Raw genomic sequence first — 282,912 nt, forward strand, 5'->3', positions numbered from 1 at the left:
TTTTGTCCGCTGCCTTTTCATGTGCATCTTAGCAAAAACACAAGAGCGCATGTCATGAAGTGATTCTCAGCTGTTATGTTGTGTGCATTTTAGAATTGCCATGCGGGTATTGGTTCATCATGACGATTCATTTTCACCTGCGATCTGCTGTGAATTTAGGGAATAACACCACAAGCCGTATGACAAACAGTTATTTTCGCTGCTATGTCAGCTGATAGAAAATAAGACCATTACATTAAACAAAGTTTTGGTCCGAGGCTATCTCATGTTCATCTTGGAAATGAGACGAGTGCATGTCATGAAAAACTATTCTCAGCTTTCATCTCGTGGGCATTTAGATATTAACATGCAAGTGTATGTCCATGTACTATTTTTTTCTGCTGCCATCTGCTGGGCATTTTAGGAATGACACATGATTATGGATCGTGAAAAGTCATTTTTTCATTCATCTTTGTGCACCAGATTGTAAGTAATAAAGATATTCTCTGCTGCCCTCTTGTGCATATTTAAGTAATAACACTTGAGTGTTTGATGGCATGAATACTCATTTCCTTATGCCAGCTTGTGACCATTATGGAAATGAAACCCGGATGTATATCATCATAAAAATTAATTCTCAGCTGCCATCTCCTGGGAATTTTAAGAGTAACACCCTAGTGTAGCTTATCGTGAGCATTCATTTCAGCTGACACCTGGTGGGCATTCTGGGAAGAACACAACAGAGCGTCATAAAATGATATTGCAGCTGCTATCTCACGTGCATTCTGAAGGTAAACCCAAGGGAATGTCATAATGAAAAGTTTTTGTTTAATGTCATTTCGTGTGAATCTTGGGAACACCTCGCGGTATTTTGAAAATAACACCCAGGTATATGTCATCATAAAAATGTATTATCTCTGCCATCTGGTGGGCATTTGGGGACTAAAACACAGAGCATGTCATTACTGTTATTTTGCTGACATCTCACGTGCGTTCTGAAAGAAACTCAAGGGATTGACATCATGAAGTTTTCTGCTGCTGTTCTGTGTGCATCTTAAGAAAAACACAGGAGTGCATGCCATGAAGTGACTCTCTTCAGCCATCTTATGGGCATTTTGAAAATAACACCCTACCTCATATCATAAAAGGTTATTTCTTGCTATCATGTGGAGTTAGAAAATGACTCCTGAGGAGATTTGGTTAAACAAAGGTTTTGCCTGTGGCCGTTTCATGTGCATCTTGTGATAAACACAAGAGCGCACATCATGAAAAATTGTTCTGTGCTGCCATCTGGTGGGCACTTTGAAAATAACATGTACGTGTAGGTAAATATAAAATTATTTCCTGCTATATGGTGTACGTTTAGGGAACAATACAACAGTGCATGTTGTGAAAAATTATTTCTGAAAATGGCTCATTTGCATTTAAAACATAACACTGCCGGGCATGTCATTATAATTTCTTTCTCTGCAGCCGTATTGTGTGACTCTTGGCAATAACTAGGGAATGCATGTCATGAAAATTTGTTCTCTACATCTTGTGGACATTTAAAAAATAACACCCACTGTGTATCATAATTTTTCCCAGCTGCCGTCCTGTGGGCATATGGGATAAACAGCAGTGTACAGCATCATAAAAATTAACATTCTGCAGCCATCTAGTGCATTTTTTATTACACCTGAGTTTTTATTTCAGGAATATACATTCTCTGCTGTCATATGGTGGCCATGTAGGGTGTATGACATCATAAAGATTTACTTTCTGCTGCCATTTGCTGGTCATTTGGGAGTAACAGGACAGTGCATGTCATGATAAGTTATTTCTGCTGCTATCGTATGCATTTTGAAAACAACACCCAAGTGTATGTCATCATAAAAACTTGTTCTCTGATGTCATCTCATAGACCTTGGGGAGTAACACTGGAGTGTAGATCATCGTGAAAATTAATTTTCTACCCACACCTTGTGTGCTTCTAAGGAATTTTATCAGCGCAGGTAAAAAAACTTATTTTGTGTTGCCACCAGGTGGGAAATTTGGGTATAAACCACAGCGCATGTTATACGATATTATTTATTATGCTAACTAATGTTCATTCTGAAAATAAATTCAAGGTCATGTCATTATGAAAACTTGTTGTCAGTTGCCTTTTTGTGTATATCTTGGTAAAAAAAAAAAAAACCACGATCGCCATGTCAAGAAAAATTGTTCTCTGCTGCCATCTCGTGGGCATTTGGGGTATAACACCATGGTCTGTGTCATAGCTAGTTATCTCATGCAGTTAGAAAGAAACACCTAAGAGTTGTTCTTCAAGAACACTTTTTGTCTGTGGCACTTTCACGTGAATCTAGGGATAAACACAGGAGTGCATGTCATAAAAATTATTCTCCATTGCTATCTCCTGGGTATTTTGATAATAACACGCAAGTGTATGTCATCATAAAAATTCATTTTCTGCTTCCGTCTTGTGGGTATTTTAGAATAACACCCGAGTGTACACTAACCTGAAAATATGTTTTCCTCTCTCATCTACTCTGCATCTTGGAATAACAACGGTTTAACTAATTAAATGCATTCCTCTGCTGTCATGTGGCTCGCATTTGAGAATAACACCAGACTGTAAGTAATCAAAAGTTATTTTCTGCTGGCATCGATGGACATTTAAGGAATCATCACCCCAAGTTGGTCATCATAAATATTAATTTTTTGAAGCCATGTTTTGGTCATTTGGGGAATAACACCAGACTGTTGATCATAAAACTTATTTCTGCTGCTATCTCTTGTGTATTGTAAAAAAAAACACCAATGACATGTCTTTATGAAATTTTCTCTGGTTCTATTTAATTTAATCTTCAGTACAATACAGTAGTGCAAGTTGTAAAAATTGTTCTCTACTGCATCTCATGGGTATTTAAAAATTACACCAGTTGTATGTCATCAAAAATATGTTTCCTTGCCATCTGGTGGGAATTTTGGCATATAGCTTTAGTGTAGGTCATCATGAAAAATGTTTAAGTCTGATTCTTGTGTGCATCTTGGGAATTACATAAGAATGAATAAGTTATTCTCTCCTGCTATCTAGTGAGTATTTTAGGAATTAACATGAGTGTTGTCCTCATGAATATGCATCCTCTGCTGCCATCTGGTGGACAGTTTGAGAAGACCACAGCTCGTGTCCTAAAGAGAAATGTCAGCTGCTGTCTTGTACATTTTGAAAATAATAACTAAGAGCATGTCGTTATGAAAAGTTGTTGTCCTCAGCCATTTTATGTATCATTGGTAAAACAAAGCAGTGCATGTTCGAAAAAATTATTCTCAGCTGCTATCTCGTCGCCTTTTTTGATATAATGAACGAGTGCATATCCTATACCTTTTTGTGCTGCCATCTGGTGGGCATTTTGTGTATGACAGAATAGTGCCTTTTGTAAATAACATTTCAGATTTTTATCTCCTCTACGCTTTCATGTTCATCTTGGGGTGAATACAGGTGGGCCTGTCATGAAAAATTGTTCCGTGCTGCTATCTCGTTGGCATTTTGAAAATCACTTCCAGGTTTATATCATCAACAAATCTTTTTCCATTGCCATCTAGTGGGAATTATTTAGGGAATAAAACTTTACTGGAGGGATCATGAAAATTCATCTTACCCACAAAACTTGTGTGCATCGAGGAAATTACACGAGTGTAAGGGAAAAAATATCGTCTGCTGCCATCGGGTGGGTATTTTAGTAATAACACTCGAGTGTTGTCATCCTAAAAAATCACTTTCTGCTGCCATCTGAAGGGTATTTTTGGAATAATACCACAGTGCGTGTAAAGAGAAATATTGCTGCTATTCATTTGCATTTTTTTTAAAAACCCACAATTTGTCATTATAAGTTTTTTCCCTGCTGCCATTTCGAGTGAATCTTGAGAATAAAATCAGAGTACAAGACAAAGTATCTGCTGCCATCTCATGGACATTTTGAAAATAACACCCAAGTGTATGTCTTCATAAAATTTTATTTTCTGCTGCCATCTGGTGGGAATTTTGTGTATAACACCACATTGCATGTCATAAACACATTTCTGCTGCTATCTCGTACAGTTAGAAAATAAAACCTAAGAGCATGTTGTTGAGTGAAGTTTTTGTCAGCGGCCATTTCCTGTGCCTCTTGAGATAAACACAGGAATGCATTTTATGAAAAATTATTCTCTTCTACCTTCCACAGGTATTTTGAAAATAACATGCAACTGTGTCATTGTATTAAATTTTCTGTTTCTATCTGGGGACATTTTAGAAATAACACCTGAGTGTAGGTCATCATGAAAATTCATATTCTGCCACTAACTTTGTGCATTTTTGGAATAGCACTAGAGTGTGAATAATAGATAGTTATTCTCTACTGTCATCTGGTGCATATTTTAGAAAAAACACTTCCGTCATCATGAATATTAATTCTCATCGGCCACCTGCAGCCCATTTTGAGAGGAAGACTACAGCACATCACAAAGAATTATTTCAATTTCTATCCTGTGTGCGCTTTGAAAATAATTCCTCAGGTTGTGTCATTATGAAAAGTTGTCCGCTACCATTTCATGCGCATTTTGGAAAAACACAGAAATGCATGTCATGAAATATTATTCTCTGCTTCCATATCGTGGCCATTTTTTAAAAAAACAACTTAGTGCATGTCATCATAAAAAGTTATTTTCTACTGCCATCTCGTGGGCATTTTAGGAGTAACACCCAAGTGTATGCCATCATGAAAATAAATTTTCTTCTATGGTCTACTGTGAATCTTGGAATAACACTTAAGTGGAAATATTTAAATGTTATTCTCTGCTGCCATCTGATGTACATTTGGTGTATGACATTATGAAATTTTTACCTCTTCTTCAATTTCGTGTTACCTTGGAATGAACACAGGAGTGAATGCCATGAAAAATTGTTCTCTGCTGCATTTTGAAAATAATGCCTACATGTATATCATCAGAAAACTTATTTTCAATCCTGATATAGTGTGCATATAGGGAAATACACATTATGTACATAACGAAATGTTATTCCCTGCTGTTAACTGTGGCGGTTTCAAGATTAACACTCAGTTGTTTCTCATCATGAACATTAAATCTCTGCTGCCGTGTGGTGGGAATTTGGGTAATAACACCTCAGCGCATGTCATGAAAAGCCATTTCTGTGGCTACTCCTGTGCTTTTTACAAATAACACTCAAGAGAAAGTCATCAAGAAAGTTTGCGCTATTGCCACTTCGTGTGCATCTTGAGAAAAACAAGAAGTGCGTGTCATGAAAAATTGTTCTCTGCTGCCATCCTGTGGCCATTTTGAAAACAGCACCATGAAAATATATTTTCTTCTCTCATCTACTTTACATCATGGAATACGCCGACATGTAAGTAGATGTTATTATCTGTTGTCATCTGGTGGGCATTTAGAAATAACGCCGAGTGTTTGACATCATGAATATTTGTTCTCTCCAATCATCTGGTGGACGTTTTGTGTATGACAGAAGAGTGCCTGTTGGCCATGACGTTATAAAATTTTTATCTCTGCTGCCTTTTGATGTTTATTATTTATGCATGAGATAACAGCAGAATAATTATTTTAGACATGGGGTGTTATTCCAATTTCCACAAAATGGCGGCAGAAATGAATATTCATGACCAGCTACACTTGGATGTTATTCCCCAAATGACCACAAGGAGGCAGCAGAAAAATTTTATGACATTCACCTGCGTGTTATTATCAAATGTCAACGAGATGGCAGCAGATAACAGTCTTTTATAACTTGTACTCCGATTTTCTTCCAGAAATTCACTCTAAATGGCAGCAGAGAAAAAATTTATAACAACATATGCTGGGGTGTTATGTTTTAAATGTACATGACATAGTTAAAAATTTTATTGGCAGGGACTGGGGTGTCATTCCCAAAATGCCCACCAGATGGCAGTACAGAATGATTTCTCATGAAGACACTCGGGTGTTATTCCTAAAAATACCCACCAAATGGCAGCAGCGGATAATTTATTTTTACTTATGCTCTTGTGTAAATTACAAGATGCACAAAATATTGGGCATAGGATGAATTTTCATGATGCCCTACAGTAAGGTTTTATTCCCAAAGTTTCCGCCAGATGCTAATGGAAAAATTTGTTGACGTATACATCTGAAAGTAATTTTCAAAATGCCCATGAGATGGCAACAGAGAATAATGTTCATGAGTTGTACTCCTGTGTTATTGTCAATATTCACACAAAATGGGAGCACAGAAAAATTTTATAATGACATACCCTGGGGTGTTATTTTTTAAATGCACACTAGATAGTGGCAGAAATGACTTTTCAAGACCTACATCGTTGTGCCATATCCAAAATGCCCACAAGATGGCAGCAGAAAATAAAATTTTTTGACGACATAAACTTAGTTATTACTTTCAAAACACCCACGAGACGGCAGCAGAGTATAACTATCATGGCTTGCACCTTGAGCTATTTCCAAGATGCTCACAAAATGGTGACAGAGAAAAACTTTTCTCAAGGAAAGACCGTTAGTGTTTTTTTTTAATGCACGAGAGAGCAGAAATAAGGTTTTTTAAATGCACTGTGGTGTTACTCACAAAATACAGACCAGAGGGAAGGAGAGAACAATTATTCAAGATAACACATGCTGAGGTTATTCTGAAATGCCCACCAGATGGCAGCAGGAAAAAAATTTTTATTACACACAGTTGGTGTTATTTCCAAAATGCACAGAAGATGACTGCACAAAATAACTTACTACTTACACTCTGATGTTATTCCCAAGATTCACTGTAGATGAGGGCAGAAAATAAAAACGTCATGATGCCATACAATCGAGTGTCATTCCCCAAATGCCCACGAGATGGCAGCAGAGAACAACTTTTCCTTACCTACACTGCTGTGTTTTTCCCAAGATTCACACAAACTGGCAGCAGAGAAGAAAATTAAAAGACACACCCTGGGGTGTTAATTTTCAAATGCACATGAGATAGCAGCAGAAATAACTGGATAGTCACAACCCTAGACCTACTGCTTCTTTAGTAAAACGTTTAAGGAAGTCCTACCTGTTGGTGTTCTGCAACTACGTAAACATAGCTTTCAAATAATAGCAGTAAAACCCCTTCAAAGAGATATTCACCCTCGGAGGGCACAGAATCTTGTCAGCTATTCTGTATCCATCCTGCCTCACTTTTCACCACATTCATGTAATCTTTCTTATGTGCTTTCCATTAACACAAATGCCTAAAAGGAGTGGCAAAATTGATTCCCTATAGCTTCTGAGATCTTGCTCCATGGCAGATGTCATCCATTTTACTCAAATAAACCCTAATATATGTTCTCTACAGGTTTGCAAGTTTTTTACATCCACACCAGGCACCCACTTTGCTCCTCTCACATGGATGAAGACGATGGAGATTTTCACCTCCAGGCCTCTCCTTACTGGTCCCCCACACAATGGGCTAAACGGGGATGGAGATCTTACTGACTCTCTACTACCTCATTTTCTGGGCACCCTCTTTAATCCTCGCATGCTGGCTGTATCTGGGATGGAGGAGAAATCCACTCCAGTTTTGTCCTTACCCATATGCTGAAGTAACTACCCTTCAAGGTGCCTGGAGCAAAAACTAAGACATCTATCTCATGCAGGTGTATCCCCTAGCCCCCAGCCGCAGGAGCCCCTGTGCCCCTCATATACCACATGACATGTAAACACTGAGAAAGAAAATTGCCTACTAAGAAGGGTTCCTGGTGCCTATCTGGGCTCAAATTTTAAAAAAGAGCCTAGTAGCCACTTCCACACTGGGGTACTTCATGCAAACCACACATCAGGGAGAAGCCTTCACTGACCTGCCTGTCTCCGGGACTGAGGCTGAAGTTATCTTGAGAGAGCAGAGCAAAGCATCCGACAACGTCCGAGCTCATAGAGCAGAGCTCTCGCTTTAGAATGAACAGGCCCCAGAGTCACCTCACTTTAGGCCCCCCTTACAGCCATGCTTGTCCACAGCCACGATGCTTCATAACTGACCAGAAGCTCCACTGAGCTGCTCCACAGCTTGGCTGTTCTCACGGCTGTGCTGTACCACAATTCAGCTTTTGTACTCAATAAAGTGTCCACCACCTTCACTGCACCGTGTTTTCCATTACCTGGAGCCAATGACCATTAGCTGACAAACATCAGAAGCCAGAGCCAGAATCGGAATCCCAGATACAGATCCTGGAACCCGGACACCAAAGTGGACCCCCATTCAAAGACAGACTCCATACGACAAGACCGGGACCCTGCAGCAGACCACAGAACCTGGATCCAAAGCTATGTCCCAATCCAAACCCAGGTACAGGACCCAGGATGCAGAACACCGGATGCCAGAGGCTTGACACTGGACCACAAACCCAGGATCCCAGATTCCAGACATGAGACTCTGGGCCAGAGCTGGACATGGACACCACAGACCCAACCAGAACACGAGCCTCCAACGTAGATGCAGAGCTGGACTATGAACTAAACCTCTGTACCTGGAGATGGTCCCCAGAGCCATAACCAGGAGTTTAGAGCCGGACCCCCCAGGATCAGACCTGGACACAGGACCCCGGTTGCCAGCTGCCAGATTCTGGAGGTGAACTTTAGACCTGAGATCCTGTAAATAGACCCTGGACCCAAAACTGGATCCCGGAGCCTAACTGATTGCAGTCCGGGGACGCTAGACACAAAACTACAACTCTGAGTCTAACCTCTAACACCCTATCCCAGACCCTAGACCTTTAACGCCCTGAACCCCTAAATATCTAACATACCTTGACAGAAAACATTACTGTACAAAATGTTGTGGGGTGAAATCAAACACGAGAGTTCTGTCACTCTCTTTTTTTCTTTGTTTCAACCTTATTTGATTGGAAACCTGTGATTTTTAAGTGGTTTAAAATAATCTAATCTAATTGGAATCGTCCTTGAAATTGGCACGGTAATTTGAAGTTTTTGATTCCTTAGGGGCTGCAGCGGTCTCATAGGACCCTAGCTGTAACTGCTGTTTAGCCCACGTTTTATGTTTTTGAGCTTCCAACCTAACACGGACTAAGCACATATATTAGGACATAAAATTTCAGGTTGTCGTGAAGAATTGGGGATGTGCTGACATGGTAAGAATCCTTACCTTACGCTGACCTGTGTCAGATGCCCGAGCATCTCTTCATCCGCAGCGGCATCACGGGAAAGTGAGGTGTCCCAGTGACGAGCTTATCTTGCTCACGGTGCCAACTGCAGAGGAGAAATACACTTTCATTCACCCTCAAGGCTCTCCTATCTGGTCTAATAATCAAATAGATGTGAGAAAGATTAGCACAAGAAAATAATTCGATTTAATACATACACATGTATGAGAGTCAGAGACTCCACATACAAGAGAGAGGACTAGAATGGAAACTTGGGTATATAAGACATCTTGAGCTAGGGATATAGTAGAGTGCCTGGGGGGTTTCGAAGGATCATTGCAGGATGATAAGGACATTTAGTAGTTTGCCCTGCCCTATAGGTGAGTCAAATGGAGATGATGGTTGATGAACTCCTATTTTATGGGCAAGGCCCTCCATCCAAAGAGTTCTGGATAGGTAAAGGGTGGGGCAGTAGTTTCTCTTCAGCCAGAAGATAAACTTACCCTTAGCTGGAAACAATCAGAACATCACTGAGTGACCTGTTCTGAACTCCCACACCTTCATTTTAGAATGACTGCCACAAGAAGGATAAGAGTATCTAAAAAGAAGAGTTGGCAGGCGAAATAAATTAAGTTTACCTGTGAACATAGCTAAAGTCTCCTCTTAGCTTTTGTGAAAAGGCATTTATGATTTGTATTTGTCCTTGGCAAGGGAGCCTTGGAGACACAGAAGTAGTTTGTGCTTGCAAAAACACTCCAGACTTTCATTTTTTTCTTTCGTAGATTATTATGAAACAATATTAAATTATTCACTTAACCAAAGTGACAAAGCAAAACTTCAGTTCTTAGGATTGAGGTACTTCTCTCTTAAGTCACTGAGCACTTGATTAAGATGGAAAACTATTTTAAGAAAGCAGTCTTTGATTTCTAGGAAGAAAACTTTTCATAATAACTTATCTGGAGCAGAAGGATGCAGGAAAACTTTGTCCTTCTAAAGAAAGAATAACTAAACTCTGCTTCTACAAAAGCCGTCTTTTGATACATTTTTACTTGGTTAAATTTATTCCAATCTCATTCAACTTAACTATCTATAAAATTTCCTCTCCCAAGATGTCTCCTCACAAACCCCCTGCAACACTCCTTTTCAGTAAGATTTTTTGTCCAGTTTTCCTCCTTCACATTCTGCAAGAACCGCCCCTACATTAGGACAAAGTTAATTTTCTTTCCCTCCAAATTGACATCTTCATCTCACCTCCCTTTTTCCCCCCTATTTTCTAATTCCTCCCCACCCCACTTCCACCCCAGACCTATGATGTTGCCGGTTCCCCTTAAGAGGGGGATCTCTGAAGGCAGGGCGTCTCCTCCCACATGCTAGGTGGTGGGGAGAAGGGGGTGGACCTGGTGCACCATCTGGGACAGGAATCCAGTATCTTCAGCATGTAAAGCAGATGTGCTAACCAGTACGCTACGGAGCCACCCCCAAAAATCATCCCTTTTTTTTATAGCTGCAACATATCTTTTCTTGTACAGTTGGTTTCACTTTTAACTTTTACATTTGCAAATTTAATTACATAGTATAATTCTCGACCTTCAAAAAAAACCTTTCTAGTGAAAACTAAGAAGTGACTGTGACTGTACATTACAGGAATATTAGATACACGCTAACAAATTTAGCAATTTCTAGATATATATTTTCTCATAGCATAAAATTTTTTAATGTTCCACAAGATATCTATGCTGCAATCACAACGCCTGTATGTTTGGCACATTAAATACTTAATATTCAGCAGATCAGACTTTGGAATAAAGAAAGATTTATTTATTAAAATAGCATCATAATGAGACATCGAGGAGCTTGAGATTTTTCAGAAATTCGACTTGGAAGGACCTTCACGCCCAGATAAGTGAGGGACGAGGAGCAGGGAAAGAGGCGTGGTCTAAGGAAGAGCGCGAAAACTCCAATCTCTGAGTTCGCACAGGACTCAACTGGACTAGCATATCTATGCAAGGAGCTGTTAGCCTGGGGAAAGGCAGGCTAGAGTTAAGGTAGAAGCAAATCCCATTACATTTAGGCCAATACACTCTAATATCTTTAATACCTCTGAACTGTGAAGCAAAAAATAGACACACATTCAGTACTCTTTACCCTCACTACCTGACACCAGGAAATAACAATAGAAAAATAGGACTTTTCCACACCAGGCTGATTCCTCTCCCGGGTCCTCTAAAGATTGACACCGCCTATCGTCACCCTCCAGCACTCCTGGGACACAAAGCTTCTCCTCACCTTTTCTCTCCATGTCTGTCCAAGGAGCAGCTCCGAGGGCCGAGGAAGTACAGGAACTGCCTCAGTACAGTGGAGCCACCAGAAGCCTCGAGAAGCTTCGTGGGCTTCCTGAAAAGGCGAAACCGTGTCTGCTGCACGAGAAGCCTCCTGCTCTACGTGGGTTTCCACTGGGTCACGCAGAAACGTGAGGGTTCTGTGGGGGTCATTGACCTGAGTAACCCAGCTTAAACGCACACAGCCTGAAGACCAGACGCTGGCGAAGGCCGGCCCTGCGCCGACCGAGTCCGCACTGATTGACTGATCGACCCAAGGCCCGCCCCTTGGCTCCTCCCCTTTGGCTCTCAGCACCTCTGTGCGCCCCAGACCCTCACCTCACACTGGCGGACTGATCCAAACCACTGCCTGGTTTGGCCTGAGCCCTTTTGATTGGACATTCGAAGGCCGTGCTGTGCATTTCCCTGCAGGTCCACCCCGTCCCTTCTCCTCGTTGACCTCTGCTTCCACCCACACACCCCTGGAGCTCAACCCCATTTTTTCTCCCCTGTATCGATCACTGTAAATCATAACTAAAACTCTAACTATAATGCTAAACTAATGTAGGGAAGTGCCAAGAGAATTAAAATGTTAAATCGGGCTACATTAGGAGACTACAATATGCTCATCGGCTCCGCGGTCAGGCCATGAGGGTACCTTCAGAACAAAGGAAGATTTCTGCTGCAATTGCTAACAACCCATTCCTCCCACCCATGTAGAGGGGAAACAGGAAAAACAAAATAAAATCATTCATTCCCTGTGTCTAAAACCATAGATAACCTGCGGATAATGGCTGGGAACTGCCTGCAGGCTTTTCACGCTGCACATTCTTATCCTCTCTCACTGTTTCTCCACAGCAAAGGAGATGGATACGCAAAGCCTTTAAACCGTAACTCACGGGAACTAAAGAATGGTATATAAACTAGACTTCCCCACAATACACGGGGCTTTTTCCTTGTCTTGGCTTTTTACCTTTGCTATTTCTAGTCTTCGCTTTTCCCCTTTTTATAATAAACTTTCCTTTTTACTCTCACTATGGCATACATGCTGAATTTCTTCTAAACTTTCCACCGAAAAACCTACTCTTATCTCAGGGGAGGGGTTGGTCTCCCCCAATTTGGGGAAATTTGCCCTGTCCTGCCTCAAAAATATAACCATAACACATTACCATAAATGATAAGCCTAAACCATAACCAACATAAACATAACCATAAACCCTACACACAATCCATAATCTATCACCACAAACTGTAAACTACACATAACAATAAACAGTAACCATAAACCATAACCAAACTATAACCCATAACCTGAACCCCTAACTCTGCCCCAAACTCCATCCCAGCACCAACCCTGATCCTAGCCCTCTAAACCATTAACCTCTTAGATATAGAACTTCCTAAAGTATCAAAAAAAAAAAAGGGTATTAGAGCAAGTAAACAATTTCGGCAGAGTTACAGGACTAAATATCAACGAGCCACAATCTGTTTTATATGCGAGCAAAGAATAATCTTGAGAAGAATTTACATAAATCATCACATTTTAAATAATGTCAATGTTAATAAATGTTTTGAAATGGATTTAATCAATCTGCAGGATTCGTACACTGAAAATTGAAGCCATCTCATGGTGATGGAAAGAATTAACACTATTTAGATGGCAAAAGTACATGAATGATTCACAGAGTCCTTTGGGGAAAATGTACAGGCTGACCCGCTTATATACAATTTCAAGGGACCCCAAAGAGCTGCAACAGTCTTCAAAAAGAAAATCAAAGTTAAAGGCTCATACTTCCCAATTTTAATTCTTAATCTAAAGCACTGGTGATTAAAACATAGTGATACTGGCGTAAAAAGATACATATAGATCATGAAACTGAATGGAAACCCCAGGAATAAACCCACCCATCTACAGCCAATTGATTTTTGATAAGGGTACACAACATTACAATAGCTAAAAAGGGGTCTTTTCAAAAATGGAGCCAGGTGAGTGGCCATCCACATGAAGAGAAATGAAATGGGATCCGAACCTCACATTACATGCAAAAATTAATTCAAAATAAATAAACAGCTTAAATAGAGGAGGTAAAATTATAAACTCTCAAAGAAAACAGATAAACTTTCATGACCTCGAATTTACCCATGGTTTCTTAGAACAGACACGAAACAGAAACAACTAAAGAAAAAATAAGTAAATTTAATTTTCTCAAAATGAAAACCTAATGCGCATCAAAAGAAGCTACCCAGAAAGTGAAAAGACAGGCTAGAGAATGGAAGGGAATAGTTGTACATTATATCTCTGATAAGAGTCTGTTATCCAGAATAAAGAACTTTTAAAACTCATTGACAAAAAGACAAACAGGCAGATTTAAAAATGAACAAAGAACTTGATACATCCTTCTTCAGAGAAGACATACGAGTTGACCAACAGGCACATGAAAAGATGTTAAGCATCATCAGTCGTGATGGCAATGACAATTAAAACTACAATGTGATACTCCTTCACTCACATTAAAATGGCTGAAATTGAGAACACCAAAAATAACAAACACTGGCAATGATATAGAAAAATTGGAACCCTTACGCATTGCTCATGCAGATGTAAAACTATGAATGACACCTAGAAAAACTTTTAAATGTACATGTACAAATAATTATTGCTAAATTGTTTACCTAAAAACCTCTATTAGTATCTATTTTATTTATTAGTTAAAACTATGAGATTGCAAAGCCAATTCTTATCTTGATTTTTCTTGATATTTTGTATATCAAGCTATTTTCTTCATAGTTAAGAACTTTCAAAAACATGTCTATGTAATCCAACCAAAATTAAGCCAGCTTTAACATCAAATATTGTCTTTGATCATATGATTCTGAAACACATTTGTGTTTGCTTCTATTTTCTTTCTTAATTTATATCATCATTTAATTCCTTTAAGCCAATCAAATATTACAAACTAGTAATAGCAGTCGGAGACAAAAACATACTACCACTTGTTATATAGACAAACGCAAAAGTTTCACAAATAGAGATCAAAACATAAACAGAATTACTAACGATTGTAGAAAACACCCTGATGTCTCACCGGTGAAATGGCTTCGTCTCATGAGAGTTCTATAAAACATTTTCCAATTGAGAGTTTTTCCAATTCAAAGAATCCACAGTCTGACCATTAGTGGTAGGATTTTAATAGCGACTCAAAGCAATAAGCCTTTTTACAACTTAACTAAAGAAGCCAAAGGCTTTCTATTTTTATGGTATTTCTTTGTTATGTCAAATGACAAAAAGACACCAAGAAAAAAATGACCACCTCTAGAAGAAAAATTTCAAAAAACAAAACGAGAAGTTGCTAAGTCCAAGTGAGGGGCTGAACAGGTAGTGCAGGGACATTGCCTCCCCCTCCGGGATATGGCTCTGAAAATTTCTCCTTTCTTCAGACCTCCCCGATTTAGCCACAGCAGAGGTGATAAGCCCAAACCGGTCTTTTCAAGCCTAGATACCATCTTTGGCCAAAGCAAACCTTTTGGCTAATTATAACATCATTATAATCTCATCCTCGTTGTGAATACTGCAGCTCCCATTGAGAGCTCCTGACACTAACGCAGTTCCAGAAACATCATATGAGAAAGAAAAGGCAAAAAACCAAGTTCCCCACCTACTGGGAGGAGACAACAAGGCCGAGCCAACACCACAATTTTCCAAGATCTCCCTCCAAGGAGAACAAAAAGTGCATAACGAGCCATCTTGGTGGGACTTTCCCCTTCTCCCTCTCTCTTTCTCTCTCCATCCCTTCCTCCCTCTTCCTCTCTCAAGTTAAGCCTGCCCTCCACCTCCTCAAGTGAGTACTTTAACATTAATAAAACACGTGCTTTCCTGCTTGCTGTTCATCTTGCCTTTGGATTCTTTCTCGTGGAATAAAGCAAGAATCTGGTCACAGGACCCGCAAGACCTCCAGCTGTTCATCTTACCCTGGAATTCTTTCTCACAGAATAAGACGAGATCCTTTCCGGCAACACAGGTTACAGCTTCACAAATATTTTTTCATGACAGTCTAAGTATAGATAAGAGGAAAAGGACTCCCAGCACTTCTAAATTCTACCAAAGGTCACAGAAATAGTTCAAGAAGGCTGACAAGGTAAATAAAAATGTTTATTTCTGCCAGTGGAAGACCATGATCTCTCAGCTACAGAAGTTTCCAGGAGCTAGTGGTAACCCAGCCATTAATTTTCCTGCCACCTTAACAAGATGGAAGTTTCGTAGTTTTCTGAAATCCATCTTAAGTGCATGGAAAAAGGCAGAACCTGGGACCTAAGGAAGATGACAAAATCTTCAAACCCATTTGTTCAGGCGGAACTACTCCAAACAATTAGCTGTTAGCCTGGGGAAGATGCAGGCTAGAATTAAGGTAGAAGTAATTCCCTGTGTTATATGTAGACTAATAGGCCAAATAGCTTTAGTTCCTCTATAACATGAAGCAAAAAACAGATACACGCACGTTCAGTACTCCTCACCCTCACTATACTACACCACAGAATTAAAATTAAAAAAAAAAGAAAGAAAGAAAAGAAAAGAATTTTTCTCAACGAGCCATGTCCTCTGCTGTGTCATTGAAGACAGACAGCCCCTCTCCCCACACGTGGCACTCCTGTCCAGATTTGGGACATTTGGATTTGGGACACTTCTCCTCACTTTCTCTTTTCACCGGGTCCGTAGCGCAGCTGCCAGGGGCTGCAGAGATACCAGGACCGCCTCACACAACGACGCCACTCGAAGCCTCAAGAAGCTTCCTCCGGCTTCCTGAAAAGGCAGAGCGTACACAATGTGGGCTCACGCTAGATCACATGAGTGTGGTATCGGGCTGGGGGTGTCCACTCATGCTCACGTGGGGGTCACACGATGGTCCACACGGGATGGAGACTACGCCCCCAGCACCCAGAGGACCAGCTCTGGAGTAAGGCCAACCCAACTCCACGCTGATTGGTGAATCGCCCCAGGACCAACCCCTTGGCTCCTGCTCACCGTCTCTCAACGCCACCCTCAACCTCACACTGGCCCCACCCTCCAACGCCCGTACCTTGCACCTTTTCGAGGCCAAGCGGCCGATAGCTAATGGTGAGAATGCGCAGATTAGACCCGCGTTGTGTGCGCTGCGTGCCTGGGAGGAATACTCCGGCACTAGGGCAACCAGTCTGTCCTCAATCCTCCCCCAGTAGAGGAGCCGATGGAACGGAATTTGTTCAGCTGCAGGCGTTAGAGACCTCCTTCATGGCCGGGCTTCGGCAAATATAATTTTTTAAGCGTAAGCTTTTACTGTAGAACACTTAGCAGAATTGTGTACATAGGTTAACCCAATTATTCAATAATTTTTAATAACTAAATCAGTATTTTAAACACAATCAATAGAAGAGTATAAGAATGTTAAAGATGCTTATAAGTCATTTTCAGAATGTCTATAGTTGCTCCTGTGCCAAATCATTCTCTTTTAATTAAGTTTGCTGCATTTCAAAATATGAGCAACAGGGAGAAATGTGAATTTATTTATCATGGCATATTGTTTTCTCTTATGCTTAATTACAGGGTCCCCTTGACTTGGCAACACCTAATTCAAAAATCATTACTGGGGAACCACAGGCAGTGCCTGAAGAGGTGTCATGGGGGGCCACTGCCCGAGAGTAGAGCCCGCGCTGCACTGTCAAGAATACCACACCATCACGGCGGCCGGTCCTGAGAAGCACCCACCGTCATCACCATCACCACTGCCACCGCCACTGCCACATGCATACCAGAGAGATGTGGCACACTTGGATTTGGGACATGAATTTATTTGAAAAATTGCTTTGGGTTTATGAATATGATTTCTGATGAAACCACATTGGAAAGTTTTTCATCATTTGTGTGTATGTGTGAGTGTATATATATATATACACTTTAATTTTTCAGTTGACCTATAATGCAATGAGAAAATTTGCATATTGCAAGGTGGTCCTAGCCATCCCTTGATTTGGGTACTCTTGGGTATGTTCCTGCTGCTTTACTTCAGCGAACGCAACAACTGTGATGGGAAAAAGAGAGAGAACTTTCTGCTGGGGCCAGTAAAAATGCCTCATGAAGGCCTTGGAGAAGTGGGAAACAGGTCATCATTCATAAAGAGGATCAAGAAAAGTTAAGAGATGTTTATAATTAATTAGTTCAATTAAATAGCCAGTGAGATGATTGCACTCAACAAATCTTTACCAGATGTTAGTTTAGAAGAAGGGTGTAAAACAAGAGTGTATCCAGAAATCTTCCTACGACAAGTGTGGTGATACTTTGCCACAATGAGGCTTAGCACACACTTCTGGGAACCGTCCATAGTGTCATTAATCGCTCGCCAAGACACATGCTCAAAGAAATTGTTCCAGTAGATGATGCCAGTGAAAGAGACTTTATGAAAAGATCCTAGAGAGTTACATGACAAAATTAAAAGTAACAGTTCATGTCATTTTAATGGAATAGTGTTCAAAATTGATCAGAACTAGAATAAAAGAAGCTGCTATGCTTTCTTAAAATAATATTTAATGTAAAGTCCACTTTAAAAATGTTTTAAAATTTTTTAATTTTTAAAATAAATTAATTAAATAAAAGAAATTGTTGTGTCTACAGGCCAAGTGATCACCTCGTAGACCCTCGCTGTGATTGTAAGTGCACAGGGGGATGACAGGAGGCTTTCCTAGCCAGGATCAAAACATTACAGGAAAACAGTGCTATGTCCTACCATTCATGTGATCAGAGACAGTGCTTCTGAGTGTATGGCAGGTTCTGATATGACCGATGGTAGATTCACTTGGAAGCTCAATTTTTGCTGATATCCTGTTTCCTGAAGAGAAATAGACAGAAGGAACATTGATCGGACTCTTCCTGTCAGTATACCTACAACGGCAGGAGGCCTTTTTTCAGGAAGTAGAGATCACTTTCAGAAAATTTGAACATAAGATGCTAGAATAGATATTTGTGGAAGAGAAAACATAGAAAATTCCTTTAAGCTTCAGCAGCGTGAAGGAATAAAGGAGATTGTTACCTGATCACATGTCAGACATGGGTTTAGAAAAGCGACATCTGAAATTGAGCTGGAAAATGGCTCTTTAAAGGTGATTTTAATTGCTTTCCGCAATTTTAAAAATTGATTCTGGAAGGTGATAGGCTGGGATGAGGAGCTCACCTTAACTGGAAAAAGGCAGAAAGAGAGGAAGATTAATGGAGGGTAAACAACAGGGAATGAAGGGTGTGAAGCTCTGATGGGGAACAGGCTGAAGACTCACACAAACTGGGTGTCCGTCTATTGGTCTGAAAGGAAAATAACAGACTGAAGGAGTGATGGGGAGGGTGTGGAGAGAGGGAGGATGGATTGACTATGAGCAGGAGCTCAGACTTGTCAGAAACTGAGGATACGAATAAAAAGAGCACACTAGTCAGATATTGATGGAGAATGAGGTAGATGGCTGTACGGTGACGAAAAGGGGCAGAAAATGTAGTGTGTGAGGTGTTTAGCTGCTGCCAGCCTGTGTTCACTGACTATGTGTGTGGCGTATGGGTTTGGGATCTCTTGGGAGTAGCCTTGACAGAATATTCACCGTTTTACCAGGTCTTCCAGAAGTTACTTCTGAACCTGAGAGTGGCTCCAGCATTTGAAAAGACACCTTATGCCAGAGGAAAGCTGACAAACTCTATCCCCAGCCCTCCAGACAGGTACCCCCACCAGAGCTGTGCATGGAAGTGGATGTTCTAGCCAAGCTGCCCAAGAAGCATGGTGTTCGGTGCCTCTTGCAAATGCCGCACATAGATTGGAGTCCCCGAGGACCCTTCAGCCCCAATCCCCAGGCCAGACTCTGGGACCCAAACACACCCTGCCTCCCAAAGTCTCCTTGGGGGCCGCAGTCTAGACCCTGTAGACTTCTCTAGGGTCTTTTTATACCTGAGCTCTCTGCTCTCAGACCCAGGTTCCTATTGTTCTGGTCCCACTGGGCTTCCCCTTTTCATGGAAAATATTTATTTGGTGTATACCCCACTTCCCTAGATGTGGTGACTTATGGAATGTCTCTAAGCACACTGTTAGTTAAAAACTGGCCCTGGGGAAGGGAGGAAGCCAAGAGGCAAGGGTGGCATAAGGTATGCAAAGGTAAGAGGCAGGTGAGAAGTCATGTGATTCAGGGGGTGCTAAGCTTTGGCAAAAAGAGCTCCTATGGTCAACTCCACTCAAGTGTTACCTCAAATTGCACACTAGATAGAAACAGAGAAGAGTGTTTCCTGGTGACCCCCATTAAAGTGTTATACCAAAGATGAAAACAAGATGGCAGCAAAAATTAACTTCTCGTGATGACATGCACTTGGCAGTTATTCCCAGGATACACACTGGATAGCAAGAAATAATAACTTTTCATGATAACATACACTCAAGTATTACTCGAAAGATGCCCACAGTGACAGCACAGAATAGCCTTTGCTGATGATATGCACTTCGGTTTATTTCCAAAATGCCCACCAGATGTCACAGGAAACAACTTTTTATTAATCGCACTCTGCAGTTATTCCCAAGATGCACACTACATGGCAGCAAAAATGAATTTCATGATAATCGACTCTCTGATGTTATTCCTAAAATGTCCACCGGATGGCAGCAGGGAATAAATTTTTCTGATATCAAAGACCTGGGTGTTGTTTTCAAAATGCCCACGAGATGACCACAGAGAATACTTATTCATGAAAGGCACACCTGTGTTGTTCCCAATATTCACACAAAATGGGCGGAGATAAAAAAATTCATAACATGCCCTTCAGTGTTATTTTTAAAATGCAGAAGAAACAACAGCGGAAATCCATTTTCATGGCCTGCACTGTGGCGTTACTCCCAAAATGCAGACCAGATGGCCGCGGAAAATGAACATTCATGACATACACTCCCATGTTATTCCAAAAATGCCCACCAGATGGCGGCAGAGAATAATTTTCTTTTTTTTATTATTTCCACTCTGATGTTTTTCCAAGATGCACAGTAGATGAGAGCAGAAAATATATTTTCATGGTGGCATACATTCAGGTGTTATTCCCCAAATGCTCACAGGATGGCAGAAAAAAATTAAAGTTTTATATTGATATACACTAGTTTGTTATTTTCTAAATGACACAAGATGGCAGCAGAAAATGATTTTTCCTAATATGCGCTTCTGTGTTTTTCTCAAGGGGCACATGAAATGTCCACGGATGACAACTTTTCATAATGGCATGCTCCTAGCTATCATTTTCAAAATACACACGAGATAGCAGCTGAAACTATTCTTTATGACATGTGCTGTGGTCTTCTTCACAAAATGCCCACCAGATGGCAGCAGAGAATGACTATTAATGATTATAATATTTGAGTGTTATTCCTAAAATACCCGCCAGATGGAAGAAGAGAATAACCTTTACTTACACTCTTGTGTAATTCCTAAGATGCACACAAGATTGAAGCAGAAAATGAATTTTCAAGACCTACACTAAGGTTTTATTCCCCAAATGCCCACTAGATGACATTAAAAAAAAGAAACTTTTTGATGACATACAACCAGATGTAATTTTCAAAGTGCTCATGAGGTGTCAGCAAAGGAAAATTTTCATGATATGCACTTCTGTGTTATTCCCAAGAATCACACGAAATGGGAGCAGAGAAAAAAGTAATAATGACATGCCCTTGAGTGTTATTTTTCAAGTTCACACGAAATTGCAGCAAAACTAAGTTTTCATGCTATGCACTACAGTATTATTCCCAAAATTCCCACAGGATGGTGTCGAAGAATGAATATCCATGATGACAAACACCGGCAGGTTATTCCTTAAATGCCCACCAGACGGTAGCAGAAAATAACTTTTGATTACATACGCTCTGCAGTTATTTTCTAAATACACAGTAAATGGAGCACAGAATAAGTATTTATTACTTACACTCTGGTGTTAGTCCCAAAATGCTTACCCACTTTTACTAGTTTGTTATTTTAAAAAATATCCATAAATAGCAGAAGAGAATAATTTTCATAAATGCACTTCTGTGTTTTTCCAAAGATGCACACCAAATGGAAACAGACAACAACTTTTCATAATGACACAACCGTAGGGATAATTTTCAAAATGCACACAGGATAGCAGCTGAAATAATTCTTTGTGATATGTGCTATGTCTTCTTCCCTAAATGCCCACCAGATGGCAGAAGAGAATAAATATTCATGATGACAAACAGGTGTTTTTACTAAAATAGACACCAGATGGTAGTACAGAATAACTATTATTTATCCTCTTTTTTTTTTTCTCCAAAGACGCACAAAGATAGGGCAGAAAATGAATACTCATGATGACCTACATTTGGGTGTTATTTCTAAAATGCCCACCAGATAGAAGCAGAAAAACAATATTATAACGACACATTTGCGTGTTATTTTCCAAATGCATGTAAGATGGCAGCAGAGAATAAATTTTCATGACACACACCTGTGTTCCATGTGCATCTTCAGCACACGAAAAGCCCGCTGAAGAAACTTTGCTCAATGACATGCCCTTAGGTATTATTTTCTAACTGCACGAGAAAGCAGAAGAAATAACTGTTTCTGACATATGATGTGCGCCACGAAGTGGCGGCAGAAATAAATGTTCATGATGAGCTATACGGATGTTGTTCCCAAAATGCCCACAAGATAGCAGCAGAAAAAAGTAAATTTTTATGATGACATGCACCTGGGTGTTATTATCAAAATGTCCAAGAGATGGCAGTGGAAAACAATATTTTATGATTTAGACTCTGATTTTTATCCCGAGCCACTCGAAATGGCTGCAGAGAAAAAATTTGTAACGACATACCCTGAGGTATTATTTTTTAAATACACATGAAATAACGGCAAAAACTTTTCTTGACAGGCCCTGGGGTGTTATTCCTAAAATGCGCACAAGATGGCAGCACAAAATAAACATTTTCATGGTTACATCACTTGGGTGTTATTCCTAAAATACCCACCAGATGGCAGCAGAGAATAACGTTTTTACTTACACTCTTGTGTAAATTCCAAGATGAACACAAATTGGGGCTGAGGATGAATTTTCATGATGACCTACGGTAAGGCTTTATTCCCAAAATTTCTACCAGATGCCAACTGGAAATATTTTTGATAATGTACACCTGGAAATAATTTTCAACATGTGCACGAGATGGCAGTGGAAAATAATTTTCATAACTTTCACTTCTGTTTTATTCTCAAGATTCACACAAAATGGGAGCATAAAAAATTTTATGGTGACATACTCTGGGGTGTTATTTTTTTAACGCACACGAGATATAGCGGCAGAAATAAGTTTTCATGATATGCACTGTGGTGTTAATCCCAAAATTCCCACCAGAGGGCAGCAGAAAATAACATTTTATGCCACTAACACCTATATGTTATTTTCAAAATGTCCACGAGACAGCAGCAGAGAACAGTATTGCATGACATGCACCCTTGTGTTATTCCCAAAATTCACACGAAATCGGAGTAGAGAGAAATTTCATAACGACATATCCTGGGGTGTTATTCTTTTTTTTTTTTTTTTTTGTAATGCACATGAGATATAGCAGCAGAAATAAGTTTTCATGATATACGCTGTGGTGTTATTCCCAAAATGTACACCAGATGGAAGCATTTTGAAAATAACACCGGAGTGTGTCATTAGAAACATTTTCTGCTTCCATCTGGTGCATGTCATGCAATACTGTTCTCTGCTGCCATTTCACAGAAGAGCAGCAGAAATAACTTTGGGGGACATATGCTTGGGTGATTTTTTCAAATGACCCACAAGATGGCAGCAAAGAAAACTTTTTCATAATGACACACTGGGTGTTATTTTCAAAATGAACATGAAAAAGCAGCAGAAATAACTTCATGAACAGCACAGTGTTGTTACTCTCAAACTGCCCACCAGATGGCAGCAGAGAATGAATATTCATGATGACCTATACTTGATGACATACACTCGGGTGTTATTCCCAAAATGCACACCAGATGGCAACAGAAAATAGCTTTTCATCAAGACATTCACCTGGGTGTTATTCTGAACACGCACACGAGGTGGCAGCAGAGAAGAGTGTCTCTGTTTTAAGGGCTCTGACCAATTATTAAAATAAGAACCCAGATTCTTGGTACTAAGCACGGTTTGAAATAAATCCTATTATAGGCCCTTCATATGCATCATCTAACGTATTGCTTCCATTTGCCAAATTAGACAGAACATGCACTACCTGCATTTTACAGGAATTTAAACTGAAGACAGATTCTAACACAGTGCTGAGTCCAGGAACCTACACTCACACAGGATCCTGCTCCCTCCCTAAAGAGGGGCTCCCTCCCTGGACCATGGCTCTCCCCTCCACAGCGGAGCGCCCCAGCCCCAGAGCGGGGATCTCCCCTAGAAGCGGTGCTCTCCTCCAGAGCAGAGCCTCCACTTAGATCAGGGCTCTTCCTACAGTGGGGCCTCCTTCAAAGAGCTGGGCTCTCCCCTCAGTGCGGGGCTCCCCCACGAGATCAGGGCTCCCCCCTGGAATGGGGCCCCTCCAGAGCAGGGCCCCACTAAGTGTGAGGCTCCGCTAGGAGTGGGACCCCCTATAAAAGGTGCCTCCACAAGAGTGGAGCTCTTCAAAAATGTTGTCCCCTAAAGAGTGGGGCTCCCCACCTGAAGAGGGACAGAACTCCCCTTTCTATAGCAATGCTCAGCCCCATAAGAGCGCAGCACATGTCACCTCCTTCTAGAGTGGGACTCCACCCCTAGAATGAGGCTTCAGCCCCTAATAGCGGAGTTCTTCCCAAAGAGGTGGCTTCCCCACAAGAAAGAGGGGCTCCCTTCTGAGAAAGGCAAGAACAAATCCTAAAATACAGCATGGACTTTGGGTGATTAACACGTAGCAGGGTAAGTTCACCAGTTGTAGGAAACTGCCACCCTGATGGGAGACGAGGTGCAGCAGGAGGCTGCCTGTGTGGGGGCAGAGGGTGTACGTGCAATTTCTTCCTCTCGATTATGCCATGAACCAAAACTTCTCTGATAAAAACAAAACTGTAAAAAAGGATGTTTCTAAGAATGCTAACTGCATCTGTGAATAAGCTCAGTATTAGTTTATTGAAATAATATATACATTACACTGTGATGCATGGAATACTCTATGTAATGTCACATGACTAAAAGATATTTCTTCAGGTGACAGAACTTTGTTGCACCCGGTACAGTCGTCCTCCTTTATCTGCAGGGCATACGTTCCACAACTCCCACTGGGTGCCTGAAACTGTGGGTAACATCAAGCCCTATAGAGACAGTTTTTCCTATACATACATATATACATTCATACAAACATACATACATAAATACATACACATCTTTTCACTTAAAGGATGTGCTTCATGGCTTCTCTTTGGCATATCCAAGTTGTCAGCATCACTACTTTGGTGCTTTGGGCCATTAGAAAGTAAAGTAAGGGTTCCTCGAGCACAAGAACTGTGATACCACAACAGTCAATGTGACAAGCAAGATGGCTACTAAGCGACTGAGGGGTGGGCAGTGTACAGAGCATGATTGTGGACACAACGTTCAATAAAAAAAAATAACTTGGACTTTATAAAATTAAACACTTTGTAAAAGACCTTTTTCAGAGATCAAAAATAAATAAATAAGCCACAAACTGGGAAAAATATTTGCAAAACACGTATCTAATAAAGAATTTCTGCTCAAACTATACAAAGGAGTCTAAAAGAAACAACTCCACTAAAACTGGGTGAAGATCTGAACACCCGCCCGGCCAAGGAAGAAATGCGGTCTGGAGAAGAAGAGGGGCTCCATGGAGAGGGACCTCATGGTGATCTGATCGCAGGTCCCTAACTGGGAGGGTCGTGCTGGGTCGTCACACCCCAGATGTAACTTCTTCACTGGGAGGCTTGTCTCTGCCTCAGACAAGCCCTGTCCACTGTCTCCCCTGTGAAATGCCCCTGGCACCCCTCCCCCTAATGTGTGGCAGCACACCATGATCACTAATTGGCCTTGCTTTCTCTCACCCTCACGTCCGTCATCCTCACGTTCCCTCCTTAATTCCAAACGCATAAAAGAAACCGCAAAACTGCCGTTCTCTGGAGCATTTGAGAGCTTGCTCCTGGGCGTATCTCATCAGTTTGGCTCAAATAATCTCATATAAAAATTCTCTGCATGTTTGAATGTTTCTGTCATCAACAATAGATAGTGAATAAGCTCACAAAAATGAACACAATATCATATATTTTTGGGGAAGTACAAATTAAAATAACAATGAGACAACTCTGCATTCCTATTAGAACTGCTAAACTCCAAAAAAAATGACACCACCAGCTGCTGGATGGTCACAGCTATCGGCACCCTCATTCGTTACTAGCAGGACACACGGCCACTTTGGAAGGTAGCTCGGCAGTTTTCCCCAAAAATCATGCCCCTAATATTTATACAACTGCTTTAAAAAACTACATACAAATAAAAACTAGCATGCAATTGCACACAGCAGTTTTCTCCATAATGGCTCAAAACTAAAAGAAATTAGGATGTCCTTCAATGAAAGAATGCATAAGCAAATTGGGGAACATCCATGTGAGGGGGAGCAGGACATGTCACCCAAAATATGCTTCTTTAGCATAAAGATTATTTTAAGCTGGTTAGCTTTTTAAAAAGAGTGGACGCAGGAAAGTCTCTGAAAACCAAGGACATACTGCCCTTTCGTGAGGGTCACGCCCAGCACTGAGCCCCAGCCTGCGCAGCCAGGTTCAGAGCACAGTCCCGCGGCGACTGGTGTGTGAGCCGCCGCTGGGCCCAGGGCCTGAGGGCTGTGGGCTGTGGCCGTCCTGCAGCTCACAGTTTGGGGGCCACTTTCATTGAGCGAGTTCACAGCAAAAGCAGGTGGACCAGGAGCTCTCAAGTTTATCACAAGTAACAAAACAAGTAGATAAAACTTTTTCATCATTTGATGGAAAATGGGGCTACAAACATGGCTTTTAAATCATCTAGAAAAGTGCTATGAACCACCCGTGGAGAAGTGCCCTGGCCTTTCGATGTGTTCAGAACACTGAGGACAAAAAAACTGGCGACGAGGAATGACACGGCCCACCAGGCAGGAAAACGTTTTAAAGCCACCGTCATGACCATTTCATCGAGTCTAGAACACTGTCTAGTGCAAGGTGTATCACCAGTCCACATATCGCTAAGGAAAACGCTGAGAATTAATTCATGACGTGTTAGATGCATCCCGACTCAAAGGTCTTACAAGTGTGAAAAACACGTGTGCCTTGGGATGGCACTGGTGCGGGATTCACAGACACTTAAAAAATAATACACGTGCCAGACATCGACCTAAAAACAGACATGGCTTCAGTATAACACTAAGACGATGCTGCAGAAAGTTGGGGAAAGAGACATCTCGTCAGTGAATAGTATTGAAAAACTTAGGTAGTCATCCATGGGAAAATGAGCTCCATTACCCGCCCCCCCTTTCTCTCTCTCGTCACACACACAAAAACACAGAAACACACACAAATTCCAACTGGACCAAAGATAAAACAACAGAACAGTTTTAGAGGTAAAACTAAAAAATTTTATATTATCAGGATAGGGAAGGCCTTTCCAAGTATATCATTCATAGAGAAGCCACACAGAAAACGATGATTAATAAATCTCAATGATTAAAAAACAACACAAAAGCCAACTGCAAGGAAAATACTGCACTATCCTCAAAATGAAAAAGACAACACATAAATTGGAAAAATGGACTGGCCCCTCACACCACAAAGACACACTATTCCTCATAGAAAACACTGTAAAGGAAATACGAGTGAACGCCGTGAACCCCCAAAGGAAAAAGAGGGCTCTCAGGCCTACCAGAGGGACATCCCGTCATTCAAAATGACAGGGACCCCTTCCCCCCGCCCCTCCCCCCAGTGATGAGCCTCCTTTTTCCACACCCACCTGGGTCCCAGGGCTCCGGCTCTCCAGGTACCTGGCTCAGCCCCTGGGAGAGGACAGGCCCCAGAAGACCCAAGTGGCCAGGGCCTGAGTGGAGAGTAAAGGACAGGCCGAGAATGGCAACTGCTCCACCGCGGTGACGGGGAGGCCGCCATGGCAGCAGCGGAGACGGTGGAAAGGGCTGAGCGTGGCAGAAGGGCTGGCGATGATGCGGGCCTAAGGGTGGTGGGGACGGGCCACCGTGGAGCTGGCGAAGAAACGGCCAGAGGTTGACGGAGGAAGGCGGCGGGGCGCCGAGCCCCACAGGAGGACGGTGGAAAGAAGCGCGATTGACAACGGGCGAGGCCGGGCGGAAACGGGAAGCCCGGACCTGGCGACTGAGAAGAGCGGGCCGAGGGCGGACACGCAGCGGGCGGCCATCTCGGCCGGGCAGGAGAGGACGGGGCGAGAAGCGAGGGGACAGAGCGGGGAGACTGACCGGGAGCAGGAGCTCGGCCTCGTCCGAGTGAGGACGCGGGGGGAGCACGAACCCTGGGCCTCGTCGATGAGACGGACAGTGGCGAGGAGGCGGCGGGGGCCGGGGTCGCCGACGTGCGTGTGGCCTGTGCGTCTGGGGTCTTCACTGTTTTCCCAGGTCTTCCGTATACACCTTCAGCACCGCCCCCCCTTACAGGGTGCGAGTGGCCAGCCTCGTGCGAGGGCAAAGCCGACAGACTCTACCGCACCTGACAGACAGGTCCACTCAGCACAGCTGTGCGTGGGGGGCGGGGCGGTGCACTCAGCACAGCTGCGGGAGCAGCCGGTGTTCGGCCCCTCTTACAAATGCTGCACCTGGAGTGGGGTCGCCAAGGCCCCTTCAGCCCCAGCCACAAGCCAGAGCCCAGGACCCCACCACTGCCGGCCTCCCCAGCTCTCCCTGGGGGCTGCCGTCTGGCTCCCCCAGGCTGCTCTGCGGCCTCTCCACACTCGAGCTTTTGGCTCTCTGACCTGGGTTCCTTTTGCTCTGCTCCTGGGCTGCCTCTTTTTCATGCAAAATAAGTATTTGGTGTGCACCGTACTGTCCCCAGATGTGGTGACGTACAGAGGGTCTCTAAGCACGGTGTTAGTTCATAAACTTCTCCGGGGAAGTTAGGGGAAGCGGCATGATGCGTGCACAGGTAAGAGCCAGGTAAGAAGGCGGTTGAGTCAGGGTGTGCCAAGCTCATGCCAGGCGTCGCCATGAGGACTCCAAGTTCCACCGTGCAGCTCCCAGGGCACAGATGACCGGGGCACCGCGCCGGGTCTGACACGCTCCTCACTGGCTCAGACGCCTTTGGAGAAAGAGTTGTGTTTTCCAGTGACTTCCACTCATGTCATTCCCAAGACGCACATAAGGCGACAGCAGAGAAGAGCTTTCCCTGGCGACCTGCGCCCTGGCGTGACTCTCAGGATGTGCACGAGGCGGCAGCAGCGAGGGCTGGGTCCTCGCTACCCTCACCTGGTGTCATTCCCAAGACGCGCAGCAGAGAAGAGCGTGTCCTTGCAAGCTCCACGTCACAGTGAGAATTCAGAGCCCTGGCATGAAGCTCACTGTGAGATGAACCCTGTTCTAGGCCCTTCTTGCGCTTCGTCTCACCTAGGCTTCCATTTACCACATGACGCAGGGACAGTTATCTCCATTTCACAGGTATTTAAGTTGAAGATTGATTCTGACATGGTTCTGAGCCCAGGACTCAGGACTACATGGGCCAAAAGAGCCAGCACACAGGACCCTGGACACACAGAGTAACCCAAGCAGTCCTCGCGGCATTAGGTTGAACTTGGTCATTCGGTTTGAAGAGAGCCTGCACGTAGAGCAGTGGTGCAGCTCGCCATGTGACTCCGGGGTGGGACCGGGCCGGCAGCTGAGGATGGGGACGGGCGGGCCCGGGCGGGGTGGCCTGGCCCCTCACAGGGCGACAACCAGTGCCCGATCCCGATAGTGATGCCTTGCCCACTTCGGCACCTGCCTGTCCTCTGGCCTTCTTGCATCTGCTCTTCCCGAGTCCAGGGCACGGTCTGGCTGCTGCCCACGTTCCCCTCCTCTGGGGTCTTGGCGGCTCGGGATGGAGCGTGTGGTGGCAGCTGCCCTGTGGCGGGCGCCTGAGCCCAGGCAGGCGCTGGCCCGACTCCTGCCCCCACCCCCAGCAGTGTGACTTCAGCCTCCTCGTCTGTCACACGGGGTCACTGCCCCGTCAGGGGCCCGCGAGGGCGCAGCGGGGTGGTGGCGGCGGCTCCCGCCCCACACGTGACCAGCCCTCGCCCGCCCTCCCTCTCCCCTCCTTAGGCCTTTCCTAACCTTCTAGGGGCCGGACACATCGAGAGCTTCGCGATCGCACCCTTTCAGCAGAATCGCCTCTCCTATCAGCGCCCAAATGGCCACAGTCCCCCTAAGGGCTGACCGGCATCTGTCGGCTTTGTCCTCAGGGCGGCACGGACCACACCCCTCCCTGGACTGCACGGCCCTGGCCCTCTCCACACGGCCCCTGCCTCGGCCCGGCCAGCGCCACCTCTCCCCAGCCTCCCCACCGGTCCCATCCAGTCCACCCCACACTGGACCAGCTTGGTCTTTCCAAATTAGGGATCCGATCCTGTAACTTGCTGTGCACAGAACTTCCCACGGTTCCCGCAGCCGAGGGAATCAGGTCTCTGTCACCAGCACACCGTCGACAGACTCTCGATCAGGCCTCATGTCCTGTCACGACGCCCAGTGCAGTCACGGCCCCCCGGCCGTCAGCACGCCCGCCCCGGCTGGAAGATGCCAAACAGACCGAGGCGCCAGCACTGCGGCCGAGCCTGGATGCAGGGGCCTGAGTAAAGTATAGACTCTACTCAACTATAATCCACTAAAATTTTTTCATTAACTGTAACAATTCTGCAAAACAACTAAAAAGAGAAATTAAAAGTCAAATAAGGGAAATCTATTGCATCACACTGGGAACATAGAGGAAACGGGCGATTTCCTAGTAAAATTACACATTAATAAAATGGACCCTAAAATAAGGAAAATACAAGCAGACCAATTATCCAAGGACCTCCTCCCCCTGCTAGCTCTCCTCCCTCGTCTGGGGTCTCCCTCTCGGGGGGCAGGGACGGGACAGGCACAGAGCTGACTGGCAGCTGGCAGGTCCCCGCCCAGGGAGGGCGCTGTGCCAAGGGGGTCTCAGGGGTTGCTGATCTGCGGTGTCAGCTGGGACTTATTTTATGGCAAGGAACTGGACATGCTGAAGCGCGGCGGCAGACGTGTAGAGCAGAGACACCGGGAACCGGGTGTCGGGGTGGGGGACCCAGGGCTGCTACTGCAGGTGCCGTGTACGTTAGAAATCGCTGCACAATGAGGGCCCCTAGTACAGCCACGAGGCCACTGCCTGGCCAGGGTGTGTGGCCAGGGGGGCTCGCGGACGCCCCGGGTCTTGGTGTGCGGTGACCAGGCCCGGGCGCTAGGTTCGGGTCCCACTGTGCCCACCCAGGCTCTCGCTGGGCACTGAGGCCGCGGCCGGACACGCGCGTGAGGCTCCCCGCGCGGTTCTGCTGCTCTGCTCTCTCTCTCGCTGCTCCTGACCCTCACCCTGACCCTGGCCCTGACCTCAAACCCTCACACCTAGACCCTCGCCCCTCACCCTAAACTTAACCTCGAACTCTAACCCTACCCTAAGCCCAAGTCCTCTTAACTCTAGCTTTACCCTTCTAACCTTAATGCTGACCCTTAACCTCTAAGCCTTTACCCTATTTTAAATGCCAAACCCAGCTCTCCTCTAACCCCATCTCACTCTTACCTCTTATTTCTAAAAAGTAATTTATCCAAACACAGACACCCCAAACCTCATCACAGCCTGCTGACCCCAACCTTGACCCACGCTCCGTTCGACTGGAACCCCAGCGAGCCGCCCGCTGCGGGAGGCCCGGCGCCTCTGCCGCCCGGTCACGCCAGTTCCCAGTCTGGCCGCGTCGCTAACCAGTCGTGGGTGCCCTTTCCTCCTGCGCCCTCCTCGCTGGCACCCTTCCCATGTGCTCCCGGAGGTGTCCCAGGCCCCTGCAGGCTCCCCGTCCGCTTGCACACACCATCCAGCAGCTCGGTGGTATTTTCTTTCAGATTTTTTTTGCTAAGTTTTATTTTAATCCAAGGACTTTGCTTCATACAAAATGTCATTGTAGAAACAATAGCAGAATCCAAAGTTTAGCTGATAAATATTACTCAAGCAGCAAACTAGTCAATCACAGAGTTTTGTTTTTTTTTTAAAGTGAGTCCCAGTTGTGTTGGGTGGTTGGGACTTCTTTTTTGTTATTTTTTAACACTGTTCTTAAATATAAAGTTTTGCGACAAACCTTTGATTTATATCAAATATAATTAAAAATTAACAAATGAATACATTGTATCAAAAAGTACGAAGATATACATGGTCATGCACATACTTGCATATATGTATGTGTGTATATATTTTACATGCACACGTAACTTGTTCAAACTACAGTCACTGCTTGACTGGTTCCAGTGCAGACAACTGGTTGATGCATTTTGAATTTGGCAACTCACTATGAGATTTCAGGGGAAACGTGATGGGTGAGGAGAGACAGTGCAGACACGAAACCCAAGTCAGGAAAACGAGACAGAGTGCGTCTTTCCCCAAGCCCTACCATTTTTACCGATTCCAATGTTTAGAAGAACCGAGACAGACCAGCCGGGCTGTGTGGCTTTGGAAAGTGAGTTCACCCAACGAAGCCTGGGGGAGCAGCTGTGGTTCTGCACAGAATGGATACATTCAGAAAAGGGGGACCAGAGACAACACATCAGTATCAAAACACACATCCTCTGCTTCGCAACAGGTCACAGAGACCACATGCACAGTTGGAGATTCCAGTTTAATTGTATCATATTAGAGTTAAATACTCTTGTTATCTTAAAGTTTCACGGTGTTGTGCCTCCTTGTAAGGAAACTCTGTAAAACGGTTTGGTCACAATCATGCTGAAACCTAACAGGTGGCGGTCCTGTGTTTTATTTCTAGTAAACGTGTGTCTTTTGTTGCATAGCCCTGTGGGTTAATGGCATCCACGCACTGTGACACACAGACACGCACACACACATCACAGGCCCAGTTTCTTTCAGGGGAACCACGGGGTAAAGGCTGAGGACCCAGCAAAGGACCATCTGGCATTTCAGGACACGGAGGACGCCCCAGAATCCACAGTCTAAGTGCCCTTCTCCTGACGGCGTTCCCCTTCTGCATGTCCACGAGGCTGGACCGAGCCTTCTGCGCCTGCTGTCCCACGTCTCTGGCCAGTCAGACGGGGCTCACACACCCCCTCCTCGGCCACGGTCAGCAGTCATTTCCTCCAAGTCGCAGTCTCGCTTCAGCCTGGCCCCCCCTCTGGCCCAGGACCCACACGCCCAGTGTCGCCTTCCCCTCTCTCCTGCCTGATGTGAAAAAACACTTCTGCGACAGCAGAGTCTGCCCGGGAGGCTCGCACACGCCTCGCACACGCCTCGCGCTCTGCGCTCCCCGGGAAGCCAGCCCTGCCACTTGCAGGAGGGGAGCGGGAGCAGCTCGTTCGTCTGCACCCACACCATCCCGCCGGACGTGATCTGTGTTCTCTGCGGATGGCAGCTTTCCACTCGATTGAGGTTTGGGATTGTCCCCACCAACCCCTGCGGCTCACGCGGGCCGCAGGTCACCACCCCCAGGGGCCTGGGGGAGAGGGCTCGGCGGTCAGGCACTTGGTCGAGAGCAGCGGGAGCCCGGGCTGGACAGGCAAGCATCTTCTCGCACGTGTTACGAACCACGTCGTGGAACTTTTAGTTATGGTAACATTTCCTTCCCTGTTGATCTGGTTTTCTATTTTTTCGAGATCAAGAGTCTATAGAATTAACAAAAGAGTGAAGAGGGTGTGATTAAAAACCAAAATCAACAGCAAGAACCTGTTCCAGATTTGGTCCCTTTCAGAGTTGACAGTGTCTGGGGGAGAACAAGGCGTTCAAATGTATGAAGATCTTCTGCTGTTGACGACGTGAAGGGTGATGCTGGACGTGTGTTTCTGTGGGTGCCGATGAGGCCTGCACGGAGCCACAGGCTGGGGTCCCGAGGCTGCTGCTCTGTGTACCATACGCTTGGTTACGAGGCCTTGCTCCCTGGCTCCTCCGTGCCGCCCATCTGGATGAAGGGCGCTCCCCAGGACCACCCAAAGGTTCCGAGTTGCACCCCAGATGCTGGGGTCCATCCCACAGGATTGGGACTCAGGGTCCTGGGCAGTGTGGGGACCGCCGTATGAGACCCAGGGAGGGCACACAAGGGGACAGAGAGCCACGTTCCTCCAGCGTGAAAGAGGGCAGCAGGGGGCGTCCCCCAGCTGCCCCCCTCCCGGCCCTCCCAAGCGTCCCAGGATCCCAGCGTGATGATAAAACTCATCCGCTGGCCCCGGTGCCCTAGCACCAGTGGTCCCGGTCGGGGTGGTGGGCACTGAGACGTGCTCGGCTGCCGGGGCCCGGGCCCAGGGTGCAGTGGTACCCGTTGGGCACGCGGCGGGGGGGATGGGGCTGCGAAGTCAGGGAGGACACGTAGGAAGTCCGGGAGGAGCGGCCGGAGTTGGTGGCCACGGCCTCCTCGAAGGTGAGTGCGTCCTCGGGCTGGGTGCGGGCCGTGGTCTCACCGTCAAGACGCTGCCCCAGGTAAGGGTCAGAGCCAGTCCGAGAGCTGGGGGCCAGGGGCTGGCTGAGGGGGTCTCTCTGGAGCAAGGCGTTGTGTTCGGAAAGGCCTCGGCTCAGCCGGCCGGGGGAGAAGGCCGGGAGGCTGGTCTGAGCCCCCGCGAAGTGCACAGGCGAGGAGTGCGCCGTCTTGTAGGTGACGCTGGGCCGGGGCGTCAATGGGGTCTGGGGGAGCTGCCTCCGCCCGCCACGGCCAGGGGTGCTAGCACCGGATGCTGACAGCAAGGGGCTCCCGTTTGCCGAGCCGCCACCCTGGGAGGACACGGAGGGAGCACTGGAAGCCCAAGGCCAGGGCTGCACGGACAGGGCCAGCCAAGGGCAGCAGGAGGGGCAGGTGGACTGGAGGGCTGGCCCCTGAGCGGCCCAGGAGGGCGGTCAGGGGATGGCTAATGATGGGGAGGGAGGCCAGCGGCCAGCCCGCCAGAGGCGGGGAAGAGTGAGGAGCCCTGAGCAGCGCGCCAGGCGGAGGGGCGGGGCCGGGGCGGGGCGCCAGGCGCCCACCTACCTACCTGCCTCAGGGGTCCTGGCTCCTGCCCGGCCGTGGGCGAGGTGGGGTGGCTGCTGAGGGAGGGCCGGGGGTGCGGGGGCTCGCGGCCCCCGAAGCGGTCGCACGAGTAGAAGCGCTGCTTCTCGGAGGACGACGACGACGGCTGCCTGCGCTCCTGGGACCGGCCGCGCTCCTGCCTGCGCTCCCGCCGGCCGCCTGCGGGCCCCTCCGCCGGGGGCGGCCCCGGCCCCGCGCTGTGGGGGGCTGGACCGGGAGAGCGGAGGTCACGGCCGGCCAGGCGGGAGACGCTCCGCCCCGACCAGCAGAGCGCCCGGGGAAGGGCTGCTGGGTGGGTGGTCCTGCGCCGCGGACGCGGGGCCCGCTGCCCCCCGGTCGGGGCTGGTGGCGGGTCGCGAGGTGCAGGAGGGGAGAGGGTCCCCAAGGGCTCTGGGACCCCCAGTCGGGCCACTGCCACCAGAGGGGCCCTCACGCACCGCCATCCGTGTCCGCGGACAGGCTGGGCCCCTTCTCCAGGGACTTCTGCTTCCTGTCCCTGCGGCGGTGGCAGCGGTGGTGGTGGTGCGCGGCGGCCGGGCCGGCGGGGGCGCGGTCCGGGGCGGCGTTGCACAGCGGGGCCGCGCGGGGGCGCTGCGGCGCCAGCGTGGACACCGAGCGCTTCATGGGGCTGGCGCCGGGGGCCGGCTGCGGCGGGGAACACGGGGACACGCGGGCGCACGGCCTGAGCGGGCGTCCGGGGAGGCTCCGGGGACGACGGCGACGGCAGAACCAGTCCCTCGGAAGGAACCGCGCTCCCCACAAACGGCGGGCTGTGCTCCCGGGGCTTGGAGAGCGGCAAGGTCCCCGCGGGAGGCCCGCGGTCTGGGACTGCCAGGCCTTTCCCTGTCCCTGGAAAGCTCCACCCACCGAGACCCACCCTCTCTCCACCAGGGTGTGGCAGGGGCGCCTCTGCCTTGCGTCCTCCCTCCCAGGCCAGCGGTGCCCGGGTGGGCATCATGGGGCAGTGGGCAGAAAAAGGAGGGAGTGAGGGACTGGGAGGGGACAGCGGCCACCACCAGTGGGAGTGAGAGCGACGAGTTATGAGAACACAGTGCACACTCCACGCACAGAACCAGAAGCACAGAGAGGAAGCAGGGGCGGGCCCTGGAGGTCTGAGCCCTTTCCCAGCCCCCACCCCCCCTGCCTGGCAAGTGAGAGCTGCGTCCCCTGACACAGCCCCGGGTCAGCAGACCCCTCCCTGTGTCCTCACGCAAGAGGCTCGGCCCAGGAAGCACACAGAGCCGCGGCCCCGCCCGAGGCTTGCTGTGCGGTCACAGCCTGTCCCAGAGGAGCAGGGGTGAAGGGGACACCACCTCCCACGTCCAGAGGAAGACTGGGATAGGGCACCCGGGGAACACTGAGGGCAGAAGGGCGGGCTGCGCCATGAGGCAGCAGGTGCATGTTCTGGGGAGGCCTGGCCCAGAGACGAGAGGACTGGGCGGCTCTCAGGGTCCTGGCCACAAATCTGGAGACAAACCCCACATTCAGGGGTACCCAAGAGTAGACGGGCTGCAGCGCACTTGGGGAGGCTTCCCCCAACAAAGCTCACACCTGGGACACGGCCATCTCCCCGTCTCCTCAGCCCCCTGCCCTACCCTCCCACACCCCGACCCCCCAGACACCCACCTGTGTCTCTGCTGCCAGGCGGGGCATGGAGGCCGCACGGCCCTGGCTCTCCAGCCCGGGCTGGGGCTCCCCGTCAGGGCCCCTCAGGGCCATGCTCTGCGTCTGGACATCCGCAGCCTGGGGTACAGCAGCCGCCGTCGCACCAAACCCACCCCACTCTCACCTCTCCCCCACCCCGTCTCACCCCCATTCCCGCCTCCCCCCATCCCGTCTCACCCCCATTCCCGCCTCCCCCCTATCCCTTCACCCCTATGCCACCCCCCCTGCATCCCCTCACCCCCATCCCCCATCTCGCCACCCCACTCCCAGCCCTAGGAGCCCTCACTGGTTTTCCGGGCTGCACCACTGGGATCTCTGTCGAGTGGCCACGCTCTAGGGGCCTCCTTGACTCACAGAGCATGTCCTGGGTCCTTTGGGTGCCCCAGGAAACAGACTCCTTGATGCCACTCTCTTGGGTTTGTCTGCAGAGAAGGGAGGATTGCGCTGTTGGCTCAGGGGCCCGTATGCAGCAGAATGTTCACTCAAGATCTGGTCTGACTTGCTGGAGCCTCCGCCAGCCCCTGGTCTGGGCTAGAAGGGCCTCAGACAGGGGATGTCCCTCATGTGCAGGCACTTCCAGGAGGAGGCACGGCAAGGGACACAAACCCAATGCTAAGGCTCAGAGTGGGCCAGCAAACAGGGGACCGTGGCCATCCAGCCAAGGGACACCGGGGCCTACCACTTCTTGGTCTGGAGACATCTGGCAAGTCTGCAGCCTTCCACAGGACTCACGTGCGTAGTGGGAGGAGGGACCATTGTGGTAAGGAGACCACAGGTGTGCAGCACGCTCCATGCATAGTAGCTGAGGACACTGGTCCACCTGGCGCCCAGCCATGGAAACTGTTCTGCCTTCAGATCGAGATGCCTGTTGCCTCTGGGGGAGGCCCTCCCTGGCCACATGCACCCTACCCGCCCTTCCCCCCATCAGCATCTGTCTTTATATCAACCAAGTGGCACTAAAACTGCCTGGTATCTGCTTGAGTTACTGCTGGTTCTAGTGCCCAATGAAGCATTGCTGTATACTCTGTCACCCAGGTTGAGTGGCACCCATCACACTGAGGCCTAAGGTGGAGCCTGATGGCCTTGGCTGGCCACACTAAAGATCAGGCCAATCATCACTGGGGTTTCATCTTCATCTTCCCAGGGCTGCAAGCACCCCCTGCAAGGCGGCATTTGGAATCCTGGGAGGGGCCTCCCGGGGCTCTGGGAGCATTTGTGAAGGAGCATTCGTAGCTCCGGTCAGGTTTTCCGGGGGTTGTGTGCAGGTGGTACCTAGGCCTGGCCAGGAATATGTCTTAAAGGAGCTTGGAAGATTAGAACACCAGCAGACTGTTAACAGAAAGGCCTGAGGACTGAGATGGAGAAAAATAATTTCTTAACAATCTGTAGACAACAAAGCCTGGTGAGGAGGTTGAGTCCAAGACCCCTTGTCAGAAAGACAGAGACTCACGCAGTGGGAGGTGACAGCTGGAATCATGAATCATCTTAATTGATTGGCTTCAGTGCCAAGGCTACGGGAATTAATTTTTGAGTTCAGCTCAGAAACCACTGGCAGCAGAGCTGGACTAGCTTTTGGGTGTACCCAAAATGAACATCTGGTGGAGCTGGGCACAGGGCCGATCCCATGACTGAGATGGGACCTGGGGCCTCCCCCTGCAGGACTGCTTCTAGGGGAGCCGCCATGAGCAGCGAGGTGCAGAACTCGGTGTTCTGCTTCCCTCTCACCGTGAACCTGCATTGCCGAGTGCTCCCACGCCCCGCCCCGTACTCTCTCTGCCCTGCCCAGGGCCCACACGCCCCGCCCCCGCGTCCACGCCCCGCCCCTTACTCTGCCCCGCCCAGTGCCCGCATGCCCCGCCCCGTACTCACTCTGCCCCGCCCCGTACTCACTCTGCCCTGCCCAGTGCCCGCACGCCCCGCCCCCGCGTCCACGCCCCGCCCCTTACTCTGCCCCGCCCAGTGCCCGCACGCCCCACCCCGTACTCACTCTGCCCCGCCCCGTACTCATACTGCCCCGCCCAGTGCCCACACACCCCGCCCCCGGTGTCCACGCCCCGCCCCTTACTCACTCTGCCCCACCCAGTGCCCACACGCCCCGCCCCGTACTCACTCTGCCCCGCCCAGTGCCCGCACGCCCCGCCCCCGAGTCCCCGCCCCGCCCAGCCCCCCCCACGCCCCACCCCGCCGAGTACTCACACCGCCCCGCCATTGCTGAGAGAGGTCGAGCTCTTCTGCTGAAGGAAAACCCGGGCCCCTCGGAGCACAGCCGGCTGTGTCTGCTCCAGCGTGGCCTTCAGAGGGTGAAACAGGGACACGGGACCCATCTGCAGAAGGGACACAGGAGCCGGAAGAGCTGAGGCCGGGGTGGCCCCACAGACGCCCCGCAGGAGTGCCCCGGCGACCGGCGGCACAGGGCCCCTCCTGTGACGGGAGACCTGCCTGTTCCCGCCGCCGCCCACACGTAGGGGCGGGCAGGGACCTGCTCCCAACCGAGTCTGAAAGTCCTGTTACTTTGTGGAGCCTCAGTTTTCTCAGCTACAAAATTTGGGGACTGGATCCAATTACAAATGGCAAAAAGTTCACCTCCTCGTAGACTCGGACTGACTGGTGGAGGCTGCGGGAGCCGGGGTTGGGCGAAAACCTGAGATTTCAGGACCGGAGCCCCCTCCCGTACCCCGTGCGCGCTGCACACCAGGCAACTGCCTAGACAGAGCCCCACACGGCCACCGCCGGTCTGGCTGTGTGGGAAGGCGTCGCCTTCGAAGGGTGACAGGCCCCAAACCACCCCAGACAGGGTCGAGGGCGGCACGAACATGACCGCGGGCCGTCGGCGCAGCCTCTGTGGCCCCTGCTGAGGTCAGGGGCGAGCGGCTAACGCTTGCACCTGCCCAACGATCCCCTCCTACCGCCCGGCCACTCAGAAACGTGGCGTCACCCGGGGCTGTTCTCAGCCCTTCCCTCTCCCGGCTCGGAACACGAGCACCCCGCCTCGGGGGCTCCCCAGCACGACCGGGCGCGGGCTGACGGACCGCACCGAGGCGCGTGAGGTCTGAGCCTGGGGCCTGCAGGGCCCCGTCTTCTTCCTCCCGCACCAAACCTTCTTGGGAGCGGTGTGTGTTCCCAGGGCCGTCGGACAGCGGACGGCACGGGGACCCGTGTGGAAATCCCGGGGCCGGTACCTGGGTCAGGCCTCCCGGGGCTTGGTGAGTCTGGTCCCTGCTGCTTTTGCTCTGTTTGTAGAAGTCGAAGATCATCAGGGCGGCGTAGACTTTCCCCACCGTCACCTCGTCGGCTGCGGTGCAGAGCGGGTGGGGGAGAGCAGGAGGGTGAAGTTGGGGGAGAAGGGGGACAGAGAGGCCACGGGAAACATGAGGCGGACTGAGGTGTGTGTGTGTGGGGCGCCACAGGGGCTCCTGGACACGCTGGCCGGTGGCTCGGTTGCCGCCACCCACGGTCCCCCGAGAGCTGCGCTGGGCCCACTTCGCCGCCAGGGGGCCTCGGGCTCCGGACAGCTGCAGTCGGCTGTCTTGAAGCGCCTCGCAGTCCTTGCGTCAGTGACCGTGGGGTCCCCCTGAAGTGAGCTGCCCGCACGAGGGGCGCCGCAGCTTTGCCGCACAGCTCCTCCCGCACCTGCTGTGCACCCCCTCTCGCGGCCAGTTTCCTCGCTGGCAGAAGCAGTATAGTAGACACTTGAGGCGAGTTCACCTCTCCAAGGCGACCACAGTCACCCTCACCCAGGCCTCCCTGCTCCGCCTCTGGGTGGGACACAAAAGGAGAACTCGGTCACCCTCACTTACGTTTATGGGGTGGCACCAGCAAATCCAGAGTCTTCTGGGGAAGGTTGGCCCACACGGAGGAGATCTCCTTCCTCAGCTCTGCGTCGCACTGGTGCTGCGTGGTGCCGGCTGGGGCGGGGCGGGGGTGGGAACAGGGACACGTTAAGGGCAGGCCCACAGCCCCCTGGGGAACAGGCCGGCCTGCTGGGAGGGGGTGCAGGGGGAGACACCGCGAGGAGGCTGTCAGGAAAGAGACACGAGCCGAGCACTTGAGCATCGCACGTGTGCGTACACGCGCCTGTGTGGTGGGGGAGGGGTGGCCACGAGCATCGGGGAGGGACCTGGTAGTGCCCCAGGCGCGCGTCCCTCCATCTAAAAGCATTTATCAAGCGCCCGCCACATGTCGCGTGCCGTTCTAGGTGAGGGGACAAAAGCAGAAGCGGCCTCCCTCGAGGCACCGGCCGGCCGTCCACGGCGCGGGAGGAGGGACGCCAGGAGGGCCGCGACTGTGGCCCAGGGTCGGGAAAGGGAGGCCTCTCGAGAGGCGGTGGCATGTGTGTGTGAGACCTTGCAAGCACAAAGGGACCAGCCTGGCGTGTCACACTGAGCCAGGAAAGCAGTGCAGACGCTGAGATGGGAGGCGGCAGCAGGATAAAGTATGCTGATTTATCTTCTCTTCACATGAGGGTTATTAAGTTATAATTTACATACAATAAACCCGCCCTTTAAAATTACCCTGTGCTGAAGATTCCGGCAGAGGCGGACAGCCGTGTGCCCGCCGCCACGACCCAGATGCAGCACGCGGCACCACCGCCAAGGCCTCCGGGGCCGGCCCCGCGCCTGCCCCTGGCCCCTGGCAGTCACTGCTGTGCTTTCTCCAGAATGTCACACGAATGGCACCGCATATTGTGTTGGTTTTGGGGTCCAATTCCTTCATGCTGCACGAGACACCTGAGATTCGCCCGCATCCTGGGCTGGGTGAGTGGCCTGTCTGTTCCCTGCTGAGTCCTACCTCACTGTGTGGCCACACCAAGCTTGTGGACCTGCTCGCTGGGGGACACTCGCCTTGTGTACAGTGTGGGGTGTACAGTGTGGGGCCATAAACATTTGCATATCGGTTTTTGTGTGGATGTTTTCATTTCATCCCACTTTTTTGATTTCTTTAACGATTTTACTGATATTGACTATCTTCGCACGTTTACTGCCCTCCACATATCTTCTTTGGTGCCGTATCTATTCAAATCACGTGCCTGTTTTCATTCCGTTATTTTCTTACTGCTGAGTCATGAGAGACCTTTATGTAGTCTGGAAACCAACGTTCTATCAGACGTGTGTTTCACAGGTATTTTCTCAGAGTCTTTGATCTGTCTTTTCATGTTCTTAAGTATCTTTTAAAGTTTTTAATTTTGATAATGTGCAATCTGTCAATTTTTCTTTTATGCTCATGCTGTTTGTGTATGAAAAAAAAATCTTTGCCTAACACAAAATCACCAAGATTTTTCTCCAAAAATTTTATAATTTTACACTTATGTCTGTGATCCACTTAAAGTTAACTTTTGTAGAAGGTGAAAGGTATGTGCTACAGAGTGAATCGTATCCCAAACATTGGTTGAAGCCTCAACCTCCAGTGTGACTGTTTGGAGATGGGGCCCACAGGAGGTGATCGGGGTGAAGCGAAGTCCTCGGCATGGGCTCTGACCCACAGGCTCAGTATCTTTACACGGGAGTGTGCTCACTCCCCACACACACTCCGGGAAGGCCACGGGGGGCGGTGCCGTGGGAAGGTGGCCGTGTGCAAGCCCAGAAAGCAGGCCCCAGAAGGAACCCTACCTTCCTGGAGTCTTGGTCTTGGATGTCCACCCTCCAGACTGTGAGGAATACATGTCTGGGTTCGAGCCCCTCGGTCACGGCTCTTTGCCGCAGTGTCCTGGGCAGATAGACCATGGGAGCGAACACAAGGGTGTGAAGTTCTGGCACCACCTGTTGAAGAGATGGCCTCTCCTCCACTGACTGCCTCTGTGACATCACTGGAGACCAGCTGGCTAAGTAAGTGTGAGTCCCCTTCTGAAGTCTCTATTGTGATTATGTCTCCAGCCTGTCACCAATGCCACATGCCTTGATCCATGGAGCTTTACAGAAAGTCTTTAATTCAGGTAGGGTCGGTTGTCCAACTCGGTTCTTTCTTCAAAATTGTTTGTTACTCAAGTTCCTTTGCTTTTCTATGTACATTTTAGAATTTAGAACAGCTTACTAGAATTCTGACTCTGATTCTGTTGATCAACATGTGACAAATTGACATCATAACGACGAGTCTCCTCATGCATGAACATGATACACTGCTTGATTTATTTAGGTCTTTTCTGATTCCTTTAGTCATTGTTTTACAATCTGTTGCATACTAACATCACACACATATTTAGTGTTTCCGGCAATACAGAAGTAGTTCATGTTTTCAGTGTGACTTTTATGGAACTTTTCCCCATTTCAGCTGTTACTTGCTAATATGTAGAAACACATTCACTTTTTTGTATACTGACCTTGTATCCTGAAACCTTGATATACTTATGTATTAGTTCTAGAAACTCTTTCATGGCTTAAAACAGCAGGAATTTATTACCTCAATTCTGGAGGCCAGAAGCTCGAAATCAAGGTGTCGGTAGGGCTGTGCTCCCTCCAGCAAGGGGTGACGACGTCCCCTTCCTTGCTACTTGTTAGTTCCTGGGGGTTCCTATGAATCCTTGGCTTGTGGATGCCTCCATTTTTTAATTTTTTATTAGACTTTCTGTGATTTTCTGCAGATAATAGTCAACTGTGAATAGAGGCAGTTTTACTTCTTTCCAACTGGTTCTCCTATTTTTCTTGACTTATCACAATGGCAAGGCCTCAAGTATGATGTCGAATGAGAAAGGTGACAGCGGACGACTTTGTCTTGTTCTTGATCTTAAGGTCTTATAGGGTTTTCGTAGCTATCCTTTATCAGACCGAAGAAGTTTCCTTTAGCTTCTAGCTTATGTAGATAATTTATTTTTATTTACTTATTACTTTTATGCCTGCAGCACCTGGTCTTCCTAGGTGGTCTCCCATCCAAGTACTAACCAGGCCCGACTCTGCTTAGCTTTTGAGATCAGACATCAGGCTTGTTCAGGGTGGCGTGGCCATAGACCATGGACTGTGGCTCCACTGGGCCGTGAACCCAGGACCTTCTGCATGTAAAGCAGATGTGTTAACCACTACACTATGGAACCACCTTCGTATGTAGATAATTTTTAAAAACATGTATGGATATTGAATTTTGTCAAATGCTTTTTTTGCATATATTGAGATGATGATATAGTTTTCCTTTTTAGGTATGCTAAACTGTACTGATTGACTTTTAAACTTGAACCAACCTCACATTCCTGAGATAAACCCTACTTTTGTCATCATTTATTATTTTATACAACATACGTGGCTAGACTCACGTTTGCTAGAATTGTGCTGAAGATACATGTGTCCGTATTCATGAACGCTGCTGGTCTGTAATTGTCTTGTACTATGTTTGTCTCATTCTGGTACCACAGTAATAATGCTGGCCTCGTCTATCTCAGAAATACCCTCTCCTTCCATTTTCTGGAAGCGTCTATAGGGAATGGCACCATTTCCTCTAAGAGTGCTTCGCTGACTTTACTGATGGGACCCGCTGGGCAGGGGTTCTCCTTGCTGGGGGGTTCTGAACTATAAACTTAATTTCTTTAATGGATTTAGTACCACTCAGGATAGCTATTTTTTCCAGGTTACCTATTCCTGAATGCGCCTAGTACTTTGTGTCAAGGAATTTTTCCATTTCATTTAAATTATTGAAGTTTTTGACACAAAGTTGTTCATTAACTGTCTTTGTTACCTGTTTAATGTTGGCAGGATCTGTGTTGATGTTTACGCTTTCATTGCTAATGCTGGTTGTCTTTAATCTTTTTGTCTTGATCAGTCTGGCTAGAGATTTAGTAATTTCACTGGTGACTGTGAACGTGGTCGTTCTGGCCGCTGTGCTGAAGGGAGTCTGTGAGGGCGAAGGGGCTCCTGCGGCCACCCCGGCAGGAGCCGGCAGAGAGGCCTGGCCGGGGCGGCGGCGGGACAGTGGAGGGAAGCGTCCGCGCTCCGGCGGTGTGGCGACGGAGGCGTCAGAAGTGGTGGTAAGAGATGTGGCTCAGAAACAGGGTGAGAGGAGAAAGGAGATAAAAACGACTCCAGGGGTTTTGTCTAGAGCCCCTGGAAGAACAGCCCCCCTGATGGGGCGGGAGGGCTAAGGGGGCTCTCTGAAGCTCCGGTTTGGGCAAGAGAACTTTGGACAGCGTTGGGCATAAGCCTCCTGTGGGCACACAGGCCCAGAGGCCTGGGCTAGAACCACGAAACTGTCATTCGTGATATTTAACCCCATGGGAGCAGGGCAGGTGGCAAAGATGGTGCTCAGAGCCTGGGACAGATGAGAAACCAGAGGAAGAGAAATGAAAGGGCTTCAGAGAGAAGGCAACTGGAACCGACAAGGGCTGCGGATCCATCCATAAGACCAGGGCTGCGAACGGGGACCCCTGGGGGCTCGGGCAGAGCATGCCAGCCAAGTGCTGCGCAGCGGCCCCGAGTGACAGCTCACACCCGGCTGACCAGGAGCTCGGTGCCACGAAGGAAGTCAGAGCAGGGGCAGAGAATGCTCTAGAGATGGGAGAGATGCCAGCACATTTACGCTCCAGCAGAGGGAGCAGGGCAGGTGGGGAAGAGCCCGGCGTGCAGGGCAGGCTGGCTCGCCGTGCCTCACAGAGCTGGCCTAGCCCAAGGACCCTAGCTTTCTCTCTGAAGGGAGGCTCTCCTCACATGAGTGTGGCAGTGGGGAGGACATGCTGCAAGATCGTTCTCTCCCTGGTCTGGCACTGGCTCCGAGGCCCTGTCGGCAGGCCCAGGGAGGGTCAGGAGGAGGGGACGAGGCCGGCGGATGCTTCGCCCAAGGTGGTGCGGCCCGTGTGAGGTTGTGCCAGCTGCGTCCCAACTCCAACACGCAACGGCTCCGGCTCCCCCGGACAAGCCGTTCACCTTCACGACACTCCGCTCCGTCAGGTGACGGGGGAGCATGCAGTGCTGACATACAGAACGGCCATCAGGGACAAGGTCGGCGTCCAGCACAGGCACATGGACAGCCGACTCAGGCCCCTCCACGCAGGCCTCGCCTGGGGGTGGCTCCCAGTGTAGGCCGGCACCCTCCCACCGAGGCCACCAAGCTCACCTGGAGCCAGCTTGATCTCTAGCGCGGTCCGGATGAGGGCCATCAGTGTGGACGTGAAGTGGACGGTCATGTCCTCGCTGGAGATGGGCATGTTCATGCGGACCAGGCGCTGGGGACAAGGGGCAGGTCAGAGCCACGCCCACCTGGTCCCCCGCCACCCAGCCACGCAATGCTCAAGGCCCTGGGGGGCTGGGCTGGGCTTCCTGCAGGGGACCCCTGTGAGTGCCGGGGACAAAACCGGGTGGGCAGAGGGAGTTTTGCCAGCATTCGCCCGTCCGCCCCCACCTCGCGCGGGCTGAGGATTCTTTCTGGCTGCAGAAAAGCGATGTCCAGGCAAAGATGGTGCCCCTGGGCGGCCAGGCGCCCGACCCTCTGAGAGGTCGGGCAGCTCCGCAGCCAGAGGACCCCTGCCCATGGCCCGTAGCTGGAGCGAGGGCACAGCCTTGGCTGAGAAGGGAGAGGTCTGGGCCTGAGGTGCCTGGGGCAGCCCGGACAGGAGGGTAGCCCCTGTCCCCACAGCTCTGCCCAGACTCAGCTCCTCCACCGGCAGCTCAGTGCCTCTCACCATCCAGCCAGGGCCCAGGAAGAAGCCCTTGCATCCCGCAGGAGGCCGAGGGCCCCTCAGACACCAGCTCCCGCTGGACAGACCCGGGAGAGGTGGGGCCGCACAGGGCCTGAGCTCGGCCAGCAGCATGGGGCTGTTGGGGAGGGCTTTGGGCCGGCCGGGGTAGTGTCTGCAGCTTTGCTCCTGTGTCCCGCCCAGTGAAAGGTCCCCTCTCCTCTTTTCTGTCCCCAAGGACGGAACAGCTGTGTCTGTACAGGCTCCTCTGGGCACAGGCAGCAGCTGCCTGGAGCTGGAGGCGCCACAGACTCACCCGTTGCAGGGGGTGGTGTCTCGGGTGTCTGGCGCGTCCTGAGCGCAGAGGGGCGCCAAGATCCACCTGTCCTTTCCCCACAGCCTCTCATCCCCTTCCACAGAACAGGAGCTAGAGATGGGGCACGGGCCCCGCCCTGGGGCTGCCTATCCTCTGCCAGCCTGCGGTCTGTCATGGGACAGTCCCTCGTCCCTTGTCAGGGGAGGTACTCTGCCTCTAGCCCTACCCCCAGCATTCTGTCCCCAAATTTAATCCTCAGCCTTTTGGAGGAGGGTGACTAGAAACAAGAACCCAGACTGTCCCCCGAATGCTGGCAAAGCCCCGCCGAGCTCATCCAGTCGTGGGCCCAGGACCTTACGCGCCACCTGTGTGATGTGCACCAGGAAGAACAGCAACCGGCACTGATGGCGGTGTGTGTGGGGGGACAGGGGGCCCCTCTTCGGGGGCGCTGGGGAGTCAGGGACCCGTGAAGGAGCAGCAAAGCAGGTGACTTCCAAGAGAGGGAGCTCTGTCCGGGGCACTGTCACCCAGAGGGCTTGGCATCTCAGGGGCCGGGCCAGGACAGACGGACAGGAGTCGGCCTGGGCCTGGGCCCTCTCGGCCACAGCACTCTGTGTGTCTCCCGGACCCTGCAGGCTCGCCGAGCCGCTGCCACCTGCCCTGAGGCCGCCTCGGCCTCTCTGTGCCCACCCAGAGCCTCGGAGCTGGTCAGCACGGCCGGGGAGAGGCTTCCCAGGGTGCTCCGTCTGGGCCTGCTGCCCACCCTGGCTGGGTGTCAGTGCAGACAGAGCTCTCCTCCTTGGGGACAAGGATAGGGCCTTGCATGCAGGGCCTCCAGGCAGACACGACACTCATGCCAGGCAGGGGAGGGCTGAGGAGGACACCGGAGACATCTGCGTGTGGCTCCCAAGGCTATGCCGAGCCAGCTGACAGACACGGGTCCCAGCGACCAGAGCACAGAGACAGACAGCGTGGACAGGACAGAGAGACGGAGGCTCTGGTGGGAGCCTCTCCGGGAGGGAGGGGCGGCAGGGCGGCTCCAGACACAGCGGGCCAGTGCAGGGCTGGAGCTGGCGGTCTTGGCTGAGGCCACGGGGGCTGTGGGCGGAGGGGGGGCTCTCGGTGGGTGGGTGCTGGAGAATACAAAGGGGTGACCGCGGGTGCAGGGGCAGGGAGAACGGGCTGAGGGCTGGGGTGTGACTGTTCGTCCAGAGGGCGCCTGGGGGTGCCCTCAGATGGCCCTTCATGTGACTCCCCTCCTGCATTCTCCATGCCACAGGGCGTCCTCCCCACTGGGCCCTGCGAGGCCCTGGAGGTGGCTGGTCCTTCCTGGGGCTGGGGGCGGTTCTCAGCTGCTCCCAGGCCCTGTTCCCCCAGGGTCAGCCCTGAGAGCTAAGGACAAAGGGGTGCAGGGTGGCACTGAGCCCAGAACAAAAACGGTCTGTCGGGGACGCTGGTCTGCCTAGTCTCTAGGGAGGGCAGGGGACGAGAACCGTCCTGCTGAGCCCCTCGGAGGCTCAGGGGCAGCCTGGGGACACGAGGGGCCCTGTCACAGTGTCTGGGCCCTCTGGCTGGCAAGAAAGCAGAGACGGCTAGGGCAGAGAAGAGAGAGAAACAGTGAGACAGCAGCGCGGCAGACAGACGGACGGACAGGCCCAGCGCACGGCCGTGGGCAGGGCGGGGGTTACCTTGTAGGCAACTCGAGCCGGGCACTTCTTCCCCAGCCCCAGGGGCGGGGACATGTGCTTCAGCATCTCAAACATGTCACTGTAACTGATGCGCCCGCTGGAGGCCGGGCCGGGGGCCGTGGCAGAGAGGGGTCCACGGAGGGGAGTGCGGGGGCGGAGGAGAAGCAGACAAGAGAAAGGGCCCCGTTAATCGCCTTGGAGTCGATGCCCGGAGTCCCGCAGTGGACGAGGGGTCTCTGCTCCACACGGGTCCCTCTGTGCCCCCGCCTGAGCACAGGGCGCGGCGGGTGACGCCGGGCTGCTGGCCGTGGAGGGGGAGGGGCTGCGTCGGGTGGCCTGGAGCTGCCAGCGTCTGACTTTACACTGCAGGAACCGCAGACAACGCCGGATGAGAAGCCGCCGCTTCGCGGGGCCGGGGCGGCCGGCCTGAGGGGACAGCGCGTTCCCCAAACTCTCGGTGTGCGTCTGAGTTAGCCCAGGGGCCACTCTGGCCCCTCCTGACAGTGCGACAGGGCGGGGCTGGGACCGACGCACGGGCTCGAGCTCCAGATTCAGGGATGTGTCTGGGGCTGATGACTACATCTTCCCAGGGCAGACAGGCCACCAGGCCTGAAGCCTCACTTCTGCCCGTGGGACACCTGCTATGGGACCGGCCTGGGGTTCCAGACACAGTCAGGTCCGACAGGAGGGGGAGCGGGAGGCTCCTCTGGACCAGAGGCCTGGGGCCGTTCCTGGTCTGCCTGTGCCCACATCCCCCCCTCTTGGCCCTCGGCCTCCAGTCTCGCGGGCCATCCGCCCACCCTCAAGAGCGGGGAGCAGAGCCGGCCCCGCCCAGCAGCCGGCTGTGCAGCTCACAGCCCAGCCAGACGTTTTGTGTGCTCTGCGTCACAGGCTGTCTGTCCCCAGCCAGGTGGAGGGGTCAAGGGATCACGGGGTGGGGGGGGCAGAGTCTGGGGGGCAGGGTGGGAGGGGAGGGGTGCCAGTCATGCCCACACCAGGCAGGGTGGGTGCCGTGGCCACACGTCGGGCGGGAAGAGCATGGACGAGGCTCCGAAGGGGCACACCTTGTAGGCCACCCTACGAGGGCAGTTCCTCCCTAAGCCAGCGGGCGGCGCAATACCGCGCAGCAACCTGTGCACGTCCTTATAGTGAACCCGGCGACTGGAAAGGAAGCATCACAGGTTACAGAGGGTGCAGGGCCCGCCCGGCCCGCCACCCACCCTGCGGGGAGGCGAGCGGGTGGAGCGGGGGTGCTGGGCTCAGGCTGCCCCATCGACCCTCAGAGGCCAGCGGAGTGAACGTGTGGCCTGACACTGTCACTCTGACTCAAGACCTGTCCCCTTGTCTGTAGAACAACGTCAAGCTCCTCGTTGAGCCCGAATCCCAGGCCTTTCTCAACCAGCCCGGCCGTCAGCCCCTCCACAACGCGGCCCCCTCGCCGGCCTCCACCGTCACCCCACCCTTCTCTGGAGCCCAGTCCGCCTTGCCCTCCCTCGGCCCAGCATCACCTCTGCTGACTCACCAGCCAGACAGGCCCCTCCACAGACACCCTGCCTTGCCCTAAGGACCCCACTCCCAATGACACGCAGATGCTTGGGACACAGACTGGACAGACGGATAGACGTAGAGACAGGCAGACACTGTTCACAGTGGGTGTGAATGTGATTCCCCTTCAAGCCTACACTGCAGCACACATTGTTGAGGCAACAAGGGGGCCAGCCCCAGAAGCAGTAGTCAGGTGCATGCCACGCACACATGCACACATGTATACACACCGGCATGCACACACAGCCCTGTGTATACACAGTACACACACGCACCAGCATGAACAAAACCTCATGCACAGCGCACACACGCACCAGCATGAACAAAGCCCTGTGCACAGCGCACACACACACCAGCATGAACAAAGCCTCATGCACAGTGCACACACACACCAGCATGAACAAAGCCCTGTGCACAGCGCGCACACGCATCAGCATGAACAAAGCCCTGTACACATGTAGCGCACACACACCAGCATGAACAAAGCCCTGTGCACAGCGCACACACGCACCAGCATGAACAAAGCCCTGTGCACAGCGCACACACACACCAGCATGAACAAAGCCTCATGCACAGTGCACACACACACCAGCATGAACAAAGCCCTGTGCACAGCGCGCACACGCATCAGCATGAACAAAGCCCTGTACACATGTAGCGCGCACACACCAGCATGAACAAAGCCCTGTGCACAGCGCACACACACACCAACATGAACAAAGCCCTGTACACATGTAGCGCACACACACCAGCATGAACAAAGCCCTGTGTACACTCAGCACATGCATGCACATGTGAATATGCATGTGCCACATTCATAAAGCCACACGTGAGCACGCAAATATGAAACATGAAAAATCACACAAAGTTCTGTCCTTTCAAAGTCTCCCACGAACGAGGAGACAGCAGAGTGATCATGTGGGAAATGAGATGACCAGGGCCTTGCACGGGTCCTGCCCAGGACGCGGCTCAAGGCCCACTCTGCTCAGCTGTCGGGAAGGGCTCTGTCATCAGCCCCGGCTGCTCGCTCGTGGGTGTCTGTGGGTCCCGCCTGTGCCGCCTCTGGGGCGTGGCTTACATCTCATCTGCTCCTGCCTGAGCATTTCTTCACTGCAGCCGACTGCCCTGGCCTGCCAGGGGCCCCAGCTTAGATTCTGGGTGTGGGCAACAGTCTGAGCCCTCCCCACACACTCGCAAAGCCGGTCTGGCCTACGTCCACTGCCGTATGTCCCAACTCTGTCCCACCCGGGGCCGACCTGGGAAGTCCTGGGTGTACGGTGCACGCAGGTCCGCCCCGGCCTCCTTGGCCATTATCCCGAGCCCCGCCCTGAACCATCAGCTTCGACCCCGCCTCGCGGGGGTGTCTGCAGCTCCCCGCCAGAGAAGGCCCCGGCCTGGCCTGGTCAGTCTGCCTCCGGCCCTGCTGGGCAGGGAAGCGTGAGGCCCGAGCCTGTGGACTCCAGCATGTGCTCTAGGCGCTGGGTGTGGAAAGTGGCAGGTCTCCCGAGGCCACGGGGATGGGCGCGCACACGCAACACGCACACGGCATGCCTGTCCTGTCCCCTGCGGCGCAGGACACCCAGAGACGCCAGGGCCTGGAGTGCCCGGGACCCCTGGTGCGGCCAGCGGCTCCGGGACTCGCCCGGCTGGGCAGGGCCTCCGGGGGCCTCTGCATCCTCGACGGGCTGGGCTGGCCCACCCAAGAGCTCCCTCGTGCCGAGCGCTGGGGAGCGAGGCGCCTTCCCACTCACTGACGCCTCTGCGCGCCCACCGTGAGCCTGGCGCTGAGCAGGCCTGTGCCACACGAGCAGCCGGGACCCTCGGCCCCGTGTCCCCCGCTCCGCCTTGCACCATCGTGACTACCCAAGTCACTGCTTGAGAGAGGTGAACGAGTGAGTGCTGAGGGAACGGCCAGACGGGCAGAGGGCGCCCAGGCCGCTGTGCTTGCCGGGGAGGGGCACAGCTGCGTGCGGGCACTCAGCCCGCAAACGTCCGGCAACCCCGGGCTCCGGGCCACGCCCTGCCCGAGACGGCTGCTCTGCCACTCACACAACAAAGAAGCCTCTCGCCATGCCCGAAGGCTCGCACACATGCCAGACCCTTCCTGGTTGCTTGTTTCATTGCAGTAAAACGGCGCCAAGCACCCACCACTTGCGGCCTGAGCTGGGGATGGGGGTGCATGTAGGCCCTTTCCTGAGGGAGGCGGCAGACAGCCCTGAGCCCATGGGGACGACGTCTGTGGCCCTGAAAGGCCCCTAAGCACCACAAAGGTGGTGAGGCCTAAAGGGTGGTCCCTCTGCTGTGTCCCCAACCTGCCACCAAGCCCTCCACAACCCCTTACGTGTGAGAAGACAGTAAACAGCTGCTCAGCAAGAACCAGGGTCTCACAAACTCCCTGAAAACCTCCCATGACCCCGGGAAACATCCTGAGGGCTGGACTGAGGGGCTTGGAGGACTCCTCAGCCCGAGGAGCTGGAGAGGAGCTTGTGGAGAATGAAATGGAGCAAGCCGCCCAGGAGGGAGGCCCCCCACATCCTGTGTGGAGAGGGTGCAGCCCTGGGCCCCTGCCAAAACCCAGGGGATGCGACGCGCACCTGCCCCCTGCCCCCTCCACCCGGCCCGGCCACGACGTCCGCGGGTCCGGCCCACCCGGGACTGATGGCAGGCCAGCACACTCACCACGCGGCCGGGTCGTACTCGGCCCACACTCGGATGAACTCGTCCAGGTGGTGTGGCCCCAGGATGGACGAGTCCCGTGTGAGGTACTCGAAGTTGTCCATGATCACGGCCACGAAGAGGTTCAGCATCTGCAGAACAGGAAGGAGGGCTGACAGCGGAGCCGCAGACAGCCTGCGCCGCCCGCCTCCCCCTCCAGCCAAAGTCTGCACGACACGGTCAGGGCGGCAGAGGCCACAGACCCAGCCAGGGCCTGCCCGGCCGCCTCTGCCTGTCCCCGGCAGTGGCCACTGCAGGCCTGGGCCCTACCCTGGAGTGCAGTCCTCAGAGGCCCCTGCCATCTTGCACCTGCTCCGCCCCGCGGTCCGGGTTCGGCCCCTCCCACTCTGTGACCCCAGCCTCCTGCCCTCAGCGGCGGTGACTCTGGAGGATGAAGAGCTTGCCGACAGGAGGCCAACGGCCGCGCTCTTCCTCTCCGTAACCGACTCCGGCTTCGCACGCACAGTCAGCCGTGTGAGGTGCACGGCTCAGCGGCACTGACAGCGCCCGGGGCGCTGCGCGACACCACACTCTGCCCAACGTCTCTTCGCGACCCCAGGAGAATGCCTGGTGCCCTTGCCCCTCCTTCCGTTCCCACCAACCTGCTCCCTGTCCCCAGACCTGTCTACTCCGCACACGTCGCGACAGGGAGCCACGCGGCACGTGGCCTCCTGCGCCTGGCCTTTCGCCGAGCATGTCGTCGAGGGTCACCCGTGCTGCAGAGCGCGGCGGCTCCCCTCCCTGTCCTGGCTGCGTGATGCTCTGGCCCAGGCCGACCCACAACGGGGGGGCCTTCGGGTGGTTCCTGCCTCCTGGCCACTGTGGCCAAAGCCTCCACACAACATTCCCGTGCAAGCTTCTGTGTGGACCCCTCTCTGCCTTTCTCTGGAGTGGAACTGCTGGGTCATACAGTAATTCCGTGCTTAATTTTTTGGAGACCTTCTCAGCTGTTTCTCACAAAAGCTGCTGTGTTTTCCATCCCCGCCGGAATTGTAAAAGAGCTGCTATTTCTCCATGTCCCGGCCAACACTCACTGTTTTCTGTTCTTGACAGGAACGCGTCACAGTCATCCTAGTGGGTGTGCGGCAGCAGCTCGCGGAGGCTCCGATCTGCACTTCCTGAAGACCACAGACGCCGCCGATCGTCATGGACCTGCTGGCCGTTTGTGCATCTTCCTTCAAAAACGTCTATTCTGAGTCTTTTTGTCGCTGAGCTTTAAGGGTCCCTTGTGTGTTCTCGACACTGAGGAGCGCACGACCTGTGAACAGCTTCTCCCAGCCCGTACACAGCATCGCTCATCGCCAGTAGGGGCCTCGCTTTAATTTCGGGTAGATCAGTTTATCTCTCTTTTGCTGCTTGTAATTTTGGTGTCAAACCTAAGAATCTTTGCCAAGTCTGAGGTCTTGAAGATTTCCCATCTAGAGGTTCTTCTAACAGCCCCACAGTTTGAGCCTTTGCACTGAGGTCTTCAGTTGACTCTGAGTTAATTTCGTTCTGCAGTGAGGCAGGGGTCACGTGGACGCCAGTTGTCTGTCTTCCGTTGCTGCAGTAACGATTCTTCCCACGTCGACTGGTCTCTGCACCCTCGTCGTGCGCCTCTGGCTTTCGGCCTCTCTCCGCTGTCCCCCTCGTGTCCATCCTCACGCCAGCATCACGCCGCCCCACCCTGCGGCCCTGAGGTGCACACTGAGAAATAACTCGGTCAGGAACGCACGGCGCGTGCTGAGGTGACCTGACACGCAGGCGCACTGTGAAAGTGTCCCCGCCGGCGAGTTACCGAGCACATCCGTCTCCTCACATCTCACCTTTCCTTCTGCGGAACACTTAACGCCCTAAATTCAGCAAACGCCAAGTACATGCCAGTGTCGCCGAACAGCCACCACCCTCGGGCGCCCTTCACCTCAAGCGGAAAGTGGGCCCCTCGGCTGCTCTCATGTCCGCGCCCGGCTCCACGGACTTCTTTTCTGCTCCCACTCTGAGTCCGACCTCTTTTTAGATTCCACATGTAAGTGATGCTATTGGAAATGGCATTATTTTCATTTCCTTTTCAGATTGTTCACTGTTGGTGTATAGGAACATGACAGATATTCGTGTGTTGATTTCGTACCTTGAAACTTTACTGATCTCATTTATTAGCTGTAGTGGGGTTTTTGTTTTATTCTTTTTTTTGGGGGGGGGTGTTCTTCAGCATTTTCTATATATGGAACAATGCCATCTGCAAACGGACATAGTTTTACTCCTTCCTTTCTAATTTGGGTACCTTTTGTTCCTTTTCTGGCCTAGTTGCTCTAGTAAAACTTCTATCATGACGTCAAGCAGAAGTGACGAAAGCGGGCACCCCTGTCTTATCCTCGTCTTTGGGGAGATTTTAGTCTCTGCGAAGCAGGGTGCCAGCTGTGGAGTTTTCGTGGAAGCATTTCACCACGCTAAGGAACTCCCCTCCTATTCCTAGCTTGTCAGGCGCGTTTATCATGAAAGCGGGACGCTCCTTCTGGACCTGTCGAGATGCTCGCAGGGTCTTTTCCTCGCTGATGTGCTGTATCGCACTGACCGATTTTCATCTGTGGAGCTGCCTGGCATCCCGGACACAAATCCCGCTTGGCCGTGGTGCGTGCCGCTTCCACTGTGTTGCCGGAATCGGTCTGTTAGCATTCCGTGCAGAACACTTACGTGTATATTCATAAGGGACATCGGTCCGCAGGTTCCTTGCGGCACCTTTGTCTGGCTTTCGTTTCAGGGCAGTACTCGTATCGACAATGTGCTGGGAAGTGTTTCCATCTCATCCATTTTTTTGGAAGAGTTTGAGTTTGATTAATGTTAATTCTTTTTTTAATACTTTTTTTTTTTTTATTGTAGTAAAATACCAGTTTAACCACCATTTTTAAATGCGCAGTTCAGCGGCAGGAAGTCCACTCGCGGCTGTGCGACCACCACTGCCATCTACCTGAGGAGCTGTTGTCGCCTTCCAAAACTGAAACTCTGTGCCCGTTACACACCAGCTCCCCATTCCCCTCCCCTGGCCCCAGCACCCGCCGCCCTGCTTTCTCTATGAGTTTGACTATTCGAGGCGCCTCCTGTCAGTGGGATCGCACGGTGTTTTCCCTTGTGTGACTGGCTTCCTTCAGGGAGTGTGTCTCCACGGCTCGGTCGCGCTGGGGTGTGTCGGAACTGCCTTCCTCCTCAAGGCTGGGTCGCGTTCCTTCATGCGCTCGGTCACTTTTGTTCATCCACTCATCGGTCGACGGACACCGTGTCTGATTTTACCTTGAGGCTGTTGTGAATAACGCTGCATTTGTGCACGTGTGTACAAAAATGCCTTCCAGGCCCTGCTTTCCCGTCTTCGGGGTTGACACCCAGAAGTGGAACTGCTGGAACATACCGTGACCTGTTTTAGGATTTTGAGGAATCGCTGCACTGTTTTCCGCAGCGGCTGAATCAGTTACCTTCTCACCAGTAGCACACAGGGTTCCAATGTCTCCACATTCCCATCAACACTTATTTTGTTTCATTTTGTTCTGTTTTTATCTTTTCTAATAGTGATCATAATCGGTACAAAGGTGCTTCTCATGGGGGCTTTAATTCGCATTTCCCTAAGGACTGGCAATATTGGGCATCTTCTCATGTGTTATTGTCCATTTGTACATTTCCTCCGGAGAAACATTTATTTAAGTTCTTTGCCAAATTTTATATGGTTGTTTTTCTTGCTGAGTTGTAAGAGTTTTTTATATTTTTAAAACATTAGCCTCTTGTCATATATATGATTTGCAAATAGTTTCTCCCATGCCCTGGTTTGCCTTTCCACTTTGTTGATAGAGTCTTTCAGCACATACAAATTTTTAATTTTGAGTAGTCCGATATGTCAATTGTTTTCTTTGTTGCTCATGATTTTGTTGGCACACCTAAGAACCCTTTGCCAGATAATGTTGTAAGAACTGCTCCCAATGGTCCCTTCTGAGATTTTTACAGTTTCAGCTTTTATGTTTAGATCTTTGATGAGTTTTGAGTTAATTTTGCAGATGGTGTAAGGTATGGGTCTAAATTCTTTCTTTTGCATGTGGATTTCCAGTTTTCTCAGCACCATTTGTTGAAGTTTATCTTTTCCTCATCAAATGACCTCAGCAGCCTAGTCTTTTGACCATTATGTGTTTATTTCTGGGCTCCTTTTCCTATGCCATCATTCCATGTGTTTGTCTACATGCCAGTATTATACTGTTTTGATTACCAAAGCTTTGAAGTAAATTTTGAAATTCGGAAGTGTGACACCTCCAACTTTGTTCTTTTTCAATTTTTTTTTTTTTTGTACCTATTTGTGGATCCTTGAGATTCCATATGAATTTTGGATAGATTTTTCTGTTTCTGTAAAAAAAAATAATAAAACTGCAGGTTTTGATAAGGATCGCATGAAATCTGTAGGTTGCTTTGGATAGTATTAACATCTCAGCAGTATTAGATTTTCTAAACCACGGCCATGTGATGTCACTTCATGAAATGGTTCTCTCCCTTCTCCCAGCAATGCTTTCTGGGTTCCAATGCGCACGTACGTCCTGACCCTCCTTGGTTAGGTTTACTCCTAAGTATTTCATCATTTTTGACGTTATCATCAACAGAATGGTTTTCTTCATTTCCTTTTTGTGTTGTTATTACAGAACACAATCGATTTCTGCATGTTGATTTTGTATCCTGTAACTTTTCTGAATTTGCTTTTTAGTTCAAATAGCTTTTTCTGTGAGCTATTTGAGGTTTTCTACATACATGATCATGTTTGCAAAAAGAGATAATTACATTTCTTCCTTTCTAAACTGAATACTTCTTTAAAATTTTTATTTGTTTGTTTGTTTAATTGCTGTGGCTGGTACATCCAGTATCACACTGAACAGAAGTAACAAATAGGCGCCCATGCCTTGCTCCTGACCTTGGAGGAAAACCTTCGATTCCTCATCACTGAGTATGCTTGCTATAGGTTTTCACATACGGTCTCATGTAAGCTGAGGTGGTTTCCTTCTATTCCTACTTTACTGAGTGTTTTTATCAAGAAAGGAGGGTGCACTTTTTTCTAATGTTTTTCCGGTATCGATTGAGATGATCGTGTGGTTCTCCCCTTCCTCCTGTGGATGTGTGTTGTAGCACATTCATGCCCATAGCCCTGCAGTCCAGGCGCAAACCCCATCTGGTCCCGGTGTTTAACCCTTTCAACGCGGCGTGAAACGTGGTTTGCTGTATTTTGGTGATTTCTGCACCACTACTGGGCTGCAGTTCTCTGTTTCAGTGGAGTCTGTCATATTTTGGTGTCAAGGTGATGCTGGCCTCACAGAATGAGTCTGAAACATCCCTTCCTCTTCAGTTTTTTTGAAGAGTTTGAGGGAGGCTGGCATTACTTCTCCTTTAAATGTTTGGTAGAACTCACCAATTTGGTCCTGGACTTTGTTTTGGGGGGATATTTTTGACTGATGATTCAAATTCCTTACTTGCTTTACGCCTATTGGATTTTCTATTTTTTCTTGGGTTGGTCATTGCAATTTGTATCATTCCAGGAATTTGTCCATTTCAACAGCCTGGGTTCTAAATGCAGCCGGACCAAAATATTTAACATCTACATATCCAGTTCTTTATTGTGATGATAACAATACCCATCTCAGGATTATTGCATTATTGCAAAGACTGAAAAATGCAAAGTATTTCTAGGACTCTGCACACTATCGAATTCAGTAATTATAAAAGCGTTACCACCAACTTCATTTCCCATTATATCATCAATGCCCCTCTACTCCAATCGAGGTGACTGAATCACAACCCAAGTCCTGCCACCCGTGCCGGAAATCACAGCTCTGTTGCTCCCACTGTCGCTTCTCTGTCAGACCAAACCAGGCCCAAGCACTTCGAAGCATGACTTTCCTGAAAGATCCACACCTGACAGGCAGGCGCCGAGAGGGCTGCGCTTCCAGCACTATCCGTCTCTGCTCCAGTCAAGGAAAAGGCTCCAGTGCCAACCAAGAGCTATGTGGGAGGTCCACGGAACAAGCCACAAAAGACAGTGGCCACCGGACACCCTTCTTCCTGGAGAAGACTGACAGCTAAATCCTGGGAATCATCGACTTGTCCTGAACATGTGCAAGGACTGGGGCCCTGTGGGCAGTGCCGCCACGAACGTGGCTTCCCGCGGGATCTCATCTCCGCAGCCAGGAGCGTGGCGGGGCCGGGCTCCGCGCTGACCCTGGGGGCTGGCTGGCTCCTGCTGCCTCAGGGGTCTGCGAGCGGCAGTGACCAAGAACGCAAGGCCCTGACTCCATGAAAGCCTGCGCTCCCCGCGGCCCACAAGGGGGCCTCTGAGGGGTTGGGCGTGACTGCGAAACGCACACCCTCTCCGTGGTCTCTGGCGACTCGTGAAACACAGTCTCATAGATGTTCCTGGGTCTCTCTAGCAACACGTAAGCGCATCCGTCTCAAATGCACACCCACCTCCCCGAGCCGCCCAGCCTTCGGCACCCTTTAAAATCCACTGCCAGCAGAAACCCTTCTGCCTTCGTCTTGAACATCCTGCCCTTCGCCCTGCTCCAGCTGTAGCGCGGACGCCCTCCCATCCCCCCCCTTAAGGAAACACGGCCCTTAACACCGTGGCCCGCCGGCCCCCTTCACGGAGCCTGGTGCCTGGCTGCCGTCCTGGGTGAGGCTGCTGCTCCCGTCGTCGACCTTGCTGATGAGAAGCACCCACAGACACGGTCAGCTACTGCCTGGCCTCTCTGTCCCCTGGCCTGCCCCACCACCACCACCTCAGCCCCAGTCCTGTGACCGTCTGCCACACGTGGTCATCACCACTGTATGTTACCATTACTGCCACTGTGTCAACTTCAGATGCCCCACTGTCCGCCAGTGTCGCCTGCCTTCCTCTGATACTTGTGTCCCCAAACTGCTCTGTCCACATAAGGACCTCCGACCCGGTGACCCTGCCCCTCACCTCCCTCTGTCCCCAGCTTGACCCCACAGCCAGTACTAAAATCACCTACATATGCTTCTCTCCCTCCTGAAACGGGTCTGGAAAGCCCCGAATCCGGACAGCACGCTTCTCCACCTGATGACGCACTGTGTGGCTGTGTGGCTGGGACTTAGAAGGTGTCACAGCCTTGCGAACACACCAGACAGTGTTGATGACGTGTCCGTCCACCCAGCCTGGAAGTCTGGAGGGTGTCCATGCCCTCCGCCCCCCGTGCGGAGGCTCTGGCCTCCAGTCTGGGGAGAACGGTCACTTCACCCCAAATGAACCCAGGGCTCAGCTCTTTCCTTCCTCAGACCCACGTTCAGTCACCGACCATGTCAGCCCCGCCTGTGAAATGCAGTCTGACTCCACCGGCCAGGCTGGCTCACTCCCGCCCTTCTCCGGGCACCACCCCCGTGCCGCCTCCCTGCTCACTCCGCAGCTGCCCCGACCAGAAGCAGGGCCCGAGGGGGGCCTGGAACTTGGGCCAGCCACGCCACGCGACCCAGTCTCCCAGAAGCTCTGTTGACCTGGATCGAAAGCCGCCCTCCCAGGGCCAGCCTGCTGCAGCCCGCTGGTTTCCGGCAGCTCCCCAGGCGCAGCGGCTAGGGCACCGCTTCTCTGTCCCCTCCCCACAGGGAAGTCCCCTTAGCAGCTGAAAACTACGTACAACTGCCCCGCAGAACCCTACAGCCCCCCCGCCCCGCCACGGGCGTCATGGCAGGGCCCATGGGCGCTCAGCACCCAGTGGTCCCCTTGGGGTTATGAGGCCATCGTCCCACAGGCGTGAAGCGCCTGTGGGACACGGACCGGGATCAGGGCCAGCAGGCGCCGCGGAGGGCCGCAGGGGCGCGCTCACCAGGAAGGAGCACAGGAAGATGAAGGACACGAAGTAGAAGTAGGCGAAGTCGCTGCCGCAGGCGCTGGCGCTGGCATGCTCGTCGCAGGCCCGGTCGCTGAGGCAGGACAGCATGATCTCGTGCCAGGCCTCCCCCGTGGCGCTCCTGAGGGGCAGGGTGGCACCGTGAGGCCCACGGAGGCCCCGCGGCTGGGGCCGGGCCCTGCGACCCTTTCCTGGCCTTCCCACGGAGGGCCCCGCCGTGCCGATCGGGGTAGTGCACGGACGGCCGCTCTGGCTCCAGGAAGGGGGCGCCCGCACCCGGAGCCTGGAGCCGGCAGGCTGCGCTGGACGGCTGGTCTCCGGGAGGTCCCCTCCCGGCAGGCGCCAGCCCCGTGCTCATGCGAGGCGGGGCCCGCCTCCCAAGCAGCACACCTGAACAGCAGCATCAAGGCCTGTAGAAACGTCCGGAAGTTGTTGTGTCTGTTGATGCTGGAGTCATCGTCCAGGGCGATGTTCCCGAACACCTGAAGGGAAGAGAAGGCTACAGGCTGAGTCCCCGACCCCAGGGGCGTCCGGGCAGGGCAGAAGCGGTGGGCGGGTGTGCGGATGTGCAGGGCAGGGCGCGGTCCTCCCCACGGAGCCACTGCCACAGCTGCGTGGCTGGAGGGCCAGTGGGTGCCCGGGGCCGAGGAACCGCGACGGCCTGCCCCTGGACGCCCCCTGCTCGGCCTGGGCTGCGCTCACACAGACACGTCCGCGGAGCGCCGGCCCGCCATGCCGTGACTGTGAGCAGCGCCCTTCAGGCCCAGCGGCAGGGCCCCGAGCACGGTGCCCGGCGGTACCCACCTGCATGCCGATGATGGCGTAGATGAAGAAGAGCATGGCGATGAGCAGGCACACGTAGGGCAGGGCCTGCGGAGACACACGTGGGCTCAAGCCCGGGCCGGGGCCGGGCTCGGGGCCACACGCGTCGGCCGAGCCAGGATCCCCCCGCGGACCCCCTGGCCAGGTCCCGGGCTCTGCGGCACCTGGGGGCCGCGGCGGGTGCTCACCTTGAAGGACTGCACGAAGGTCCACAGCAGGATGCGGATGGTGTAGCCCTGGCGCAGCAGCTTGATGAGCCGCGCCGCGCGGAACAGGCGCAGGAAGCTCAGGTTGATGAAGTTGTTCTGCGGGAACGAGGCGGCCGCTCACCCTCCAGTGCTGCCTGCCCGGTGCCGGCACCCCACGTCCCCCCACCGTCCCCCCACCGCAGCCCGAGGACAGGGGCGGAGGAGAGCCTGAGACAGTCCCCGTGCCACCCCTGCGGCCACCAGCCAACCTCCCGGTGAAGCTCACCGCTGCACACGGGCCCGCACGCGGAGGGTCACAGACCCACGGGGACAGGGGCTTCCGGAAGCCGCCCCGCACCAGGAGGAGCCTGGATGCCACCTGCAGCTGGGCCTCCAGCACTGACCACCTCTTGCAGGACACGGCGGGCCAGCAGTGCAGGTGCCAGGCAGGGGTGCTTGTCCCCTGAGCGCCCCCACAGGGACCCAGCCCGGGCAGGTGGCACACACTTCCTGTCCACGCAGGCAGCAAAGCCCCTGCCCGCCCGGGAGCCTGCAGAGGAGCAGACAAGGCACTGCACCTGGTGGACGTGCTGGCGGCCCTGCTGCTCACGCCGTGGAAGCCACCTCTGCTACCCACACAGACTTCCCTGCTCCAGGGCCCCAGGGGTCCAGCCTGCTCTCTCAGCCAAGGGCTCAGAGTCCAGCACAAAACACAACAGTGCCGCCTCCACGCGACCTGGGGCAGGGCTCCTGCTCTGCCCGGGGCCCCTAGATCACTGGCACACCACCAGGGCCACATCCCTGAGCAGGTGGGGACGGCGGCTCCCGCCCCCTGGTGGCTGGGAGACCCAGTGCCACACACAGCCTGACAGCAGCTCCTGCCACTCTGGTGCCGTGAATATGCGAGCAGCTCCAGGGGCCGACAGAGGGAAGGGCCAGACGGTGAACGAGACAGCGCGTGCAGGGGCGCATGCAGGGGGTGGCGGGTGCCTCCTCGGACTGCTCTGCGGACGGGACACAGCTGCGTGGGTGGGGAGGACCCACTGCTGCTTCCAGGGACACTGCAACTTCGCTGAGGCGTCCCCCCACTCAGGGCACGACTTCCTGGCCCCCACCAGGGTGGCTGGGGACTGGGGGCTGCCTCTGCACTGTGGGGCTGACGGCTGTGCTCGGGGGTGGCACTGTGGGGCTGGTCCAGGTCAGCAAGGAGGCCGAAGCGGCCGCAGCCCCGACGTGCGGGGTTCTCACTGCGCACACAGTTGCTGGAAAGTGGCCGCCGTGGCCCAAGGATGCTCGGAGAAGCCCGGCATCTCAGGAGCACAGGGCTGAAGAGGGACTTGGGTGCCGCGCCAGGAAGCGCAGGGCACCGCGAGGCCCGGCACGGCGAGGAAAGGGCTGCCGAGCGCCTGGCCTCCTGGGGGTCCCTGCTTTGGACACCTGCTCAGGTGTGGCCGGAACGGCCAGACTGTGATGACAGCAGCTGCCCAGCTCAAAGTGACGTAGGCAGCCGCTCAGGCAGCTGGCACAGACGAGCCGTTCTGAAGATACTGGGGGAAATGTGGCCTCTGGGTGGCGAAAAAGGGACAGCGAGGGGACGAGGCCGAGGAGGCACAGCCCACCCACGTCGCCTGCGCACAGGCCCCGAGCTCGGCACGCCGCTCGCCCCTCCCTCCCGACACTCACCCGGGATTCTCAGTGGGCTCTAGGGGCCCCCAGGAGAGGGGTGGGCGCGGCAACAGACAGACAGCCCTGGACAGGACGGATGGTGATGGTGGCCACAGATGCTCCGAGCACAGCGCGACAGGTTAAGCTCACAGTGGCCGCATGCGAGGGCGGGGGGCATGCGCGCGGCGGCTGCCCCATGGCTGCGCACGGCCGCATCTGACCTTGGCCGTGCCCTTGGGGTGGACACAGCCTGCCCACCCCCCCGAGTCCACGGCTTTTGCAGCACCTCCTTGTTGTGTGGCCTCTGAGTCAGGAAAGGTGTGTCGCCACACCCCCCAATTGGGAGGGCGCCCTGGTCACTAGCTCCTTTGAGCTCTAGCTCCCAGACGGGTGGACATCGTGCCCGGGTTTCGGTCCCCCATGAAGAGAAGCTTAAAAGTGCACTGAGCCTGTGAAACATGGCCCCACGGAGGTGGTCGGCTGACCTCAGAAAGACCAGTGTCCCCTGCATCCAAGCACACCGCTGCGTCTGGTCAGGGCCACCGCAGAGGGGCGGCCTCCTCAGCCCGGTCCCCCACTGGGGTGAGGTCCAGCCACGCGTGGAGCACAGCGCCGTGCTTGCCACGGGGCGGCTGACGAAGGGAAGAGCACTACGCGCATGGCCAGCAGGTGGCGACGCGCTGGGAGTCCTGGGAGTGCCCCGCGGCGGCCAGGGGCACACGGGTCGGGCCACGCAGCCACGAATGCCAGTCCCTCAAAAACTGGGGCTTTCTGCTCCAGCCAAGGGCGTCCTGGCCAACGCCCGCCTTCTGCAGCAGGGTCTCCAGCGCTGGCTACTCCACATGGCTCGCCAGTCACAGCCTCAAGTCAGCTGGCTCCCGACAACTCTACTCTCGTCTCGGACGCCCCTGGAGACCTGAGAGGTGGCCCGGCTCTGGCCACCTGTGCTCCACGCACACTTGCCGACCCACGGCCCCTGAACCAGCACTGGCCAGGCTCCCCTGTCCCCTGGGCGGGCCCCTCTTTCCATGCTAGTGCTGCTGAATTGTGCGCAGGGTCTCCGGGAGGGACACACTAGGGGACAGTGGGGGCCGACCTCCTGAGTCTGCTGGCCACATGGGGACAGAGCAGAAGGGCAAGGACTGTGCTGTGCAGCAAAAACCGTGGACTCCATAGGGACCAGGGCCGAGATCCTGCCCTGCAACACCCCAAATTCTGAGCCGGCTCCAGTGGGAAGAGCTGCTGAGGCACCTGCCTGCCTCCCGCTCAGAAGCCCACCCCTCTCCCCGCCCAAGGCTGGGCCCCAGTCAGAGGTTGCTGAGCGGGCCCCCAGAAGCCCCTGGGGACGGTGCCCAAGGCCAGAGGGGCGGTGCAGCTGGCCCTATGGGGGGGCGGCACAGCGAGGGCTCACGGGAGCAGGGCGGAGTGGCGAAGCGAGGGCGGAGCACCGTTCAGAGGCATGAAACCAACCGTTTCCTACGCGTGGTGTTTTCATGGGTGGGTGTTTGCGTGTTATTTACAGATTGGGGTGTTTGAGCGGCAGGCGGCAACATACGAGACATGGTTTCGCGGTGTATGTTGGTTGGATGGCGTGAGTCAGCAGGTAGGTTAAGGTACGTCAAGGACAAAAACAGAAAACAAGAGAGAAAATGAGTCATCAACACAAGCAAAACCTCCAACTCTCAACACTCCACTGGAGAACTGGGGGGTTTTGGTCACTGGGCAACTCTGCTGCGAAAGCGCGGGGACGCCTTCGGGGCCGGCGCCAGGCGCAGCGGCCGCGGCGGGGATGACTCACAGACCCTTGTTTTTGTTTCCAGGCAAAGGGGTCAGTGTCAGTGTCAGCGCGGCCTGGAGGGCTCTCTCCAAGCCCCCGCTTAGGGCTGCTGCTCGGTTCCGGTTCCCACAGAACCCTGGGGTGGGGACTGACACCCATGCTTTTGCCTGAGAAAGAGAAGTGCATTCACAACGTAGCGCATGGCACGGCTGCGGATGGAAGGCCGCGACACCCCCGGCCTGCGGGCGGCTCCCTTTCGTCCCCCCACCGCGGGCAGAACAGGGGCACTGAGCCCCGTTGTGAGCAGCGGCCGCCGGCCGGCCCACCCGGCCCACCCGGCCTGCTGGGCGTGGGGCTGAAACCGCCACATGCTGCCCGCCTCGATGGTCCAGCCACAAGGGGCGGACGCCCCTGGCCAGTCACCCCTCTCTGGCCAGGGCGACACCCAGCGTTTGCACCCCGCTACCCAGGGCACGACAGTCCCCACGTCGAGGGGAGGCCCGAGGAGTGACGCAGCCAGCCCCCCGCCAAGGGCACCCGCTGCGGGCCGTGCCTGGGTGAGGAGGCTGCGAAGGGTCTGCGCTTGTTACACAAACCAAAGGCTACGTGCAAGCACGGGGCGCACACTCATCTTGCAGACGAAGGGTAGCCCCACATCCACCTACCCATCACCCACCTCAGGCAGTGAGGTCCCCGTCCCCAGGGCCCACACCGCCCCCTCCTCCGCAGGCCGGCGCTGCCCGTGGGCCGGTTCAGCACGAGCCAGCGCGGGGTGGACGCCGCCCGCCCACGGCCGTGCCGTGTGGGCCCGACGGGGCGCCCGGCTGCTGCGCGGCCACGCGCACTAACGGCCGTCACGGCCGACGCCGCTGCTGCGAGCTACGAGCCCTGCGCGGCGTGTCCCCGGGCTGCCCGCCCAGACACGTCTGCTGTGCGCGGCAGCAGTGACGCGGCCGCCCCCCCAGGCCCCGCGTTCTGGCCGGCGGGCGGCCTTGGCACCACCCCGGCCTGCCGGACGGTGGGCGTGGAAGGGTGTCCCGCTGCCGCCGCCCTTCGTGCTCCTGTGACTGCAGCTCGGCCTTGTCCGCGCCGACCGGCCGCCCACGCCTCCGTGCACGGCTCCGGTTTGCTTCGCTCACGTTCCCACTCGCTTGTGTCTTCCCTGCCGACCCAGAGAGCCTGGCGCATTCTGCACACGCGTCTTTGCTAGTCGTTTAGAAAACCTCCCGCCCTCTAGCCACGCCTTTGTCACCAACCCAGCCCCTCGCCCTCCCGTCCCTCAACGCACGCAGGACCATCTTGTCTCATGGCCCCCAGCCTCACGGCACTGGCCTGGGGCTCCCCCACAGCCTCCGGGCCCTCTGTGCAGCAGCCTGTCGGGCGACGCCTCTGAGAAGTGAAATCTGCACGTACAAACCGCGCCCGACTGTCCCCAACGGGCCTGCTCCACCCACACCCGCCCGTCACGGTTCGCGATGACCCAGCTCTCTACGAGCTCGGAGCAAACAGGTGCCATTCTTGCCTCATCGCCACACCACCTGCGGCTCTACCTTTGCGTGGCACCTGGAATCTGCAGCTCGTCACCCAGCCCCTCTGCCTGGCTCACTGCACCCACTTCCCGGCAGGCCGGGACCCAGCGGTCAGCCCCACGAGTGTACTCCTGAGGCCTCCCCAGCCCGGGGTGCCGTCCCAGCCGGTGACGCCCCGGGCCGCTGTCCGCAGTAGCTTCCACCAGTGGCACCCGCTGAAGACCCCTTGCTGGGGAGGCTGGGGCCCAGGGTGCGCACTCGGGGTGCCCCACGGCGCCCGGCCGGACGGCGTCTGCCCCCGGCCGCCTCCGGCCGTGCCACTCCCCCGCAGTCCCGGGTCACTCCCCAGATGGCGGCTCGTGCCAAACTTCTGTCTTGGTCTGTTTCTGGGAAAGACGCTAAGACGACCTGAAATAGTCAGCTGCTTCTGCCTGTGGCTGGCGCTACGCTCCCGCCAGGCGGGCGTGCTCCCGGAAGCCAGCTCGTGTCACTGTCACAAGACCCCCTGAACCCTGCTCTCTCACTCAGGATAAAAGCCAAGTGCACTCCGACTGCTCCGCCCTCCTGTTCCCGTGGTCAGGTGCCCACCCGGCCCTGCCCAGGCTCAGGGCCTCTGCACGTCACTCCCTAGGTCACCATGCCCATGGCGTCCCCACAAGCCCAGACATCTTTACAGGGGACAGTGACACCCCACCCAGTCACGCCCCTCCCTGCCTGGCCTTATCTAGGGCCCTCCCTGGTCTGCGGAGGCCTCGGGATGGTGCTCGGCGAGCCACAGGGTCAGTATTTTTAAATGTGATGCAAATATTGTCTCCCTGTTCATGAACAAACAGGAACTCTTACTTTTATAGAATTTTGTGTTCAATTGTGGCAGGTGCTTTACATATTTTGCTTAAGAAATCAGTCCCTGTCCCAAGGTCTTCGCCTCCTGTGTTCCCCTCTGAGTTTCAAAGTTCTGCCTCTTTACGTCTCCCCACGCCTCTGACACAGATTTGTTAGTAGATGGTGTGAGCCGAGGCCCTGTGTCCCGTCCGTTCCTCCCCCGGCCCCGCCACTAAGCACAGCACGGCGGTCCCAGTCTGCAGGGTGACAGCCTCGCAGTGGGTCCCATTGCCACAGGACCAGCCTCCGTCCCACACCGCCCAGCAGCACCTTCTTCTCAAACATCTCGACTGTTTGGGGCCTCTGCTCCTTCTTATAAATTCTAGCAGTAGCTGGTCAAGTTCTCAAACAAAAACTATTGGCATCTTTATCGAAATTGCACGAAGCTACAGGTCATCTCCGGGGCACGGACTACAGGCCGACCAGCGTGACGAGGGGCTCCATCTCCTCGCGCCGTCTTCCAGGTCTTCTGGGAAACTGCCATGCTTCCCCTGGGACTACTTGGCACACATGCTTTGTTTGCATCGCCAGGGTTGCTGGTGTAAGGAAATGCAATCGACTCGCTCGAGTGAGCTCACACTCAGCGACCGTGCCGAACGCTCTGGCTGGCTTGAGATGGCTCCACCCTCCCCAGATCGCGGTGCTTCGTGAGCACTGGCAAGGCTGCCTGCGCCTGCTCTAACCCTCGGCTGTTCTGCCGGTGTTTCTCGTCTACCCGCCCCCGAGCATCTGCGGGTCTCCGCCGCAGGCCACGCACCGGCCTCGGCACTGGGCTGTGGCCGGGGACAACACAGGCAGAACCGCCATCCCCACGGAGCCGACTCCGGCTTACAGACCTGACCGGCGCTCCAAGTTCAGCGCCGAAGAGAACACTGGCTACAGGTGTCACCGCCCTTTCTCATTTTTTAAGGAAGTTCTTTCCAAATTGCACCTTTGTATGTGATGTTTGCAGAGGGCTTTCTGGGTAAATGCTCTTTGAGTTAATAATTCCTAGATGGTGAATATGTTTTATCATACATAAAATTTGAATCTGAGAGTCTTCTCTGCAGCCAAGACAGGATCACATTACTGGGGTCCTAGGATCTGCTGAGGTGCATTACGGTGACAGACTTCCTGCCTGGGACCCCACCTCCTCGGCCTGACCTGGCCCTGTCCTCCCTGTGACTGCTGCACTTGGACTGCGTGCATGCCGTGGACAACTTTCCATCTGTGTTAACGAGCGAGCTTTTGGTTTTATTTCTTGTGCTCTACACTTCTAAACATTCAAGTGTCGAGGCTGCACCAGTCCCGAACAAATGGAGCGCTGCCCCGTTCTCCGCTCCCGGGCCGGGCGGGCTCCCTGCCGTTCCCGGCGGCACCCCATGTGTGGAAGTGCGAGGCCCAGGGCTGCCAGCCAGGACGCGGCCCGGTGAGAGCCCGGCTGTCGCTGCGCTGCCTCCCGCAGGCTTCTTCGGGGTTTGCACAGAACACCCTTGGGACACCACTGCGACCCGCCGACCAGCCGAGGTGACAACGCCGGGTTCGGGCGTCTCGAAGCAGGGTGCCACGCCGCAGTGTCGCCCAGGGCCAGGGGCGTCGGGCGGGGTCGCTGCAAAGCTCCCACGGAGGAGCCCTCGCAGACTTAAGGCTCCAGAGCCGGGCCACGTCGCTGGCAGGGACTGTCTGACCACGACCCCGCGCGTCCGCGACACCGGAGCTTCTCCTCACAGCTGCCTGAGCCGCCCGCAGCCCAGCGCCCAGCGAGGGCACCACGCCCGGGGCAAACCTGCACACGTCCACGGGGCCTGTCACCCGCAGCACCAGACTCTCCCTCAGCTCCCGCACCTTGTGCGCCAAGGGACAGTCACTCCAGCCTGGCTGAGGGGCGGGCTGGCCAGCAGCTCGTGCTGGCCTCAGGCAGTCCCCGCCCCCCCACAGCCTGAGCCGGTGTGAGGCAGGTCCGGGCGTGGTGCCTGAGCCGCCAGTGTGCCACCCGCACCACAGAGAAGCTGACTGTCGTCAGGTGATGTGGTCTCCAGCCAGGGCTAAAGCAAGGTCAGGCCTCCAGAAGGAGCAGGGTTGGGACCGGGCAGCAAGTGCAGGTCTTGGCATGACACACGATATCCCCTCGAGGTCACCCCAATGCGGGGGCACTGAGGACCCAGCATCGCGGCTGGCTGCGGTGTTCCCAGTCTGGGCCGCGAGGCCCGAGACCAAGGCTGGGACCCCTCAGCACAGCTGAGCCAGCCACGGCCTCTGCGGAACATGCGGCTGGCCAGGCGTGCTCACCGCCAGGCCTCTGCACTGGGAGGCACGCTGTCCACGTGTGGCCCTGTCCCGTGATGCTGGGACAGCAGCAGCACAGCCCACGCCACGTCAGAGGTCACCACCGCGGCTCCCAGGACCCTGCCCGCCTGCCAGCACAGGCTGTGCCGAGGGGCCAGGGCCCCCGCAGCCCCTCCCCACCACCCAGGAGGCGCTGGCCTGCAAGGGGCTGAAGCAGCCTCAGAGCCCCAGACAGAAGGCCGCCTGGCCAGTCCCCAGGCAGGGTGCCGCCCTCGATATGAAGTGACGGCCGACAGATGGTCCCGGGTACCCGGCCAGCGAGCCGCTGGGACCCCCGAGTGGGCGGGGGCGGCGTCCCTCCTGCCGCCACACCGTGCTGACTCCAGGGCCCCGCAGGTGGGTGTGGCGCATCTGAGGTCCCTGCGCAAAGGGCAGGACCGCTCCCCGTGCGTGGCACCAGGCCACCGTGGCCGTCACTCTGGGCTGTGCCACGCCAGTGGGGGCGGGCAGCCGAGTGCCGGCAGGGCCTGGCTGCCCCCAGCTGGGGCCGGGAGCAGTCTCCGGGGTGGGGGCGCCGTCCTGGGCGCTGCAGGGACCAGTCCTGACCGTGACTGGACCATGTGGCAGCCTGAGCCACATGAGGGCGCAGCTAGCAGGGAATGGGCCACGTCACATGATGGTTTGGTCCTCTCTGCCTGCAACCAGAGAGGCCAAAGGCCGGCATGGGTCAGGGGCCACCTAAGATGCGGAGGAGGAACAAGGCCACACACAGCTGGGCCCGGCCCCACCGGCCCCAGGAGCTGCTCGCCTCCCAGCGCTGTCGCTGCCGCGGACGTGGGTGGGCGGAGCACAGCGCGGCCGGAGCGGCGCAGCACACGCCCCGCACGCCTGGGGCGGCACGGGTGTCCCCTCGGCCCCGCAGCGCGGGCTGTCCTCGGGCACACCGGGGGCGGAGCACCGGCACCCCCAGGCGCAGCCCTGAGCGAGCAGGGTGACAGCCCGGCAGCTCTGAGGCGTGACCTGCCCGGCCCCAGCCCCCCGGGGGCAAGCCCGCCCGGCGCTCACTCGGGGTGCGGCATTCCCGTCCTTCCTTCTGCCCCGTCCAACCTCCACCCACCTCCCTACTGGCTTTCCCAGGAGCACTGGCTGAGGAATCGCTTCTGCGGCAACCCCCACCCCGGCATCTGCCCCCCGCCCCCCCGAGACAAGCGGCAACGCGCCCTGCGGTTCTCGAGGTGGCGGTGCAGCGGGGCCTCGCTTCACGCTCGGGTCCCCGCGGCCGCAGAAACGAGCCTGTGCCGCGCACTCGGCCAGCGTTTGCACGCGATCCGCGCACGTCTGATGTGAACGAGCATCTCTGGCTCCGCACGAAGCGAACCCGGCGTTTTAAGTATCCTGCCTCCTGATCGGTTTTAGTTCCTACATTTCTGATGCCAAGTCGTTAAACACGTATGTATTAGAAAAATAAAATGGAAAAGATTCTTGTCCCAGTCGGTTCTTACCATCAGCTTCCAGGTGATTCCCAGGCTATCAGCTTAAGAGAATTTTGGCGAACTATTTTCTTACTTAAGGAAAAGCATTTGCTGAGACAGTAGCCAGTCCCCAAAGTCTACGTCAGAAGAGGGGCCTCTATACATCCAGGGTGCGGGGGAACCCCTGTCCCAGAGGAGGGGTGACTCAGGCACAGCCTGGAGCAGCAGAGAGGGCTCCCTCTGCAAGAAAAACACTTTGGGGCCCTGGAGGGGGACGGAAAATGCTACTTACCGCAATTTCTGTCACTAAAATATCAGTAATACTTCCCAGCACAGTGACAAAGTCAAACACATTCCAAGCATCTCTGAAGTAGTTCTACAGGAAGAGAAAGGCAGTCAGTGAGGCAGCGGGCGGGGCTCTGCCGGGGAAGAGGTGGCCCCTGACCGGGAACGGGGAGCGGGGACAGATGGGCCACCCCAGGAGGGATGCACAGGCCAGAGCAGGCAGACACCCCTGGCCCGGGCAGTGGAGAACAGAGAGCCGTGTGCCCAGGGAGGAGGGGGCTGGCTCAGGAGCCGGCCGGGCGCAGAGCTCGGGCCAGCGGCGCCCCTGGGGTCAGGGGGGTCCCCTCTCCAAACCAGGAGCCCAGGTCCCACTGGCACTAAGGGGACCAGGCAGGTGACCGCGAAGGGTGGGGGGTCAGGCACGCACCAGCACCCCGAACGCGACGATCTTCAGCAGGCACTCCATGGAGAACACAGAGGTGAAGGCCACGTTCAGGCCCTTCAGCAGCAGCTCGTACTCGTAGGGCGCGCCGTAGAACTGTGGGGGACGATCCCACCAGGGGGCGCCGGGCCGCCATGAGAGCCCGCCCAGGCCGAGGGCACGCCTCCCCACTGCCCGGCTCCCCGTCTCAGCCCACAGACACCCGGGCCCCCGGGCCCGCCTCGCCGCCCATGCCCCAGGGCCCGCCCACCTTCATCATCAGCACCAGCGTGTTGAGGGCTATCATGGCCATGATGAAGTACTCGAAGGGTGGAGACACCACGAACGTCCACGTCTTGTACTGCAGCGACTGCTTGTCCCGTGGCATGTACCGCGTCAGGGGTCTGGCGCTGATGGCGAAGTCGATGCAAGCCCTCTGCCGGGGAGGGAGGGTGCGAGGGCTCGGGACCGCCCTGGCCTGCCACCCCGCCCTCCCCCCCGGCAGCCCAGCCAAGCGGTCTCTCAGCCCCAGCACGAGCCCACCGTGCTGGCCAGGGGCTGAGCTGGCCACAAGTGACCACCCACCTTGTGCTGCAGGAAGCTAGGGAGGGGCTGCCCATACCGCCCACGGGGAGCCCGGCACGTGCGGACAGGGCAGGAGGAGAGCCGCCTACCTCGTTTTTCTCCAGGCTACATTCTGACATCACCTTGTCCCCCTGCTCCTGGAAGGTGATGATGATCAAGGCCACGAAGATGTTGACAAAGAAGAAGGGAAAGACCACGAAGTAGACCACGTAGAAGATGGACAGCTCCATGCGGTACCCAGGGCTTGGGCCCTGCTCCTCGTAGGTGGCATCCACGGAGTGTTTCAGCACCCTGGGCCACAGCAGATGCCAAGCGTCAGGGGACCCACGAGGACACGGCCCTGACACAGTCATACCTGCATCACAGGTGAGGCTTCTGCACCTGAGCCCAGGGATGGCTCTGCCACACTGGGGCCCACGCTTACTCACTCCACGGGTCAGCCATCTCTCCTGGAGGTGGGCCACCTTCCCGACAGGGTTGTGCCCGTGGCCGTTGGGGGGCTGCCTCTGGGCGCCCTCAGGTGTCTGAGGTCCTCTCCCCGGAGGGGAGGTGGGGCAGGCCCAGCAGTTCCACGTTGGCTGCTCACTCCCAGCTCCCCCACTCACACCCAGCTCCCCCACTCACACCCAGCTCACTCCCAGCTCACCCACTCACACCCAGCTCAATCCCAGCTCACACTCAACTCATTCCAAGCTCACCTGCTTACTCTCGGCTCACACGACTCAGGACCTGTTAACGTGCTCACACGCACCTCGCTCTCAGCTCACGTCCACTCACACCCAGCCCCAGAGGAAACCCCTGCCATCCAGGGTGGCGGTGACATGGACAGCCCCTCTGGCTGTCGTGGCCAAGTCTGGTGGGCGGCACGGGGAAAGGCATAGCCCACCTCCCTCTGGCCTCCAGCCACTCAGGGAACGTCTTCGGGATCCCCACCCCAGCCCCTTCCCCGCCACCCGCTCAGACGCAGGGCCACGTTTCCTGGACAGGTACGAGAGCCCGCCCCCTGGGCCGGCCTGAGCCGTGGCGAGGACCCGCTGGGACTCACATGGGCCACCCTTCGCCAGTGGACACGGTGAAGAGCGTCAGCAGTGCCCAGAGCACGTTGTCGTAGTGGAAGTCGTACTTCTTCCACTGCCGAGGCTGGGCCTCCACTTCCTCCTTCTCGTAGTCCAGATACTGGCCCCTGGGGTGGGACACAAGAGGTCAGAGGTCAAAGAAGGAGGATCCAAACACGTCTGTGGTCAGACAGCCTCTGGAAAGTGCTGTCCGCTCGGGAGGAAGCACAGGCTCCTCAACGAGCGGCGCCGGGACAGCTGGGTGTCCACCGGCGGAGGACGAAGCAGGACCCAACCTCACTCCACACACAACAATCACATCAATGGATCAAAAGTAGGAACTGAAGCCTTAACGCTCAGAAGGAAAACTCAGGGGCCTCAGATTTGGGAATGGATTCTTAGAAATGACACAAATACCACGAGTAACAAAAAAAAACACATAAATTAGGCATAACTTATTAATTTTTTGTGCTTCGAAGGACATCATCGACACACAAAATATTTAAAACTCATCTACCTGTTAAAAAACTTGTTCTAGGATATGTAAAGAACTATTATAATCATTTAAAAAACAAACACTTCATTTAAAAATGGGCAAAGGCCCTGAGCAGACGTTTCTCCAAAGAAGCCACAAAAAGGCCAATTAGCACACAAAACGGGGCCGCAGTGAGAGGCCATTCGCGCCCTCTACGGTGGCTGCACCTGCATCTTAAAGAGGGAAACGACAAGTGCTGGCGGGGGAGCGGTGTGAGCGGAGCTCTCGCACGCGCGGGGGGAGCGTGAACCCGTCCCGCCACATGGAGCACCGTCCAGCAGCCCCCGGCGCTCACGCAGAGCCGCCACGCGGCCCCTCCGCACCACTGCAGGGACCTGCTGCAGAGGAACGAGGACCTCTGTCCCCGCAAACACGTGGCACGTGTTCACGGCGGCGAACACGTAGATGAACTGCGGCCTATCCACGGAACGAAACACGCTAGACCGTAAAGGGACGAAGCAGACACGCGCGCCAGCTCGGACGACCCCGGACGCTGCTGGCTGGAAGGGCCCCGACGCCCGCAACACCCTCACGCGCCTGCACGTCCACACAGTGCCCGGGCAGGGGGCGCTGTGGGGGCGCAGCGCGGGCTGCTCAGGGCTGGAGACAGGGGACAGGGGGCGACAGCTGCAGGAGCAGGTTTTCTGTTTTGGTTTTTTAACTGATGAAACGTTCTGGTTGACTGTGGGACGCCCACCCTGCCGGGGGCCCCGCCGCCCGCTCACCGGCAGTCCCGCTCCCGCTCCTTGGACTCGTCCGTGCAGTAGAAGAACTTGCCCTTGAACAGCTGCACGGCGATGACGGCGAAGATGAACATGAAGAGCACGTAGACGACCAGGATGTTGAGCACGTTGCGCAGGGAGTTCACCACGCAGTCGAACACGGCCTGCGGGCGCCACGGCTCAGAGCCCCGCGAAGCCCGCCTCGACCGCGCGGGCGCTCCCCGGCCTCCTCTCAGGCCCCGTTGGTGGGCAGGAGGTGCCGGCACAGGGGGCACGGGGCGGCTGGGCCACGGGGCTGGTGCAAGGACAGCCCGGAGCCCCGGCTCACCGGGGTCGCGCGGGGCCGACGCAGAGCAAAAGGCTGGGGATGGGGAGAGCCAGTCCTGCTCCTGCAGCTGGGCCGGGCGCCTCCCGCCCACCCCCGGAGGTGGCACTGTCACGTGGCCACTGCTGCCTCCCTCGCAGCCCCTCCCCACCTGGAGGCTCCACGTGCCCGTGCTGCCCACCTGGCCCCATCCCACTTCTCAGAGCCGAGGAGAGGCCCCGCCCTGTGCTAGTGCAAAACAGCAGGCTCACGCCATCCCCTGAGACGCTGGCCGGCTCGCGCCTAACCCCGGCAGCGGCCAGGCGAACGCGGCCGCCGTCCCCTGCTCATGTGTCCGTGGTGCCCTCCCCCAACACAGAGGGCCTGGGGCTGCCTCCCGGTCACCTCCCGGGCCGCCCCTTCCCCAAGGGCCTTAAGCAAACTGCCTGCCGCAATGCACGTGGCTGGTCCCCACCGCCTGCATTTCCAAGGGTCCAAAGTGCTGTCCGCACACAGCTGGGCAGGACGGGGGGGAGGGGGCATACGTGGCCTTTCGCACAGCGCCGCCAAGCACGGTCACCCCTGGGCGTTCACGGGGCTCTGGGTTGGGCCCACTCCCCCTTATCTGGAACCTCGGCCACCCCCGTCCTTCAGGGCCCTGCCCGGTCGCCATGGGTCACCGTGCCAAGAAGCCCCTGTCCCTGCGTCTCCCCCTCGGCCCCGGCCCCGGCAGCCCCTCTCCCCGTCCACCAGGAGCTGCCAGGTTAGGGAGGAGGAGCCCACAGCACTGCTGGGACACGGTGGCAGAGCCGAGAGCCCGTCCCCGCCACGCGAGCCACAGAGCCTAGTGTGGGCCCTTTCAGCCCCACTTGCCCCCACCCCACGCGGGAAGCCGCAGCGGGACAGAGCCGGTTACATGCACATGTGCACACACGTGTACACGCAACACGCATACGCACACATGGCACATGCATGTGACATGTGCCTCACACGCCTGCACTTGCGCGCACACCACGCGATGCTCACTCACGTGTGCGCACCCCATGTGCACGGCCCCCACACACGCACCGCCTCGCACCCTGCTCGAGTCCCCCGGCTCCCACCTTGAGCTTGGGCAGCCGCTTGATGGTCTTGAGCGGCCGCAGGACACGCAGGACCCTCAGGGACTTGATGGTGTTGATGTCTTTCCCTTTGGAGCCCCTGGAAGACAGAAGCGCCGCATGCAGAAGCAGGTCGCACGCCCACGCTGGCTCCCACAGAGCCTCCTGGGCCTGCGCCACACCCCTGCATGCTGCCTTGGGTCCCAGGGCGGAGGGCCTAGGAGCACCACGGGCCACCGCAGCTCGGCCTGGGGCCAAGGCCTCCGAAAGCACGGGGCAGGCCAGGTCAGCAGCAGCAGGTGGGCGGAGAACAGAGCTTCCAGATGGCAGGCCTCCAGCCGCTGCCACTGCCCGGTTCTCTCCGGCCCGCCCCACACCAGCGACCTCCGGCCAGCCCAGGGCCAGCCAGGAAGCCTGCAGGCGCTGTGCCCGTGTTCTGGGCCTCCCGGAAGGGCCGGCACATGCCTGGACCTCCCCGCCTGTCCTCTCTCAGTGGCCCTGACGCCTCCACACAATGTGACGCTGACAGAAATGGAGGAGGAGAGGGTGGGAGCCAGAGCAGGGAGACGGATTAGACAGGTACAAAGGCAACGCAGAGACTGGGTGACAGACAGACCGAAGGGGAGGGGGAGGAGAGCCACAGAGGGACAGGAGGGGCGGACAGGAGGGTGGTGAGCCAGGAGCTCGGTCAGGAACCCAGGCACCAGAAGCTCTGAGGCCCAGGCATTTGGGACCAGACAAGGACCCCTCCCAGAGAAAGCCCCAGTAGACCTAGGTGGCTCCCTGTGGCCGTCAGGGACCCAGGAACTGTCAGACTCTAGGGGCTGGCCCTCCCGCCAGCCAGAAGCCAGCGCCAGAGAGGCCATCTGCAGAAGCAGGGCCGTAACCGCTTGGGGGGACAGTGCCTGAAGACTTAGGCCTTAAGGCCCTGTCTGTCTGCTTGCGGGAGCCAGCCCCTGGGGTCCTCCTTGGGCTCCATCCAAGCTCTGGGGAAAGTGAGCTACGAGGCCCAGGCAGCTCCATGGGGAAGGGGTGCTTGCGCCCCTGCCCCTCCCCCCCGGGGACCAGCGGGGGCCTGCATGCCAGGCTCCAACGCCAAGCGTGCGCGTGGAACAGTCTCAACCTCCAAATGCTCACATCTCAACACCCGCCCTAAACCAACTGCCTCCTGCAGGGACCAGCACAGAGGACCGCGGGGCTGAGGCCGGTAGGGGGGATGCGGGCGGGGACACACCTTCAGCCCCCAGCAAACGCGGCTACCGGGAGGAGGCTCTGGGCGGCCGTGCTCTGCACGCCTGAGGCTGCCTCTCTCCTCTCTTGCTCAGAGGCCACCTGGCCACCTCGCATCCCTCCCCCGCTCTCACTCCCACTGTCCCTCATTGCTAATGGCAAAGCCGTCACCTCCTCTACGTGGAGAAAAGGGGATGCCGGACAGAGCAGAGGGACGGCGCCTGCTTCCGGACTGCAGACAGCAGGAGAGTGGCCCAGGGCCCGGCCCCTGTCCCCGTCCCGACCTCCACCCCCCATCCCGTCCCGTCTCCCGTCCCTCGTTCCCTGTCCCCACCTCCGACACTCAATGCCATGCCCTGCTCACCGGACCTCCTCACCAAGGGCGAGCCGTGCCCACCCCAGCCCCAGCCCCACAGGGTCCCCAGAGGAGAGACGGGCCCGGGGCCCGGGGCCGTGGCTCCCGCCAGCATGCAGCCGGGAAGGTGGAGGATGCGCGGAGGTGAGGCATGGTGATGAAACGGCCCTGGGGGCCATCGGTGCCATGACGTGGGGCGGTGGGAGGGGACAGAGGGAAGGCATTACCCCATGAAGCTCCTACCGAGAGTCCAGCAACAGGGAGACAAAGAGAAGAGAGTCAGTGAGGAGGCCTGCGCCCTCCCATGGGCTCAGAGCTGGGGACCCCGGCCCCTCGGCATCTGCAGCTGCGGGTCCTGCTTGTCCTTGCATCTTAGGCCACCACCCACCCCTGTGTGCCCCAACTCTACCCAGGCCCCACACCTGCCTCACCTCCACCTCCACCACCACACAGGGGGAGCTGCTCCAGCCAGCACAAAAGGGCTGAGAGCCACTCGCTAGGGACCCAGAGAGAATGGCCTGACACCTGAGGGGGCCCGCCCACCAGCACCTGCCAGCTCCGGCCGGCCGAGCAGTGCCGCTGAGGTCAGGGCGGGCAGTGTCTGGAAGGGCATCAAGAGGCAGACCCCAAACAATCCCGAGGCTTCAGAGCCAGTGCCGTGTCCTGGACAAAAGGCCTTGAGGTCCTCCTGAGCCCGCACGGCCCAGGCCAGCAGGCAGCGACGGGGCTGCTGACAGCCCAGAGACCAGCGGTGGCCCCTCCCTCGCCCCACCCACCTGGGGTCTGGGGGGGCGCAGTCAGGTGCAGGGCAGATGTGGGTACTTACGAGAAGGCAAACGCCACCAGGGCCCCACTGACCACAATGAAGTCCAGAATATTCCACAGGTCCCGGAAGTAGGCCCCGGGATGCAGCAGCAGCCCCAGATCAATCATCTTCAGGGAAGAAATATACTTTAAGGTACAGGATATTTTAGAAAAGGGAGGCAAAGCCTAGCCCCCAAATCAAAGGGTTCGGGGGGAGGGTGCCACTCCAGGTCACACTCTGTCAGGGGAGGGGACACGGCCCAGGTGTGTCCTTGAGGGCCTCATGGCCATTGATCCCAGATACCCTTCCACGATCCTGGCTGGCTGAGACCCTGCCTGGGCCCCAGACGCCCTAGAGCCTGAATGAGGGCCCTCCACCACTGAGCTGCCGGGGGCACGCACGTTCGGACGGGACTCTGCGGCAGGAAGAAGGGCTGCTGGGCTTCACAGGGGCCTGGTCTGCGACCCCCGAACTGTGGCTTCTGACACCATAACGTCTCTGAGCCTTGGCCCCCTCATCTGTAAACCGGGATGACACCTCCCCAGGCGCTTGCCAGGGCGAGAGCAGGCACCGGTGTGGACGCGCAAGGCCGCCCCGCGTCACGTGCACGGGGACACAGAGCTGCTCTGCAGCCGGAGACGCACGCGTGTGCACGTCGACCACGCCACCATGCCGGCCACTCGGCACGCGCTGCCGCTGGCGAGGCCTGCCAGCGCTCACGGACGGCACGTGGCGGCCGCGGCGAGGGGGCGGGTCCTGAGCTGCCGCCTCACACCGAGCCCTTCTGAGGGCAGTTTCGGTCCCACTGCGGTGGTCTGTGGGCTCTGCCCTCCCTGCCCCATGCCCTCCTCCTCTGCGCGCACCAGACAGTGCTGAGGATGGGCTGAGCCCCATGGTTGCTGGGTGGGGAGGGCGAACCCTGCGAGGACATGGCAGGGACCAAGGTGGCACTGGGGAGCCGTCCCAAGGCTGGTGTGAAGCCGCGGGGCGTCCCCTCGCTCTGCTGTGTGCATACAGGGCCCACCGCCTGTGCCTCCAGGAGGTCACGCCGCCCAGGGGGCTGCGAGGGAGGGTGAGCAGCGGGCAGGCCGCGGGCAGGCCACGCCTCACCTTGATCACCATCTCAAAGGTGAAGACGCCCGTGAAGATGTAGTCCAAGTATTTCAGGGCCTGCAACCAAAGGAGGCTCCTCTCAGGGCTTGTGGCCATGGGGTCCCCAGCCCTGTGCCCTGCACAGCTGCCATGCGGCACTCACGTTGTTCCTGGGCGAGTCTGTCCGCACGGGGTCCTCTGCGGCCAGAGCGATGCTGCTCAGGGCGATGACCACAAGGATGACCATCTCGAAGTACCTCATGGTCACGATGTAGTGGCAGCAACGGCGGAGCCTAGGGACACAGTGTGACTCAACCGAGGCCCACGCTGGGCCAGGCTGGCCCCCCCGTCCCTCACGGGTTCCCCGTGGTCTCGACTTGGCTCTCCCTGCACGAGGCTGAGCTCTAAGTGTCCAAGCCCACGGCCCGGTGGTCGGTGGTGACCAGTTCTCAGGAGGGCGTGCGGAGAGGACTGGGAAGGCTGCAGACGCCCTTCACAGGGACAGCGGACGCCCCTCGCAGGCTGGCCCGCTCCAGGCTCGCTGGCGCTCACGTCCCGCTGTGCGCAGCCACGCTCTGCCCATGTTTGGCCCGCCATGCCCTTGGCCGGCTGACAGGTGTGCAAGGTGGGGGTTGTCGCACAGAGTAGGCTGAGCCCTCAGGAGCCCTGCGGGTGCCGTGCCCCCAGGGCACACGTGCGCTCAGTCACCTGTCCACAGCACTGCTGTGCCCCGGCACCCTCAGGACCCCAGGGCAGAGCGCTGAGCACGACGCCAGCATCCAGGGTGGACACCAACCAGCGGGAGACGGTCAGACACTGAGCGATGCCCCAACAAGCAGTGGACGGACCAGGGAGTTGGGGGGCACCCCAGCAGGACAGGGCGGCAGAGGCGGTGATGGGGGGGGCCGTGGACATGCCTGTCGTGTCTCCTGCCCCCGCCGGGGAGCGGCGCCTCTTCTGTCCACCCTGCCCCCGCCCGCTACCCGACCGCGTCCCCCACCAGCACTTCCTGCTCCTGCGGACCCCTCCCCCTTGAAGTCCTTCTCGTGGTCACGGTCAGGTCCTCATTCCCAACCTGGCCGAATGGCCCCTCGAGCCTGTGCCGGAGACCCTCTCCACCCGGCCCCTCCTCGACTCCGGGCCAAGCTCCCAGCCCCTGCCCCTGGCTCTGCCGCTCTGCGCACCCGGCTCGGCCGGCGTCCCACTGTCCAGCAGACCCTGGGCGAAGCCCCCGTACCGCCAGCCCCCTCCGCATCTCACTGGCCGTCGAATCCTGCATGCTGTGCCTCCGAGACGCCTCCCCACTCCACCTCCAAGCCTCTCCACGGTACGACGCCCTTTTCCCTGCCCCTCCCACGAAAAGCTCGGCCTGCTCAGGGTCTCCCTGCCTCCAGTCTGCCCAACGAAGGACCCACTAGAGTGCCACCCGACTGTGACCCCAACCCAACCGCTTACAACCTCCCAAGCATCCCAGGGCCATCTGCATAGTGTCCAGTTCCCCACTCACTCTGTACCACCCCAGGCCACTCAGCATGGACCCCTGGAACCACTCTCCTGCACGGGGAGCCGGCCTGGACCCTATGACCTCCGTCCTTTACGGGGAGCCGGCCCGGACACTGAGACCTCTGTCCTGCACAGGGAGCCGGCCTGGATCTCTTCCTCTAACTGCCTTTTCCCCTTTGGGTCTCAGCTGGGATCGCTGGTTTCCTCCATGAGAGGTGCCCTATCTCTGCCACCCGCCCCTAGACACCAGGACCTCCCTCCCCAGCCGCCCCCACCCAGCACGCCCTGGCGGGCGTGGAAGGCGGGACCACGGCTGTCTCCAGCACCGCCCCGCCCGCCCGCCCACTGGCCCGGGCAGAGGAGAGCAGGGGCCGACACCTGCCCTCGGAAGGAGCAGGCGGAGGGGGGCGAAGGCAGCGGGCAGTGCGGGGCTGCGTCGGGGGCCGCGGGGGGCGGGAGGCACAGGCGGACTGATGGGTGGTGACGGGGCTGAGGCCATGGGACCTCACTGCCCCGAGCCCTGGCTCTGGCTGCGCTGGCCTCCGAGGGGCCCTGCCTGTCGCCTCTCCCTCCCCTCTCCCGCATCTCTGCTCCAGCGGCACCTCCGCTGGAGCCGACATGGCCTCTCCCCCTCACGGCCAGCCCCGGGGGCGCTTCCTGAGCACGGCCCCCCCTGCACTCCGTCTGCAGCCTGTCCCCGGCAGGCACCCCCAGCCCCGGCAACGCCGTGTGGCGCGTGACACTGGCTGGACTCGCGGAGGCAGCCGCAACGATGAGAAAGGAGCGATGGCTGCGTGGCAGGCGACGGAGAGGAGGGCGCAGGGGCGCCGGGCGCGGGACGTCTCGCGGGCGTGCGCCGCGCGGAGCTGAGCAGGCCGCGGCCGGGGTCTGACCGCCTGGTCCCAGCCCCGCCACAGAGACTGCCAGGCGTCTGTGCACACGCCAGGGGGCTCCCCGGGGCCTCTGTGTCCTCATCTGGGGAGCAAGGCGACGCAGGCCCGCCACGGTGACCGGGGTGTTCACCGCGACGTGCACACACCGGTGCCCCCGGGTCACGCCCAGCACGCGCCGCTGTCCCGTGCGCGCGGACAGCGGGCCAGCCGAGCGGCGGGCACGGCATGTGCGGGAGGGGGCGGGGGACTCACAGGGCAGTGGGGCTCAGGCAGAACATGGAGCTGTAGGGGACGATGGGCCGGGGGCCGCTCCTCGTCACGTCCTCGGCCTCCGCCGCCTTCCTCCCATCTGCTTGGCTTTCCAGGTCCCCGCTGCCACCTGAAAGGACACCGGGCCGCCACGTCAGGGCACAGCACACGTCAGGCCCCCGTCACATGGGCCTCGCCCAGGCAGCAGATACTGACCCAGCTCCAACCCACGGCCCAGTGCACCCGCCCAGGAAAGGGCGCGTGGATGAGGGCACAGGGGCACACGCCAGATCACGCCTGGGTGAGCCGTGGCCGGGAGTGAGCCGGCCCCCGAGAGCCGGACCGTCTGCGGAGACCCCATCCTCACCCTGCGCTTCCCCGAGTCACACGCGGCACCCTAGCCATGGACACCTCTGCCCCACTTGGAGCTGCTTGTTGGAGTGTTCTAGGAACACGCGGCCCCTCGGCCCAGAGACCGGGGCCGCTGGGCTCCCCTCCCCGGGCTCAGGGCTCACCCCTCAGGAAAAGACCCGGGCCAGTGCTGGACCACAGACGCGGTCCTGACCCAGGCATCTAGTCCAGCCTGGCTCGGGACCCTCCTCTTGGGGACCACAGCAGTGTCCTGCCATGCCAAGGGCTTCGGCGGACACTGGCCAGGTGGGACATTGGTGTGGGTCGGCTGGCCAGCAGGCGTGGACGCAATCCACACTGCTTCCCCGTGCTCCAGTCCTCGCTTCTGGCCCAAGACCTTCCTGGGCTCTCAGCAGCCCCTCCCCAGCTCGGTTCCCAGGGTCAGACTCCCCAGAGTTTAAATGACCATGACCTCGGCCCTTCTTAAGAAAACTTTGTGGTCCGTACACAGTATTCTTCTCACGTGAGGTTGTCATCTTTAACTACCCTAATGTATGTTTCTATCCTCATGGGCGGCAGAGTTCCCAGAGCACGGAGAGGCTGGGGAGGCTGCAGGGATCCGAGCCGACACCATCGTCACAGCTCACCTTCGCTTCTTAAGAGAAACATAAAGGCAGAGAGGACGACGAAGGGCAGCAGGAAGGGAGCGGGGACCCAGAGCCTGCGTGAGGAACCAGGGCTCCGTGCCGCATAAACGACCAATTATTCAATGTTAAAAATGAGGAAACAGAGGAAAAATGGGATACGTGTTAGAACCTAAAAGGGATGGAACAAACCCAAGAGAATCAGCAACCACAGTAAACTCGAGCGGAGGGAACCTGGCTGCGAGCTGACACGGACTGCCGGGCTGGTGACGCGGTGACGTGTCCTTTCCCAGAGACAAGCTGGGATGTGCAGCCACACACAGGCTCAAAGTCAGAAGATGGGCAAAAGGCCCGCCCAGCAAATGTTCATGCAAAGAGGAAAAGGCTCAGGCACAGAGCCACATCGGAAAAGGCACCATAAGAAATAGCCCGGCATTGACTTTACAGAGAATCGCCCCAAGAGGACAAAGGTTCGGATCCAGAGACACGGCCATCTCACACAGGCATCAAGTAGCTTAATGTGCAAAACACAAACACAAATATTTTAATGAAAAGGGTTTTTAAAGAGACATTTTTAAAGTTTTCAAAAAGGCTCCCGACAGAGATTTGGACCACGTGAGAGAGCGGCTTGCCACCCCGGCCTCCGCCCGCCCCAGCCACGAGGTCCCCGCGCGGATGGCAGCCAGGGCTGTGCTGACGTGTCCCCGTCCCCGTCCCCTGGCATGAAAGTGGCCCCGACGGGTGCGAGGGCCTCGGGCCCCCCGGGCCCCCCGCTCCTCGCGGGCCTTTCCTCAGTCCCGACGCTGCCGTGATATTCGGGGCCTCGGGCCGCAGCGGGCAGTTCCCGGCTCACAGCCACTTACGGGAGTGCTGGGCACCCGCCAGGCTGGCCCCCGTGGCAACGCTGCAGGTTTCCGACTGCGCGAAATCACTGCGATGAGTAAATACGTCACGCGCAGAGCAAGAGCTGACAGATCGACAGAGAGAGGTTTCAGCGCCCCGCACCCAGCTATCAGCCAGCCGGTCGGTCAGGGGAACTGTCCGGAAAATCGTGGGGTTTCTCGCAACACAACAAACATGAAAAGCCCGGTGCTCCCCAAAGTGAAGAAAACGTGTTCCTTTTAAGCTCCCGAGGCACGTCGACAAACACGGACTATCTGCTGAGCCACAAAGCACTGTCTCAGTGTCTCTAAGGAAACCGCGGGGGGCGGAAAAGTAATTTTCCTTCCACCCTTCTAAGTTCTTCCAGCCGGACTGATAATCAAATCGACACGAGACAGATCGACGAGAGAAAACGACCACACTCATCATGTATGAAGGAGGCCTCAGGAACGAAACGCAGCCACAGCTGAGCCGGCGAGCTTGCTCCAACCAGAGCGAGTTGGCACGTGGGAACAGGCTCCGTCTCGCCTCAGCTGAGGACTCAAACCTTTGGACTTCTCGGCCGTGTGTCAGTGCCTGGAGGCGTGCACGGTCCGAGGCCTGCTCCCCGAAGAACCTGGGACAGGATGTCTGGTGCCAGGTGCCCGGTCGCCGGGGAGCCGCCGTCCGGCCCAGCCCAGAAGCTACGAAGGCAGGACCGGTTCTTCCCCGGATGTGCTTTCACCACAAGCACCCTCGGCTTCTCCGTTTTCTTCAGAACACTCGGTGTCACCTGGAAGTGCCCCCCCTTGCAAATCTGAAGCCCCTTGAATAAAACTTTGTCGTTCGAGTCTAGAAAGCCTTCTGATTCAGCAGCACTCGAGGGACAGTGCACAGGGGGTCCCTGAGAACACGGGAACTAGGGACGCGTCAGGTGGTGGAGGTTTCCATGCCGGACTAAGGAGAAGTGGGCAGGGCTCTGGCTTCGAAAGGGAAACAGGCAAAACGAGCAGAAATGTAGACGACTCTTGCTGGGACCCCAAAACCAGTGGGGTGCAGAGGGCTCAGTTAGACTTGGCTCGTCCCTCCCGTCTGCACATCCAGTTCACGCCATGATGCCGAGATGACGCCCCTTTCTTCAAGAGGTGTTTCTATCCATTCCCTTAGGCAGGTAAGGGGGGGGGGTCAAAGGTTATTTCTGAGGCTTTCGTTTTTTAAAAACAACCCGTTTAAACTAATCTGTGTGACAGCAGCACGTCGTGGGGCGGCGAACTTCCCCTCACCGTCACGCGGTTCGTGCTCCCCACTCGCAGTGCGATTGAGCTGGAAATGAAGGCGCCGATCAGAAACGAAGGGTTATTGAAGATTCAAATTTTACAAGCGGAAATTTGAAAGCAAATATCGAATAGCTCAGGGGTCAAAAATTATACACTCACAGGCAGACTAACTGTGGCTACACAGGAAACAAAATAATCTACAGAAAAATCGAGAGTGACAAGAAAGCCTGGCAGCCCTGTGACTAGACGAAATACTGCTTGTATCTCTGTAGAGTAGAAGCAAATAATGAATGGCAAAGTACAATTTTTAAAAGAACGCCATTTTTAAAAGAGAATAAACAAAGTTAAAGACACAAAGAAAGAACATCAAAGCAGTGCGAAGGCCGTGTGCGAGTCCGCCGCGGGGAACACGGGCCCGCAGACGCACAGGGAGCGCCCCGCGCGGACGGGGCCCTGCACTCGCCGACTGGGACGGCAGCGCCACCCGGCGGAGGCTCTGACGGTGCTGGTGGCCACGAGCCCACGGGAACAGGGGTTACGGCACACCTCTGCCTGCTGCTTTTACTGCGAACCTAAAACTGCTCTAAAAAAGTTGAAAGACAAAATTTTCAGGATAAGGGAAAAGAGATACAAACACAAAATCAAGAAAGTGAGGTAAAACCCCAATAATCTCATGTCTGGATTCCCAAGGACGAAGAAACACGAGGCCCCCGATGACCCCAACGCCGGCGAGTGCCCGGCCCCGTCCGAGGAGCTGGCTGGCAGGTCAGCTGCTGCAGGAGCAGCTGAGCAGGAGGTCCACGGGGACTGTGGACCAAGGACGTCCCCAGGAGAGGTCGGAGGGACCGAGAGACAGAACGGAGAGCAGAAAGCCACCTCGGAGTTGTGCCCATCATGCAGTGCGAGCTGGCAGCCGCAGGCGCATACGGTCTGCAGGGAAGCTCAGAGGTGTCCTGACCCACTGCATGTGCCATCATCCCATTGCTGCGAGGGCCACCTGGGGTGTCTGCAGGCCTCACGTCCTGCCCACCCGCAGCAGTCAGGGCGGTGCCCTAAGGAGAGGCTGAGGCCGAGGCCTCTGAGGCAGAGGTGCACTGAGCTGGGGGGGTGTGCGGGGACAACCGGAGCCCAGTCTTCTTGGAGGAACGGCCCCACCCAGGTCTGGGGCAGGAAAGGAACAGAAGGGTCTGCGAACGTGCTCCCACGAACACCGGAGAGCCGCCAAGGACCACCACAGGCACGTGACAAGCCCCAAAGAGGCGACACTAAGGTGCTCCGACTGGCCAAAAAGGGGACCATGGGAGCAGGAGACGCTAACAGTGTGCCACAGGACTGCACGCGTCAAGCATGCTAAAACCCGAAAGCTCGGCAAGACATCTTTCCTAAACCTCTTGCTGGTCACGTCTGGAGTCCCTAAGGCACTAGCCCACAATTTTTAAAACCTGAACACCACATAAAGTCAGAATTAAGCATGGTTCTGACTTAATGCAAATGCAAACTGTATTTCAGGATAACCACTTGATGGGGTGAGTTCTTCCTTACAGAAAGGGTCAAAGTAATAAAGACATTAAATTGTGCTGCCTGATGACCTCGGGCAGCTATCACCCGCGGCTCCTGCCAGGGATGGCGGTGCGGAAGCCGACAGCAGAGGGACTGGCCCAGACGCCAGAGAGTGCAGGGCCCTGCGAAACTCCCGGGGTCTCCGACAGGAAGCGGGCACCCACACCCCTGCAGCTCCCAAAGGGGTTTATCTGGTTTCCAACTCTGTCTCTAGCTCTGTGGTTCACAAACGAGGCCGCCTGCCTCCTGGGCTCATCTGCCCGGGTCTGAAGATATCTGTGGCTGTCACAAGCACAGGGTGCCACTGTCGAGAAGGCACGGGACAGCGCCAACAGCAAATTCCAAGAGGGCCAAGGTCCCAAAGGCCTGCGTTGGACCTAATGGCCCGTTAGCAGGAGAGACCGAGGACAGAGGGTTGTACCACGTGACACTACGAGGTGACCAACAAATTCAGAACATCTACAGGACAAATGACATAGTTTCTTCAACAGATAAATGGCAGGCGAAGTAGAGAGCCGAAATCATTACAGAGGAAAAGGACATGGACAGATTACGAGGCAAGTCAAGTGAGCAAACCTCGTTTGCGGCCTGATTCAAACCAATCAATGGTAAAAAAATTACTTTAGAAATAATTGGTGAAATGTTCATTTGCGGTAAGCATTAGGTGATACTAAGAAATGACAATCAGCACTGCTGTGTGCAACACGGCCACCGTGGCTGCAAAGCCCCTGACCGGCGGTGACACTCACAGGCACGGCCAGACTGAAGCGGCACTCGAAGACGTGCAGGACAGAGGAGACCGGCAGGATGCGGGTGGCTTCCTGAGGGGGAGGGAGGGCGCGGTGGTTCCTCACACCATGGACTTTCAGGGTTCCACTCTCCTTAGTGAAAAGGGTTTTCCACAGCAGCCACAAAGAGAAGACAGGGCCACACGAGGCGCCGGCTCGGACTCTCAGCGGAGGCTGCCGCAGCGCGAGGCAGTGCCACGGCGCCGGGAGCCGAGAGGAAGCGACTGGCTGCAGTTCCACGGAACACGAAGCCACTGTTCGCGAGCAATGGCGGGATAAGGATTGTGCAGACAGACAGAACCTACCACCACCAAACCTCACCGAAATAAATCAGAAAAGATGTTCTTCAAGCACAAGGAGGAAAAAAACAGATGACATGAAATGCAAGGAGTGACGCAATACGAGAAGGGGTAACGAAGTCAACAGAAAACAAAAACCACCAATTTTTTAAAAAACTCATAAAGAAACCTCTCACATTGGGAAATTCAAAACCATACTTATAAATAACTCAAGTCAAATAAGAAATCATAACAAAACCTGGAAAAAATATAGAACCAAAAAATTGGATGCTTCACAACATGTAAGATGCAACTAAAATAATTCTTAGGGTAAGACTTAGTTTTTCTACATTAGCAAAGTAGAAAGGCTGAAATGTCATGGCCCGAACAGAATTAATGAAACGGAAAGCAAAGATACAATAGAGAAGATCAAGAAAGCCAAAGATCCAGACTTTGATGGTCTATCTGAATTGACAAGCCCTTGGGGGGAAAGGGCTTATTGAGGGAAGGAGGGAAGGAAGGGAGGGAAGGAGAATGGGAGGGAGGGAGGAGGAGCGAGAGAGGAAGGGAGTGAGGGAAGGAAGGAAATCAGAAAGGCGAAGGCGGCCATGACCATAAGCCCAGCAGATATGAGGGGGACTCCCACCTACACCCGAATTTCTCCCACACGCCCCGTAAGCCATATGGAAAATAAGGAATGGTAGTAGAAGCATCCACAGTCCACACGTACAGCATGTGGGGAATAAGAAAACTGCAAACATGAATTCACGTGCGAGCGGGGGCACACACCTCTGAGGTCTGCAGAATCGGGCGGGGACTGTGTGCCGGAGGGACAGCCCAGTGGGCAGGCCTGTGCGCATCGACTGGAAAGGAGCCCAGCTGAGCAGAGAAACACTAAGAACAGGTCTGAGCTCTGGAGAGCCGAGCGCTCCTCCTGGGCACCTGGGAGGGAAGAGCTTGGAAAGTACCCAGGGCTGGAGGCAGCGACCTTGGGAAGACACTACTTCTGAAGGAAACAGAGCCACTCTACAGGGCATGGTGCTCTGGCGGCTGTGACGGAGGGAAAGAAAGAAACAAACGGCTGCGGGCCGGGGTCCTGCAGAGGCAGCGTGTTACCAAAGAATCAGAGCTGACCAGACGTGCCCCAAGGCCTGACCAAGTAAGAAAACAGGATCTCATTGCACTGGGGGCAGGTGTTGAATCCACTCCTGCTCCCCACAAAATCACATGTAATTGCCGGTCCAGGAAAGTTTAACACTCTTTCTCATTATCAGAAAAAGGGGTCCAACATCCATACAAAGCTTTTACCATAAGAATATATAAAGGAAGGACGAAAATTTTTCAGTTAATAAAAATACTCCACAGAAAAACGGCTGCAAAGCAGAGGGCTGTCACACGACCTTCCAACACAAAGTGAGTGTTATTCAACAAGCAACTCCTAATGATAATGAGGAAACACAAATCAGATTCAAAAGCCCAACACGAAAACATACAGATAGCTACGAGATGAGAGATGGGAGCTGACCAAACGCAGCAGCAGAATGCTTTCTAAAAATACAAAATAATCTGAGAAAATACATTAAAGAGAAAGACAAAGTCATCTCGGGAATCACAAGGAGTCCCAGGGAAAATAGATACGACTGAAAACAGAGCAAAGGAAAAATAAGATACGAGTGAAATGAGCCAAGAGAAAAAATATGAAATAAGGAATGCGTTTTCAAAAAGATCAGAGAGAAAGCCATACAGAAGACAGACAAAGCAGATCCAACATTTGTATAACTACAACGCTGAAAAACAAAAATAAAAGAATGTAGTTGAACTAACATTTAAAACCACAATCCCAGAAATTTCTTCTGAAATAACACCCACCAATTGGTTTTTGACAAAAGTGCCAAAGTAATTTAATGGGAAAAAGATAGCCTTTCCCACAAATGGCACCAAAATCAATGGACACTGTGGGGGAAGGGTGGCTAAAAAGGAATCTCAACCCTTTCCTGATGCCACGTGTGAAAATTAATTCAAGACTTCAGCTTCTTGGGAAATGAAACGGAAGGGCTGGCCCCACTCGCCCCACTAAGCCCGACTGAAAGCCCAGGATGTCACATGTAAAGTCGACCAGCAGAGGCTCTGGAAGGTGGAGAGGAGGAAGCACACTGGCTAGTGACTGGGACCCGAGAAGCAGCCCAGCGTAAGGCTCCCTTCCCTGCCTCAAGTACCCCTGGTGCTGGAGAAGGGGCGGTCCAGAGTGGCACGCACGAGTTTTAGGGCCCCGACAGAAGGCAGCTTTCCCAGGCACAGGACCAGGAGGCGAGCAGCCTGGCAGGACAAGAGACTTATCGCAGACAAAACAGCCGGCTACAGCCACATGCACGGAAGACACTGCAGCCCTAGCCCCTCGTGAGCAGAGACCGAGCGAAGTGCCTGGACGCCCACCCCCTGCAGCCTGTAAGGAGGCACCCCACAGCCCTGCCGAGGCATGAGCAGAGAGAGCCGAAAGGAGCTCTCATACCCCACTCTGCGGTGGCAAGACCCACGACCCACGGGCCATCTGCAAAGGCCACATGGAAGCCTGGACTCCAGTTACCACCTACGCCTTCCCTTGACTTGCTCGAGTGAATCCTAGTAAAATGCCAGGACTTTTGCCAGTACCCAGAGGTAACGAGGTCAACCTTTGTTGTGTCGGTAGAGGCTGTGTGGGAGCAGAGGGGCGGTCCCATGCCTCCTGGGCAGGATGGCATCAGTGGAGCCCAGCCAGGAGCTACAGCCCCCACCCCAGTCCAGCTGGGACAAGGAGCCACCCCACTGCTATCAACGGAGGTCAAGTGAGGACCCTGCACTCCCACCTCATCTGTCACTGAGGCAGCTTCAAGCCTCCCCGCCCATCCCTGGAGCAGAACTTTAAATACAACCTACAGGCTCATAACATAATATCAGAATGTCTAGTAAAAAAATCACTTGTCACACCAAGAACCAGGAAAATGTCAATTTCAATGAGAAAAAAAAAGATTAGTAGACACCAAGATAACACAGCTGTTAGAACTATCTGACAATAATTTAAAGCACCCATCAAAAAGTGCTCCAACAGACTATTAAAAACACACTTGAAACAAATGAAAAAATAGAGCAATCTCAGCAAAAAAACAAAAAGTCTTAGCAAAGAAATAGAAGATGTAAAGAAGAACCAAACAGAAATGTCAGAACTGAAAAGCACAATAACTGAAATTTAAACTCAATAAATGGGCCCAACAGCAGGATGGAGCATGCAGAGGAAAGAATCAGCAACCTGGAAGACAGAACAATGGGAATCACCTGACCTGAACGACAGGAAGAAGAGAGACTGAAAAAGATGAACAGAGCCCTGGGGACCTTTGCAACTAGAAAAAAAGAGCTACCATTCATGTTCGGAGAGTCCTGAAAGGAAAAGGGAAAGAGAACAGAGCTGAAGACGCATTCAGAGACATCATGGATGAAAATTTTCCCAATGTGGCAAACAGATATGAACCTACAAATTCAAGAATCTGAGCAAACCCCAAACAGGATAAACCTAAAGAAACCCATGCTAACATATATCATAATCAAACTTCTGAAATATAAAGAAAAACATAAATCTTGAAAGCAGCGAGAGAGAAACAACATCTTACCTATAGGAAGAAAACAATTCGAATGACAGTGGATTTCTCATCAGAAACCATGGAGGTCAGAAGGAAGAGGCACACGTTTTTTCAAGTGCTGAAAAAAAAAGAACTGTCAACCCAGAATTTCATAGCCAGTGACAACATCCTTCGGGGAAGAAGGGAGTCAAGACATTCTCAGATGAAGAAACACGGAGCGGACCTGTCGCCTGCAGACCCACCCTACAGGGCGCCGAGGAAGGCCCTCCGAACAGAAAGCAGCAGCACTGGCACCGCCGGAAGGAAGAACGAACAGGAGGCGGGAATGCGGTAAACACAGTGCGCTTTCTTGTCCTCTTCAGTTTTCTAAATTTCCAAGTTGAAGCAAAAATAATAACACCAACTACCATGGTTCTAAATAAGTGCAGAGGAAATATTAAGACAATTACACATCGGGAGGAAAAAAGAAAGGCAAGGTTTTTGTACTTCACTCAAACTGGTAAAATGACAAGTCTAGTAGACGGGGATAAGTTAAATATATAAAGCAAAGTTAAATATATAACACCTAGAGCAACCATTAAAAAACAATAGAATACTATAGTTAAATCAAATAAAATACTATAGTTAAATCAAAATGTACTCCAAAATATGTATACGAGCAACCCACAGGAAGGCAGGGAATAGAGGCCAGAAAAACAAAGACCAGAGATAAATAAATAAATAAGCAAGCAGATTCAAGTCATAACATATATAATTACATTAAAAGCAAATGGTCTAAATATGCCAAATAAAAGACAAGCAACAGAATAGATTAAAAACATAATGCCACTATATGATGTCTGCAGGAAACTAACTTAAATATATAACTACATAGCTAGTTTGAAAGTAAAAGGGTGAACAAGATATACCATGAAAATATTAGCCAAAATAAAGCAAGAGTTGGGTATATTTCTGTCAGATAAAGTAGACATCGGAGCAGAGAACATTATCAGGGACAGACAGACTCATTACGGAATGACAGAAGGGTTCATCTTTCAGGAAGGCAGCCATTCGAAATGCATGTGGACTCAGTGACAGAGCTTCAGAATATGTGAAACCAAACCTAATGGAACTGAAGGGCGAGTGAGGCAAAGCCACATTCACAGTGGGAGACCTGAGCACCCCTTTCTCGACAGCTGATGCGCTCACACAGAATCCCCAGCACCCAGCACCAGGGTCTCGCTGGCACCTACAGAGCTGAGTGCTCCACCCACAGCAGCAGCGCACACAGAACGTAAGTCACGATGTGCCGCGCCCTGGGCTGGGCAGCAAACCTCGACAAGTCATAAAGAACTGAAATTACGCAGGGGGTGTTTGTTCACTGACCACGAAGTAATCAAACCAGAAGTCAGTGACAGAAAGATTTAAAAGGAGAACAGAGCTCCAAACGCTGGGAAATTAAACATCGCACTTCCAAACAGTCCATGGGTCGGAGGAAGTCTTAATGGGAATTTTTTTAATGGAACTGAATGGAAATGAAAAAATAACATCGGAATCTGTGGGACGCATTCGACTGGTGCTCAGGAGAAAATGCGTAGCGAACAGTTTGCACTGAGAGAGAGGAAAAGACTCAAATCGATAATCCGAGCTCCCATCTCAATCAACTGGAAAAGAGCAAAATAAATGCAAAGTAAACAGAAAAAAGAAAACAATAAAGAGCAGAAATCAAATGCAATTGGAAACAGGAAGGCAACAGAGAAAATCAGTGAAACAAGAATCTGGTTCTTTGTAAAGAGCAACGAGATTAACAAACATCTAGCAAGAATGACGAAGGAAAAGTAAAGGCACAAATTACCAAGATCAGCAACAATGTGGCCTGTCACTCTGGGTAATGATGACAGCGAAAGAAGGCTAAGGGACCACAACTATACACACATAAGCCTGACAACTCCAATGAAATGGACCAATTCCTTCAAAAGCACAAACTACTCCAATTCAACCAATGTGAAAGAGAGAACACAGCCCTATGACTACTAATGATAATTTTTAAATTACAAAAAATAAATGTTTCATTGGCAAATTCTACCAGACATTTAAAAGAGCGTGAACACAAACTACACAACCTCCTCCCAAAAAACTGAAGGAAAATCTCCAATTTATTTTATGAATTCAGTATTCTGATACCAAAACTAGACGTGAGTACCAAAAAGAAAACTACAGACCAATGTCCCTCGTGAAAACGGAGGCAAACTCCTTATAAAACATCAACAAACGGAATTCAGCAATAAATAAAAATAATTATACACAACAACCAATAGAATTCCACCCGGGAATGCAAGGCCAGCTTAATACTTGAAAATCGACATAAACTACCATATCACAGAAGAAGACACACAATCGTATTGACTGATGCCAGAAAATCGTTTGATAAAATTCAACACTCATCAATGTAAAACCTCTCAGAAAAGAGGAAATGAAGGGAAATTTGATAAATCACATCTATGGAAAAACGGAAAACACTACAGCTAACACCACATTTACTACTGAAAGACTGGATGCCCCCCAAAGATAAGAAGGAGAGGGGGGTGCCAGTTCTCAGCACTGCCACCTGACACAGTACTGAAGTCACAGCCAGTACACGGAGGGGAGGAAAGGAAAGAAACGGCATGTGGATCAGAACATGAGCAAAACTGTTCATTTGCAGATGACTTGCTTGTGTACAAAGTTCCAAGGAACCCACAAACGCCAATGGGAAACACAAACTAAAATTACATAATTTCTTTAAAACTTGATGAACATGAAGACGCCAGATGTCAGAATCTGTAAGGGCACAAATCAATTAGTGATCAGAGGAGAACTCAGAGCCTTAAATAATCATACAATAAAAATCAAAGAATAAAATAAATAAACAAAGTCTCCAAGTTAACAAGCTAGAAAAGGAACAACAAAGTAAAGCAAAAACCACATGAGAAAAACAATAAAGTAGAAAAGTAATGATTTAACAATAAAACCATAGAACTAATAAAATTAAAATGCTGTTTCTTTTTTCAAAAATCTAAAAAATACATGAACTACTAACTAGTTTAATCAAGAAAAGAAAAAGAAACCACAAAACACACAGGATAAAAAAAAAGACAAACACTGAAACAGAGGAAATTTTTAAAAATTAAGCCACTTCTTTGCATAACTCTTTAATAATTGGTGTTGTCAAAACTGGACAGACACATGCAGAAAAATGAGGCTGGACCACTTTCTTATACAATATACAAAAATAAACTAAAAATAGGTTAAAGACTTAAATGTTAGACCTGAAATCATAAAACTCCTAGAGGAAAACATAGGCAGTAAACTCACTCACACTGCTCTTAACAGTATCTTTTCAGATGTGTCTCCTTAAACAAGGGAAACAAAAGAAAAAATAAACGAGTGAGATGACAGCAAATCAAAAAGTTTTTGCACAGCAAATGAAACCACCAAGAAAAGGAAAAGGCAACCTATCGAATGGCAGAAGATATTCACCAACGCTATATCTGATGTAGGGCTAATATTCAAAATATATAAGGAACTCATACAACTCAACACCAAAAATACAAACACTCCAAGTAAAAAATGGACAAAGGACCTGAACAGACAATTCTTCAAAGAGGACATACAGATGGCAATAGACACATGGAAAGCTGCTCAACACCACTAATCATCAGAGAAATGCAAATTAAAATCACAATGAGATATCGCCTCACACCTGTCAGAATGGTCGTCATCAATAAATCAACAAACAGCAGCATTGGTAAGGATGTGGAGAAAAGGGGCCTTCGTGCACTGTTGGTGGGACGGAAAATTGGTGCAGCCGCTACGGAAAACAGTATGGAGGTTCTCCCGAAAATTAAAAATAGAACTACCTTATGATCCAGCAATTCTGCTTCTGGCTATTTATCTGAAGAAAACAAAAAACACCAATCAGAAAAAATATATGCACCCCATGTACACTGCAGCCTTATTTACAATAGCCAAGACTTGGAAGCAACCTACGTGTCCACTGATGGGTGAATGAATAAAGTGGTACATATACACAATATAATATTACTCAGCAACAAAAAAAGAATGAAATCTAGCTCTTTGCAACAGCGTGGATGGACCTGGAGGGTATTACGTTAAGTGAAAAAAGTCAGGCACAGAAAGACAAATACCATATGATCTCACTCATGCAGAATCTAAAAAGACAAATTAACAAACAAAACAAAACAGAAACATATTCACAGGCACAGAGAAAAGTTGATGGTTGCCAAAGGTGGTGGGGGTGGGAATAAAAAATAAATTTAATTGCTAGTAAAATTTTTAAAAATATTTTTAAAATTCTAAGTTCCATAAGGAAATAAATGCAAGAGAGCTTAATAACTTAAGGAAAGGAAAAACTCTAAAAAAAATTAAGCTAATTCTTTGCACAATTCTATGTGCATAAATTAGAAAACCTAGATCAAAAGGATCATTTATAGGGAAATTATAATTTGCCAAACTGATCTCAGGAGACAAGAAAGTTTGCAGAGACCAATATCCACACAGAAATAGAGAAATTTTCAAAAACTACCCTGCCAAACAACAACAAAACCAGACCCAGATGCTCCCACGAGTGAATTCTGCCAAATCTTTCAGGACCAGGTAATCCTAATGCTGCCTAAACCTCAGAAAAGGGGACGAAGAGAACGTTCCGATCCCTCCCATGCAGTGACAGGAGGCGCACACCTGCAGGCGGCGTTCCCCACCCGGCCCTGAGGCTTGCTGGGGGCCTGGAGGGCATGTGTCCCCCTCACCGGAGTGCCGGGTCGGGGCTCTTGGCTGATGTTTCTAAGGGAAATGTACACATCCCCCAGACTCTGTACAACATTTTTAACGAACAGAATGTGGGGGAAACTCTGAGGCGAGATTCCTCATCCACTTGGTCAACTATCAGAATTACGTGTGGACGCCTGGAAAAGTGGTCGCCTTCACGGAGGCAGCACCCACAGCGGAGGCAGCACCCACAGCGGAGGCAGCACCCACAGCGTGTTTGTTAGCGGCTGTTTCCGCTGGGCTGACCAGGAAACATTGTTGCACGTTTCGCATCCTGATGTGACAGTTTTTGCTTTTCCCCTTTGTCTATGCTTTACTTATATTTTAAGAAATTGGCTGGGGACTTTGAGTGCAACCGATTCTAATGTATTATAATTTTTATAGTATATTGTAATTTTTCCTATTTAAGATAATGGGGGAAGGGATTTGCATTACAATATCTGATTTTCAAGTTAAGCAAGAAATAACTATGCAGCCTTAGCATATAAACCTTATGATACTTGAACATAATACAGGAAAGCTACAGAACACACCTCACTTTAAAGTATCAATCCAAAAATCCTACATAAAATATTAACAAAAAGAATCTAACATCACATTAAAAAATAAATATAATAACCCAATGGGGTTTGTTTTAAGATACAAAGTTCAATATTGGAGAAGTCACGACTATAAATTTTCACATTTAATGGGAAAAAAATGTATGATTTCTACAGATGACAAAGAGTGTCAGAAAAGTCAACATTTATTCCAGGTTAAATTACTTACTGATTTTACACACACACACACACACACACACGTACATGCGCCCTATGCACATACACATCACACCTCTACAGATGAAATACTGTGCCACAGACTGACGGGTCCTGCAACCTGATTTCACACACACACCTCTTCAGCCCTAAACCTCTGTAATCAGGCAAAACAACAGTAAGAGGCCTAAAACTTGGAAAGTCTATATTTGCCGTAGTTTTGATAATGTATTTGGGAAAAAAACAAAACAAAAAAAAGAGAATCAATGTTTTAAAACTAATAAACAATTTGAGGATTCAGCAAAGTAACTGGACACAAAGTCAACACATAAAAATCAAGAGCCTAGACTTCTGCTTCTAGCAGAAGTAACAGCAGGGACCAAACAAACCCTCCCGCCAGCTGCAGCTGAAGCATCAGGTGCCACCAGGTGAAAAGACAAGCCACAACTGGGAGAAAGCACCTGCAAACCACACATGTAATAAAGGGCTATCTCCAAAATATACAGAAAAATCTTCAAACGCAACAATTAGAAAACGAATGAATGAATTTAAAAAGTGGGCAGAAATGTCATTTCCCAGACCACAATAAAATTAAACTAGAAGTCAAAAACAGAAAGGTAATTGGAAAATCCAAACATATGTAGAGATTAAACAACACACTTCTAAATAGCAAATTTCAAAAAACATTTTAAAATATTTTTAACTAAAATAAAAATGAAAACACAGCTTATCAAATTTTGTGGCGAAGACAACACTTAAAGGAAAATTTGTAGTTTCGAATGCATCTATCAGAAAAGAGGAAAGAACTAAAATCCATAATCTAAGCTTCCACTTTAGGAAATCAGAAAAGGAGTAAATTAAATCCAAAGTGAGCAGAAGAAAAAATAGTAATAATTAAAGCAGAAATCAATAAAATTGAAAACAAGAAATCAGTAGAAAAAATCAACAAAACCAAAAGCTGGTTCTTTGAAAAGATCTGATGAGCCTCTAACCAGGCCAACAAAGAATAAAGAGAGAAAACACAAACTCCTGGTATCAGAAATGCAAGAGAGGACTTCACCACAGACCCATGAACTTCAGAAAGAGAAGAAAGGAATGCTGCGGACAACTCCACACCCAGACTTGATCACCTGCACGAAGTGGACTGGTTCCTGGAAAGTACACGACTGGCCAAAACTCACACAAGAAGAAACAGGCAAACTGAACAGGCCCATGTCTACAAGAGAGATTGGATCAACAATTAACTAACTACCTTCTGAAACAGAGAGTGCCAGGCCCAGACAGGCTCGCTGGTGGATTCTACAGAGCACTTAAGGAAGAAATTCCACCAATTCTCTACATCTCTTCCCAAAGACAGAAGCAGAGGGAACACTTCCCCACTCATTCTATGAAGACAGCATAACCCTGTTACCAAACCCAGACAAGTCATTACGAGAACACTACAGACTGATATCTCTCGTGAACACCTAAGTAAAATTTCACAACAAAACTGTAGCAAATCGAGTCAAAACATGTTTTAAAGAATTATATACCACGACCTATTGGGACTCATCCCAGGCATGCAAGACTGCACCAGCATTTGAAAAATGACTGATGTAATCCATCACATCGACAACCTAAATAAGAAAAATCACACGATCACATGAATAGATGCAGAAAAAGCATTTGTCAAAACCCAGCACGCATTCATCAACACTCTTGGAGAACTACGGAATGCAAGGGAACTTTCCCAACCTGGTTAAGACTAGCTATAAAAGACCCGCCGCTGACGTCATACTTAAAGGCTGAAAACTCGAAGCTTTCCCACCGAGATGACGCAGGAGGCCAGGATGTCGCCTCTCACCACGCCTTTTCAACACCGTAGAGGAAGTCCTCGCTGATTAGACGGGAAAAGGAAACAAAAGGTATGTATACCGACTGGGACAGAAGACAAAAAACTCTCTTTGTTCTCAGATGACACGACGCTCTACTTAAAAAATCCACAGGATCAACCAGAAAACCTCCCGTGGCTAATGAGCAGTTACGGCAAGATCCCAGGGTATGAGGTCAATACACGAACATCAATCGCCTTCCCACACACCAGCAATGAACAGGTGGGACTTGAGGTTCAAAGCACACTACCATTTATATCAGCACCCAAAAATGAAATACCTCAGTATAAATCTACCGAACACGCACGAGGCCTCTCTGAGAGAAACGGCTAAACCCCGATGGACGAAACCAAAGGAGAGCGAAACAGGCGGAGGGGTGTCCCGCGGCCGTGGCCCCGGAGACTCCGTGCCGCCGCGCTGTCGGTTCTCCCCGAGCGGGTCTCCGGATCCAGTGTGGCTTCCGTCGAAACCCCAGCCAGTCGCGTGGTGGACACGGGCAACACGACTCTGCAGCCTACGTGGAGAAGCGAGTCGCTACCCAACACCAAATCTCACTGTAAAGCTGAGCAATGAAGACGCTGTGGTGGGGGAAGCAGCGACAGAGAGATCGGTGAGACAGAACAGAAAACCTCGAAACGGCCCCCATCAATACAGTCGACTGATTGTGACGTGAGAACAAAGGCGACAGATAAAATGGAGAGAAAAAAATAGCCTTTCGGCAAATGGTACTGGAACAACTGGGCATCCAGTGTGCAAAAGCGAACCTAGACACAGACCTCACGCCCTTCAAAGGGTCACTCGAAACGGCTCATGACCGTAAGATGAGGAGGGACAGAACTCCTAGAAGATGACACAGGAGAAACCGACAGGGCCCTGGGCGTGGTGAGGACCATTTAGACGCAGCACCAAAGGTCCATGAAGCAGTAACAGATGAGCTGGATTTCATTACAATTAAAAACTTCTGCTCTGCGAAAGACACTGTTAAGAGAACGAAGAGACAAGGCACAGACGGAGAAAATTCTGCAAAGGACACATCTGATAAAAGACTGTTACCTGAAACATACAAAGAACTCGTAAAACTCACCGATAAGAAAGCAAGCAATCGAGTTTAAAAATGGGCCAAAACCTCACTAGGTCCTCCATCAAAGACAGACAGAGGGCCAGTTAGCACGTGCAGAGATGCCCGTCGCGTGTCGTCGGGAACACACGCGAACCAACGCCGTGACGCCGTGCACACCCGCTGGCCGCGCTGCCGACAGGCGTGCGGGGAGGGCGTGGGGCAGCGGGCTCTCCCTCGCTGCTGCTGGGAATGCAGAATGGGACAGCCAGTCTGGTGGGCTTTTTACAAATTAAACATGTTCTTGCCACTTGACTCAGCCCTCACTGTCCTTGGTATTTACGCAAAGGAGACGAAAACGTCCGTCCGCGCAGGAACCCGCACACAGGGTTTCAGCAGCCTGATTCCCAACTGCCGACATCTGGAGGCAACCCGGATGTCCTCCAGGAGGTGACGGATAGACGGTGGCCCGTCCGGGCGGGGAACGTCATTCAGCAGTGAACAGACACGAGCCGCCCCGCACGGAAAGCCCGGAGGAACGGTAAATGCACAGTGGAGGTGAGGAGCCCCCCTGCGGAGGCCGCATGCTGCGTGCGTCCAGCTACCGACATCCTGGACGAGCCACGACTATGAGTGAAAAGGTCAGGTTGTGCCAGGAGGTGGGGATGAGGGGCCATGCCCAGACCCTGCGAACGAAAGCTGGGCAGGGATGCCGGGTTTGTCCTCAAGCTAGTCCAGACAGACTGGCTGGTCCCGCAGGAGGACAGAATGGCCCCGGGAACCCTCTCCCAAGGAGGCAGGAGAGGGGGCAGGGGGCAAGCCAGACCTCCACCGCCAGGCGCCAGGGGGGAGGCGCCCGAGCAAGAGCACGTGCCGCGTCTGCTGCGCACGTGTCTGCAGACGCAGGCGGGTGCGTGGCCACGCGGGGCCTGCGCGAGACAAAGCTTCATGGGGCATTCCACGTCGGGGCTGCTTCCGGGGCCCGTCCTCTCTCCCCTAGAAGTATTTTCTGTACCCTTGGTGCTCACGCACACCCAGGTACCTTCCGTGTATGTGAGGGACCTGTGTTGGTCACCTGCAGGTCTCCTCCTACTGGGCAAAGAGACTTGAAAACAGCTGAAGCACCTGTTCGGCTGCATGCCAGCACCTCACACTGTGGGTCACGGAGTGGCTGCCCAGGCAGGGACGCCAGTGAGTGAGAAGGAAGGGGAGAGCTCGGCAGAGGCCCGGGGGCCTGGGAGCAGGGCGTGTGGTGGCTGGGAAGCCACCGCCCCGCCGGCCTCCTGATCGCCCACCGGCGGGGCCCGCAGCGGCCTCCCCGCAGCCTGGAGCGCTCTGTGCGCTGCCTTCCTGACGAGGCGGCCAGGAGGGCAGGCCTGGCCCTGCGCCCGGGCTCAGTCCCGGCCACCCCAGCACTGCTCTGGGCACTTCTCTGGCAACTTGCAGAGACTTGCAGAAGGCAGGCACACAGCGCTCAGATGGCAGGTGGCAGTGACGGTGCTGCCCGCGAGCACGGGCAGTGAGGGCCACCAAGGCACGGGTGCTGGCCGCGGACGGCTTTCTCCCCAGCTGGGGGACGACTCGCAGGCAGGCTCTGTTTCCGAGCAGCTGCCAAGGACAGGAGAGGGGGGCGCAAACGGGCACACATGGGAGATACTCACTGGGGACAACGGTGCCCTCGGCGGGGGGCCCGGTCGGCGCCGCCGGGATGTGCACAGGGGCACCGGGGTCTGCGGGCTGGCTGCCCATCCGAGTGACGTTCCGCTGGTTATCCGCGTCCTCCGGCTGCTCCTCCACCTTCTGTAGACAGGTGCTGGGCAGCGTGTGCACAGGGCCCACAGCCGTCACCCCGCCGTCCCCCAGGTCCCCACGTGGCTCCCTGCAACCAAGAAGGCACACACTCTGCTGCGGCCACCAGCTCCCCATCGGGCCGCGGGGCCAGCTCCCCCAACCTGTGCAGCAACTGAGGGTCCCCGCCCCCCGCTCCTCTGGCATTGCACACGGCTTCTCGTCACCTGGGCACTTCGGCGTCTTCAGGTCTGCGTGGCAGGGACGGGCTGCCTCACTGTGCGTCCCTGGCACAAGGCCAGGCACAGCTGGCAGTTAGCGTGTGGGGCGGAGCTGCGTGCAGGCTGAGGAGGCTGGGGGAGCTGCAGCTGGAGCCAGCACAGAACCCGTGGGGAGGTGGCGCCGACGCCGTGCTGGCCCTGTGCACCGGCCGCGGGCGGCCTGGGTGGCTCTGGGGCTTTGTGGCCGGTCAGCGAGCGCGGACACTGCTGGCCTGGCCTGAAGCTCCTGCTACCCCAGGGCTGTCCCTACGTCCCGGTCAGGCCCTGTCACAGCAGGAACAGGTCGGCCTGGCCTGAGGGGCCCTTTGCGTCACTGCCGGGCAGCCAGGACCCTCCCTCTCGACCCTCAATCCCAGGGACCCCTCGGGCTTCCCACGGGCTCCCTGCAAGTCCCCCCCAGGGCTCCCCAAGTCTCTTTTCTCCCTGGGCTGCTTTATTCGTCCCAAGTTTGTGTGTCCCAAACCAGTCCCAACAACTTTCCCCCAAGCTCTGTGGCCCTCCTGGGAGCCTCGACATAAGACCGACAGTCACTGAGCATCTACTCCCTGCCCTGCAGCCCCAAGCATCTTCCATGTCACCTGAACGAGGCAGGACTGTCACCACCTAGAGGGAGACCGGCACAGGTAGCCCAGCCTGCACCCTCACCCTGCGGACACTGCCCAGCAGCCCCGGGGGCCCAGCCGCCCCTCCAGGCCCACACATGTCCCCACTGCCACGTGCACTCACTTGGGCTGGTGGTTCCGGACTTCCTTGTCCCTGTCCCTGTCCTGGGTCTCGCCCTCCTTCTCCTCTGCCTCCTTCTCCGCGTCCTCGTGTGTGGGTGGCGCCCTGTGCCGTGCCCGGTGCCGCCGTGCCGGCTCCTCCATGCTCTCGGGCTCCCGGGCACCAGCCCGGGTGCCGCCGCGGTGCCGTGCCCGCCGCTCGCCCTTGGCCCCAGGTGCGCTGCCCTCTTTGCCCTGGTCGGGCGCGTGCCGGTGGGTGCGGTGGCGCCGGGGTTCCCGTTCGGCCGCCTCCTCCGGGGACCCGTGCCGGTGGTGGCGCCGGCCGCCCTCAGGCCCCGGGCCGCGGCCGCGGCCGCTGCGGACCTCCTTGTTGCGGCTGCGGTGCGGCCGCACTCGCTCTTCCCGGGCCACCGGCTCCCCGCCCTCCGCCTTTGGGGCGTCCGCCCGCTCGGGCTCCCCAGCAGCCGGGGCCGGGGCCTTGTCCTTGTCGCGGTGCCGGTGGTGCCTGCGTGGCGGGTCCGTGCCCTCGGTGGCCTCTGCGCCCTCGGGCTGGGCCTTGCCTGCGGCCGGCCCCCGCGGGCCATTCCTGCTGGGCTCCACCACCAGCGGCCGGTCCAGGTGCGTCTTCATGTCGGGCCGCAGGTGGCGCGTGGTGGCGTAGCGCAGGCGCTCCTCGGGGTCCAGCTCGCTGTACAGCGCCTCGCAGCTGGCCCGCAGGTTCTGCAGCCGCAGCTGGCTGGCCCGCTGCTCCCACACCGAGCGCGCCTTGGCCGAGCTCTGCTGCCTGCTGTGGGGAGACGGCGCGCGTGAGAGACCGCCTCGCGCCGCCCCACCGAGTCGCGGGAAGCCACAGGTGAACAGGCAGCATGGAGCGCTGGCAGAGTGGACGCGGGGAGCGGGGGGCAGCGGGACCCTCAGGCCCCACAGACCCGAGTGCGCTGGCCTGGGCGGAGGCGTCCACGGCCACTCTTGAGCAAGTGCACAGTGGCCCGACGCCAAGGGGTGCAGGCGATGGGAATGACAGGCACCAGCATGAGGTGGAGGACGCTTCCAGGGCAGGCGGGCCACTCGCCAGGAAGGCCCAAATGGGGGGGGGGCAGTGTCCAAGCCCACAGGACTTGGAAAGGGGTGAAGCCCAGGGCCCTGCAGCAGCACAAAGCTGCCGAAAGCGGGGGCCCTTCCGTCTCCACTCTAGGGTGACGGCCACTGGCAGGGACCCAGGAGAGCGGACAGGGATGCCCAATATGCAAGGGGCTGGGGTCAGGGGTCCTCAGGAGCGGACCTGCTCCCTAGGTGGTCACTGCCACCCAGGTGACTGCCGCTGGGCTCCGTGCCCAGCAGTCAGGTCTCGGGTTGGAGCCGCCCCGTCTCCTGGCTCCACGGAGAGCCAGGGACAGAGCCAGAGCAGTGCCAGGAGCAGCTGTGTCCAGGCGCGACCCCCACTGCACAGGTCACCAAAGGCCTGGACCGCCCCCCACCCTCACACTGTCACGTGCAGGCCCCGCAGCCCAGGGTACACAGGAAGCCCTTTGATGTCTGGACGTGGCCGGATAAGGCCCCCAACCCCGAAGCAGGCGGCCACAGCCCCGCCTGGGCTCGGCAGAGACGTCCTCTGAGGTCAGAGTGTCACCGTCCCTCCCCGCCCTGTGCTGGGGGCGTGAGGACAGCGGTGGCCACACAGTGCTCCACCGCAGTGCCCACCCCGCCCAACCCTCCCAGCCCCCTTGGGGATCAGGTGCTGCCCCAGCCCCACATCACAGACGAGGACACTGAGCCCAAAGGACAGACTCACAAATGGTCCCACAGTGAGTCACTGACGGAGCCAAGGCCGGACGCGAGCGAAGGCAAGGAGGGAAGTCTCTAACGAGGACGCGAGGCCTCAGCCAGACCACCGCCTGGAGCCACAGCCTGAGGGTCCCGGGTCTGCCCTGCCCCCAGCTCTGGAGCCCCGGGCCACTGGCACCACAGTGGCCCACCACAAACGGAGGCGAGTTAGCCTGGACAGAGGGGTGGGTGAGTCCTGCCCTTTGCAGGTGACGTCTAGGCCCACTGCGAAGGCAGAAAGAGCAATGTCCACCCCTTACCTGAAGCCCCCATGGGACGGGGGTGGGAACAGGGCGACCTGTGGGAGACATCTGCTGACCACCCCTCCAGCTGCCACCCGAGGCCCTGGCCTGCCCCCCAACACACGGAGCCTGCGCTGCCTCATTCCCGGGGTCACCTTGCCACAGACCCACCTTCTCTTCAGCTTCAACCTAAAGCTACAAGGGACACCCCCTCCCCTGGCTGGCAGCCAGCACAGGGCCTGATGCACGGGAAACGGCCACACGGGCCACGCCCCAGGCGCAGGAGCCCCTGAGGAATGACGGCCGGTCCCTGCCTCGGGTCTCCCCATCAGTCGCGCACTCCGAGATGGCCTGGACTCTGAGCCACTGGTCGGCAGGCTGGTGGCCTGCTCTGACAGCCTCAAATCCTGGGGACCAGTTCTCTGTCAGAACAGACAGGCACTAAAGACAATGGGACCAGTGGTGGCCGGCAGTGCAGGGGGGTGTAGGCTCCCAGGGGGACGGCTGTGCCCTCTGCAGCTCCTTCCCTCCCCAGGACCAGCTCGAGGCCACAGAGAGCTGGCCTGCCCGCTGGACTGCAGGGGCCCCAGGACCGCCCTGCTCCTGCCGGGCCTCACTGCCGCTCCGGGCCCCGGTGCCACCGTCTGCAGCACCCGCCCCTCGGCTGTGCTGCCGGCTTCCTCTCTGGATGTGCCTCTGGGTCCGTGAGCCAGGCTGGTGCCCCGCGTTGGTGTCTGAGTCAGCCCGCACCGACACCAGTCTCCTCCGAGTCCACGGCGGTGGGAGAACGAGAGAGCAAGGCCAGGCGGCCCTCTGCTCTACCGTCCGCTGTGGCCGGTTACTCCCATCGGCCAAGCCCTCATTCAGAGGGCTCCTCAAGGGGGCCCAGGGGAGCCGCGCCCATGGCCCATGTGCTGTGGGCGCCTCTGCACTGCGGCCCTGTTTTGCGGTTTCTGGGCTGATACAGCCGGTCTCCTGTGGCTGCTGACATGCAGTGGCCTCTTGCGGAACATGGGTGCCAACATCCGAATCCAACTATGCCCTGTGAAGCAGTCCCTCTGGTTCTGGCCCTCGTCCCCTGAGAGGCAGCGGGCCCACAGGCAGAAGCCCAAGGGCCTGCGGGGGGCAGAGCCCAGCCCTGTGCTGGCCAAGCAGGGCCAGGAGCACCCACCCCCACCAGGACTGGGCAGGGCACAGCCTCGCCCTGGGAGAAAGCCCTGGGGACAAGCCTCCCAGGACCGCAGCCCCAGCCAGACTGGCGTCACCCCAGCAGGGTCCCCCTGGGGTTTCTGCGGCCATACGTTAGGCAGGCTCTGGCTGGTCTGGTATCGGCCTCACTATTGGAAGCAGCTGTGCACATGCTAGACAAGGACTTCCTGAAGGTTACAGGTACACCCTGTCCCCAAGCAAAGAAGAGGTGGCACAGAAGGACCTGTGAATGTCCACAGTGAGCCCCTAACCAGCACCACCTCACGGGACCACAAGGAGACAGCCGCGGCAGTCACCTCAGGAGAAGCGGACGTACTCCGGACACCAGAGCGATGGCACATGGACAGACGGCAGACAAGAGGACAGAGACCCGGAGGGAAGAGCGGGGTGGGGGGGCTGAGCTCAGAGTTCGAGGCCCGTGAGCAGGACCTGGGACGTCGGGAAGCGCGCCCCCCGTCCCCCCGCAGGCGGCTCGCCCGGCACTGCCCCCGGAAGCAAATGACTTGTGGAGAAGCGGCGGGCGTGGAGGGTGCGCGTGTCATGAAGCCACGGAGGGTGTCGCAGCCACTCACGCTGAGTTTACACTGGAGACGGATGAGCTGCGAGACGCAGGACCTCGGGGCTGCCTCACAAAGCTGCACGAGCAAAACACAAAGCACAATGAGGGCGCAGAGCGTCCGCGAGGCCCCAAGCGCACGCGCCGCGTCGGGCTGCGGGCGGGAGGCCGCGTGCGTCCGTCAGATGGTCGCCAGCCAAGACCTCGGGGTAAAAAAGAAGTTGAGAGAGGAGCAGCATCCGGCAGAAAAGCGAAACCAAAGGGAACACCGCAGCCCCCGCCGAGGCAGCGAGACGGGCGGCGCCTGGGGGCCCATCGCGGCGGCTCGGCGCACACCGGCCCTGCGGGGCGCTGGCGTACGGAACAGGCGCCGTCTGCCCCGCAGGTCCGAGCAGCCTGCCGACCCCGGGTGCACCGCGCGGTCGCCGCGCCTTCTGTGCCTTCCAAACGGAGCAGCGCTGGGTGACCCCGGAGGCTTTGCCTATGACGTGTCACCTGGGCCCTGCTGCCTGACCACCCCGCTCTGCCCCAGCCCGCCACGGCCCCTCAGCTGCCCAGCTCCACGCAGGTCCTTCCGGCTCCCCTAGGCGGCAGGTGACATCGCCAGCCCTCCCTCCGCTTCCTCGTGATTCTCCGGAAGCTGAGCATCTCTTCGCAATCCTTTCCCGTCACGGCGGCTCCCCTGGGGACTCGGCACTGTCCCAGCTCCTCCTTGCCAGGGACAAGTCTGCATGGGATCGTGAGGAGGCTGGAGCAGCTCACCTGACTGCAGGCCCAGGGGGCAAAGAGGTGTGCGCGGGACTCAGGGGGCGGGACTCGGGGCGAGTCTGTGAGTGAGCACGTGAGGGGCGTCAGCAGGTGGAATTCTGTGACTGTGTTAGGCCGAGGGTGAACGTGTGAGCGTGAACGTGTATGCGAGCAAGGGGCAAAGTGTGTGAGTGCAAGAAGGTGGGTGTGAACATGTGAACGTGTGCGACCGTGTGAACACATGTGAGCGTGTAAGTGTGAATGAGCAACGGTGTGTGCGTGAACGTGTATGAGTGAGAGTGTGAGCGTGAGTGTGAACACGAGTGTGCGTGCATGGGGGCGTGAACATGCGTGTGGGACCTGCCAGTATGAACGTGTGTGTGCGCGCCAACACGGAGCGGTCACACTAGCAGGTCACCACGCGCCAGGAAGACCAGGGCGGCCTTAGTGTCCCTTCCCCCAGGAGCATGACGTGGCTGTCACCTCAGCCCCAGCCAACCCCGCAGGGACAGGCGTCCCTGAGGCGGGTCCCAGAACAGAGGCTCGGTCCCCAAGGGCACTGTCGAGCTGCACGGAGCACTGGCAGGAGCTCTAACGCGCCGAGGACACCGCGGTCCCCTCGGCTCGCACGCGTCACAGACTGCGTCTTGGCCAGTCCTGTTGCACAGACCCACACCTGGCTCCACCTCACCCTCGCATCTCACCACAGAAACAACCGCTGGGGAGCAGCAGGCGCCAGCCCTCCAGCCAACTCACCTGGAGGACAGGACCGTGGGGGGGCGGGGGGCAGACGACAGACAGACAGACAGACAGCAGGAGCTCTGAGACCTCGACAAGACAGAGGAAGGTGAACGACCACACATGCCCGCGGCCTGGTGACCACATGGGACCAAGTGCATGTCCAACATGGGCTGAGGACTGAGGCCTAGACCTGCATCCCAGAACAACCCACAGCTGGTCCTACGCCTGGACGCATCCCCGGCCGTGACGCAGCGAGCCACACAGATCAGGGGCCCTGTGGGGACGAGCACCCTGCCCCCAGGCACCCTCTCCCACGGGAGTGGCAGTGCCATGGCGGGGATCAGGCCAGCAGCAGGCGGGGTGGATTCCCCAGGCCTGGGGCACCAGGGCAGCCTGTTCCTGCAGAGCGGCGTCCCCCACAGGAGCCGGGCGGGGGGAAGCACCCCAGACTGCCTGCCCAGGTGGCCCCAGCACGCGCCTCTCCAAGGTCTCAGCCCAGATGGCCGCAGACACCCTGCCACACACCCCTCGAGGAGCAGGCGGAGGGGCTGTCAGACAGCACACTCACCACCAGAAACAGCAGAGAAGGCCCGTTCTAACCGGAAATCCCACAAGCTAAGGCCGCCACCCGCTGAGTGGAGCCCGCAGGCTCGGAGCGCCCCGAGCAGGAAGCCTGCTGTGCCCGCGGCCCCGGAAGCTGGGCAGACGAGGAAACAGCACACGGGCCAAACACTCGGCCGCAGCGGCTGTCTGGATGACCACTGCTGTGTCCTGCCTGGGCTCCCGGAGGCCCGTGGCCTCCTCTGGCTCCAAAGGCCAGTGCTCTGTGCTTGGCTAGGAGACTGGTCCTCCGCAAAGAGCTTTCCAGAAAAAAGGAAAGCTCTTACTGGTGACCACCGAGCAAGGACGGGGCTGCTAGAAAGCACGCTCAGACGTGTACACGCACACACAGCCAGACACACGCACCGTCTCGCAGCTGCGCACTCACACTCCCGGCAGACTCACCCGCGTGCCGGCACACGCGCCCGCAGTGCAGATGCACGCGTCGCCGCAGCTGTGGCTGCTCGCGGCGCCGAGGTCAGAGAGAGTGGGCGGCCGGCTGCAGCGCACGGGCCTCGGGCGGCGTGGGGGTGGCTCGGGGCTGCAGGCAGAGCCAGGAGCTCCAGCGTGAGCTCAGCCTGGCCCACGGTGAGCCCCCAGCAGCAGAGACCTCCTCTGTGCTCTCAGGGTCGCCCCGGAGCCGGGCTGGGCCCAGGCTTCCCTCCCTCCTCCAGACCCGCCCTTCTCCTATCCTGGCCAACCGGCCCCAGCCCCTGCAGCCTTCGGCCCCAGGCTCACACTGTCCCTCCCCCAGATGTGCTTCTGGGATGTGCCCTGGGGCTCAGCGGAAAGGGGGGGGTGGCGACCAGAGTCTCTGCACTGAGGCCTTGGCTCTGTCTTCACCCTTCCTCATCAGAGACTTCCCTTCGACCTGTGACCCAACTCCAAAACCTCAGACGTTCCGGAGGCTGCACTGAGTCTCGTGGGCTCTAACGTACCACCCAGAACCCTCTGGCTCACGAATCTTGCTTTTGCAAAGTTGTACGTAAAATAGACAGATCAACTCGTGGGCTTTGGCTCAGAGGGACACTGGAGCCGCCGAGATGACAAACTCCTGTGGCAGAGCCCCCGCCCCCCCGAAGCGCCTCACTGCCCCCACCGAGCCTGTGGGCAAGGCTCCCGGAGGAGGGCGCCAGCGCCCAGGAGCGGCCACGTCCCGCCACGGCGCGGGGCCCTCCGCAGAAGCCCCACAAGGCGTGCCCTGCCGACGCCCGGCCGCAGACTCTGGGGCGGCCCCACAGCCCCATGGTGGTCCCGAGCCTTACGCAGCGACGGAGACGTTGGCGGCCGACACAGGGCTGACTTCAGCCACCTCCTTGGCCTTCTGCAGGGCGAGCTTCTGGTTGGCCGCCTCCTCCATCTCCTCTTCATCCTGTTTGGACAGAGAGCTCGAGCTCGCGCTGCCCTTCAGAGCTGCCCCCGCCCCCCGGGCCTCTGTGTCCCTCCTGCCACCTGGACGGGGGGGGGGGGGGGGGGGGGGGGGGCAGGAGTCCGGGCCCCGCGGTGGCGCCGCCCGTGCTCCAGCGTTGAGCGCCAATCCCACACAAGTTCCCCGGTAGCGTCCGGGGACCCCCTCTGTGCAGCTGCTCAAGGTGACAGTCCCCAAGTCCCCTGCCTCAGCGCGCTGTCTCCACGTGCCAGTTCCCACAGTGGTCGGAAGCCACACCCTGACCCCGCCCCCGAGCTCCAGCCCTGGGGACCCAGCCGCAGCCTGGACAGCTCTAAATGCAAAGCCCTCCTCCCCTCGTCCTGCCTGGCCCCACCCGCAGGAGCAGCTGTCACACCGGGCAGTCAGCCTCTGCCTCGGAGCTGCAAGGGCAAGGGGCAGGGCCGCACCCGAGCCTGCATCCAGGACAGCACTGCCCGCAGGAACGGCCACCAGGAGCAAGTCCAGCAGGCCACCTCTCAGCCCCTGAGATCTTCTACCTGGACCCACTGGGTCAGTCCACCTGTCCCAGCTGTGACTGTGAGACGTCCCTCCCGATGCCCCTCATACCTGGACATCCACTTGCAGGGGCTGGCCCTATGTTCCCTTCTACACCGAGTCCCTTAGGATGACCCCATGGCTCTCTGACACGTGCTCAGGCTGTACCTACATGTGGACACCCAGCCCCGCCTGACCCTCTCACTGATGGGGTCCTGACCCCAGGTCACCAACCAAAACCAACCAACATACACTGCTCCCGGGGTCCAGAGAGACAGCTCCAGGCCCAGTTCACAGGCCCAGAGCGCAGTGCACCCTGCTAGACAGCTCATTCCCCAAACCTGGTACCAAGGACACCTGGCTCCTCTGGGGCCGTCACTCCCAGCATGTCCAAAAACATCCTTGAGTCTGCTCTTAGGGTCACGATAATAGCAAAATCTCAGCCTGTGAGCTGCCTGAAGCCTCTCTGCCACAGAAAAGAGGCCTGCCAGCAGGGCCCCTGAGAGGAGGAGAAGCGAGGTTCGCCACGGAGCACGCCAGCGGCCCCTCCTCGGGCTCCCGGCTCCCCTGGCCTACCGCCCCGGGAGAGAGCACATCTCTGCTTACTCGGAAGCCGTTCCACAAACTCAACTCGCTTTATCTCCACTACATCCGTGTGAAAATGGAGGATGGGGTCGAGCCCTGTCCCCTGGGGCTCCTGGCCAGACAGCCCGCCACCCCGAGCTGCAACTCCAGGGGCACCACTGCCAGACACCTGTGTGTGGAGGCTGGGTTGGGTCGGTGCTGCCTCGGCGTGTCTTGCCCTCGGCAACGCCTGAGCAGCTGAGGCTCACCCCGCCCCAGGCCAGCTGGCGCCAGACCACCGACGCTGCCGGGCACCCCAGCTGACGCGGGCCCGAAAATGCTGGCACCAGGAAGTGCCCTGCGGGCGCCCGGGCCCATAGCCGGAGGCTTGGCCATGCTCCAGGGACTGCTACCGGCGAGGCTGTCTGGCCCCTCCTCACAACAGTAAGAACAGACCAGGAGGATGACCTGGTCCTCAGAAGCCAGTAGCCAGAGAGAGGAGGCTGGACCGCCAGCAGCACCAGGGCCCGGCCCGGGGGCGCAGGCAGGGCCCACCTGGAGCACATCCTAGGGCAGGTGGGCAGCAGCGGCTGCAGGGCAGGCACATCTATCTCAGCCGCCTACAGAGGCCCCTGGGCCTGCCTTCCTCGGGGAGGCCCCGAGTCAAGCTCAGCCCCAGGATGGGGACAAACTGAGTCTTGGGAGCAAACTGCACTATGTCACCCACGCACAGGGAAATGCACATGAAGGACCTTCCGAGCAAGCACACGGGTGTCTGCGACAAGACAGCACCTGTCCCCAGACACCCTAACCGCATGGGGGCTGGGGCACGTGTCACACAGGCCGAGGCCGAGACAGCAGGTGGCCCGGCAGCAGGTCCAGGGCTGCGAGGGTGACAGGCAGGGGGTTGTGGCGCCTGGAGGGACACAGCAGGAGAGACGTGTAGTCACATCCCCCACCGGGTGTGGGCAGAGGAACTCCTTAGCCAGCGTCCCCTGCGGCCATCCACATCCTCAGGGAAGATGCCGCCCTGCTGAGGCCCAGCCCTGCAGAGATGGTGGCGCCAGCTGCCTCTCCGGGCACCAGCCAGGCCTGTCACCTGAGGACAGTGCTGGCCCGCACGCCCAAGAGCAATGGTCTATGCCCAAGGCTGACCAGCAGCACAGCTGTCCCGACCACCTGGGGACGGGCACAGCTGTCCTCTGACCACCCGGGGATGGGCACAGCTGTCCCCTGACCGCCTGGGGACGGGCACAGCTGTCCTCTGACCACCCGGGGATGGGCACAGCTGTCCCCTGACCGCCTGGGGATGGGCACAGCTGTCCTCTGACCGCCCGGGGACGGGAACAGCTGTCCCCTGACCACCCGGGGATGGGCACAGCTGTCCCCTGACCGCCCGGGGACGGGCACAGCTGTCCTCGAAGCTGGGCACCTCCTGCTTTCCTTGCTCACACACCAGTCTCGTGCAGCATTTGTGGCCCCCACTCGGGGCTCTATCTGGCTGCACCTCCTGGCAGGACCCTGCTCCCCACGCCTCCCTTGACTTTCTGGCGGCCCTGCGCAGGTGCCAGCATGCCCGGGAGAGGCCCCGTGGTCTTCTGCCTTCCTGGCGTGGCGTTTCTCAGTGCCACTCCCCTACACGTGAGTGGCAGCCTGATTTCTGCCTGTCCACTACCTTCAGGAGACTTCTTTGGACACTGTCACACAGGTTTTGATGCACGACCAGGCCCTCCGTGTGGCCTCTGGCCTCGGCCAGAGTGGTGTGGACTGGCCCCCATCGCTTTCTGCACTTGGTCCCACCCTACGTACCTTGGTCAGCTCCTGGGCGTTGGCGAGGTTGTCCACGGCGATGGCCAGGAAGACATTCAGCAAGGTGTCTGGGAGACTCCAGGTAAGGAAGGGAATCCTCTGTCCCCACACAGCCCCACGTGGTCACACTGGCCCCCCCAAGATCCCAATCAACCTCTGCCCTCTCCCTCGGCATCCACGTCCCCTGTGAGCCCCCAGCCCCTCTGGCCCCTGCTGTCCCCAGAGGTAACCCGGCACAGCTGCGCCTGCCAATCCTTCCCCCTCAAGCTCATGTCCCCGGTCTCCCCCAGGGCCCATAGGGCCCCTTCCCTCAGCCCAGCTCTGCAGGGCTGACCTCCTAGGCCCAAAGCTCAGAGGCCGTGGTAGGTTAACCTGCCCTGGCTTCCCAGGAGGGCCCATTGCTGCTGACTTCTGTCCACTTCCCCCATTTCTGGCCAGTGTGACCAGCCTGCAGGCAAACACGTCCGCTCTCACTGCGGGCACATGGGCCTCTTTCACCTTTGGGAACTGTGAGTAGAGACCACCTGAGGCCAGCCACAGACACGCAGACCCGCTGAAGACCAGCACCTCCTGGCCCCTGGGGCGCAGGCGAGGCTCGCAGGCACCTGCTGCTTCAAAGCGAAGTCCTCAGCCCCTCCCTTGAGATGCCCTGTTCCCGGCGGGGCAGGGGCAGCATCTGTCCAAGCCATGCTGCTGGCGACAGCGCTGAGTGCCCAGCCCCAGGCCCCCACCTGGAACACCTTGTCCCACCGAGTGCCCAGGAGCCATGACGCTTCCACACTTCCTTCAGAAACGAGGACGCAGAGACCACAGGGGAACTTGCCCAGGGTCCCAGACTGCCGCAGGGCCCGATGGCCTGTCCTGGAACCTCCACAGGACCAGGCCCTCCTGTGCTGCTGACCTGGGTCACTCCTACTTTCCCATCACTGCAGCTGCCTCTTCCTGCAAGCTCATCTCAGCAACAAGCAACCAGCACCGTCCCTGTGCTCCTCGGAGCCGAGCCTGGGAGCTGTCCCTGCACACCTCGCGGCCACCCATGAAGGCCGCTCACTCCCTGGCAGGCTGACCCTTCGGGGCAGACAATCCATCATGAGCACCAGCCCTGGCCTCTGCCCACTCGGGGCCACTAGCACCCCCACTTCAGTCACGACAGCCAGCGTATGACACGGCCAGAGTCCTCTGGGGACAACGTTGTTCCACTTTGAAACTTGCCTCCCAAGAACCTGAGTCCTGTCACCACAGCCCCAGGGACTGGCCCACCTCTGCCCCCAGGGGCTCAAGCAGCAGTTAGCTCTGCAGAAGACAACGATGACCCTGTTGGTCAGGGCCCCCTCTGGCAGGAAGGCACCCCAGGGCCCTGCCTCACAGGCTAGCCAGCTCAGAGCCACACCAGAGCCCACAGGACAGGCAGGACAGGGGTTGGCTGCCACTCGCAGAGGAACAGCCCCACACAGACAGGCTTGGAGGCCTTCCCATGGTGCGGCACGATCTCGGGCCCCAGAGAGAACGACAGGTGCAGGGTGGGGAGGCCCCACCGCCAGGACGCCTCGCCTGGGTGTGCAGGGTCAGAACCAGCGGTGGCCGACGTCCGGCCGAAGGATACAGTTCCCGAACAGCGTCAGGACGATGAAATAGCAGGACGAGAACATGCCTTTGCTGACGCCACCCTGCGACTCGATCCCGTGGTACATCACAGCATTCCAGTCCTCCCCGGTCAGGATCTGTGGGAGAGCGGCATGGGCAGGCCTGCGTGGCCGCCGGCACACATCTGCGCACGCGTGGGCATAGCGTGCACACACAGGATGGTGGAGGAAAAGGTAGGCCCAGGGTCCTCCAGAGAAACCTCCAGAATGACATGGCTGCTGAGCTGGGTCATGCCTTGAAAGAGGGATCTGCCCGGGGTGCTCAGTCAGAAATAGAGCGGAGACTTATAATCTCACCCACAGAAGTCGTGCGTACTTTCTGTAGATTCATTTTGGGGCGCCCCATAACTTTTGTTAATACTGTAAAATCTTCCACTTTAGTCAAATTTTCTAATTGAATTATGCTGCTATATAGAAAAGCTGTATTTCTATATAGTGACCTTTTCCTCAGCAGTGCTGATAAATCCTCTCACTTGGAATTGATGCTCTTGGATTTTCTATGTAAATAAACACATAATTTGCAAATTTTAGTTTTGTCTATTCCTTTTGAGTCTTTTCACCTCTTTCTTACGTCATGATTGCATTCTGGGACTCTCATTTTGATTTTAATGCTCCTCATCTGTATTAGTTTGGGTTCTCCAGAGAAACAGGCCTGGTAGGCAATACACAGAGAGAGCGAGGCTGACAAGTCCCAAGAACCACGGTCAGCGAGGACAGATGGTGTGTCAGTGCACGTCTGAGCAGGAGGTGGACAAGGCCCAGGTCCCAGCTAGAAGAGTCAGGCAGAGAACCGGGCGTCCCTGACAGCCTTCCTGTCCCGCTCAGGTCTCGGGAGATTAGAGGGGCTGCTGTCACTGGGGGAAGGGGGTGCCCACTTTCTCAGTCTACCGATTCCAACGCCAATCTCATCCAGAAACACACGCGCACCAGCAGTCCCGTTTCATCTGGGCCCCAAGGTCGAGCCAACACATGAAATCGACCGCCATGCGAGCGTCTATCGCTGATGCTTGCTACATTTTGTTTTTTTAATAACAGCTTTAAAATATAATTCACACACCATATAACTCATTTAGTGTGTATAACAACGCGTTTCAGTATGTTTGGGTATGGGTAACCATCACCACAACCGTAGAATGTTTTCTCCCCAAGAAATGAAACCCGCACCGCGCGCCACCGCGGTTGATGTTTAATCCTGTCAATCCCCACCGAGAGACGCCATCACATCGGCTCTCGGCTTCCCACACCTAGCGACAGCTCACTGCTCTTCTAACCTGCAGACAGGGGCTCATGCTGACGAATTCTCGCACTACCGGGATAAACGCGGTGCAGCGCGCACTTCTATTTTACACACAGGAGGACTGGGTGCTTGAAGGTTTTGTTCCAGACCGCGCGCATGCCCCTTTGCCAAGCACAGTCTGAAGGTGGCTGCTGTGTGCTGGCGACGTCCAGGCGTGCACTTGCCAGGTGGCACACGCGGGCACTGCTCGACCCGGGCTCTGCCCTTCGCTTCGCTGACGGTGTCCCCGCCTGATCTCTGAAGTGGCCTGAGCAGCTCGCTCCCCGTTCCCAGAAGGCCTGTGGCCCCCCAGTCCCCGGGCAGCAGGCGGGAAACAAGAGCGGGGCTGTGGGCTCCATTTCTTACTGGTTATGAAATTACTCAACTTTTATTTCACCTTGAGCTAATTTAAGTAGCTGATGTTTTCCCCAAGAAGTGGATGTTCCGTCTAGGTTTTCAAATCTATTGGCATAGAGGTGCCAGGACATTCTTTTGGGATTAAAAGGCAATATATCTCCCTTCTTGTAGTTTTGTCTTCCTTTTGGGCATTAGCTTTTACGTGTGCTTTTATGGTTAGTAAAGTTATCCACTTTACTAGTCTTCTTGAGAACAAGATTTTTATACATTTGTTCCCTGGGCATTTTCGGTTTTGTTTCATTTATGTCTGCTCTTGTCATTTTTCCTGCTTCCAACTGTTCTTTGATTTACTCTATTACTCCTTTTCCTAGACTTTCGAGGTGCGTGTTTAGCTAGTTTTAGTCGTTCTTTTGCTCTGCCCACTGCTTTTACGATGACCGTCTCCCCCCAGTACTCTTCGGAGTCTTCCCGTAGCTCCGGTGTTATTGCTCAGCTCTAGGGCCTTGCGCGGCCCGCTGCGATGCCTTCTTGAACTCAGTCCTCCAGCTTTCCCAGACGAGGAAGGTGTCAGATCACGGTTCACTAGCCGTTCTGTCTGGGCTGTGCAGGACGGCAATTCGGGCGTATTCGCAGGCATCTCCCGGGTCGATTCCTGTGGAGGGCTCCAGCCCCTGCTGCTCGGCCACAGAGCTCCGCGTGTCAGCAGGTGTACGTGGGCTGCCTGAGCTCTTTACACCCTTTCTCCCTCCGCTGGACAGAAGCACGCAGTCAGTCTGTTGTGAGGCGCTCACCTTCTGATGCACACGTCTTTGCTCAGCACATTCCAGGCCTGTTAGGTCCGCGAGCTCACAGCTACAGGCTCCCGGCACCCACCAGGACGTGCGCCCCACGTCCCCCTTCCCGCTAGGTGATACCCATCCACGTTCCCACCTGGCAATGCACCCCCACCATCCTGTTCCCACCAGGCAAAGCACCCCTCCATTTTCACTAAAGCTTGTCCACGCAGCCTCTGCTTTGGCCTTCGTTGGTTTCGTACCGACTCCCCTTGGCTAATGTTTATTTAGCTTATCTCTGCACCCCTTTATTTTTTAATCATATAGTGTTTTGAACACTCTGAAAAGTACCACAGATAATATTTCACAACCCTCTGTGGACCCGCTGCCCAGCTTTACAAGTAAAGCACGGAAGTGCAGCTAATGCTCCTCACCCCGTACACGCTGGCCTCCTTCCCCCTCGGCCCAGCCCCCGGGGGGCCGCGCCCGGAATCTGGTGCTTGTCGCCCCCACACACGCTTTCATCCTCCCACTGCGGACGTGCCGCGTGGTTCTGCCCATTTTCTCTGTTATTTAAACACAATCACATGCTGCTGTTTTGTTGCTGTTGCCCAGCACTACGTGAGACTGACCCATGTCCAAGCCTCTCATCCTAGGCCACCCCTCTCCCGGCTGCACGGATGCAACATGCTCCTCACCCATCCTCCTAACGAACATCCAGGAGGCTGTCCACACTTTCCTCTTACACATAAAGCGGCTGTGATGTCTCACACTTGTCTCTTTGTGCACGACACTTCCGCCTCCTGTCCCTGCGGCAAGAAGTGCTTATGTCGCGTTCCAGGGATCATAGCTTACGGAATTACTCTCCAGAGTGGTTCTCAACCATCCACAGTACGAAGGAACCCTCATCTCTCCACATCATCTCTAAAATTTGATGCTGTCGTTCTTAATTTCAGCTAGACTGACAGGTGGAAAGGCCGCTTCACTGTGGGTTTAACGTGCATTCCCAACTGCTGGCAAAATCGATGATGGTTTGTGCAGGTTTGTCAGCCAGTTTTCTCTCCTATGTGACCTGTTTATGCCCTTTGCCCTTTCCTGTCACACTATTTGTCTTTTTGACTTGTGGACATTCTTGATATGCTCTGGACACTAATCCTTTGACGGTTATTTGCTGACACTGTGGATATTTCTTCTTCCAGACTATTACCTGTTTTTGTTTTTTGTTTTTAATCTTTCTGTGGTGTCTTCTGACCCACAGAAATCTTTACCAGTCAAATCTGTCAATAGTGTCCTCTATGACCCATGCTTTTTATCTTTTTAAAAAGCCCTCCCTGCCTTGCGTTAATAGCATCATACTTCCATATGTTCTTCTAAATTTTCACATTTTCTTTTCACACTTAGGTCTTAATCTATCCAAACTGATTTTCAAATCTGGTACGAGGTAGGAATCCAACTTCATGTTCTTCTCTGAGTAACCAAATTGTCCCTCACCATCTGCAATAATGACACTCGAGTTTTTTTGTATGTACAATAATGATATTTTTTTCTTGTCAATCCCAGTAAATTTTATTTCATTTTTTTTCTTGTTTTGCTGAACTAAGACCACTGATACTACCATAATCTCCTAAGACCTTACTTGGAATAAATGAAATGTTATGATAGGTCTTTCCAAACACACAGAAAGTAGAGTGTGTAATGAATCCCTACGTTTTCATCGCCCACTTATTAATTTGACAATTAAAATTTGCCAATATTATTGTTTTCCCTCTGTTGGTTGTGATTTGTTATAGTTCAAATGCTTTTTCTGATCATACATGGTTTTTCCTGCTTTAATCTGTTAAGATGATGAGTTACATTACCAGACTTCCTAATGTCAAATTAGCTTGCATTTCTAGGATAAATTCAAGTTGGTAGTAGGATGACTCTCAAGAATCTCTACACTTGATTAGTTATTATGTCCCCTCGGGACGCTTCTGCCTCTGTGTGTATGATAGCAGTCAGTATTTTTCTTTTCACGTGTTGTGCTTGTCTAGTCTTTTCCAAGGGTAACTCTGCCTCAGACATGCGCTGGGGGCTCTCCTTTGAACCTCGGGGGTGGTCTGTATGAGACCAGGATGACTCTTTTCTTAAATATTTAGTAGGATTCCCTTGTAAAACTAGCTGAACATGGTGGCTTGGATAGGTGGCTGTTCAACTGTTTCATTTCTGAACTTCGGGCTTTATATTTCTTCTTGGGTTCGTCTAACGTCTTTTTCCTTCTAAATCACCGGCTGCACTAAATGCAGAGCCGTCTGCGAGCCCGCAGCTGGGGGCCTCCTCGGTCCTCAGCGCTGCCTCAGTCTGGAGCCCGGCGCGCCTGTTCGGGTTTCAGCGACAGGCTGCCCTCGGACGCGTCAGGGCCACTGTGCCCACCTCTTGGCATCACTGCTCACGAGGAGCCTCCCATCGCACACACCCCTGTGCAGGAACCGGGCTCCGGGGCAAGAGCTCGCACGGCGCGCCCGCATCAGGAGTTCTGCTCAGGATGTGTGCGTCCCGCTTGGCCCCGAGCGCGGGTTTGCTGCGGCACCCCCAGGGCGGCTGCCAGCACCCCGCACCCCGCAGCGGGCCGGCCTGCTCCGGGGTGGTGTCAGCGTCCAGTCCTCCCTTTGTGTTTCACTTAGGCAGCTCTGAGTTTCATCCCGAGGCCTCTGCCTGCTCCTTTCCCACCATTCCCTGCTCCTGGTTCCAGGTGCCTCTCGCAGGACCTCGAGCCCTCCTTCACCCTGCCAAAGCCTGGCACACCTCCGCAAAAGGTCGCCACACTTCCTGTTCTTCCCGCTCCCTGGGGACTGAGCTCGACACCCCGTGCAGCGTGTGCGGTCAGCACTCCTGCGCCCCCCGGCTCACTGCCAGCGAAACTGAGGTTGGTTCTCCCAGGCGTGCGCCCTCCCTGCCGCCCTCCCGCCCCATTCAGAGGCAGGGGCTCCCATCCTGGGGTCTCCGGCCACGGGTCCATCACCATCCCGCAGAGGTTACAGGTCTGGCCTGGCCCATAGCTTGACCTTGTGACCTTCTCGGCCTCCTGCCCCACCTAAAGGGACACACACCTTCCCCAGCGCTGCCTGACACCCAGCCCCCGCCTCTTCCCTCCTGCACAGGGCGCCCGGTCTCTGCCCCATCTCTAGCCCCCAAGACTGCTCTCCACAGCAAGGTCCTCCACATCCAGAGGAGCTTCCTACCCTGCTGCTGCGCTCCAAGCAGTGTGCACGGCCTGATCGGAACCCGCCTCCCCCACCAGCTCCAGCCTCCTCATCCCCTCCGGTTCCCACAGAGCCACTGCCACCCACGTTCAGGGCCTTTCTTGCCACGAGCACACACGACAGAGGTCCGATGGTCCAGCGCGTCAGCTCCCTGCTCTGGAAGCCCCTGCGGCAGCTCCCTGGGCAAAGCCTCTCAGCTGGCACTTACGGCCCCGCCAGCCCACAGAAACCCGCAGCACAAACCCTGTGCCCTCCCTACCCAGACCCTGCTTGCCTTCCTCCCGCTCTTCTGGAACGCCCTCTTGACAAGTCCCCTTGCCCCACGCTCCAGATCCCACAGGAAGAGGGAGAGCCCTCCTGGCACCAAGCAAACCGCACCGCTCGGGAAAGGCCAGTCTTTGGGAGGCCTGGTCTTGGGAGTCACTGGCTGTGAGCAAGCCAAGGCCTTCCCCGCGGCATCCGAAGGTGAGAGTGGCCATGGACCGCCACCTGTCCCCACACACTCGGGAAGTCAGAGGAGGGGAGATGCCATGGGAGACTTGAGGGGCAGTGGGGCTGGACGGCATGGTGAGGACGGTGCAGGCCAACAGGCCGGCAGCAGAGGTGGCTCTGCTGACTGTCACTGAGGGCCAAAAGGCTGTAGGGCTCTGACCCAGAACAAGGAAGTTGCGGTGTGAGCCAGGAAGCCAAGCGCCAGCACCAGGCTGGCCTTAGATATCTGCTGCAGACCCCCTTCCCGTGAGTGGCCCTTCCTCGTGCGCGCTGGGGGCTCCAGCTCGGGCTGGGTTTGGGGTCAGCAGCCCCAAGGCCCAGGGGCCAAGCTGAGCCCCTGGCCCAGCACATGTAGCCTGCCGGCCTTCCCTAAGGGTCGTCCTGGGCAAAGTGGCCCCACCCGGCTTGACTCCAGACATGGCAGGCGCGGAGATCCCGTGGGACAGAAATACTTGGCACTGTGGTGTCTATGAGCCCAGTCCTGGGCATTTGGGGGCCAAAGCCTTGAGAGCGACAAGTGCTCAAGCAGGAGAGCCCTCAAAGGGGAGGTTCCCGTCCCCTGCAGTGGGGCGGGCATCCCCCAGACACGGAGAGAAGCGAGGGAGAAGCTGGTGCCTTGCTGTTCTGCTCCCAAGGACAAGGGACAGCTCTGGCTCCAGGTCTGGGGCTGAGAGATCAGCTGTGGCTAAAAGCCGGCTGGCTGCTGGACAGCTAGGCTCCCCAAGGATGCCGCCACAGGACATGAGGACCTGCCCATGATGTCTCCTGCTGCTCGTGTCTGCCCTGCGAGGAGTGATCTGAGAGGCCGACCGTCTGGGCTGTGCGGAGGCTCTGAAGAGCCATGGGAAGCTGCCTTCCCTGCACCTGGCAAGCTGAGCGGGCCGCGAGCGAGCCCAGAGCCGGGGCCTTACCTGGAACACAGTGAGGATGGCGGCAGGGAAGGTGTCAAAGTTGGTGGTTGGCGTCTCATCTTTAAAGTTGAACCTGAGAAAAACGAGATGTCTTGAGAAGAAACAGCCCATCGGAAGCCGGAAGGACCTGAGCCTTGGTGCCCGCCAGCTGTCTCGGCGGCAGGAAGGCTGAGCTCCCGGAGGGCCTCCGGGAGTGCAAGCAGGTGCAGGAGGCCTGGGGAGCACCGCAGCTCAGAGCTCAGCCTCCTGCCCCCCTGGGCACACCTACTGTCCCCAGACAGCTGCTCCGAGCACCCCTCCCCGTGGGGCCACTCACTGTCCCCCGAACAGCTGCATGCCCAGCAGGGCGAAGACCACGATGAAGAGGAAGAGCAAGAAGAGCAGGCTGATGATGGACTTCATGGAGTTGAGCAGGGACACCACCAGGTTCCGCAGGGAGTTCCAGTACCTACGGCAGACGCAGCCCCGCTGGGACACGGCCTGCACTCACCGGCCTCCGTGGTCACGCCTCTGCCCTCCCCCAGGGCACCTTGCCCACAGTGCGGGGGCTCGTCCCACGGTTCCACAGGCACATCCAGCCCTCACTCGCTGTATCACCTCTGCTCTGCGCCTCAGCTCCCTCGCAGGTGAGGCAGCCAATTTGCTTCCAGTTGGGATGAAGCTAAAAACACAGTCCTGCTAAAGACAGGACGGGACGAAGCCCGGCAGAAGGGAGGGGGAGCAGGCCCAGGAAGGGGGCCGTGCAGGTGGCAGGCTGGCTCAGGGCAGAAGGGCAGAGCCTGCAAGGCCAGGCCCAGCCGAGCGGCAAGAAGATAAACACTCCCCTCCAGTGACTTGTTTTCTGCATAAGCAAAGTCACCTTTGAACACTGAAAGGTAGAACCGCTGGCTTCCAGAGAGGAAACGGCACATAAGCTCGGGGAGCAGACTAACGACAGAGCTGGGAACCTGCACTGCTGAGGCCAGTCGGGTTGGAGCCCAAGGGCCGCTGCAGGCCAGCAAGGCCGAGACGAGCACAGCGGCCGTGACTGTCTTCTGGGCTTGGACAGTGACGCTCCCCGCCTCGGCCCAGACATATGGGCCCACACTGGCACCGAGAGCCACTAGGATGGGCTCCCTGTGCCGGCTCCCCTACCCCCACCCTGGGAGCGCAGAGGTGACCTACTTTGTGACTTTGAAGATCCTCAGCAACCGGAGTGCCCGCAGAACACTGATCCCAAAGGAGGTTCCTGGCTTGATGGCAGCCCACACCACTTCGAAGATGCTCCCCACGATGACCTGCAACGGAGATGGGTTCAGCCCCGTCTTACACGCGCACGCCTGTGTGCAGCTGTCCCCGCCTGCCTGCGGCTGCCTCTCTCTCTGCAGGCACCCGCCGTCTCCCTCGTCTGTAGCCCAAGCCACACAGGGCACTGCAAGGGGCACGCCTCACGCAGCTCCTGCAGCCCCCGGGAGCTGCGGAGAGTCCGCCGGTCCTGCTGCCCGCGCTCCCTGCTCCTCTGCCCGGATGCGCCAGGGGCCATGGGACTGAGCAAGGTCAGGCCTGCGGCTTCCTAATGGATGGTAAACCCACCTATCCTGCGCCTCCCCGCCCCGCGCCTCATCACAGCCTGACGGCATCGCGGCTGCTAACATCACGGCGCCAGGCAGCGCGCTACAGACAGCCTGGCCCTCCGGCGGTGCCCACAGGCCAGCGCAGCCCACTTCCCAGGACCCCCGAGCCCTGGTGCGGCCTCCGACCTGACACGTTCGGATTCACAAGCTGAATCTTGAGTCATGTCTCCTCTCAGTGACCAGAAACCAGCACATGCCACCAAGATGCTGTGGCAACCTTGTCCTTTAGTTTCACCAACAGCGTCACCCCAGACGCTGTCCGTGTGAGCCGGGGCTTGCCCTACTCCCAGCCGCCCCTCAAGGGGCTCTGCAAAGGGCTGTCCTGGACACTGTCCAGCGTGAGAGACAGAGAGACGACGAGAGGGGGCCTGGAGCACAGCAGACCCCTCACCATCTCTCCTCTGGATGGGACACTCTGTCCCTGCGGCACACCTCCTGGGCACAGCCGGGCCCTTGTCACGTGCACCCGTGTCCTCCTCACGTGGGGCTCTCCTTCCTCCACAGTGTGTGGACGACAAACGCCAGGCAGGAACCTTCGATTCCACGTCACTGCTCTTGGCGCATGCGGTGCCCAAGGTCTGTCACGTCCACCAATCCACCGAACCCTAAACCCAACCCGCTCAACACAGACACTGTCACCAAGTCACTGAGACAACGGCAAGTAGCCAGGACAGAGGCCTTGGTCCGTCACTAGGCACCGCCCCACAGCTGACGATGGCCTGTTAACTGCAAGTCCAGTCTGGCAGTCACACCAGCTACGGGTCACAGCCACTGCTGCCCCTCCACCTTGAACAAACGCACTGTACAGAAAATGCCAGCTGCCCTGCTGACACCCAGCTGTACCCCCGGCTGTACCACCTGTTGTGGCCCTCGCAACACAGCACATGGGACAAGCTGGCCACAATCTGGCCATCGCCGGCAATTTCCCTCCGCGTTCCCGGAGCCTGCAGACGTGGCCCACGCTGCAGACTCGCCTCCCGAGTCCTTCTCCTCACTGTCTGTCCGCAGCGTTTCTCCTACTGCCCATGTATCTTCCTCAGACGTTGCTCCCGTTGGTTCAGCACGCAGGTGGCCTCTAAGATGGCGTGAGGAGCTCCACAGCTGGCGTTTACCCCCTTGCTTAACCTCTCCCCTCGAGGACGGGCTGGACCAAGTGACTGATTTCCAGCAAATAGAAAATGACACAAGTGGCGAGATGTCACCTCCGAGGCAAGATTTTACAAATGCCTGGTCTCCCTCAGCGCTCTGGCTCCCGCGGGCCCCCAGCTGCGTGTGGTGAGAACAGCAGGTGAGCGAGCCTGGGGCTGTCAGCAGCCACGGAGTGAGCCTGGCAGCGAGCTCTCCCACCCAAGGAGCCCGCGACGCTTGCCACCTCCTGAAAGACTTGGAGCAGGGACACCCAGTTAAGTCACGCGCCGATTCCCAATCCATCAAAATGTGGGATGATAAATGTTTGTTGTTTCAGGCCCCTGAGCTTTGCGGCGACGTGCTACACAGCAAGAAAAGCCAGCACGGAACTTGGAAACAGAAGATGAGGTGCCGCTAAAGCCAAGCCTGACATGCGGGTGAGGCCTGGAGTGTGGGCAGCGGCAACCCAGCGTGCCCTGAAGCGTGGTGCACACGGGCCACAGGCCGCGGCCGCCACGGGGCCTGGGCCAGCGTCCTGCTGAGGGGTGCTGGGCTGGGGCCACGCCACCGCCCAGACGATGGAGGCCCAGGAAAGGCACCTGGTGGGCTGAGCGGGCTCCAGAACATAGGCTGACGGTGCCACCCCGTGTCCCCTGCTGCTGCATCAGATGTCAGGGGACAGAGCGACGGGGAGTAAAGGCAACTGGGACTTGTTTGGGAAATGGCTCCCAGACAGCAAACAATCGCAAGCACAGAGGGGGCCTGGCATGGAAACGAAGCCCAGGCCCGGTGGAGACTCTGCTTCTCCTCCCTGAAGGGCACTGTCACTCGCACCTTCAGACAGGCTCCGACGCCTCGCAGGTGGCTCAGGAAGCCGAGGCCCAGGACACGATGGCGTGACGGCCTCGGTCATGGTGGCAGATGCACAGAAGGGTTAGTCCCGAAGACGGCTGTGGGCATGGATGCTGTCTGATGGGGTGAGCTCAGGACTGAGCTTTGCAGAAACTTCACTATCTCGAGTTGAAAGGGACAGACACAGCACTAACCTGAAGTACGCCTTTGGATACCCCAAACCGTAGCAGCAGGAAGCACACACCTTCACGAGAGGACAGGTGGCTCGGAGGGCAAAGCCCGGAGCCCGGGGCTTCCCAGGCCTCAGAACTAAGCACTGCTGCCAGCGTGGGTCTGGCTGGACTCCAGGGTTGCAGTGGACCAGGGGCCCGGGAGCCCCTCTGAACCACACCTGGTGCCACGCTGCATGTGGGTGTGGGCGCACAGCCGGCCTGTCCCGGGTCTGCACAGAGAGGGGCCTGGGGGCTCAGCCACATGGGCCCGAGCAGGTGGTGGCACCTGAACTTCCAGCAGGTGCCGCAGAGGGACGAGGCATCAGGGGACGGGAGAAGGCGAGTGCGACTCACACTGGGACCAGAGGGTGGACTGCGGCAGGCAACCTCTGAGGGGGCCCCCTGCCCCCAGCCTCCCGGAGCGCACGCCCACGTACTGCCCCCATCCCCTCAGCAGGGGCTAGATCCACCACGGAGCACGGAACACCGAGGGGTTCTGTCCTCTGAGGTGTGTCCCTGTGACTTCTGTCTTGGGCACTCTCAGCTCTCCCTCAGATCTCGAGCTGCCATGTTGTGAGGTCACTCCTCAGCCTGGGGAGCTCGTGTGACCAGGACCCGAGGCCAGCAACTCCACATGTGAGCCTGGAAGCCAATCCAAGTCTCAGCAACAGCCCTGTGCTGAGCTGGAACGCAGACCCTGAAGTCTTGCCGCAGCCCGGATGACTGCATGCCCGGCCACCAGCTGGACGGCGCCCTGCACGGCCCTGGGCCATCCCAGGCTGCCAGGCGTAGAGAAAGTGCTTTGCCGTGTGCAACTGCTCCCGGCCAGGGCCCGGCCAGCCCAGGCAGGAAGGTGGACGCACCCTTGGGAGGCAATGGGGCTCCCGCAGCCCCTCCCTCTGGGGCCCCCGCCTCCAGCTGAGACCACCCACCCCAACTGCAGGCGCCAGGTCTGGGCCAGGCAGCAGCAGCACCGTGTGGGGCAAACCCCCAGGGGGACATGGCTCCAACACCAAGTCCTGCCAACTGCTGGGTGGCCTCAGGCCAAGCGCGTAACAGCTGTCCTTGCTCCGGCAAGGCCGGGCATTGTGTGCAGGTTCTGCAGCCACAGACGCCAGGCCCTGTCATTGTGCCGAGTGTGGTGACTGAATTCCAGGTGAGGCTTCCCCGCCCCAGGTCCCGGGCCCACTTGCTGACAACTCTGGCAACTGGCGGTCGGTCCCTCCTGGGCCAGAAGCGACCGACTGCCCGGTGGGCCCCGCCGAGCTGACCCTCGGATCCTCCCCCTGGGCTTACCTGAGTGTCTGGCCAAGCCACCGCACCCCACCCAGCAGCCTGGCCCACACAGGCTCCGTCCCACCACCGGGTGCTAGCTCGCGGGGGTGGGCTGTGTGATGCCCAGCTGTCACCCTGATGGGCTCCGCACTCACCCCGAAGTCGAAGCAATTGAAGGAGGACCGGAAGTAGCTCCGGGGCCCCAGGCCATACATCTTCAGGGACATCTCTGTGAGGAAGAGACCCAGGAAAACAAACTCTGCAAAGTCTAGGAGAAGCCAAGAGGAAGGCGATTAGCGCACGGCCCCACCCCCGCCTGGCTCCAGCCCGGACCTGGGGGCACCCGACTCCAGGCCTCAACGGGGAGCCCCTGGGCTCTGAAATCTCGGCCAAGACAGGGGCAACGAATGGCCTGCGGGCACGGAGACACGCCCATCCAGGTGGCAGGAGCAGAGTGCCCAGTGCCCATGGGACAGAGGGGTAGGCCCAGCAGGCAAGCTCCCAGGACCAGGCTCAGGGTGAGGACTGGGGCACAGGGCGCTCCCCGAGGAGGGCAGAGGCTGCCAGGCCGAGGCCCCACAGCCCGTCCTTCTGCCTCAGTCCCTTCCCTGCCCCAGGCTCTGACCACGGCTGGAGTCCCCGGCCTGTCTTCCCAGGGCCTCTGGCAGTCACCCATCGGCCCTGCCACCACCGTGCGTCCTGACGCCCACTCTGCTGCCCAGCACCCCAAGCGCTCTCCACACAGGTGGCGTCACCTTGGTCAGGGCTAGACCTGAGGCCAGCCAGACCCTGGACAGCCAGAGCCACTGCTGCCCACGGTACTGTGCCTCATGCACTGACGTGTGAGAGTCTACGCTGCCCCAGGTCTCAGGGCGGGCACCCTCCTGCTACAGCCTGAAGCATGGACATTCAGTCCCTGGGAGCAACCTACCCACAGCAAGCCTGGCCTCTGGAGACACCAGAAAGTCCCCAGGGCACCCAAGCCGGGCGCAGCATGAGCAGTGAGAGGCCAAGTGCTTCCCTGGACGCCTTATCAGAGGCACAGACACACTGACCCTCAGGCAGGAATGACGTGGGGCTCGCCCCTCCTGGAAGGCCGCCTGGCCACCAAGAAGGGAGGTGGTGAGCTATGCTCCCAACTGCGGCTCACAAGGCCCCACACCCAGAAAAGGTTGAGGCTCCCGGCTGCCAAGTTTCAGAGTCCCACCAGCAAGGTCACGCCTGGGGGTCCCCACAGGGCCTCGGGCCTTGGCAGAGAGGCCCTGGGAGGGACCTGCACCCGCCACTCGGACTGTGGAGCTGACGCGGCCCAGGTGCTCACCTGGCCCCTGGAACTGGCTGGCAGGGAGCAGGACAGAAGCCCACTGGCAAGACCATCTGAGTGGGCCAGCGGGCACCCAGTCCCCGACACCCTGCTGCCCTCTGAGCCCCAAGGAGAAGACGCCCTCCCTTCATGCCCAGCCTGCCCATGGGCAAGGAAGGGCATGAATTCATTCCTGGGTCACTCGTTCAGCTGGAGGTGCGGGAGACAGGGTCATCCTTTCCGCCAGGACCTCGTGGGCCCGGGGGGCACAGAGGCAGATGACGTACATGGAGTTCACTAGTGATGAGATGAGAGCGTGCCATGGCGACAGACGGACAGAGGAAAGGGGGGCTCACGGGGTGACCAGCCAGCCTTGTGGGCAGCATAGCGTCCACCTCTCCTTCCTCGCTGCTCAAGTCTCAGCCTCATGGTCCTGTGGTGCGTCGTGAGCGGGTCCCTGAGGACGGGACCCTCCGTCCCAGGGCAGCTGGCCTTGGGCCAGGCCCATGGGGACCCTCCTGCTCTGCCCGCCTCCGCCTCTTCGCCTCTCAGGGAGCCTCCCTCAGCTCGGCCCGGCCTTCGAGGGCAGAGCCTGCACTGAGCAGCCAGTCCCACACGTGCCCACCTCTCCCTCCAGCCACTGTCTCTGGGCGGCCTCGAAGTGCTCACGACACCAGAGGGGAGACAGAGCAGCAAGGACGCAGACACCGGCGCACGGCCGGCCCCGTGCCCCGTGCTCCTGCACCGCAGGCGCTTGACCAGGCCGCGCAGGGGGCAGAGCCCCAGGAAGCAAGAAGCAACCGAGACTAAACGAGCGTCAGCTGCTTCCTTCGTGGGACGAATAGACCTCGCTAGGAAGCCCCCAGGAGAAGCCGCGGGCTGGCTGAGTCAGGAGGAAGCCCCCCACCATCTGTGGTCCCCATCCAACCCCCAAGGGCAGGGAGGCTTTAGCCTGAGAACTCAGGGGAGATACTGAGTCAGTCCCCAGCAGAGGCCCGAGACACCAGACTGTGAGCCCAGGACACTTGACCGGAGGCCAGAGTGGGCAGCTGGATGCCCACAAGCCGCTCCCCGGCCGTCACGGAGCTGGGGAGCCTGAGCTGGGTGCGTGCGGGGTGCTCCCTGGGTCTCCCACTCCCACGCCTATCTGCCTGCCCTCAGTACACCAGAAATCGATTCAGAGCCAGTCTGAGAAACTAGAGTCCCACCCCACTGCATGCCCGTGTGGCCTGTGGAGCCACCAGCCCCGACTCAGCAGGAGCCTCCCCCAGCTGCCCGGGCTCCCGGCCGACAGAGAGGAACGTGGTTGGCCTGTGGGGCCGGGGCTGGGTTTCCCTCTGGAGAAAAGACTCTCTTGGGCACCTCGGGTGGCTTCGGGCACACGGGGTTCCCATGGAGGGACCAAACCAGGCGTGTTTCCAGGCCACCACAGACACCAAAGCAGGGTGAGTGATGCTGACCCCCAAGGGGCAGGATGGAGGCACCACTGGCTGCAGGGCACGGACGGCCAGTGGAGTCTCCGTGTAGAGCTCTGAGCTCCACGTGGCCTGCAGATTCTCGAGGTGTGAAGGCAGAGATGGGACGTCAGCCCTGGTCCCTGGAAAAGGGCAAGGAGCCCCCACCCGAGTTTTCTTCCTCGTGCCTCCTTGGGACTGTCACCAGGGCCAAGCAAGTTGTACCTCAGAGCTCTGTGGCTCGTCTGGCAGCTCACAGGCACAGGACGGCCACTCAGCCCTGGTCATGGACACGGCCAGACTCAACCATCAGAAATAAAGTGGAAACAGTAGAAGGGCCATAGAAGCAGGGTGCTCTCTCCCCAGGGACCCAGCAGGAATGAGCAGCTAAGGCCTCGCTTTGTGGGTCTTCAAGGCCTCGGAAGGGAAGACACAGGTCGCCTGGCCTGGCTTGTGCCTGGTCATCCGCAAACTTGCTCCCCAGGGTGCTGGTGCCTCCCCAGCGCACAGGCCCTGATGGGTGGGGCCGGACAAGCCAGGCTCGCAGGACTGGGCCCAGGGCGCCCGGGCCGGGCGGGGCAGCCACCTACACAGCGCCGTGGTGAGCCGCTGGGGCTGGTTGTGGTGCACCATGGCCACGCACAGCGTGTTCAGCGCCACCACGCACAGCACTGCCCAGTAGAAGCTCTGCGCCTTCACCACTCGCCGCACCAGGAACCGCAGCATCTTCTCCTTCCGGCGGAAGTACGACGAGCTCTCCGTCTTCCCACTCTTGAGGCCGGCGCGGGCGAAGGGGGACCCTGCGGGGGGAAGGCTGGCTGAGGACACGCGCCACCCAGATGCAGGGCCCCGCTCAGCCTCCGGCAGCCCAGCCTGGCCCACGGCCCCGGTGCCAGCCGCAGCCCGCGGTGCTGATCACCCTGTGCCCCCCGCACGGGGTTCTGGCCTCGCCCCATGCCGCGCTGGGACCCTGGGCCAGGAGGTCTCCATGGGACACATGGCTGGTGCCCGGCCCCCAGCACCACGGGCCAGCTTCCAGGAGCACAGCCCCGGTCTCCCAGGCCCCCAACTCCTCCCGTGGCCCTGGAGTCCCACTGCGTCTGGCCTTCCACCCTCTGTGACCCAGCTAAGCAACCAGCGGCCACCGGTCCTTCAGCTGGAACACAGCAAGCTCCTCCGTCTGCGTCCAGGCACAGAGTGGACACGAGCTCGGCCCACACGGCCCGAACGCCCACTCCGGGAAGCTGGCCGAGGGGGCCCCCGCCCCGAACACCACGGCCTGCTCTCGCTCTGCCCAGCCCTCCGCACGGCCGGTCCGCAAGCCCACTTCCGGCAGCCAGCCTCTGCCTGTCAGCGGCTCCCTCTCAGCTTCACACCCCAGCTTTTGTCCCCTCCACAAAGTCCTTCTCTGGTGGCATCTAAAACAGGGTCCCCCCCAAAATGTGACAACTGCACTCCATCTGCCAGCATCCTGGCTGGCTCCGTGAGGACGAGCCGCACGCCCTCTCGCCTCTGAGCCCTCACCCCGCCTGACAGGTGAGGGCGCGGTCCTCGTGGGTGCTGGGAGGCTCTGTGCCCGCGTGAGGGCTTCTCCAACTGCCGCCATCAGGCCTGGGCGTGTGTGTGCCTGAGTGCTCCAGCCCAGTGGGCTCCGATCACCTGGGCTTGGACATCAAGTCCCTGGGTGAGGTGTGCAGCACGTGTGAGTCATGTGATGGCTAGGATGTCTTCTCAAGTGTGTGCGTGTACACGCCCAGACCCTGAGTGGCATGCTAAGGGCACTACCAGGCTGGCGTCCCTGGGACTCGCTGAAATGGAGACAGGCCCCAAGGCCTGTGGAGAGGCTTGTCTCCAAGATGAGCAGCTGCAGCAAGCAGGGAGACACTGTCCCCAACAGCCCTGACATGGCAGGAGGGTCCAGAGTACAGCACCCATGGGTGAACCCTGGAGGGACTTCACAAGGCCCAAATGACAGATTCCTGGTCCTCCAGGTGCCACACCCCATCCGTCACAGCCTGCGGTGGCTAAGCAAGGACACGGTCCCCCAATCCATGTCCACACCCCAGCCATTGCCCATCAGAGCTCGGTCATTCAATGAAACCTCTTGGCCAGGCTTGCTGAGGGCTTCAAAGTCCCCAGGCCACAGCCAGACACACCCACTCCATCCTCAAAGGCAGCAGAGGGACACGGGGGGGGGGGGGGGGGGCGGGGACAGGCAAGCGGTCAAGACAAGGAGAGATCCACAGGGCAGAGTGCGCACAGACCCACCCAGCGAACCCACCCACGCAGAGCGCCATCCTCACTCGGCCAGGTAGGGACACACGGGCGCGCACACGGCATGGCACACATCCAGACCCCTGCCACACTCTCGTGCACACGCGGCCCTCCAGGACATACGCACTCAGAGTCGCACGGAGACACACCTAGGGACACACGGCCACTCTGCAAAGGAGGGGAAAGAGGGCACGTGACATGCAAACCTCTGTGCGCGCACGAGCGGCCGGCAAGCCAGGGGCGCCCTCCGAGGAGGAGCCTCAGTGCACGGGACCCCGCCCAGAGAGGCCCAGTCGCCCGGCCACAGGAAAGGAAGCCTGGGAGAGCCAGGCCACACGCGCACGGTCACGCGCACGGCCACACGCACGCTCACTCGTCACAGGCACGCCCACAGCGGTGTCCACGGCCACATGTGCACAAAGCACACTCCCCCACGTGGCGCCTGGATCTCCGACACCCACGGGACACCGGGGACACGGGCAGAGCAGGGCCGGAGGGAGGTGCTGCCCACGGCGGCAGTGCTCCGAGTCCTGCCTCCGACCCTCACAAGAAGTGTATTCGACCCGTCCGCTGATCTCGGACGCGCGTCTCAAACTCAGCCTGTCCTGAACCAGATTCTGGACATGAGCCCAAGATGCACTCGGTCTACAGTCTCCCCGACGTGTCCCGTGGAGCTGTCCTTGACGTCTGTCTCTCCCTCACACCCACGGCCAGCTGGCCAGCAAACCCCGTGTTCTCGTCTCTCAAATACATGTAGAACTTGCCACTTAACGGCCCTGTGGCTGCTACCTCCAGACCCCAGCCACCCTGTGCTGAGTCCCACAGCGGCCAGCCTCCGCCCTTCCTGCACTCTGGCCAGGGACCGTCTCCCTCTGCAGACGCGCCATGGCTGCCAGAGTTCCCCCCGGGTCCCAGCCCACCGTCACACCTGGATTTCCTCTCTCAGGACTCCCTCAGCCCAAGTCCCTTCACCCCAGCCAACCTGGCCTCATGGGACCCCTCGCACAGGCAGGCAGACTCCTGCCCCCGCAGCCTCTCACAGGGTGCCCAGGTGTCCTCTCCCGCACGTCCCTGGGCCGGCCTCCCCACTTCCTTCAGCTCTGCACTCAAAGGCACACCCCCAGCTTTCCGCGCCCATTCATCCAGCACCCCAGCACCCCAGGCTCTCCAAGCCGCTCCCTCCTCCACGTCCCTTTCTCACACAGAGAGCTGGCGTGCCGTACACTTCACCTGCCACCCTGTGTGTGCCTGATGCCCCCCCAGGACAGAAACTCCAAGAGACAAAGGGCTTGGCTCTGCTAGTGCTATAGCCAAAGCGCTTCAAACCAGCACATGATGGGCACCTCACAGGTGTTCACGGAGTGAACGAACCAGCAAATCGCTGACTGCAGGAGAGGTTTTTAAAAGCCTAAGAGAACACTACATGAAGCTTTATAGGAGCAAGTTTGAAAAACCAAGAAAATAAAGTATCCTAACAAAGTACAATTTATAAACTGGTCCAAGTGTTTTCTATGTCTTGGCTACATGGGTTCAAAGTTTTATCTCACTGTTAAAGAACAGAACATTTAGATGTTACTTAATGATTTCAAGCTACCGAAAAAGATTTTTAAGGCTCTCCAACTCATTTTACAAAATCATAATAAAAACTTTAGGTAAAATAGGAATACAGGGAACTACTTAACTATAACACACATAAGTTTCAAGAAATTGTAATGAAATTCACGCCAACAACATACATCAGTATTATTAATTAACAAACAAATGACACATAAAAACGACAAAGAGAAAAACGAACAAGGCACAAGAAGAGCCACTAAAACCCAAATTCAAATGGGAAGCAAACATTTAAAAAGAGGTTCAAAACCACTAGTGGTGAATGAAAAAAGAATTATAGCTCCACTGAACTACCACTTTATAATCAATGAACTGGCGAACTGGCAAAAGTCAAAACTAGCTGCACCATCTGACCGGGATGGGGCACGTGTCCCCATGCACTCGGGGGAGGGGGGGTGACGCCACACAGCCTTTCTGCAGAGCAGCACGGCAGCAGCCCTGAAAGGCGCACACCCACCCCGGGCCTCCGCAGCCCCCGGGAGCCCACCCCAGAAGCAACGGCCCCGCTGAGGGAGGCCTGATGTCAGCAGGGTTTGGGGCAGCATCGCTCATGGTGGAAAAACACCTAAAAATAAATGGCCACCAGCAGGGAGCAGCCACACAGGTATGGTAAATGCGCACCACGTGCCACCACTTACAAGAGCAAAAACCACGATGGACTGACCGGGGGAGGGGGCTCCCAAAGATGAGAAGTGTGTGAGGATTTCTGAAACGTGGAAGGGCCCCAAACTCTGCATACGTGCACTTGTGCGTGTGCAATGCGTGCGTGTGTCGAGCGAGGTAAGCACGGGCACGGGGACAGGCAGACGCTGAGTCTGTGGGGCCTGGGTAGGGCGGGGGAGGCGGCCAATCGGCGCACAGACTGCCCCACCACACAAACACAGCAGCCCTCGCCAGACTTCTTTCTTGTAAAATAACAGGATGGGAATCAGGTGTCCTGGCCCAGGTTCCCTCACAGACCACTGAGCAGGAAGCCCCGCGATGAGCAGCTGTCATTGCCCAGGTCGGACCACCTCGCACACTGGCCTCCGCTGTCACAAAGTGCACAACGGCAGGGCATTTGGTGGCCAAAGGTCACATTTCTGCACCAGACTGAAGAAGAGAACCGAAGGGCTCTGCAAGGTAAGTTACCCAGAATTTCCTTTGTCCCTTTGAGAACAAGGGGCAAGGCTGGGGCCTCAGAGCAGCGAGCTCCAGGAACGAGGGAGGTGGACAGGGCTTTAGGGGAGAGATGGCCAAGCTCTCGGTCCCAGCACATGTGGCGCTCCGGCCATGGGGTGTGATCGAGGGCCCCGCGTCCAGTGGGGGATGGCAGAGCCAAGAGCTACCATCAGCCGGCGGGTGTATCGAAGTGAGTGAGCCAAGGCACTGGGACAAAGGGACTTCCCCTCCCGCCAGGCCCCCGAGAAGAAATCTGAGCACACACCAGAGAACATGGTGCTTCCCACACCGCCACAGCAGACTTGGGACTGGCTATCACGGGAGGGCTGGCGGTGGGGCAGACAGCAGGGAGCTGGGAGCCTGGTGGCAAGAGGCTGGTGCACTTGGTCTCCAGTCGCAGCCCAGAGCGAGAGGCCGCGGAGACTCACCCCCGGCACAGAGGTCTGCGAAGCGGTCCTCGCCCTCCTCTGCGTGGATCAGGTCGTTCCGGCTCTTCTTGGTGGCTGCTCTCTTCAGCACTGCTTTAAACAGGGTGGGACGGGGCTGCATGAGGGAGCCCCGGCTGGCCGGGTGTCATTCAGCGGAGACCATCATCCTCCCAGGAAGGAGCTGGCAGCCTCTCCTGACCTCTGACCCTGAGGCTGAAGCTGAGAGGAGGTGGGACTACCCCTGGCCCCTGGGGGCCCTTCTTGGTCCTCAGAGCAAAGGGACAAGGAATGCTGAGGAAGCCCCGACTTTTCCTTCTCTCCATAGTGACATTAGTGGGGACAGCTTGGCTGCCAGCAAGGCCAGGAAGCGCTGAGTGAGCAAGGCCAGGGTTGCGGCTGCCCCAGCAGCCCACGGTCCAAGGCTAGCTGAGACCAGACGGGTCAGGTCAGGTCTGCAAACCTGCTCAGGGGCCAGTTGAGGCCACAGCAGGTGTGGCTGCCCTATCTGGCCTTGTCCTGAGCACTGGGTGAGGAGAGAGCAGACCACCCACCACTGGGGCTATTCAGGCAGCCAGGCCTGTGACCACGGCCATGCTGGCCCTCACACCGCCCCAGTGGCCCCAGGCTGTGCTAGTGGTGTCTTTCCGTAGCCATCTGAGAGCAGCAGCACCCCGAGCCTAGGAACAGACACGGCTTGGCTGAGATCTGCGTTCTGAGGCCCCTCGAGAGAGCGCTGTCCAGCAGAACTCCCTACAACAATGGGGCCATTCCGTGTCCTCACTGACGGACGCAGCAGCAACAGCCCACCTGGCTGCTGGGACAGGGCGCGCTGTGCAAGGCTGAGCAGCGCCCCGCACTCGCACCTGACGGCACAGGTCTACGTGCAGGCAGGTGCTGGAGCTACGTGCGGACAGTGTGGCTCCTGGGGCCACGCCATGAGCTCCGGCCTCGGCAGGTGTGGCCGTGTGTGAGCCCACTGCCACGACAGCCACTCGGGTCCCTGGCACGCAGCTGACCCCCACAGGGCCTCCCTCCAGAAGGGGCTCTGCCCAGGACCCTGCAGGACGTGGCATGCCGGCACCGGGCCCGGCGGGGCAGCAGGCCCACACGCAAGATCCCACCGCAACATCCAGCCCACATGGCAACAGGCGTGGAGGAGGGTCACCTACCATCCAGAGGGGACTTCTCCTCTGCATTCCTGTCCTCCTCAGCCAGCATGACTTCCTCTGTGAGCAAGACACAGCCATGGGTCAGAGCCTTCCAGTCCCCACAGACCTGGGCCCACTCCCAAGGACACAATGGCGCAGGGCACCTCTGCCTGCAAGTCCTGGACTCTCAGTCTTTCCATTCCAGAAGCCTGCAGCTCACGGCTGAGCTTCGTCTACCAAAACAGATGCCCTGTGTCCCACAGACAGACGCCCCGTGTCCCACAGGCCCCGTGAAGAGGGCCTGGGGTTTCCACTCACAAGCCACCCTCCCTGAGAGCAGCCACCCGCTAGGCGGTTCACACTGAGAAGGCCCCTGTAAACCTCGCAAGGCACAAACGGGCACGCTGCATGAATGCCAGAGCACTGGCCTGGGGCGGAGACCAGGGTCAGAGGCTGCAGGCTCAACAAGGTGCAGAGCCGGGGAGGAGAAGGGGTTAAGGGCTGGGCACCTGGGTCTGATAGGCCGAGACCAGCTCAAAAGGCCAGGGGCCCCAGCCCAGTGGCCCGTGTCAGGGCCCTGGTGACCTCACTCCTGTCCTTTGCGTGGCCTCGGCTCTGGCCCGCTAGGTGGATCCCATCCAGCCCAAGCACGGGGAGCGGGAAGGACACCGGACAGGCGGCAGCCCCGGCTCTCACCGGCCTTGAAGATCCACTCCAGGTATCCGTTGAGCTCCCGCTCGATCTGCTGCTGCCGGCGCAGCTTCAGGAAGGCCCGCCGGTTCTCCACCCGCTCGCGCTCCTTGGCAAACTCGCTGTGCGGCAGCCAGAGAGCAGAGAGGGACCGGGTGTGAGCGCCCCCGCAGACTCGCAGCTGGGGGTATGCGCAGAGGCAAGCAGCCGGTGCAGGACGCCAGCCACTCCCAGGAGCCCCGCCCCTGGCCTCTTCCAACCCAAAGAGCACTCAGGGCACAAGTGAACCCTCCCTGCTCAGGCTCCTGCAGCTCCTCAGGACAGTGCCTTGGTCCTCAGAGGGGGCTCCAGAGGGCAGGGACAATCCCGCATGCCTCGCCTGGAGCAGACTAGGCATCGCCCTCTGTGACCAGCACTGCTGTCTGCCACCCTACAGAGAGCTTCTGGACAGGGTGTCCCAAGGGGCTCCCACTTCCTTTCTTCTGCTGGTTCAGATCCAAAGCATTGCCAGGGGGAGGAGGAACAGACAGGAAGAGGAAGACAGGGCTAGACCAGGGCAGGCCAGGGACAGAAGGGAACCATGCCAGAGCCACCACTCTCCCTGCCAAACGTCTGTGGCTCAAGGGAAGCAGCGGAGAGCACTTCGCCCCCTTGGCTCCAGCACACAGACACCCAGCCGAGCTGTCAGGCCGACCGTGCCAGAGGAAGCGTCCATGCGCACACGAGCGCACACGCACACACCGGCGTCCGGCCTGGCTGCACCCTCTCAGCTCAGGTGCGGGGTAGGGTGCAGCCCCACAGCAAAATAGCAGTGCCTGCCCTCTGCGAGGGGCCCTCTCCCAGGGAAAGCAGCTCTGGGCTTGGAGGAGAGTGCCTGGCAGGCCTGACTGCTGGCACACAGGCTTGGCAAGGTGGCGGCGAGCCTGGCTCTGACCAGGACCAACCCCCTCGCCTGCGGCCAGTGCCTACCAGGGACTGAGATGCTGCAATCCTAGCAGTGAGAAGAAACAGTCCCTGCCTAGAACTGCCAATCCCGCCAAGTCCCGAATCTACAGAAGCTCAGGGTCCCTGAGGGCAGGAGGGCCTGGGGGCAGGAGTAGGGCAGGGACAATACTGCTCAGTATGCCTGAGAGTCACAGGCAGGAAGTCAGCGCAGCGGCCCCTCCCCACGTGGTGGCTGGCAGCCACCCTGCCTCCCAGGCTTCAGTCCTCCCTGCTAAGGGCCAGAGAGGGGTCGCCAACTCTGCCCATCTGAGATGAGGGAGAAGAATGAGGCCGGATCATCTACTCTGAGGCCCCAGCCGCAGCAGAGCTGTGGCAGGGCCCTCCCCAGCCAGGCTGTCGAGGGGCCCGCACCCGCCGCTGCCTCACGAGGCGCCCAGGGCAGGGCCCACACGCTGCGCATTGACCGCTGGTGTGAGGGGCCCACAGCCTCAGCTGGAAGAGAACCTGAGTCTCTCTGCTGGACCGGGACACCCGATGAGGAAAACCCTCCAGAGGCCACGACGCTCAAGGGTGGGAGAAGGGTGGGCAAGACAGCTGGGGCCCCTCTCGGTGGGGGTCATGCGACCCACCCCAGCCTCCTCTCCCACCCCCGCCCTTCAGCACATTCTCCAGGGAGCCACGCAAAGCCGCCCTGAGCCTTAGCAGGAACCCGCTCATGCTCCCGCCACCTCCCCGCGCCTGTCCTCAGCGCAGACACCACGCCCTCTGCACCCCTGGGCCTGCATGGCTCCTCCGCCTGGGAGACCTGCCTCCGTCCTTCACCAAGCTCATTCCTGGTCCCCTTTGGGTCTCAGCTGAGATGCCCCACTGCGGGCACCTGCTCTGAACCCAGGTCTCCCTGTCCCCCGGCTTCCCATGCCAGCTTGGACACGCAGTTTCTCGACAGGACTTCTACCTCTGTCCCCTTTGCTGTGGTGGGCCTGGTCCCTGTGCAGGTGCTTGGAAAGACATGCTGGTCACAATCACACCCAGAGAAGAGAAGACCGAGGCCAAGGGCTCGTTCCAGAGCCAGAGCACTTAGCCAGAGAGGACAGCCACTGTCCTCTCAATGGCAGCTCCTTCTCAGGGTAGCACGACAGCTGCCCTGGGGTCCACAGGCTCCTCCTAGCCTAGCACGAGAGCCTGGGGCCTGAGCCGGAATCTTCAGCATGGGTAGGATGGACACAGTCCCCTCTAGCCTCACACGGTGTCTGACGCCGAGGCGGGGGCAGGGCAGGCCAGGCCCCAGGCCCTCTACCACCTTCCCCGCCAGCTCCCGCAGCCCTCGGCTCCCTGCAGGGCAGGAGGGCACCACTGTGCTCACCTCACTCCCTGCAGGGTCAGGAGCAACCCTCTGGAGGAGGGGCTCCAGAGCTGTGCCTTCCCCTGGAGGAGCTTGGCAGACTGGTGACCAGGAGGGACCGTCGGGGCCAGGGCTCGGGGAGAGGAGGGGACCAGAGAGGAGGGGCAGGCAGGCCCAGGGCTGTAGGGGGGAGTCACCACCGAGACTGCGGGCCACCCCTTCATTCTCTGGTCATGGCTGTCCGGAAGCCCACCATGGACCCAGGCAAGAGGCAGCAGCAGCTGCCCCCCACACTCAGGGGCCAGGGTGCTGGCCAAGGGTGGGACAGAGGTAAGCAGGCCAAGGCCAGGGGATGGTCGAGAGAGAGTTCAGGATGCAGCACAAAGAACAGGCTGGCTGAAGCTGAGGACACTGGGCACGACCGCCTGTGTCAGGGAGAGCCAGCTGTGTGCACAGGCCAGGCCCCGTGTCCCGCACGTCACACACCCCTGCAGCTGTCCCCGGCCTGAGGACACGGGCAGCACACAAGCCCACACGGCCCTTACCCAGAGAGCACGCCCAGCACCAGGTTAAGCATGAAGAAGGAGCCGATGATGATGAGAGGGATGAAGTAGAGCCAGTTCCACGTGTTGCCGGCCGCGTCGTTTGTCTGGAAGCAAGAGGAGATGAGGAGGGGCGTGTGCAGCAGACGCAGCCCTGGCCCCTCACGGATGCCTGGCGGGTCCAAGCAGGGGGAGTCTCACAGAGCCCTCTCTGGGTGAGGGGACGCTCGGCACTCCTGGCCATGGCCCGGCAGTGCCGAAAAGCCCCAGGCTCATCCCAGGGGGCTGAAGGCCGTACACCCGACTGCTGTGGCACTCCTCCCCAGGCTGCTGAACTGACGAGGCAGCTCCTGTGCATGGCCAGCCCCAAGGCCCACAGCGCGGAGGCGGCGGGCCCCGTGCCACAGGGCCCCGGATCCACTGCAAGCCCCCATGCTACCAGGGGAGGGCTCTCACCTGGGTCTGGTCCAAGAATGCCTGGGATCGGGCGTGCCCACGCCACCGCCCAGACGGAGGGCCTCCGGCCCAGACCTGCAGCTTCTACAGCACAGCCCACAACAGGGCGAGTGCCTCCCAAGCCAGTCAGTTCCCAGCTGTTTTGTTTTGCGGGACCCCAGCAGACGTGGTCCAGAAATGACCCAAGAGGGGGTGAGCACTGCAAGGCAACTGCCTGGCCCCTGGCTGTTCCTTCAGATGCAGCTCACCAGTCAAGGGCCAGGGCCCTGGGCAGGACAGAGGCAGGACAGCCGTGAAGCTGTGGCTTGTCCCAGGTGCTACGGTGTGGGTCCCCACCCTCCAGCATCTGTTGGTCTGCGCAGGATTTACAGGCTCTACCCTTGGGAGTCCGGGGTCCCCTGCCCTGTGGCTTCTTGTGGCTTCAAGTGGCTTCTGATTCCTGGATACTGACCCGGACTGGACATTCAGACTCCAACGGTAAGTGCCAACCACACTGCCTGACCTCTGCCAGACCCACCGCAACTCTGCCCTGTGCGCCATGGTGACCACCAAAGCCACCAGCCTCCCTGAAGGACACCTTCAGAACCTGCCTCCTTCCTGGGAAAACAGAGAGATGCTGTTGCGATCTCAGCCTCCTCACCTACTCGAGGACCCGGCCTCTACATCCCCCTCCCCATCAGCAGCCAAGCCACACTAAGCTCATCTTGAAAAACAAAACGAGACAAAACAGGACTTTAATTCTGAGAAGATGCAGTAGACACACTCTTCCCTGTTTCTCCCACTAAGTACAATGAATGCCCAGTAGAGCACAGACAGAGCAAATATAAGATGACTCTGAAGAAGTGGAAAGAAAAACAGGAAGCAGACAAGCTGGGACTTCTGGACTCACGGCGAGTTTTATGTCTCACGTATCCCAGACTTGCAGCTGAAGAAGCCTGCAACCTGGAAATGCCAACAAGTACAGAAAAAGAATCAGCAACAAAGCCAGCTCTCTATAACCAAAAGGCGAGGAAAGGGGCAGCCCAGCAAGACACCAGACTTCTAGAACATCGCTGCACTACTCTGGCCTGACACAGCAGGAAAACAGTGGTTCCGCCTCCACCCCTGCCAGCAGGGGCCCAGCAGAAAGCTGAGACATCTGCCCTCCCCAGACTGGAATGAGTCAACCAAGCTACCCATACCCTTCACCCAGGGTGTCAAAGAAGGACGAGCTACCCCTCTGCTGCCCTGCTCACCTCTGTGGAGTTCGTGGAGGCCACTCGGGAGCCTGGGCCCCGCTGCCACACGGCGGTGCTGAGCCTTCCCCCCTCCCGACTGAGTGCCACCAGAAAGGCCAGATGGAGAGTCAGGCTCCCACCAGCAGCAGCAAGGCGGCACCTCCACCCTCCCACACAAGAGAGACCATGTGGCAAACAAGGGGGAGACATGCCTAACCCTTCCAACCAGGGAAGTAAGTGGCCTAGAGGCATGCCCTAGGGGAGCCAAAGCTGCCACCCCACTCAGCAGAAAGGTGGAGAACACCCCAGTGTGTCAGCAGAGGCCAGGCAGAAAACTAGACTTCTACTCCCACCCTGCAGCAACGAGGCAGCAGCCCCCCTTCCCCTGACAGCTGGAGAGAGAAAGCCAGCTAAAACTAAGGCTTAAACAAGATCCAGGGTCTCATGACAAAGTACTAAAAATGGCCAGTTTTCAGCTGAAACGCACTTGTCATACCAAGAACCGAGAAAAGCACAAGCAATGAATAAAGATAATATATGCCACGATGTTTAATTTTGTGTGTCACCTTGACTGGGCTATATTTAGACAAACATTATTCTGGGTATTTCTGCAAGTGTGTTTTCGGACGAGATGAACAGTTTTACTGATAGATTGTGGTGGGCCGCAGTGTGATGGGCCTCGTCCAATCAGCCAAAGGCCTGACTAGAACAAAAAGGCCAGTCCTCTCCCAAGTAAGAAAAATTCTAGCAGACTGCTCTCAGACTTCATCTGCTCCACTGGCTCAACTGGGTCGGATTATATATGTAAACAGAACCTCTATCCTATTGGTCTGTTTTTCTGGAGAACCCTGACTGACACAGATCACCAACACTGAGATGACAGAGATGACAGAAGTATTAAAGGGAACAAAGTAAAGATCAGTGAGCTGTAAAAGAGAACAAAAGAAATTACCCAATTTGATAAACAGAGAAAACAGACTTTAAAAAACAACAAAACAAACTATCAAGAAAAAGCAGACTAGAACCTTTAGGATCTGTGGGACCGTAGCAGGTCTGACATCCATGTCATTAGCAATGTACAGAAAAAGAGGAGAAGGCTGAAATGTGCTGCGAAATTGATGGCTGAAAAATTCTAGAATGTGGCAAGAGACATACCTACAGATTCAAGTAGCTAAGAGAATACCAAAGAGGATAAATACAAAGAAATCCACAATAAGACATATCATAATTAAGCTCAGGAAATCAAAGCAAATTTAAAATCTTGAAAGTGGTGAGAAAGAAATGACACCTCATTTATTGGGAAAAATATTTCAAAAAATTTCTCATCATAAACCATGGCAGCCAAGAGAAAGTGGCACAATAATTTCCAGGTCCCAGAAGAACATAACTGTCAATCTAGACGCCTACACCCATGAAAAATATCCTTCAGGAATGATGTGGAAATCTAGACAGCCTCATATTAAAAACAAAGGAACAACAGGAGATCTACCCTAAAAGAATGGCAAACAAAAGTTCTCTAAACAGAAATGAAATGAAATTTAATGAAAAAGGAATTGTTGACTATTAGGAAGAAAGAAATAATGATGAAGAGAGTAAAAATAGAATAGGGGCAAATAGATTTTCTTTGTCCTTTGAGTTTTCTAAATTACATCTGACTGGAAAAAAAATTATAGCATATTCTGACATAGTTATAGATATATGTATAGGAAATGATTAAAGTGACTGTATTGTGAACAGGGGAGTGTAGAGAGACATATAGAAAGTAAGGGTTATATACTTCGCTTGCACTGGATCATACCTTGAGCCAAGAAACAAATTTTTTTAAACTGATAGTCTTTCAAATTCAGTGTCTTCTCTAACCATAACAGAATCGAACTGGAAATTAATTATAGATGATAGGAAATTCTCCAAACACAAAATAAGCAAAACAATCTAAGTAATCCATGGGTCAAAGAGGAAGTCTAAAGGGAAATTTTAAAATATATTGATTTGAATGAAAATGAAAATACAATATATTCAATTTGATGGACACAGCTAAGCCAGTGACAAGAAGGAAATCTATAGCATTAAATACATATATTACAAAAGAGGAAAAATCTCAAATCAACAATTTAAGCTTACACCTCAAGCAGCTAGGAAAAAAAATGAGCAACATAAACCCAAATCAACCAGAAAAAAAGAAAATAATAAAGACGATAGCAGAATCAACAAAACTGAAAACAAAAACAGTAGAGAAAATCAATCTTTTTAAAAGTTGGTTCTTTGAAAAAAATCAGTAAAAATGACAGGTCTCTAGCACTACTGACCAAGAAAAAAAGAGAAAAGACACATTATCAATATTAGGACTGAGACAGGGGCTAGCAAACATGGAAAGGGTAAAGACCACTACCGACAACCCTGCATGCACCTGGCAGGTCAGCTTCTCAAAACACGAACTATCACATGCAAAAGAATGAAGTTGGTCCCGCCCCTCATACCACATACAAAAATTAATCAAAATGGATCATAGATCAAAATACAAGAGCAAAAACCAGAAAAATCTTAAAAAAAGAGCATAGGCGTAAACCTTCATGACTTTAGATTAAGTAATAGATTCTGAGATATAACACAAAAAGTTTAAGTGGTAAAAAGGAACACAGAAAAATTAGACTTCATAACAATTAAAATAAAAATCCTTTGTACTTCAAGTGACACCATCAAGAAAGTGAAAAGACAACCCATAGAATGTATGAAAATAATTGCGAATCACATATCTGATAAGGGTCTGGATCTATAACATATAAGTAAATCTTACAGGTCAATAATAAAATGACTAATAACCCATTTTTTAAATGGGCAAAGGATCCAAACACACATTTTTCCGAAGAGAACATGTAAATGGTATAAGGATGCTCAATGTCCTGAGTCATCAGGGAACTGCCAACCAGAGCCAAACAAAATACCAGTTCAGTGACAAAGAACTAGTATCTAAAACACATAAAGACTCTTTAGTCAAAGAACGATCCAAGCGGACCAGGGGCAACAGGTAGAGAAATTTTTCACTGACAAAGACTTCCGTGCGGCACATAAGCACGAAAAGATGCTTCCCAACCCTAGAAAGTGCGGGTTAAACCACAGCGACGCTTCGGTTCACACCAGAATGGCTACCGTGGGACACCACAATGCCCCCAAACACGAGGGTACGGAAAACTGGACGATTCGCACACCGCTGGCAGGATGGAAAATGGACCACCCTCTGGGAGAGTTTTAGCTCCTTCAACAATGAACCGTGTAACCGCCATGCCGTGCGGCCAGCAACCGCGCTCGTGGCGTTTACCACGGAGGGCGGGGAGCTGCGCCCAGATGCGGGGCAGCTCTGCCTGGAAACTGCCCAGACGCTCTTTAACAGGGGATGACGCAGACCGTGCTCACCCACTCCTGCGGACCGCTCGGCCACAGGAGGATAAAGCGCCGATGACAGGGAGTCGTGTGGATGGGAGCAGCCAGTATCGGTGATGGCGGCATGGTTTCAGTCGTGCACCCTGGAACGGCAGGACGGGGATCAGCAGATTCAGTTCCCATCACCGGGGAAAAACACGAGGGAGCCAGAGGGAAGTGGGCGTGGCTACGAGAGCAAGGAGGGATTCGTAGGGACAGAAAGCTCAGTATCTTAGCTGTGCCAGTGTCCACATGACACTTCGTTGTGCGAAGCGCTGGTTCTGCAGGTAGTCATCATTGCAGGAAGCTGGGTAAAGGACACATGGTCTCACTGCGTTGTCTCTTAGAGCCGTTATCTCTAATTGTAAACTTTAAAAAAAGTCAGTTCTCAGATCTCCCCGCAGTAATCTCCACCACAGGGCTCCACGTCACAGAGTAAACCCTCGGGACGGCGGAGGCTACCTGTCCTCCCTGCCTCTCAACCTACACATTCCAGGGTCTCCTCTGCTTTCTGCCGAGTTCACACCTCCCTTAACCTCTCAGCAACATCAGCCCGGCTGATTGCTTTCCTGTGTTCACTGTTTCCAGGACACAGCTGGCCTGAGGCGGTGTCCCCACCGGACCCAGAGGGGGCCCTTTGCTGCCCCTTCCCTCCCATGGGCTTCCGACTGCTGGGCTGGGCCGACAGCCAAAGGCTCAGAGGAGGCTCAGCCTCGGACCTTCTTCTCTTCTCCATCTACGCTCCCCACCAGTCTCAGCATCCTCTCCCCAAATTTAAACACCATTCGTGACTCCAGACACACATCATCCGCCCCACCGTCCCTCGGCCTCCCTCACACCCAGCCGTACCGTCCACACCTCCACTGGACAAAAATAGTTTTATCCACGACTTCCGCGGGCAGGACAGAATTCCTCCCGCGCTGCGCTCTGCTGACGCAAAGCCTGCTCACAGCCCCCTCCTCAGGGAAGGCGCCAGCTCGCCCCGTGGCGCGGGTCACACAGACCGAGTCTCCTTCCTCTGCCACTGCACAGCCAGTCAGCGAGCAAGTCCTCTCTGTGGCGACTTCAAGACACGGCCTCTGCACCTGTGCATCTGGACCGCCCGCCCGCTGGCCTTCGCGCCACTAGCACAGCGAACACGCGCACCGCACGTACACAGTCGTGAGCCAGCCGTCCCTCCCACCGATGGAACACAGTCTGCCCCGGAGGAAAGTCTGGGTGAGCCCTGCGACAGTCCGACACCACCTGAGGAGCGGGGAGCTCTGCGGCCACGTCAGGCAGAACGCAGCCTCCACTCAGCAGCTACGCGTCCAGACCCAGCAGACGACAGTGGGGGAGGGAGGCCCCTCTCTGCGCCTGCACGCCCAGCACTGCCCCTCCTTCCACGGCTTGGTCAGGCTGTGACCCCAGCGCTATGGAAGCAGCAGAGGGTGGAGAGGGGAGAGGGCACGGGCATGGGTTCTGGTATGCTGTCCCCGTGTGCTGCGTGTCTCTGGGCCTGGCAGGAATTTCTTGTGGACTGGTCTCTCCCAGAGCACTCCCGTGGCTGCTTCCAGGATACCATTTGACCTCAGTTACTTTACAGGATGCACCCCCAGGGGGAGCCGGCCCTCCCGCTCTGCTCCGTGTTCTCTGTCAGCATCCCAGCACCCCTAGTCGGAAGATGAAAGGGCCCCTGGCAACCCACGCTCGCCGCTACAGCCGCTCCACGACACACAGGCCCTCAGCTCCTGCCACTAAAGTCTGAGGTGCCACTGCCCGGCCTGCACATGCGAGGGGACCACGAAGCCCCTTTCACGGGGTTGGGGGTGAAGGCCAGGCTCTCCCTCCTCAGAAAGCATATCTGATCACCAGCCACCGACCCTGTTGTCCCTCGTACCAGAGAGTGGGGCGAGCCAAGTCCTGGCCACCGCTCTGGACGCCAGCCTCCCAGCTCAGCGCCATCACTGTGTGCTGGCGCCCTGCCAAACTTCCAGGGCGCCGCCCGTGGCAACTGCACGTCTGGTTTCCAGACAATACCAGGCTTTGCTTCCCCAAGGCCCTCTCCCTGTGCCCCTTGTCTGTGTCTGTCGGCTTCCCAGCAAGGCCGCCACTGGGCCCTCCTGGCTAGGTGTGTCCTGCTCACAATGGGCACGGAGTGTCTCAGGTGCCCAGCAGCCAGCGCATCCACGCAAACTTGCTAGAGAACACCTCTGGGGCCCTCCTGCACTGCCGCCCCCTGGCCAGGGTCTGGGTCCCACGGGCACAGGCCCATTCAACTGAGTCACCTGGGCCAGTGGCCGAGCCCCGTGAGCACTGAGGGGTGGAGGCTCCTCACACACTGCCTCGTCCGGGTGGGGTTGGCAGGGATGCAGCCGGCTCCGAGCTATTTTTAGGGTCTGTCTTTGTGGAAATTGTTCCTTGACCGGCTGTAGAGGGAGAAGAGCCAAGCTCCTCGTCACTGCCTTTGTCCCCATTCCTTTGTCCCTCGATCAAACAGAGCTGTCACCAGATGCACTCCCCCTCCACAGAGGGATCTTGTTCAACAGACCTCAGGCCAACTCCCCTTAACTCCTCATCTGCCAGCTCAGCGAGCATTTACCAGCCACCTGCTAGAGGCCCAGCCCCGAGATTCAGCTGGGCCTCCATGGAGGAGGCACAGAGCAAAGAGTCCTGGTCTGCCCTTTCTTCCTGTCCACCACTGTGCCACCTGCACGTGGCTGCTAAAGGGTGGGGAGCACAGGGCTGCAGAGCACAAGTGACACCTTCAGAGGGAAGCCCCTTGTGCCCAGGTACCCGCACCCCTGAGCACATTAAGCTACCTAGAACACAGCAATCCACCGGCCACACCTTCCCAGCCAGAGCCCTGGCTCACGGGCACCTTCCTGGCCCACCTGCCAAAGCCCCTGTTGCTACCTTAATTGTTCTCATGCTGAGGGTTCACAAGGCTCTAAGGTTAGAAGGCTGCTGGGGCGGAGGGCAGGGGGATCATAAGAAGAAAGGCAGAGGGCTGCTCAGGAGTTGAGGGCAGAGGCCACTAAAAGCCCTAGGCAGAGGGAAGGTGGGAGTGAGACAGGTCAGCAGGTAACCCCCAAGGTTTGTGCCCGACACCTGTTACATCCTACCCTGCTGAGCCGGGCTACTGTCCTGAGGAGAGGAGACTGAGGAGGAAACAGGGGCAGAAAGACTGGGCGGGAGGGCAGCAGACATGCTGACAGGCTCCCATGAGGGTAGAGCACGAGCAGACCAGCTCCCTGAGTTGGAAGGGCCCTGAATCCCACTCTGCTCCTCAAAGTCCTCACCAAGCCGTGCTCCCCATCGCTCCATCCAGGAGACCCCAGCAGGAGCAGGTCACTAGGAATGAACAGCGAGTTCCCTATGAGCCTCAGGGCCTGAGGCAAATTAACTAGCTCCTCTGTGCCTTAGTTTCACCTCCGGCACAACGGGGCTTTGTACACCGTCCTATCAGGTACTGAGTGGGCACTTCGCAGGGCCTGACTCAGCCCGCGATGCTGCGCCATCAGCAGCAGGGTGGGTCTGAGCCGAGACAAGTCACAGCGGCCCCTGTGGGGCTGTGGGAAGGAGGGAACCTGGGGCTGGGAGGGGCTATGAAGCCCACTGAGGTGCCACTCACATTGTAGAGGATGTCAGTCCAGCCCTCCATGGTGATGCACTGGAACACCGTCAGGACGGAGAACAGGATGTTGTCGAAGTTGGTGATCCCGAAGTTGGGCCCTGGCCAGTACTCCCGGCACTCGGTGTCGCCCTCACACACCCGGGCAGGGGGCTCTGGGCCACAGGGGAAGTCACCAGTGGGATCTGCATCTGGGGGATGAGAGGGGGCACACACCCTGAGCCTGGAGATGCAGCGTTCTGACCCTCCTGGGCCCAGAGACCTTGCCGCAGGGGGGCAGGAGCAGGGCTGCAGGGAGCCTCGCTCAGCTTCCCAGCACCAGCTCTGCAGCTTAGACCTGCGCCCAGGAACAACCACTCTGCCCCCCTCTCTCCCAGCACCATGGAAAGCTGCTCGGGACCCATTCGTCCTAAAGTCAGAAACAGCAAATTCCCAGCCTCCACCTCCTCCTTCACCCTCACAGCCAGACTGCCACCAAGACTCTCCCTACACACAGACCCACCTGTCACCCTGGAGCCAGGATCAAGTGAGACTCAGCCACTGTGGCTCTGTGCTTCTTGGCCCAGAGACCACTCCACCCACGCCCAGGGCCCAGCCTCACTGCCTTGGCCCTGCGGAGCGTACATGCCCGTATTTGGCTAAGCTTAGCAGACATCCAGGGACCACAGAGGGATGTGAAAGAGACCCCAGAAAGCCATGGTGAAGAAAGATGAAACCTTTTTTTTAATAAACGTGTGACAACACATGCAAACCCCTCCCACCAACTTAGAAGTCTGTATAAACGCCAGGGTGGGAACCAAATGCTCCCAGATCAGGAGGCAGAGCTGGACACAGGGGTTCAGTCCTCCCTCTCCAACTACCTCCACACAATGCTCACAAAGAAGACCGAGGAGACACTGTTCGTCTCTTTGCAGACAACGGCGTTCTCTGTGAATAATAGCAGCGTTACTTCCTCCTTTCAAATTCTCAATAGAGTGTTTCTTCTTGTCTCATGACACTAGCCCTGACTCCCGATGCCATGTGGCCTAGAAGTGACAGTATGTGCCTTTACTTCGTTCATGACTTTAAAAGGAACACTCTCAAGACTCACCGCACAGTATGGTGTTGACAAAAAATTCTACGATGTTTAAGAAAAATTTGATAAGAAGTTTTTTAAAATCATGAACAATTAAAATTCTAATAAAGGCTTTTTGTACATCTACTGAGATGACGATATGGGTTTTGTCTTTTCATGTATGTAGCTCAAGCTCAAACCTTAATGTCATCCTTAGCTCTGCTATCTCCGTTCCACACCACACCCCCTCTCCCAGCGGGCCCCATGGCTGAGTACCCAGAGCTTGGCTGGCTCTGACCATCTGCGCCAGACAGACTGGCCCTGCCACCAGCTCTCCTAAACTGAGGCCCCGTCCCACTGAGCCCTGTTTCTGCCTTCCCCTCCCTGAGCTGCCAGAACAACCAGACAGTGTCACTCCTCAGTCAAAGTGCTCTGCTGCCTTCCCGTTTCTCTCAGAACAAAACTCAAGAGTTCTTGCCACGGCCATGACACCTGCATAATTTCCCCTCTGCCTTCCCCATCCCTCACCCTGGCCTCTGCACGTGCCGATCCCCATGACTAGCTCTCTGACCAGGTGCCACACAGCTCTCCCTCTCACTGTGCTCAGGTCCCTGTTCAAGTGTCACCTCGGCAGAGGCCTCCCCTGGCCACTCTCAGTGAAGCAGGCCCTGAAACTACTCTATTTCAAATACCTTTTTGTTTCCTTCCTAGAAGTTACTACGACCTGTCGTTATTTCATTTACACAAATATACGGCTGTATTTATCAGATTATTGTCTGGCCTACCCTTGAACATAAGCTCCATCTCATTCATTTGGCACCTAGAAGGCACGCCGAGTGCCTAGAACAGTGCCCACCTCCTGGGTCGGTAACTCTGATCCTCTGAGCGAGGGGTGCTGCCCAGCCTCACCTGTGCTGTTGGGGAAACAGGCCTTGTGGAATTTGCCCATGTAGAACTCCAGGCCAATGATGGCGAACATGAGGATGGCAAAGAAGAGGAGCAGCCCAATCTGCAGGAGTGGGACCATGGCCTTCATGATGGACTTGAGCACCACCTGCAAACCTGGGGCAGAGCGGGCAGGGCAGGTCAGACAGCAGAGTGGGCAGAACCGGGAGTGGCCTGGGAGTGCAAAAGAACAGCAGGAGCTGGCATGGGCGGGGCTGAAAGTCCTGTGCAAGGTGCCCCACAGTGATACTTACAGGGACAAAGGACAGAGCTGGGAACCTTCAAAGTGGGGGACAGAGCAGGGCCTGGGGGGAAGCACAAAGTCTTAGGGAACAGAGGACAGAATGATGAATGCTCGTATGAGCACAGCAGAGAGCATTCGGGTTGGGGGACAAACCCCTGGGTCTTGGGGGGAAGGGGCTGAGCAGCGTAGGAAAGAGGGTGAGCAGCAGGGTGCTGGGGGGTCAGAGGACAAAGCCTAGAGCAGTGTGGGCTGGCGAGATCTGTGATCTATGGAGAGCTCAGAGTGGAACAAGAGCAGAGAGTCCTGACAGGGAAGATGAGGGAATTCTGGGAAGGAAAAGCAGAACATTCAGGAAGTTAAGAGCAGGTAATCCTGGGAGGGAAGAATGGGGAACGCTAGGAACTAAGAGCAGGGAATCCTGGGAGGAAAGAGCAAGAAAGCCTGGGAGGGAAGAGCGGGGAATGCTGGGAGGGAAAAGCATAAAATCCTGGGAACCTGACAAGGAATGCTGGGAGGGAAGAGCAGGGAATGCTGGGAGGGAAAAGCATAAAATCCTGGGAACCTGACAAGGAATGCTGGGAGGGAAGAGCAGGGAATGCTGGGAGGGAAAAGCGGGGAAGCTTGGGAGGGAAAAGCGGGAAATGCTAGAAGAGAAGAGTGGGGAATGCTGGGAGAGAAGACTGGGGAAGCTTGGGAGGGAAAAGCAGGAAATCCTGAGAGGAAAGAGCATAAAATCCTGGGAACCTGACAGGAAATGCTAGGAGGAAAGACTAGGGAAGCCTGAGAGGGAAGAGCAAGGAATGCTGGGAGGGAAAAGCGGGGAATGCTGGGAGGGAAGAGCGGGGAAGCCTCAGAGGGAAAAGCAGGGAAATCTGGGAGGAAAGAGCATAAAATCCTGGGAACCTGACAAGGAATGCTGGGAGGGAAGAGTCACGAAGCCTGAAAGGGAAAAGCGGGGAATGCTGGGAGGGAAGAGCGGGGAAGCCTGAGAGGGAAGAGCGGGGAATGCTGGGAGGGAAGAGCGGGGAATGCTGGGAGGGAAAAGCGGGGAATGCTGGGAGGGAAGAGCGGGGAAGCCTCAGAGGGAAAAGCAGGGAAATCTGGGAGGAAAGAGCATAAAATCCTGGGAACCTGACGGAATGCTGGGAGGGAAGAGCGGGGAATGGTGGGAGTGGTTCCTGACATGACTAAGTCCTTAGGGCAAGTACAACAGGAGACCTACCTGGGGAGTGTTTTTCTGCTGGCCACAGAGCATGTCGTGACCAGGCCCAAGGAACTAGGCAAAGGAGACTGAACTCCGTGACCCCGCTTCTAGCCTGGCACCAGATCTTGGATACAGGCCAAAGCCTCTGCTTGGGAGGGTATCAGGCAGGGGTACAGAGCCTAGATCCCCATCCACCTGGGCACTGAGGGAAATCAAACCCCAAACTTCCACTGGCCAGGAGGGACAGGGGCCGGGTAACCACTGGCTTGCAAGAGAACCCTGGCCAACCCAGAAGCATGACTCCACCGGCTCTCGGTTCCCAATCCCTGCCAAGCCTTAGCCAAGACAGGGGTCCTCTGCAGCCTTTGGGTGTCTCCTCAGGCACCCTGCCTCGCCACCAGGGTTAATCACTCCTCCAACCTTCAGTCCCAGAAAAAGCAGCAAACAGCTAGAAGCACAGCAGAGGGTGTGAGAAGGCACAAGGCTTCCATCTAGGGAAGCCAAGTCACACTCTGGGCTTCTTGGGGACAGCAGAGGCCAGAAAAGGCCAGCTCGTGCCTTCTGCTCACCTGGCTGCTTGGGGTCAAGAGAAGCAAGCTCAGGGTCACCAAAGCCAGAGGGCCTGCTAGTTGGAGGCCTAACTGGCTGTGGCCATGGGGGGCTGGGGGACGGTGTTCCGGGCAGAATCAAGCCCCACTGCTTTTTCCAGACTCACTGGGGATCCCGGACACCAGCTTCAGGGGCCTCAGCACGCGCACAGCACGTAGCGTTCGCAGGTCGAAGTCAGTGCCAGCTGTGGCCAGGATCCTGGCAGGGACAGAAAGAAAAGTAAGGGCTTCCCACTGAGTCGCGAGGACAACACGCCCCTCCCACCACCAGCATCCTTTCTTCTAAAAGCAGTGACAGCTTGGTACCTGTGTCTCCCACTGTCAGAGCATGGGGCTGGAACAGGGTGTGGGCCCTCACCAGCAGTGTCAGCAGGGGATGTGACCGGCATGAACTTCCAGTTCATAGGCATCCCCATTGAGAGGTCCCTGGGTCTCTGGCCACTTGCATGGCCTTGACTCTGTCCTCCGATTGAGTCTAAGCCTGAACCATGTCCCCAAACCAACCCTGACTGCAGTCCAAGCTGCCTCGGGAGAGGGTGGGGAGTGGGTGCAGGGGTGAGATGCAAGCCGAGGGGCTCCTGAGCAGGCCTCACATGCTGCCCTCACTCATCCTCTCAGGACAACAGGGAAGGTGGACTGGGGGCTCGGAGGACCCAGAAAACCATCCCAATCAGTTCCATGAAAACATATCCCTACGTCTCCCATCTTGAAAACAAACAAAAGATCTCACATCCACCTCTCACTATAGCACATTTCTGTGCTCCCTTCACACCGAAACTCATCAAAAGGGTCCATCGCTGCTCTCTCTGGAGACTGCCTCACCTTTCTACCTCTGTCTTTAACTTGCTTCTCACCCCCATGGTCCCACTGAAACACTGTGTCAAACCCTCTTCTTTCCCACTCCAATAGTTAAGTCTCCCTCTTTAAATAGTTCCTTCTCTTGTCCTTTGGTCAATTTTCTTTTTCTCTTAACTCCCCAGCTGTTGCTTCTAGGACTTGTCAGTTTTACCTTCAATACGAGACTCAAAACCTGAACGCTCCAGGACTCAAGCCATTTGGGACCCACCCAAGAGCTTTGAATGACACTGTATGCTCATTTCTGCCAAGCTTACACCTTCAACTCAGATCTGGAACTTTGGGCTCATATATCCAACTGCCTTATAAACATTTCCACTTGTATATAAAAAAAAAAGCACATCAAACATCGTGCAATTAAAGAACTCTTTCTTGAACTTTAATGTGTTAAAAATGTACTTTTTTAAAAATTCAGTGTTGTTTCGTCATGGTGACTAAAGAATATTTGCTTCATACTCCTGATCTTGCTCTGCCAGCTCAGTGGCCAGTCAACTGTTATTTAGCCAAAAGCGTTAGTAGCTATGTTACTGCATTTCTGCAATTAAATTACAAGATTAAATGAGAATAGCATAAAAACACATTTCAAAGAAAAGTCATATGTATAGAAATTCTCAAAATGCACAACTAAATAACTATTTAAAAAGTAACCACAAAAATTACCACATATTTAGAACTCATCAAAAACACTGCATATTAAAATGTGTGGGGCCCATTTGGTTAAAACGATGTTTTAGGAGAAATTCCTTAACTTAAATGATTTTATTTTTTAAAAGACTGAAAATAAATAAACCAAGCCTTGATATGTCTCAAGAATTTTTAGACAGAACAGCAGGAGTATATTTTGAGAGAGTAGAAAAATGGAAATAATAAAGATCAGAGTAAACATGGTTAAAATAGATAACAGAAATAATAGAAAGCTGAATCCTTGAGATTTTAATAAAATGAACAAGCTTCTGGCAAGAATAATCAAGAAAAATGGAGCACTCACATACATACATGCACAGACACATATACTGATATGTATAGTACTGCATGCACACACATGAACACTCATGCATACACAAGCTTGCACACATGTACACACACGTGCCATGAATGCACGTACATACAGTGAACATAACTACAAACAAGTTTTTAGAATCACGAGAATATTATTAACAATTTTATGCCAATAAATGTTAAAACTTTGATGAAATGGATATGTCCCCTAAAATTCAAATTACCAAGCTACTGAAGAAGTAGAAAACCTGAATAAACCGTGAACTACTCTACTAGTTTTCTATTGCTGTATAAACACTTACCGCAAGTTGGGTGACTGAAATAGCACCACCTATTAGCTCAGCATGTAGGTCAGAGGTCAGGGCACCCCGTGGCTAGCTTCTCTGCTTGGGATCTCACAGGCTGAAATCCAGGGGTCAGCCTACTGCATCCTCACCTGTAGGCCAAGCTGAGGAGTGTGCTGCTGCTCGGCCACAGGCTGTCTGCAGAATCACGTCCTCGCAGTGGGAAGGGAGCCCCACTGTCCTGCTGTCATGTGGAGACTTTCCTTCGCTCTGGGAGGCCACCCTCCGGCCCTTTGCTACTTGGCCCCCAACAGTCCCTCTTACACTTCTAAACTCCAACTTGAGGAAGGGAATAATCTGGTTAGTCTCACCTGAACACGCTCCCTTTGGGTTGACTCAAAGTCAGCTGATTAGCAAACCAATCATGGGAGTGATACTTCCTATCCAGGTCTGGTCCACCCTCATGGGAGGTGATTGTGTGAGTGTGCAGGCAAGAGGCATGAATCTTGGGGTCATCTTAGAATTCTGCCCACCAAAGCCACTTACGAAAATGAATTTGGATTCAGGTTTCCTTTGCCAGAATATCGGATTCAGAACAGATAATTCCTACGAACCAACTGTTTCAGAGAAAAAATTGCAAGAAAATTTGCCCAATTCATTTTACAATGCAAGTAGAATCTTGATGTCAAATGTGGATAAGGACAAGAAAACTTTATTCACATCTCAATTATGAACACAAATCTTAAATACAGTATTAGTAAATAAAATTCAAAGGTACACATTTTAAGAGTATCATAATGGCTAGCTGAGTTGCCATAGGAACATAAGAACAGTTCAACAGTAGAATTACTATTAATGTAATCACCACATTGAAAATCAAAATAGAAACCATACGATCATGTCAAAAGTTTCAGAAAAAATTATTTGATAAAATTCCAGTATCATTCATGGTAATAAGAACTAGAAATAGAAGGAAAGTTCCTTAAAACTGACAACAGGCGTCTCCTAACACCCAGCAGGAAGCGCCACTCGTAGAACTCAGGGTCACACAAGTGCACCATGGAACACAGGAAGGGCTGGGCCACAGCAGTAAGGCAAGAAAGCAAATATACGAGGATTAGAAAGGAGGGAACGAACTTTCTAATTCCCAGGGAGTGTGATTCCTACATAGAAAACCCAAAGGCATATACAGAAAAACCACTAGAACAAATTAGAAAGTTCAGTGAGGTTCTGAAATGCTAAGTAAATGGACAGAAAATAAATTGTTTCATTTACAAGTAGAAAACACTATTTTGGAAAGATATTGTTCTGGCGGGCACAGGACTCCTTTCTGGGGTGATGAACATGCTCTAAAATTATGTAGTGGTGATGGTTGCACAGCTCTGTGACTATTCCAAAAATCACTAAATCATATCAAATTGTACATTTTTATGTTGTGTGAATTATATCTCATAAAAATATTGGTTATAATAGCAACAAAACCTATAGAGTATCTAGGAATAAACTCGATAAAATAAGTGCAATACTTTGATAATAAAGGTAAAAAAAAACATTCTTGAAGAACAAGTAGATAACAGAAATAAACCGTATTAGTAGATGAGACAATTCAACATCGTTAGATGTCCCTGTTCCCCAAATTAATATACAAATTCAATGAAATTCCAGGAAAAATCTCAAAAGGTCTTACATGTAGAAAACCCTAAATGTGTAGGAAATGTGCCAAAAATTACCATAACTAATGAATTCAGCAGTTTCAAGATGTAAAGTCAACATAAAAAATAAGTTATATTTCTATATATTTACAAAAAAAATCAAAACAAAGAAATGTTTTTAAAATCCATTTACAATAGTATCAAAAGAAATAAAATATTTAGGAATAAAATTAACCAAAGAGGAAAAAGACGTGTACACTGAAAATTGCCAAACACTGCTGATGGAAATGAAAGGACACTTAACAAACAGAATGACAGCTCATGTTCATTAATGAGAAAACCTAATATTGTCAAGATGTCAATACTCCCCAAAATGATCTATAGGTTCAATGAAATCCTTATAAAAATGCCAATAACTTTTTTTGCAGAAATAGAAAAACTCATCCTAAAATTCATAGGGAATCTCAAGGGACCCTGAAAAGTCAAAATAATCTTGAAAAATAACATAACTGGAGGACTCACAGTTCCTGATTTCAAAACTTACTATAGTTTTCAGTGTATAAGTCCTTCACTTCCCTTGCTAAGTTTATTTCTAGGTATTTTATTCTTTTTATTGTTGTTTAAATGGAATTTTTTCATCACTTCTTTTTCTGGCATTCCATTGTCAATGTACAGGAACACAATGGATTTCTGTGCATTGATTTTGTGCCGTACAACTTTACTGGGTTTGTTTATCGTTTCTAATAGTTTTTTTGTGGCGTCTTTAGGGCTTTTTATGCACAGAATCATGTCATCTGCAAAAAGTGACCATTTTACTTTTTCATTACCAATGTGAATGCTCTTTATTTCTTCCTCTTGCCTAACTGCTCTGCTTAGGACTTTCAGGACTATATTAAATAACAGTGGTGACAATGGGCATCCTTATCTTGTTCCTGATCTTAAAGGAAAAGCTTTCAGTGTTTCAGCATTACGTGTGATGCTAGCTAAGGGTTTGTCATCTATAGCCTTTATTATGTCGAGGTACTTTCCTTCTATACCCATTTTATTAAGTGTTTTAACCATAAACACATGTATCTCATAAAATGCTTTCTCTGCATCTATTGGTATGACCGTATGATTTTTATCCTTTATTGTGTTAATGTGGTATATCATATTGATGGATTTGCAGAGATTGAGCCATCTTTGAGCCCCTGGAAGGAATCCTACTTGATCATTATGTATTATCTTTTTAATGTGCTGTTTGCAAACAATACCTCTGATAAGGGGCTACTATCCAAAATATATAAAGAACTCATACAACTCAAAAACCACCAAAAAAAGACAATTCTATTAAAAAGTGGTCAGAGGACCTGAACACATTTCCTGAGAAGACATACAAATGGCCAACGGATATATAAAAAGAGGCTCAACGTCACTAGCTAGATGGGAAATGAAAATCAAAACCACAACGAGATACAACCTCACATCAGTTAGAATGGCTGTTATCAACAAGACAAGCAATAAGTGTGGGAGAGGGAACCCCCACACACTGCTGGTGTAAACTGATGCAGCCACCGTGGAAAACAGTATGGAGGGTCCTCCAAAAATCAAGAACAGAGCCCAGTCCCTCTTCTAATTATTTACTCAAGAAATTTGAAAACATTTATTCATAAAGTTCCATGTCCCATGTTCATTGCAGCATTATTCACAGTAGCCAAGACATGGACACAACCAAAGTGCCCTTCAATAGATGACTGGATAAAGAAGATGTACACAATGGGATATTACTTGGCCACAGAAAGGATGAAGTCCTACCATTTGTGACATGGATGGGTCTTGAGAATATCACGCTAAGTGAAATAAGTCAGACAGAAAAAAGTGAGAACCATATGATTTCACTCACATGTGGGATAAAAAAACTAAAAGCAACAAACAAGACAAAGAAACTCATAGACACAGACCATAGTTTAGTGGTCACCAGAGGAGAAGGGGTAGGGTGAGGGGTCAAACACGTGGTGACAGAAGTCCGGACTTTGGGTGGTGAACACACAATGCCACATGCAGGTGTTGCACTACAGAATTATACACTTGCAACATATACTGTCACTCCAATAAATTTAATTTAAAAAATTTTTAAACTTACTACAAGCTACATTAATCAAAATAATGTGGTGCTGGCATAAGGCTAGACATTTAGACCAACAGAAAACAATAACCCAGGAACAAATCCTCACATACAGTCAGCTGATTTTCAACAAGAGTGTCAAGACCATTCAATGGGGAAAAGACAGTCTTTCCACCAAACCATGCTGGGAAAAGTGGACCTCCATGTGCAAAAAAAAAAAATCAAGTTGGACCTTCATCTTATGCCACATACAAAAAGTAACTCAAAACAGATGAAAGATCGAAATATAAGACCTTAACCTATAAAACTCTTAGAAGAAAATACTGGAGAAAATCTTCATGACATTGGATTTGACAATGATTTCTTAAATAAGACACCAAAAGCATGGGCAATAACAGAAAAAATACCTCAACTGGACTTGAACAAAATATAAAACTTTTACACATCAAAGGACAATTATCAGGAGAGTGAACAAGGCAACCTAAAGAATGAGAGAAAATATTCACAAATCACATCTCTAATAAGAAATCATACCCATAATACATGAAGATCTCCTACAACTCAACAGCAACAACAAAAACCCAATTAAAAAATAGGCAAAGGACTTGAATAGACATTCCTCAAAAAAAAAAAAAAAAAAAAGACAAACGGCCCATCAGCACCTGAGGGGATGCTCGGCTCACTCAAGTTAGGGGGATGCAGCCCACAGTCAAAACAGGAGGAGGAACCAAGCGGCAGGTGGGACCGGCCGGGCCGCACGGGGCTCTGCTGGGGGTGGGGCGGTGTGCAGGGTCCTTGGAAAGTGGGACACAGAGCAGCCGGGCGACCCTGTGACCCCACTTCTCGGTTCACACACAGAATGGAAACAGGGGTGGGCATTTTACACCCAGGTTCATGGCCTCGTCATCCGCGACAGCTCAGCATAGAAAGGACCCAAGTGCCACTGATGGACAGACGGAGAAGCCAATTGGCCTGAGCGGACAGCAGAACGTCAGCCACGGGCAGGAAGGAGCCCTCCTGGAGGGCCCAGGGCGCCGTCCCACTACGGGCCCCTCCTGTCCCCACGGGAGCAGGGGAGGTGACTCTAAGGCGCAGAGCCCGGGCCTGCTTCAGGGACGCGGGAGGCATCTGTGAGGCACCGTGCTGGCCCCCGCCCCGCCGGCCCCCCACCTGGCTGTCCCCTCGCCCCACTGTCACCCCAGCCCCGACTTCCCTCCACCTGGCACTGCGGTCCCACCCCCGCAGCGGGAGAGGCGAGGCCCCCAGAGGGCGGAGCACTAACAGTGCCCTGAATGGAGGTGAGAGGAACCACCCAACAGACAAACTCTGGATACAAAACAAGTTCGGAAATTCTAACACACGAGGCAACACGGATGAGCTTCCAAGACACAGTCCCCAGTGAAGCGCACCAGCCACACACCCTGTGGGTTCGGCTTCCGGGCGGTGCACGGCTGTCCCCAGGTCTGGGGAGGGGGGTCACTCAGTGGGGTCTGAGTTTATGATGCCAAGAGGAAGCCGGTCCTGATGACCGGCGGTGCTGGTGTTATGCAACGTGGTAGGACAATAAAGCCACTGAACTGTAGACTTAGTGACGGGTTGAGGCGGAAACATTTATGGTCTGTGTATTTTTCAGCAATTTTAAAAGTTGGAAATGAAAAAGAGACCTAAGTGTAGAAAGCAAACTTTAAAATTTAGGGGGAAAAAAAAGAGAACAGTTCTATGGTTGAGAGGTAAGGAAGGATTTCTAAAGACATAAAAATCGCAAACCATACAGTAATAGATTGATAAATTTGACTACAACAAAATTTAAAGTATACTACAAAAGATAATATAGAGAAAATGAAAAAAAGATGTTTGCGGTGCACATAACTGATGTAGAATTGGTTTCCAGACTATATTTAAAAATCCTATAAATTCGTATGAAAAATACAAATAGCTATCAGAAAAAAAATCTGCAAATCACAAAACAGAAGACGCTAAAACCACTAGCAAGCAGGGAAATTCCAACTAAACGAATGGCAGGCACCGCCTGGCGGCGCGCGGCCGTGGGGACCGAGCAGGGGCGCGGCGCATGCGCAGAGGGGCTCGCGGCGGCGCCGGCGGCAGCAGCGAAACGCAGGGCGCGCGCGGGCGGGAGGAGGTTCGCGCGCAGCGCTGTCGAGGGCGAAGGGCGAGCGGCGCGTGACTCAGATCGGTGCGCGACGCACGAGGAGCACCGCGCGGACAGACCGCGCGGGCACGGACGCCGCACACTGGCACGACACGCACGGAGCACGGAGCGAGCGCCTGGGGGCGGCACCCCCGGGCCCCGCCGCGTCCGTCACGCGCCCCTTCTCTGCGGCAGCTCCCGAAACCTCCAGCTTCACGCGAAATGCGAGGCGGGCGAGCTGCCCGCAGAGCGGCTTCGAGGATGCGGACGGGGACGGGGACGGTGACAATGACAGACGATGACAATGACAGACCGTGACAGGCGGTGACGGGGACCATGACCGTGACGGGGCCCGTGACAGGCGGTGACGGGGACCATGACCGTGACGGGGACCGTGACAGGCGGTGACCTGACCGTGACGGGGACAATGACAGACGATGACAATGACAGACCGTGACAGGCGGTGACAGGGACCGTGACCGTGACGGGGCCCGTGACTGTGACAGGGACCGTGACAGGTGGTGACGAGGCCCGTGACAGGCGGTGACGGGGACCGTGACCGTGACGGGGCCCGTGACAGGCGGTGACGGGGACCATGACCGTGACGGGGACCGTGACAGGCGGTGACCTGACCGTGACGGGGACAATGACAGACGATGACAATGACAGACTGTGACAGGCGGTGACGGGGACCGTGACAGGCGGTGACGGGGACCGTGACGGCCCCCGGACGGCTCCGCTGCCATCCCCGGGAAGAGACGGCCCTCGCGGGGGTGGGGGGGAAGCCGCCCGTCCCGCCCCCTCCAGCCTCCGGGACCCTGGGCGTGGCGACAGCTCACAACCAGCGGTGCTGGGAGCCGCGCCAGCGGCACCGACAGACGCAGGACCCGACTCCGGCGTCGGGGCCGCCGCGGGCTCAGCAGACGGGAAAGCGAGGCTCGCTCTGCGGTGAAGGACTCGGGGTGCGGGCGCCGGCCGGGGCGCACCCCCAGGCCCAGGCCCGAGAGCGCGTCTGTCCCCGGGCGTGAGCGGAGCGGCCGGGACACCCAGGGCCGGAGCGCAGGTCGGCCAAGGGGCGCCCTCGGACGAGGCGGCCGGAAGCGCCCGGGGGCCTCAGCGTCACGCGGTCTGAAACGACAGTGTCCCTAGAGGAGTCACGTACTCAGCCCAGGGGACTGAGGATGAAGCGCAGAGCGCTTAGGAAAATCAGCGCCAACGCGCTCCACGTCCTTGCACTGAACACGTCGGCCCTGACAGATCCGCCTTTTTGCATGTAAAGGAAACTTTGACTTAAACTGGAAATTTTAAGTTGAAAACTTAGAAAGTTTGTAAAAATTACTGGAACATTTAAGTGAATTTATGATTTACCATATTTACACTTTAATTGGCTGGATACCCTAGCCTTAAGTACTTAGGAAGGTCCAGGTATAGTAAGTTTATAAATAAAATTTAAATGTTTAACATTAAGTTTATGAAATGAGATAAAGACCTATTGGAGTCTCCTTGAAAATCACTGTTAAAAATTGCTAAATGTATAAATATAATTTGTAATAAGCTGAATCTAAAAAACTCTATTCTCCGGTTCATTAAGATATAGCCGCGCATCTCCGCGGGAGTGCCGGGGGTGCGCGGGGTCTCCGAGGGCGGGAGGGGGGGCGGGGGGGGGCGGTCCCCGCAACTCACGCAGGTGCAGGAAAGCCAGGCGCTCCTCCTGGGGGTGGCGGCCCTTAGCTCTGCTCCCTGACCCCTTTCCTGCGAGTCGTCACCGTGAGGGGCATCGCGTGCCCAGTGCTGTGTCCCAGCTGGAAGGCTGCACCCTCGACCACCTTCCTCCGGTCCCCCATGCCCCGGACGCCCACCTCCGATGCCCGCGAATCCGAGCTTTCTCCCGGAGTTAATGTGTTTGGTTTTAGATTCTACATAGTAGGACAGTATGTGTCTTTCTCTGTCTGACTTATTTGACTTAGTATAATGCCTTCGAGGTCCATCCATGTTGTATAAATTGGATCTAAAATTTTTTTAAAGAATTACATTTTTAGATTTGTAACTTCAATAAACTGAATATTGATTTTTAGGAAGTTAAGATCTTTCCTGAATAATCATTTCTACGCACAAAATCCACTCTCAAGAGTACCAACAAACTCACGTTTATCACGAAGGATTTCCTTGAAAGTCAGATAAGAATTCTCATTTAATCTTATTTCCAGAGGCCCGGCCCACATGACAGAACACGAGGAAGAAACAAGCGAGGAGGTGAAACGACCCCTCCGGGAAGACAGCGGGCCAGGCCTCCTCGGCGCGGCCGGGGCGGCGGCTGCACCTGGCAGTTGCCAGGTGCGGATTCCCGCGGCCGCGCCACCCAGCCGCGCCCGGCAGCCACCTGCGCGTGGGCGGCGGGGGGGACGCCCGGACCGCTCGGCAGTTGTTACAGACGCCAAGAGCACAGCGGGCCTGCGACACGACGCGCACCTGGCACGTGCCGGGCAGCACGGAGGGCCTCGGAGGCGCGGCACTGCCGGCAGGAAGCCGGGCGCCGCGGGCACTTCCCGTGCGACGGCGACCAGGCGCGGCGTCCAGAGCAGCAGACCCAGGGGGCCACAGAACTGTCCGCCCTCCAGCTGCACACACGATCACGAAGCTGCACAGCGCAGGCACGGACAGCACGGCCTGTGGCCCGCGCAGCCGCCACACAGAAAGGACAAGGGAAGGCGCACGTTTCCACGCAGAGCCGGGTCACAGCCACAGACATGGGCAGCGCGCGAGCCCCGAGCACACGCACGCCCAGCTCGGGACTGCTGTCTGCCGGCGCCTGGCCCGGCCTCCACCCACACGTGGAGCAGCGCCGCCTGAGGCCTGGTGTGGGTGTGGGGAGAGGCAGGCACGTGGCACATGCTCAGACACACAGCACCAAGGACACGCGACCGCCAGTCACATGGCCTGGGCCAGACACAGGGGCGCATGGCAGACATACCGGCCAGTCCCGTCCTTGAGCCAGGGTGGGGGTGGCGCTCCCGGCCACACCAGAGAGGGCCGGAGTAGGACCATGCGGCTGCCACCTTGGTCTGGGTCCCCGATGCTGCCCCCAGAAGTCGCCCCACAGCCCCAGACTCAGGTCCCAGCTGGGTCTCGTGGCCGCGCATCCTCAGTGTGGTCACCTGCCCCTCGACAGCGGTCTGGGCAGGACAACTAGGCGGACATCACAGCCCCGCCACTGCCCACCGGGCTGTGCTTTCTGGCAAGGCCAGAGGTGACCAGGAGCCCACAGCTGGTGTTTGCCTAGGTGGAGGTGACAAGGCCAGGGAAAGTGCCGACCACCCCGCCAGTCCCGATGCCTGAACCCCGACCGTCACCCCATGGGCCTACTGTGCCCCTGGCTTCCTGCCACCTCTCTGGGGGGGGGGGTGGCGAAGCCCTGTCCTCCTGAGCCATCCCTCACAGGGTCTGTGCTAGCTTCGGGGAGAGCACTGGCCACGGAGTCCCCAAGCCCACTTCCACGTGCCCTGGGACTGCTCGGGGACACCGAAAACACGAGGACGAGGCTGGTGAGACAGCCAGAGAGGTGCCTGCCCCGCAGGGTGTGCGTAAGCTCACCGAACCATCGGGACACTTGCCACAGGGGAGGGCGCAGTTGTCGGGGGGGGGGTGCATCCTCTGTCCCCACACCCCAGGCCAAGCCAGGGGCTGTGCCTGAGGCTGCGTTCCACCGAGTCCAGCAGAGAGCAGACAGGGCGCCCATACTTCCCAGCCGCCCAGGACAGGCTGATGCGGCACAGCTGTGTGGGTGACCCTCTGACTCTCGAAAGCACCTCCATCTGGACAGTAAACCAGCAAGGAGTCTCTGGCGTGAACACTGTCACCCCTGCAGTGGCTGAGCAGAGCAGGGCCCCCCGGGACTGGGGCCAGAGGCAGAGGTGCTCCCCGCTACGAGCATCCTGGGCCAGCAGAACCAGGTCCCCAGGCCCTCTGGGCCCCTGGACATGAAGGCACCATGTACCCAAGGGTCCAGCCCCTCACCTGTAACGTGGCCGGAGCAGCACGAGGGTCCCGCGGCCTAGTCAGGCCGTCACGGAATGACCCTCAGAAGGTCCAGCATTCAGGGTCAGGGGTGCCAGCACCCTCAGCCACCCATCGGTGACGGGTGGCGGCTGCGCACCTGCTCACGCCTGGTCGGGTCAGGGCGTCCGGGCCAGCCAGGCTCGCGACCCCCCTCCCCGGCCTGGTGGGGGCGCATGGCAGGGCGGCACCATCTCCAGGACCTGATCTGTCACTGACTTTCCAGGTGCTGTTTCTTGCCCAGGAGGCTGCTGGCGGTTGCCATGGAGACCGCCTGTGGGTCTCAGCCAAAGATGCCTCAGCCTCCTCTCAGCCTCCTCAGCCAGCCCCTGCCCCCAGGGGCCCCCGCCTGGCGCTGGAGGGGGTCTGGGGACCTCAGGCAGGGGTGAAGGGCTGGGCCTGGCATGTGCAGCCCCACCCCGAGGACACACCTGGCAGAGGACAGCACTTGCAAGTCAATCACAAAAAGACGGCGGGCGGTCCGCCGCATGCCAGGGACTCTGGGCGCTCGGCACCATCACCCCAGCTTACAAAGGGAGCACGTCGGAGCGTCTGGGCGTGCAGCCCAGGACACGTGGTGCGGGGACCCTCCCTGGCATCGGTGACACGCACTGCCACGCGCTGAGGTCAGCCCCTCCCTGGCATCGGTGACACGCACTGCCACGCGCTGAGGTCAGCCCCTCCCTGGCATCGGTGACACGCACTGCCACGCGCTGAGGTCAGCCCCTCCCTGGCATCGGTGACACGCACTGCCACGCGCTGAGGTCAGCCCCGCCCTGGCATCAGTGACACGCACTGCCACGCGCTGAGGTCAGCCCCGCCCTGGCATCGGTGACACGCACTGCCACGCGCTGAGGTCAGCCCCGCCCTGGCATCGGTGACACGCACTGCCACGCGCTGAGGTCAGCCCCACACACAGCGGCAGCGCCACAGTCCCCACCCAAGCGCAGGAGGGTCGGCCACGTGGGGTCCTCCTGCCCACGCAGGGCTACAGGACGGGCCACCCCACAAGGACGGCAAGGGCTTCAGACCCCAAACTCCCACAGGATATGGCAGGGGACCCTTGCACAGATGCGACCTACAGCCCTCCTGCTGGCCTCCCAGACCCTTGCCACCCCCACCTGTGCTGGGAAAAGGTGGCCCCCAAGGGGATGTTGAGCCCTCGCGTAGCTGGAGTGCTCTGGCCAGCTCGGGGAAGGCCGCTACCTCGGCCAAATGCAGCGAAGCTCTGGCTGGTCAGGCCACCGGGACCGGGGGCACGCACAGCCACCACGGGAGCCCCAGCGGGCAATGCCCCAGGCCACTGCCAGCAGACCCTCCCGCATGTCCTGAGGGCCAGAGGTCCTCAGGATTCGGAGCTGGACCCTCGGCTAGGGCTAGCCAAACCCTCAGTCTGGTCCCTGTGAGCCTCTCTCAGCTTCCAGTGTGGAACGTGGGGGTGCACACCTGCCGCAGTCGTGAGGGGCCCTGCCCGCCAAGATGAGCAGGGAAACCAGACTTCTCCCCGCCCACAACAACCAGGCAGATCACCTGTCCCACCCTGTCACCCTTGTTAGGATCAGACGCCAACTGAAACAGGCTGAATTAGGTGCAGAGTCTCAGACAACGATGTGAACATGTCCAGGTTCCAAGCAAAACTCATTCATTAGCAAACCAGGAAGATCGCCACCGAACAAAAAAGGAAAAATCAGTGGATGCCAATGCCGAGAAAACAGACGTGAGAATTGTCTGACGAGGATTCTGAAGCAGTTATGATAAAAAAAAAGAAAAAGAAAAAAAAAAGATTTCACACACATGCTTGAAACCAACAAAAAAAAGAATCATCATAGAAATAAAAAGAATCCAATGACCATTCTATAAACGAAAAATACAACAACCCAAATGAAAAGCTAAGGAGGTGCCGCTCAGGGCAGAGCACAGAGGGCAGAGTCCCCGGCCTGGGCAGCGGAGCGGGGGGCGCTGCCCGAGCAACGGGGACGAGGCCGGACGACGGAAGGAGAAGGGGGGCCGCGCGGACCTGGGGGCCGCAGTCCGTCCCCGAGAGTGAAACGGACTCAACATGTGAGGCTGAAAACTCCCCAAATTTGGCAAGAGGCTTAAACCTACAGATTCAAAAAACTGAGTGAAACCCAAACATGACAAATCAAAGAAATCCACAAGATATACCAGTGTCAAACTTCTGAGAACTAAAAATTGAGAAAAAAAATCTTGATTGTGACAATTAGAATTTGAAAATGGAATAAATTAGGTGAAAATGGAATTATTCTTAGGTATGATGAGGCCAAGATCTTATTCTTAGAATATTAGGGTTAAGCTTCATAACACCTACGACTTTTTTTTGGAGGGGGGTGGAGAGGGAGGCACACAAATCACTGATACAAGAAAGAAGCAAAAGTAAGGCTATCGCTATAGACCCTGCAGACATCCAAATGCTGATGAGAGACCATTACGAACAACTCCGTACACATAGATTTGACAGCTTAAGACCAAATGGATGGAAAAAACACAAACCACCACAAATCTCCTCTGTGCAACAGATAATTTGAATATCCCTAAAACTATGAAGGAAATTGAATCTATAATTTTAAAACTCCCAATAAATAAATACCCAGGCCCAGTGGGAGTTGAAGAATTGCACCAAATATTTAAAGAAGAATGCACACCGTGTTTCCACAATGGCTTCCAGAAAATAAGATGGGGAGGGAGCACCTCCAAATGCACTTTACGAAGCCCAAAGACAGTACCAAAAACAAAACAAAGGAACTTACAGAGCAATGGCACTCATGACACGGATCCCAAAACCCTTCGCGAAACATAAGCAAAGGGTATTCAGCGAGATGCAGACAGGACGACTGTGTGTCTTCCGGGGACGTAGGGCCGGCTCGACTCAGATTCGGTCGTTGCGACCCACCCCGCAAACACGCTGGGGAGAAAAGGCCGTCCCAGGGGGAGCACCGACGTCTGACACCGATCCGCGACTAAAACTCAGGAGACCAGGGCCCCGATGCGCGGCATCTACACGCCCCAGCTAACGTCACGCCTGCCGGGAGGCTCCCGGGTTTGCCTCCTGCGCCTGGGACGAGGCGCGGGCCCGGCTCCCACCGCCCTCGAGCGGCCCGGCGCTCGGTCTCATCAGGGAGACAAGACCCGGCAGACGGACCCCCTCCCAGGCGGCAGGTCCGTCCGCACAGAAAATGCCAGAGGAATCACCAAGACGTTTTTCCTTAGACGTGATAAGTCGGTTCGGCAAGGTTGTAGGAATAAAGCCGAACATACAAAAATCTATTTTTTTTCTATCTGCTAGCAGTGGACATGTGGACACAGGAATCATAACTACAATACCACTTATGCCCATGCAAAAATAAAAGACAAAAGATGCGAATCTGACAACACGTGCACAGGCCCCGAATCCGAAAAGCTGCTAAATGACAGGGAAAGAAACGAGGTCTACACGCGCGAGGCCATTCTGTGTGCGCAGCAACGACGTCCGCTGCCTCCTGATTGACGGACGACCCCTATCCACGTCTTCCGCACGGACTGATAAGACTATTCCAAGAGTTATATGGAAGCAAAACAAACTAAACTAGCTAAAACAATTGAGAAAAAAGAATAAAGTGGGAGGAGCGAAGCCACCGGATTTCAAGACTGACGAGCTATGTGACGGAGGCGGCGTGGGGCCGGCGGGGACAGACACACGGCCCTGGCGCAGGAGCGAGGACCCCGGCCAGACCCACGCGGAGGCGGCAGCTGCCTTTCGACACGGCTGCGAGACCCGTCGCTGCGGGAGATGCAGCCCTGCCAGCAAAGGGCACCGGGGCCACGGGAAGGAGGGCAGGGCCCGACCCGCCACGCGCCCCGCACCCCGGAGGCCATGCCCCCCCACACTGCACTGAACAGGGCCCAGGGCGCAGGCGCGGAGCGCCCCGCCTCAGCCAGGACGCTGCACCCCGCCCGGAGGGCTCCCCTGCCCCCCGCAGTCTCCGCAGTGCCCACCCCACCCCACCCCTGCTCTGGCCCAGGCTGGGGCGAGGGTGAGCGGAGGGCCTCAGTCCTGCTGGGGCACTGTCAGGCCCAGAGGCCGATGACCGGGAGGAGGGAGAAAGGACTCGCAGTCAGAAGGGCGGGAGGACACTGGGGGCTGCGGCCTGGTCAGCTGGCCAGCCACAGCCAAAGCCACAGCCAAAGCCACATCTGCGCCCAGCCTGGCTCTGCATCCCACCCGCCCTCAGGACCCGGGATTAGTCATGTGGCACCCTGTGCCCCTGGGGCCAAGGCGGACTCCCGGCTCTCCTCACAGGATTTCGACCCCACAGAAGTTGGGGGGCACTTGCTGCACCCTAGGAACTGGGGTACAACGGTGACAGAGAGGTCTGTCCCAAGGAGCCTGCCGTCCGAGCATAGTCTGTTATGGACTGAATTGTGTCCCTCCAAATTCCTACCCGAAGCCCTACATTTGGAGACAGGGCCCAAACACAGTCACAGGGTAGACATGGGACATGGTGGACCTGGCAGGGCTGAGTGACAGGACACCTCAGGGGACTGGGTCCGCGAGACCTACTGGGAACCCACCAGTTCTTGGTCTTACCGAAGACTGGGGTAAAGAATGGCCCACGGGGCATGAGGCTGCCGGCTAAGGGAGGGGCACAGGGTGGAGAAGGGTCTTACCTGCCCACCCCAGCGGCCCCTCTCATGCATAGTGAAGAGCCCAGGAGCTGGGGGGGGTGGGCAGAGCTGGAAGGGAGCCCCCCAGCCTGCCCTGCCCCTGCCTCACTCCCCTTCCCCCGCCGCAGCCTCCACCCTCCAGGTCAAGTAGCACAGGAAGGGTCAGCGACAACTCCCAGCTGGGTGTGAACTTACAGCTCTGGGCCCACACTCAGGTGTGAAACTGGGCAGCAGGTGAGCAGCCTGCCTCTGAGCAGGGAGGGAGATGCCAAGCCCAGCTGCCCCTCCCCTACAGCTGCAGGTGTGTGCCCACCTTGTGTGAAGGCTCCTGCCCTCCCAGGCATGAACTTGACCTCCTCGGACCGCTGAAAATGCACCAGCCATGGGCACAGCAGGAGGCCTGCAGGCCTGAGACCCCAGGAGCCCTCCAGGCCCCAGAGCGACGGGCCTGGAGTCTGCCCCGACGGAGTGCAGTTTCCAGGGCCGGGGACAGCTTCAGAGCCGTCTCGGCCCTGCCACACCCCTCCAGCCCACCAGCCTCAGACCCACAGGGTGGCCCCTGGACGGATAGCTCACACCCACTCCACCCCACCCTGCCCCATAGACCTCGGTGGGCCCTGGGCTGAGGTGCCCAAGTCCCACCCTCAAGACTCGAGGCTCATCACAATGATGCTGGCCCCCACGGCCTGGCGGCCATCCCTCCACCTCAGACGTTGGCTGCCCAGGACATGGTCCTCTGCGGGCCCCCTGATCTGCTCTGAGGGTGGGGTAAGAGGCCAGGCCTGAGAGCTGCACTGGGAGGGGCTCTGAGCAAAATCTCTGCGACCACCTAAAGCCGGAGACCAGCCTGCAGTCACTGTGGACCCTGGGGTGCTGGAGACCTCGGCTGTCAGCAGAAATGGGAGCCTTGAGGCAGGTGCCAGGGTGCCCAGCAAACACCAGGCACCGGCTGACAGGTGAGGGAGAAACGAATGACCCAGCCCAGCCCGCAGGCCTGGGACCACACGCACCTTGGGGACCAGCAGCCCAGACCGCTGTGAGTGACAGAATATTCTCTGGGTCCAGCTCAAACCTCCCTTCCCCCAACATGTGGCTCTGTTCTGGGGGTGTGTGTGACGACCAGGCCAGGGGCTCCTTCTGCACCCTGGGCTCTCTGGCAGCCTGCAGTGAGACTGCCCAATGCCCCTGAGGGCTGCTGTGCTGGGGGGCATGTAAGAGGCACCCCGAACGGTGCGGCGCCCCCCAAGCTCTGCCCACTCACTCCTCACCACGCGCATGGGAACCTGGAGCCCTAGAGTGGACCCCGGCCAGCTTTCAGGACACCCCAGGACCAGAGCCTCAGGCCTGGGACCAGCTGCCCACTGCACAGCTCAGCCCAGTCCCCCACCCTGCTCGGGGTCCTCCGGGCTGGTGGGGGCCTCTGCCCCAGCCCGCCCTCCACATGTGGGGGTCTGCAGGCAGTGCCCAGGAGGGGCCGGGCTTGGCTCCACTCCTACCAGAGTGTAAAGAATTCTAAAATGGGAGGAGACTCCAGGGTCTGTCCAGGGGCTGCGAGAAGCTCTCTGTTAAGTACCACTTCCCTCTGGCAGGACACAGCCCACAGAGGGCCCCCCCAGTAGCCCACAGACCCCCCCCAAGGCCTCAGTCAGGAGGGAGGGCTGGGGCGCCACCCACCCATTAGGGCCCAGCCCACCTGAGGAGCAGTCCTCAAGGACGCCACCTCCCAGGAAGGCCTGTGAGACCTGTCTGAATGCTCAGGAATGCCCCATAGATGCCATCTGGAGGGACCCCGACTCAGATCCCAAGTAATGGGGTTCCTGACAGCTTCCCTCTGCTGCTCCAGGGGCTGCCTGTCAGCACGCAGCGCCCTCACCCGGGCCCCAGCCACATGCTGAGGAGGCCACGTCCAGCCTTGGGTGAGCATGGGGGAGAAAGCCCAGCGAACTCCCGGCCTGACCCTGCACGGACACCCGGCTGCAGGGCACAGTCGCAGGGTGGAGGAAGTAGCTCTGCTGGCCAAACAGGACACCGCTCAAGTGCCCAGATCAGCGTCGCTGGTCACTCGGGTGCCACCTGCCACCTCGAAACCGGACACAGGGTGACCCCACATCCAGGCGTGAGTCGCGGATACCTTGGCCCGTCCCTGCAGGACCCCTCCTCGCCCAGGGAGGGTGTCCCCCGCCTGGCGCAGGCCCTGGACCCGCCTCCCTCCCTAAGCCAGCGCGGGCATACCCTCCCCGCGCCCCACAGGGGGCCCCGCCAGGGAGGAGGACTCGGCTCTAATTACACGTCCTGGAAAGGAGGCCCGGTTTAATTAGCAGTGAATCGAGCTGCTGTGGTTGGAGACGTCCCCTCCGGGACCCACCTGCCTGGGCCGGGACTCGTTTCTCTGCTGTCCCTGAGGACCCGAGGAGAGGCCCAGGCTGGGGCCAGGAGGGGCGCGCGGGACTTCGGGGTTCTGGGCTCTCTACCAGCAGGGAGATGTCCCCACAGTCTGAGGGAACCCCCACTCTGCCCTTATCCCCAGCTAGAATCGACCCTTCAGGGCCGAAGGATGTGGCGGGGGCTTTGGAGAGAACCGGGGGAGCGGAGGTGGCCAGGTGCTGACGGGCTGGGGCGCACGTGCACCGTCCCTTCCCTCTCAGCTGCCACCCCAAGTGCGCATGCTCGGCTCGTCCGCCTGGACGCCCAGCCTGCGCCCACCTCGCCCCCTCTGGAACCCAGCCCCGCCCCACGGTGCGACCCCGCCTGCCGCACCCCTGGTCCCTGCCCTGCCTGGCCGTAAATCTCCCTAAAAGGCAGAAGAGCTGCCCAAGGGTGCTCCCCACGTCCACCGCCACCCCGCCCAGCGGGGCCTCCCCGCCGGGACCTCCTCAGAGCCCGGCGCCCCGTCGCTGGATGCACACTCAGCTCTCCGGCTCCACGCCCCGCACTGTTCCTGGAAAAGCCCGCGCCATCCGCAACACCGCCACAGCCACACTCCCGGCCTCCGCCCGCCTCGCTGGCCGCCAGCCCGTAAGCCCTGGGGTCCCTGGGCTCCGCCGCATGCCCAGTCCAGTCCCGGGGCTCTGGAGACCGTCGGCACATCGGCCTCTCCGCGCTGACACCTCCGGGCGACGCCTCTCCCCAGACGTCTGAGGCTCATCCTCTCGTGTCTGTCAGAAGTGACCCGACCGCCACGGCCTCCCCTGGACGCCTGGCCGCGCCTCGTGCTCCCCGCCCGCCCTGCCCTCCGGAGCCCCCTTCCCTGTGGCAAAAGCGAGCAGGGTGCCTTCGTGTGCCACGTGGTCCTCACGACACTCGCCCCTGCCACCAATCTGGAACAAATGACTAACGAATGCGGGGGGGGGGGGGGGGGGGGGAGTCAGAAGTGGGCGGAGCAAGTGGCCAGGCAGGTGCAGGGACAGGAGGGGACTGAGGCCGGCCCCGCAGCCAGCAAGGGAGCAGGCACCAGCCAGGCTGCGACCATGACTGCCTGCGGCCGAGGCTCCTGGCAGGCGCCTCCCACCTGGCCCCGCGAGCAGGAGGGACCCCGGCAGCCTCTGGGGGTGCAGGGGGCTCCTCCAGGCAACGGGGCCTCCCAGCCCCTCCCGACCCGACGTACCACGGGCCTCTGAGCACCAATTAAGTGAACCTTAACTAAAAACAACAAAGTAATGAGAAACAACACCCCCGGGGACCTCAGCTCAGCAGGGGGGAGAGGGTTCCCCCCACCGCGGTCCCCAGGGCCTGCAGGCACTCACCCCGAAACCCGCCCGCGGCCTCCCTTGGCTGTGCACGCGCACCCAGGGCATGAGCCCCGTGGGCCCCGAGCAGGAGCAACTCAGCAGCTCCCGTGAGCCCTGAAGGGACACAGTGCACCCCCAACCCCGGGCATCCCCAGCCCGGCGCCACGCCCCCCCCATGAGGTGCAGGGAGGGGGCGCCAACGCCCAGCGCGCCTGCTGACACAGAGAGGTGGCAAGGCCCGATGAGAGGCGCAGAACAAGGCAGCAAAGCAGAAAGACAGGAGCACAGAGCCACTGATGGAGAGAAGGGCCGGGGCCGAGGCCGAGGCGAAGACCACGGGGAGGAGACGGGGGGGGGGGGGGCGGAGAGCCACAGAGGGAAGAGAGACAGGGAGCCTGGGGGACGGGCCACCCGCGAAGACAGAGAGGCAGCAAGGAGCAGGAGAGGAAAGGAGCCCCGAGGCCGGGGCCGGGAGAGGCGCTCAAGGCCTCGGGGCCCAGGGCCCTGCCGACGGGTCCCAGGAAGCCACGGTCATCCTATCAGGAGTGGCCGACAAGCAGGGGGAGCCGCTGGAGTGCCCCACCACACTGAGGGACCCAGACCCCCTGGACCTGGTAGGAAGGCCCAGGGGCCCCACTGGGGGGGGGCGGGGCTCCTGCACCTCCCGGCCTTGGCCCCAGGAGCCCAGACACTCAGCACCACAGTCGTGCCCCGGGAGGCGAGCCCCAGCTCCCAGCTGACTCAAACCCAGGGCGCCCCAACGCTTCCATAACCCGTTAATCCAGCAGACACTTCCCAACCCCTCCTGGGGCCCTGCCCCAAACTAGGCTCTGGGGACACCCTGAAAAATAAGACACTGTTCCCGTCCTCAGGGACAGGCGCTCGGAGAGAGGGGAAGAGACGTAAACAGCCAGCGGCAGGGCCTGCCGCCCGGAGCGAGGGCACGTGCCCCCCAGCATCGCCGCCGGGGCCACCGAGCCAGCGTCTGCCTGCCGCCATGGCCCTGGGCAGCGGCTGAGCAGACGGAGGGGCAGGCCCAGCCCCGTGCGCAGCTTGCACCGAAGGCCCGACTCAGGATCCCAGAGGCTGACCGCACACGAGGGGGCCCCAAACCCGGGGCTGCCACGGTCACCTCTTCCGCCTTCAGCCCAGAGCACACGTCTGCACACGTCTGCTCCGAGCTGGCCCGCGCAAGGATGAAGGCCCCGGCCACAATCACCCCTCCCTCAGAGCGCTGCGGCCACAGCGGGCTCCGCGCCTGCAGGGACCAGCGGGCTGCAGGGAAGACGGCACAGGGTGGGCCGCGGGGCTCAGCAGTGCAGCGGGCCCCCCGAGGCTCATTCCCTCCGCCCCAGAGCTGAAGCAGCCGCTCCCACCCAGCCCTCCCCACGCTGGGCAGAGCAGGGCAGCGGCCTTAACGCCCCCATCAAGCCGAGGGGGACTGAGGCCGGCAGGGAGCCTGCACGCTCGCCCTGGCCCACCCTCTGGCTGACTTCCCAGGTGCCCCCGTCTGTTTCCGTCAGAGCGGCGGGCAGGCAGGAGCCACGTGCACAGCCTCGCCCAGGCACCAGGGTTCAGGAAGACCGCAGGCGGGACGGCTCCGACGCACACGGGTGCCAGTCCCAGGTGTCTGTCCCCGATGGCAGGCTGACAGAGGCAAGCTTGGAGCCCCGAACTTGTAAGACAAGGCCCAGAGCTCTCCCCTCCCCCACGGCACTGCCGCTGGCCCCTGGCCCAAGGTGGCTGCACCGGCATCTCCTGGCCCCATGTGACAGCAAGCAGCTGTCCCCACACACAGCCACGTGCACAGGGTGCAGCCCGTCCCGCCGCCTGCCCCGGGAGGCCCACCACAGAGCCCGTCCGCCGCCTACCCCGTGAGGACCACCACGAAGTCCATGACGTTCCAGCCATTGCGTAGGTAGGAGCCCTTGTGCAGCGCGAAGCCCAGGGCGACGATCTTGATGCCCGCCTCGAAGCAGAAGACGCCGATGAAGTAGGGCTCCGTGTCGTCCTGCGGAAGCGCAGCACACAGTGCGTCACACCGGGCCCCCGCCCCGCGCCCGAGTCACGGGCCTGCCTGCTCCTCCGCCAAGCCCCCTCCGGGTCACACGCGGGGGGGCCGGGCCGACGGTTGCGGCACCGGCGGGCTTCTGCAGTGACCACGGCAGCCCTCTCCACACCCATCGTCGGTGCCGTCACCAACACCGCTCTGGTGGAGACGGGAACACAGAGAGGCCGAGGGGCTGGGCCCGGGACGCACAGCACGTTGGGGGCAGAGCTGCCCCCAAGCCCAGAGGCCGCCCGCGTCCGGGCCGGGTCGAACCACGGTGCAGGCTGCCACGCACAGTGCCCTCCTCTCGGGGCGCAGCCCAGGACCCACTTGCTTGTGTGACACACGTTTTCTGGGTGATTCAAACACGCAGGCCTCAGGGGGCCTGGGCGGGAGCGGCACCCCGCCAGGCCTGGGGGGGACAGTGTGAGCGACGGGGGGGCCGGAGGGGGCAGCGCACGTTCCCGCAGAGCGCTGCTCAGCCCACAGCGCACGACGGGCCAGGCCCCTCGGGTGCCGAGTGTCCAGGGCTTGGGAAGGGGGGTACCACGTGACCACATGGACAGAGGGTGTGGCAAGTGACCAGGGAGGGCGGCAGGGAGCCTCGGTCCAGGTGAGACCGGAGCCGGACCGAGGGGGGACGCGGGGAGGGCCAGCGCGCGGCACCCCAGGGGAGGAGGAGACCTCCGCCCTCAGGCCCGGGGGAGCCACGGGAGGGGTCGCCCTTGGCAGCTGCTCCCCCTGCAGCTGGGGCTGGGGTGGCAGGGCCTGGGATGGCCCTCGGGGCTGCAGGCGAGGGGAGGGCCAGGGTGGCTCCCCGGGGTTCTGCCCACTCCCACACAGAACCAGCAGCTGCCTTCCTCCTCCAAGGAGCCTGGCCCCGAAGGGCCCTCCCCAGCGGACCCCCAGCCCACACTGACCGGCAGCCGCCCCCGGGCCCAGGCCCCCCAGTGCCCAGCACAGCCCCGCGTCCCCGTCCTGCCACCCCGATGCTGACTCACGAGTGGGTGACCCCACCCCCGGCCTCTGGTCTAGTGCAGTTGGATGGTCTCCTCACCCCCTCTGCCCCGGGGGACTGGCTGGCCCCAGCAAAGAGATCTTTCCAGAAAGCGTCTGGACAGGCCAGGCGCAGGCCCAGAGCAGGAGACGGTAGGCGGGCGAGCCCCACCCGCCCCCACCCCCACCCCCACCCCATCCCACCCCTTCCCCACAACTCTGCACCCAGCTCCACCCCCAACCCCACAGGTGAAACACTGGCTTGGGCTTGGGGGAGTGTAAGCCGGCTGAGGCACCTCGGGGGGCTGACAGGGGTGGGAAGCAAAGCCCCAGACACGGGAGCTGTGGTGGCCCCTGGACCAGGCTGGCGGACGGAGGCCACCCTGCTCCGCCCGCAGCAGCACCAGCCCACACGCCCGCGCCTGGGGTCCACTGTCCTCCTCCCCAGGCCCAGCTCTGCGCCCGGCCATCGGTTGGTCCCAAGGCCTGTGCCTGCACACAGGGCCGGGGGCGGCCAGGGCTCCTCGGGCCCCAGGGCCGGGCCCAGGTCAAACACTCTCTGCTCTTTCACCCAACAACTCAGCCCCCAACCCCTAGAAACGTGCCCACCCCCCATCACCACTAGGCGAGCCTCCTCACCGGTGAGGCGGGGCCTGGGACTTGGCTGGATGCCCAGCTGGCCTACTGGTCTGCCACTCAGCAGAGACAGGACTGAGCCTGACCACTGGCCCCCCCCACCCCCCACCCCAGCCCCCAGCCCCTGGCCTACGTCTCACTGGCCCTTGCCCTGCCAGGCCCCTTGGAGACAGGACCACGCCCTGAGGCTGCCCCCCCCAATCCCCAGTTCCCCCTCACACGCCCTCGTCTCTGCCCTCCAGAGTGGACGCTGTCCACCAGCATGCAGCCGGAGTCCAGGGCCCAGAGGAGGTGAGTGACCCTGCCCAGCTGCACACCTGGGCCCGTCACCACAGGACATCGCATTCTGCTGGGGGGCACGACTGAGCTGTCCACACTCCCAGCCTTCCGCATCCCCGAAGAAATGACCGCTCCATGGAGCCTGCTCAGCTGTGAGCCACCAGGCCAGCCTCACTCTGTCCCCTTTCCTGCCACGGGCCCACGAAGGCTGGAGAGGGGCTGTTCTGGGCCCACACCCAGCATGGAACAGGCCACAGCCACCCGCCAGGATGCGGGGCAGCGTGTCCTGGGCGGCAGCCTCCTCCCCAGCCTGGGAAGCCTTTCCGGTCTGCTCAAGGCCCAGCCTCTCGGGCCTCTAGGGCCCCACACCAAGCCCAGCAAAGGGACCCAGAAGCAGAGAGGGCTGGGGGCCAGGGCACATGCGTCACCTCTGAATGGGCTCACCCCCAACACTCCACGCCTCCCTCTGCTCCAGCCCCTCCAGGGGCCCCACCCCGGCACCCCGGCTCCCACGGGCTCAGCTTCCACAGGGACTGCACAGGGCTCGGGGAGCTCGGGGCAGGGGTGGGTGAGAAGAATCAGGATGTTTGGGAAGAAGGGGCTGCTCCTGGGGGAGGGGGCCCCGCAGGGAAGCGTCTCCACGAAGAGCCAGGGGGAGGACAGCCCTGAAGGCGATGCTGGCAGACCCAGGGCGAAGGCCATCATGGTCCTGCAGGGCAGCCGGGCAGCTGGCCGTCCGCAGGGCACTCAGAGCCTGGCACCCTGACCCTGGGCCACTATGAATGCTGCCCCTCCCCTGTCAGCTGTTTCTCAGACCGGGGCCGAGTGCAGGGATGGGTGGCCCCGGCGGGGTGTGAGGGCAGTTTGTGGTTCGGGGCGCAGCAGCCACTCTTCCCGGGCAGGGGCTGGACTGGCTAGGCCAGTCCTCCTGGCCGGTGGGGGAGGTGTTGGCTGCCCTGGCTACAGCCTTTTCCTCCACTGAAGGACAGGACGCTCAGCCACAAATCCTAAAGGGTCTGGATGCAGACAAGCCGCCGCCACCCTCAGCGCCCCCGCCCACCGCAGCCACAGCACTCACCAGCCGCTCGGACATGGGCGTCTTGTCGCCGTCAGGAAGGTGCTGCTCCAGTGCCAGCACGATACAGTTGGCGATGATGGTGGCCAGGATCATGTACTCAAACGGAGTGCGTGGGTTAAGGACTGGCCGGGAGGCGCCGAGGGGGAGGGGCGGGCGACGGCCGAGGCGGGCAGCGCGCAGTGCAGCAGACAGCCCGGCCGCCTCCGGAGGGGCTGGCCGTGACCGGGTCCGGAGCCCACGCCCCTCCCGCCCTCATCCTTGGGGGCCGCGGCGAGGCGGAGCCTCTGCAGTTGCAGCCGCCAGCCCCCCGGCACGTCCGGGTGCCCGTCAGCACCGCGGACAGCGCCGCCCGGCTCCGCCAGGCTCCGCCCGGCTCCGACGCCTGGCGGGGAGGGGGCAGTGAGCCCCCCGCGTGAGCTGGAGGAGGGACCCCGCGCAGGCGCACAGTCCTACCTAAAGGCACACGTAGCCACATGTACCTACACAGGCACGTGAACATACATGTCCCGAGAGTCCCGCACGCACGCACGCGCAGCGCCGGGTTCCTGTCGCCCGCACACACGCGCAGGCACCTGCAGCCAGGCGCGCGCACGGGCTCGCGGCCACGCGGGGCTCACACCTACACAGACGCGGATTCGCCCTCGGGTGCCCTCCAGGCTGCCCGCGCGCGCTGCACCCGGACCCAGGGGGCGCAGCGACGAGTTCGGGGCAGGGGCTCCGCCCAGCGTCCACCCCAGTCCCGCAGCCGCCGCCACCACGACCCCGCGCGCGCGCACACACACACGCACGCACACGCGGCGCACGAAGAGGGGCCCCGGAGCCCCGCCCCGCCCCCTCCCCGCCGCGCTGTCCCCGATGCGCCTCTCCCCAGGTCGCACCCTCCTCCGGCCCCCGGAAAGATGGCCACTGGGTGCCGCACGCGACCGGCCCCGGCCCCCCGCCCGGCCGCCGCTCCCAGACCCGGCCGGCGGCGGACGCCGGACGCCCGATCCCTCTGCCCCCAGCCCCCCGCCCGGCCGCCGGCCCCCGCCCGGCCGCCAGCAGGATATGGCCACTCCGTGATGCGCTTGGCGTATTTGCGGACGACGTTGTCCTCGCTGAAGACGAAGAGCGAGCGGTTGACGGTGAAGCAGTTCTGCTTGACCGGGATGGGGTTGTACAGCGCCATGGTGCGCGCGCGCTGCGCGATCGACTGCTTGTAGAGGACCCGCTGGCCCGGCTGCAGCCCCCCGGGGCCCGGGCCGCCGGCCCCGCCGGCCCCGCCGCCCCGGGCCCGCTCCCCGCCGCCGGCGCCCCCATAGCGGCCGCCCAGCTCGTCTCCGAAGCGGACCATGGCTCCCCGGCGCCGCGCGCATCCCCGGCCCGGCGGCCCCGGCAGGGAGGGCGCGGGGCGCGCCAGGTGCTCGGAGCGGAGCAGCCGCGGAGCTGCCGGACCTGCACCGGACCTCGCCCGGCCCGGCAGCCGCCGCACCCGACTCCGCCGCCGCGCACCACGCCCTATAAGGGGCCAGTCACGTGGCCGCGCCCGGCCAATCCGTGCCGCCCCGCCCGCCCGGATCCCGCCCGCCCCGCCCCCAGCCGGCCAACCCCGCCCTGTCCCCGCCGCCCCATCCCGCTGCCAGCCCTGGGGGCTGCTCCTCGGCCCCAGGGTCCACCCCGGGCCTGGGCTTGCGTGCTGAGCGCGCGCCGTCGGTGCGTTCGGCTCCGCGCCAGCGCAGGTAGCAGCCAGATGCCGAACTGGGTGGCTGTGGCCAGGACCTGGGCGGGGCTGGGAGTCCTCGACGGCGGTGCCGAGCGGCCCAAATGGACCTGTTTAGCCCCCAGGAGGCATCATCATGGAGCCGCGTAATGCTCCAGCCCAAGTGGCCAAGAGTGGGCCCCTGGTCCCCACGTTTCTCTCCACACCTCACTCCTCCCAGCGGCCGCACCGCCTGCTCCCCTCCCCCTCGCCGCGAACCACCGACCTCTCCCAGGAGGATTAAGGCTCCGGGGCTGTCATGTCCCCAGCTCCAGGGACTCGGGTGTGCAGGACACACCAACCTACCCGGGCGCCCCTCGGCCTTTCCATCCGCACGCATGCCATCAGCTCCAAGATCTCAATTCGGAGATTCCATCATTCCCCCTTCCATTCAATGAAAATCTAAGGAGAGCCCACGGAGTGCTGCCCATCCATGGCAACGTCTCCACTAAGCACCCGTTAGGTGTCCGCCGCCAGGTTCCCCACTCACCCCTCGAAGGGTGCCCCGCTCAGAGGGGGAATGCTGGGTGTTTGTGTGCTGGCTGCCCCCACGCACACACAGGGTGTTTGTTTGGTCCTCACGACGTTGGGATAAGAAGCTGTTCCGGAATCACTGCTGGTGAGTGGCAGAGGAGGCCAGGCAAGAGGCGGACACGGTGCCTCCACCAGGACGTGGAGAGCAAAGCAGTAGGGCCAGCGGCAGCAGGGGCGGTGAGTGTCGGGGCCGGCAGGAAGCCGACCGCCGGCCAGGCAAGGGGGCGCCCTAGGCCTGAGGTTGGAGACTTCTTTCAGGAAAGCACCGAGCGGCCCGCGCATGTTGCAGGGAGGTGAGGCTGGACCACTGGGGAGGGAGGCCCTGGGGCGTGACGGCCGGCTGCTGGCTGCGGGTGCCAGCGTGTGGGCTCCCCCTGCTGTCCTCACTGCCGAGGGAAGGCAGAGAACAGCCACGTGGCTCCTCTGGCGGCTGCGAGGGAGCAGGTGCCCGGCCAGGTGTGCACCGCGGGAGGCAGTCTGCGGCGACAAGCCCCTCTCCCGCCACCGCCACCGGGGGCTCACGCAACAGTTTTCACCTCGCTGAGCAAACATGGTCAAGTGATGCACTCTCCATCTCTGCTCCCGCCCACGGTCACCACAGACTTACTGTCTTCATGCTCGTTGCCTCGTGGCCCGAGGTGGCTGCCACAGCACGAGGCATCACACCTTTACACTGCCGTCTCAAACAGAAAGAGGTGGGGGGGGGGGCAGAGGGCCACGTTTCCCAGAAGCTCCCCGGCAGATTCCTCCTCAAACGCCGCTGCGCCGGCCCGGACCACGTGCCACCCTGGCATCGGGGGCTGGGGAAGCAAACGTGTGGCTCGGACGACCAGCACGGCCATCACCCGCTGAGGCGGGGACAGGTACGGTGGCCTCAGACAAAATCGGGGTTCACCTAGGTGGGAAATGGAAGGGACGGCTGTGGGGGCGGCTTCTGACATGCCTGCCACAGTGAGAAGTAGCGAGGCCAGTCGGGGCGGTGACCGTAGCCTGAGAGGGGGCGTGGCTTGGATGGGGACAGTGGCCCTGCCAGGGAAGGGAGGGATGTGGGGGCTATCGGCCTTGACCTGAGGGCTGTGGGCCGCTGCTGCTCACTGGCGTGGGGTGGGCTCCTGGTCGCAGGACAGATGAGTTCCCCCTGACACACAAGCGAGGTGCCGAGTGGGCAGCTGGATGTCACAAGGGACGCTCAGAAGACGGTCACCGCTGGAGAGCGGGACCTGGAGGCCACGTGGAATGCTCAGGGCCTCCCTGCTGGGCCCTGAGCACAGACACAGCAGCCGGGCCCTCGGCTCTGGCTTCGGCCGCACCTGCCCGGGGTCACCAGCCCTCTCCCTCCAGCTTTGCTGCGCTCTGCACAGATCAGGATGGACCGTCCCTGCGTCGGCCTGCCAGACACGGCCCTGAATCAGAAGTCACTGCTGCAGAGGGAGAAGGTGCAGACAGAGAGAGAGGACTGTGTCCTGGGCCACGCAGGCCACACGTGTGAGGACAGGTCATGGTCACAGGCCCCGACACCTCAGCTGGGGGCCTTCGGCGAGGGGGACAGAAGTGCCGTTACCTTGACAAGCAGCTTCCGTGGCGGAGGGGCGAGCAGTCTCAGGGGACTGGATGAAAGAGGGTGACAGCAGGGCACGCAGCGTGCTCCGTGAGGACTGCATGCAGCAGGTGCTCAGGTGTTTGGGGTGCGCCCACCACGGGGAGTGAAGTGGGGGAGCTAAGAGTGTGCTGGAGCTGGGGTTAGTGGAGACGGGGTTCCCGGGCCGCTCTCTGACTCCGCAGAAGTGCTGATGCGGGAGGGTGGCCTGCCAGGCTCAGCCCGGTCAGCTGTGCGGGAGGGTGGTGGCGGCGGGGGAAGGATGGGGGGTGGGGGGACACAGGGGAGGGCTGAGAGGGTGCGGGAGAGTGGGGGAGGGTGGGGAGGGCTGGGGAGGCTGGGGGAGGGCCGGGAGCACAGGCGAGGGCGGGGAGGGTGGGTGGCTGGGGCTGAGTCCCAGTTGCTCCCCTTTCTTCGTGAAATCAGCAGCAGGAGGAGAGTGAGGCGGGAAAGCTGCCTGGAAGAGGGCCAGGGCAGGGCCACCCAGCCCTGAGGGACGTGTTGGGCAGGCTGAGGCTGACTACACTGGGAGCAGGGAGAATTTGGGGCTCTGGCTGGAGCTCGTCCCCCCTTGGTGACTCTTCATCCTCCCTCGGCCCCCCACACATGACCTCAGTGTCCCCTGCCCTCTCCCCTGCTCTCTGGGCAGGGCTCCCTTGTCCCCCACTCCCTGCCCTACTCACCCAGCCGCTGAGGAAGGGCACACAGCGGGGAGATGGGCTTCGCCCACAGTCCCGCAGGACTGCTCAGGGGTCCTGGCACTGGCCCCGCCCCCCTGGGGCAGCATGGGGCGCACTGCCCCCCACCCGACCCCGGGGCCTGCAGCTCCGTGGGCAGCCTGCCCCACCCCCCCGCATACGCCTGCAGCCTGCAGCCCCCAGCTCCCGCGCATGCTGCCTCCTCTCCCCAGAGTCCCTGGGCCAGAGCTGGCAGGGGACACTTAAGGTGCAGGACGACCACCGTGCTGGCCCTGAACGCACCTGTCCCGTCGTGTCGAACCTTCGCGTCTGCCGTGAGAAGGTGACGACCCACTTTCAGCGACTGTCAGGGACCCGGCACAGTGGCGTTGGCTGTGGTCACCAAGCTGTGCCTTAGACCAGGGGCTCGTTCGCCTGACCCCTGAGCATCCGCCCCGTGACTCCCCACAACCTGCCCTGGCCCCACCCCGGCCCAGGGCCACCCCCGCTTGGCTGGGTGGGTTGACCCCTAAGTGGGAACACACTCCACTGAGGTCCGAGGGCCGTGCATGTCCGCGGCGGCTCCCTCCTCTCCACGGCCACGCGCCTCGCCTGCCGCCCATGGGCGCTTGGGGGCTTCCGTGTCGCTACTGGGAACGAGGGGACGCGGATGCGGGTCTCCCCGAGCCCCTGGCCGCCCAGAGATGGGCTTGCTGGGAACTGTCACGTTTTGAGGGCCCTCCACGCTGCAGGCTGCACTGACTTGCATCCCCACACGCCGGGCTTGTCCTTCCTCCCCGTCCGGACCAGCCCTTGTCACCTCCGCTTTTTAATACCAGCCATTCTGACAGATGCGACATCTCACCGTGGTTTCGTCTGCATTTCCCTGATGAAAGTTTCCTAAGGTTAGATAATGGTGACGATTGCACAACACCGTGAAGAGATTAAAAGCCATGACAGGGGACATTTCAATGGTTAAAATGGTAAATTTTATGGTATACGAATTTCAGCTCCATAAAAAATTGTGACTACAAAATGTCAATAATTTAAAAAGTAAAGACAGGCCCCTTTGGCCATGGCCACCTTCCCGGTCGCCCACCGGTGCATCTAACCGCTGGACGCAGCAGCTGCCCGGTCTGGTCCCCTCCGCGCAGTGCAGCCGTCTGGCCAAACGCACCCCGAACCCACAGGGCCCCGCAGTCTGCTCACAGCTGCACCCGCTCGCCTCGCCAGCCTCGGTGTCCGCTCAACGCCCGCAGCGCCGGCCCCCGCGCCGTCCCCGCGCCGTCCCCGCGCCCCGCGCCGTCCCCGCGCCGTCCCCGCGCCCCGCGCCGTCCCCGCGTCGTCCCCGCGCCGTCCCCGCGCCGTCCCCGCGCCGTCCCCGCGCCCCGCGCCATCCCCGCGTCGTCCCCGCGCCGTCCCCGCGCCGTCCCCGGGCCGTCCCCGCGCCTGGACAGCTCGGCGCACCGCTCCGCACTCCGCAGGCAGCCGCCTCCGCTGCTGGGACTCTCCGCATGGCCGCCGACAGCGACAGAGCTTCCCGCCCTTGTCAGGGGCCCGTGAGGACGAGCGCGAGGTCTGCGCTGCTCCGCTGCTGCCCCCAGCTGCAGCGGCGCTGGGCGATGGGCACGGAGCTGCTGGCTGAGGGTGCCGCCCCCTCCCTGCGCCCAGCGCAGGGCCCTGTCCTGGAGCTCCAACTCCACATTTGCTCGCGGTCCCTCACGTCCCTCCCTCCTGCCCAGCCCGTCAGGGCTGCACCCCCAGTCTCTCCTCAGCACAGAGTGCTAGCCAGGTCACTGTCCCTGGGGGTCTGGGGCGGGCCAGCCTCCTCGCCCAGCTCTGCCCCAGCCCCACCGCCCCTGAGTCCTGGGCACCTGCCGGCCTGCACAGGATGCTCCCACAGGCCACCCCCCCACACTTCGGGTAGGACGTGTCATCCTCAGCACCACCGCCATGTGGGGGCGAGGACATCTCTGCCCCGGCAGCGGTCCTGTGTGTGGTAGGGCGCTTAGCAGATCCCTGCCTCTACCCGCTAAACGCCACCGGACCCCTCAGCTGTGACAACCAACTCTGTCTCTGGATCTTGTGACTACCCCGTGGGACAAAGCCGTCCCCAGTTGAGAGCCAGCTCTACTCTGACAGTCCCCAACCCACACCCTCTCTAGTGTCAGTCCTGGCCTCTCTTGATTCTGGGCACTGCCCGGGAGAAATGGAAGGAGACCTGGATAACGAAGCAAACAAGTAAAATGATGAGGACGAACAAAGAGAACAGCAAAGAGCAGTCCCAACGACGCGTGCACGCCGACGGTAACCCGCGTGCGCCCGCAGACGTGAGTCCGGACACGGAGCGAAGCTGCCCGCACGGAAAGGGCTTTACGGAGCACAAGCTCGTGCAAGGCACGGAGCCCAGAAGCTGCACGTGGAGGCGCCTGGGGACACCTGGCCTGACGGCGCTGCACGAACCCCACCCGAGAACTAGCGACTCACAGGTAAAGACCGCCCGCTGGAGGGTAAAAGGGTTCGAAATGGATACACACGGGCAAGAAGGCTCACAAAAGCGAGTAAGTTTTTCAAAGAACCCGTTGTGAACAAAGTAAATAAACACATTCAGGAAATACGACCCATGCTAAGACGAGGGATGAGTTTTCTTGAGAGCTCTTTCAGATTAATAATAAAAAGGCAAACAATTCCACTGAAACCTGGCAAAGGACACGAACAGCTGACTCGTGAAGGCATGCGTAACCGTCAAAGAACTTGCAATTACGCAACAGTAAGATGGGACTTCAGGCGGTCGAAGGCTTAGGGGCTCGTGCCCCGTGGCCCGGCGCTGACTGCGAGGATGAGGGAGGCGCGCTCTGTGGCCCCGGGCGGCCCCGGGCCCCAGTCTCGGCTCCGCGGCTGTCAGCTGTGCGGCTGCGGCCACGGGCTTCGGTGTCCGTTCCATGGTCTGTCAGCAAACAGAGCTATTGTGAGAACTAAGTGCTCACATGTGTACAGCGCTCGGAACAGTGCCCGGGCAGTGAGCATCAGGGTTGTCAAACAAACAGTAAGAGCTTAAAAAATGTTAGGTGTTGGTCTTTTTATCAAAGTATTTTTACATAAAATGTTTGGAAGAAAAGCCACAGACTATTAACAGTGGTTAATCTTAGGAGGACATCGGAAGTAGGTGGAGTTTTTACTTTTTTTTCTTCCTGTGTTGTATTTAAAATTGACTTTTTCTATTTAAAAACAAAGTCATAAGGAAGTAGGATACATGTATGAAAGGAGTAAGCCAGTAGAATAGTGCAACGGAATAACAAGGTGTGTGTGTGCACGCACAAATCTAGTAGATGAGATTTGAGATTTGTGGAAAAGGAAAGATTAGTCAATAAATGGTACTGAAATAACTGGCTTTCAATTTGGAAAATAAAATTCTATTATGCTTTTGCTCCTGGCAACGAAGTAACTAGTGTTAGATAACCATCCTGCCATAAAAACTGCAAAACTGGGCAAAGATAGATAAAACTAATTTTGGACATTGAACAACAGGAAGTGTAGGACACCGATTCCTAAAAAAACAGGAAAAAAAAAACCAAAGCAAAGCCCCGGAAAGGCTACATCTTAAGTGTAGAGCCAAATGTGTACTAGAGTAAAGGCCACTTTAGACCTTTCCTAAAAAAACTTAAAAAAGGAAAAAGACTTGAGATGATCAAGTTGATCTACAAGTAAAGGAACTGCTTTCCAGAACAAAACACACTGCTCTCCAAAGGCAGAAAACAAAATCTGGACACTTAACAGCACAGCAGTCAAACTGTACCACAACTCATTCAAAAGTGACGTAACTAGGAGAAAAACTGGTCAACAGACGCAAAACCAGATATGACAAAGATGATGGAATCAACATATAGTGACTTAAAATAACTATTATAAATGTTCAAAGATCTAAAGGAAAATATGAACACAATGAAGTAACAGATAGTGAATCTCAAAAGAGAAACTGAAGCTACAAAGAATAAAAACCAAATTGCCTAGAATGAAAAGTTGTGATACCTAAAATTAAAAATTCGCTCGTCAGGATTAAAAGAAGATGTCACTCTGAAAAACAGTCACTGATTTCTCACCAGAAACAGGGTCAAGAAGGCAATGTATTGAAAAGGGAAAATAAACTTTCAATGTAGAATTTCAGACCCACTGAAATGACCTTAAAAATTAATGCGAAACAAAGACACTTCTGCACAAATGAAAGATGAGATAATTCATTGCCAGAAAAATCTGTGCTAAAAAGAGAAATTCTAAAATTTTCTTTTAGGTTAAAGAAAAATGACAGCAGTTGGAAATCTGGGTCTAAAAAGGGGATGAAGAGCAACAGAAACTGTCACTAGCTGGGCAAACACAAACTAGCATTCCTCTCATTCTTCAGTTTCTCTAGAGGAGAACCGAACCTCAGTTTCAGGTGTGACATGCCATCACTGCCATCATCATAATAAGAAAAAAGCCAAACCAACTGGAAGTCTCTGACTCTTCTTGGACCTGTGGGAGAAGTGAGGCTGCGGGCACACCGGCCCCTGGAAACTGAGCCGGGAAGGAGAGTGCAGTGAAGTGCCGGCGGCAGGGTCGGCCCAGGGCCGGAGTGAGGCCCTGGGCACTGGGGCTTCGGGGGAGCCCGCTGCTTCGTGGGTTTTCCGTCTGGGAAACCACCAGGTTCTCATGGTAAAGAGCCGCGGAAACCCTCGCGTTTCTGGCAGGGGAAGGGAGTAACCCCGTGGAATGTGCCGGAGTGTTCTTCAGAACAAAGCCGACTGGACTCGGAGGGAAGATCTTCCCAGAGCCCTGCCCTGCCCCCGCCCCTCTCCTCCTCCTGACTGTCACCCGAGGGGGAGAATGGCTGATAAACACTTGTGAAGGGCGCGGCCAGGGACACAGAAGGGCAGAGACTTAGTCGCAGGATTGCGGTGCCCCCTCGCACACTACCACCGCGTCACCGGGGGGGGGGGGGGACAAACTCGAGGACCTAGAAGAAACTGAAGCCTCTGGCGCCTACAACCACGACCCAGCTCCTGCTCAGGTTAACATGGAACCTCGCGCGGAAGGCCTGTCGTTCTCAGTCCCCATCGCCCGCGTCACCGTGTCTGGCTGTCAACAAAGGTACCAGGTAAGAAAACACCGAAGAGACAAAGCAAGCACTGAACCTAGGCTCGGATGTGACGCAGAGTTTGGAGCTGTCCCACTGGGGACTCGAAATGACTGCAGAGTCCACATGCTGGGTTCTGACAGTCTTCCAGCAGTCTTTTGCATGTGAGAAAGCAAAAGGGTCAACCCAGGCACAGACCTCATTTCCACTGTTGCAGAAAGCGATACCGAGGACTTCTTAGAGGAAGAATTATCACAGGAGAGGCGAGGCTGGGGGGAGCAGCGAGGAGCGCGCGAGGCTCCCAGCCCTACAGCACGAGCTCCCCTCGGGCGGATTTCTTCAGCTCACAGCCCCCTGCAGCGCCCACGCAAGCGCGACTCCCTCGTCTGAGGTTCTAGGTGCGCCTCGTGACTCAGGACGGGGAGCTTCCGGTGGGGGCCGCAGGGGAGAGATTTCCAGACCACTGGTTCTTCCTAAGTACGGGTCATTTCGCCTCGTGGAACCCGCGACCTTGGCGCCCTCAACACTGTCGCGGGATCCTCGGAGAGACTGGACGCCGAGGCTGTAAGCAGAGAGGAGCACTTACTGATGTCGGCACCGGCTCAGCGGATTCCTACGCAAAGGCCGAGCCCCGCCTGCAACGCAGCGGGCAGTTGTACACGGTCTCGTTAATCCCGCGCAGCTGCAGAGGTGAGGAAGGACGGTAGCGGGATGGCCAGCCGTGAACCAACAGACGTGAGCTGGAGAGTCCTGGCGGGCGGGGGGTCAGGAATGGACCTTAGCCGGCCGAGTCGGTCATTTCTGTGGGCCTTTCCCTTCGCATTTTTCAGATGCTTCCTCTCCTAACACCTTTCACAGAAATTAAGTCAAAAGATATGAAATGTCGGCAGGGGACAGGCTGGCGATGCTGGTACAGCTGTGCACGCAGCCTGGACCTCGACGACTCAGTAACAGATGACACGTGGAGTGCCAGGGTTCTCACTACTGGAGCAGAGACCCAGAGATGAGCCAGGAGAGGGGGCTAGAAGGGCCCAGGTGGTGACAAGCTGGAGCTGGAGACAGTAGAGTGAATTCGTACATGCCCTAAGGCAGACACGGATGGGGACATACAGAAACATTTACAGATACACATGTACGGACATGCACACATTCCTTGACTCTGCCAACTGAGAGGGCCTTTGAGAAATGACACCGAGGCAGTGCCAAGCACACCCAGCACCCAGGTCTTGGTTCCTGAAAGGCTTCTCCAATACGAGGGACCAGGGAGTGTAGGAAAAATGGCTGGTTCTCAGACTGGGCCAAAAAACACACAGAATGACCCAGAGCATCTCACTGCGCCAGGAAACAAGGAAGTCATGTGGCCCATGTGTGCACACGCATGTGCACACATAGACACTCACTGATGGATGTGTCAAAGGAACACAGGAGCCAGGCAAAAACACTCCTGAGGGCCAAAGCTGGAATCGTTTGAGCAAATAAACACCTGCGAGTCCATGCTGATGAAAGCAAACCGGGCAGCCCAGACTCTCTGTCCACCCACAGGGGCAGCATGCACCCAGCTCGGCGTGCCTGTGCCCCACGTGGCCGTGCCCGGAGGCTCCCTTCCAACAGAGATGACAGACGCAGCCTCAGCCAGGTCACCGAGGTCAACGTCAACAGTCAGAGATCACGCTGACAGCACGGACTTCTGTCGGCCGTGATGAACACGGCAGCTCCCCTGTGTGGACTTCTTCCCAGGACCCATAACTTCAGTCTGGTAAGGAAAACATCGGACAGATTCCAACAGTGGGCATCGTACAAAATTCTTGACTGGTCCTCCCATGAATTGTCACAGTCACCAAAAACAAAATGGCCACAGCCAAAGAGACCTGACAACTAAATACAAAGTACTGTCACAGACAAAACCTGGAAAACGACCAAGAAATCAGGTAAAAATCGACAAAGATCTGAGTGAACTGTGGACTTCAGCTAATGTAATGGATCCATGTTGCTTTGCTACTTATAACGAGTATACCCCACGGCTAACAACAGGGCAGGGTGTGCGGAGTCTCCACGTCTTCTCCTCAGTGTTTCTGTAAATGTAAACTTGTTCTTTAAAAAGTCCATTTTAAGAAGGGTCACTGGCCAGCTTCGGCCCAACCCATCAGAATCGCCGCTGGCTTCTTTGTAAAAATTGATAAACCGACCCTCCAGTTCCCATGGAAATTCAAAGGACCTAGAACAGCCAAGAAAATCTTTAAAAAGAAGAGAAAAGATCAGAGGACTCATGTCTCTGTTTCAAAACTTACCACGAACTGCATGGAAAAACCGTACTCTGGCACAGGAGGGACAGGACTGAGGTCCCAGCGAGAGACTCAGACACCTGTGGCCACAACCTTTGCGCACGTGCCGAGACCATCCCCTGGGAAGAACTGTCTTTCAGACAGCGGTGATGGGACAGCTGGGTGTCCACGGGCAGAGCGAAGTGGAAGCCGCCTCACTCCACACACAAAAACTAACTCGAAATGGGCCAAAGGCCTAAAGAGCAGCCAAGATCTCACCAGTAAGAGCGCAACAGTAAAACTCATATCAGGAAGCCACGGCATACATCTTTGCGATCTCGTAAGAGGCGGCAGTTCCCTAAATGTGCCACCAAACGCACAGGCAGCAAAATAAACAAATGGATGAATTGTACTTTATCAAAATTAAAATATTGTGTTAAGAGGCATCTCAAAAGGTAAAAAAAACCAACCTGTAGGATGGGAAGAAAAAACCTCTGGTCACATCATCTGACAAGGGACTTCTATCTGGAATACACTTTTAAAAACTCTTGAAGCTCGGAAATGAGAAGTACAGTAGAGCCTTGGACGCCACGGGTCTGAACTCTGGATTTACCGTGGCTTTTGTCACTAAACACTGTAAACGCATTTTCTCTTCCTTCTGATCCTCTTAATGACGCGTTCCTGTCTCTGGCTTTACTGTGAGAATACAGTACACAACACACACAGCACACAAAACACGTTAACTGACACGTCACGTCCTCGGCAAGGCTTCCGGTCAGCAGTAGCTATTAGCCAAGTGGGGGGGGGGGGTCGAAAGTTAAATGCGGATTTTCAATTGCATGGGGTTTGGTCTTGAGGAACAACTATAACTCGATTTAAAAATGGGCAAAGGACAGAATACATTGCTCCCAAGAGATACAAATGCACATTAAGATATGCAGGGCTGGACCAGTCACCGGAAAATCGCAGATCAAAACCACTTCACACCCACCAGGGCTGTGTGAAAAGTGCAGGATGGGCTGGGAGATGGGCTGAGGGTTAGCGACGCACCCGGAGGAGCGGACAGATGGTGGGGGTGGGGAGCAGTCGCCAGGACTGTGACCCCTGCGTGGAGAGCAGGAGGGGAGAGAGGGCGACTGGGGATCGTTTATAAACTATATAAATGTCTCACCAATGTGCTGTATACTTGAAACTAATAAAATAAAATGACGATAACAATTGAAAGGAGAAAGTGCAGGTATGGTGGCGAGGACGTGGGGACACCTGCCCTCACACACAGCGGGTAGGAACCCCGGGACCGGAGGCCCCTGACCCCACGGGGGCTCTGGCCACACCGAGGCCAGGGCCAGGCCGGCCCGGCGCCGGGGCTGCACTCTCGGGACCGGCGGCCGCGCGCCCGTCGCCTGCTCTCCGAAAGCAGCTCGGGAAGGGACGGAGAGGCCGCAAGGACACGGGGGACGCGAGGGAGTGAGCCGCTAGTTAAGACGGGAGCGTTTGGCTGATTACAGAGAAAATCATCACTGTGCTTTCCGGGTGCGGACTGCAGCGGTGGACGCGGGGCGGCGACAGGCACGTCTGGGGACGGAGCTGCGCGGAGGCTCCATGAGACGTCACCCGCGGACGTGGAGCGCGGGAAGATACGCGGCGGGGACGTCACGTGGTGGACGTAGAGCGCAGGGACGTCACGTGGTGGACGTAGAGCGCAAGGACGTCACGTGGTAGACGTCACGTGGCGGACGTGGAGCGCGGGGACGTCACGTGGTGGGACGTCATGTGGCGGACGTAGAGCGCGGGGACATCACGTGGTGGGACGTCACGTGGTGGACGTGGAGAGCGGGGGACGTCACGTGGTGGGACGTCACGTGGCGGACGTGGAGAGCGGGGACGTCACGTGGTGGATGCAGAGCGCGTACGTGAAGCGCAGGGTCGTCTGGGGCGGGGACGACACGCGGTGGAACCTGAGGCCCTCACGTGGCGGGGACGTCACACGGTGGATGTGGAGCGTGGGGACGTCACGTGGTGGACATGGAACGCGGGAAGATACGCGGCGGGGACGTCACGTGGTGGGACGTTACGTGGCGGACGTAGATTGCGGATGTGGATCGCGGGATCGTCTGGGGCACAGACATCATGCGGCGGGGACGACATGCGGTGGAACATGAGGACGTCACCCGCGGGCGTGAGGCGCGGGATGTCACATAGCGGGGTCCGTGTTGGCGTGAAGATGCGCCCGTCAAGCCCAGAGCGTTACGGAAAAATACAACAAAATGAAGAGGACGCTCTATAGGAAGAGCGACCTGTCGTCTTAAGAAGCGTCAACGTCATGAAGACCAAGGACAGACGGTTCCAGATTGGAGATGCTTGTGACTGGCCGCGTCACGGTGATGGTGGAAGATCCTTGTTTGAAGGGATGAGGGGCATCGGGTTGGCAGTTTACTCGTATGGTTCAGAGAACTGTGTGCAGTTTTTCTGTAAATTTGAGATTGTTTCAAAATTTAAAAGGACGTTAAGCCAAGGAAACCAGAATCAATGAAATACATGCTGCATGGTTCCAGTGATGGAAAATTCCCGAAAAGGAAAAACTCGTCTCTGTGACAAGGGCAGCGCGGTGTCTCCCGGGGGCAGGGCAGGCTCCCTGCGGAGGGCCATTTTTGGGTAACTAGCCCGACTTTACACCCGGACTGTGGTGGTGAGTACATACGTGTCAAAACTCATAAAACACTTAAAATAGGTACATTTTATCGTATGTAAATTATATGTCAAAGTTGATTTTAAAAGTTTTTAAAAATCAATCAGTTTTTTTGTGGGAAATGATATGCTGATTCTAAAATTCATATAACAGGCCAAAGTAGTCAAATAATGACCTTTAAGGACTTAGCTGGACAACTTACAGAGACCTAACGCAAAGCGGCAGTGATCCAGACATCAAGGCAGGCAGATCAGTCAATGGACCAGAACAGTCCAGAAACAAAGTCCACATTCAACATCAGTGATGCTCTAAAAAGCAGCCAGCATGACTCAGCAGGAGAAGGAAAGTCTTTAAAAAAGTCAACAGATGAGGCCGGAACAACTGGAAAAAATCAATCTTGATCTCTACCTTACCCTGTTCACAAAAATTAAGATGGATTATATACCAGAATATAAAATCTGAAACTACATTGTTTTAGAAGAAACAGGAGAATGCCTTCTCAGGGGCAGGCAGTGACACCTTAGGATACAGAACATACTCACCAAAGAGAAAGAAGATAAATCAGACTCGGTTAGAATAGTTCTCTTAAGAAAATGAACAGGAAGTAACAGGCCGAGATGAAATATTTAAATATTTCTGACAAAGGACTTGCATCTAAAACAAAGAACTCCACTGTCAACAGAGAGCTAGCCAAATTAATTTAGAAACGCACATTAGACACCCAGGCACTTTGCAAAGGAAGACATCCAAGCAGGCAGCGAGCTCAACGTCGTCTGGTATCAGAGGAATCAAATTTAAAGCACATCGAGAAGCTACCGCCGCCAGAACAGATAAAGACTGGAAACACTTGCTGCCAGTGAGGACGAGGCAGGAACTCACACATGACTGGCGTGGGTGACATGGCATAGCACAAGGCACACAGTTTCTTACATTGTTAAACATACACTGACCACCAGACTCAGCGAGTCCATTTCCGGGACTTGCAGTGGACGAGAATGCGGGCACACGAGACCCGCACCAGAATGTGCACTGCTGCTTGACGGCAGCCCTGTGGGAACAGCATGATGTACGCGCACGCAACGGATGAGCAGACGGTCTGTTCCCATTGCAGAGTTCCCTCCAGCAAGACAAGGATCAACACACTGATGCTTTAGAGATCGCAAGCGGAATGCAGCGAAGCGAGAGACGCTGGACACGGGGCAGTCTGTGGCGGTCCCGTTTACGTGCTGCCTCAAACAGCAACAACTAGTCTATGCTGAGGGAGAAAGGGATGCTCCCAGACGTGGGGACCAGCAAGTAAGGGACAGAGAAACTTGCTGGGTGGTGGGACTGTCCTAGCCCATGACGGGACGGATGGGCTAGGCAGGCAAAGGCATCTATCAGGCCTATTGAATTGTACATGTAAATTATTCTTCATTTTAAAATCTCAAATTTATATTACTCCACACCACTCTCCAAACAAATTCCACCCGGATTCAAGAGCTGAAGCTTAAAAGCCTAGAAAAGGTGCTACAGAATACTTCTACGGTTTGGAGGCAGAGGTCTTTCTAAATTTAGTACACAAACAAATCACGAGATTTTACCACGAAATTTTAGTCACGAAATTTTACGTTCACCGAGGGTGTACAGTTACATTATATGAAGAGCTCATACAAATCCATAAGTAAAACAAAGAACACAATACAATTACACAACACAAAGCCAATTCACACACGAGGAAAGGTGGATCTGTAAAACAAAGTGACAGTGGATCGGTAACCAAAAATGTGCAAATAAATGCACAAAGGCAGTTTTTCCTTTGGACAATTAGGAACGTAGTGTGACGATGCTCCTTGTAGTGCCCTAGCTGGCACTCTGGGTGGGTTTGGTGATGCATTGCCGAGCGCATGTGTGGTGCGCTGGGGTGCGCAGGGACGCCGCGAGGTGGCAAGGGCGCCTGCAGGGACGTGCGCCCAGAGCCTGCGTGAGCAGAGGCCAGGCACGGCCCAGCGCCGGTCCAGAAGGCTTCTCTCCGGAGCTGCGAGGTTTTCTCCCAGTACTTATGTGTCACTTGGATTTGGGGCCATGAAAGGTGTGACCTGTGCAGAAACAGATGGAACCCTGGACCCTGCTCACATCCAGGCACATGTCGGCGGCTGCTCCTGGGGAGGGCTGCATTCGCCCTGTCCGGGCCCTTTGGGGCAGCGGCCCCACGGCCTCCCTCGAGCCCCCCTCCCCACCAGCTCAGACGCACCGCAGCCTGGGGCTGACCTCATGGTCCTCAAAGCCGATCCCTGGAGGTTCGCTTAAAATGGTCAGAGCTAGACGTGATGGTGCTTAGCTGGGGGGGCCCTCACCCCACAGGCCTCCCCATCACCCCAAAGGTGTGACAGACTGGGTCCCGATTCAACATGTAGCTGTGCGGGTGGCACCTGACCCAGTGGACAGACCAGGCCCCCAGCATGCAAACCACACTGGTGCCGCCCCAAGGGTCCTATGCTGGGGGACAGGTCACACTTCCTGCGCTCGTCACTGGCAGCCCCACACAGTGGCCTTGGGCTGCCCGCCTGGCAGTGACGCAGCTTGACCAAAGGCCCGCAGGGAAGGTGCTGGTTTGGGCCACTTAGCAGGCCCCAGAGAGCTGCTGCACGCTGGGCGAGTGTCTGACAGACACCATCCAACTGAGTGGCTTCTGTGGATAAAAGCAGCGTTCAAGCTATCTCCTGCGGGGTTTACAGGCTCCCTGCCGAACGAGGCCAGCCTGCATGGGGACACAAAGACTGCAGGTCCCCATGTGGGGGTGGCGGCCTCGGGTGTCCTGGCACGAGAACTGCAGCTTTGCCATCTCCAGCCTAACTGCCAAACACAGGACCGACCCAGATTCTGGAGACTCACCTGGCACTGCCCTCAGCGACCAGAATGTTGCCTGGCCGCCTGGTGCTGGACACACGTACACACACGCATGCTGACACACAGAGGCTGTCCTGACAGCTGTTTAGGGGGGTGCAGGCTGTGTCCCCTCTTCAAGGACAAGTCTGGGGTGGACAGAAGATGCAGCTAAATTGCATGCACACTCCTGCAGGGCGTGACACCGCTGTGAGCTCCGCCCCTCCCCCCCAGGAAGCACAGATAATTTGCAGGACCCAGCTGGAACATATCATAATAAAATACCTCATTTAAAGTATTTCTTTTTTTATTGATTTCATTGAAAACAGAACAAGAAATGGTCTGAGCCAAAAGACTGCTCTTAAAACTGTCAAAAACATTTTAACAGAAAAAATAAACATGACTGCATTATGAATGTTTTAGAAGAGTCGCAAAAAAACCCCACTGTTACTGCACTAGTTACAGTATTTAAAAAGTTTATGCCAAAAAAGGGTGTGACCTGGCAGGCCGCCACACAGAAGGTGACGGCAAATTTATTCACACTACAAGACTAACATTTTAAAAAAGTTTTTTCCTGCATTTTATTCTAAAATCACTTTGTTCTCTTTATACAGTTGATGGTTTATTTTCACATGGTGAGTAGAAACCACACCAGAATCAGCACCGTTGTCTGTGTTTCGTGTTTTTATTTTTCGTTTGTCCTAATGTTCAATAATGGTAGAAAATAAATCAGTTTATTCATCATCATAGCATGTGGCTTAAGAGTCAATGCAAGGGGCCGGCGCCGGCCGCGCCTCCTGGCCCGGGCTCGCGGGAGGAGCGCGCCGCCTCCCTCCAAGGCCGGCGGCGGCTGCGCGCGGCAAGTTCCACCGGAGCAGCTTGCGGGTGACGGCGGCTTTGGCGGTGCCACACGGAAGAGTCGGCCCGGCGGTGGGACGGGAACCACGGGGAGCAGAGGGGACGCGAGAAAGGCGCGGACGACACCACCACCGGCAGGAGCTCACGAGGCGACGCGCGCGCAGGCCCGGAGTCCCCGGGGCGCCCGCCCCCGCCTCCCGCCGGCGGCTCACCGCGGGTCGGCGGGCGAGCTGGTGTCGGGCAGGCCGTCCTGCGGGGCGCCCGGGGCGGCGCCGGCCTGGCGCTGCGCCAGGGCGCTGCCCGAGTGCCGGCACTTGGCGGAGCCGCAGCGGCAGGGGAACAGCTTCCCCTTCACGTCCCAGAAGCGCTCGCCGTAGTCGAACCTGCGGGGCGGGGCGGGGGGGGTGCTGAGGCGCGCGCGGGGGCGGGGACCGGGACGGGCGGGACCGGGAGGGGGCGCGGGGCCGCAGGGGCCGGGCGGGCACCTACCCGAGCTGCTCCCCGGCCTCGATCAGCCGCGCGCTGAAGAAGGCGATGCGCGGGAAGCGCAGGTCCTGGTGCGACATGAAGACGCGCACGGGCACCAGGTTGGGCTCGCAGTGGTGGTTGATGAAGCGGCTCACGTTGCCGTAGAAGCGCGCGTCGATGCAGTACAGCTCTCCGTCCTGCGGGGAGGCTGGGCGTGGGTGGCGGCACAGGCGGGGGTGGGCGGCGCCCAGCCCCCGCCAGTTGCCCAAGGGGCCACCGTGGACGCGGCCGCCCCCGCGGGCTTCCGGCCAGGCAGGGAAAGCAACCACCACCCCTGGCAATTTCCCGGACAGGAGAGAGGAGGCCCCGGGGCTGCGGGAGCCAACGGGGCCTCGCCTCAGGGCCTTGTGATGCCAGGAGGGACTGGCGACCTGGTGGCTGGGGCGGAAGCTGCGCTCTTCCAACAGCAGCAGCTGCCACGGAAAAACACAAACCCGCGATGCCCTGCTGACTCCGTGGGCGCCCCGCCCCTGGCACTGTCCCATGGGGCCCATACTCAGCAGGGAGGACGCCTGGCCGACTGTGAGAGGGAGATGTGGGGGCGACCTGCCCTGGGGAGCCCTTTGAGGCCAGAGCTTTCCCCGGAAAGGTCTAGTGCAAGAAGCTGCCTGAGGCCGGGCTCACCTACTGCCCAAGGGCAGGCAGGTTCTGGACAGCCGGGGGCCCAGCCATATGCAGTTGACAGAGAGGGCGACACTTGGACCGAGGCAGTCGTCCTGCCAACCCCGCCCTGCCCCGTACCCCTGCTTCTCACATCGCAAAGACAAGCCAGAGGCCAGAGGGGCTCCCGCCGACCGACTCCATCCACGGCACCCCGCACCCTGCGGAACACGGGCCAAGGCTCCCGAGAGACCACGGAGGCCGAGGGCTGTGGCGTCGGCGTGGGGGGGGGGCGCCCGCAGGGAAGGCCCCGGCCTGCGGACTCGGGGGAGAGCGGCCCGGAGTGCTTAGCTGCAGAAGACACTGGGCTCAAACTCGGTGTCCACGAACCCACCCTGACCCCAAGCCAGGCTGGACACGGCCAGAGCGGACGACGTGGACGATCGGGGACCACCGCCTCCACGCGAGACGCAGAACCTGTGCTCGCAGGGGAGACGCCGCCGCGGCCGCCTCCAGGCCACTGGCGGCAGCCCCAGCGCACGGGGACCAAGGAAGCGGCGCGGCCCTGAGAGCAAGCGAGACCCACGGGGTGCTGCTCCGGCTGGCCAGGCACTGCGCGCACGGGGTCTCAGCTGCCATTAGGGGTCCTCACAAAGGACCCCAAAGCATGAAACTCAAGGGACAGGGAGCTCTCAGCAGAGAAATGGGAACAATAAGAAGGAACCAGGTGGGAAGCTGCATAAAACCCTCTGGCTTTCCCAGGTGCTGGGGGCCGTGCGGGGGCAGCAAGTGTCCCACAAAGCACGTCGTGTGCAGAACATGGAGACGTGACCGCAAACACAGGGCCTGCACGCAGCCTGCACGGCCCGCAAGAACGGGACGGGCGCTGCCCCGAGGTGGCCGCCGAGCTGCTGTCCCTGCAGAGGGCGAGGGGAGGGCCACACGCACACGCCCTTCTTCTCCAGAAGGGACAGGAGGGACAGGAGGGACGGCGCTGGGAGGGACTTTTTCCGTTTCTATAGTTACCTGTAAGGTGGGGGCAGGAAACCAAGTACAGACAGCAGGACAGAGCAAGACTTTCTGAGCATCTATTTTTTATATAACTTTTACTTTCAAAGCATGTTGATATTTTAATAATCAAAAATAAAAATTTTCAAGCCCAGATACTAAACCTGAGAACAAACGCACGTAACCGCAGAGCAGGCTGGTAGCAGATGAGCGGAGAGGGCCCCGCACACGCTCCTGGACCGCGTGCTCGGCCAACGGCACGGCCACTGCTGGCGGTGACACAAGTGACATGGTTTTGAAAGTAATGTTGCTAGGAACCAACATTTTCATTGTAAGAGATTTGAATACACAATCAAAGAAGTTAAGACAAAAATTCTGAAATGTTGTTTTTCAATTAGAAATAGCAACACAGACATATTTTTAAAATCTGTTTCTTCTGGAGTTACGACTTCTGAAAAGTGGGTGCAGGGCTGGAGGCGACCAAGGGTAACGAGCACCGTGTCCTGCTTTGGAACCCGGAAGTCACCCCAGCACCAGAAGCTGGGACTTCCTGGAGAAAGGGCAGCCGAGCAGGGAGCTGGTCCACGCGGCAAGCACGCAGAACCCGCTAACCCTGGCCTCCCTCACGTGACCCCACCCCTGGATCTGGGACAGCCGGTGACGGCTTCTCACCAGCAACGTGGCGAAGGCCACAGTGTCACTCTTGTGATCACGTCACATCGTGTGAGGCTCCAACACAGAGGGTCTGCTGCTGGCCGCTGAGAAGTGCACTGCCGTGCTGGGGCCCTGGGCAAGGAACCGCGGTGCCCCACGCCAGCCGGTGACAAAGTGGGACCTCAGTCCCGCAGCCAAGAATTGAGTTCTGACATCCACCGTGTAAAGCTGAGGCCCCCCGAGGTCCAAGGTCTCCAGAAAGGACATAGTTCCACGGTGCCTGCACCACCTGGGAGACCCCGAGCAGAGGACCCGGCTGAGCTCACCAGCCGAGGCCACCAGCGGGCTGTCCGCAGGCACGAGGCTCGTGGCGACTCGTCCTGCAGGAGCAGCACTGGCACAGGGGCCGTTTGTGGAAACAGAGAGCCGTGTGCGCCCGCGGGCGCGCCGCGGTCCGGAAGCCGTGCCTCTGTCGCTGGCTTCGGAAAGATGCGTGCTGCGCAACGCGGGGGCAGGCAGGACGCTGCTCTGGGGCCGGCTCAGGCCACACTCCCCAGGCAGGGAGCGGACGGCCACCCTGGCGACAGCGAGGCCGGGACAAGCGCAGAGGGAGGCGGATGGGGGGACGAGGTGCGGCTGACCCTACTCACACGACACTGTTACGATGCAGAAGATCCTAAGGAGTCTTCGGAAAAGCTCCCCGAGTTGATAAGGGCATTTGGCGAGGTCGGCTCCCAAACCCCGACGACGCCCAACAGCCGACGGCGGCAAGAAGCCACACTGTCCCCGTTGGGGAGAGCGGGGCTGTGCGCAGGCACCGAGCACCGAAAGCCGCAGGGCTCCGGGGACCCAGCTCAGCGGCACCAGGACCTGGACACAGACGCCAGGACCGAGAGAAGACGCGACCCGTGCAGACCCCAACAGCCTGAGCCGATCAGCAGGCCGGGCCCCGTCCCTGTCAGACCCTCGCGGCGGCCCGGCTCTGAGCCCTCGGGCACTGGTTCCAAACGTACGCGTGAACGCAGGAGCACAGACGGGCTGAGACGGCTTAGGAAGAGCCGGCGTGAAGACAGCGCCGCCGGGCTCTGGAGCTCACAGACCGACGGTGATCAGGCGCACGGACGCGGGGCCAAGGGTCGGCCAAGGGGAGGAGCGCGGCACGCAGGCCCCCCCCCCCCCCGCTTGCTGGGCCGGCCAAGCCGGGGCTGGAGTGAGCGTGCTCTTGCGGACACAGGCCCCCGTCACCTCGCCACGGGCTCCGAGGGCGAGGGAGAGCGCTCCGCGGCCCCGCAGAGCAAAGGTCCCTTGTGACACAGAGCAGCGACCAGTAAAAGCACGTCCTCTCCATGAGGGTCATCGCTCGGGGGGTGAGGAGGCCGCGGCTGGGAGGAGGCTGCGTGTGTGTCTGGCCAGCACGCGGGCCCGGAGCTTGTGGCTCAGTGGGGACAGGCAGCCCAACTACCTGACGGGCAAGGAGCTTCTTCCTCCAGAAAAGCCTGTGAGGGCCACTCGCGCCGGTCCCCGCCACGGATGGCAGGTGGGCGTCACGGTGCTGCGCCCTCCTTGCTGTGACGCTAACGCCAAGTGTCTGTCCTCTAAGTGTTACGTACACACGCCCCGGACGGCTGGCCTACTCCCAGAAGTGACGCAAGAAAAATCAAGGCTCATGCCACGAGGAGCAAGTCTGCGCGAGTTCCCCGCAGGCCCCGCACACGCGCCCACCGGGCAGATCGCCGCAGACGCAGAGAAGTGTGCGCCCCACTGCGCTGCAGGATAACCCTCGCCTGCGGGGCAGAGCAGCTCTGAGGTCGACGGCACAGGCGGTGCGGGGGGACGGAGATGTCCCACAGTGCGCCTACGGCACTGACCGCACTGCTGCGTGCTTTTACCAAAACTAAGGCCACACGCTCGAAAGTTCTCGGTGTATAAATTAATCGTAATACAGCTCATCCAAAATGAAAAAATAAAAATAGAAAAAACCTATCAAATAAAAAAAATTTCCACAGAAGAAAACTGAAAACTGTTCTTGGGGGTGACGAAAGGGGGCTTAAGCAAGTAAAGGGCGGACAGGCCGGGCCTGTGACCCGGGAGAGGAGGTGCGAGACCCCCGACCCCGCCAGGTTGGCGGGTTCCACGCCGCCCCCCAGACCCTACAGGAGTCTGTGGAAGTCGTCAGGGCGACCTTAAGACTCGCGTCTGGAAACGGCAAAGGACCGAGAGGCACAAGGGCCTCGCGACGGCCCGGCAGACGGCACCGTGGGCGCCGGAGCTACGGCTGCACTGCGCGTGCTGGGGAAAGGCAGCCTGGCCGGCGCGGGGACGAGCAGAGCACGCGACCGTGGCGGCGGCGTGTGGCCTCTTCCCAGCAGCCGGCGCGTATCTGAGACCGCGCGGGGGACGTCACAGACACCCAACGGCGCCGAGGGACGACGGACGCCAGGCCACGAGCGCCTCTGTGCGCGGACGCCACCGCGAGACGAGGGCACAGCCCGGGCCCGAGGACGGCGCTCGGCCGAGACGCGCGGACTCCGCCCCCGCGGAAAATCGCCGGCACGCACGGAGCGGGGACCGAGCGGGCAGCGCGCGGGGACTCGGGGGCTCCCTGGGCAAGGTCTGGCCAGCTGTCCCGGGCGGAAGGCTCGTGTCCCACACACAGATCCCTTAGCAGGGGACGGGGGCGGGGCTCGCCCTGGCCGCAGGGTGACCGCGGACGGCCGGCGGCTGCGGCCACAGAGGAGAGCACCCTTGCTCCCACGGGCACGGACGGGCGTCCCAGGAAGCTCTGAGACAGGCGTTCGGTGAACACGGGGGCAGCCCTGCGAGCCAGGGCCAGGCGGCGGCAGCGCGACGGTCTGGGGCACGCCCCGGCGACCGGGCTGCCGCACTGGCCGGGCCGGGCGCCACTCTGCACGCGGCCCCCTGGCCTCCGGCCCACGAGGCGCCTGAGTGACGCATGCGCCGCACAGGCTGAGGGGCCTCAGGTCAGGCTCCCAACTGAGGACGCCACAGAACGGAGGTTGGCTCTGCGCGGAAGCCCGACCCCTGGGGCACCTCACCTTGTTGTCCAGGTCGAAGAGGTAGGAGTCCTCCTCCCGGACGTCGGCCTCGGAGTCGGAGATGAGCTCGCCAACGTACCTGTGGGAACGAGGGGCGCCGGTGTCCCTCTGTGTGGCCGCAGCCCCCGGAGGACGATGACACGGGAGCCCCATCCGCCCGGGGGCCCGCCCGCTGAGCCGGGAGTTGCCGAGAGCCGAGCGGGGCCGGGGACTGGCACTCGGGAGTCTGGCAGGGCCGGGGGCCACGCTAGCGGCACGCACGCCCGGAGCCGCAGCCCGCGCCACGGCGTCCTCCCAGGGGCAGACGCCACCGCCGAGGGGCCGGGCGCCCACTCACTCGCAGACGAAGGTGCCTGCGGGGATGTCCTGCAGGGTCCGCACACCCCAGCCCATGCTCTGCGTCCGGTACAGCTGCAGCCTCGCCCTGCAAGACAGCGGCACTCAGGGCTGCGCACGCTCCGCACACACGGCCGAGAGACAGCACGGCCCTCCCCTCCTGAGACACCTCAGAACCTTGCTCTAGGGCGGTGCCGGGAGGGGCCGAGGCGCGGCCGCCACACCTTTACCCTCGAGAAGCTGGGAGACCCAAAAGCCAAACTGTCAGCACATGGAACATGGCCCCCACCCCTCACTGGGCCTCAATTTCCCCACCTGTGACACGAGGACAGGTCTGGGCTGAGCCACTGGATTACAGTGAGGCCCAAAGGGGCTGAGGCTTCTATTGACCCCAGGCTGTGATACAGGTCAGCGTGGGCAGCAGTCGGCACAGGGGAGAGCCAGCTCCTCAGAGGCAGTGGGGACTGTCCTGGTCCCAAGAGCCACAGGCATCCACCACACACAAGGGCAGAGAAGCATTAGCTGGTCACACGTGCACTGAGATGAATAACGTTGAGAAACCCCTAACACCATGAAAGTTTGTGCTCGGCTCAACTCACAGGGCACAGAAATTGTCCCCTGACCTCAGAAGGACTCCAGATCTTCCAACTCTCAGGCACACTCAGGAGGGCGGGTCTGTGACCAAAACCCAGAGTCTGGCTCTGGGCGGTCGGGGGCACTGGAGGAAAGGGTGGTGAGTCTGGCTGGAGACAGGGGTGATGGCCAGGCCTTCCTGGACCAAGCACCCCGAGTGACTGAGGGAGAAGGAGTCCATGCAGTTGAAGAGATTTTAGGCCCGAACCCCATCACGGCATGGCCTCCAGAGAAACTCGGAGAACAGGGCACTCGGGTCAAGACCCGAGCTGGCCCTCGGAGCTGCGTGTGTGGACGCGGAGCTGGCCGTTCAGCGCTGGGCCCCCTTTCTCTGCCTGCGGCTCATCCTCCCGGGCCTCGGGGCCGAGGCTGAGCTGGAGGGAAGCACCACGTGCAGCACGACGACTTGTACCACTGTCACTCGGACCCCAGGGGACAAAGGGCTCCAAGCAGGTCGTCCCCACGCGTGCGCCCACACGCGCCCTCAAACGTCCCTCACAAAATGCACGTGGGGCACGCAGAGCCGCTCAACAGCGCCGCGGCTCGGAACCTGCGGAGCAGAGCGCGGAGGCCGGCCCCCCCGCAGGCCCCCCCGCAGGCCCCGCGCCGCGCACTCACCGCAGGCCGTTCTGCACAACGCGGTTCCGGCAGCTCCTCCAGCAGGAGCAGGCGTGGTTGCACTCGAAGAGCAAGGGCGGCTCCGCCATATTGAACTCGGGCAGCAGCCGGCCGTCCTGGGGACAGACGGCAGTCAGGGCCGAGCAGGGCTCCCCGCGACAGCCCTCACGGACGAGCACAGACGGGGGAGCGACGGCTCCCAGCCGCACTTCGCCCCAGGGCGACGCGCTGGACGCCCCCAGGAGCTCCAACGGGCTGTGCCTGTTTGGGAACCTGGACAACAGCTGAGGCCACCCTCCGCCACTCAGCCCTCCTGGCCCCGCTGCTCTGCAAGCCTCCAGCCACCTGCTTGCCTGTCCTACAGCCAGACACGACGAAGACACCCGGCCACGACTGGGGTACACGGGCTGAGTACGAGGCTCCGGGGCTCGAGAGGGGGCTCTGACAGTGCGAACTTTGCTCAGAACACCCAGCCCCGCCCACTGAGGCCACAGAGCCCGACCCCACGCTTATGCCCCTTCACCTCTCCAGCTGACGCTAGAAGGGAATCTGCCTGTGGCCTCTACTCACAGCCTGTTCGCCCTGCCCCACCGGTGACTGCTGACCTCCCAAGACCAAGGGCCTAGGATTCTGATCTTGGACCCTGGTCCCTGGAGCCCTCCTCTCCTGGGCTCGTCCACGGCGACCTCTGCCCCTCTTGGGCCCGTGGGCACTCCCACCACCTCCAGGGGCGGCGCCGCGGCGGGCTCACCTGGTCGTACCAGCAGCGCAGGCTGAGCTGGCCGCACATGCAGTTGCTGGAGGAGCAGTCGTCGATGCACACGCAGTACTGCGAGGGGACGGGCGTCAGACGGGCAGGGCCTCGCGCCCGCCCGGCACCCTCAAGGTTCTCAGGGCAGCTCTTCTCGAGATACCCGCTTTCTGAAAACCACGCCCGCGCTCGAGAGCTGTGTGCACCCTCCCTGCTCAGCTCCCGTGGCGACCCAAGGGTGCGAAAGCAGAAGACGCCATTGCGCGCCAGGATGCTGAGAGCTTGCGAGGGGCAGGGCAGGGGCGGCACGCGGCCCCCGGCGGGCCTGGGCGGGTGGCGCTGCGGGAACCACCGCTCGCGGATGCTCGCGGAAGGCCAGGCTACTCTCACAGGGGCGCTCGGAACTGCTCTGGGGTCTGGGGCCCGAGGCGGGATGCGGACATACTTCTGGAAGGATCTGCCCGTCGCCCTGGGAAAACCACGTGCCCATGGACGCGGGCGCTGACCTGCAGGTGCGTGATGTTCCTGTCGATGGCCATGGGGGACGTCACGCAGTTCTGGGACACGTACTTGTAGTTGCTGGGGCTCGGCTCGCTGTCCACGGCGTTGACACAGGGGATGGGGATGCGCTCATAGCCTCGCGCGATGTCCCTGCCGTGGGGTGCGGCACGTAAACCCCCTGGGGCTGGCACAGGGCGAGGGGACTGGCGTCCGGCCCCGGGCAGTGCCTGGCCCACCCGACGCCCCTGCCCCAAGGACGGCACAGCCGCCTGCGCTCGGGCCGCAGCTCACCTGCTCACCGTCTTCTCCGGCGGGACGGGCCTCTCTGGGGCCGAGTCTCGGAGCGCCTTGCTCATCTGCAGGGCGCCCCACACCTGGGAGTGGAGGCTGGCGCACTGCAGGGGCGTCTCCCCCTCCTTGTTCTTCAAGTTCACATCTGAATCCCGAGAGAGAAAGAGGCTAAAAGGAAAACGTAAGCCAATAGAACATTCGGGTCTTAACGGAGAGCCACGGAGACGGGGTTTACGACGTGACTGCGAACAGCGAAAGCGAAGAGAACACACTCACGCCGGGTGGCTCGCTGAGCTCGCGTCCAGCAGGACGGGCCGTGGGGCGCCGGGACGTGCTCCCCTGCCCCCCGCCCCCGCTCGCCGGGGCCCGCCTGGCGGCGAGCGCGTGCGGCACGAGGAGCGGGGCTGGACGCGTGGCCACCCACCTGCGGGCGCCCGCACGGACGAACGGCCTCGGTGCCGGCGGTCAGCCCCACCCCGTGAGCCCTCCCTGCCCCGGGCCCTCACCTCCAGGACACAGCTGGCTGAGCTGCTGCCAGGGCCCAAATCTGAGAGGGCGCGTGCCCCACCGCAGGGGCCGCGCTCACGTCCAGACTCCCCAGGCCCGTGGCCACGGAGTGAAGTGGGACGGAGCCTCGGGGTGCAGAGGGCTCTGAGCGGCCCAGAACCTCAGCTCCCGCCGGCTCCCGGCGAGGCTGTCCCCTCACCCTCTTGCATGGGCGTCAGGGCGGGACCCACCCCCCCCCCCCGGTCAGCCTGAGTGGGCATTTCTCACAGGGATCCCTCCCCCTCCCCCAGCCAGAGAGGCCCACGCTGACCCCAGACGCCTGACAGGGAGGTCTCGTCTGCCCGAAGAGCAGACCCAGGCGCTGGCGCCCACCCGGCAGCCTGCAGGGGCCCGAGGCACGGCCACTCACGCGACGCAGGCGTAGCGGTCCTCGCGGGCGGCGATGTGCAGCGGCGAGTCCCCGTGGACGTTCACAGCGTGCAGGTCGCACCTGGCGGCCAGCAGGATCTCGGCGATGTCCACGCAGCCCGAGAAGGCGGCCCAGTGCAGGCAGATGTTCTCCTCCTGCGGGCGACACTGGCTGTCTGCGCGCGCCCCCACCCCGCGGTCACTGCGCACACCCCCGAGCGGGAGCACCCCCGAGCGGGAGCACCCCCGAGCGGGAGCGCCCCCGACACAGTGCAACGCCTCGAGCGGCCTCCGTGTTCAGATCATGCTCACTCTGGGACAGGGCGACAGACACTCGTGTGGGTTTGAAAAACAGACAAAACTGATTCAAGTTTGACTTCATAAGAGGCTTTAAGACAAAAATCCTATTTTTTTTTTTTTTTTAGGCACAGTAACCCTTGGTTGACCTCACAGATTGCAAAGACCTTGTCAGTTTACAATCACTTATTTTTTTATCTTTTATGCCTACAGCACCTGGTCTTCCTAGGTGGTCTCCCGCCCAAGTACTAACCAGGCCCGACCCTGCTCAGCTTCTGAGATCAGACAGGATCGGGCGGCCATGGAGCGGCAGCGGTCGGGGAGAGGGGCAGCAGGGGCCCCCCACCCCACCCCACCCCACCCCACCCCGACGAGGGCCGAGCACTGGGCGCGCTCAGCCCTGAGGGTAAGCAAGGCGGCCGGCCCACACCGAGCTCACCACCGCCGGCGTCCCTCCCCCGGAACAGGGTGCTGGCGCCCGGTCAAAGGTGCAGACATTGCACTGCCTGGAAGCACTTCCTGCTCCACCGGCTGACTGCGTGCACCCGCGGGAGCATCGGCGTGTTCGGAGGCGCCATGACTCAAGTCCAGCCTGACCATCACCAAGATCTCTGACCCTGGCCCTCTCCCACGGGGCCCCTCTGCGACAGCCCAACTCACAGCGCCTGCCCCCAATCTCCACCCACGCAGCACCCCCAGCTCAGGGAGGGCAGAGAAAGGCAGAGCAGACGTGGGTGGCTGGCCGTGCCCCATCGTCCCCACATGGGCCCCCACTCTCACCGTGCAGCCCTGGCGAGCTGCAGAGCTTCCGGAAGGCCGGATTCGTGGGCTCCCTCTCCCGGATGGACGTCACTGAGAAGCCCGCCCGCCCCGCCTTCCGGCCTCCCCCTTGCGCCTGTGCGGGAGCTTCTGAGCAGGAGGGCACCCCCCGGCAGAATGGCGTGCGCGTCGACCACCAGGGTGACAGCGCCAGGAACTCACCCCCGGCTCACCCCAGCGTGGGGTAGGCAGCCCCCTCCCTCAGGCCTACCTGACCACCGACGACAGGACCGGCCTGGCCTACATGCGCGCGAGGGTGGGCAAGACGGCCCTGACGGGGTGCGCCCCATCCAACAGGCCAGCGAGCACGACGAAGGACCCGCGTGTGTGAAGTGGCAGCCTTCACGACGCCGGGTGCCGGCGCTGGAGGGCTGCACCCCTGACGGAGGAAGAGGGTGGCCTGTGCCCACCGCTCACGGCCCCTGGAGCACCACGCCCTGGCGGGGAAGAGGCCAGGAGCAGCCGAGACCGGGGGCCGAGGGCTGCGGCCAAGGCAGCTGGGGGTGGGGCTGGGAATGCAGCCTCGCCACATCCGCGCAGCCCCCCTGGATGTCCGGGGACACACGGAGGGAATGACCAGACGCAGACCGAGCGAGACCTGCTCGGACTTACTGAACAGACCTGGAAAGAAAACACGAAGTGACTAGACCGACGCCAAGTACCTCTGCTGCACCCAGGACAAGGCTCGAGACAGCTCTGGAAACGTAGGAATCCCCACGAAGTCAGACTCCCCGCACCCAGAGTCCGCCTCGAGACCAGGCACGCTGAGGAGCAGGACGTGGCACGGTAGGTTTTGAGCAGTCGTAGCCCAGAACAACACAGGCCTCAGGTCAGCAAGCGAGGTCATCAAGGCAGCTGGTACAGCTGTGTTCCCCGTGCTCAAGACGCGGAGAACGTTTCTGAAAACACCAGGAAGACCCAAAAGCTACAACGTCCGGTGTGTGAATACGCTGGATGGGATTAACAGTGTAACACACACTGCAAAATGAAACCAGAGAGCTTGAAGACCCAGCAATAAACGCAGCTACGCTGTAGTCCAGCGAGGAAGTTGTTTCGGGAAAACGAGGCGCCGTGCTGAGCTGCGGAACGGCCGCAAGCCTCCTGGCGGCCATGCTGACGGGCCTTGCGAAGCGGGTAGGGCAGAAAGCGGGCCGGACGGCGAGACTGACACAACCCTCAGAGCCACGGACCCTCGGTGCAGGTGCAGGTGTGCGCACGCACCAGCAGGCACGTCGAAAGCAAACCACTGACATCGAGCGACACGGAGGCCGACCTCGGGGCAGCCGAGAGGGGGAAGCTGCCGCAGGACACACCGGCACAGGACGAGGGTGCCACCAGGCGCTCTCGGGGACACCAGGAGCAGGGTGTTTATCGTACGGAAAGGAAAAACTGCCAGTCTAGAATTCTACATCCAGCAAAACACCTTCCGAAAGTGAAGGCAGAAAGGCCCGGCAGGCGCTGAGGAGCCGCAGGCACCGCCGGGGCGGCGGGCAGAAGCGGCCGATGCCGGTTCCCACTACGCCCTTCGCGAAACGCCGCTGCTGAGACCGAGCGCCGCTGCGCCGCGGCGTGCCGAGCACGCAGGCGAGCCCCCCGGAGGAGCGGGGCAGGGACGGCGTCGCTGCGGGCGCAGCTCTCGGGGAGAGTGACGGTTGCGACCTGGGCCGGGGGCCACACGGCGCCGAGGCTGCGTGACCAAGAGGGCGTCTGGCCACCCAGACAGCGAACGTGGCCTTCGCCTTGGCTCCTTCCACGCGTCAGAACACACGGGCACCAGGACGGACCCCCGGGCTTCGCCCTACGCGGGGCGGCCGCGGGCCGCAGGACTGGCCCCGCTCTCGGCCCCTGCACTGCAGCTCTCTCGCGGCCCCCCGCAGCGGACCCACGCCGTCGCCCGGCTGGGGGAGCCGGCAAGGACGCCCCGCGCCGAGCCGCACCCCGAGCGGCCAGGGGCTCCGCTGATGAGCGGCCGTGAGGGGCGGGCGGTCACTGCCCAGTGCGCCCGCCGCATGTCTGCGGCGCCTCTCGGGCCAGCCCGCTTCCCTGGTCATCAGTTTAACGAGTCCGTGGCGAGACTGTCCCCTCAAGACTCTAGCATTCCCTGTCAAGGTGAGCCCAGCTCCACAGCCCACACCGTGTCTGTGTGTCTGTCCTAGAAGCCCCATCTCGGCCTGGGAGGCACCACCCAAACTGCCCCCTGGCTCCGTGGGTCCCTGAAAACCTTCGCCAAAACTCCCCCTTGCTCAGTCACCTGCTCTCAGCCTGACAGGGCAGGCGGGCTGTTCCCAGAGGCATCGCTGGGTCCTCTCACGTTGGCCCCAAACCCAAACAAACCTGTCCTACAAAGCTAACCCTCAACACAGTGTCTTAAGTCACGGCCCAGAAAAACTATACGATCAACCCGTCCCTTTCTGTCCTCTCGAGGTGGGAGCTACATGAGAGCCAGAGGCCACGCCTCCGCCTGCCCGAGCGCGGGTGCGGCCGGGGCGCCCCTGCCTGCACACAGGAGAGGGGGCTGGCAGCATGGCCACGGGTCAGATGCGCCTCTAGAGACACCCCCGTCTCGCTCAGGGCCTTCTACCCGTTGAGCTGCATCCAGCAACTGGCGACACCCAGAACCATCGCTGAACCACACGGGCCACAACGGGGGAGGTCAGAGCCACGACGAGGGCAAAGAGCCTTCGGCGCTCAGCCCCTGGGCCCGGCCCTGCGCCCCCCTGGCGCTGGCGGCCCGCGGCGGCAGGGACACTCACGTTGTCCCGGATGTTGATGTCCGAGCCCTTGGACAGCAGCAGCTTCACCAGGTCCACGTGCTTGTACTCAGTAGCCCAGATCATGGGTGTCCAGCCGCCGTCATCCTAATTTCAAAGGAAGCAAAACTCCATCACAACTCCCGCAGGCCGGTGGCGTAAAGCACAAGCTCCCCCAGGCCCGCAGGGCGGCGGGTGGTGGGGGCCAGGTCGGGTCTCCGTGCGCTGATGAGGAGACTGAGGCTCGGAGCGCTGCCCCAGGAACCTTGGCGAGGGTGGGAAGGAGCCAGGGCTGGCCCACACGGACCCAGAAGCCTCTGCGCTACGGGAGACGACGGGCCGCAGGCCAAGGCCCTCCCCAGCCTGCGGGGCGGGCACCACCGACACGTGTGCGACACGCGTGTGAGTCCGCCCGATGCAGTCAGGCGAGGAAAGGACCCAGAAGTGCTGCTGACCAGGCCCGCCCCTCGGGGACCTGCGGTCTGCCTGGTGCGGGCACCAGCAGGGACAGTGTCCACCGACCCCTTTGGCCCCAGTGACATGGGCTCCAAGCACGAAGCAAAAGCATGAGCCAAAAACTGCAAGAAAACGGATAGACATCCAGCCAGCAGTTAACGGCGGCCGTGCAAAGCTCAGGTCTCCGGAAGGCGGGGAGCAGAAGCCACCCGGGCTGACTCGCTTTGCGGGCCGACAAGGGCGCTGCCGGGCTGGCGTCCTAACTCCACGGCCAGGCCCTGCCCTACCTCCGGGGCCCACGGGAGGCTTGTGTAAGCCAGAAAGAGTAGCCGCCAGGGCATGAGGGTCGCTGGCCAGTTCTTGGCCTCCACGCAGAGGCTCACCACCCCCACCTCCTCGAACGCGGCCTCCAGCGCGTTGCGGCCGCTGCACTTCCTGGTGGACGCAGCCTCCACCACACAGCGACTGTCCCCGCGGGCTGACTGGGGTCACGGCCCAGGCACTGAAATCACAGCAGGAACGACACACGCCTGCTTCGTGGAGCCAGCCCGGCCCAGGCGGGGCAGCTCACAAAACCCGACCAGACGAGCAATGAAAACGGAACGAGGGAGGGGTCTAGCCTGTGGCTCTGTGACGGCGGAGGCGGCCACGAGCCACGCCACGGGGCGCTCGAGCGCTGCACGGGGCCTGGTTTGGTGGCATGACCATGCAAAAGGGCGGGGCAGAGCAGGGACGAAGACGGCCGTGGGCGGGTGGGAAGGGGGCGCCCTCGTTTGCTCTCCCCAGCTGCCCGCCCGCTCGGCAGACACGCCCAGCCCTCCCCGCCACCAGGCAGTGCGGCCACCATGTGCCACACAAGGAGCCCTGGCAGCAGGTCGGACAGGTGGACAACAAGCAAACACAGGGGAAAGAGGTGGAACACGGCGCAATGGCCAGGGCTGGGAGGGAGAAGGGGGACGAGGGGGCCCCACTTGGGTGGTGACATCTCACGCAGGCCGACCCCACAGGGGAAGCCGCCAGCCCGCCCAGCACGGAGGCCGGGACTGCTGCCACCGAGACCACCCCGGTCAGGGCGCCGGGCAGCCCGCCAGGGGACTTGCAGTCGGTGGAGAGTGGTCTACCTGACAGTTGACGTCCATCTGCCCATTTGAAAGCAAGTACTGAACCACATCGTAGTGGCCTTTCTTCGCAGCCAGGTGCAAACAGGTGGATCCCTCTGCGTCCTGCAACACAAATGCCATTCAGGTCTGGAGAGGCGCGGCGTGACGTGCGGCGTGCCGGGCCGCCCGCCTGCCCATGGGGCAGGCGCTGCACGAACAGGGGACCAGGCAGGACGGTGGGCGGGCCGGAGCCCACGCAGCGCCCACCAGGGCTGGGAGCCCGGCCTCGGGCAGCCGGGAGTCCTCCACGCCTGCAGGTGCATCGTGACCATCGCCCACCCCCTCTTCGCCCCTCAGTCCACGCGGGCTGAGGGACGTGGCCAGCGTGCAGTGGCCTGTCCCTCCACGAGCTGGTCTGACGTGACCGGGGCCGTTCCAAGCCCTCCACACTCCTCATGCCGTGAGAAGCCACGGCCAGCTGGGCCCTCGTCGCCACAGCGCGTCTGACTCAGGGCCAACGACGCGGCACGTATCCATGTGCCACAGACACCGAAGATCACAAAGGGCAGAACAGCCCCGGGACCCAGAAAGGGCGCAGGCTGGCCGTGCGGCCTCCCGCGTCTCGGCGGCGGGCACACCTGCTCAGCTCCCAGCTCTACTTCCCTGAGGACGCTAAATGCCTCACTAACTGAACTGCTTCAGAGCAAAACAAAAGCCACCCGCCCAGTGTCGCGGTCGGACCAGGAAGCTCGGGCCGCCCGGGCCGTGGGGTGGCCGGGGTCGTGCCCGGCCCTGTTCCCACAGCCAGGAGGTGTCGACAGAGAGCATCTGCCTTCGCGGGGGGCTCTTCCCACACCCACCTCAGGTGCCTCGCGGGCCCCGCATCCCTCCCTCCCACAGGCGCTTTCTCCCGGCCCCCGTCTCGTGGGGACCGCGGCCCTTACTCCCCCTCCCCCACCCCCATCCTCAGGGCCATAGCCCTAGATGCTACCACACGTCACCAAACACGTTCCTACTCAAGCCTGACGCTTATCATAAACCCAGCTTTCTCAAGAAAACCCCAATAACCCACATTACTGGCATTTAACATTTCAGTTTTGACGCAAATACAAAAGGCATGGCTGCTGGGGGAAAGTCTGACTGTATGTTCGAGTGTCCCGCTCACTAGAACAGGTACAGTCTGGCAGTCCCCTCAGTACCAGAGAGCGGCCGCAGCCCCAGGGACAGGGAGCGCAGACGGATATGCTGAGGGCCTTCGGCCTCTGGGGTCTCCCCTGCCAGCAGCACGTGCCTCGGCCGGGCGGCCACGAGGCGGGGCATGGAGGGGCCGAGGTCAGCCCCGGGCAGCGCCTGGCCCGCACGGTGCGAGGTCTGCTGGGAGCAGGCAGGAGTGCGGGGTGGGGGCGGAGGGGACTTCAGCCAAGGGACCACCACAGAAGAGGGCGTGGCAGACAGGGGTGGCAGGAAGGGACAGGTGCATCAGCCTTGACCCCAGGGGTGAGCTCCAGGATCTCCAGGACCCCACAACCCCCAACCCGGGCCACCCCCAGGGCCCGTTCTGTGGTTCGCCCTTCCTCCTGAGTAAGCGCAAGGGACAACCGTGACGCACCTGGACACTTCTGCTCGGCGGTACCCACCCTCAAGTGACGGTTTCACGTGCCGAGGCTGCCCGCAAGGGTCACGCCGGGCGTCCTGCGACGCCTGCCCGGCTCGGCACGTGTCTGCGGTCACTCCCTCCCACGACGCAGCGCTGGCTCCGGCCTGCGCGTTCCGGGCTGGGCACTCTGCGACCAGGGCACGCCCACACTGCGCACGCCCGCCGGGGCACGTGCCGCACGGGGCGCTGGCTCCAGGCGGGGCGCGCTGTTCAGCCCTGTGGCTGCTCCATGCTCCCGGCCCCTCGGGGCGTTTTAAAGGCCGAGCGTCGCTCCGAGTCACTCCGAGTCTGCTGGCACCCGGTCGTCCCTCCGCGGGGCCTGCGTCGTGCTCAGAGTCCGCCCTCGGTCTCCCGGCTCCTCGGGCTCCCCCGCGGCGAGCCCTTCCACGGCATGGATGTGGCCTCTGCCGGGTGCTGCGAGCTCCTGGCGGCGGCGGCGGCGGCGGCCTTTGGGTGGTGGCCTTCCGTGTGCGCTGTGCGCCCTTTGTTAAGCGGAAGCTCTTCATGACAATGCACTCGATCCGTCACTTTTGTGCTTTTTTGTGTGTCTTGCTGAAGAAATCTTTGTGCTGGAATCACAAGGATAAGAGTTCCTCTTATAAAAGTTTCGCGATTGCTCCTTTCACATTTAATCCTTATGTCTGTCATCTGCGTGTCTGGGCTCCATCCTGTCTTCTTCCATCTGGGCTTTACACTCAACGCAAGTTTAACTAAGTTAGCGCGTAGTTGGTTCCTGCTTTTTTATCAACTCAGCGTTCTGTCTTTGTCCATGTAACGTGACTGCTGACGCGGTCAGGCTGGAACGTGTCACCTCACTATCTGCCCCGTCTGCCTCTACTCACCTCGCGCTGCCTTGTCGTTACACAGACACTCTGTGTTTTCACTTGGGCTGGTTTCTTAAAGGACTTCCTTAAAGCTTTATTTCTTTTAAATTACTCTCTTAACATTCTCCCTAGGGACCAGAACACTCGTCTTTAACAGCCTACTTAGGTTGGTAGCTGTCCCCTCCCATGACAGAGACGAAATTCCCTGACAAGGGTCCAATGCCCGCCACTGCCGCCCTCCGGTGCCGGCACGCAGCCGGCCCTCCCCCAGCTGGGGGCTGAGCCCCGTGCGAGCGGGCTGACGGACGGACAGACGGACAGACGGACGGCTGGCCCTCGTGCCCCTGGCGTCCCTGGGCTTCGTGTCTGCCGACTCGACCAAACCCAGGCGGGACAGGACTCTGGGCTGCAGAGGGCTGGCTGTGCACCCCGTCCCACCTTTTCGCATCAGGGGCCTGAGCGCTCGCAGTTCTGGTATCCGCAGGGGGCCCTGGAGCAACCCCACGGGCACCGAGGGGCTGTGGTGCAATTCTGGGGGAGTCAGAAGTCACAGGTGGACTTGCGCTGTGAGGCCCCGGGGCCCTGAGCCCTCGCTGGTCACGAGCCGGACGTCCTCTGCTTCGGAAGCCACGTACCCCCCCTCGCGGCGGAAGCGCTTCCACCGTAAGCGGCCTCCCTTCTCCTAAGAAGCTTCAAGAAAGCAACCGCCTTCCTCCTTTACCATCCTGGGGCTTCTCTGGCGTTTCCAAGTTTTCCTCCTAAGGTTTCAGTATTCTTAGTACAAATCTGATGAGTCCAATCGCTTTTGTTTACCTGAAAATGTCTTAGTTCACAATTATTTCTTGAAGGCTACTTTGGGTATAGCATCTTGTGATGACTAAAATATCACTCCATTGTCTCCTGACTTCCAGTGCTTCAGATGAGAAGTTGGCAGTTTTTCGTAATGCTGTTTGCACGTAGGATGTTGATTTTCCCTGGCTTCTTTTAAGGTTTTCTCTTTATTTTTGGTTTTCAACAGTTTATCCATGATGTATTCAGTTGTGCATTTTTTGTATTTATCCAGCGTGCACTTTACTGTTACCTAGCATGGTAGGTTTCCAGCAAATCTGGTAAATTCACAGCCACGTTTTCTCCAATACATTTTTTCCTACTGGTTTTCTCTCTCCTCTTTCTGGGACTCCGATTACACACAGCAGGACAGTTTGGTTCTGTCCTATAATCCGCTTTCAGACTGGGCAGTTCCTATGACCAGTCTTCAAGTTCTACTGCACCCCATCTGGTGACTGGCTCACCCACAACCTGCCTACTCCAGACAGCTGCTGCCCCCGGCACCACCCTGTCCTCTCCACCCACGGCCTGCCAGTTCCAGCCGCTGCTCCCAAGTCCTGAGCTGACCTCTTGCCTCCTTGGTGGCACTAGGCTTGGGTGCTGGCTCTGTCATGAGGCTGGAAGATCCTCCCTGGGCAGAGAACTGAGTAAATGCAGACTCACCTGCCCGCCACCACAGAGAGGGATAGTAAGAGTCATCTCACAGTTCTAACAAATATTTATAGGAAAAGTGAAGGTTTCTGGATCTCAAACACCACCAAAAACAAACCAAATAACTAAATACAAGCTTGAAAAAATATCCATAACGTAAAGTGGAGACCTACATACAAAAAAAAAAGGCCAGTTTAAGAGAAGCAAATCAAAATAGTAAAAAATAAATGAATGAATTAAACAGTCATTTTACATGTCAAATTGTTAACGTTTTTAAAAATATGTAATACTTGGCACTGGTTACAGTGTAGGGCAAAGAGTGTGTAGGTACTCCTGGGTGCAATTCAGAAAGAGGTATCAGAGGCCTTAAAAATGATTATGTATTTTTATCTAGAAATTCCATGCCCAGAAATCTGTCCTAAAGAAGTCATGCTTGTGCAAAGACTTAGCTATGAAAACCTCCTGAAACACTGTGCTGACAAAAAATTGAAAACGACAAATATCAAACAGTAAGAAAATCTGACTAAAAATTCGTATCATTATATCTTGAAATGATGCAACCACTTAAAATAACGTCGTGGAGTAACGGGATGTTTACCGACACGGAGGAAGAATTCGGCGTGGCAGGGAGGAGCGGCCGATGGCCTAGCGTGGGCAGCACAGTGACGTTCTCGCCGGGAGGAACGTGCGTCACCACAGAAGACTCGGACCTTTCCCGCATCTCTCACGGAACATAAAGCCTGCCATCTCGGCCACTCTCAGGCACGTGGCACGTGGCACCGGTGACCGGCACAGCGCTCTGCGACCGCCCTCGCCTCCCGACACACTCGGTAACCACGAGGGGCTCCCTCCCGTCCCCGCCGGGAGCCTCCGATCGACTCCGCCTCTAGACCTGCCTGTCCCAGCCTCACGGGAGCGGAGGCCGACGGCATCTGTCCTTCTGTGACGGGCTTCTTTACCATCACGCCCTCGCGTTCATCCACGGTGCGGCCTGCCTCAGACCCTCCTTCCTTCTCAAGGGCGCGGGACCGCTCAGGTGTGGCCAGACGGGCCACGCGTGCTTGCCCACTGCCCACTCCGGCTGCTGTGCACGGCGCCACGACGAGCGTGGGTGTGCGCACACCCACCTGTGCTTCCGGCGCGCTGGGTGTGTGCTGAGCTTCACACGGTGACTTCCTGGCTCACTCTTTAAGGGACTGAACTGTGACCCACAGCACCCGTGTCATTTTACAGTCCCCCCAGCAACGTGTGGGGTTCCGGTTTTTCTACGTCTTTGCTGCCGCTTATCTTCTGGTTTTGGGGTGACAGTTGTCCTGCGGGGTGTCAGGAGGGCTCTCACTGTGGCTCTGCTCTGCATCTCCCTGGCGACTAGGGATGTCGCACATCTTCGCAGAGGCTGACGGGCCATTCACGTGTCTTTCCTGGAGAAATGTCTGCTCAGACCCTCTGCCCACTCTCTGACGGGGTGGGATTTCGGCTGCTGAGTGTTAGTTCTTTCTACACTCTGGACAGCGACCCCGTCACACCGAGGGTTTAGGAATGCTCCTCCCACTCCGCGGCTTATCTTTTCACTCTTACACAGATGTTTTCAGTTTTGATGAAGTTCAATTTATCTATTTTCATCTGTACTTTTGCTGTCACGTCAAAATCATTGCTAAATGCACTGTCAGGAAGATTGTTCTGTTTTCTTCTAAGAATTTCATGGTTTTACCTCTTAAGTTCAGGTCTTTGATCCAGTGAGAGTTAATTTTTGAACACCGCGTATGCTACGGGCCCAACTTCATTCTTTTGTGAGTGGCTGTGCAGTACCCCCAGTACCATTTGCTGTAGGACAGCCCCTTGCTCCATCGAGTGGCCTCAGCGCCCCTGCTGAAGATCACGTGACACGCGTGAGGGTCGACTGGCTCACGGGTCCATTCCGCGGCCTCTGTCTGCCAGCACCGCCCTGTTCGGTGCCCATGGCCTTATGGTCAGTGTTCGAATCTGGAAGTCCGAGTCCTCCAGCTCTGTTCTTGTCCAAGACTGTTTCAGCCGTTCAGGGGCCCCCGAGACCCACATGGATTTTAGGGTGTGCTACACCTGGCCACAGTGGGGTTTCAGCAGGGACGGCACTGGTGGCGCCAACGTCGTCACGGTGCTGTGTCTTCCAGCCCGCGATCACGGGGCGTGTTCCCACTTATCTGCGTCTTTAATTCCCCTGGGCAGAGTCTGTGGTTTTCAGTGCGTCTCGCCTCCTGGGTTAAGCTTATTCCTACGTACCTTACTGTTTTTGATGCTACTGTAAATGGAATTACGTTTTAACTTCCTTTTTGAAGTTCGTCAGGTATAAATAAACACGCCTGATTTTTCTGTACCACTCATGTATCTCCCAACTTTCCTGAGTGTCCTTAACTAGTTCTGACAATGGTTTTGTGGATGTTTTAGGGTTTTCTACATCTAAGATCCCATCATCCGTGATCAGATACCATTTTGTTTCTTCCTTCCCAATTTGAACGCTTCTGACCTCTCTTTTGTGCCTGAAGGACTGGGCAGAACACAGCAGTGGGAACTGTGTCAAAGGGGGCAGCCACCGACCTGAGCCCAGCGGAGCCCTCGCCAGCGGCCCGGTGCACAGGGGTCCATGGCCACCAGCACAGTTTGCAGACGCCCCAGTCACTGGCAAGGTGAACTGAAGGCTCCGAGAGGACCAGGCAGGTGGCTACGGGCACGCCCCCGGCGCCGCCCCGCCGAGGAGACGCCCTGGCCCGTGTCTGGAGTGCGCTCCACAGCACAGACCCTGGCCGGCCGGCGCGCGTACCTTTGGGTCCACGAGGGCCCCGGCCTTGATGAGGTACCTCACCGCGTCCAGGTGGTTGTTCTCGGCAGCCTCCATCAGCGGGGTCCGCTGGTCCTCGGAGCAGCTGTCGATGTTGGCTCCCGCCTGGGGAAACAAGGGCATCGAGGTGTGTGTGGAGCTGCTACCACAGCCACCGCCTGCTAAGGGTGACGACGGACGGGCCTCGGGCCCCGGAAACGGAAAGCTCCCACAAGCCACGTTACCGTCGCCTACTGACTTTTCCAAAACCGAACTTGAAGACCTCATCACCCCATCACCTCGAGACCTTTAGTTCAGGAAGAGCACTGTCGTTTCTAACCAACTTGACAGGAAATGCTCTGAGCATATTAGTGCCACCTCCCTCAGAAAGGAGAAGGCAGGTGAAGAAGAGGTACACAGGGGCCCCCAGCAAGGCCAGGGCCAGGGACAGTGGTGGGCTCAGTGGCCTCAGTGGCTTCTCCTCTGTTTAATGCTTGCCAAAAAAACAGAAGTAATTTCCAGTGGAAAGTATTTTGGAGCAGCTTCTAATGTCCCAGGAGCGTGTGCAGTTGAAGCCCGACGCGCTACGTGCGGTATGTGCAGGTCGGGTCCCGTCTGTGGCGACTACGGGAGCCACGGCTTGGAGACACGCCGCGCGCTAAACGCAGTCGAAACCCTTGAGCCATGGGAAGAACTGTCTAATTCTCAGCCTGAAGTACAAAGAGCTGAGGTTTGGTTTTGAAAATGAACACTTACTATGGAAACGGCCGGAAAGTGTTATTTTCACTGTTAGCAATTAAAACGTTAACAGTGGCACATGTGAGATGTTTCAAGTAGACCCGGCACGGCGCACGTGGAGGCCGGGGACCCAGACGCGCCACAGAGCTCTGCGGGGACTTCCGGCTCTGTTCAGAGTCGCACCCGCCGGCAGGCACGGGTAGAGCCGCTGCTCCAGAGCTGGGCTCAGAGGTCAGAAGCCAGTGCACGGAGGTGGAAAATGGGAGCACGGGACACATTCAGAGCCAAGGTTGAAGTCAAGCCAGAACTCCCAGCAGCGCGGTTTGAAGGACTCAACACACACGACATGCCAGCAACGGCGGAGGGGGCTCCACGCAGCGCGACCACGCCAGGCGGCATGGGTCGGGCGCGCCCCCCCCCAGGGGACAGCCAGGCGCTGCCCGCAAGCCGGGCACACGCCCGCGGCAACACTCCCCTTGACCCCTCATGGTGAGGGCGCAAAGGGCCTGGAGGTGAGAGCGGCCGCAGGGAGCTCCAGACGGGCCGGAGCACCAGGCTGTCCCTGGGACGTGAGGCTGCTGAGGGAACCCTGACCAGCTCGATGTGCTGGTCAGCGAGCCGAGTTAGCAGGCGCCCTGCGCGCGGCATGCAGAACCCCGGGGGCCCCAGGGACACGCAGCCACGCTAGGCCTGGGATTAGAAAACTCGGCCCAGAGGAAAGGGATCGCCACCAGGAAAGAGAAGGCAAGGCCGAGAGGCAGCCAGAGCCTCTGAGGACGTTGAGATGGGGTCGACAGGGGGCGCCAATCCAGCAGCGCGGCCCTGAAGCGGGCCCCGGGGCGAGGCGCGTAACCCACGGCGGGCCCTCAGGCTCCCGGGGCCAGCTGCGCGAGCATGTCCTGTGCCCCCACCCCCCGTCCACCTATGCGAAACAAGAGCCCAGGAGCTGGCAGGCACTGCGGGACGGTGCGACCTTGCCACCACAGGGTCGGGAAGGGACAGGACAGAGGCCAGGCTGGGCTGCGGCAGCTCGGTGCGGCCCTGAGCACGAAAAGTGCAGCCACACTGCCAGGGGCACCTCCCTGGCCAGTGTCAGACCCCGGGCGCAGGGCCCAGGTGACAGCAGAGCCGGCCTCCTTGGAGCCAGAGGACGCCCAGCAGGGCAGAGGGCGACAAACGCTCTTCGGGGCAGCTGCTGCCCAGGGACCAAGCACTCAGCCACCCCGGTAAGACAGAAGATGAGGTGACACCACTGACAGGCGCCTTGGGGCGGGGAGGGCACAAGGCCAGCGTGCACCTCGGCGCACGTGAGCTGGGGTGCCTCCCGCAAAAGCCCAGCCTCCAAGAAACGATGGCCCGGAGCAGACGAGAAATGAGCCCACCCTTCGTCCTTCAGAGCCCCAGGAAAGCTGCCCTGGCCCTAAGAACACAGCCACGGGCCCCCACACGCGGGAGCTCAAGGTAAATGACTAGCTGGGAAGCCACGTGAGACGTGCCAGGCGCGGGCAGACAGCAGTGTGGACGGCCACAAAGGGCGCCTCTGTGTAAAGGCTGTTCTTTCCCCTAGATTTCTAACACTCCTAAGACTTGACAGTTTGAGACTGCCAAGAACACAGAGCGCCTGCGACGCCGCCCGCCTCCCCGCGGCCGCCCGAGCGCAGCGGCAGCGGACCACGGGACCACGGGCCGCGGGGTGGCGCCCTGGAGCTGGCAGCCACTAGGCGCGAGCTGCCTGGACGAGGGCAGACGCAAAGAAACGCAGTGTGCGCCTCGACGAAGCTGAGCCTCACCGAGGACGCTCGCACGGCGCCGACAGCCCGGGTTCGCGCGGGGACGGTCGCCGCGGGGCAGGAGCACAGCTGCAGAGCGGGCGGCGCTGTGTGTCCCGAGCCGGCGGGCAGGCGGGTTCCCGGCACAGCCACCACCCAGGACGCTTCCCTCTCAAGGACTTCACGTCTGTGTCTGTCTGTCTGTCTCTCGCGCGCACACACACACACTAACGTAGAAAGGAGGCCACAGAGAAAACAGGTCCTTTCAAAGGGGTGAGAAAGTAACATCTCGAAAGAAAGACGGAAGCAGAAGAGGTAGAATGTTTCCTAGAAGCACCAAGAGCAAAGCGCCGGTGACCAGAACCCCAAACCCAGGGACGTCATTCCCAAGCTTGAGGCGCAGCCCCCCACTGCCCGTGTGACCCCGCTCCCACGCCTCCTGGCACACGGCCCTCGGCACACAGACCCGAGGTCCTCTCCCGTCTCGCTCCGGGTTCTGCGACAACCACGGAGCCTCCGGGCCCAGCTCGGCAAGACCACAGGCCACGCCCTCCCGTCGGCCCGCTCACCAGCATCCCCGGCCCTCAGAGCACAGCCACGACGCACCGTGTCTCCACCGAGAACTAACGTTCGCGCGGCCAGTCTGAGCGCCACGTGCTGTCCCGAAACCCTCCCCGTGGGCCTCAAGCTCGGACTTCCCACCGAGACGCCTGTCCCCCCTCGGCCTCCAAGACCCTCCTGAGCAGCCCTGTCAGGGTCACGAAGGAGTAATAACACAGCTTGTGCGACCACTGGGGACGAGGAAGAAAAACGTGTAACTTCCAAGCAAATAAAAAGAAATGGACAAAAACGAAACCCAGAAGGAGGTAGGAAATCAGAAAAGGCGTCATCGGAAACCACAGTAAGCACGAGCCAGGCTACTCGAGCCTGTCAAAACACCAAGTTCGCAAGACCAAGATTCCAAAAAGCCCGCTGGATGCTCGTCAAACAGCTGTGTCCCAAACGGGCTCCGCCGCCTGCAACGGAGCTGGGAAGGGCGTGAGGCGCACACTCTGGGACCCTGGAAATCCGCAGCACAAGGCAAAGGCCACGGCGGGCTCCAGAGACAGCATCGCGGCCGCGCACTCGGGACTCGGCTGCCACTCCCAGCCGCATGCCTGGGCAGAGGCCAGGGGCGTGTCCCGGGCGGACAGCAGCCGCGGACGGGAGGCAGCAGCCTGCGCAGGGAAGGAAACGGAACACTCAGCGTCTCTGCCCGCGGCCCCCAGAGGCGCACACAGGTGACAGGCTGCATGCACGGCCCCCGACCGAGACCCTCCCCTCGGCATTCAGTGCTTCACCTGCAGTGTGAACAAACACCTATTGCCACGCGCTGGAGGAAAACCTTTGGGTAAAAAAGACCAAAACCACCAGCTGCCTGAAACCAAAAGACCTGTGAGCAGGGCGGTCCAAGAAACGAGAGGAGCAAGAGGTACGACGAAGGCAGGCCAGACCGGCAGCGCTGAGGCGCGGGGCGGACGCGCGGGCGGGAGACGGCGGGCGGACCGCAGCCTTCGCGGCAGGGGCCGCCAGGCAGGGGCCGAGGCGCAGGGCCCACTGCTCGAACTCCAGGCCAAGGGTGGGGGGGCAGTGTCCCGAAGCGCCACAGAGCGAGCGGGTCTCCCAGAAGGGGCTGCCCTGAAAACGCGGCTCCAGGGAGCGGGGGGCCCGACCCGGGGCCAGGAAGGGACGTCCCAGAGCAACACGCTGGCAGCGGGGGACAGGTGCTTCCCGGGCGACAGTCTGGTCGGGGGCGGGGCACGACAGCCAGGCGCCAAGCCCCACGCTGCCGCACGGCTCAGGGGGCGGGACGGCGGGGCGCTCCCCTCCACAAGGGCGTCAGCGAGCACCCGCAAACCAAGAGCGAAACGAAGCGCCAGGGCGCCCCAAGACGCGGGGCGGCCTGCCTGGGTCGCGGGCCAGGACACAAGTGCCAGGTGTCTGCCGGCCGCTGGGCCCGGCGCGACTCGGGCTCAGAAGGGAAGGGGGGCGGGGGCGGGGCGCCGCTGTCCGACCTGGATCAGCATGTGGCAGATGTCCACGTGGCCGGCCTCCGCCGCGGCGTGCAGCGGGGAGCGCTTGTTCTGGTGCTCCATCTTGAAGTTGGGGTCGATTCCGTCAACTGTGGACGAACAGGTTTCAGCGATTATTCCAGAGCCAGCCACTGATTCCCAGCACTCAGGACGGTGAAGGCCGGCAAACCGACGCGAACCAGCGGCCATGGAGCCTCAGGGCCGTCACCCCACACCTCCCGGCCAGGGGGACGAGGCAGGCAGGAGAGGGGCCACCCACTGGCCCCCTGTGAGCTGCTGGAAGTCACCGACAGGAACTCTCCCCCTTTCGGCTAACTTAGGCTCCAGTGATCTCTCTGGGGCTCTGTTTTCTTGGGGTCCAGATTGTGCCACCCCCGGGCCCCAGCAGGCCACACTCAAGGTCAGATGCTCTGCAGGGGAGGGGTGGGAGGTGCAGAGGGTGCTGCCGGAGGGAAAAGTGTGGCCTGATGGGAACCCTGAGCCAGGAAACCCACCACAGAGCAGAAAGGCCCCTGCGTCATGTCTAGGGGCAAGTGATTTAAATCATCGTTTGGTCTCCTTTAAATAAAACATTTTTCAGAGCGAACTGTTAAACTTCATCCTTGATTTTCTGTCACGGGTACAGGGAGGGTTCATCACCGTTTTAACCCGGAAGGATCAAGCCTAGAGCGTGAGCTCAGAATCAAATCGCTGTCCTGCAGCTTGTGGCCAAGCAGGGGCGGGTGTGAGGAGTTCGCTTCGAGACGTCAGACACCCCCAGGGGCAGGGGCGTCCGCCGTGGAGTCGAGGGCGAGCAAGGGCTCCAGGCTGAGCGAGCACGTCTTGCTCTGCGCTCAGCGGCCGTCGAGGCACAGGGCCCACTCTCTGCAGCTCCTCAATCTACCAACCAAATACCTGACTTCTCAGGAAAATGAGGAATTCAGAGAGAACGTTCCTGTTCCCACAGGTAACAGCATGGACCCCGCGGGGGGACGGAGGACGGGAGGGAGGAGGGGAGGAGGGCGGGCGCTCACCCAGCATGAGAAGCACCTTCTGCAGCTCCCCCTGCCTGGCTGAGAAGTACAGCTGCTTCGGGTGGAAGCGCAGCTTCTTGGGTCTGTGGAGAAAGCACAGGGCACGGTGACCGCCAGCCCCGCCCACCGCCAAGCGTGCACGGGGCACGTCCGCCTCCGGGTTCCTCCCGGCCCAGGCCCCGAATCCCCCGGCTCAAGGCGCCTCACAACAAAAATGACTAAAACAGCAAGCATCTTCTCTGGCCGGGCATCAGGCCTTCACCCGGAGGCCTCCGTGTCCCAGGGTGCAGGGCAAGCGCGTCTCTGTGGCCGACGCAGGGAGGCCTCGGCCCTGCTGACGGTCCCAGGCACGGGGCCCGCAAACCTGGACGCAACTGCATGCCCGAAGCTGCTCCGCTCCCGAGCCCCGTAGCGAGCGACCGCCCGGCCACGTCCCCACGACGGCAGACCCGACACCGGAATCATGGTTCGCTGCCCTGACCTCTTTCCCGGTCATCGTGTCCCAGGATCCCAAACCCCTGGGACTCCTGCTCTAAACCTCATCCGTGACCACGGGGGTTCGCAGCACCAGCCAGACGTGCTCTGCTCACGGACACGGTGTGAGGCCAGGGGGGTGGCGGGCAGTGGAACAACATGGTCACAGCCGGGCACACCCGCCCCTCGAGGACAGCAGCCTGGGGGGAAGTACGGTGGGGACAGGACAGTCGCCATCGGAACAGGGCCAGAGAGAGGCTAGAGACTGGCAGGGGGGCCGTGGGGGACTCGAGGACGTGCCCCAACGTGGGAACGTTCCATGAGGCAAGAGGGGGAGGTGGCACTTGCACGCTTGGCCCGAGGTCGTGATCGGCTGGCTTGCTCTGCTTCCCTGAGGAGGGCCCACGGTGTCCCCAGCGAGAGGGCCCCTGCTGCTCACAGACACTGCAGCCGCCTGCAGGGCCGGACATCGGCCGCAAGACTTGGGAGCTGGCAGGTGAGCCTGAGGGGCCGCCCGGGCCAGCCCTTCATTTCACAGACAGGGAACTGGCCACAGGGTGTGGGCTCTACAGTCCTAAGGTCAAGGCCTCTGTAACCCTGAGGTCAAGGGCACAGGTCGGCGAGCTTCTGGCAAAGGTGTTTGTGAAACCCGCACCAAGACTACCCTCGCTCCTGGTCCTAGGGTTGCGGACAGTAACTTCCTGAAACAGCGTGAAACTGGGGGCTCTGTCCTGATGGAAAGATGAAGGGTGCCACAGCGACCTCCTGGGAACACCCGCGACCCTGACAAGTGCCGCCGCCTGGGCGGCGCAAACACCCTGCGGCTGACGGACGCAGGTACGCAGGCGCCGGGGAGAGCAGTCTGAGAGGGGACACCGGGCGGGGCGGGGCACGGCCTTACTTTTCCGAGTCCAGGGCGATGAGAGCGCTTTCCAAGGTCTCCTTCCCAGGTCCCGGCCTTGCCAGCCCAGCCGGCCCCGTGGGGTCAAAGCTCTCGGCCGCCGGGGGCGCCGAGCTCTGTGGCTTGTCGTCCTCGGAGAGCAGGGCTCCGGCAGCGCTGCAGGGGAGAGGCATGGGGGGCGCCCCGCTCAGAGCCCGAGCCACCCCGCCGAGAAGCCACCAACACACGGACACGGTTCCCGCTCCCTGCTACGCACGCCGCCTGCAGGGCCCGAGGGCCACGGGCACAGCTGCCCCGCACGCGAGGCACGTCGGGCCGTGCGCCTGCCTGGTGGTGAGGTTCGGGGCGGGCCCCGCAGAGGGACCCCACTGCAATGCCGGTTCGAACCGCACCGGCCTGACGGCGAGAGGCCTAGTGCAGAATGACATGGCGGCGGCCTCCCCACACTCGTGCTGGACGCGTCTGTCATCGCGTCTCTTGGCGGCCCTCAGAGAAGTCTGCGGCTCCCCCTCCTCAGGGTGACGTCCACTGTGTGTCCTTCCCCGGGGTGGCTGACGGGGTCTGCGGCTGCTCTGAGAGGCCGTCTCCCGGGGCTTTATTTCCAGCTGGGCACTGCTGGGGGGCACGCGGCTCCCCACCTCCCATCTCACCTCACGCCCTCACCAACTCCTCTCAGCTTGTTGTCCTGCTCTTCCCACTGAATTCCTTCAGGAAGAACATCACGTGCTTCCCACGTGAACGCCCTTCCCGATTCCTATGGGAGCATCGCGCTCCCGGCAGAAAACACTGTGAAGTCACGTCGCTTTGGACAGCGATTACTCTCTCGGAAATAGGCAAAAGAATCTACGAAAGCCAATGAAAGAGGCCTGCGCCCACGGCGGGGAGCAAGCGCGTCTCAGGGGTAACGTCGGGGCCCGCGTGCGAACCACCCGCAGGCCTCGAGCCGGGAGCGGAGGCAGGTGCGGCACGTGCCGGCGAGCTGGCGCGTACCTGCCCGTGGTGGTGTCGGCCCTGCCCTCCAGCGTGCAGCTCTTCTCCTGCCCGGGGCCCAGGGTCACGGTGGAGGTCGTGTCTGCTTTCGCGATCGTCACCTCTTTGGCCTTGGAGGCCTCCTCCCCGCAGTGGGGACAGTAGCTGGCGTTGTTGACTCGGGAGGCACAGTCTCTGTGGAAGCGGTGGGAGATGCCGCTCTCGGGCTGACACTCCATGAAGGTGCCCTGCACACGGGAGACGGGGTTCCTTTCCGCAAAACTGGGGCTCAGGCGCAGAGGAGGACCAGACTGCTGCCGATCGTACGCGAGTGGGCGGCCGTGGGGGCAGTGGGACCAGTGTCCGGCATGCGCGTGAACAGCAGCAGGCCGCCCATGGCACCCCACGATCAGCATGCCCACACGCTCCGCCCAGGAGGCCAGGCCCGCCGTCTGCTGTCCTAACCCGGGGACGGGCCAGCAAACGGGTGGTGCGGGCGGCGCGCCCGGAGGAGGGCGCCATTGATGGCACCCACGGGCCCGGCTCCCCACTGCACCATGGCGTTTCTGCAGACCCAGTGGCCTCAGGAGACAAGGAGTGAGCCTGGAGCAGGATGAGCCAGCGGCCCGCAGAGAAGCCGCTGTCCTCCCCAGCAGGAGGACGAGGGCGTGTCGCCAGGGCGGGGAGAGCAGGCGTGGCGGCAGGCGGCCCCAGTGAGGGCAGCCTCGGCTGTGGCACGGGGAATGGTGGGCTCCAGGGGAGGGCACCCGGGCACTGCAGGAAGTGGCCCAAACAGAAACAGGAAGGAGGCGACAAGAGGCAGCGGGGGCCCCTCCTGGGACAGAGGCCACTGCGCACTCAGACTCGAGGCTGACGGCGCACCGCAGGAGGGGGCGAGGGGGCCGGGGCGCCCGCTTCACCGGGCTCGGCTGTCCCCAGGAGGCTCGCAGGCCGGGCCGAGGGAGCACGCTGTGTGGGCGGCGATGCCGAGCGGGGCCTCCCTCGGGGGCCTGACTCAGGGGGGGCTGGGGCGCACGCGGCCCCCTGCCCGGTGCGCCGGCACTTACCGCCGTGCAGAAGTAGCCGCAGCCAGGGCAGCACTGGTGCTTCACCATCCGGCCCCGGTGGTCCTCGCACAGCACCAGCAGGGGCGCCCTGCTGGACGGGCGCATGAGCTCGTGCTTGACCACGCTGTTGGTGCACCTGCCCAGCTGCAGCCAGACGGACCAGGGTCAGGGGGTCACGGCACCTCGGGCGGCACGCGAGGCCGGACTCACCCCAGACACTGCGGCGCAGCCCGGCAGCACCCCGCCCCCAGCCTCGGATATGGACCCTCACTTCCTGCCCAGCGACTGGTCAGCTGATGCGGCCCCCACCACAGCCCCGGATGCAGGGCGGGTCCGTGAGCTCATGGGCGGGGTCGCGGGCCACCTGCCCTGAGCCTTCCTTGTCTGAATCCTGCTCGAGGGATCGCGCCCTCCAGTGAAACGATGGCACAGGCGACCCTGCCACAGAGGGCGGAGAGCGAGCAGTCGAGCCACGGCCAGCTGAGCTCCGGCGAGCACAGAGTGGGCAGGAAGGCAGACGCGCGGAAGACGCTGTGGCCACCGCGCTGCGAGCCTGGCCCGCAGCTGTGAAGGGAGGCCCCAGGGAGCGAAGACGTGCCCTCGGGGCTGGGGCCCGGGGAGAGGGGACGGGGCCCGAGAAGCTGGGGACGGAAGACGTTTTTGGAGTAAAGCAGAAAGTCTAAAATGTGGAATGAGGAAACACGTCTCCAGAACTGGAGGACGCGCCTGTCCCTGCCTCTGAGTTGACCCCCACAGGCAGACGCACCGCACACGGGACCTGGGACCCGGGGACGAAGGCGCCACACCATGAAAACAGGAAAGAGGGCTGGCCACGGGGCTCAAAGGCAACACGCCCCGCCCGGAGCTCCCTGCCGGCCTGAGAGCCGGTTACAGAAAGTAGGACGTTCCCAGAGAACAGAGACTGCCATCTGTCTCCCAAGCAGCTTTTCTGAAGAAGCCGCTGAAAGCCATGCACCAACTCGGAAAAGCTACGTGACCCGGAGGGAGACCTGACGGGTCTGGAAATCCTGGTGAAACGTGAGGCCCGGCCCGTCTGGGCCTGAGTCTGCAACAGGTGCGCGGAAAACGACCGGGGGGAGGTGCAGGCTCGCTGACTGAGGACCACCAAGCGGTGGGGAACAGGACCAGGGCCCGGCACCATGCCTGCTTGCGGCGGGCGCCCACGGCCTGCCGGGAGAACCTCGGACGCGGCTCCCCCCGAAAGGAGGGCAGGGCGCAGGCGGGGGGTGGGGCTCCGTCAGACACCAGGAATTCAGGAGGTGGCCCTCAGACGCAGTCTGCTCGTCAGACATACAGAGAAGGGCCAGGAGAAGGGGTGAAGCGAGGTCGAGGGCCTGCCCTGGGGAGGGCGCCGGCAGAGCCAGAGCGACGCGGACGGCACCCGGGACTCCGAGGCGACAGCCGCGTGGCCTGAGACCTGACAACGTCCAAGGCCTTGTGGTTGTCGCGAACAGGGGACGAGATGCCGCTAAGCGTCCAGCAGCACACGGGCCAGACGCGCTCTACAAAGAACCGTGTGGTCCCGCAGGGGAGTTCGGACCCATGAGCGACCCGACGCCGTGCTCCCGCGCTGCGAGCGCCAGCGGAACGCTGACGCCACAGCTGCTCGTGCGCGTGCTCAGCAAGGGCGGCGAAACCGCCGGGTCTGCAGACGGCCAGGAGACAAGGCCTGAACCTGACGCACGGAGACAAAAGGGAGCAGAGCGCGCACCGGCTGCGAGGCCACGCACCCTCACATGTGGCTGGGGCCCCCACACGTACAGAGCCACACTGTGCCTGGAGAGGGACCAAAAGTCACGTGACCCTCAGTGTCGCGAGAACAGCGGGGACCCCGCAGGCCGAGACGGGGTGGCCTGCGTGTCCACGACCACCACGGCAGGCGCACAGCGCCAAGCCCACGTCGGTTACGCGCACGCGTCCCTAACCGCACTTCCCAAGACGGGCTGGGCAGCCTCACGGGTGACAGAGAGCAGTTCACTTTCTGAAAGTCTGGCAGACAGAGCTCAAACGTCCACCTTGTGTCCTCTGTGACACGTGCCCTGGGGAATGACACAGCACGTGAGGAGGCGAGTCTCCTTAGGAAACCGTCCCCACTCACAAGTGAACAGGAAACCTCCAAACCGGCACAGGCAGGAAGAGCCACGAGCTGCCAACGTCAGGGGGACACAGGGCGCAGGGCGCGCGCAAGGGCCGAGCCGGGCCTGGCCCCACGCGGCCGGGGGGCAGGGAGAGCGGCCGGGCCGCCCGCGTGGGGCGCACCTGGCTCCCGGTGCTGTGAACGGGCGTGCACTGCTCACCTCGTGGTCCACACTCTCCGTGGCCATGCACTGGTTGTTGGCCAGGGTGGTGATCTCGCGGCTCTTCGGAGTTTCCATCCGGCAGCTGCAGAGGGGCACCTCCTGGAGGCCATCTGTCTCTGCCGCGTCGGGGCCATTGGCCAGCCCTAGAGTCACACAGACACCCATGAGCATCACCAGCAGCAAAGCGCGTGCCCAACGGGCTCTCAGCGCATCGGCGACACACAATGGCCACCATAACGAGCGCTGCGTAGAGCACCCGGCCGTCTGCAGCACCCGCAGGGGCCAGACATGCACCCGGCCGTCTGCGGCACCCGCAGGGGCCGGACGTGCGTGCAGCGCCGGTGCCTCCGCTGGCGCGACACCAGGGGGCGAGAAGGGGGCCCCCCAACACACACCCCACCGCCAGGCCCAGGCAAGGACCTGTTCACCCACGTTCTCGGGGCCAGGACAGAGGCTCCGAGAGAGACTGCACCTCATGAACGACTCCCAAACCTTTCGGATTCCACACAGAAAAGCACACCTTATGAGCGGACACCCTGTTTCCCTCTGTTCTAGAATTTCAGCCACAAAAACAAACGCTCAATTCCTCTTGGAAGGGCTGAGTGATGCTGGCTTGCCAGGTGAGACACCCTCACCGCGACAGTGGGAGCCTTCAGTCAGGGCGGGCAGAAGGTGGCGCTCGGCACCCCCACTTCGCGGGGAGCGTCAGCCCGGGCGACGGAAGGGGGCCTGCAGCGGGTCTGGCGCAGCCAGCCCTCACGCTGACCCCACTCAGCCTGACTTTAGAACAAGGGAGAGACAGACGTGCGCAGGGGCCGGCGACCTCGGCCGCGTGGCCCGTGGGAGGCGGGTTAGGGTGCGGGGGCACGGGTTTGTCCCGCACACGCCACGACGTGGCAGCGGCTCTGCCGCCTATTAAACTTGAGTTGTGCCCCACGTGCGGCGGCTGGAGCCCCCTGAACCACCATCCGGTGTCTGCCCCGCTGAGCCCCGCCCACCGCCAGAACCACCAGCCGGGTGTCTGCCCCGCTGAGCCCCGCCCACGTCTCGTCACCGGCTGGGGCCCCGCCGCTGAGCCTCCACCTCCAGGCCTGAGGGCTGGGACGCGGGCAGTGGACGTGCGTCGCTGGCTGCGGCTCTGCGTGCACGTGCTGCCCAGGCTCAAGCCCGGGCCCTCCCAGGCCACAGGCCAGAGCCGCCACTGCCCTCCACACCCGTCACAGCACACGGCGCCCCTGGGGTCCAGGCATGCGAGGCACCCAAGCTGCAGAGCCACCTCCCTGGAGTGTGCAGAGCTGAGAAGCATGACTGCCACCGAGCACGGCCTGTGCCTTCCATGGGCTACCAAGCACGGGACAAGAAGCTCCGGGAGGGCAGCCGAAAACTGTCCCAAAGCCTCAGGAAGGCCCAGTCTCCCTCTCCTCCAAGCTGGCTGGCACTGGCCGGCCCCAGCCTGGACCCTTCCTGGCCTTTCAGAGTGCTTTCCGGTCACCTAGACAGCTCTCGGCCCCTCCTTTTACCACAGTCAGCGAGATTTAGAGGCAGGGGGCTCCTGAATGCCGCCCCCCCACCTCCGTGACAAGCAGGGATCTGGGGCGCCAGGCCACAGCGTCCCTGAGCACAGGACGTCCCATTCCGCCTCTCTGGCTGCTCACCTTTGACCCCAGGGGCATGTGGCCAAGGAGCCCTGATAAGATGAAATACTACTTTCTGCTTACATATGACTAACTTCTTGAGCCAAATCTAAAAGCAGGTCGAGAAAAAGTAAGCACACAGCTTGTCACTGCATATGGACAGAGAGTGTGAGCTGACCGCTGAGGGCCTGTCACAGTCCAGAGGGCTCCACCTGGTGTGAGAGGGCACCAGTCCTCCCTCTGCTGACTCAGCTACAACTTACGTCGTAAGCCAAAGATGAGCTTTCCTGAATACAAGAGATGACTGAAATTCCTCTGGTGCTCCAAACCCTAAGAAGCCAGTCATCTGCGCTTTAGAGAGAGACTGGTCGAACCCTGCAGCGGCCACACCCCGCGGCCCCAACGCCCGCGTGGAACACGAGTGCCCGTCCCATTTCCTCCGTGTTACACTTTAAAGAGGTTTTCCCAAACTGCCAACGCCGATAGTTACGTTCCACTGATGAAGGCTTTAAAACGGACTAAGAGGAAGACTGGTGGAGTAAAAGTGGCCGAGTCCCCACCCTGTCCAGGGCCGAGACCCTCAAGGGCTGAGATGCACCTGCTCCAAGCGCATGTTTCATTCCGCTGCAGGACGCTTCTGAGCGCCGTCAGCTGGGCTCTGACCGGAGGTCAGGTCTCCGCCCAGCACAGCGAGGCCGGGGCAGCAGCGTCTCAGAAGCACGGCCCGCGCGCATCTGAGACTCAGCCAGGGCAGAAGAGGCCTCGCTGGCAACCCTGCGGTAGAGTGTGCCCGACCCATGACCTCCACGTCCAGATCTCGCCCCAGACGCCTGCCGCTTCATGCCCGGAGGGCGTCCTTGCTTGGAGGCTGCGGTGACAGACACATGCCACCCTCTGGGGCAGATGCTAAGCGCACGGCCACGCCGACCCCCGGGCCGAGTCTGACGGGGTGCTGGCACGCCGGCCCCATCGGCGCGAGGCTCACCTTCCGCTTGCGAGGGCGGCGTCCCCTTGACACGCAGGTCCAGGGAGTCCAGCGACACCTCCACGTACGCTGCGCCGTCCCCGGGGGGCGCCTGCTCTGCGCTTCCTGAAGACGACGCGTAGGCCTCAGAGCCTGCGTTCGAAAGGCACGGCCGTGACTCTGCACGGAAGCCGACCAGGCCTGGCGTGCGGGCCACGCCACGCCAACGGCAGGCTGAGTCACACGTCCAGGCCCCGCCCCGCCAGCGCCGCTGCGTTTCCCGCGTGCCATTCTGCTAATGCCACAATTCCCAAGTGACGTGCTGGGGGGGGCGGCGAATCAAGGAAAGCAACGGCAGAGACGTGTGGGACACCTTTCCTCGTCACACAATCGAGGAAGCGGACGCCGACGGCGTGCGTGCTCCGTGAATGCTGCTCCAAAAGAAAACAAACCGACGACGTGCGCAGACTGACCGACGTACAGGCCTTCAACACCTGGGACCAGGGCCGGGGACGCGGCCGCCACCCGTGCTGGCTTACGAAGCGGGTGGCTCACCAGAGGGCATCACACCCTGAACAGGCCCAGGAGAAGGCGGGTGTGCAAATGAGGGGCCCGTGACGCGGGTCCCAGAGGGCCCAGCTGGAGACTCGCCACTGTCTGTGCCCCCCCGAAGATTCCGTGGAACGCGTGCACCGACGCAGGGCGAACGCCCGTGCTCCAAGCTGCTGAACACGGGTCGTCGACGGGTGGACCAGACCACAAGCCCAGACACGACCCACACGCGGTCACCGCGAGTTCAAAGGGCGAATGGAGAAAGTCCAGCCAATGGTGCTGGGACAGGCGACGTCCCCACGCAGGCTGTGAGCTGGACCCCGCCTCGCACCGCACACGGGAACTTACTCACGTGTGAGGGCTAAAACTGCAGAGGAAAGAGCACAAAATCTCCGTGACCCGAGTGAGCTGGTCAAAGGCGACTGTGATCACGAAGAGCACGAATTTGAAAAACTGAGACTCATCATAAATAAGCCTTCGACGAATTTTTTAAAACTTTTGCGAGGTGCACGTGTTTGCAAAGCAAGAGTCCGACCGGACTTGTGTCCAGAACACGGAGAGAGCGCAGCAGCTCGGGGAGGGCAGCGGCCCGAGGCCACGCGAGCAGAGGACAACCGCGGTCCGCAGGGGACGCGCCGAGGCCGAGGCGCGAGCCGCGCTGCCTGCCACTGCGACAAGGCAGCGCAGCGCCGGGATCCAACTGGCCGCGGCACGCGCGGCCGAGGCCAGAGGCCGGGGGTCGCTGCGCAGAGCGAGGATGGGAAGAAGGCGCGCCCTGCAGAAACCGCTGCCTGAAACGCCGCCTGGCCACTCCAGCCCTGACTTCCCGCCCCAGACAAACGAGCGCATCTGCCAGCGGACCGCCACACTCGGAGCAGCTTCATCTGCAACCGCCCCGCCTGGCAGGGGCCCACTGTCCCCCGGCAGCTGGCGGGCAAGGCCGCTGTCGAGAACGCTGGCCTGGCCCCCTGCCCACTGTCGATACAGACGGCAACCTGGTCTCCTGGTTCTGCACAAAGCAGCCAGAGGGCGGAAGGGCAGCTGCCCAACCCCAGACACAGTGAGGCCCACGCGCTAAGCCATCCGCAGGGACAGAGCGGAGCAGAGGCCCCTGCAGGCAGGAGGGCCGGCAGGCGCACGGGCCTCCACGGACTGGAGGTCTCGCAGTCAGACGCAGAGAGCCGAGCACCTGGGTCACGCACGCTTCGCCAGTGCCGGGACTCCGGGACAGCAGCCAGAGGCACTTGGCCGCCGGGCCTGCGCGCCTGCCCAGGGCGAGGCCCACGCTCTGCTACACGTCCGCGAACGGCATCGCTCTGGAGCGGGCGCTCCGACAAAGGGCCAGGAGCCACCTAGGGGCCCAGGGTGCTGCCCACCCAGGACGCTGAGGGCCCACGCAGGCCGTGGACCTGCAGGTGCACAGGGAGGGTGATGATGGTCCACCAGGAAGCCAGTGTCACAAGAGGTTCGCCGGGAGAAAGCCACGTCGGGGTCACTGGGGTGCCTCGACAACGATTCCGCGCATTTTTTCCTTTTCTTTAAACAGCGGAGCCCTCGTTTCAAGTGAAATCTGACCGAGAACTGTCCTGTCCCCCCTTGCCGCCCCGCCCCGCCCCGGGGATGCCCCCGTGGGCCCCGCGTTTACCCAGCATGCTGCTTTGCCTCTTCCTGCTTCTCCGCCGCCTCTTCCTGGCAGGCTTGACCCATGGGCTGTCAGGCTTCCCTTTCCTCCTGAGAAGCTTCTTCTTGATGCTGGATTCGGAGCTCTGAGAACCAAAGGGGTGAGAAGAGAAGAGAAAGGCAAACGTGGGCGCTCCCAAAAGCAAAACGTGCCGCGAGGTTTGTTTTCTCGCAAAACAGAATGCTACGACCTGGCTCTGCAACCAGAAGAGGACCCCGCCCTGGGGTCACTCGGGGTCACATTCTCAGACCCTCAGGCGTTCCTCGAAGGTTGCTCTGGCTCAGCTGTCTTACAAGCAAGAAATGAGAAGGGCCAGGAAAACACATGAGGACTTCGTGACTGCCACCTGGGTCCGTGTAAGAGCGAGCGCGAGGTCGCACTCGGGACCCGACGGGGCCCAGGCCCAGAGCCCGCGCCCAGCCCATCGGACGCGGAGAGGGCAGCCGCGCGCACGGCGTCAGCGGGTCCCACGCGAGGGGCCCCACCGCCGGCCTCCCGCGGACACGGAGGAGAAACCTGAACGAAGGTGCTCACAGGACAAAAGACACACCAGGCGCGGGGCGGGCCTGGCCGACAGCGCCCACCTCGTGCCGAGCCCCGTGCGGGGCCCCCGGGGCAGGGGCAGGGGCGGCACGCCACAGCCCGTGCTCCTCGCCACCGGCCTCCCTGGAAGGCGCCCACGACGCAAAGCTTCACAAAGAACCATGTCGGCCCTGCACCCTAAGCTGCCGCCTCGATCCACCGGACCCCGACAGGCTGACACCGCTGACCATGCTTCCCTTCAGAGCGCCTCTAGTCCACACGACCCCGAAAGCCCAAAGCTCAGAGACCCCCTTCCCTGTCTCGCTGCTCCCGGGGCCCCTCCTCCCCAGCCCCCACTTCTGAGACTGGTGCCCAGGCTCCACCTCTGGGACTTCGCCACCGGGCTGGCCCCAGGTAACACGGCCTTGTGCCCACTCTGTCCTCGTGCCCGCGTGATGCCCAGCCCCCAGCGCGAGCGGCGGGGCACCTGCCGCCTCCAGCCCCTCCTCCTCTCGCCCCGGCAGAGAGTGCGGCTGTCCGCGCTGCTGCCCTGTCCACCCACACACACCGTGTCCTGCGGCCACCCAGCCCAAGCCCCACCCCCACCGGCCCCTGTCCCTCCCGGTCAGGACCGAGGCCTGGGACCAGGTCTGCCCGCCGCCCGCCGCCCACGAGGCCCCGGCCCCCACACTGCCCCGGCGGAGGACGGCGGGCGAGGGGCTGGGCGGAGCGCATGCTGCTCACCAGGTCGGACTCGTCCCCGTCCTCCTCCTCCCCGGTGCCTGCCGACTCCTGCTCGTCGTCAGACTCGCCGTCCACCTGACCGGCCGCACAGCAGCCAAAGAAAACAGACACGCGTGAGGCCCGGCAGCAGCCGGGAAGTCGGTGACAGTCACGCTTTCCTGGACGCTGGCGGCCACCTCCGGGGACGCACGAGGGGCCCCCGCCCGCGAACCCCGTCCCAGCAGACTGCTCCCCATTGCACTCCCGCCCCGTCCGGCGAGCGGGCCTCCGCTGCTGACCCGGGAGCGGCCTGGGCGGCGGCGCCCACGGCAGAGGTCACCGGCTGCAGGCTGGAGCGAGTGCGCCCGGCGTGGCTGCGTGCGCTGGCGGCCGGCCGCGGAGTGGCGCCCGCACGCCAGAGAGCGGTCTTCAGAGGCCGCGAAATGACAAACGGCACGCCCCCCCCCCACACCCACCCGAGAGCCCGGCCCGGGCCCGGCCGTCACGCCAGGCGGCTCCTGCTCCTGGCGGCCAGTGTCCTCGAGCGGCCGAAACAGCCGCGCGCGGGTCTGCGCAGGCGGCGCCGCGCCCCATGCAGCTCGTGGGCGCCGCTTTCTCCTAAGCAGAAGCACGTTTCGGGGTCCTCTCCACATCACGACAACGCGGACCTCACTCTTTTCCTGCTATTTACCTCTTCTATCCACACGGGTCACGCACTTCAATACAGAAGATGCTAGAACATCCGTGAGCACCCGGCTGGACTCGCGCCTGCTCCGAGGCACGGACGCGGCCACACGCGCCGGGCCTGGTCTTCGTGGGGCTGCACGCGGGGCTTCATCACGCACGCCCGATCCAGGTCGTCGGGGACGCGTCAACAGGCCCGCGTCGTCTGCGCAGGACGCTCTGCAGGTCCCAGGAACACGGCCCGGCAGGGCCCACAGCGCACCGCCAGCCTCCAGAGGGGGCGCAGGTCCCCGAGGACCAGAGGACGAGCACGTCCCACGCCCCACGTCCCACTGGGCCTCGTGTGGCCTGATCCGCAGTGCGGGTGCCCTCCAGGCCCTTGCTGTCTCCCGGGTCACATGCACAGCATCTGTCACCCACGTCACAAATGCTTCCTCAGGGAAGCCCTTCGGGCTTCGCTTCTGGGACCGCTCCTCACACAGAACTCGCGACGCTCTGCCAGGACAAGCCACCACGTCCGCCTTCCCCTCCGTGGGCTCTGCGTCTGCCTCGCACTGGACTGGAAGGCTTTCCTCATTTCAGATTCAAAAAATCGTTTTCAGCATTTTTTCCACCTCTCGATGTTTCGTGCTGACACTTTAAATCTTCTAAAATTTACTTTTTTAAACGACAGCTTTGCTGGGATGTAACACACCTTCCCTGAAACCCGCCCTTTCCAGCGTGTGCGGCTGGGGGCTGCAGTGTGCCGGGCCGGCGACCACCACCCACCTGGCCGCAGAGTGGGGCTGCCACCTGGAGTCCGCACACCCTCCCCCAAGGATCGCTCCGTCATTCCAACGCTTCCCGAAAGGTTCGTGAGCTCATGCGCCCACGCTCACCACGAACTGCATCTTTACACTCAGGGGCCGGTCGCGGACCCGCCCACCCCTGCACGAGCCTCCGTTTCAGTCACTCCAGTCTGGGGGCTGCTGCCCTCTCCCCATTCCCACCGTGGACAATGCCCCACAGGGTCCTGGAAGGGCTCTGGGTACCGGGGCAGGGGTGCAGGGGGGAGGGGAACAAGACAACTATCTTCTCGTTCTGTCAAATAATGGGTCTTTCCACGAGTTCGTGTGTTTTTTTAAGCTCTTTCCAGCAAGGTTTTAGTTTCCCTCTTATAGGTAACAAACATTTCTTGTTAGACACGTTGCTAAGTCCTGTGGCGACTCGAAAGAAGTACAGTTTTCAGTAATTACAAGGACACGCTATAATTTTTAGGTGACACTGTGGTTTTGTGTCCAGGGTCCTCGGCTCTTTCAGAGCCGCGCTGACACAGCGGCTTCGAGATGATCTGTGTACTGGAGGAACAAGACCGGCCGAGTACGGGCGACGGCCCATCTCCGCACGTCTGCGTAGCCCGACGCCTCCCACCAGAAAGGCTTTGGGAGACCCCCGGGCTCGCGTTTCTGACGCTGCCGGCACTGCACGCCCTCCCCGGCTCCGCGTCTACAAGCGGGCGGTCTCACGTGCTGAGCACTTCCAAGCCCAGCTCACGAACTCGACCACCACCCCGGCTTCCCTGTGGGTTCGGGGAGGAGCGAACGCCCCGCCGCGTCTTTCCAGGCGCCACGTTCCGTCCTGCTTCTCGCCCCACGTTGGCCCAGCAAGAACGATGGAAGCCGCGGTGTCCGTGCTGGACAGTCGCTCTCCACCGCTGACGTCCAAAATGCTTTACGGTTTTCATCGTTAGGTAACGTGACCTTGTTTGCAGGATGATGATATCTTTAGTCAGCTTTATTTAATGTAACTTAGCTTCAAATTCCGTTGGGTAGTTTATTTTGAAAAGATTTAGCGATGAAACTACCAATTCCAACAGGCAGATTAACAGCTCAGTTAACTCCAGCTCCTTCTGTGCCTCCCACAGGGAAGGACAAGGCTTCACAGGGAGTCTCGATGACCGCGACACTGACAGCTGCGAGGAACAAGCTGAGCGCGGTCCGGGGAGCGGAGGGGCATGGCTGGGCTCCAAGGCCGGGCACAGGCTGAAGCGAACATGAGCGAGGAGGGGACGGCCCCGGCGCACGGTGCTCGGCGGGGGTGGCCGGCGGGAGACCCCGACCCAACGGGACATGACTCTGGCCACCAGGCACAGCCGCGGCCTCGGGCGAGGAAGCGGGGGGCCAGCTCTCCTTTACCAGTGCGCAAACCACGCAGCACCCAACTGCGGGCCACGCGACCGGCCCCTGCAACTGGCTTCCAGTCCCGACAAGACAAGGACGCGGGCGCGTCGCTGAGAAGCGGTCGCACTGGGAGGTCGTGTTGGCAACACACGCCAGCAGCTCGCTTCCTACAATACGAGTTTTAGGAGCGCAAAGAGCCGACCCAAAGACCAGCGTTGGGTCTTCAACAGGCACTCGCGGGACGAGGCGCGCAAAGCCGGGCGAACCCCAGACGGCGCGACCCCTCAGAAACGGAGACGCAAGCGTGGACCCTGCCAGGGACGCCGCGCCGCCCTGCACATGGCAGACGACGCCCTCGCGACCGCGCCTGCCGAGGCCCGCGGCACACGCCGCCGGGGAGCGTGCACGTTCCTGGCATCGTCTGCAGGAGCCAGACGCCGCCCGCTGCCCACGGCCGTGGAGGGCGCACGGGTGCTGGGAGGCAGCCACGGACAGCGTCGAACGAGGTGGTTCTCGAGCGATCAGGTCTCAGGACCCCTGCACGTTCCTATGAACTGCCAAGAACAACGAAGAGCTTCCGTGAACGCGTGTTACGCCCGTAAATTTACCGTGGGAGAAACCTAAACCGAGAAACTTTCAGGCTACAACACAACTCGAGTGAGTTAAAAGGCAACTGATGGCTCGGCATTGTACGACGGAGTCCTGACCCCGCGGACCCCCCCAGAAGATCTCCGAGGCCCTGCCTGGACCCCTTTTACAAAACCAGCTATGCAACAATGGAACAGACGACCCAGATAAATGCATCCCACAAACACAGAGTAAAATTAGCCACTCCGGAAAAAAGAAACGCACACCGCGGGGTCCCATTTCTGCAGAGAACCAGAGAGAAGGTGGCCCTACAGGGTGACCCGGGGACGCCGGGGTGGCCCGCACTGCTCCAGACGAGACTTCGCATTCTGTTTCAAAAGCTCTGCGATACGACTCACGCACCATAAAATTCACCCGGTTTGAGTGTTATCTACTTCCCATTTTGTCGCCAAATTCTGTATGGATCGAATATTTATACACAAAGAATGAAATCCACGGCGCAGCAGAGCACAGCTCACGTGGAGCCGCTCGGAGCCGCCGGTGAGAAGGGTCTGCAGTCGCTGCAACGAGACCACAGCGCCCCGGCCCGGAGGCGCGGGCGTGTGCTCGGCTGGCACCTCGGGCAGCCTGAGGCGACCGCCGCCTGGGCCCCGCGCACAGCTGGCACCGGAGCGACGGGCCAGCTCTGCGTCCACACGACGCCACTGAGGTGGCCTCACTCAAGACGCAGAACCCGCAAGAAAAACGGGCGACAGACAGTTGGCAGGTGGCTCCTCGGACAGTGAGCCCTGGTGGCCAATGAGCACGGGGGACGTCGCCGGCCCCCCAGAACCTCAGTGAGGCCGAAACTCCAACAGCACCGAGTGCTAGGGAAGGGCAGGAAGACCGTCCCGTGCAGCGGGGCACAAGCTCACGGGCCACCTGGCAGTGCCCGAACCTTACACTTCAAACCGAGACCACGCACGACCCACGGGCACGGCCCACAGGAGTGGCACTCGGGCCCGTGAGCTCGCTGGAACCGCAGGAAGGGCCGCGCGAAGGGCAGGCGGGGCCGTGCGTCTGCGGCCACAGCGAGACCCTCCTGGGCACAGGAGAGGACGGGCCCCCAGCTCCCCGGGATGCGCGGCGAGGTGGGGCGCGCTGGGCCTGAGACCGAGTCTGCTAACATCAGCATCTGCACCGAGGGACTCCGGAGACTGCCCAGCTCCCTCCTCACAGCTCTCGACGTGGAGAAAAACACTGGTATTTCTAAATAAATAACTTTGAAGTTCCCATTAAATCTTTAAAGTTGGCATTTTCTACCAATTTACTTCTGAATAATTACCTTAAGAGCTAAGGGCAACATTTTAAAATTTGGCCCAAAACCTGCTAAAAAAGTAGAACAGGCATTAATTGGCTAAAAAGGAATCTGAAATTCAAGAAACACTCAGATAACCCCAAACTCTAAAAAATGAGAAAAAATGCTCTATAGGTGTCAGGCTGTCCCCTCAGAGCACAGGTCTGACTCAAAGTGTCGCGAGCTCACGGACGAATTCCCACGTCGACCGAGTCACCTTCCGGCAGCCCCCTCCGTCTCCGTCCCCGTCGGTTTACGGTCCCTGTCACCCAGAACGGCCAAGCGTAAACGTGATGGTGCGTTTCCTCGGAAAGGCCAACAGTGCAACGCTGAGATCACGACCGGCTACGCCACCGGCCTCCCCGCGACCCTCCGCTCCGACTGGCCCCCACAGGCCTGAGTCACAAACCAGCCCAAACGTCACTGCGCCCACTCCACGCCCCGGGACACCTGCAGTGCCCGGCCGGCAGGGGCCGCCACACTGCCCCCTCCCAGCGCTTGTCCCCTAGGGAGGGCCCGCTGGGCCCACGCGGCAGCCGCGGCCACACACCCACTCCGACCCAGCGGTCAGAGCCGCCCCCCGCATCAGCGCCCCGCCTGCGGGGGGGGGGGGGGGCACCGGGTGCGTGCCGGGCCTAAAGGAGCCACGGCACTGCGAGGCCAGCAGCGAGCAGGCGGCACCTGACTCCTGTCCACCAGAGCCCAACGAAGCACACAACGGTCACGCCGTCGATGTGCAGGGGAAGACGAGCATGTCTCTGGCGAAAACACGTCACCTAAACATTCAGAGCGGTCACTCGGGGCCCAACCCAGGTGACCAGAAACCCGAAGGAGTCCCAGACGCGCCCGACCGCTCGCCCTAGAGACCTGTCGCCGTCACCGTCACTGAGCCCAGCACTGGCGTCGCCGCCTACCTGCTGGGTGCGCTCCGGCCCCGGCACACCCTCTCGAGGAGGCCTGCCGTCCTCCGCGGGGCAGGCTGCGGCCCGCTCGGCCCCCTGGTCCTCGTCCTCGTCCAGCTCCTCCGACTCATCGTCCTCCGAGTCCATCTCCAGGCTGTCCCCGTTGACGTGCAGGGTGCTGTCGCCCAGCTCCTTCTCGCCCTGCGGCGGGGGCAGAGCCCAGCGTCAGGGGGGCCAAGGCGCAGGGGGCGGGCAGGCCGGGACAGCGGGTCCTCACACGGGGCCAGCTCTGCGTGCAGCTCCCGTGGCCGTAGAGGCCCTGCGTGCGTGGGGGGCCGCGCCCCCTTACCTTGGAGCCCACCGTGGAGTGGGTTATGCTCTTAAACATCTCCACCACCGTCCTCTGCTTTAGCACTTTGGTCTTTTTCTTGGGAACCAAACTATAGGTTCCCATTCTTCGCTTTTTCTTCCGAGATACTGCAGCTGCTAAAACAAAAGGGAAGGAAGCTAAAAAAAAAAAAAGTCAAAAGGGGACAAGAAAAGAAATACCATTCAAATGCTGTTTGCAGGTAGGTGACCGTTCAGAAACTCGCACTGCCAACATCACCATCGCACCACAGGGACAGCCTTCCCTACTCGGCACCAACTGCAGAGGCCGTTCGTTCTCGTGACAACCAAAGACGGAGCACGCGGACGCAAACGCGGCCCGCTGAGCGGGGAGAACGCACGCCCTTCAGAAGCAGGTCCCGGAGCCCCCGCCCCAGACGGCAGCTGGAGGAGCTGCGAGGGTCACAGGGAGGGGCCCCGGGCGCCCTCCTGACCAGTGAACCCCACAGTCCCCAGACACGGCACGCAGCAGTGCCCCTGGGGGACAGGGTCCCCAGGGGCTGTGCGGCCAAGGACAGAGGGGGGGAGACCAGAGCGAGGGGCGGAGGGGACCGGCCGTCCAGGGGTGGCGGGCCCCTGCGCTCGTGCCGGAGCTCTGCTGCCGGAAGCAGGCCGCACCCGCTCCGCAGACACGGGAAGCAGGAGGACCGCCAGGGTGCGCACGGGACCCTCAGCGCGGTCACCGCGGGACACCCCGGCGTGCTCGCCAGAAGCGGCTCTGAGCTCCAGTCACAAGGAAACACGCTCTGCCGCGCACGCGTGAGGCCGGGCGCCGGGCGGCCAGGTGCAGGTGTGCCCAGCACGGGGCCTGACCCCCGTCACTGGAGGACGGGAGGGGCAGTGAGCCTGCAGCCCGCGCGGCCAGGAAAGCAGGCCTCTGGGGGCGCCAGGCCCGGGACTGCAGCCCCGAGCTGGCGAGCTCGCTCCTCGCAGGGCAGGCGCACTGCTGGGCAGAGGACGGGGTGCGGTCTACAGAGCGAGGCCGACCGAGGCTGGCCCCACTCCCACTCTGTGTCCACGGGGGCCACGCCGAGCGGGCGACACCACCTGCTGTCCTGGGCGGGCACAGAAATGGCGACTTCTGTCCCCTCCCTGCAGGTGCCGACAGCGCGAGCCACCGGGCTGGGGGAGGAGCTGGAACAAAGCACGTCCGCTTGGTGCGGAAGACGCGTCTGGGTGGAGGCCGGGCCACACGTCCTGCCCAGCTGCCTGCCCCCCTGCCACGACCCAGAGGAACGGGGCAGAGAAGCCGGCTGCGGGGGGAGGGGGGGGGGCTGCCTGTGGGAAGCGGCTGGCCCCAGTGAGCAGTGCTTTCCAGAAAACTCAGATTAAAAAGATGATGAAATAATAAAGCTAAAATAGGAAAACTCTTAACACTTTAACAGAAATACCAATTCTGACGTGACCTGCCAACTCTTACAAAAGTGGGTGTAATTCTGCAGTTTTGCAACGTGTCAGACTTAACTGCTTGAAACACGTGATGTTGGGTCAAAATGGCCACAGAGCGGTGAGGGGCCGGGCACGTGGATCCGGCTTCCCGGCTTCCCGGCTGCCCCACTCTGCCATTCAGAACGGGCGCTGGGCAGGCGGCCACTTCCGTGACCAGCCCAGGAAGGACGGGACGGCTGGCACTAGCTGGTCCTGCCAGACAGTCCCGACGAAGCCAGGGGGCCACGTCAGCAGCCGCGCGAGGCAGCCTGCGGGGTCACAGCGCCCAGGGACTGGAGTAAGGGCCACGGGCCACGCCTGGAGGAGACGGATGGGGTGCGGGGCTGGGGAGGCGAAGCGCGAACGGCCGGCCGGTCAGACGCCCTCTGACAGACGGGTGACGGGGCCGGAGCCCTGGGCGATGGGTCTGGGCAGGTGTCCTCAGGAGCTGAAGCCACCAGGCGGGTTGTGAGGGGACGCAGGGCGCGCGCAGAGCCCCCGGTCTCTCCTCCCGAGATCACGCTGACCGCCCTCCGGCGAACAGAGCTGTGCGACCGAGGGACCTGCAGACCGCCTGGCCGTGGGTAGGACCAACGGCCGCCACGCGCCCCTGGGGAAACGGTGAGGACGCGTGGCCCTCGGGGACACTCCGTGGCCTGAGGCTGACGCGGCGAAGCAGCACGAGCCACACGGGAAACGCGCCAGGGACAGGAGGCGGGACGCACCACCGCGCGACTGCGGGACCCGCACCGGGCCCCACACCCAACGCGCCCCCGGCGCCCGCGAGGGCGGGAACGGCGCTCGGAGACGGGTCCGGATCCCCGAGGGGGGCGCCGACCGAGGCGACTGCGGCCGCCCCCGGGGACGGCGTCCTCACTCTCAGGCCCGACACCGTTTTAGGGAGCGGCGGTGAAGCGCGCAGAGGCTGAAGGGCCGACGTCCGCAGCCCTCGCTCCCGGTTCGGACGCTCGCTGCGTGGGGGGCGCACGGGCGGGCGGGGTGGCAGCACGGCGCGGGGGACGCCGCCGCCCCCTCGAGCTCCCCGCAAGTCAAAGGTGTTCACCGGCCGGGAGGCGGCCCCGTCAGCTGGTGCTACTGCCCCGTCCGGCCTCCTGGGGGCGCCCCGCAGGCCCAGCGCCCGCTGACCTCAGCCAGGTCTGAGTGCGCGCCGGACACACAGAGGGGCCACGTGCTCACCCCGCATCCTCCGGGGCCATCACGCAGCCCCCGCCTCCTGCAGAAAGCCCCAACACAGGCCACGTCTGTGCTCTCCCCGACGACCGCAAACGGAGCTCAGGGCGCGGGGTCTGCGCGTGGGGAAGGGGCTGGCGGCAGAGAGACCCGAGCCGCCCACACCGCCGCCCTCCGGTCCCCGCACGGAATGGCGCCCCCCACGGCGCACCCTTTATACACCCGGGCAGCCGCCAGACCCCTCGTCCCCCCCCAGCCAGGGCAGGGCGTGGGGTTTCAGTAATGGAAACTCTCCTTCTCGACACTGACAAGCGGAGAGAGGGCAGGCGGGTCCTGGGGCGGGGGCTGCCGCGCACGGGCCGGGCGAGGCGTGGGCTCGTGACCCCCACCCAAACGGCACAGACGGAAGCTGGACCCGCTTACCTGTCTGGGACTTGGTGGTGGCCACGTAGCACTGGCTTTGAGGTAGCGACTGGTGCAGGGGTGGGAAGGGGGGTAAGAGCGGCTGTCGTCCAAACTCGGAAAGGCTTTTGCCCATCTCCTCTTTTGGTTCCTCGCGCTCACGACTTTCTCGAACTTCCCTGGGATCCTTGCTGGCTGCGTGCTTCAAAACAAAGACAATCATGACTATGATCACACACGAGCAGGTGGCCGCCGAGGCCACGTGCCCCTAGCACAGCTCCTCTCCCCACACGCGCCCTCGTCCGAGGCGAGACACAGAGGCAAAGCCGCCCTGGCTCTGGGGACATCCGTCCAGTGCCGCGAGCCCGGGCGCAGCGCGGCCGTCCTCAGAAACGGAGGAGGCGGCCGCCCGTGGCAGGGCCACAGGTGTCGCCCACCTGGCCCTGTGCGGAGCACGTGCGCCACCCCTGATCTGCGCGATAAACTACTACGTTATCCAGCTGAAAACAGCCGAAACGGCAGCCTCCGAAGCTCCCCAGCAGTGCCTGTGTGGGGTTTATCACAGCCATGTGGCGCGACATCCCCAATGGTGCAAATGCCGCAACGGATAACCACACTACGTTTTAACAACTGTCTTTTGCCGGTCTCAGCCTCCTGAGACTCCACTGGCCTGTGACACCAACATCCAGGCGCCGGCTTGGCCGTCATCCCAGACTGCCCACCACTGAGAACACTGAAGTCACCCACGGCGCAAAAGCCGCCTGATCTCGGATCCAATTCGACCTAACAAAATTCATCGCACGCGCAGTAGGTGCAATGAACAGTGGAGAAGCGGGCGCCTCCAGCACGCGGTGCTGGGCGGACCGGCTGCCACGTGCAGGACGGAGCCGGCCCCTCCCTCCCCTCTCACGAGATACAGAGTTCACGCGCAGCGGAGCCAAGACCTAAAACGACAAAACGCATGAAAAAGACATTTGGGCGAAGCTTCGTGACACTGGACTTGGCAGTAATTTCCTGGATGTGAAACCAAAAGCACAGGCAACATAAGAAAAAAACAAATTGAACTTTCTCAAAGTTAAAAATTTCTGTGCATCAAAGGACACAATCGATGGAGTGAAAAGGCAGCCCAAAGAATGGGAGAACATGATTGCAAATCCCGTCTCTGATGACGGCTTAACATCCAGGATACATAAATAACTCTATGTCTCGACAACAATCCAATTAAAAACTGAGCAAAGCACCTGAACAGGTATTTCTCCGAAGAAGATGTACAAATGGCCAACCAGCCCATGAAAAATGCTCAGCGCCACTAGTCTTCAGGAAAATGCCCACCAAGCCCACGATGATAGGACCTCACACCCGCTAAAATGGCTACTTCCAAAAATCCCCAGGAAATTGTCAATCACATGTACCTCGATTTGCGGGGGAAAAGTGTCGGTGAAGATGTGGAGAAAAGGGAGCCTCGTGCACCGCGGGGGGGACGTGCCACGGCGCAGCCGCGACGGAGACCGATGTGGAGCCACCACGTGACCGGCAGCCCTGTTCCCGGGGCCGCCCCGCGGGGACGAGAGCGGGGTCTCCCGGCGGCTCCACTCCCAGCAGCCCAGGGGCGGGAGCGACCGCAGGGGCCACCCAGAGGACAGGACCCACCAGACGGGGCCCAGCCGCACGGCGGACTGCCACTCAGCCTTAAAAGGAAGGAAGTCCCGACACCGGCCACGGCGTGGATGGACCTGGAGGACACGGCGCTCAGGGAAGCGAGCCGGTCACAGAAGGATACGTCCTGTGGGACCCACTCACGGGAGGTCCCCAGAGGGGTCAGATCCACAGAGACAGGAAGCAGGCGGTGGGGCCAGGCTGGGGGCGGGGCTGGGGATGAGGGTTTCACGGGGACAGAGCTCCGGTTGGGAAGATGAGAAAGTCCTGGAGGTGACGGTGGTGACGGCCGCACACAGTGTGGCTGTGCCTGATGCCACCAAGCTGTGCACTGGCGCATGTTTAAGATGATAAATTTTACGTCACGTGTATTTTACTGTAATTTGATAGAAACGGCATTCATCTGCTGGAGTCCCTGTCAGGGACGTGGCCCAGGCTGGACGCCAGACCTTGCAGGTACAGCTCTGCGCAATTCTTCATCGCCCCCCTGTGAGGACCCCCGTGCAGGCTCACTGCCCGTGCCTGTCGTGAAGACAGGCAGGTCCGAGGCTCTGAACACCCCTCGCCACCCGCCCTCATCCCAGCACAGCCCCTCTGTGAGCGCCACAGAGGACGCACGCGCGCGGAGGGCGGACGGGCGCGGAGGGCGGACGGGCGCGGAGGGCGGGGAGGAGGGCGCGCGGGCTCCGGGGCCGCTGCAGTGGAGCGCGGCGCGGCCAAGGCCCCGAGCGGGCGCGGCTCCGCACGCGTGGAGACAGGGACCAGGTGCTGCTCCTTTACGCCCCCTGCACACCGCGGCGGCTCCCCTCGGCGGGCCCGTGTAGACAGACGCAAAATACACGCCCGAAGCAGCCGTAACAAGGAGCAAAAATAGAAGCTGAGCGGAAACAGCCACGTGACCGTCGCGCAGGGACAAAACACACGTCCTTTGATTTAAGATGTTACGAGAACTGAACCTGGGCGCAGCAGCGAGGTTTCACTAGGGCTCTCTGAGCTGGCGAAGGAAGAAGGTAAGGAGACGAGCTCTGGCTCCCACAGAGGCAGAGTGACCGGCCTTGGGCTTCCAGTGGCCACCGAGGCTCTGATGGGCCCCGGGCGCCCCACCCAGAGAGCGCGTGAGCACGCAAGCTTCACGGCTGCAGAGAGGGTCTGGTCCTCGCGGACACGCCGCCCTGGCCAGTCAGGCCTGGCGGGACCCAGCCCGCATCCACACACGAGAGTCCTCACAGCCCGCACCGCGCCTCCTTCCGGCCAGTCCCAGGCGCGCGTGAACCTGGATTTGCGGCCACCACGTTAAAAGCTGCCTCCTACCTGACCAGGCACCAAGGAGGCCCGTCTCTTCCCTGGAACCTGAACAGTGCCAGAGCGCGTGTGTGGGGGGCTGGGACGCAGGGGAGAGAGCCACGGGCCACCGTGCCCACGCCTCCCGGAGCACGCACTGTTCAGTCAAGGGGTCAGGGCTGCGGCACAGCCCACGGGAACAAGCATCTCAATGCAGAAAAAAAGGTTTCCCTCTCGAAGCTTCCGCCTTCTCTGCCCAAACAGCGGACGAGCCTGGCCCAGCGCCGGCCTAGGGCAGCGAGCTGCCTCTGCCCCGCCGTGCAGACGCCGGCCTCCACGCGCTCCGAGGGACGGAGCCAGGAGCCTGCGGTGCCCTCCTCCATTCCAACGGTTCTAAAACCGCTTCGCGATAAAACTCAGGGCCCTGAGAAAACCCCACAGGACAGAACTGCGTATGGGGGCAGGGAACCCGAGGGCGAGAGAGGCCAGGTGTGCAGTTGCATCCTGACTGGCCTTTCCTGAACCTCACTTCCTCCCTGTCCCCACGGGGACCCCAGGGGCAGGCAGTTTGCAGGGACACCTCAGCCTTCAAGAAGCCGTGCCCAAACCCTCTCGTCCTCCTCCCTACGAACGGCCAGCCTGAGACTGACTGCTCAGGAAGGTCCAACGAAACAACACGTGCCGCAGGAGGGTGCGCGCTGAGGCCCACAGGACCACGCCTCAGATCAGGGCGGCCACGGAGAAGCCTTGCGGCCAGAGCGGTTTCCTGAAATTGAAGTTCAAGTCGCTTTTTTATCCCTAGAATAATACGACGCAGTGCCAAAGATCCTCAAGAATAACAGCATATCAGAATAAAATCCCAGAAGAGGGAACGGATTAAAAGCATAATTTTGAGGAGACAAATAAATGATGTAAAGTTTCTTACGTGCATTTTAAAACTGATGATGGTGGGCCAAAAATATGAACTTTGTTCTAAACCCCACATCTAATACAAAAATTAACTCAAAATGGAATGATACATTTAAAGTTCACGTAAGACTAAAAACAATCTTTAACGAGAAAAAAACCTCAGGGTCTAGGGCTACATGAAGAATTCGCAGAAGTGACACTGAAAGCACCGGCCATAAAGAAAACTTGCACTTTACTGCACTTCACCAAAATGAAGAGTTTTTACTCTGCGCAAGACGCCGTTGAGAGGGTGGGGATTCCACGCACCCGGGACGCCCGCAAACCGGGCCCGACGGGGGCCCGCGCGCCCGAGACGCACCGGCACAAAAGACGTGCCACCAAGACGCAGACGGCAAGTGAGCGTGAAAACCCGTTCGGCGCCATCGGGCAACAGGGGAGGTCGAATGCGACCACGAGGCGTCCTGGCGCGTGCTGCTGCGGCCGCGCCGGGGCTGCCGGCCCAACGCCGAGTGTCCAGCCATGCGCGGAGCCAGCGCCCCAAGAGCGCGTGTCCCCAAGGGAAGCGTGTCCGTGAATGTCCAGAGCAGCTTTTCTGTGGCGGCCACAAGCCAGGGCCTCCAGACGCCCTCCAAAGTGTGGGCGAGCGCTTGGGCTCGGGGCACACCCACCGACAGTCCTCGGCGTAAGAAGGGACGGGCCACCGAGAGCTGGACTGGTCTCGGGGACACTGCGCCATTCTCAAAAGGCTGCAGCTCTGGAGCTCCACCTGGCCCAATGCTCGAGGTGAGACGGGACGGCGACGGGCCCGGGGTCAGGGACGGGGCCGGGGTGCGGGGGCCCGGCGGCCAGGGGGTCACGCGGGTCCACGCTGCGCCCTCGCCATTCGGAGGGCCCCTGGGGGCGGCAGAGGGAGGGGCTGTCTCCTTCCCGGGCCCCCTGCAGGCCCGCACGTTCGCAGGAGCTGTGCGGATGGGTGTGCGCAGGGCGCTGCAGCACGTGGGGGCCGGGCCGGCAGCAGGGGCTCCGCACACAGGCCGCAGGCGCTGTGGGGACGGGGACTGGCGGAGCCTGTCGTCCCGGCAGCAGGCGGCCCTGGCTCCAGTCACGGCTGGGCCGGGCGACACGAGCTCACAGGGACACAGACGCGCACGCTTCGGGGAAAATCACCCCGAGGGGCCACGCCCACCGGGAGCCGCTGGAGGGCCGCGGCTGTGATGGGGAGCGTGAAGGAATTGTGACCAGCTTCCTTGGAAGGGTGAGGCAAACGCAAGAGCTAACTGGGGACACTGGGTATGAAAAAAACAGTTGTCAAAATCAAAATTATCTAAAAAGGGTCACATACGTGGTGACAGAAATCTAACCATGGGCGATGGACACACAATGCAATATATACATGCCTTACTGTTTACCTGTACACCTGAAACGTACTGGACCTCGTTAACCAATGTCGCCATAATAAAAAATAAATTTTTAAAATAAATAATCAAAATTATCAACATATGGAATGACCGGCAAAAACGACAAGTGCAGACGAGCAAGTGAGCGGGCTGGGCACAGGCACGGCCGCCCAGGCGCGTTCCCGGAGCTCGAGACAGACGCACGAGCAGAGCCACAGGGCCCGGGTGACGGCCGCGAGGAGGGGACCGCAGGCGACCTCCTAACCACGAACAACGGGCAGCAGGACACTCCCCGCAATGCCAGGCACAAAAAATCCCAAGGGAAGACGACCACACGCCTGTCAGCACGAACCAGGAGAGCCGCGCGCCCGACCTGCAGCCGCTCCGGGCCGGCCCACGGACGGCAGGGAAGCGCTGCCTGCTCTCAGCGCCGCCCCCGGAGCCGGGTGGCGTGGCGCAGGCACAGAGCTCGGCGGTGTCCTCGGTGCAGTCCCCTGCCCCTCCCTTCCGTGCCACCGTGGCCTGACCCACGCTGTGTGCTCGTCTCCCAGTGAGGGGGGCGGTGCAGGCCCGGGAGCAGCGGCCGCTGAGGCGGGCCTCACGCAGTGGGCAGGGGGCGCCTGGGGACCGAGGGCAGGTCAAGACGGGCCCCCGCCGTTCGCGTGGGGACTGTCGGCAGGTCACCTAGCCTCTCGCAGCCCGCGGGTGACCGCCGGTCGGGTGAGCACTGCCACCTATCGACTCTTCTCCTTAACGCACAGACGTCCACCTGCCGTCACGACGACAGGAGAGGACAGAGGAGCCCACACGCCAGACGCAGCCCGTCCCGACGGAGGCGCATTACCAGGCCCAGGACGGGCTTCGGCATGGTCTTCCGTGCCCTGTGAACCTTGACATCGGCGCCCGGCGCCGCGGGCTTCCTGTCCTCCGTGCCCTTACTCCCCTCCCCGGGCTTGGCGGGCACTGCGGCGGGCATCTGAGAAAAGGCGCTGGGAGTCCGCCCTCTGCCGGCGGGCCCAGGAAGGGTCTTCGCAGCATGGCCGGGGAGCGAGGAGGCCAAAGTGCTGGTGGCGCGCGGGGGCTGCTCCGGCAGGGCTGGCTGGCTCAGGAAGTAGCCGTTGCTCCCGACGACGGCGGTCTGCGTGAGGTCGTCAGGCGCGACGTGGTTCTGCCTGCCCGCCTCGGCGTCTCGCTCCGAAACCCCGTTTTCCGCTATCCGGGCCAGCCTGTTGGGCCCTTCCGGGGGGCTGGCCTTCGCGTTTTCCTGAGTGAGCTCCGCCGCGCTCAGATGCCTGCCGGCCTCGCTCCTGTCGCAGGCCCCGTTGGTCTCCCCGTCGGCGGCCACGGAGGCCTCTCCTCCCGGCTTCTCCGCCGAGCCCTCATCTGCGGCCATGGAGACCTCTGTGGACAGAGGGGAGACATGTCAGTGGCTGCTGCCTGCCCTGCTGGGCACCCCAACCCCACGGCTATGACTTCACCAATGGTTCACACAAGCCTGTCTCAGCAAAAGTCCCTTTATTTCACACACACACATTTAAGTTCACACAGATTAAACACAAAATATCTTAGACATTAACTCTGAGAGCTGGTCGGTTACGTCTGGGGAAGACCAACTCCTCAGAGGGGAAGTCTGTCCTGAGCCCAAACGCGTCACCCCACCTTCCTGCTGCGAAGGGACACACCAGGATCAGAGCACAAAACACACTCCTCTCAAGACTTCACACCATGTCACGTGGCGCAGGTTTGCACAGCCACCAGACATCAACGGACCACTGCAAACTAACTGAGCATGACTTGGAGGTGGAAAACAAGCCTTCAGAAGTAGCTTACAAAAACCGGCTTAAAGAAACGGGTAATGAACCCAGAAAAAAGGCTGTGTATCGTTCGATCAGCGGGAGCCGTTAGAAAGCCTCGATCCGGGAGCGTGTCCTCGGTGCGAGTCCAGTCTCCTACACGACTCCGCAGACCGTGCTGGGACCCGTCATAAATAACCGCGTTGGACATCAAAAGACGCACGAACAGAGCCAACCTCGCTGACCAGGGCAGATGCCACGATGATGACATCGCTGGCCGCGGCAAGCTCCGCGGCCCGCACTCGCCACCGCCCAGAGCATGCGCGCGGCGAGGGCGGGGTCTGTGCTCACTGCGGTGCCCGAGCATGGACGCGGGCCTGGCACGTCACATGACACAAGAACTACCTTCCAGTGAACGAACAGCCATTAATTTTTGAAAAACCCTTAGCAAAACAAGAATAGGTGGAAACTAAACTTGAAGGCGTTTGATGAACCACAATCTGCAGCAAACGTGTGCTGCTCAGAAGTGCGAAGCGAATCCCGTGCGAGATCAGAAACGACCCGAGGCCACCCCGCAGCACCGCGGTGTCAACACAGGAACGGAAGACCCAGCGAGGCCCGAGAGGCCCGGGCGGCGGGGTGGGCCTCGGGCCCGCGCTGCTCTGCGCGCGGCACAGCCAGTCACGCTGACAGGCAGAATCGACGCGTCCTGAGAACACACGACTGCAGCCACACGGCTGAACGGAAAATCGAGTCACAAAGCTTGGGGCGGCCAGCATTAATGAGCACGCACGCGAGGAAAGAACAAGACGCGTTCGCAGACGCAGGCGCAACTGTGTGGGCCAGACTCTGAACCCGGACTGCTGGAGGCCTCCGTGGGCACGGACTTACAGCCCTTCGCCGGGTGACAGCAACGCCGCGCTGCCGAGTCGCCTGCGCACTGCGGCCTGGGAGTCCTGCTCCCAGACGGTCTGCAAACCTCGAACGGGACACGCAGAGACACGGATTTGTGGCCTGGAGACAGCAAACATTTGTCGCCCACCAGAAGCACGAGTCACGACGGCACTGAGACGAGACCCCGCTGACGCCGCGGTGTGACGGGGCGAGACGCGTGTGTCAGGTCTCCGCGGGCTGCCGACCCTCGGTCCCTCGCGCTCCCCCGACCTGCCGACCCTCGGTCCCTCGCGCTCCCCCGACCTGCCGACCCTCGGTCCCTCGCGCTCCCCAGACCTGCCGACCCTCGGTCCCTCGCGCTCCCCCGACCTGCCGACCCTCGGTCCCTCACACTCCCCAGACCCTCCTGGGTGCTCGCGGCATTCTTTGTTCTGCAGAGGCGACTCTGGTGGCTCCTGGATGCGGACTGTCATCAGGAAGAGTCAGCCGTGACCGGAGGCTTGGAGCCCTCGGCCCCGCCCCAAGCCTGGAGCGACGAGGGCCGTGGAACCCCTGACCACAGGCTCGGGGGTGCCAGGCAGGCGACACGTCCCCCGAGAGGGCGTGGAAGCCCCACCCCCTCCCCACGCCTGGTCCTGTGCACCACGTCCCACGGTCTGTCGCTGAGGTGTGTCCGGCGTGACACACTGGGACAGTAACGAAAGCGTTTCCCCGAGCTCCGTGAGTGTCCCAGCAGATGACTCGACCCGAAGAGCGTCGTGGGAACCTCCGACATGCAGCCAGTCGGTGAGCAGTCGTGGGAGCCCGCTGGGCCCTGCGCTGTGACTGCCGTCTGAGGGGGACAGTGCCGCAGGGCTGAGCCCTTGACGCACGGGGTCTGACACCTCTGCAGGGGGACAGTGTCGAAGGGAGCGGCACTGTGGGCAGCGCGGGAACGGATCGGGCGCGGCGGAGCGGACCCCGGGGCGTGGGCGAAGGCCCGTGCGGCTGGGGGCAGCGGTGGCCTGGGGGCGAGCGGAGACGGCTCTCGCCGACGGGAACCGCGGCTGTCGGCCACCACCACCTTCCCCATTCTGAAGTCCTGGTCGGCGCGACTGCCCGAGTGAAAGGCACCGAGGGCCACGGGCAGGGCGGACGCGGCCCCGTCCGCAGACGGTCAGGGCGGCCTGACGCCACGAGGCCAATGACTGAGTCTGGAAAGGTGACGACGAGAATGAACCTGATCGCGACCTCGCCATCAGTATATGAAATTAACTCCAAACGAAAAAGAAACGGAAACGGAAAGCAGAAAATGAGGACACGTCGGAAAAAGTGTAAAGTGTCTCTGGCATCTGAGACTCGGCACATGTCCCGCCCTTCACGCCATAAGCCAAAAATCCTGAAAAGGACACCTGAAAGGCACATGTCAGCAAAACTGAAACTTCTCAAAGCTGAACGGCGGCACATCCAACCCACGATGAGACACCACGCTTCAGAGTTACAGAGGACAAGGGGAGGGCCTGGGTGACGGGCGAGGACCGGGCGAGGATGGAGGTGAGGACGGGGCGGGGGACGGGGCGGGGGCGGGGTGAGCACGGGGCGGGGGACGGGGCGGGGGCAGGGTGAGCACGGGGTGAGGTCACAGAGGACAAGGGGGGGCCCGGGTGTCAAGGTGCTGTGTGCCTGGCAGCAGAGGGTCGCTGCGACCCACACAGATGACCGTGCGTGCAAACGAGTCACGCTGAGGACATCTCAGCGCGATGTCGCCGTCCCGGCTCTGAGACTGTGCCATAGCACCACATGATGTCGCCACCCGGGTGAACTGGGTAAAAGGCAGGTACGGGATCGCTGTGCATTAGTTTTCGTAACTGCATTTGAACCTATGATTATCTCAAAATAAAATCAATTACAAAAGATAAACTGCAAATCCAAAAACTAGCAATAAACAATAGGAAAATAAAATTCTGAACACACCACTTACAGGAGCATAAGAAAATACAAATCAATCAGGGCGCGAGACCTGCACCTGGAAAATGGAAGCTATGACGTGGCTAAGAGACCAAACGAAGGCCGAAGTGTGGCTTGTTCCCGGGCCCGAGGCTCGGCGTCGGTGGTGCACGTGAGCTGAGCCGCTGGAGCCTGACCATGGCTGTTCCACGGAGACCCCGTGACCCACACCGTAGGACTGGGGCTCAACTCTGCCTGAGTCGAGTTCCTCACAAACCAATAAACCAACCTGACTGCAGGCTGCTCCACCACAGAGCTAAAATCGCTACAAGCAGGCACAGAAGGCGCCAGATTTGTCTACAAGTTAATTAACCACGTATCCTAAACAAGCCTAACAATTTATTGGGGGAAAAGAGATAACTCCAATAACACCTTCAATCCACCAACAATACTCTTCAAAATATCTACCCCAAATAATGAGATATGCAAGAAATCAGGAGAATCCATCGAAAGAAAAATCAGTCACTGAAACAGCCATGAACGACGGAGATGAGGGACCCTTAGGCTGTGACTGTTAAAGATAGCTACCACAGCACTTCGAACGTGTAAAGGAAATGTGAGCGCGGGAGAGGTGCGAGGTACAGCGACGGGCACACAGGAAACCCGCGGCTGCAGTGGCTCCTCGTGGCTCCTCGTGGCTCCTCGTGGGCTGGCAGCAGCAGACCAGACGCGAGAGGAGACCGGAGAACCTGGCGACGTGCCAGGGGCTACGCAAAAGGAAGCGCAGGAGAAAACAGTCCACGAAGTGCGCAACCGAGCCCCAGGGGACGGGGCCATCGAAGCCACCTGATTACCATGGCAGCTGCAGCAGCCACAGCGGGGGGAGGAAAAAACATCCACCCGAAAAAGTAATGGCTGAAAATGTGTTTGCCACAGTTTTTCCCCATTTGATGAAAACGATAAAATCAGTGAACAAAAAAGCTTAATGAACTCCAAGCAAGATAAACAGATAACCCAGACCAAAGCACAACATAATCAAATTGAAAATCAGTGATAAAGAAAATCTTAGTGAAAGACAGTGCACGCGCGCACACACATGCACATGCACACGCACACACACGCATGCACACGCACAGGTAATGACTACAGGTTTCTAGTACAACACCATGCAAGCCAGGAGGCGATGGAACATCTTCAAACTGCTGGAGGGAAAAACTGGAGTTCTACAACCCACACGACATTCTTCGAACATTTTCAGATAACGAACAGCCGAGAAAATTAGTCACCAGCGAGAAAGTGCACCAAATACTGTTACAGACAGTTCTTCAGGCGGCAGGAAAATGGTAACATGTGGAAATTCCTCTACGAAAGGGATTAAGAGGACCGGAAATGATTAACGTGTGAGGAACTACAAGAGAATTTGCTTTCTCAGTAAAACTTTTTGCTAAAAGAAAATTGAATGCTCAAAGCCAACATAGTAACAAGTTACACTGTGGCTTGTAACATTTGTAGAAGTAAAATCTGCAACAGTAATATAAAGGACAAAAAGGCAGAAATAGAATTAATGATGTTTAAGGTAATACTTTATACGCGATGGTAAAGTAAATTATTCAAGGGCAGACTGATTAAAGATGAACACAGAGACCAACAGCATGCAACGCAAAAAAAAAAAAAAGAGTAAAGCTGATAAGCCAACAGTGGAGGTGATAAGGGAAAAGAAGTCATAAAAAATAGTGCTCTAAAGAAGGCAATAACAGAGAAAAAGAGGGATAATAAAAAAAAAGAGCAATAGATCCCATTAAACCAAACATCGCAATGGTCGAAGCACTGCAATAAAATGGCAGAGACTGTCAGACTGGATAAACAAGAAAGATCCGATTATACGGCATCCATAAGAAACCACGGTAAGTATCTGTTTTAAAACACAGACAGGTTAAAGTTAAAACATGAGAAAAAAACACACCACGCAAACCCTAAGCAAGGAAGGGGTGTGACTACATACACATTAAACCAAGCAGGCTTCACACAAAGAAGGATTTATCTCTCTGTAGATGACATGACCTTATATGGAGAAGCGCCTAAGAAATTCCAAAGAACTATTACAAAGAATAAACGAGCTCAACGAGGTTGCAGGATACGAGATCAATAAACAAGTTGTATTTTTCTATACAATATCAATGAGCAAATGAAAGAAAATAATTCCATTTGAAATAGCATCAAAAATGTAATACTTAAAAACGTGTTTAACGAAAAAGCATCTAAGACTTATGTACTGAAAATCAGGAAACGTCACTGAGAGAAATCAAAGACGACGTAAGCTAACAGAAAGACACCCTGTGCGTACAGACTGGAAGACGCCGCGTCGCCGAGAGGGCAGCACTCCCCGGACCGGTCCCCGGGCGCCACCAGCCCACGGCAAACCCCACCGGCTGACGTGCAGGAGCTAACGAGGCGACCTACAATTCACAGGAAAAAGTTGAGGGGCCCAGAACAGGCAAAATACTGAGAAAGAAGGTCACGATGGAGGGTCTCACACGCCCCCACTCCAAAACTCACCACGCAGCAGCAGTAATGACCAGAGGGGCCCGCAGAGGGAGGGCCTGCGATCTGTGGCCAGAACCGCGTCCGGGACTAACCTGCACACCCACGACTGATTCCAGCCGAGCGCGAGGGCGGTGCAGTGGGGAAAGAAGGGTCTTCCAACCAGTGGTGCTGGGACAACCGGGTGTCCACTTGCAAAAGGACAAAGCAGGACCTCACCTCACTTTGTATAAAAACTAACTATACGACCTAAAACTGTAATACTCTCAGATGAAAACACAGGCATAAATCTCTGGTGTCTATTAAGCAATGATCCCAAAAGCACAAAAATCAGAGAAAAATCAGATGAAATAGACTTCATCAAAATTAAAAAATGTTTGTGCTTCACAGGATACCAGCAAGAAAGTGGAAAGGTAAGCCACAGAATGTGAGGAAATACTTGCAAATCACCTATGTGAGAAGGAACATCTATCCATGATACATAAAGAATCCTGACAATTCAACAACAGTCGATAACAAATTTTGAAAACAGGCAAAGGATCTGAATTGATATTTTTCCAAACAAGACACAAATGGCTAACGAGCAAGACGCTCCACATCACTAGCCATCGTGCAGATCAAAACCACAGTGAGAGGCCACTTCACCCCCGAAAAGGCAACAAGGACTGTGGGCAGGTGGAGGAGCGGGGCTCCCCACGAGGCTGGGGCAGGGAACACAGACAGTGCGGCTGCTGCGGGGGTCAGCGGGGCGCCCCTCGCCCCACCAAGGAGAGCGCAGGCTGCGGTCAGGTCAATTGCAGGACGCGGCGGGGGGGGGGGGGGGGCAGGGAGGGCGTGTTCCCAAGGTTCCGGTTTCGGCGCTCCGAGATGTCCCGGGAACACAGTCACATGGCTCATCGGAGCCCAGCCCACCCGCGGCCAGCCGAAGGACACCCGAGTGGGGCTGGCGCTGACCTGCCGTCGGCACGGTGTCCGGCAGGTCTCCGGTCACCCGCAGTGCTGGCTCTTCCTCTCCGACGAGCTCTCCCGCTGACAGCCGTGTGTGGCCCTGGGCCCGTGGGGGGGGGGGAGACGAGACAGGACACAGAGGCCCCAGCCGCGCGCGCGCCCGGCGGCCCTTACCTTGCTCCCGCAGCAGCTCGGTCTCCACGCAGCACTCCTGTTTCGCCTCGCCCTGCGCCGGGACTGCCTGCTGGAGAGAAACAGCCATCAGCCTGGGCGGCTCACGGCCGCCTGACGCGCGGACAGACGGACGAGAGCGCCCGCCGGCGCGGGGACAGCTCGGCCACCGCCAGGAGGGACCGCAGCTGCTGGGCTCCGCGGGGCGGGGGGGGCTGCGGTTTACTGACAATCAGCCGGCCAAGTGCTGCAAACGTCCAGCGGCCTACAGAACAGTTACAGAAATGCGTAGAGAGATCACGAAGCCCTGACCTGCCGGCTGTCTGCTGCACGGTGCGGACACGAGCCCAACGAGGCCGCCTGGCTCTGCCCCACGACGGGAGCGCTGGCCGGAGGAGTGCGCACAGCACGCTCCGCCGGGCCTCTCCAGGCACAGCGGCGACCGCCGCACGTCCACTGAGGGGGACAAGGAGACGCAGGGGTCGGCACGTGCCCTGCCCCCACAGACCCTACGAGAGCGACGCCCTCAAACTCCCCTGACACGCGTGCAACCCCTGGGACGCTGCCTCCAGAAGACACAACGCGCTCTGAGGACATCCTCACTGAGCCCTGAACTCACTGCTAACTTCCCTCGGTCCGCTGTGGCTCCCGGGAGCAGCGGTGGTGCCCCGCCCTGTCCCCTGGGCCACCGACCCACCTCAAGGACGCCTGGCCTCCCCCTCGGCGCTTCTGCCTTCTGGAGTGGAGCTGCTCCCCCCCCACCCTGTACCAGGCCCCGCCCTCCACCCCGGAGCACCACGCGGGCCTCCTGGCGCTGCTCAGAGGTAAGCACGGGCCCCGGGGGCCCTGTGATGCCTGCAGGGGACCCGATCGGCCTCACTCTTTGGGGCACGCAGCCTGCACACAACCGGGCAAGTTGGGGGCAGCCGTGCGCGCTGCATGCCAAGGCCGGGGGCCAACGCTGCCGAGCCCCACGGACGGCAGTCCACAGAGGGGGCAGTCCACGGAGGGGCACGTGGCGGAGACTGGGCGGGGCCTCTCTGCTCCCCACGGGGACGCACGGGCGGGGCCACGGGCGAGGACGGAAGGCGGCCGAAGAGCAGGGCGCTGGGCGTGCGGGGGCCGAAGGCCTAGACAGAGCCAGCGCCGAGCCTGGCGGCGCCGTGGCCTCCGGCTCCTCTGCTGTGTGCGAGCCGACGGGGGCATCTGTGGTGTGCGCGGCCCCACCCTCATTCCAGATCCAGGAAAGGGTGAGCAATACAGCGAGAGGCCACTGCGCGGGTCAAACGGCTGGACAGGACACAGGGCCGGCAGCCTGAGGGGGGCTGAGGGGAGCTGCTCTCAGAAGTCGGGACCACGAGCCCCACGCAGGCGCCCTCTTCCCCAGGCGGTGCAGGGGACAGTGTCCCTCACGGGGGCACCAAGCCCACCAGGACAGAAGTGACCCCAGGCAAGACGTCTCCTCTGTAAAACAGGCTTCTAGCGACAAAGAGTCCCCTCCAAAAGCACGAAACAGCCCCGGGCGCTCTGACCATCACTGTGGTGCTGGGTCCCCCCGGTCCACTCCCAGCGGTCCCGGACCGAGGCCCCGGCTGGCACCCTGGGGCCAGCCACACAGGGCAGCTCACAATCGGGGTCAGCGTAACCGCGCAGAAGCCGGACGGCGACAGTACCTGGCACGTGGGCCTCCCGCAGCTGAGTCTGCGCAGAGCCGGCTCTGCGCTCTGACCCCGGGCCTGAGAGCCGTGGGCCCCAGGGACACGCCCAGGTGAGGTCCCAGCCGAGGCCCCTCTTCTGGCCCTGGTGGTGGGGCGCGACCATGGCCTCAGAACTTGCCCGCAAAACCCACGAAACCCACAGCACAGAGACCCCCGCCCCCCCTTGGCCACAGAGCACTGCCCGGCGTGCATTCTATCCAGGACCCCTGCTTCGGGCACAAGTGTCTGGAAGGTTAACGCTTCACCTGCCACACACACCTGAAGTTTAACAGAGGCCAGAGTCTCATCTCAGAAAGAGTTCGACATGAGCCTGACTGGAAGAGCACGGCCACACACGGTGACACGAAATGCGTCCTTCGCACTTCGGCCGCAAAGGGTCTCTGCCCCGCCACTCGTTTCCTCAGGGGTGTGGCGTGTGCGTGTGTGCGCGTGTGCACGCCACCGTCACGCACTACCTACCCGACAAGCTATCACGAAAAAGAAAACTCTCCAGACACCGTTCTCTGTGCTGAGTGTGCACTTGCCAAACCGCCGTCCTGACTGCGAGGGTGACCTCGCCTTCACGCTGCAGAGCCGGGGGCTGTGGACGGGCCAGCCCTTCTCCTCCGGCAGGGCGTGCCCTGCGCACGGGGCTGTCCACTGACTCCTCTCGCGGCAGCCACGTCACAGCGGCCAACGGACTCGGCAGACGAGAAGGGCCTTCTCGCCCTCCGATGGAGATGTTTTGGTTCCAGCCAGAGCGAGACCGACGTCAGGTCCCGACCTCCCCCCCCCCCCCCCCGCCGCGTCCTGCTGCAGCCCTGCCCGAGAGCTGGGCCAGAGGCGCCTCGTCCCCTGCAGAAGGGTGCCGACGCCGACGCGGGACTGGACAGGGCGCGGCTCCGGCCCAGAGGCCTTCGGGGACGCAGTGCGCTCTGTCCACCCCCCAACATTAGACTGTTTCCACACACCAGTTTCCTCAGCTATCAAAAGGCGTGGGGAGGGAAAGGGTGAACCCTGTCAACAGTGGACGGGTCTCTTTTTCACTCTTTTGTCTTTTTATTTTTCCCTTTGGCAAGAAAAAGTAAGTTAGTTCCTAAACGTGGAAAGCAATTAACACCCAAAGTAGCCCCAGAATTTCCATTTCTGGGACCCTAACATGCAAAGCGAACTCCCTCTCTGTTTGCCACATAACCCTTAGCTGGCCCCCACAGAGGAAGGGACCGGAAGTGGGCGACCTCCTCGCGGCTGCCTCTCCACGCTCCCGGGGCTACTGTTCCCCAAAGCCTCCAGAGCAGCGCACAGCCCAGCACCCCCGTCCCGGCGACAGTCCCTGGGAGGCAGGCTGTGTCCCCGCGTCGGGTGCTGACGAGGCGGTGGCGTGAGCGAGCTCCGCGAAGACGACGGCCGGGAAGCCGCCTCAGCCCAGCCCCGGGCACAGGCGGGGCCCGCGGCCCAGAAAGAAGCCATCGCTCTGTGCCCCTGGAGACCTGCTGGCCCCCAGGAGGGGCTGCCAGCGGCCGCCGTGTGGCAGGCCAGGCCCCGAGCTCCAGACCGGGCACCGAGCGGCGCAGACAGCTGGGACAGCCCTCGCCTCCCGCCTGTGCCTCCTCCAGGGTCGCAGCAAACTCAGTCCAGGCCTGGCGCTCGGCGAACTCGGGCGCCGAGGCCTGAGCCGCACGGCCTGGTCTCCCACTCTGGCCCCAGCTCCTCAGGGGCCCGCAGACGGAGACAGCCACGACCAGAACAGGCCGGCCAGAGGGGGTGTGTCCCGAGGCCAGCGCCTGGGAGCGCGACCCCGCACGGTCTCCTGAGTCGGCCGACCCGTGGTGAGACGGCACGTGTGTGACATGAACAAGCCGAGGCCCTAGCCCGTCGCCCCTCAGGCTCCCGAGTGCACACAGAATGACTGCCCAGCTGGCCGCTGACCCAGGCCGGGCTGCTGGCACCCGCCTTCCATGGGGCCTGCGCGGCGGCGCCTCGCGGGGGGCGTCCCCGTGCCTGTGCAGGGTCGCGAGCCAGCAGGATGCCGGGGAGCACTGCCTGCACTGGGCACGCGGCCGCGAGCGCCTGCAGCCCACCGGAAATCTGAACGTCTCCCTGGCAGACGGGCGCAGAGCAGGGGCAACGGGGCTGCCAGGACGCCGCGGTCAGCGGTGTGACCGCCCGGCGCAGGCCCACGCCGGCCTGGCCACCCCGGGCCCGGCCTGCACCGCCGAGACTCGGCGCACCACGGCGCACCTGGTGGAGCCCATGCAGGTCCGCTGACATCTCGCTCTCGCGCCCTCATCACCGACAAGATCCTTCGCCGTGCAGCACGGGGGAGTCGCCCGGTGCGACACCATGCGGTTTACCTGAGGTTATCAACACAAAACGGAGAACGGCTCCACGGCTCACAGGGACGCGGGCCCTGGAGGACCAGTGACGGAAGCGCGGAGGCGGGTCACGGTTTCCTCACCGGGGCGGTGGGCGACGCGGAGCGGGGAGACTGCCAGGGTGACAACCCGCCACCGCGCTGGGGTCCTGACGTCAACCTGACAACTGCAAAGTGACATTCTGACCCAACTGGAGGAAACCGTGAAAAGGCTTAGTTAGATGGTACCGAAAAATTTCTGTAAATTTTGTCAGGTATAACAACAACATCGAAGTTATACGAAAATGTCTGCACTTTTTTAAGCTACACACTCAAAGTTCAGAGGTGAGAATTTCATGACACCCACGGTATGCTTTAAGGCACCTGAGCAACCAAAAAAAGGAGGGGGCGGGGGGAGAGGAGAGGAAAGGGACCAAGTGACAAAATCCTGACAATTATCATGGGATTTTAAGTTGTCTATTTTTGTACATGATGGAAATTTAAATTCTTCATAAAATTCTAATGTCAAACTCAAGCTAAAATACAAAAGACGTCTGGTTCGGAGGAAAAGTGCCCCCAACACCCCCCGGGCCAGCGCCAGGCGGGGGCCAGTGCGAGGCCCCCAGCCAGCCTGGGCCTGGGCTGCCCGACATGGCCTTACGTTCCTCGTGCCTGGGACGGCCACAACGGTCCAAGCCCCACTCGGGGACCGCGAGGAGGCTGCGGGAGGCTGAGAACTGCGGGCGCCTGACAGACGTCGGCCATCGGTCCTGCCCACGACGCCCAGGAACTGGACCACAGGCGCCTTGCAGCTTTACCAGCGCCCCGCCCGCCGGGAGCCTCCTCTGGGCCTTCCGAGCCCTCTCCCCACCCCCTGCCCAGCACAGCAGCGGAGCCGCCCCCCTCAACAGCGGTGGCCACTTCCTTTGCTAAAAGCCCTGGTACCACCTCGCTTTTTGAAAAACTCAGTTATCCCCAGTCCCACAAGGAGGGACGCGGTCCAGAGCCCCAGGAGAGAGGCACATCCCCCCCACCCCCAGCCCGCCCCGGCCACGCGTCCACTCCCTCATCGGCAGCTGCCCCCGCCCCGAGGGCCCACGGGCCTCCCCGAAGCGGAGCGCCACTCACTGCCAGACACACGCGGGGGGCACAGGCCAGGAGAAAGTGCGGGGTCGCCGCCCGCCTCCAGACGCAGCTCTCACATGGAGGGGCTCCCTCCATTTCCCCTGCTGTGGGAACGCCTTTCTGAAGTACAGGAGGACTTGGCTGGGAAAAAGCTACGGTGAAAGGCCACGAGCACCGGGCAGCGGCACACGCGACCGACCCCGGGGCCACCGGCGGGGGGGCCCGCCTGGAGCAGCGCCCTCCGAGCCTCGGGGCTCACTCGGCCTTCTCACTGGCTCTTCAACGGAACCAGAATTTCCTGTGAGTCTCAGTAAACATGCTTCACTTACATTTCGGGGCGAGACCAATTTTAAAAGCTCCCACGTGAGAGGAGCAAGGGGACAAACGACTGGGCGGAGCAGACGGGGAGCTGGTCCCGGAGCTGGTCCCGGCTGCGGGGCGCCAGCCCGTCACAGCCACCACCGCGAGATGCCACCTCCCGCCCCCCAGGGCGGCCATCATCAGACGGACGGACCACAACGAGTGTGCGGAGTGTGCGCGAGGATGTGGAGAACCCGAAACCCTTGTGCACTGCCGGCGGGAATACGAAACGACGTGGCTACGGTCGGATGGCTCCTCAGAAAGTTTAATAAAAAATTACCAAACGACCCAGCAATTCCCTTCCTAGGGACAGACGCCAAAGAACGGACAACTGGCACCCAGACACCTGTACAGCACGATCACCGCAGCCCTATGCGAAGCAAAGGGTGGGAAAAGCTCATCTGTTCCTCGACAGATGAGCAAATAAACAGGGTGTGGTACATACAGACGATGGACTGTGATTCGGCCAGGAAAAGGAATGAAATTCGGACACATCCTACAACACGGATGAACCTCGGAAACATCGTGCTAGCAAGCCCAATACGAAATGACAAATCTTGTGTAATTCTATTTATATGAGATGGCTAGATGGATGGAAGGATGATGGACGTATGGTGGACGGGTTAGTGGGAGGCTGGGTGGGCAAATGGAGGGATGAATAAACGGGTGGATGGATAGGTAGGTCGACGTCTACACCGGCAAAGTCACAGAGACAGGAAGGGGAAAGGGGAAGTTATTGCTTAACGGGCACAGAGTTTCTGCGAGGGCTGATAAAATGTTTTAGAAATAGCAATGATGGTTGTACAGCATGGAGAATGTACCTAATGCCACCAAAAAGTACACTTAAGATGATAAAAATGTACGTCTATTTTATCGAAATAAAGAAGGACGGGGGGCGGGGGAGATGTGCGAACATAACCTTACGGATGCAGTCACGCGCCTCTTCAACAAACCAGTGACGGGAGAGATGCACGTGCGACAGTGAAAGCAGAAAACGACGTTGGCAAGAAAAGGGGCAAAGCGTGACGGAGCTGACGGCAGGACGTCACGTACTTCCTAAGACACTTGTTAACGTCCCGATGGCGATGGCTACACCACGCTCAGTAAAGAGCGTCTCTGTGAGGAAACGCGCCAACACACTCGGGGCGACGCGGCACCTGGCAGGCGACTTAATCTCCAGTGGCTCCCAGAAAACCGTCCATCACACTAGCAACTTCTCCATTGTTCGGCAGCATTTCAAAAGAAAGGGAAACGTTTTGTAAACAGAAAGAATGCAACACGCTGTGTATCTCCCGTGGGTTCGCAGACCCTGCATGAGGCTGAAGGGAGGGGCGGGGGGGGGGGGTCCACGCCCGCCTGAGGGCGGCAGGCAGAGCACGCAGGGCGGGGCGGGGCGGGCGGGGCGGACCCTGCCTGACAGGTTTGATTTTCAAAAGAGAAATTCGTTATTGCCATATAATTTGGGTTTTTAGTTTAAGGAAAATTAGGGAAACTTTTGAAGTGAAAATTTCCCATAAGCCACCTATTCCAACATTGGGGGTAAACTTCCCAAGGTTTTCAGTGCAAACGTAAAGGTACGACTAACAGACCAGACGCTGGGGCACCACGGACACCGCGTGAGCTGCCAGTGGCCGTCTTTCTGTGGCCGTGGGAGCAAACGGACCCACGCCGTCGCAGCAGAGGCTGCGGAGACCCCGCCGTGAACTGCCCCCGACAGCACCCACTGTGGGGACACTTGGGCACTGTCCGCATCTCTGGGCCACGAACGACCTGGAAGCAGTGTCTTCATTTCACATACTGCCGTGTCTAGTTCTCCGGATATTTCTCTGGGAACAGCCACTAAAGAAGGGACGAAGCCCACAATTAAAGGCAGCCTCTTTCCCTCCCACAAACGATGCGTCACGTGCCTCCGCAGGGCTCCTAAACTGAGGGGTCTCTCTCCTCCTTTTTTTAAACTCAAATCACTCTAAAGCTATCTTGAAAGAAAGACCGCAGACCCTTTTCATGTTAATGCGTGCTACAGCCATTAACCGGGGCACCGCCGGTCCAGCTGTGAGGGGAAGAACCTCTCCCCCTGCCCAGCCCCCGCTCTGCAGGGGCCGAGCCCACCGGTCTCAGGCCGACACGCGGCCATGCTGAGTCACCGTCTCGGGGACCGCGTGTCCTAGACACAGGCAGACTCGTCCTGCCAGCTGCGTCCACACACCTAAGGAGCTGACAACCGCTGAACCTGGGCAAAGACACGGCCCATGAAACGGACACCAAGTCCACCCACTGAGCTGACCCTCAGCATCACGAGCTCTGAGAAAACCATGAGGCATGCGGACCTCCACTGCTTGTGAACTCTGATGGGCCAGCGAGGTCCCAACCACGACACTACGTAAATGAGACGCTTTCTGACCTCCAAGGCCCAGGCAACATGCCATTAGCCACGACCTGCCGTCCTCCCATGACAGGCCGGCCGGCCGGCACGTGATGTCAGCTGGGTCCCCGAGCTGAGCAGGCATGGGCACACACGCTGCCTGGCCTGGCCCGGGCCCAGGGACATCCGCTCTCTCCACTGGTTAGGATTCGAAAAGGATAAAAGTCAATTTGCTCAGTAGAGAAAAATATCACGACCTCTTGGACGGCATAAATTTTCTACCAAAAACAACAAAAAACCAATAATTACATATAAAACACAAAAAGGTTGATATCGGGAAGAAAAAGTTCACTTGGAATTTTTACCTTTCTCCAGTTTTTAAATGTTTGATAAATCCCAAACCCAGCAACCACGTTAGACGGTTTTCACCGTTTCGACAGCTCCCTGCAGCGTACAAACGGGGGCCGGACGCACACACGGCAGGCCCTGGGGTCACCCTTCCGCCCCAGCCTTGGAGTGCAAACGTTCCAGCCGAATGAGCCAAACGGCCGCAAAGGCTCGGCAGTCCCGGGGACGAGCAAGCCCTGGGACAGACGAGCGGGATGAGTGTGTCCCACACACTGGGGCCCTCGCTGTGAGGCTGGGGTCCGAGGAGGACCGGAGGCAGCAGGCACGTGCCAGACGTCAAACCCACGGCCTGGACGCGGGCCCCCAGGAGCTGCCGGCAGAGCGGGGAACCCGAATTCCCAGGAGGAACGTGCCGATGTCACACACGCATCATGCACAGTCGAATCCAGCTCCTCGGGAAGACCAGCAGTTCGAGACCAAAGCTCGCAGGACGTGTGCGTGGACACTGCAGAATCCTGGCAGAATCCTTCAGATGAACGCGGCTCCGGGACCCCGACCCGATCCCCGCGGGCCGAGGCGCTGGTTCGCATATGGCAAAAACAGTGGCAACGCGGCACGTCTCTGACCGGACAAACAAACGTCCGCATGTCCCTCACACCGAGGGCTCTCTGTGAACCGGCGACGCCCGACTTCTGGCTATTGTCCTCCACGGCTGCTGAGAAAATCTGACGAAGAACAATCTCATGACGGCGAAATGGTGCCATTTTAAAAAAAACGGCATTTCACGCAGCGTGCACAGTGCAATCTGCCCTTCTCAACAGACCGCTCCTCCTGGCACGACTCGGTGTGCGCACGGTGCCGCCAACAGCACACGTCCCCAAATCCCGAGTGAAGGCTTTTAAAACACCTGGTGGGACAGGTAATTATACTGATCGGTCACAACATGACTCTGTGAAACAAAACCTACTGCTTCCTATGAAAATTCTAAACTTTTTCACTGAATGTATTTATGAGACAAGAAACAGTCCCACGTAAAAAACAAAGCCATAACACAGGATGAAGGGGCATCTCGAATCAGTAGGAAGAGAACAGGGAATGGAGCTGTCACGGAGACGGCTCGCTAACCGCTGGGGCTAAAAGGTTACATCTTAAACATAAATCAATGAGCGAATGATCAAATACAAAACAAAACCATAAAAGCGCTAGGAGAAAACATGTGACAACCCTAAAGCGAGGAATTCTTAATTCTGAGCATAACACTAAGACCAGGAATCACAAAAGAAAAACTTTACAGGTTTAACTACCAAAACATTTTAAACTTCTAAGTGGCAAAATAAACTTTAAAAGACAAAAAAATATATGCAACGTGTGCAGTTAAGTGTATTAGATTTAATACTGCAAATCAATTTTTTAAAACAAGCAACAGGAAAAATGGGCAAAAGAATTCAGCAGGCATTCCCGAACGGCCAGCAGGCACGCCCCCACCAGCAAGGGCGGGCTGGGGAGCAGCGTCGCCAGGAAACAGAGCGAGCCAAGGACATTACGAGCCTTCGAGAGGTATCAGCAAGTGACTCCGGCAACATGTACGAAGAATGATCTAGCCACGACTGAGTGGGATTTAACCCAAGAATGCGAGGCTGGTATAACATCTGAAAATCAAATAATAAGAGACTACGGGACAAAGCCTCAATGACCGTTTCAACAGATGCAGAAAAGCACCTGACAAAATTCTTCCATGAGAAGAACGCGCATCCTGACACAGAGCGTCTATGACCAGCGCCTAACGCTTCCCCGTGAGCCGGAGAGCACGCCGAGGAGGCACGGAGGCGGCCCACGCCGGGGGCCCTGGCCCTGCAGGGGAGGCGCGGTGGGCACCAGACGACACGGAAACCCCCTGAAGCTCCGCGGAGGCGAGCGCCCGGCACGTGTGCCGCTTATGGCGTGCGCCGTCGTGGGCTCGGCGCGCGCTGCCTTTCCACCTGCCTGCCCACTCGACCCGAGAGGGAGGGCCGCTGCGGACCGCGTTCGGAAGCGCGGCGGCGCCGTGCTGCTCGCGCAGGTCGCGGTCGCCGCAGGCGCCACCGGCTGGCCCTGAACAAAGCTGCCCTCATCCGGGCACCAGGCTCTGCGCCTGCGACGCCCCCCACCAACTCCACTGCTGTCCCTTGCCCCAAGCTGAACCTCCCCTACGCTCGCAGGTGACAGGAGCAGCCTGTGAACTCGTGACCTAACTGCGCCCCGCCCCCCGGCCCAACACCAGTCCAAAGGTGACCATCGCAGCATGGCCTGGGAGGGCGCTTCCTCGAGCCAGGCCAGGTCGCAAACCACGGCCGCTGGCCAAATCTGGCTGGAGCCCCTTCTTCTACTCCCCCCCGGCTGATAATGGGTCTGGGACTTCGAGTGATAGAAAAAGAATGCGCGTTAGAGACCCCACGTGGCCACACACCTAGCTAGCCCTTCACAGGAAGAGTGACCACCCCCGAATCTAGCCCACTGATCGTCAAGTCCAAAAACGTCCTGCGTCCTGTCAAACACGCAGACGTGCGACCACGTCGGCACCCTCAGCCTCCTCGGGTCTCCGGTCGCTGAACGTGGTCCAGGCCGCGGGCCTGCCTCCTGGTGCGTCATCAGGAGGGGAGCCCCAGAAACAGGCTTGGATGTGCACGGCTCTGCACCCCAGCACGCAGCACACTGGGCGCACGTGTCCTCTGTGTCTCTCTGAAGAACACACGTTAAAGTGACGTGGTGCGGTGTGCAGCCCCTGAAGACTGCGCCGCGGGCCCCGAGCGGGCCGGGGCGTGGGCGTAAAGACAGGCGGGGGTGGGGGACCACGCAGGGAGGAGGCTGCGCGCGGGGGCCTGCCGCCCTGCAGTGAGGGGCTCGGAGCGGGGAGGGAGGAGGGCCCGCAGCCTGACGGCGATGTCCTCTGAAGACGCCAGTAAAGGTTCCAGTCCTGGGCCGGGCCTCCAGGCTCCCAGAATTTGCTTCTGAAAACGCGCTGTGCGAAGAGACTGATGGGCCCACGAGTGACAGACGCTGGCTGTCGTCACGGCCCTGCCACTGCCCAGCAAACAGCCACTGCTCTGAGTCCCCCGCTCTCCCGCTCAGGGCCGAGGCCCACGCCCTGTGTGAAGCGACCGGGTGCTTTAGGGCTTCCATCTGTCACCCGTTAGTGGGAACTCCAGGCTCTGTTCCAGGACAAAAGAGCCTTGTGCCCTAGATGGGCGGCTCCAACCGCAGTCTCCTGGGGACAAAGGAGGCAGCAGAGAGGAGCCACATACTCGCCGGCCCACCCCGTGTGGCCGTGGGGTCACCACACACACACACACACGGACTATTTTCCCCTGTGGGTGGTGTTGCCAGATTCACGGCAGCGCTGTTGCTGTCTGGCCTCTCGACTGACACGTACTTTTCAGTCACTACCAAGAGAGAAAGAGCCTTAACTTTTTTTGGCGTGAGAAAGAAGTTTTCGGCGCACAGAAAACCACTGGCTATCTTGGCTACAGACTGCCCAGGGCAGGGCCTGGGCCGCGGGCCTCACTGCATGGTGCTGGTGTCCAGCTTGTCTGGAGCAACCTCAGGACACCGTGAGGCCGCTGCGCCGCCCAGGAGGCGGGGCCTGGGGCGGGGCCACAGTGGCCCGACCTGGGGCCAGAGCCCCAAGAGCCACCCTGGCGGCTCACCCAGCACAGGTCTCCCCTGACAAGAAGGTGGGACCTAACGTGAGACGGGACAGAGGAGGAGCCCCCCGCCTGGCACCATCCCGACTAACACCGCGCCGGCGCAGGGCAGCGGCAGAGTGCGTGGGGCGCTGCGCCCCGGGAGCGCACGGCCGACGTCGGCCGCTCACCAAGGCTGTCTGCGCTGTAACTGCCGGCGAGAAGGGCCCTGCACCGCTGAGGACCCACCCTCGGGGAGTGAGGCCGCGCTCGGCCGAAAGGCAACGCCCTCTGCTAAGCGTTGTGACTTCAAAGCAGGTCATCGTGAAGTGGCAAAAGGCGGTGCCTGTGAACACGCAGTCCCTTGCTCTCAGGACACCTCCGAACAGCAGCGGGCACCGGGGCTCAGCAGACAAAGGCACCACCTGGTGGCGGGGAGAGTGCGTGCAGGCTGCGTGCAGAAGGCCACGTCCCGACCCCGACAGCGGGCTGCAGAAACCCGCGCGTGACGCTGCCCGGCCGCGCGCCTTCACGCACGGGGGCGCGCACGCTCCTTCACAGCGCGGGGGCGCGCACGCGCGCAGCGGGACTTAATTCCAAGCGCGCGCCTGGGCAGAAAGGCTGCGCATGGTAAAGAGACCAGAGCAGTAGGCCACTTGAAAGCACATGACACCACACGAGACACGACCCCATCCGCGAGGCTGCTCTGCGGGGTACAGGGGCCTCACGACCTCATTCGGTCCCATGCTACCAGGTCCACAGCACACGGTGATGCGCAGAACCCACCTCGCAGTCCCAAGGCCATCAACTCTAGAGAAAATGAGAAAACAGAAAACCTCAAAACTGTTACTACTTCTTTAAAAATAATAATAATAATAAACCATTATATTTTAACATAAACATTTTTATGAAAAGTATTTTTCAAAACCACAAAAAGGGACAACAGTGGCATTCTTTTCTGTTTGCAAATACCTTTTCTGGCTTAACAGTGCTGGATCCTCACACGTCCTGTGTTCAGTCTATGGCAATGTCACATGTCACAAGGCAGCCTCTAGAAACGTGCTCTATACGCGTGACAGAATGAGAAGGAAAAAGGCAATGATGCTCTGGCATCCGTGTGCAGACAGTCTGGCCACGCGGCCCTGGGAAGGGCCTTGGGGACCCCGTGCTATAGTGGCCGGTATAGAGCAGAGGCTCGCGCAGCCTTGCTGCGTGCAAGGACAAGGGACCGAGCAGCATGGGCTGGCACTGAGGAGCAGGGAAGAGTGGGGCAGTGGGGCAGGGGGCGGGGCGGGGGGGGGACAGGAGGCCTTGGGGCAGCCATGGGCGGGGCTGCGGCTGGCCCCAGCACTACAAGGGCACAAGAGCACGATGCCGTGTTTGGTGGAGTGTGAGCTAAACTCGGGGCCATCTGCCCTTTAGATTTTTACTGTTTTTATGAAGTAATGAGCATTCGTCAACCCTATAAATTGAACTGCATACAAACGCAGGTTTCTATCAACTATCTTTAATTATTACATGTTCATTATAAAAAACTTATTCCCTAGAACAAGCAATTACAGGCAGGAACCCCTCGCTGCTCCACTATTTAAACTCTGCAAGGGACCCACAGCCAAGCACAGCCCAGCGGGGCAGCCCTGGGTCGGGAATGAGCAGCCACACTCGGCTGCAGGCCAGACTCACCCCCAGAAGTCCTCAGAAGGGAGGGGGCAGCAATCCGAGAGCGGAGCCGGAGACAGTCCCAGGTGGTCCCTGGTGGGGAGGGAGAGCCAGGCCAGCACCAGGGGGGCGCCCACCTGCGGCACGGACACAGCTTTGCCAGGTTTGGGACAAGAAACCAGAGAAATGGAATGGAAGCTGGTGGCGAAGTAGGATAAAGAAAAGAAGCTTTTTAGCGACGGTGGGGGGGTCGGTGGGGGGGTCGTGGAGCAGCCTTAGATGGGGCCTGGGCCACGCCTGTGCGCAGGGGCTGGGGCACTAGCTGGGAGGGGCCTCTCTGAGGCCCAAAGACGGGAAGCAAGGTCCTAGGGGAAACGAGCTCAGAGGAGGCAGCGTTGCAGGTGGGACAGGAGACAGGTGTGAAGGACACAGAACTCACATCCTTGGACCTGGCTCCAGTCACGCTCTTTGCTGATTCCCACAGCCTCTCAACTAGCCCCCAGTCCCTGGGGCGACAGCCTCAGCTACGCCCGGGGCCTGCTGCGCCCCAGCCCTCACCAGCTGACCCCCGCACCTCCCACCACAGGGTCAACACACTGGTTTTCCTTCCTCTTCTGAGTCTTCGGTCAAAAATTACTTTCACATAAGGAATAACAAACAGGGTAGATAAACTGAACTTTTATCAAAACTAAAAACTTTTGTGCTTCAAGGACACTATCGAGAAAGTGAAAAGTCAATGCACGAAATGGGGGAAAAAATATCTTCTCGTGTTAGTGTCATGGAAAGTATTGGCATTATTCATAACATCAGGGAGCAGAAATAATCCACACGCCCGTCCCCTGAGGACTGAGGGGAGCGTGCTCCCGCCGTGCCGTGGGCGAGGAGGGAGCTGTAAAAAGGGATGAGGCGCTGGTGCCCGGGAAAAACGAGCAAGACCTGAGAACCGTGAAAACGGAAGAGGAGGGAAAGAAACCGGTCACGAAGGGCCACATGCTGTATGATTGCATCTATACGAAAAGCCAGGAATCTGCAGAGACAGAGCACGGAAGGGTGGCCGCCAGGGCTGGGGCCGGGGAGCTACCGCTGGTGACACGAGGCTCTCTGGGATGACGAAAACGTTCAGGATCCTTTGTGCTATTCGATGACAAACCAAGTTCCCAGGTGAGTATTCCCGTATACAACAGGGAAGCAACGCAGGATGGACAGGCGGATGGCGGGTGGTGGATGGAGGATGGACGGATGGGCAGGTGTGTACGGGCGGGCGGGCGGGGGGAGTGGGCAGCTGAGGCTGGGTGCAGGGAGGGAAGCAGAGTCTTCTTCAGGAAGGAGCCGGGAAGTCCTGTCAGCCGTGCTCCTCGCACCGGACGACTGCCACTCACTGCCACCCCCCTTCTTCCTGCCTGGCTGCAGCCCCCACCAGCCCCACCCCTTCTCCAAGGCAGGAAAGAAGAAATGTGTTCTTCAGAAGTCTACAGAGTAAACACGAGCTCTCCACAGCTCTCTCTCTTTTTAAACACAAGCCTGTGAAATGAAAATGCGTCCGAGGAAACGGACCCACGGGGTCCCATGTGCCGCCTGCTGCAGTTCTGAAGAGCGCTTGGCCTGCGGGTGGCCCAGAGGGACAGGTGCTTCTCTGGGCTCCGTGAGACACACCAGGCACCATGTATTCTGCCTAAGACGTGTCCCTACAAGCTTTCAGATGCCAGAAAGGCCAAGGTGTTGTGATAAACAGCGTTAACAGCTTACCTTTCCTCCCCTAAGTCTCTAAAAAGATAAAATACTTGACTGAACATATTTTTAATTTTGAAAACTCCCTGAAACGTTTACTTCACTTAAACTTTCTCTTTGGTCATGTTGTTTTTTCTCTTCGTGCCACAACCTACGGACAATTCATCCTGCTTCAAGCAGAAGACACAAATCTTCTAGCGCTAAAAGGGAGCCCCCTCTCTAAAACTCTTAGTGTGAAAAGCCAAGGGCTGCCGGAGCTGAGGCCTCCCCGGCCTGCCTCCCACCTGCCCAGCCCGGGCCCGCCTCCGTCTGTACCTGCCCAGTCGCCCCCTCTACCCCGCCGGCTGAGGGGCAGGAGGCCAGAGCCCGGGGGGCAGGGCGCCCCTCTACAAGGCCCGGGAAGGGCTCCCCTGAGGGCGTTCTCTCCTCCCGCAGGGCTGAGCTGCTGACACCGCGGCAGTGACGCTGCATCACGGGCTCGAGCGCGTCCCGTCCCTGGTCAAACGGTGCCCTCGGACCGCCACCATCCGCCACGGCCAGCCACTTCCCAGGGCCCCGTCCACGGGCAGACACAAAGGAGCCGTCCCCATTGTTCCCTCTTCCTCGGCGGCTGAGTGGAGTTTCCACCCTCCCCGGGCAGGAGAGCCGCTCCAGGACCTGCGGCCCGTGGACCCAGGGCCTGTGGACCCAGAGCCGTGGCCCTCGCCAGGCGCCCGCGGCTCACGCCCTGGCCGGTTTCCCCAGGGCTTCGCCTGGAAAACCCACAGGGGGGGCACTGAGCCCTGGGTCTCCGCGTGTCTCCACTGTCCCCCTTTTCTACCATTCCAAGGCAAACAGGCCTCCCAATGACCACGCCCACCAGAACACCCCGCGACCCGGACGGCCCGGTGCGCGAGGCGCGGCCTTGGCCCAGGAGCTCCAGGTGGGCGGGCGGCACGCCCGGCGCCGGCGGACAGAGGGCACTGCGGCGACACAGCCGGCCCCTCCAGCACCAGGCCGGCCCCCGGCCGCGCGCGCTCTCACCCGTGGGGCCCCCGCCGTGCTCCCCACCACCAGACGCTCCCGCTGGGGCGGCAGGAGGAGACGAGGGCACGTCCTTGCTCAGCAGCAGCTCAGCAAAAACGCTGCTTCGTCATCGGCCTACCTGAAAAGGTCACGAGCTGCTTCCTGCCAACAGGGACCAGGCCTTACCCGGTTTTCAACACAGCAGCTTTGGGGGAACCCGCCCCCCCCACTCTTAGGAGAGCGCACTCGCAGGCGGCAAGGCATCAACGCAGGGTGCTGGGTGGGGAGGAGGAGGGGCCGTCGGCACGACAGAGCCCCCACGTCCCGGGCCCGGCCCCAGACGAGGGCTCCCAGGCAGACAGGGCTGACCAAGGGACGACAGCACCGCGTGCCACGTGCCGCAGGGGCTCCGGTGCCTTCTTCTGCCTGGTGCAGCTGCCCGCTGCGGCCACCGTGCCCCACACAGGGCCACAGGAGCCCGTTCCGCTCGGCCCTTCCTCAGTGGTGCCCACCAGGCGCGAATGGCGGGAGCCCGGGACAGGGACCTCCCAAGCCACAGCCCACGGTGTACCCACGACCTTCAGATTCACAAACGTTTGAAAATAATTCACATTTTCCCCGAAGGAAAGCCCCATACATCTGTCTTCATCCTTCTGCAGAAAGTGCACACAAACGGTGCACCCCTGAGGGCCTCCTGGGGCCAGCTCTGTTCAAAAGATACTGCTCAGCAAAACCTAAGAAGAGTCTGAGGTCACGTCTAAGGGAACAGGAGTGCCGTCACCTAGGCCCATGTGACAGTCACAGAAGCAAAGCAAGAGCCGCCATCTGGCCTAGTGTAAGCACGCCTGAGGTGGGGGGGCTCAGCCCAGATGTGGCCCTACATGTGGCCCCCCCAAACATGTGTGCCCACCCGCAAACGACCCCTGAAGGAGAGAGACCCTTTATAGTTGTGCCAGCCCTCGAACCACAACCAAGCTGGAGCTCTTAATACAAAACAATAAATATTTGAAGTTCTTTTAAAGGAGGCAATATTTTAAAAATAGCGTCTCAAGGTTTCAAGGTTTCAAGGTTATCTGAAAGTCAGTAACGTTAACCTGTCTATGTAAAACTCTTCTGTAACACACCCCCCAACTGTGTCCTTTTGGCTGGATGCTGGCCTTGGCCCTGCAGACCGCGGCTGAACCCGAGAACCGGCAGTGGGAGAGGGTCAGCCAAAGTCCAGCGAAGGCGAGTGAGAAAAGGAGTGACGAGATGCTCCTCGTCCAGACCCTGAATTCCACGCGCCCAGAGCAGATGCCGGGCTAGAAGTCTGAATGCACAAAACACAGTGCCAAGGGATCCCCGGGCAGTCCTGAGCCGGCCCGCCACGCACACAGAACACCCCGCCTCGGCTCCCTCCCCCCAAAGGCATAGAGCACAGAAAGGCAGCCAAAGGAAGATGAACGCAGATGCCGATGAGAACGTATGTGGCTTCACGCGTCATTAAGAAAACGCGTTTAAAGCAACAAAGACAACACCATGACGTGCGAGTATAGATACACAGGCAATTCTCAACTGCTGGTGCAATAAAATTAATGAAACCTCTTTGTGGGCAACTTGGCGATGTTCATAAAACTTTAAAACATACGTACCCGGGGAAGAGCACGTCTTCGGTTCACTCTGACACACTTGCAGAAGTTCTCCAATTCCCCGCAACGGGACGCTCCCTCCAACTTCCCTCAAACGGTGCTTCGGCTTCCCAGCACACGCCGAAGGCAAGGGGTGAGGGCGCCCGCAAGAACAGAGTGCCGTGGACATCGGCAGCTGTGCTGGCGAGCTGGGCAGAGCCCTCCAGGTGGAGGCGCGGGGAGCACGGGCCCCGATCCGAGCGGCTGAGCACAGCCAGGAGGCCCCGGGCCCAGGGCGGGCGAGCCGGGGCCAGGGGCGGAACATGGCTGGCGGCTGAGGGCCGGATGCCAAGCAGGCGAAGGGCGCGGAGCCCCAGGAAGGCGGCACGCAGCGCAGAGACACTACGAGGACACCCAGGCCCCTGGGCAGGGGGCGCGGGGCCGTCGTGAAGCAGGCAGGAGGCGAGCGCAGACCCCGGCGACAGCCCGCTGGCTGGTGGGAGAGGTTCCCGTCGTCAGGGCCCATCCTCCACCGATGCTGCCGGCCATGGTGACGAGTGGCCACAGCGCAGGCACAGAGGCCAGCGGAGGGCTCGGCACCCCTCGGCCCTCCAAGCAGCCCACACGTCCCGAACCTGGAGCGCAAGCAAGGGCGAGGCTGGGGTCGCTCACGGCGAGGACACACAGCACGGGGGGCAGGACGGGGCCCAGGCACTCCCGTACCTGGAGGCCAGGCCCAGGAGGAGGGCCCAGGTGTACCAGGAGCCATAGCAAGCCTGACCATCCCTGTCTGCCTGCGCCACTGGGCCAAACACTGTCAAGAGGTCTAGCGAGGCGGCGGCTGAGGGCCACCGACGGGGTCGGCGGTACCCAGTCAGCGGTGCCCTGCTTTCGACGGGCTCAGAGGGCAAGCGGTAGGTCCCAGAAACAGCGAAGGCAGGGTGAAGCCCGGGTGGGCAGGATTTGCTTCACAGAAGGGTCAAGAGGCACATGAGCACGAGCACCCCACGGTTTCAAAGCCACGACGGCAGCGTGAACGTTTGAGCTGAAAGCGGGGGGCTGCCGGGTGCCCAGCTCCCCCGCACGCGCCACGGACTGCGGCAGCGCAGGGCCGGCCTGCTCCCCAACTACTGACCACCCTTCCGAAGCCCTCATCCCCTCACCCAGCGCGGGAGACCCCTCCAGCCTGCCGCTCGGTCCCCTTACTCTTTAGCCCTCTTTCCAAGGGGTGACTCCCCCTCCCCCCAAGAGCACAGCACTGTCATCCCAGATGGTCCCCCGGTAGCACCCCGGAGATGTCCTTCAGGAGGGCAGCGCGGGCCACAGGTGCTTCTGCAGTGTCCCAATAGGCACACCAGCAAAGCAGAGGCAGGGCTCGTTCACGTGACTAAAGCTTGCTTAGCCCACACGTATCCGAAACGTTGTCATTTCTACACGTGACCAACAGAAAATAATTAGAACCAAAAGAGAAATACCAACTACCCTGAGTCTCTGACATCCGGCGTGCGCCACGCACTCACGGGACACCTGCTTGTGCAGACACGTCTCAAGGGTCCGAACACCACACGGACGACGGCAGCTTGCTGGAGAGGGCGGCCGCTGTCCCTCTGGTCTGCACGTGGGCAGCAGCAGCCAGCCTGAGAGTCGCTGTGGAATGTGCGCAGCAGACACCTGCGGTCCCGGGCTGCGGCAGGTGGACAGACAGGAGGCCGGCCCTCAGCCACCCCCGGGGTCAACGCTCCTCCTCGCTGCTTCCAGAACACTTTCTCTTCTAATAGCAGCTACCGCGTGGCGTGGCCGCATGCCGTTCCCAGAACTAGACACGGGCCCTCCGGAAAGGCCAGGCGCCACGTTTATTCTCACCTGGCCCCAGCTCGGAGGCCAACGACAGAAGACATTAAATAGTTGCTATAAAAATAAACAACGAAACCAATGAATGAATAAATGGTTCCTATCTTCACTTGGAAGTCAGTTAATTTCAAGAGGATTCACCCTGAGCTACCTTCTCCCACTCAAACCAAAAAACACAAAACCTTAAGCCCATTCCGGCTCCTTCTCCTTTTACGTTAAGGTACGACACCTACCGATCACCTGAAATGTGTCAAGTGTTTGGGGGCAACTAATAAAAGCTAAAGCCCTACCTTCAGAGAGTGTATGGCCGGGCCACAGAGACGACAGTTAACGTAATGACAAAGAAATCTGGCCGTGGTCCAGGAAGTCGGAGAGCTGGCCGGGAGCAGGGCACGGCGGGCCTGGGGACGCGCCTCCACGAGGATGCGCTCGGGTTTCTAAATACACATAAAAGTCACGTGAAATCCCAATCTCAGCACCTGCACGGGTGGCACCCACGGCCGGTCTGCAGTCGCATCCGCGCTGTGACACAGAGCTCGGCAATGCCAGGCGAAGGCACCCCACACGGTGACGAGGCTTGGCTGTCACCAGTGCTCACCCGGAAAGGCGCGGCAGGACGAGAACGGTGGACTCTGGATGCTGAAAGCCGTGCTCTCCACCCCCGATTACTGTCACTGACCCAGACGGCAGGCTCCGTGTTCAGGACCGACCCTTCTGCGAGGGTGAAAGACGTCGACCTTACCGACGGGGCGCTCAGCACGGAGCTCACAACTGACGGCCAAGCGGCATCGGGAAAGTCGGCAAAGTTCAGCAAGCTCCACAAACGCCAACAAGGTGACCGCCAAGAGCCCCCCCCCGGACACAGCACGAGCCGGCGGCTGGCTGCAGCCAGAGAAGCGGCTTCTCGGCAGGAGGAAGCCCGCGAGACCGACAGCCGAGTCTCGTCGGGAACCATGCCGGCAGAGGTGGCCGTCCGCCGAGCACGCCGTCGTTCCGCGAGTGGAGGGGAAGTCGAGATGGCCCAAGACAAGCGAAAGGAGACGATCTGTCCCGGCAGACCTGCCCAACGAGAAACACTGAGGAGGCCCTCCAGGCTACGTGAAAGGGCGCTAGTCTGCACCCGAAATCCACATACGTAAACGCGCCCGGAAAGGCCGTCGCACCCGTGGAAACAGTCAGTGCGTGAAAAGCAGGGTACGTGTGTTTTTACTTACAACTTCTTTCTGTATGATTTAAAGGATGGCTGCACGAGGCAACAACCGTAAGCCTGCGTGGACGATCGCACAACACAGATGTGACCCGTAGGAAAATAACAGCAGGGGGTCCAAAAAAACCAGAGATACAAAGGAGCCGATGTTTTTGCATGCCATTTTAATAAAACTGATATTAATCCAAATGAGGTTGTTATAAGTTAAAATATTAAATAGCAACCCTCAGGGAAACGATTAAAAAATAGTCAATAAGGAAATTACAATGATACACTAGAAAAACACCTATAACTCAAAGTTATGGAGAAACAAAGGGACAAAAACCTGAAGCCACAGAAAACAAATACCAAACAATGCAGACCCTACCTTTTCAGTAATTACATCAAATGCACATGGATTAAATACTCAAGTTAAAAAGCTGAGACTGACTAATGGGTAGGGAAAATATGACCCCACTGTGTGCTGTCTACTAGAGACGCACTGAGATTGAAAGACAGAGAAAGCGTAAAAGTCCAGGAAAACACACGCAATGAAAAGAGAAACCTCAGGAGAACGTGAGTGGCTACGCGGCTGTCAGACGGAACAGCCCGTCTCACAAACGAGAACTATCGCTAGAGAGGGACATTCCATCATGACAAAAGGGTCAAAACGCCAAGTAGAAATAACTATAAACATCCACAAAACTAACGACAGAGCCTCAAAATGCAAACACTGACAAAGCTGAAAGAAAAAGGCAACTCCACATTAATGGCTGGAGATTCCAAACCCCCCTGTCGGCAATGGACAGACCAGCTGATAGGAATGCTCGGGCCGCAGGCCAGCGCGCCTGGCGCCCCGAAAGACACGGCGCACGTCCGGTCCCGGGCTTACCACACCCTCTCCGGGGCAGCCCGGTCTGTGCCACTCCAAGTCAACGGCCACACCGCCCGGAACACGCCCCATCCCGTCTGATCTCGGAAGCTAAGCGGGTCGGGCCTGGTTAGTACTGGGATGGGAGACCACCTAGGAAGACCACGTGCCGTAGGCATAAAAAATCAAAAAAATAAGGGATCATAAGCCGACGAGGTCCTTGCAATCTGTGAGGTCAACCAAGGGTTGCCTCGCCTAAAAAATAAAAAAATTAAAAATCACCTAACAAACGCAAACAAACTGAAATTAAACCACGTGTGACCTTGACCACAATGAAATTATACTAAAAATCAACAAGACAAGGAAATCTAGAAAATACCTAAACCTTAAGAAATTAAACAGTACACTTCTAAAAACCCATGGGTCAAAGAAATTACAAGGGAAAATAGAGAAAATATTTTGAACTGAAAAAAATATGAAAACACGACATTTCAAAATTTAGAGAGTATGGAAGCCTGAAGTCCCAAAGCCAGGTGCCCGCTGGGCCCTGCTCGCGCTGGTGGCTCTGGGGGAGCCGCCTGCTTGCCTCTGCACTTCTGCCCTTCGCCAGCAACCCTGGGCCTTCCCTGGCACGTGGACAAACCCCTCCGACCCCAGGGCCGCCTTCCCCGAGTGTCTGTGCCTCGCCTTCCCTCTGGGCCGCCAGCGCCCACAGGCATTCTCTCATGCTGACACCAGATTCAACTAGGGGCCCACCTACCCACGCACAACCCCAGCTGAACTCACCGCAATGACCCTATTTCCAAACGAGGCCACATTCCGAGGTAGTGGAGGTTAGGACTCCAACATATCTTTTTGGGAGACACAATTCAGCCCATAACATGGCTAAATAAGAGCTTTAGGAAAATGTATCACTTTAAATTCCTGCATCAGAAAAGGAGAACTCAAACCAGGATCCTAAGCATCCACCTTAAGTAACCAGAAAATAAGCAAACTCAACTCAAAGCAAGCAGAAGAAAGGAAATACAGAGTCGAGTGAAAATACATGAAATAGAGAATTAAAAAAAAATAAGTAAAAACAAAATCAAGTTACTTCTTTGAAACTTCAACATAACTCACAAACCTTTGGCTGGACTGATCAAGAAAAAGAAGACTCACATTACTAAAACCAGGAATGAAAGATAAATATTACTACTACCCTCTGAAGAAATCAAGAGGATTATAAGCGAATACCCATAAGCAACTGTATGCCAAAAGATATCCCTAGAGAAACTGAACGAATTCCTAGAAAGACGCAAACACCAAAAATGACTTAGGAATAAATACAAAATCTGAACACCCACAACAAGAGATTAAATAATCAAATAATTTGCAACAAAGAAAAGCCCAGAACCAAATGGCTTCACAGGTGAACCATACCAGACATTGACAGATCACCAATCCTTTACCAACACTTTCACAAAAGAGGAGACACTTTCTAACTCATTCTGCACACACAAAAAAAACTTATAGACACATATAGACCTTATGAATACAGATATAAAAATCCTCAACAAAATACTAGCAAACCAAACACAGCATGACATGAAAGGGTTGGATACCATGACAAAATGGATTTACTGCAGAAATGCAGTTGATTCGACATATGAAAATCAATATAATATACCATATGATGAAGGACAAAACCATAAAACCATATGATCATCTTAACAGATACAGGAAAAACATTTAACAAAATCCAATACTCCTTTCTGATCAAAGCACTCAACGAAGGAGGATTAGAAAGGAACTTCGTCCACCTGATAAAAGGCATCTACGAAAACCCAAAGCTAACATACTCAATGGCGTAAGGCTAAAAACATCGCCCTGAAATAGGAATAGGGGTGAGGGGCGGGGGGCTTTCACCACTTCCAGTCGACATTTCACTGGAGGTTCTATTTAGAGCAATTAGTCAAGAAAAAGAAATAAAAGGTATGCAGAGTTGAAAGGAAGAAGTAACACCAGCTCTATTCCCAGATGACATGATCTAGTACATGGGTAATCCAAAGGAATCCACGAAGAAACTATCAGAGCTAATACACAACTTCCGCAAGGTTGCAGGACACAAGATCGACATGTAAAAATCAACTGTATTTCTACTTACTAGCAACGAACAATCCAAACATGAAATTAAGAAAACGATTCCATTACAAAAGCACCAAAAAGAATACTTAAAGTCATACTTGTCAAAAGAAGTGCAAGATTTGTACATGAAAATGCCGCTAAAAGGACTTGAAGACAAATACCTGAACACATCGTGTATTCACGCCCTGGAAGACTGAACACTAAGATGGCAAGGCCCATAACTGACCTACGCATTCAGCACAATCTACCAAAATCCAGACGGCTTTCTTGCAGATGTTGGCAACTTGATCCTAAAATTCCTAAGGAAATTAAAGGGACCCAAGTGAGCCTAAAAAATCTTTAAGAAGAACAAAGGGGGAGGCCGCACACTTCCCCGTTTTTCTTTGTTACTTGTTACATCGTTATAATAACAAAGATAAGGTGGCACAGAAAATGGAGAGACGTAACAGACCAGTGGAGAAGACCTGAGAACCCAGAAGTAAACACTCACGTGTATGGTCACCTCGTTTCAGCGAGGGCACCAATACGGTTCGGTGGGAAAAGAGCAGTCTTTTCCGTAAGTGGTGCTGGGCCGACCGGAAAGCCACGTGTAAAAGAATGCAGGTGTACTCCGACCTCGCAGTATGCACGGAAATCACCTCAAAACAAAGACCTGAATGTTATAAAACCCTTAAAAAAAACCCTGAACTTTGTGACTTGGATTAGGCGATTAAATATGACACCAAAGCACATGCAACCAAAGGAAAAAAATAGAAAAACTGGATTTCACCAAAACTTTTGTGCTTCACAAGACATCAAAGAAAAATCGGAAAGCAAAAAGACAGCTTCCTACAAGGGGAAAAAATATTTGCAAATCACATACCTAATGAGACCTGAACCCAGAACACCAGACGCTGCGGTTCCGGTCCCGCCCACCGCAACAGCACGAGCGTCGCGACGAGGCG

General features: G+C 58.1%; 4 protein-coding genes and 3 pseudogenes across 24 annotated transcripts; 3 read left to right on the forward strand and 4 right to left on the reverse strand.

Moving 5' to 3' along the window:
• The first annotated feature begins 17,417 nt into the window (after positions 1 to 17,417).
• On the forward strand, positions 17,418 to 18,625 carry LOC107506491 (annotated as a pseudogene).
• A 12,719-nt stretch (positions 18,626 to 31,344) lies between these two features.
• Positions 31,345 to 178,977, reverse strand: CACNA1B (calcium voltage-gated channel subunit alpha1 B). 8 transcript variants are annotated; one of them, XM_036239419.1, is made up of 47 exons: positions 178,694 to 178,977; positions 177,645 to 177,750; positions 174,477 to 174,616; positions 152,227 to 152,318; positions 150,028 to 150,180; positions 148,065 to 148,255; positions 139,365 to 139,468; positions 136,539 to 136,654; positions 135,864 to 135,920; positions 134,695 to 134,787; positions 129,808 to 130,017; positions 126,616 to 126,728; positions 122,545 to 122,657; positions 121,697 to 121,828; positions 121,381 to 121,453; positions 114,290 to 114,407; positions 112,687 to 112,754; positions 109,655 to 109,761; positions 102,475 to 103,254; positions 101,341 to 101,558; positions 81,824 to 81,950; positions 79,339 to 79,468; positions 79,194 to 79,253; positions 78,105 to 78,211; positions 75,697 to 75,793; positions 74,293 to 74,453; positions 73,023 to 73,160; positions 72,067 to 72,268; positions 71,664 to 71,828; positions 71,399 to 71,509; positions 70,979 to 71,062; positions 64,232 to 64,237; positions 61,097 to 61,213; positions 60,891 to 60,956; positions 60,477 to 60,568; positions 60,063 to 60,207; positions 52,198 to 52,325; positions 47,974 to 48,070; positions 45,411 to 45,519; positions 40,181 to 40,288; positions 39,563 to 39,675; positions 38,580 to 38,707; positions 36,670 to 36,805; positions 36,345 to 36,461; positions 35,156 to 35,363; positions 34,684 to 34,925; positions 31,345 to 34,426 (listed from the first exon to the last, which is right to left on the reverse strand). In XM_036239419.1, exons 1-47 carry the CDS (start codon positions 178,975 to 178,977, stop codon positions 33,896 to 33,898), a joined length of 6,993 nt encoding a protein of 2,330 aa, XP_036095312.1. In that variant the 3' UTR covers positions 31,345 to 33,895. The 8 variants fall into 8 exon arrangements, with proteins under 8 accessions (XP_036095312.1, XP_036095309.1, XP_036095316.1 ...); XM_036239416.1 differs by lacking the exon at positions 64,232 to 64,237 and adding an exon at positions 77,506 to 77,517 and having other exon boundaries at positions 102,475 to 103,257; XM_016135455.2 differs by having other exon boundaries at positions 31,346 to 34,426; positions 102,475 to 103,257; positions 134,695 to 134,784.
• LOC118600819 lies at positions 43,207 to 43,322 on the reverse strand (annotated as a pseudogene).
• LOC107505356 lies at positions 61,375 to 64,330 on the forward strand. The gene is made up of 2 exons (XM_016135456.2): positions 61,375 to 62,312; positions 63,813 to 64,330. Exons 1-2 carry the CDS (start codon positions 61,469 to 61,471, stop codon positions 63,935 to 63,937), a joined length of 969 nt encoding a protein of 322 aa, XP_015990942.2. The 5' UTR covers positions 61,375 to 61,468; the 3' UTR covers positions 63,938 to 64,330.
• Positions 178,978 to 195,404: 16,427 nt separating the features above from the next.
• Positions 195,405 to 276,164, reverse strand: EHMT1 (euchromatic histone lysine methyltransferase 1). 14 transcript variants are annotated; one of them, XM_036239249.1, is made up of 27 exons: positions 275,961 to 276,164; positions 258,037 to 258,103; positions 250,605 to 251,161; positions 244,539 to 244,719; positions 241,459 to 241,616; positions 241,122 to 241,310; positions 235,462 to 235,536; positions 234,160 to 234,280; positions 231,984 to 232,115; positions 229,362 to 229,507; positions 227,044 to 227,187; positions 225,998 to 226,224; positions 225,008 to 225,163; positions 223,633 to 223,715; positions 222,602 to 222,708; positions 218,044 to 218,166; positions 211,308 to 211,409; positions 209,734 to 209,838; positions 205,866 to 206,020; positions 204,950 to 205,117; positions 204,664 to 204,808; positions 204,158 to 204,235; positions 203,407 to 203,522; positions 202,157 to 202,243; positions 201,820 to 201,898; positions 196,463 to 196,638; positions 195,405 to 196,356 (listed from the first exon to the last, which is right to left on the reverse strand). In XM_036239249.1, the coding sequence occupies exons 3-27, from the start codon at positions 251,151 to 251,153 to the stop codon at positions 196,182 to 196,184; spliced, it is 3,777 nt and encodes a 1,258-aa protein (XP_036095142.1). In that variant the 5' UTR covers positions 251,154 to 251,161; positions 258,037 to 258,103; positions 275,961 to 276,164; the 3' UTR covers positions 195,405 to 196,181. The 14 variants fall into 14 exon arrangements, 13 of the variants coding, with proteins under 13 accessions (XP_036095142.1, XP_036095141.1, XP_036095140.1 ...); XM_036239248.1 differs by lacking the exon at positions 275,961 to 276,164 and having other exon boundaries at positions 241,459 to 241,595; positions 258,037 to 258,124; XM_036239247.1 differs by lacking the exon at positions 275,961 to 276,164 and having other exon boundaries at positions 258,037 to 258,124.
• Positions 251,168 to 253,932, reverse strand: LOC118615052. The gene is made up of 2 exons (XM_036239310.1): positions 252,817 to 253,932; positions 251,168 to 252,684 (listed from the first exon to the last, which is right to left on the reverse strand). The coding sequence occupies exon 1, from the start codon at positions 253,891 to 253,893 to the stop codon at positions 252,835 to 252,837; it is 1,059 nt and encodes a 352-aa protein (XP_036095203.1). The 5' UTR covers positions 253,894 to 253,932; the 3' UTR covers positions 251,168 to 252,684; positions 252,817 to 252,834.
• A 3,740-nt stretch (positions 276,165 to 279,904) lies between the features above and the next one.
• Positions 279,905 to 280,022, forward strand: LOC118601286 (annotated as a pseudogene).
• The last annotated feature ends 2,890 nt before the right edge of the window (positions 280,023 to 282,912 follow it).

This window comes from Rousettus aegyptiacus, unplaced genomic scaffold, assembly GCF_014176215.1.
Source record: "Rousettus aegyptiacus isolate mRouAeg1 unplaced genomic scaffold, mRouAeg1.p scaffold_m13_p_3, whole genome shotgun sequence".
NCBI lineage: Eukaryota > Metazoa > Chordata > Mammalia > Chiroptera > Pteropodidae > Rousettus > Rousettus aegyptiacus.

Excerpts from the sequence above, each read along its gene's own strand:
- LOC118615052 (XM_036239310.1), bottom strand. The coding sequence starts at position 253,893 with ATGTGCCGCCGTTCAGCTTTGAGAAGTTTCAGTTTTGCTGACATGTGC.
- CACNA1B (XM_036239416.1), bottom strand. The coding sequence starts at position 178,977 with ATGGTCCGCTTCGGAGACGAGCTGGGCGGCCGCTATGGGGGCGCCGGC. Across the intron at positions 152,319-174,476 it reads TTCGTGGTGGTCCTCACGGG|GATCCTGGCCACAGCTGGCA; the intron begins GTAGGCGGCGGA and ends TGTCCCTGCCAG. Across the intron at positions 139,469-148,064 it reads GGACTGACATCCTCTACAAT|ACAAACGACGCGGCCGGCAA; the intron begins GTGAGTGGCACC and ends TCTTGCTTCCAG.
- LOC107505356 (XM_016135456.2), top strand. The coding sequence starts at position 61,469 with ATGCCACCTGCAGCTGGGCCTCCAGCACTGACCACCTCTTGCAGGACA. Across the intron at positions 62,313-63,812 it reads AGGTCAGCAAGGAGGCCGAA|GCAGGGTCTCCGGGAGGGAC; the intron begins GCGGCCGCAGCC and ends GCTGAATTGTGC.
- EHMT1 (XM_036239247.1), bottom strand. The coding sequence starts at position 258,124 with ATGGCTGTTTCTCTCCAGCAGGCAGTCCCGGCGCAGGGCGAGGCGAAA. Across the intron at positions 218,167-222,601 it reads TCTGCCACATGCTGATCCAG|GCGGGAGCCAACATCGACAG; the intron begins GTCGGACAGCGG and ends TTGTTTCCCCAG. Across the intron at positions 211,410-218,043 it reads GGGCCCTCGTGGACCCAAAG|GACGCAGAGGGATCCACCTG; the intron begins GTACGCGCGCCG and ends TTTGTGTTGCAG.